The sequence below is a fragment of the Mauremys mutica genome, chromosome 3, assembly GCF_020497125.1.
Source record: "Mauremys mutica isolate MM-2020 ecotype Southern chromosome 3, ASM2049712v1, whole genome shotgun sequence".
Lineage (NCBI taxonomy): Eukaryota > Metazoa > Chordata > Testudines > Geoemydidae > Mauremys > Mauremys mutica.
In genome coordinates this window covers 80,924,287-81,212,644 of record NC_059074.1, presented here as the reverse complement: position 1 = coordinate 81,212,644, position 288,358 = coordinate 80,924,287, and the positions used below count along the sequence as shown (strand labels likewise).

The following is a 288,358-nucleotide window of genomic DNA, read 5'->3' as shown; positions in this document are numbered from 1 at the left end:
ACTCTTGGCCCCATGCTTGATGGGGCTGGCCTAGGCAACCGATAGGGTGCTAGATTCCTGAATGCCCAAGACTACCATAAGGTCAAGATAGGAATTTTAGACTCTTTCAGTGTTTCCCCGGATACATACTCTACCAGTGCTTCTGGAGGAAAAAATATGCACTGGGGGCCTGCCCTGAGGTAGTGGCCCAGTGCCTCAAGGATTATTGCTGGCACTGACTAACCCTAGATGGGAGAACTAGGGAGCAGGTGGCAGAAGATTTTGTGCTTTAGCCAATTATCCAGGTTCTCCTGGTCAGGGGATGGGAGTGGGTGCGAAGACATTGATGTTGGAAGCAGTGGGCTCATGGAAAATTACCTGGCAGCTGACCGGGCACCCCCTACACTCCCAAGAAGTGTTCTTGAATCTAGGCCATTGCTGAAAGTAGATGACAGAGTGTGATGGAGTGAGACACAGGAGACTCCACTGCGGCGAGGCCCAAATCCCTTCCGTGGCAGACATTGACGTTGAGCTAGAGCACTCCAGGACAAAGAGGTCTAGGGAGCCAAGGATTGCAGAAGCTAAGGCTCCTCTGGCCATGATATCCCTAATAGGGGGAAGACAGATGGTTGCCCCTTTGGCAGGCAGTTTCTTCAAGCCTGGGCACTTTCAGCATGATTGCCCTTTAATGGATTATAGTACAGGCAAACCTGGAAGCTGCCTCCAGAGTCTGCAATCAGGGTCTGGTCAAGATGATAGTCTCAGTGAGAGACTACGGGTCTTAAGTGATGGGCTTAATAGACTCAAGGTGCAGCCAGATCCTCATAAGGAAAAAACTGTAATGGCCATGGGATGCCAACCACATGTTCTTCTTGTGGTGTAAACACAAAGATGTGCACCTGTACCCCACAAAGGAGATATAAGTGACAGTGGGGAACCACACTGAGATACTGTGTGGGGATGGATGCCTCTCTAGGTTACCCAGTGATTCTGGGCCACAACTGGAAGTGTTTTAGAAAAGTCTTACAGGTGCAGAAGAATGACCCAGTTGGAGGTGCTGACCATGCCTCCAGGGCCAGGGAAGGGGCTGCATCCAGGAAGCTGCCTGACACAAGAGAGAGAGAAGACCCTGGGGAGGGGACTCCACAACCTGTGGAAGGACTCCTGAGGGGCTAGCGAACCCAAAATCATTTGGATGTAGAATGGCTGATCCAAAACAGGGATTTCATAGGAAACCCAGGGGTGAAAGTAAGATGGTACGGGCCAGTAAAGCGTACCGGTAAAAAGTGGCCACCGGTACCAGCTCATACAGCTGACTTTAAAGCACTGCCATGGCAACTTAGAGCACTGCCACGGCAGTGCTTTAACATCGCTGCCCCTTTTGTGTCCCCCATCAGCGGCCTTGTCAGGTCCCTCACGGCAGGGCCGCCGATGGGGGGGTGCAAAAGGGGCAGCAACATTAAAGCACTGCCTCAGCAAAGGACCCTACTTAAAGTGCTGCCGCGGCAATGCTTTAACATCGTTTCCCCTCCTCCCCCCTCCCTGGGCCATGAAGGGTGGGGGGGGGGAAAAGGAGCAGTTGCCCCAGGGCCAGCGATTTATATCACTTGTTGGAAGATCCAGACCTATTCTGTTGGCAAAGAAACAAGTTAGACAATTTTTGGGCCTGGTTGGCTACTATAGATGATTCATAACCAGCTTTACCGTTATAGCTGTACCCCTCACTGACTTATTGCAGAACTCTAGCCCCAAGAGCATCACCTGAGGTCTGTGACAAAACCTTCAGGACCTTGAAAGATTGTCTGAGCAAAGCACCAGTCGTCTTCTACCCTGACTTCACAAGACAGTTCGTAATCCACACTGATGCTTCAGATGTGGAGCTAGGAGAGGTGCTATCCCAAGACTTTAATGGGGAAAAGCATCCAATACGCTACATCAGCTGGAAACTATTTTTCCATAAAAGGCCTATAAGACTATAGAGAAAGAAGACGTGGTGGTGAAGTGGACCAGAGAAGCATTGCAATATTTCCTACTGGGAAACCCCCTCCTCTTGATAATTGATCACGCACCTCTCTGCTGGCTAAATTCCATGAAAGACATCAACTCCCAGATTATGAGGTGGTATTTGGTCTTGGAACCTTATGGCTTCCAGGTGGTCCATAGGCTGGGAAACAATCACCAGAACGCAGATTTCTTTTTGCAGGATGAGTGACTGCAAGGGGTGTTTGTGATGGGGAAGGTAAACTCCTCACTGGAGAAATAGGGGTGCAGGGACAACCCTGGGCCCAGGAAACCCCACCCCGGACGTCTTGCTGGGCATGCTCCAGTTGGAGAAGGGGCTTAAAAAGGAGTGTCCTCAGCACAGTGATGGGTGGAGAGGGACAGATATGCATTCACTGCTACAAATGGACTACACCAGGAGGATATCCCCAGGAGAAGGACTACTGCACAAACCAGGACTCCCTAGCCTGCAGAGGCCTGTGGGCCAGGTTGCATGCCACAACACACCCCAAGGAGGGATGAAGTGATAGGAAGAGACATAGGGGAGGGTGTTTAGCTGGCCCACAGATAGTGGATGCTTTCCTTATGTTGCTCAAGAGGGCCCCTTGGTTGGAATCCAAGGGAGTGGGAGGGTTTGTCTAGCCCTGCTAGGCAGGGCTGCCACCATAGATTGTTACCATTAGGCAGGGCTGCAGCCAGAGTCTGTGCAGGGGCTCCCCCACTTACCACCCTTTATACCGTGGAAATAGGGCAGGCCAGGGAAGGAGTGGGATTTGGGCTGGTGGATTCCACCACTATGTAGATCAATTAGCATGTAACATGTAGCATCCTTTAGTAGTGTCCCCTTACCCCCACGTCCCTGTAGAGATTACTAGCAGATTTATAATTATGTATTATTTGTATTACAATACCACTTAGAGGCCTCAACTGAGACTGGTTCCCTATGATGATAAGAAAGTCTGTAGTGCTGATTAACTAAAACACGTTAACTTGCTTGGTTTTTTGGAACTGGTTTCTGCAGCTCCAGTGTGTTTAGCCTGTCAAAGTTCTTTTACATGGAAGGGGTTATCTTTTTTCAGACAAAACATGTTGCACAAAGAAGGGAAAAAATAGCCCTAAGAGTTATCTGCAGAATTCTAAATGGTCATGAATAGCAGGGCCGCCCAGAGGATTCAGGGGGCCTGGGGTCTTCAGCAGCAGGGGACCCCCACCACTGAATTGCCGCCAAAGACCCTGCACTTCAGCAGAGGGTCCCAGGGTGGAGAGACCCCCCTGCCGCGAGTCTTCAGGGCACTTCGGCAGCGGGTACCGAGCGGAAGGACCCCCCGCCACTGAATTGCTGCCAAAGACCTGAAGCGAATGAAGGACCCTGCTCCAGGGGCCCCGAAAAACTGTCATGGGGGCCCTGTGGGGCCCGGGGCCTGGGGCAAATTGCCCCACTTCCCCCCCCCCCCCCGGGCGGCCCTGATGAATAGTTGTGTGGACAGGTCCTTATAAGGTCTACTGCTGGGCTAACAGTTTAAAAAAATGAGCATTTCCTATAGTTTTGTGAATTATATCATCGAGGGCTACACTGGATTTTTCGTAAATATACTCTAATCCAGGGCTGCCCTGAGGATTCAGGGGGCCTGGGGCAAAGCAATTTTGGGGGCCCCTTCCATAAAAAAGAGTTGCAATACTATAGCATACTATATTCTCGTGGGGGCCCCTGCGGGGCCCAGGGCAAATTGCCCCACTTGCCCCAGCCCCCCTCCCCCCGGGCAGCCCTGGGAAAAATAAACATTTAAAAACCTTCCGCATATTGGCACAAACCCAGTTTTGAGAAAACTTCTTTTCAAGTCACCTTTACAAGGTATCACTGGTTCTCAGTGTCAGCTAGTGCTAAAAGGCACTAAAGCTCATTAAAAGGGTTGGACAAATATTTTCCGTCAAAACTTTTTTTTGGATCGAAAACTAGGGGTTTTTTAAAAGCAGAAAAAATCACGGACATTGTCTGCTTTCCTTCAAAATTTGTTGTGGTTTTTTTAATTGAAAAGCTGAAATTAGTCTGCCAAAACCTGAACATGGTTTGGGGTTTCAGAAGTGTGTGGCCAAATATTTGCTGCTTGCTGTGTTTGATTGTTTAAAGGAACAATAAAAAAAATTCTGCTTAAAAAAAACTCTCCTGCTATCCATCTCCACCCTCTGACAAACAGAGGCTAGGGACACCATTCCTTACCCATCCTGGCTAATAGCCATTAATGGACTTAACCTCCATGAATTTACTGTTTCCTAGAGACTGGCTCCATGGAGTCCCTCACAAACTGGAAATGGTTACTGTAGGTTTGTCTTTAGTATAGCTTATGTACATACTCCACGAACTGAGCATTTGAGCTTGTTCCAGAATCTGGGATGAGCCTATGTTGTGAAAACTGAAATGCTCAAAATAGCACATGCAGGTGAATGGACACAGGGTGCTAAAATTAAATTAACCCAGGGGTTCTCAAAATGAAGCTACCCTCCCCTGACATTAATCTCCCTATGGCACTGAAATTAAATGTAGACTATAATTTGGCATTTGAGAAGTGAAAGGGATGGTAACCCTAAGGGAAAAGATAACAGCTTGGCTCTTTGTGTTAAATAGCTGTCTGCAAGCCTCAAACTGCTGAATGAGCTTTAGGGTAGGGAAGGCTGTGCCTACCCAAACAGCCTGGCCCTGCCCCCTATCTGACCCCCACCCACTTCCTGCCCCCCAACTGCCCCCCTCAGAATCCCCAACCCATCCTGCTCCTTGTCCCCTCACCACCACCTCGAGACCCCACTCCCCACCAACCCCCCTGTCCCCTGACTGCCCCGACCCCTATCCACCCCCGTGCTGAGTCCTGACAGACCCCCGGAACGCCCACGATCCAACCACGCCATTCCCCATACCCTGACCGCCCCCAGCAGCGCTGTCCAGGGCCGCTCCTGGGTTACCACCTCCTCTCCCAGAGCCTCAGCGCGCCGCGTCCAGGAGCTGCCCTGGCCCCTGGACAGCACTGCAGCAGTGTGGCTCTGGTGGGACAGTAGCTCGCAGCCCCTCCCCCTTACCATGCGGCTCTGACTCAGTGGGAGGAGCAAAGGTCCCGCCGCTGCAGCGCTGTCCAGGGCCACTCCTGACATGGCGCGCTGAGGCGCCGGGGGATGGGGGAAGGCAGAGGCAGGGCCGGGGGCCCCTGCAGGGCCCAGAGCCTGGGGCAAATTGCTCCATTTGCCCCGCCCCCCCGGGCAGCCCTGCTCTAATCTACCCTATGTTGTTCTTCATCCCTGGGGATCTCCAGTGAGGAAAAAGGAAGGAGTTTTTCCTGCAGGCAAGGATAGAGACACTCTACTGCTGCTATTCAAACCTATTGGCTGGAGTAGGCTCCAAGACCCTAGAACATCCCTCCATCCTACCACTCTTCTACATAGCAGCAGATTCTCCAGCACCACCCTTGCTCTCATTCTCTTCCAAGGACTTCAGCATGCATCCATACTGTAGTCCCATGGAAAGCTCATTGGCAATCAGGACTTATAGCTCTGCCACTCCATCACATGGGCTCCTGGTGCCCTGCCCCATCTACATTGCATAGGTGTCCATGGCAATATACAGACACAAATACAGAGACAAGATCTTTGCCCTCAAGAGTTTACAGTCTAAAGAGCTGGTCCTGCTCCCAGGGAAATCCTTGGCAAAAATCCCATTGACTCCGATGAGAACAGGATCTGGTCTAAGTTTGGCAACACAGAATCATGTGATTTTTGAGTATTTAGATTTGGCAGCCAACTGGTAGTCTCAGGGGTTTTATTATCACTTCTTTTAAGTATGTAACAAAAGAGTTCCCAGTTTATCGTCTGTATAGCAGTGCAGTTTATGGAGGAGGAATATACTCATAAAAAGGGATCTAATAGTTCAGTTAAGGTTTTGTTTCTTGGTGTTATAATTTGGTCAATACAAATTACTGAATATTTGGCCTGGGTTTAACACTTTTGTTGTTGTTGTTGAATTAAAGTTATTTACCCACATCTATTTCAACGTACAGTGAACAAAATGACCTGAAAGTTCAGGGGCCTGATCCAAAACCCATTGAAATCAATGGCAGGCTTTCCATTGACTTCACTGGATCACAGGCCAAGTGAGGTTATATGCTGGCAACCGACAATTCAAAAGTTTTTCATTTAATCCTTGGGCACAACAGCACTCATCTACTGATTTGTCAAAGTCATCCAAAGTGCACGCAATTCATATTGCTTAAGCCCTGGAATATGTGAGTAGGAAAAACTATATCAGCCACAACTACATTCTCTATGCCAAGGGTTGGCTTCTCCCCCAAGGCAGTGGTATTGATGATAAAGGCAAAACCCATGTGAGTGATTTTCTGGTGAAAACTTGAAGCCACGCATGCAGAACTCTTGTTCGTCTATGTAGATACAGTCTGGACTGCCAGGGTCTAAGTGTTTGTTATGAAGTGGTATTAGAAATAGTTTTATAGTATTAACTACGGGGGGGGGAAATTAAATATAAATGGCAGTGCAGAAGGTCCAGCTGTGGCTTTATTAAATGCAGAAAGGGTACAGCAATCCTTATAGAGACAATGCTATGCCGCCTGCACCCTGAAATGCAGAAGGTAATTTCACAAAAGACAAGGACTGCACTCTGCCAGGATGAACGCATTATAAAATCTATCAAACTTTAGAAGTATTTATCTTTTAAGGGGAACCCCTTCCCCAAAGTTTACTGAAAGTGAAAAGCCTTACTCCCATACATGACTTTGTATGGAATTGTTTAAATGTTTCTTAGGTGGGAATAACCTACATAAGGGAATGAAATTCTGTAAGTCTGTACTCTGTTTCTTTGTAACATTTTCATCTTGGGAGAGGAGTGGCAGGTTAATGTTGACTTGGTTGGTCCCATAGAAAATCCATTAGGAAACCTACTGTGGTTGGAATCTTGCTGGTTTGTCTTCTCTGTGTTTGTTTTTGAGGAGAAGAGTATCTAGCAGAGTGTAGCCATCCTTCAGACTTCTGCCCCTCTCCTCAACTCTTCATCAGTCAACAAACAGCAGGAACTGTAAGTGCAAAACCATTACTTTAATTGTGATCCCTGATCACTACTTGATTCAGTAAAAGCTGAGCCTATTACAGATATAGACAGGCAGATAGCTTTGTTAGAAAACTAGATTGATTCTGTGGAGAAAGAGAGAGACAGTGACTGATATGCTATTGGGCCTGATCTTCCTCCCCTGGGAATCAATTAGTTGTTACCTTGTATTATTAATGATCCTAATGTCACTAGTTTGATATTAGCTCTTTTCATGACCTACCAATGTACTGGTTCCTCCATGATCACACTTCTCACTCGTCATAGATAAAATTCCCACTGAAGTCAATGGGAGTTTTGTCTATGGGAGGAGGAAGGGGTCAAGCCCTAAAAGTGAATCATATTGATTTGCGTGTGAAACAGAAAGCCACAAAACCACTTGTGCCAACACTGCCACCCTTAGGGATTTTACTTTGTAACAGATGCCTCCTTGCTTTTAACAGCTAAGTATTTACATCTTTGATTTTTACTTGCCAAGGAAAAAGAGAGACATCTAATTGCTTTCTCATTCATTTTAAAAAAAAAGATGAAGACTGCAAATGACAGATGTATGATTTCACTGTGCATCAGAGGGTTTGTGGCTATTACGAGTCTAGATTTACAAAGAAACATCATGTACAAGTAGGATGTGACCATAGATGCAAGCAATTCTCCCTATAATGTATAGACAGGGAAAGCACCATCATTCAACTATCACCAGTGTATGGATTTTATGAGTCAAGAGAAAGTGCAATATAGAAGAGCAAAGCAACTCAGACAGCTTCTTCAGTCTAACCAGTAACCACATTTCAGACAGAGGTCAAAGCCATCAAGATGGCCAGTGAAGTTCCCAAGAAGCCAGATGCTGTGGTAAAAGTATATCTTATGCAGTTTTTGGTCTAGACATGTTTGCACTAAAAATCTTTAGAGAGAGAGGGTGGGAACAAATTTAAATAATTTCAAGACTCAGTCAGTTGTTGCATCAAGCCAACTCTTTGGTGTGTTGTCTCTTTTCCCTCTTCTTGTGTCCAGGACTGACTGAACACAGAGACAAAACTACTCTCTCATCCATCAGAGAGGTTCCTCTAGACTTGATTGACTAAGGCACAATTGGCTGATGTGAACAAACTTGCACTGCTGTTGGTCCTTGCTCTACCTCTCTGGTAGATAAATTAGAGATTTTGTTCTCCTGGGTCAACCCATTTCCTTATACAAACCCTTCACTTCACTTTAGAATTTTTCAGACATAAGATGTTAAACTGGCAACCAGCTCTAGTATAATAGAAAAGTCTGTTCTAGTTGCAAAGCTGCTTAACATTAATTCCTTTTGCTTTGGAGTGTCCAGTTCTCCAGATTCTCTGATTCCCAGCACTAATCAGGAGAATGAGGAGAGGAAAATAAGATACAGCTGTGATGTGCTCGACACCATGAAATGTTGAGTGTCCCAAGAGATCTTAAGAGATTGTGTGAAAATTTCAGCTGTGCAGACTTTATGCACTTGGGGCCAAATTGTGCCAGGTAGAAGGATGGGTGAATAGAGGAGAGAATGCAAGGAGCCTTCTGTTCCTTATGGCTCCTGTGCAAGGACACAGCAGAACAGCAGTGCCTTCAGTCCTGGGATACTGCTTCCTAGTGCACTTGTTGGCACAAATCACCGCACTGGGAGCAGAGAGGAACCTACTGTTCAAATTCTAGCAACACATCACCGGTCAGTTGCTGGTTTGGGGTTTTTTTCTTCACCAATTTTCCCACCCTTAATTGAAACCTGACAATGGTGCAAAAGCTAAAGATCATGAGAATAACAATTTTATTTTTTTAAAATGATTGATTGAACCAGATGCATCTTCAGTACACGTCCAGTTCCCAGTACTCCTGAAGCTGAGGCAGCTAAGAGTGTTAATACATGGTTAGGCCTCCCACTGGAATCATTTATAAAAATAGTCCTCCTAACACTTTGTCACTGTATTTGGAGAACTGGCATGCTATGCATTCTACAGTAGCCACATTGCTGGCTTTATGACCCATGGAGTGCTACTTCCCAGAAATACAGAATTTGTTTAGACTACTCCAGTCACAGCCACCTTGACTGGATAACCCTTTGCGGGTTTTGCAATAGCCACATGCACATCAGTTCTCAGGCTTGAGGGCCACAGCCCAACAAAAAAATCTGGCTCTTTGAGTACTAGCTTTAATCAGAGTCAGAACACAAAAAATGTCTCCTGTTTACAGCCATACTGTACAGCCCCTCTGGGTTTTTCCACCTCTTTCACATTTGCAAAGCTTTGCTTACCTCACTGACCATGGACAGACCCCCACATGACAGCACATGGAGTCCATAGAACATATTAAGGGAACACACTGCTGCAAAAGCAATTTCTGTGGGTGGTTGGGAGCAAGCCAGTGGCTTAAAATTAAAAAAAAAAATCTCCCAAGTTTAAAATGCAAACTATTGAGGATGGTTATATTGTCTTCAGTGGAATAAAGGAGATTATCTGTTGCCAGGAAGCAATTTTCACCACCTCCACTGCCATCTGTATTAATAAAAGGTTTGCCATTCAGGCCTGGGCACCAGCTGATTGGCTGAAAATAAGTTTATTCAAAAGGCAGTAAATGTGGTTTTGGCAGGCTTACGCCTGAGCTCTCCCAGTTAGATGCAGCAACAAACAGTTTTCATCTGGAAAGTTATGTGGGTTTGGATGTATGGATGAAAGACAGGTGGAGCCAGCATAACTAGATGCAAGTAGTTACTTACATGAGTAAACTATGTGCAAAATCTAAATTTGGGAGTGAATGTAGTGGTTAAAATGGACAACTGGCCTGTGTCAGACATAGCAAAGACAAATGCTGCCTTTACAAACTTTTCTATAACACTTTACCAGTGGACTTCAAACAGTCCTGTCCTGCCTCATCCTTTCTGTTCTGGGGCTGGACTTCTCCTAAGAAGAGACAGACAGTGATTCTCAAACTGCATTGTGATTTTGTGATGTGTATGGAGCTGATTGAAGCAGACTGTGCATCTCGTTTTCTCTGGGTTGTAACCTAAGACAGATCCACGCAGCTCTCCAGTTGTGAAAACATAATCCACTGTTTATCCTCACCTAGCCCTTCACAGTTTCTTGCTGTAAGATATGTACCTGTGTAAGAGTATGTGTCAATGCAGGATGAACTGGTGTATCTGCAGGAGTAGCATTATAATTCCAGATAATTATCGGAGGTGCAGAATGATATCCAGGCCTTTAATCCAACCCATAAGCAAGTGATTATTTTTATCTGATTTCTGCTCCCAACACTTGAGAAGGGAGGAGAAATAGAAATGACTTTATCAGACTCTCTACAGCGGGGGTCAACAACCTTTCAGAAGTGGTGTGCTGAGTCTTAATTTATTCACTCTAATTTAAGGATTCACGTGCCAGTAATACATTTTAACATTTTTAGAAGGTCTCTTTCTATAAATCTATAATATATAACTACACTATTGTTGTATGTAAAGTAAATAAGCTTTTTTAAAATGCTTAAGAACTGTGGCGGGGGTTGAGGGCTCCGGTTGGAGGCCAGGCTTGGGGGGGCTGGGGATGAGGGGTTTGGGGTGCAGGAGGGTGCTCCAGGCTGGATCGAGGGGTTTGGAGGACAGGACAGGGATCAGAGCTGGGGTAGGGGGTTGGGGCATGAAATATGCTCTAGGAATTTTTTCAGGAAAGCTCTGTGTCCTGTGCTATACTATCAAAATGAAGCATTTAATCATTGTCAAAACAAAAGGTTTTGACTTATTTCCATTGAAAAAAATGTGTTGAAGTTGACATGCTCCTGTGAAATGTATTGATTTTTACAAAAGCAGCATTTTTCAGCTGAAAATGTTTTCATAGAATCATAAAACTGGAAGGGACCTCGAGAGATCATCTAGTCCAATCCCCTGCACTCAAGGAAGGACTAAGTTTTATCCCTAACAGATGGTTGTCCAACCTGCTCTTAAAAATCCCCAATAATGGAGATTCTACAACCTCTCTAGGCAATTTATTCCAGTGCTTAGCCACTCTGACAATTAGGAAGTTTTTTCTAATGTCCAACCTAAACTGCCCTTACTGCAATTTAAGCCCATTGCTTCTTGTCCTATCCTCAGAGGTTAAGAAGAACAATTTTTCTCCCTCCTCCTTGTAACAACCTTTTATATACTTGAAAACTGTTATGTCCCCTCTCAGTCTTCTCTTCTCCAGACTAAACAAACCCAAATTTTTTCAATCTTCCCTTACAGGTCATGTTTCCTAGACCTTTAATCATTTTTTTGCTCTTCTCTGGAATTTCTCCAATTTGTCCACATCTTTCCTGAAATGTGGTGCCCAGAACTGGACACAATACTCCAGTTGAGGCCTAATCAGCGCGGAGTAAAGCGGAAGAATTATTTCTCGTGTCTTGCTTACAATACTCCTGCTAATACATCCCAGAATGATGTTTGCTTTTTTTGCAACAGCGTTACACTGTTGACTCATATTTAGTTTGTGATCCACTCTGATCCCCAGATCCCTTTCTGCAGTACACCTTCCTAATCAGTCATTTCCCATTTTGTATGTGTGCAACTGATTGTTCCTTCCTAAGTACTTTCATTTGTCCTTATTGATTTTATCCTATTTATTTCAGACCATTTCTCCAGTTTGTCTAGATCATTTTGAATTTTAATCCTATCTTCCAAAGCACTTGCAACCCCTCCCAGCTTGATATCATCCGCAAACTTTATTAGTGTACTCTCTATGCCATTATCTAAATCATTGATGAAGATATTGAACAGAACTGGACCCAGAACTGATCCCCACGGGGCCTCACTTGTTATGCCCTTCCAGCATGACTGTGAACCACTGATGGTTACTCTCTGGGAATGTTTTTCAACCAGTTATGCACCCACCTTATAGTAGCTCCATCTAGATTGTATTTCCCTAATTTGTTTATGAGAAGGTCATGCAAGACAGTATCAAAAGCCTTACTAAAGTCAAGATATACCACATCTACTGCTTCCCCCTATCTACAATGCTTGTTACTCGGTCAAAGAAAGCTATCAGGTTGGTTTGACACGATTTGTTCTTGACAAATCCATGCTGACTGTTATTTATCACCTTATTATTTCTAGGTGTTTGCAAATTGATTGCTTAATTATTTGCTCCATTATCTTTCCAGTTACAGAAGTGAAGCTGACTGGTCTGTAATTCTCCGGATTGTCCTTATTTCCCCTTTTTTAAAGATAGGTACTATATTTGCCCTTTTCCAGTCTCCTTGAATGTCTCCCGTCTTCCATGATTTTTCAAATATAATTTCTAATGGCTCAGATATCTCCTCCGTCAACTTCTTGAGTATTCTAGGATGCATTTCATCAGGCCCTGGTGATTTGAAGACATCTAACTTGTCTAAGTAATTTTTGAGTTGTTCTTTCCCTATTTTAGACTCTGATCCTGCCTCATTTTCACTGGCATTCACTATGTTAGACATCCAATCACCACCAACCTTCTTGGTGAAAACCAAAACAAAGAAGTCATTAAGCACCTCTGCCATTTCCATATTTTCTGTTATTGTCTTTTGACCAAAGAGAAGGGGAAGGTTGATTCCATGTTCTATCATACTCCGCCTACCCCTGCTCATCTCTGCAGTGTGATACAAGGCCAGCGTGAGATACCTATAACACTGGGGAATTTTGTAAGTGCTACTGAGATGGTATTTAGAGAGAAAATTCCTTGCTTTTCCACTCTAATTCCAACATTTAACTCCAGTGTTGGAGAACTTCAGTAATTTCAGCATTTATAATGCAAATGGGATCTCTCCTCTGGCTGTGATTCCAGCGTTTAAGTGCAGAAATCATGTTGTTAGAGAATGGCAGTAGTCATTCTAGCACTCAGATAACAAATATTGCCCAGTCCTGATAGAGTAGCCCTAATAAGGTCATAACTTCAGCATTTAGGATGAGATTTTTAAAAGCACTCAGCACTGGCCTAATTCTGCTCCAGTTGCAGTTTACGGTAAGGGGAGCAGAGTTAGGCCAGCACTGATTATTTCTAAAAATCCCACCCTAAAAATGAATAGCCAAATATTGCAAGTTTCAATTTTTGGATGCCCAGTTTTAGATACCTAGGACCAGATTTTCAGAGAGGTTGTGCCCCTGCACCTCCATTGACTTCATTAGCAGTTATATGGGAGCAATTGACAGGATAATTGAGCTGCTGAAGTGTGTTCTTATGTTTCTCTCACTCACACCCCGTATATATGATTTATATTGCATTGATTTGCATGTAACTGTTTTTCAGACACATAAAGTTCATTTTTGCATGGGTGGGAAAGGCCTAATGAATGTCTTAAGAATCAATTCATTATAGTAATTAGTTGCCCATTAAGGTTATTCTGTTACCCTAATAAGCTTTAATGCTTGTGCATGTGTGAACCTGGCTGGAATCGTTCTGTCTCAGCTTGTACTGCTGCAACTGCTGGTGGAGTGTGTGTGTGTGAGAAAGAAGCAGTTTCTTTTGTTTTTCCTTCCCTCTTTAGATAAAATAAATGGTTCATTTCTGGACCCTTCAGAAAGTAATGAAAATGTTCTTTTTACTCAGGTGATCAATCATCTGTGTTAACGCAGTGCCTTCATACCTAGAAAATGGGACTCTCAGCTGCAGACAAGATAATGCTCTCTAAACAGTGCTGCTAGTCCTGCAGTAATCAGCTGCATAGCCTTTGCCTTGTTTATCAACAACCAGAGGGCACTTGGGTTCTGTTGTTCCCCTCTTCTCTGTAGCTGCGATGAATTAGTAATGCTATATTCTTCCTTTAATCAAATTTCTCTCTGTATTACTTAGAATTACTATGCCCTTCCTAGGATTACTTGTGTAAGAATGTATAGGCTCAATCATTGTTTCCAATGAAAACATCAATCCAAACCCAATGAAACCCAAATAGAGCATGGTTTTGATTTTGACCTTGCAAAACCAAAACATAACAACTGGGGGTTTACCAAAACCCACCTTTTCCCATGCATGGTGGAAGCTCCTGGCTTGGATTTGATACTGGTAGTTGAAATGTGTCCTTGTTAAGGGTTTCTTTAAAAATGTAGTATTACTTTTAAACAAAAAAAACAACCTTGCTCCCCCACAAACCTCTCACTTTGTTGCTAGGGGCTAATTTAGCATTAAAGAGTCCAAAACATTCTTCTTCCCCTTTCCTTTATCCTGTAAATAAGTTAGTAATTACTAACCCCCTACACCTTAATAAATACAAGTGTTGAAAAAATAGGAACTTTTGTGAAATTTCCATGGATGACATTGGGTACATGGTGGTAGCCCGACAGCAAATAATGCTGCTGTTTTGCCATCCACCTAAATCTTGTCCTTATCACTGCCTTGTGAAAAACATTCAGTGTAAAGAACTTTTCATACATCTGAGGTCTCTTTTTTCCCCTGGACAGGGTAAGGTATATATGCAATGGAAGCCATAAGTCATTTTTAAACTAGTAGTGAGGAAGCTTTAGCACATCTGGTGTTATGTGTGAGACGATTATAGTTACTGGGCTCAAGATAGTCAAAGTTTAATGCCAGAAGGGATCAGATCATCCAGTCTGGCCTCGTGTATATCACAGGCCACCAACACCACTCAGCACCCGCACATTAAACCAAATAACCAAAATTGGACCAACATATTATAGCCCACAAGAGACTAAACTATTATGTGCCATAAGCAAAGAATAGGAGGAATCAAGGTGCACTAATGCCTGATGCCCGCACAGTGGCAGGGAATTGAATAGAGTAACTGGATAAAATTCCATGGCCAGTGGTAGACAGGTCAGTCTAGAAGCACTAATGGTCCCTTCTGGCCTTAAAATCTCTGCAACGTTAGACGTTGAGGAGGGAGTATCCTTTCCCCTGTTGTCCTTCAAGTTTGAGTGGCCCCAAAGTTGGCCTTGCTAGTAGTATGGGTATTTCCATGATATATGAAATGATGCCTAGAGAAAACATTTCTCCCTTGTTGTTTTGTCACTCTTCTTTTTTACGTTTTACACAATTATGCAATTAGTACTTCACTCAGTGATACACTTAATCCCAATAAAAGAAACAAATGATTCACTACAGGTTTACCTCCTGGATGACTGTCCCTTACATTAGGAATGGGTAATTATTATGAGGCTAAACAGTATGTTTCTGAGAATAAATAGCCTTCCTTTTATGCGTTCAAGATTTTCTGTCACCAAATCCTAGAAACATGCAATATTTTGTAAAGCTTCTGAGAGTATACTGCCATGCTCAGTATCTGAATGGACATTAGTAGAAAATCCACATTTACTCACAGGAAACAAATGCAGCTTCCTCATATGAAATGTGATCTTGATGGAAACAATCTTTCATCTTCCAATTAAAGCTCTTGATCCATTAGTAAAATTGAATACTTCCCATATTTTTTTTAAAGCAAAGGAGAAAAATCATTCACTCAGATCTTTCACAGATCACAGGACTCTCCTCCCCCACATTATCAGATTACTGGTTTTGTGAGAGATATAATCAATGTGTGTAACATTTTCTCATAGATCCAAACACTCAGATGTAAGAAAGACAATTTTTAAAAAGAGGGAAAGCACATCTTTCATACCAAAAAAAGTTTGTACTGTACTAACTTATTCTTTAACTGGTTCTCTAGAAGACACAAGTAGAGCTGAGTCAATAAATGATTTTTTGATTTGGTGGCAGCACTGAAAAAAATCTGCAAAACATTATCTAGTTCTTTTCAAACTGAAATTGGATGTTTTATTTTTTCCTCCTCACTGAAACAAAAAACTGAAAAAAAATTGTTCAGATCCATCAGACATTTTCAAAACAAATTACAAATTCAAAAATTATGTTTTGTTTATAAATTCCTTGAAATGTTGAAACTATTCATTTTTAAAATGTCAGTTTCTACATTTCCAATTTTTTTTATCTGAAACTATTTTCCAAATTTGACCTGAATCTACAAATAAATTCTGTGCCCCCAAAAATGCACTTTTCAACAAATTTACTGAAAAAAAATGTCACCCAAGTCTAATTATAAGTCCCTTGTTCACTGTCCTGAACAGGTGGCTCGGGAGTAAATGTAACATTTATCCAGCTAACTTCCAGTTCATTTATTTGAGGGAATAAAAATAAACCTAACATATTCAGGGATAAGAAATTGTCGAAGAGGTATGGTGCTCTTCTCCCATCCACTGAACTATAGCAATCCAGCTTTTAGTTTTAAATTTTGTGATCAGTTATTTAGAAAGAAGAAAACATTTTTTCAGACAATTTAACAAGGAAGTAAAACCAGTCTATGTAATTCAAAATTAAATTGTTTAAAATTGCAATTACTTTTGTCTTGCAAGATCTATCCTTTATAACACCATGCTGCATTAGTGATCAGTAATTCAGGTAGTCAGTGATTACTATGTTTCCTTTTTTTCCTCTCACATTTCAATTAGTTCCTCCTAACTGATAAGTAGATCGTTTCTTTCCTGTTGGGATTTTCTACTTCTTGGATCATAAAGTCACCTTCTGCACAATTTAAGACTTTCCTTGCACATCTTGCATCTATTCATTTCTCAGACATCCTGGATAGTTAACATTTTTCCTTAGTAAAGTATCCTTTGTTGTCAAGTATGCTGAGAGCTGGTCCAGGAATTTTTCATTTTCACTACCTTCCAGTGATCTATAGTAGAGCTGGTTGAAAAATGGGGGGAAGGAGGGGTGTCTCCACGGAAAATTTAAACAAAAATGGGAAAAAATGTTTTAATCTTAATTTTCCTACAGAAAATTTATATTTTCTGTGGTTATTTAAAAATCAAAGCGTTTTTGGCTGAAAACCAAAATACTTCAGCCAAGAAATTAAATATTTGTATTTATAAATGCTGCAGTGGTGCCTCATGGCAGTTGTAGATTGGATGTCTCCAGCTCCCATTCTCTTCTATAGGCCAGACTTCCTGGCTTCCTGGTCAGACTATCTCTCATGATGCTCCCCTCTTGGAAAGGGGAGTTGGTGCATTATGGGAATCCTTGGCCTTTGCTGCACCATGGAAGATGTAGACTGGTTTGGAAGCCAAGCTCACAGAGAATGGGGACATAAGACAACCAGTCTACAATTCTCATGAAGTACCGTGGCAGCATTTTCAAATTAAAAATCTTCCATTTTTGGTTGATATATTTTGGTTTTGAGGCTTTTGGATTTTCAATGAAAAAAACATTTTGCATGTAAAACAGGCACTTCTGTTGGAAAACATGCATTTAGTTGAAAACCCAATTTTCAGTTGAAAAACAATTTCACTGAAAAGTTGTCTGCTAACCCGATCACATACCTGGTGTCATTTCTCCTTTATTTTTCATTCCTTGCCTTAATAAGGGTGTTTCTAGTGAGCCTCACGAGGATCTGTTCTTGGCCCAATGCTGTTAAATATCTTTACTGATAATATATAAGACAATATAAAAATCACTAGTGGTAAAATTTGCAGATGACACAAAAATTGATGGAGTGGTAAATAAGGAAGACTCTGTTATACAGACTGACCTCACCTGGATCAGTTGGTAAGGTGGCAAATGCTCATTTGAACAGTAGCATTTTAAACAGCACATGCAAGGTCATACATCCAGGAACAAAGAAGATAGGTCACACTTATAGGATAAGGATTGTATCCTGGAATATGGTGACCCTGAAAAGTACTTAGGTTTAATAGTGGATAACCAATTAAATATGAGCTTCCAGCGCAATGTTAAGTAGGCAGCCACGATCCTTGGATATATAAGCAGAGGAATATCTAGTAGGAGTTAATGTTCTCCCTCATCTGTATTCTAAAGTCACTGTTTCTCTAAGAAATATTAAATATTTAACATTTAAAATACTCTTTTTATGGAGCCACACCTACACTACACAGTATGAAAATTCTGAATGACCAGTAAAACCAGTCACTTTTAGGTAGAATTTGGGGATGCAAGGTGGGATTGTTAACTGATGAAACATTATGAATGCTGAGGAGCCAGCGCTGGCATAGGTAAGGCTGCGTATGCGAAGCCCTTCCACAGAATAGATTTTAAGACTGTTTCATTATTTGGCTGGAAGCAAGACAATTCTTACCTGGAAACCTTGAATTGGAACAGGCTGGCACATGATTCACTCTTAATAGTTTTCCAGAAAACTGGGCGAAAACTCCCTAGAGCACTCTCTTTATATGAAGGCTGAGCTTGATTGACAGGTTCTGTACCTGGGATCACATCATTACAGACCATTTGACTGTATGCATTGGTGTATCAATAAACAGAAGCAGGGAATACATCTAAAAAAATAAGGTAAAGAAAAATAAGTGGTTTTATTCTCCTTATTAAGGGAAAATAAGTACATTACTCTAAGCTTTCACAAAAATACTAAAGCACTCTATGGACCTGATTCTGGAGTTAGAGCTGCACAAGCAGATCCTTAGGAAGGAAATTGGTGGGATTCTGCATGGCTGCAGGGGTCTGACTACATAGACCTCGTAACTGCAATTTAGACCACTTTGCCTCATTTGAGACAGTTTCAAGGCATATAATTTTGGAGCCTTTCTTACATAATACACTGGAACTAAAGTTGTACAAAACTTTTGCAACAAAATTGAAAGTACTTGAGATTAGAGTGCCTGGGTGCTTGGCAATTTTGAAAAATCTTATTCGGGCACCAAAACTTGGACTTAAAAGCCTAGCTTTAGGTACCCATTTAAAAAAGTTTTGGCAAAAGTTTTACTGAGCACAGAAGTGCCTGAAACACAACTGCAAAAAGTTTTGTGAAAAAAATCATTTACAATGTTAACAACTTCACCCCCACACCTGTTACTGAAAGATAAAATGAAATTACACACACTGTGATGTGAAACACAGACGTTGAAAATTCATACACTGTTCATATGCGCATACATAATTTGAGTGTATTATAAAATTTCCATTGACTTCAGTGGGAGCAAAGTTATGCTAATGCTGGGCACGTCTAAGAATCCCCCGTGTGGAAAAGATATTTCACTGTGAAAAGTTGCAATCAATATACAAAAGGAAAAAAAAGGATTGTAATCACTCTTGGGCTTCTTCTGTATTTGTGTAGTGCCTAACACAATGATACCTGTCAGGGTTCCCTCCCAACTCTGAACTTTAGGGTACAGACGTGGGGACCCACATGAAGACCCCCTAAACTTATTTCTACCAGATTAGGTTAAAAACTCCCCAAGGCAAAAATCTTTCCTTGTACCTTGGGTTAGGTAACGCTGCCACCACCAAGTGATTTAAACAAACATTTAGGGAGGGCCACTTGGAGCCCTACCTTCTCCAAATATCCCCCCAAGTCCCTACACCCCTTTTCCTGGGCAGGCTTGAGAATAATCTCCTCACCAATTGATACAAATGAACACAGACCTAAACCCTTGGATCTTAAAACAATGAAAAATCAATCAGGTTCTTAAAAGAAGAATTTTAATTAAAGAAAAGGTAAAAGAATTACCTCTGTAAAATTGGAGTAGTAAGTACTTTACAGAATAACAAAAGACTCAAGAAGACAGAGGATCTCCCCTCTAGGCAAAACCTTAAAGTTACAAAACCAAGTATAAACCTCCCTCTTAGACAAAGGAAATCACAAGCCAAAATAAAAGTAAGCTAACACATTCCTTCGCTAGTACTTACTAATACTAATGGAGTTGGATTGCTCGCTTTTTTGATCTGTCTCCGGCAAGCACACAGAACAGACAGACAAAGAACAGACAAAACAAAGCATTTTCCCCCTCCCCAAATTTGAAAAGAGGCATCCAATGAAGTGGGCTGTAGTCCACGAAAGTTTATGCTCAAATAAATGTGTTAGTCTCTAAGGTGCCACAAGTACTCCTGTTCTTTTTGCAGATACATACTAACACGGCTGCTACTCTGAAACCAGATTTGAAAGTATCTTGTCCCCTTATTGATCCTTTTGGTCAGGTGCCAGCTAGGTTACCTGAGCTTCTTAACTCTTTACAGGTAAAAGGATTTTGTGCCTCTGGCCAGGAGGGATTTTATAACACTGTATACAGAAAGGTGGTTACCCTTCCCTTTATATTTATGACAATACCTGAATACTGATTGCAGGCCTTAAGTGCTACTATAATAAAGAATAGACGAGTAATAATATCTGTTATACAGCATCCTTTGAAATTCTTGTACAGAAAAATCCTCTCATGGGAAAGTCTTTTAGCATGTAATAGGGATGAATCCAACAGAGTTCTAGAGATATTATATAGGGATCTATCAGAATTCCAGTACAAACCTACAGAATTTAACAGGAAGTTATATCCCTACTATAGAATTTTACAGGTGGGTTTTAAAATTGTATTCATAAGGTCATAGACTCATAGAAATATAGAAGAAGTCAAGTCCATCCCCCTGTGCTGTGGCAGGACCAAGTAAACCTAGACAATCCTCGACAGGTGTTTGTCCAACCTCTTGAGGATTCCTCAACCTGTATTGGAAGCCTAGTCCAGAGCTTAACTACCCTTATAGTTAGACAGTTTTCCCTAATATCTAACCTAAATCTCCCATCCTGCAAAATTAAGCCCATTACTTCTTGTCCTACCTTATGTGGACATGGAGAACAATTGATCACTGGTCTCTTTGTAACAGCCCCTAACATATTTGAAGGCTGTTCTCAGTCCCCCCTCAGTCTTCTCTTCTCAAGACTAAACAATCCCAATTTTTTAAACCTTTCCTCATAGGTCAGATTTTCTAAACCTTTTATCATTTTTGTTGCTCTCATTTGGACTCTCTCCAATTTGTCCACATCTTTCCTAAAGCGTGACACCCAGAACTGGGCATAGTGCTCCAGCTGAGGCCTCACCAGTGCCAAGTAGAGCGGAACAATTGCCTCTTACATACAACACTTCTGTTATTGAACCCCAAAGTGATTAGCCTTTCTTGCAGTTGCATCATTGTTGACTCATTCAATTTGTGATCCACTATAATCCCCAGATCCTTTTCAGCAATACTACCACCTAGCCAGTTTTAGCTGTGCAATTGATTTTTCCTTCCTAAGTGAAGTACTTTGCACCTGTCTTTATTGAATTTAATCTTTTTTATTTCTATCCAATTCTCCAATTTGTCACGATTATCTTGAATTCTAATGCTGTCCTTCAAACTTCTTCCAACCCTTCCCAGCTTGGTGTTATCTGCAGATTTTATAAGTATACTTCCCACTCCATTATCCAAGTCATTAATGACAATATTGCATAGTACCAGACCCAGGACTGACCCTACCGGATACAGCTTTCCAGGTTAAAGTGAATCATTGATAACTACTCTTTGAGTACAGTCTTTCAACTAGTTGTGCACCCACCTTATAGTAATTTCATCTAGACCACTATTTCCCTAGTTTGCTTACGAGAATTCATGTGGGACTGTGTCAAAAGCCTTACTAAAATCAAGATATATCACATCTACTGCTTCCCCCTATTCATTAGGCCAGTAACCCTACCAAAGAAGGAAATTAGGTTTGGTTGGCATGATTTGCTCTTGACAAATCTATGATGGTTATTCCTTATAATCTTGTTATCCTCCAGGAGCTTACAAATTGATTGTTTAATAACTTGTTCCAGTGTATTTCCAGGTATCAAAGTTAGGCTGACTAGTCTATAATTTCCTGGGTCCTTGTTCTCTTTTTTAAAGCTTGGTACTATATTTGCCCTGCTCCAGTTTTCAGAACCTCACACCTCCATGAATTCTCAAAGATAATCACTAATGGTTCTGAGATTGCTTCAGCTAATTCCTTAAGTATCCTAGGATGAATTTCATCAGGCCCTGCTGACTTGAACTTCTAACTTATCTAAATATTTTTTAACCTGTTCTCTCCCTAGGTTTTCATTCTTCATAGGATTTTTCCCTAACAGGCAATCCAGATCCGAGCTATTGCAGGTAACTCCATCATATAATCCTGTTAATAATTTTAGCAAGCTTCATCTTCAGATCTGTTAGCTATATAACTACACAAGCAAATACACTTGTGGAGGGTGACTCATGGATTATGAAATATCATTATCAATACCTAGTGAAATATCAATGTACTGCATAGCAAAAGCTGCCTCTTATTTCCCTATACACCTACATTTTTTCACTGAATGGTACAAGGTACAGTTTATCAGCAGTCACAAATCAGTGTTATGCAAGAAAGGACTTTGTCAGGATTTGAACAACTAAATACTTTTTATACATTAATAGACTCAGAGATTCTAAGGGCAGAATGAACCATTATGTTTATATAGCCTGACCTCCTGTCAGGGCCGGATTCTGACATTTGGAGGCCCTAAGCTATGTCAAGTAGAAGAGGCCCCATACCATAATTTTTTTTTATTATTTTCACAGAAAGGACATTGACTATATAAACACGAAATCTTTATATTTGCATATATACAAAGGCAAAGTTGTAAAAATAGAATAATAATTCGTTTAGCTACAATGAATCAGGAAAAAGATCTTGGAGTCATCATGGATAGTTCTCTGAAGATGTCCACGCAGTGTGCAGAGGCGGTCAAAAAAGCAAACAGGATGTTAGGAATCATTAAAAAGGGGATAGAGAATAAGATTGAGAATATATTATTGCCCTTATATAAATCGATGTTACGCCCACATCTTGAATACTGCGTACAGATGTGGTCTCCTCATCTCAGAAAAGATATACTGGCATTAGAAAAGGTTCAGAGAAGGGCAACTAAAATAATTAGGGGTTGGAGAGGGTCCCATACGAGGAAAGATTAAAGAGGCTAGGACTTTTCAGCTTGGAAAAGAGAAGACTAAGGGGGGATATGATAGAGGTATATAAAATCATGAGTGGTGTGGAGAAAGTAGATAAGGAAAAGTTATTTACTTATTCTCATAATACAATAACTAGGGGTCACTAAATGAAATTAATGGGCAGCAGGTTTAAACAAATAAAAGGAAGTTCTTCTTCACACAGTGCACTGTCAACTTGTGGAACTCCTTGCCTGAGGAGGTTGTGAAGGCTAGGACTATAACAGTGTTTAAAAGAGAACTGGATAAATTCATGGAGGTTAAGTCCATTAATGGCTATTAGCCAGGATGGTAAGGAACAGTGCCCCTAGCCTCTGTTTGTCAGAGGGTGGAGATGGATGGCAGGAGAGAGATCACTTGATCATTACCTGTTAGGTTCACTCCCTCTGGGGCACCTGGCATTGGCTGCTGTCGGTAGACAGGATACTGGGCTAGATAGACCTTTGGTCTGACCCAGTATGACTGTTCTTATGTTCTTAATCATTTTCAGCAGCCCTCTCTGTAACGATGATAGAAATAAATTTTAGACAAATTCTTTGAACTAATTGCATAAAAGAAAAGTAGAAGTAAACAATACAATATAAAAACAAAATAAAAATACAGTAAATACAATTTACTAGAAGAGTTCTCAGGAAATTTGTCTTCTCTGTTAGGGCATCTAAAGTGTGGAATTCCTTGTCTGAATACGCAATGAAACTCTTAGAGGATATAAGATGGCAATAGAGGATACAAGAGGTAATAGAGGATATAGGATGTGGATAACCCACAAGCTTAAAGCTCAACTATTACTTAGTTATATATTGATATGAATTACACCCAGGTAATAAGCCAACTGTCAGAAAATTGTATGCATGTTGTATTTTTAATTGATTTGATTTGTTTTTATAGAAGGTTATGCTGAATTACCTAATATTGGTACTAAAATTAGTAGCAGAAAGTTTTTTATTGAAACAAGTAAAAAATGTAATTTAATATTATAAATAGAGATTTATATATCTAAACAAATAATATTTTATTTAAAAAACATACACACACACACACACACACACACACACATATTGAAAACCTGTGTTATTTTACCAGGATATTTCTTTGAAAATAGTGCTATTTTGTCTATGTTCTCACAGGAAAACAAGAGAGGAGATATAATTTTTTACACCATGAATAAGGAAAATTATCCTTCTTTTCATATGAATAAATGAAAAAACATTTGATTAATTTTGTTAGGGAAATAAAAAGTTCATCCGACTATATATAAAATATATCTACAAATGTTTATTCTGATTTAATTTTCGCTACAAAACCATGAATTGTTGAGATTTTTCCTTTGCCATACTATAAAAAGGGGCAGATCCAGGCCCCAGCACGCCAAGCGAGTGCTTGGGGCGGCAAGCCGCAGGGGGCGCTCTGCCAGCGCCGCAAGGGCGGCAGGCAGGCTGCCCTTGGCGGCTTGCCTGCGGAGGGTCCGCTGGTCCCATGGCTTCGGTGGACCTCCCACAGGCGTGCCTGCCGAGTGTCCGCCGAAGCCGCGAGACCAGTGGACCATTCGCAGGCAAGCCGCAGAAGGCAGCCTGCCTGCCGTGCTTGGGGCAGCAAAATTCCTAGAGCCGCCCCTGACTATAAAAATACAATGTATTATGCATATGATATGTGATTTATAAGTCTATATAAGTTCAAACCTGGCAATCAAAAAGTCCCAGTCTTTTTTCTAGGCAGACATCTCATTTCACATTCGCTTCTCTATCCTCTGTCTCCCCCAGGATCACTAACTAATCTTGAGTAAACACCTCGGGGACACAGTGTCGACAAGCTATACGTGCAAAAGAGAAAGAAAGAATTTACCAGAAAAAAGACTGGTAATCTCTAGACAGGCATTGAGAAAGTGAGAAAAACTAGCCTATATTTAAGCAAATATAATGAATATCATAGGCTTTAATAGCCTATAAATCATATAAGCACATAGTTTGAAATAACTTGCTCACCAAGTACTCAGAATATTTTTATATTTAGGTGTATCTTCCTTCACTTCTCTCAAAACCCTCCATTTATCCTTTCATCAGCACACTCTGATATTTATTGTGAAGGTTCCTGGAATTGACAGGGGGAAGCCAGCACTAATGTATCCTTCCCAAGATCCACTCGACCCAAGTCCACAAGACGATCACCTGCAAACTCAGTCATGTGAAGCATGGATAGCACATGAAGCAGAAAGATGCATGCACACTAAGACACACAATTGTAAATATGTACAGATCAAAAGAAGAAAGAACACACTAACATACGAGTATGAGCTTAACAGGATTGCTTCACGACACTGCCATCTCCGACCTCACATTTTTCCTGATTTTGTCAACAGTGAGATTATTTATTTATTTATTTATTTAAATAACTTATGAAGGCCTGGTCAGAATTCTACCAGTAGCAGCTGACCAACAAAACTCAGCCTTAGGAGACTGACAGACTTAGGCAATGCAATTATATTTTTTTCTCAGCCCTGGCCTCCTGCCTGTCAATAATGAACAATTAGTGAAGGGTAAGGGTAGGGTAAGGATATTTGTGTAGCCAGATGTGTATATTTTTGTCATATTTGAATGAAAATGTCTATATTTAGAGAGAATCTTCTTTTTCACATATCTCCTTTATCAACTGATTTTGATAAAATCTGAAATGGAGTCAGTTTTTTCCTTTTTAGAGGCCCCTTATATTGCGAGGCGCTAAACTGTAGCTTAGTTACCTTATACCTTAATCCAGCACCGCCTCTTGCACAACACAGGCCATAGCATTTCATCCAGTAATACCTGCATCAAGCTTAATAACCTGTAGTTGTAAAGCCTATCTTGATTTACAGATTTGATTTCTTTGTTTCATTCTCCTTCAGGTTGAATTAGTTCCAGTAAAGTGCTAAGTGTTCTCACTTGAAATGGGAATTCTAAATTCACAACTGAAGAAGTTTGCAGAAACATGCCTGCTATACAACATCAGGCATCTCTGGGGCTTCCTTTCCTAAGCAGCAGAATTTGTTCATAGCTGTCCGAGTCATAGGTTTTGTGTTGACTTTTGGCTTGTGACTATAAATATGTCCAGGACCTTTAGAATGTAGTGTGGTGCTAGCCCTGAAGTCTACACAGAAGACACATCTGTTGAAGAATGTAACTACGTGCCTCCTGAACAGAATTATCAGACACATAGATGAACAAAATTTGTTGGGGAAGATGGTTACATGGTTTTTGTAAAGGGAAATCATGCCTCAGCAATCTATTAGAATTCTTTGAGGGGGTCAACAAGCATGAGGACAAGAGTAATCCAGTGGATAAAGTGTACTTAGATTGTCAGAAAGCCTTTGACAAGGTCCCTCACCAAAGGCTCTTAGGTAAAGTAAGCTGTCATGGGATAAGAGGAAAGACCTTCTCATAGATCAGTAACTGGTTACAAGGTAGGAAACAAAGGGTAGAAATAAATGGTCAGTTTTCAGAATGGAGAGAGGTGAAGAGTGGTGTCCTTCAGGGGACTGTACTGGGACCAGTCCTATTCAACATATTCATAAATAATCTGGAAAAAGAGGTAAACAGTAAGGTGACAAAATTTGCAGATGATACAAAACTATTCAAGACAGTTAAGTCCAAAGCAGACTTTACAAAGGGACCTCACAAAACTGGGTGACTGGGCTACAAAATGGTAGATGAAATTCAATGTTGATAAATGCAAAATAATGCACATTGGAAAACATAATCCCAACTATACATATAAAATGATGGGGTCTAAATTATCTGTTACCACTCAAGAGAGAGATCTTGGAGTCATTGTGGATAGTTCTCTGAAAACATCCACTCAATGTGCAGTGGCAGTCAAAAAAGTGGACGGTATGTTGGGAATCATTAAGAAAGAGATAGATAATAAAACAGAAAATATCATATTGCCTCTATATAAATCCAGGGTATGCCCACACCTTGAATACTGCGTGCAGATCGTGTCACCCCATCTCAAAAAAGATATATTGGAATTGGAAAAGGTACAGAGAAGGGCAACTAAAATGATTAGGGGTATGGAATAGCTTCCCTATAAAGAAAGCTTAATAAGACTGGGACTTTTCATCTTGAAAAAGAGTTGGGAGGGGGAGAAAGAGATGACAGAGGTCTATAAAATTAGGATTGGTGTGGAACAAGGAAATAAGGAAGTGTTATTTACTCATAGCACAAGAACTAGGGGTCAACAAATGAAATTAATGGGCAGCAGGTTTAAAACAAACAAAAGGAAGTATTTCTTCACACAACACACAGTCAACGTGTGGAACTCTTTGCCAAAGGATGTTGTGAAGCCCGACTATAACAGGTTTAAAAATAGAACGAGATAAGTTAATGGAGGATAGGTCCCTCAGTGGCTATTAGTCAGGATGGGCAGGGATGCAAAACCATGCTCTGAAGTGTCCCTAATCTCTGTTTGCAAAATGCTGGGAATGGGCAACAGGGATGGATCACTTGATGATTACCTGTTCTGTTCATTCCCTCTGAAGCACCTGGCATTGGCCACTGTTGGAAGACAGGATACTGGGCTAGATGGACCATTGATCTGACCCAGTATGGCTGTTCTTATATTCTGAGCAAGATAACCCACTATAAAGAAATATGCTCAAGCCTGCACTGGCTTCCTGGTCACATCTGGGTGCAATGCATGGTGGTGATGATAATCTTCAAAACCCTGGCTGGTGTGATATACTGAAATGCTGCCGCTTGTCTTAGACCCATCTGGGACAACATAGACCAGCTGAGTGTCTCCTGGTTTAAGTTTTTAGTGGTGAACATTCTGGGACCAGCAGCAGAACTTCTTCAGCTAGGAACCCCCACCTCTGGAATTTGCTCCAGTGGCAGCCTGCCATGGCTGGAGTCTGGCAAGCTTCAGGGCACTAGGAAGACATATTTATTTGGTTTAGCTTTTTGTTTGATCTTTGTTATTTGTTTGTTTTTGTTCTTGACAAAATGACAACGTGGCTAGTAACATTTTTGAAAGCAGCTGGGGGTTTTGATGCTGTTCACGGTAGATAGTTTTACCCAAATTACAATTTTTAAAATTTCCAAATAAGCATCTTGCTGCTGCAACTATAAATCAATAAAGTAAATAAATAATTACTGCCCTAGTCCTCCTACTATAGTCACATGTACCTGCACTGCTGTGTCCTAACAGAGCTAATAAAATTGTTCTTTTATTCTACTAAACAAACAAATGCCTATTGCTGTCATAGATAATGAGGACTCTTTGCATGCTTTTTAATCCTTCACTAAAAGCATGAGAGTCTCTTCCCTGAATCCATGATCAGAGAGTGCGCTGGTTTTTTTGGCCCAGATTAATTGACATACTCCTACTGCTTTGTGCTAATCTGGCAACACAATGTAGCTATAAATGTGAGTTAACAGGCATAATTAATACACCTCTGATGTAAAGCATGGGTTTTCTGTGTTCTGAGTTTTCCCTCATTTCTTTTGGGGATTTTTCAACAGCTGGATGAGTGGGATAATTTGGCTTAAAGAAATGTTTTTCTATATTGAGTACTTTTGTTGCAATTATAGAGGTTCAGTGTCAGCATGTTCCAATGTAGTCCATAGAGCAATGCAGAGGTACTGCTATATGTGATATTATTAATTATTATTGTTATTATATGGGTCTGATTCGCTGGTATGCTCTGGCTGCTTTGCATTACTCCACTGACAGGTAAGCCAGGTTTATGGCTGCTTTGTGTTACCAGAGTGATGCAAAGCATCCGGAGCATACTGGTGAGTCTGGCCTGGTGAATATATCAAATTTATTGACACCTGCGGGAGGCTATTGTTCTTCAGACTGGAGTGCTCTATGTGATCCTGAATCCTTTGTGTTTGTAAGCATGGAAGCCAGTGCAGGAAAAAGCATCTTTAAGCCAAGTTATTGCACGCATCCAGCTGTTGAAAAATCCCCAGAGGAAATGAGGGAAAACCCAGACCTCAGGAAAATCCACATTTGTATATTAGATGTATTAATAATTGATTTATAGTCCCCTTTTGGCCACTCATCTGTTAACTTTCATTTGTTTTCTGGCCCTAAGGCTACAATTCATTTAAGCCTAACTGATTTGGCTTATTCGAGTAAGATTTGGATAAGCATTTGATGTTTGGATCAGGGACCTTATCTGAATCAAACCCCTGCACCTTTTGAGATTCACCTCCTTAACCAAAATGATACTCTTTTAGAAATGCATAGGATTTGGTATTTTGGTATTACAGCTAGTGAGAATCAAATAAAATGTGCTATGAACACAATTGTTAGAATGAACTGGAAGCATATTCAACTAAAGTCATTTGCACATCTACTTCTCTCACTCAAGTGATGAAACCCAGAGATCAGCTTAAAAATCAACTTCTTTTTTTTTTAAAGAGTTACTTTATTGGAAATATCCAGGATGTTCTGACTTTGAGTCTTTGTCAGTTGCACCCTGGTAGTCCTTTATTTGTGTGCTCTTAGTTCTAGTGTTTATCCCTTCAAATATGTGAGCCTACGCCCATCAAAGACAACAGAAGAAAGATCAGTTCCTGTTTCCTCACAGAACAGAGATGGTCAAACTTACTTGCCCTCTGAGCCGCGTACAACAATCTTCAGAAGTTCAAGAGCCAGGGCATGTCTGCTGGGAGCCAGGGTCGGGGCTTCTGCCCCGCAGAAGGTGCCTGATGGGACTCAGGGCTTCAGCCCCACTCCTGCTGAAGCCCTGGCAGGTGCGCCCCACAGGGCTGAAGCCCTGAGACCCTCCTCTCCACTGGGCAGAAGCCCCTCCCCCATCACCCCACTGAAAGGCAGACGTCCTGAGCTGCTCTCCCCCCACCCCCACCAATCTGATAGGTGGAAAATGGGGGGACGTGAGGAGCTTCGCAAGCTGCACTTTAATGGGATAAAGAGCCGCATGTGGCTCATGAGCCACAGTTTGGCCACCTCATCATAGAATTTAAGGTCAGTAATTTGCGTTTTCCGTGTCATCTATTTTTTGCAGAGCTATTTCTCTTTATGGGTTAAATCTTTTTCACTGTGCACATCCCAAATAATGAGCTATGTGCTGAAGCTGTCTATGGAAGGTTAATCTTCTTCTAGTCCGCACAGTGCCAGCAGAATTGATCCATCACTGCTCCTGCAGCTTCACGGTTGAGGTAGCCACCATAGCTACCAGCCCCTTAGTTACCGGTGTTCAGTCAGTATATCCTCATAGTCATTGATCCCATGCCCAAAATGCTTTTGTGCACTAGGGTAAATGAGCCATATGAAGCTGTATTCCCCCTTGATGGTACACAGCATGTTCACATCTCCCTCATATTCACCAATCCTTCCCAATGCCACTGCACCAGCTTTCTGGGGCCCACACTTGAGATGCATAATTTGATCCTCATGAAACATTCTAGTGAAAACAAAACAAATTTGGAAAAAGTATTCAGAATTGTGCACTCCAAACATAGGATACAAGAACAAAGGCACAGCCAAAAGTCAGCTTCTCTGAAGGAGCTGGTGTAAGTTTTTGGAATGCTACATGTAAAACTTCTAGGGAGAAAAAGAATGTATTGTGTGGAACAGGAAGATGAGACAGATGAGTCCCTTTTGGGAAAGATTTTGCTTGGTCTTTTATGCTTTGCTGCCTTGGTAATAGTGGCCATGTAGATTGTAGTCACTAGTACAAGTATACAGTTATTTTGCATCATGTTACTTTATAGAAGAATATATTAAAATTGTACATAAGAGATTGGCTTTAGCATGTGCTTCACTGTAACCAATTTTCCAGATTTTTTGAGTGTTTTTTTTCCAAAGTGCTGAGAAAGTATTGGGTGGTCTCCCACTGCAGCAAGGAAAGACTGTGGCAGGGAGGAGGCATCAGGAACAAGCTGAGCATTTCCCCATTGCCACCCTCCTGCCGGAGCTTTCCCCTCTGCTCGAGTCTCTCCCTGCTGCCAAAGCCTTTCACTGCTGCCTGCTCACTGCTAGAGCCTTTCCCCATGGAAGGGGAAACCTCTGGCAGCAGGGAGCTGGTAGAGCCTTTCTTCCCTGCTGGAATCTTTCCTTTTGGCAGGGAAAGCTCTAGTGGCAGGGAGCTGACAGACCCTTTCCCCTTTCCTTGCTGGGGAAGTCTTTTTCTGCAGAGGGGAAAGACTCCAGCAGTGGGGAGGGCAGGACACTGCACTGCTAAAAATAGCAGTGTAGGCAGGGAGGCATGACTTGGGCAAGTAGAAAGCATGTAGGGTATGTGCTTGAGTACATCTCCAAAGCCTTCAGGCGTGTCTTTACTTAACAACGTTGTGCCTCCCCAGCTACACTACTGTACCCGTGCTGGGGGAGATGAGGGTATGCACTTTACACGCCACTGAAAAGAACATGCAGTGAGACGTACTCTAAGTATAGTGTTTTGCACCTCTCTTTATTGAATTTCATCTTGTTGATTTCAAACCAATTCTCCAATTTGTCAAGGTCATTTTGAATTCTAACCCTGTCCTTCAAACTTCTTGCAACCCTTCACAGCTTGGTGTCCTCTGCTAATTTTATAAGCATAGTCTCCACTCCATTATCCAAGTCATTAAGAAAACATTAAGCAGACCTCTGCAGGACCCCACAATAAACATCCTCTGGGTATGACAGCAAACCATTGATAACTACTCTTTGAATACAGTCTCTCAATCACTTATACATCCACCTTTAGTAATTTCATCTGGACCACATTTCTCTAGTTTGCTTTAAGAATGTCATGTGGGACTGTGTCAAAAGCCTTACTAAAATCAAGCTATATCATGTCTTACAGCTTCCCCTGTCCACTAGCCTGGTAGCCTGTCAAAGAAGGAAATTAGGTTGGTTTGGCATGATTTGTTCTTGAGAAATACATGTTGGCCATTTATTTTTACCCGGATATTCTGATTGTTTAATAATTTGTTCCGTTATCTTTCCAGGTATCAAACTTATGCTGACTGGTCTATAATTCCCCCAGCCCTCTTTGTTCTCCTTTTTAAAATATAGGTACCGTGTTTGCCCTTCTCCAGTCATCTGGGACCTCACACATCCTCTGACTTCTCAAAAGATAATCACTAATGTTCTGAGATTGCTTCAGCTAGTTCCTTAAGTATCCTAGAATGAATTTCATCAGGCCCTACTGACTTGAACATGTGTAACTTACCTAAATATTCTTTAACCTGTTCTTTCCCTATATTGGTTTGTGTTTCTTCCCCCTTGTTGTTAATATTAATTGTGTTAAGTATCTGATCACCATTAATCTTTTTAATGAAGACTGAAGCAAAATAGGCATTAAACACCTCAGCCCTCCTGATATCATCCATTATTAGCTCCCTTTCCCTGGCAAGTAGAGGACCTACATTTTACTTGGACCTAACGTTTTTATGGAATCGCTTCTTATTGCAGTTTGTGTCCCTTGCTAGGTGTAACTCATTTTGTGCATTAGCCTATCTGATTTTGTCCCTACATGTTTGTACTCTTCTTTTGTACTTATCATTAGCAATTTGTTCATATTTCCACTGTTTGTAGAATTCCTTTTTTGGTTTTCAGGTCATTAAAGAGTTCCCGATTGAGCCATATTGGCCTCTTACTATTCCTTATATCTTTCCTTCACACTGAAATAGTTGACTGTTAGGCCTTTAAAATCTTTCTTTGGAAACTGCTAACTATTCTATATTCCTTTTTTTCTTAGATTGTCTTCTCATAGAACCTTATCTCCCAGTAATCTGGACTTTGTTAAAATCTGCTTTTTTGAAGTCCATTGACCTTATTCTGTTACTCCCACTCCTTCCTTTCCTTAGAATCATGAAATTTACTACTTCTTGATCACTTTCATCCAAACTGCCTTCAACCTTCAAATGTGCAACCAATTCATCGCTGATAGTCAGAATCAAGTCTACAGTGACAGCCCCTCTGGTTACTTCTGCCACCTTCTGAAACAAGAAGTTGTCCCCAACACATTCCAAGAATTTATTGGACACTTTGTGTTTTGCCATATTACCGTTCCAACAGATGTTTGGGTAGTTAAAGTGCCCTGTTACTACCAGCTCTTGTGTTTTAGACATTTCTGTTATTTGTTCTAAAAATGTCTCATCCACTTCATCCTGATTTCATGGACTATAGGGGACCCCTACTGTGACATAGCCCCTTTTTTTCCCCAGTGACTTTCAACTGGTCTGCCTCTCACTCCCTTCTGGACCCCAGAACAAGTGTTTACGTTTTTGAATTATAATGCAATACCTCCCCACTTTTTTACCCCGTCTAGCCTTCCTAAACAAGATATACCCCTCTATACTGATATTCTAGTCATTATATTTATCCCACCCAGTCTCAACTATACCAGTTGTTATAATTTAGTTTATGAACTAATACTTCGAGTTCTGTTTATTCCCCATACTTCTTGCATTTGTGTATAGACATCTACGCTATTGAGCACTTCCCCGACCACACACACAGTTTTCTGTCTTGCTGAGCTATAACCCTATTGTAATTTTCCATTCCCCTTCTCCCTCATCCTCAACATCTAGCCCTCTGTTAAGTCGGTACTTTTTGTATACCAACCTGTAGGTACAAAAAACATTAGAGTTAGTGAAGTTGGTTTTATAAATACCATTTGCTAGAAAATACCTTTTTCCTTGAATTTGTATTAAATGAAATGGCAGGCTCAGTCATAGAGCAGTATCTGGCCTATAGCTTTCCTCTAAGGCTAGTAATAAAAGACAATGTTACTTTGATCCCCAAATCCAGAATAGTTTCTGATCAGCTGTTGCATTCAAATAAGTAAAGTATTTCTCCATAGAAAAGATACATGGGACAAATTGTGCTCTGTTACAGCAACTTAACCCCCTGACCTCTGTACCACTGTAACTGAGAGCAGAATTTGTTCTTCTGTGTTTGGAAAAAATCAACAGCAGCAGCCAACAAATGTAACTATTATCTTTAGAATAAAGGAAGGATTTCTAGTTGGCTGATTTTCTCTTATAAAAGTATTTATGGTCACATTCCTGTATCTGGATAAGAGAATTAACATACAAATAAAGCAACTTTTTGAAGAATGTCATAAAAAGTTTTGATAACCATGCCTCCAATATTAACATTTCTATTTTGAAAAGAAAAGAAAACAAGACCGGAAATGGTGGAGGGTGGGGTATGCACCATATAGTGCTATTTTACATTCATTCTCCACTAAATTACAACCAGAGTGCCAAATTCTACCTAATTTATACCCAAGGCACAGCCCAGTTCCTGCACTCATTAACTTGGGTGCAGCTTCTCATTGATTTCAAGGGGAGCTACACTCAGGTAAATGAAGGCGGAACGGGCTCCACCGACTTTAATGATAGTGCAAAGGGTATACGTTAGGGCAGAAGGGTCACATTCATCACTGGTGTAATGCCACTGTCAATTCTAGACAACTGAAGAGGCGTTTGGCCCATTAGGTCCACCTTGGGCCTATTCTGCTCTCATTTATACCTGCATAATCCAACTGTTTGCAGAGAGGTTGCAGCGGAAGCTGAGAGCAGAAGGTGACTCCTAAACAACTTCTATAATGCTAAGAGCAAAGACCATATTCTCTTCACCATTTTCGGCTTTCCCTCTTGCAGGGGCGCTGGAACAATTTGTGAAGTAGGGAGTGCTGAAAGCCATTGAACCAAACTATAAACCCTGTATATGACGGAAACCACTTCAAGCCAGGGGGTGCGGTAGCACCTCTAGCACCCCTAGTTCCAGCATCTATGGCAACTTGAGCATGAGATCATTTCTAAATGTGCAAGTTCATATATTCTATTATGCCACTTTGTAAAATTCACTTTGCCTGCAGATTTCCAATCATGTTCAAACAGTAAATGGATTCCTCTCTTGACTCCTTAAGGATATATTTATTATATTATATTACTATTATACTATTATAGCTTGATCTATTTTGCATTAGATATAGCTTAACCTGCTGCTCTTAACTATTCTGAATTGTGCATTCGTGTGTCACTTTTGCCTACCCACTTTCAGCTGTCACCAGCCTCCACTGCTTTGGGTCACTGCCATAGCAGATACCATAGCCTCTATTTCATTTCTCACTGGCTCAGTACGTATGCAGTTCTCTGTCCCTGTCACTTTAGTTCTATTAGGTGCCCAGGGTTTTCTGAAGAGGATATTTTGGTTGAATTAATAAAGCTTAACATGGAGTTTCCTGTTAATATTTCTATCAATACTTTATTAGTGCTGGGCATCTATTTGATTAACAATATCCCTCCTCCAAGCTAATCTTAACACCCCAGTTGAACATTTTGTAGCTTTAAATAAGGAATTATAAACACATGTCACTGAGGGCCAGATTTTTAAAAGTATTTAGGTCCTAAAGATGCAGATAAGTGCCTAATGGGATTTTCAAAAACACTGCAGCACTTAAACTTCCAATGGGAGCTAGGCACTTAGGTGCTTTTGAAAATCCCACCAGGTACCTGCGTGCATCTTTAGACACCTAAATAACTTTAAGAATCTGGCTCCAAGTCCTTAAATACCAGTAGAGAAATGTAATGGGCCTGCATTGTCTATAGAGGCGATAAATGATATGAGATTTGCAAACCTTAAAACAGATATTGCAGACTGCTTACATAAATCATGTGCTGGTCCATTCTCTTGATGATGCATATAGAGAAATCTCATTGCCTCTAATGATAGTTACATATGTTTTATATATAGTATCTGGAAGGGATGACTGTGTTCTAAGCCTCAGAAGGTAAACAGTTAACCTCTCTGGAACCACAAGCTCAAATCCCAGTTGGGTCCATTAAGTCTGTTATCCCCCTAAACTGGATAAATTAAGTTCCATGCAATTTATTCTGCATAAGTCTTCCACAGGAGGCCTTTAAAAACCAAGATCTGCTCTGTGTTGACATAAACTCTTAGACTTGAGGTTCAGGGCAGGGGAAGGTAGGGTTTGGCTAAGATGACAATGCAGAAATGGAGCTAAGCAGTGGCTGAATATTCAAAGGCAGGAAGGGCGTACTCCAAGGTGGAAGGTCCTCATAGCTCCAAACTGGGACTGGTAAAGATAGGCTAGAAGGAAGGATAAAGAGATTCTCCATAAAATGTCTTTTGGGCTAAGGGAAGGTGCACAGAGCTAGAACCTGGGAGACTATGAATTCTGATCTCATCTCTTCTAATAGCTGATATTAATAAGGTAATTGAGAGATTGTACAAGCTCACTTCATAGTATAGTCCTCAAATATGACAGATCCAAGTCTCATCTACTTAGTGACATTGCCTTTCCACGTGAGTATGCCAGATCTGTGTGTTTCTAACTATTGCCTTAACCACTAAACCAAGCTCCCCTCCTAGAGACCAGGAGTCCTGATACACCTGTCTGGGAGGCAGCAGTGAAATGTGTATGACCAAAGTTTGAATGCATCAAATGTTGTGTGACAGAGAGCAACTTTTTTATTTGGTAACTCTAAATTAGGTACCCAAAGTTACGGGATGCTTGAAAATTTTGGCCTAAATAACTATGGTATTTAATTATAACCCTGCATATAAAAAGGGACAAGTAGACAACTGGAAACAAGACACAGGATGGGATGGAGCAGTGCTTTGAGGCAGTATACAGAATCCTCTTTTTAAATGCCTGGCTAGTGTGTCTTGCTCACATGCTCAGGGTCCTACTGATCACAATATTTGGGGTCAGGAAGGAATTTTCCCTCAGATGTAATTGGCAGGGACCTGGGGTTTTTAGCCTTCCTCTGCAGCATGGGACATGGATTTCCTGCAGGGATCATACAGCCCCCTTTTCCCTTGATGGGTTCCTTTTGTGGTCTGCTCAAATTGTTAGGGGTGTGGGCTCAGGTCTAGCAGTCGGAGCAGAGGGTCAGAACCACAGTCAGATGCCAGAGCCAAAGTGAGGACAGAGTCAGAGTCAGAGCCAGCAATCAGAACTGAAGGTCAGAACTGGGTTACCTGGGTTTGGGAAGGCAGAAGAAGGGCTGGTGCAGGACAGGAACTAGGTGAATGCTTTGAGTAGCCAGTGCACTAGTGCTGTTGATTGTCTTAAGAACAGGTCTGCTGATCCCCTCAGCCAACTGGGAGGTTGGCCAATCAGGAGGCTCAACTGGGGCCCAGCTGCACTCATTAGAATGCCTGAGGGTTGAGCTCGCTGGTAAGCAGGCTAGCTGCAGGCCCTTGATCCTGACATCTCATAACTCACAGCATTTTAGACTCCTGAGGACTGAAATGCTATGGTCTAACCCAGGTAACTGGGCTTGATATCAGGGTGGTTGTGTGAAATTTAATAGCCTGTGATATACAGGAGGTCAGACTAGATGATCTAATGGTTCCTTCTGGTCACTAACTCTATGACACCAGTCAGAGTCTTATAGTTTATTATGTATATGATTCCATAACAGATTAAGATCCTTCCAAACAGGTCAAATATACTCAAAATCCCAGCCCTAAAGAGTTTACAATCTACAGGCTTGACTAGGTTCAGTTCAGGTAACAGACGGAGTTGTATTGCTATTAAGAGTTTATTAGGTTCTTCTTGTTAAATTATCTGTTGTAACATTATTTTTCTTTAACAAGAAAACGCAATGAATATCAGATATCACCCTCTTCTTAAACATTCTGAATGAAACATTTCTGGAAACTTTTTTCTTCTCAACTTTATAGGACAAGAACTAGTTTTACAATCTTCTGCTGCATAGTGTGAATAAATGCCAAATGTGATAATGTTCTCCATCACCATTTAAAGATTGCACACCTATGGGATTCTGTAGTAACAAGTCCATCTGAGCAATACTGTTACCTAATAATGATAAAAGTTTCATGAGTGCTAGACAGCACATACTTATATTGACACTTACTAATGACTACAGTGCAAATGACGTGTAATGCAGCTATCTTGGTGTCCTGTAATCTGACCAGATTTAGCTCATCTTCCTGCATCATTTCCTTTCTCTTGTTTGTAATTTTTTATTAATTGCTTCTCTAGCCTGTCTTTATAAATTGCATTCCTACATGTTTACTAGTCAGGGCACACAGTCAACATGTGACAGGACGTGTATGTTCAAAACTGACAGTGTGTGTGGATCAGAGCCAGCAAGGCAAAGAAAATGCTTCATAAACAATGCTGTAAATAACATCTGGACTGTCCCAATAGGGAAGAACCTGGTAGTTTTTCCTCTCTGTTGTTGTTTTGTTTTGTCATGGACATCTCCCTATGGACTCAAAAAGTCTGAAGTTGGTAATTATGGCACAGAACTATTTTAAGCTAATTCTCAGCACCAAGTGTGTGTAACAACATGTTGTACACAGGAAAACCAGAGAAGGTGTAGTGAATCTACAGGAAACCAGTGAATCAGAGTTGGAGAACAACCTCAAAGAGACCAAACCCATTAAGAAAAGTGCTGTAAGTTATTAAAAGAAATTGTGTCGGGGCCTACAATCATCTCACTGCACAGGATACTGACCCACAGTGCTCCCATTTCTTTGAGTAGGAGAAATTGGACAAAAGCATTTATCCAAACATGCAAGACATGGCGTTTCAGACAAAACTGATTGTAAATCTGAACCACTCCTCCTTTTGGGGTTTTTTTATAACCAAAATCTGACCAACAAGATTTTGTAACACCAAATCTACTTCAGTTTTTCAGCTGGATTCAGCTCTGCCACAATCATCCCTTGTGACTTTAACTATGGCATATGACCTTTCTGTGGGGCTGTAAAATGGGTACCATAATATTTCCTGCCTTTGGTCTGTCTTGCCAGTTTAGATTGTTAGCTTTTGGGAGCAAAGACAGTCTCTTATTATGTGTTTGTACAGCAGCTACCGCTATATAACTCCATTGTCATTTGGGGCCTCTAGATGTTACAGTAATACTGTGATCCAGGGAACCCTTGGTGCCCACTGGCAGAAGGCAGAAGGGGAGCACAAGGATTTACAGAGATCCCCTGGGTATGATGTCTACATGATAGTCCACCAAAGGGTGGCATGTAAGCTCTACCAAGAGCCAGTAATGCACTGGTCATCCTAATCACTGTGAGATGTATGGGTCTTCTTCTTCTTCTTCTTATTCACTCCCTGTGGAGCATAAGGCGCCAACCACTCTCCTCCATTCATTTTGTTCTTGAGCGAGACAGCAGATTTCATCCCACTTCATTCCCATACCATTCATTTCCTCTTCAATGGTCCTTCGCCACGTCCCCAATGGTCTACCTCTCCTCCTTCTTCCTTGTGGTGTCCATCGTAGGGCAATACGAGGGTGTCGTCAGCATCCATTTTCAACACATGCCCCAGCCACCTCCATCTTCGTTGTTTGGCTTCATCCACTATATTGTTGATGCCCGTTAATCGGCTCACTTCAACATTGGTGATATGCTGCGGCCAATGTATGTTAAGAATTCGCCTAAGACACCTTCCTTCAAAGCCCCGAAGCCGACTTTCTATCTTCTTGTTGGTCCTCCATGTTTCCGCCACATAGAGCAACACAGAGCGGACGTTCGACCTGTAGATCTCTACCTTGGTTTTCATTTGCAAGATGGTTGACCTCCAAATATTCTGAAGTCTATAGAATGCATTTGCTGCAAGACCGATTCTGGTAGATATCTCCTTCTGAATATTGCCATCAGCCGATATGTAACTACCAAGATATTTGAAGTCGTTCACCTCCTCCAATTCTACGTCACATAACACTATCTTCGTCGAGCTGGCTGTTTTTACTTTCATTATTTTGCTCTTACCGGCATGGATATTAAGTCCTACGCACCTTGCTACTCTACCTACTCTATCAGTCTTCTCTTGGAGGTCCGTCTGAGAGCTTGAAATCAGGGCGATGTCATCCGCAAAGTCACAGTCTTCAATATGACCAGAGGGTCCCCATGCGATCCCTCTTGGCCTATCTTCAGTGGCTTTCCGCATCACCCAATCTGTGACCACAAGAAATAGAATGGGCGAAATAACACACCCTTGTCTAACTCCCGTTCTCACATGGAACCACTCGCTCTGCTGTCCTTCATGGCGAACACAACACTTATTGTCGGCATACGTATCTTTGAAGATGTTAATCACTTTCGAAGGGAATCCATATATTTTTAAGATATTCCAGAGAGATGGATGGTGGACACTATCAAATGCCTTCTCGAAATCGAGATAATTAATGAACAGTGGCGAGTTCCATTCAAGAGATTGTTCCATTATTGTACGTAGTACAAATATCTGATCAACGCATCCTCTCCCACTCCTAAATCCTGTATGGGTGGATGATATTTAAGAAGTTAGGTATTTATATTGAAAACTATGTCCGTAAGGTACTGAAGTGAAGTAAGGTCACCTGAAGGTGATAAACAAGTTCTGTTCAGGCAGGGAATGGGAGATGCTTCTCTTTCCCTGGCTGACCAAAATGTATTGTGTGTCTTACAACTTGTAAGTCAATTTGCATCCAGAGCCACCAGCTAACCATGATGGCAAAATCAACAAAAGATCACAAAATCCACGGGAAGGAGTACACAGCAAGAGGGTGTCCTGTTTATGACTAAGATACCCGAAAAATTCTTTGATATGAGGAAAATGCAGAGAGACACCCAGTATCCTGCACTGAGGGGACAAGTTACCAGCTTTTCTGTCTTATGAATTGAAGGCCACAGCTGGCCTGTTAATTGCTTGGAGAAAGATTTCAGGTGGGATAATCCTTATGATGAAACAAGATAGTGTCTTGTTAGTTAAGTCTAGACTCCAGAAGGCCATATTATGATTTTGTTTTAGCTCTAACCAATTGTTTCCAATACTTCTGCCTACTTGCTATTACTTGAATCTCTGTTCTTTGTTAGATTTGTTTATAGTGAAAACAAATACCGGGTACTGTAAGTTAAGCAGAGCAGTGATGCTGAGATGCAACTAGTAAGCTGAGGTATACTGCTGCTTGGGAACAGAGTAACTGTAATTACTGTGAGTGAACAGGGACTGGACACTCCACGGGGACGCTTAGAGGGCTCAAGGGTTGGAGTGTGTGTATCGCTAACCAGCAGAAGGACAGCAGAGTCTGTGTAGGCTGAGCTGGAAGTGCTTATAGTGGCCACGGCTGGTGGAGTTGGGCCGCTCACCCCAGTGGGCAGACAACTCTTCCTCGCATTAAGAGCAGTTGGCAGTGAGGTGGCTCATAACCCTGGGAAGCATCACAAATGCAAATCATGATACCAATTAATTGTAAGAAGCTATTCCCCAACTCTTAGAGTATGGGTGTGGTGATCATAAGCCTGTCACATGCTATTATCTTTATCTCCAAAATCATTATTGGAATATTATTTCTTTATTCTTCCTATGAGCATATTCTCTAAATGATAACAGCCTTTGACTTCTGATGACAATTTAAGAAGAAAAGCATAACAAGAGTAATCATTTAAATATTCAGAGGATACAAATAAGGACCTACCTCACTGATATAAACAATGCTGTTTGTTGTTTTATATCCATTAGAAAAATGACTTTAATATGTTTCTCAAGATAAAACAGCATCATGTTGCAGCATTATCTCCCAGTGGGATACCACAAAACCTTAACAGAAATGCTAAGACCAAAATAGCTTTCCAACGGAATGGACAGCACGACAGTCCAATGTACTGATCTATTGATACAAGAGAGTACGTGAAGACTTCTGCATGACAGAGTGTGTTGGATGAAGTCAGTGTATGTATGGCTTCTCAGTGTGTGTCAGAGAAGGAAGTGTTTGTGACTATGTTAGCAGCAGCATTGGAGGCAATGTGAAGGTGACAAGGAATACTGAGACTCTTCCCTTCACTTCTTATTTTCATGCTTTCGAGGTTGTGGATTGGGGTGGGGAGGGGAGGGGAAGTGGGGCATAACTGTAACTGTCAATAAGCAAAGCTTCTGGTTTTGTTTATATGTATTCATGCACCCATATATTCAGGAGAACCTACTTTTTAGGACCTGATTCTGCATTTATTGAAGTCAGTGGAGAGACTCACGGTGACTTCAGTGGATGTTGTGCTGGGGCTCAAGTGGACTTAGATATTTCTTAACAGTGAAGGGAAGGAAATTCACCTATGGAGGCAGTGCATTGTCAGGAGCAAAGTATAACTTTAGCTGTTGTGAACTTCCACTTACAGGGATTTCATTTGTACAAAAATCTCTCTCTTTCATGGCTTGTCTCTTGCAATGAGCTATGTGCAGGAGCCCCACTGACTTTGCAGAGGCTCTGTGTAGGTGCCAGGGTGTGCCTGCCCAGAGCAGTTTGAAATGGTACTTAAGAGACATTGTGAAAAGCACAGAAACGAGAGTCAGAGAAGGGAGCAGAAGAGGGGTTTGTGTGTGTGGTGAGGAGGTAGAAGGGAGGTTGTGACAGTCAAACTTTTGGATTGCTTCTCATTAGACGTGGCATACAAAGGAACCACATAAGTGGGGCGTGAGTTTTCCAGGTTATAGACTACAGGCTTGTAGTCTCTCACTGCAATGAAGTGAAGTTAAAGAGACATTGCTTTTCTGTTTAACTCTTGATCCAGAGCCCACCAAGTCAATGGGAGTATTTCAATGGGCTTTGGACCAGGCCTTAATGAACCCCTAGTGTTTGTTCAGTGGATGATTTAGGGGGCCAAGACATAAAGATGACCAAGCTATGTGGTTTTGTGACTTTTTGATGCTTTGTGTTGGCAATTGTTACTTTGCTTTTAATGCAGTTTGTTTATAAACATTTGTCCAGCTATTAAAAACAGAAAGCAGCTTGTGTCTCATTCTGGAAAACACTGATATGTTTGCAGCACGTCACATTGTATATGAGTACTGGGCTTCAGTTGCATAGTTCATTTTGCTCTGTCCTCAATTTCTTGAAGAGAGTGTTTCAAGAGATAGAAACATTTATTTTTGGCTAACATTTGGAAGAAAAAGTCTGTAAAGTAACACACATGTACCAGCCCCCTAAATCTGCAGGAGGGCATTACTTCAAAATTTGTTTCTACTACAATACAGATGCCGTCCCCTGTAAAACAAAATTAGATTACAACCAGGCATAAGGGAACAAATGGTGTATTTTAGTTGTGCAGAGTCTGCACCTTGTTAGATTTCACCCAGGTTTCACATAGGTTGTTAAAGATGTTAGATTTGTATGACAACATGTAAGTATTTTTCCTGTGCATAAAACCATATAGCAGTATCTAGCCAAGTATTTCAGGAAGCACTATTGGTGCTAGACAGTGAGTAGGCTGATTATAGTAGTTTATCTTATATCAGTTATCTGTAAGTGTCTAGGCAGAATAGCTTTACAGTCATTTTGGTAACAAAAACAAGTTGATAATCATTACACCTCCACATGCACTTATGAATTCAAGATAATCAAAAAGAAGCTCTGAAATAGTAAGAATACCATTAACAAATTGTTTTGTAATTGTGCTGTTAACTGTTATTCTTTCTGGCCCGTACAAAGTAAATCATCTCACATGGAAGCTATACTGCAAGAGGAGATGAGAACATCCAGACCAGGGGGAAGTGAGGTTTTGTGGCCTCCCAGTCCGGGGCTGCTCTGAGAGCTGGAGAGAGCCAGGGGCCTGTCTAAGTTATGGCAGCCTCTCCGGGCTACCCTATGGGCCTCAGTGCTGCGTGGAATCTCCACAGCGCTGTGTGCTGTAACACTGCCACCAACAAGACCCTCCTGTCCTCAGCCCCACCCTTGGCGTGCTCCCCTATGCCGGAGCTAGAGCACAGGCCTTCAAATGGCCTTGTGCCTGCAGCTGGGGAGTCCTCCCTTGTGTGGGGCTGGAGCTTTCAGGGCTCCTTTACACTACTTTGCTCCTTTTACCTGTTATAAAAGGGCCTGAGTGAAGGTAAGGCTCTTAGCCCAAGTATCAAAATGCAGGTATTTGACTTCTGCATTTCTTCTGGCTGAGCTAATGAACCGGGGACTGCAAACAGGGGAACTTGAGGGGGTAGAAGGAGATCGCCATGCTGAACGAACAAGGTGCAAGTACTAACTTTGAGGTAAGTGAGTTTGTTTAGCTGTTTGTGTTTTTCTTTCTCTTTCAGGTTATTTCAGTTTCAGTTATTTTCAGTTATTTCAGTTACAGGGTCAGTTAGGATTGTATGTCTGGGGACTGTTTGAGCCTTTGCTCCCTGGATCATCCTTGATCGTCTTTGATCAGCCTCACTCAGCCTTGTGATCATCCACCCCCTGTGTGATTAACAAGGAGGTAGGGCTGCCCTAGGAGAGAAGGCCTTAAAAGCCAGAGGGTTAGTGACCAAGAGGAGCTAGCAAACAGGAGACCACAAACAGGGGAGTTTGAGAGGGAGTTGTAATATAATCGCTATGGTTAGGAAGGGCCACACTGCCAGTGCCAACTCTGTTCTTGTCTTCTCCACCTGCACCTGTATCCAGACAGAGAACCTAACCATGGATGCCTTTACCCAGATCCAGGTGTGGATTTGCAGAAACTGTGGCCTGCATTTCCCACTCTCAGAAAGCCAGGCTAGGGGGACCATCCAGTGTGAAATGTGCCTGCTGGTAGAATCTCTCAGGAAGCAGGTGGGAGAGCTACAGGAGGAGGTGGCTAGGCTGAGGAGCATCTGTGCCCATGAGGAATTCCTCAAGAGTATTCACATGGAAACATCCAAGGCTGAGGAAGCTATCCAGCTACAGAGGACTGCTGTCACACCACCAGGGGAGGAGAATATGGCTCTGTCACAAGGAGGACACTGGCAGCTGGGTACTTCTGGCAGCAGGCAGCGCTCCACTCCTACTCCCAACCCACCCACAATGGTGATGGAAAACTGATATGTTGCCCTGGCAACGAGCGATAAGGAATCACCCCCAAAAGTAGAGGAGGATAAGCCATGTACCCCCAAGGCTGGGAGGATCACAGCCACCACTCCTAGGAGGAAATGTAGGGTAGTGGTGGTCTCTTCTGAGGGGGATGGAGGCACCCATCTGTCACCCTGACATGGCATCCTGGGAGGCATGCTGCCTGTCAGGGGCCTGTATCTGAGACATTACAGATCATCCGCCCCTCTGACTACTATCCCATGCTACTCATCCATGTGGGCACTAATGACACTGCAAGGTATGACCCTCAGCAGATCAGAAGTGACTACAGTAAGGGTGAAGGAGTTCAGAGCGCAGGTGGTGTTCTCTTCGATCCCTCTGGTAAAGGGTAGGGGGCCAGGGAGAGACAGATGCATCCTGGAGGAATGCCTGGCTGTGAAGATGGTGTCACCAGGAGGGCTTCAGCTTCCTTGACCATGGTATGCTGTTCCAGGAAGAAGGACTGCTAAGCAGAGATGGGGTCATAAAAGCGGTCGAACAAAAACAAAACTTAGAGTGACACCGATCACCATTGGCACATGGAATGTGCGCACACTACTGGACAACATCATGGCAGTCAGACCGGAGAGAAGAACAGCACTTGTCGCCAGAGAGCTTGCACGCTACACCATTGACATTGCAGCTCTTAGCGAAACTCGCCTTGCTAATGAAGGACAGCTGTCCGAGTCAGGTGGAGGCTATATATTCTTCTGGAGTGGCCACAACAGTGATGAGCGTCGCAAATCTGGACTTCGCCATCAAGAATCATCTTGTTCGGAAACTTGCCAGTCCCCCCTAGGGCATGAATGATCGTCTCATGACAATGCAGCTTCCGCTTCAAAAAGGAAAACAAGCTACTTTGATCAGCGCATACGCTCCCACAATGACCAACCCAGAGGATGTGAAGGATAAATTCTATGAAGAACTAGATGCTCTGCTATCATCAGTGCACCGCACAGACAAGCTCATCCTGCTTGGCGATTTTAATGCAAGAGTCGGATGTGATGCCGCAGTCTGGGAAGGAGTCATCGGGAAAAATGGAGTGGGAAAGTGTAACAGCAATGGTCTGTTACTGCTGAAAACTTGTGCAGCACATGACCTTCTGATCACCAATAGTCTTCCGCCTCCCTACCCGTAACAGGACTTCGTGGATGCATCCCCGTTCCAAGCACTGGCATCTGATCGACTATGTCATCATCAGGAGAAGGGACAGACAAGATGTCAGGGTTACAAAAGCTATGTGTGGCGTTGACTGTTGGACGGATCACAGGCTCATAGTATCTAAAATTAAGCTCCGTATCATGCCGAAGAGACGACCACAAGGCTGTAAGGCTCTCAAAAGGATCAACGTGTCGAAGCTGAAGAACAGCCGCATCACTGAAAATCTAGCGGAAGACCTAGAGAATAAGCTTACTGATCTTCGTATTGAGGATGACGCTGAGAAAGACTGGGAGTGATTCCGCAACACTGTCCATACAGCTGCATCTAAGGTATTGGGGCCCTCCACACGCACGCGGCAAGACTGGTTTGACGAAAATGATGCAGAAATCCAGGCCTTACTTGCTGAGAAGCACCGCCTGCATCGTGCATATCAGAACGATCCATCCTCAGCGGCAAAGAAGACCGCCTTTATCAACGCTCGCAGAACAGTACAGAACCGACTGCGCAAAATGCGGGACTTGTGGCTGAGTGCCAAAGCAGATGAAATACAGGCGTACGTGGACAGGAACAACTATAAGCAGTTCTATGAAGCCCTCAACACACTCTATGGTCCAGTCTTCTGGGAGCTTTCCCCTCCTGAACTCTGATGGCACTGTGCTCCTTACAGAGAAGACGCAGATTCTCCAGAGATGGGCTGAACATTTTGAAGCAGTTCTCAACTGCCTCTCAGTCATCAATGATGAGGCCATTGACAAGATGCCCCAGGTTGCAGTCAATGACTCCATGGATGCTTCACCAGAAGAGGACGAAGTGAAGAAAGCCATCAACCAGCTGTCAAGTGGCAAAGCCCCAGGGTCAGATGCCATACCAGCAGAGGTGTACAAAGTCAGTGGACCCGTGCTGCTACGGAAACTCACTGAGCTGTTTCAGTCCTTCTGGAAGCAGGGATCCATTCCACAGGAATTTAGAGACGCGTCCATCTTGCACCTCTATAAGAGGAAGGGCAATCGCCAGGTATGCGACAATCACTGTGGAATCTCGCTGCTCTCTACAGCAGGGAAAGTTCTTGCACGGGTTCTGTTGAACCGATTGATCACTCACCTGAAGCAGGGCTTACTGCCAGAATCACAGTGCGGCTTCCGCAAGGGACGTGGGACTATTGACATGATCTTCGCTGCGCGTCAGCTACAGGAGAAATGTCAAGAGCAGAACCGTGAACTCTACACAACTTTTGTGGACCTCACGAAAGCGTTCGACTCTGTCAGTCGCCAGGGCCTGTGGAGGATCATGTCGAAATTCGGCTGTCCAGACAGATTCATACAAATGGTACGTCAATTTCATCACATTATGATGACTTGTGTCCTGGATGACGGTGAAACATCTGAGGCCTTCCCAGTCACCAACAGTGTCAAGCAAGGGTGTGTTTTAGCACCCACTTTGTTCAGCATGATATTCTCTGCCACTCTGACTAATGCCTTTCAACACTGCACTGAAGGAGTAGGTCTGAAGTACAGAATCGATGGGAAACTATTCAATCTGAGGCGACTGCGTGCCATCACCAAGGTGAAGGAAACTGTACTTCGAGACTTTCTCTTTGCCGATGATTGTGCTCAGAATGCTAGTACAGAGCCAGAAATGCAAGCCAGTATGGACAGGTTTTCATCTGCATGCAACAGCTTCGGCCTCACCATTAACATCAAGAAGACTGAGGTCATGCACCAGCCAGCTCCCCACGCGCCGTACTCAGAACCGTCCATCACTGTAAATGGACAGAGACTTCAGGCAGTGGACCACTTCACGTACCTGGGCAGTACCCTTTCCCGAGCAGTGTCAATCGATGATGAAGTAAACTGCAGAATTGCTAAAGCCAGCTCTGCATTTGGCCGATTGCGCTCCAACGTCTGGGAATGTCGAGGGATCAGCCTACCAACGAAGCTGAAGGTCTACCGGGCTGTGGTGCTTCCAACTCTGCTGTACGCCTGCAAGACATGGACTGTTTATCGGAGTCATGCATGAAGGCTCAATCACTTCCACATTTCCTGTCTGCGAAAGCTTCTAAAAATCAGATGGCAGGACAAAGTGCCCGAAACTGAAGTCCTTACCAGAGCCAGTCTGCCATCAGTTCACACACTGCTGATGAGAGCCCAGACCAGATGGGCTGGACATGTCGTGAGAATGTCAGACAAGCGCATTCCTAAACAGCTCTTCTACGGAGAACTCACCCAGGGAAAGCGCTCCCATGGAGGACAAAAGAAGCGATTCAAGAACACGCTGAAGACCTCTCTGAAGTCCCTCGAGATCAACACCGCCACATGGGAAACCCTCGCACTGAACCGTCCAGCATGTCTTAGATGTCTGTATACTAATGCAATAAGTATGGGGAATAAGCAGGAAGAACTCTAAATGCTAGTAAATAAACACAACTATGACATAGCTGGCATCACAGAGACCTGGTGGGATAATACACATGACTAGAATATTGGTATAGAAGGGTACAGCTTGCTCAGGAAAGACCAGCAGGGAAAAAAGGGAGGAGGTGTTGCCTTATATATTAAAAATGTATACATTTGGACTGAAATTGAGACAGAAATAGGAGACAGACTTGTTAAAAGTCTCTGGGTAAGGATAAACCGGGTAAAAACAAGGGTGATGTCATGGTAGGGGTCTACTACAGACAACCTAACCAGAAAGAAGAGGTAGATGAGGCTTTTTTTAAACAGCTAACAAAATCATCCAAAGCACAGGACTTGGTGGTGATGGGGGACTTCAACTACCCAGACATCTGTTGGGAAAATAAAACAACAGGGCACAGATTGTCCAGTAAATTCTTGGAATGTATTAAAGACAATTTTTTATTTCAGAAGGTGGAGACAGCTACCAGGGGAGAGGCTGTTCTAGATTTGATTTTGAGAAATAGGGAGGAACTGGTTGAGAATTTGAAAGTGGAAGGCAGCTTGGGTGAAAGTGACCATGAAAGGATAGAGTTCATGTGTCAGGGTTCCCTCACCACTTTGAACTCTGGGGTACAGATGTGGGGACCCACATGAAAGACCCCCTAAGCTTATTTCTACCAGCTTAGGTTAAAAACTTCCCCAAGGCACAAATCCTTTTCTTGTCCTTGGATGGTATCGCTGCCACCACCAAATGATTTAGACAAAAATTCAGGAAAAGGACCACTTGGAGTCCCTATTTTCCCCAAATATCCCCCCAAACCCCTTCACCCCCTTTCCTGGGGAGGCTTGCGAATAATATGCCAACCAATTGCCTTTAATATAGGCACAGACCAGACCCTCTATCTTTAGGACTCTAAAATCAATCAGGTTCTTAAAAGAAGAACTTTATTATAAAGAAAAAAGTAAAAGAAGCACCTCTGTAAAATCAGGATGGAAGGTAACTTTACAGGGTGATAAAAAGATTTAAAACACAGAGGACACCTCAGGACTTAGCTTCACAGCTCTAAAAAACAGGAACAAACTACCTCTCAGCATAGGGAAAAGTCACAAACTAAAACAAAAGATAATCTAACGCATTTCCTTGCCTTTACTTACAATTTCTGTACTTTTAGATGTATCATTTCAGGTATGTTTTCAGGAGATGGTTTACCTGCTTGGTCTCGCTCTCCATCCAGAGAGGGAACAAACAAAGAGAGCACAAACAAACCCTATCCCCCTACCCCAGCTTTGAAAGTATCTTCTTTCCTCATTGGCCCTTTTGGTCAGGTGCCAACTAGGCTATTTGAGCTTCTTACCCCTTACAGGTAAAGATTCAGTACAGCTACCCAGGAGGGATTTTATGCTACCCTTAGCTTATGTTTATGACACCATGAGTCTAAGGAATGGTGGGAGGGAGAACAGCAAAATAAAGACAATGGATTTCAAGAAGGCAGACTTTAGCAACTTCAGGGAGCTGGTAGGTAAGATCCCCTGAGAAGCAAGTCTAAAGGGAAAAGCAATAGAAGACAGTTGGGAGTTTTTCAAAGAGATATTATTAAGTGCACAAGAGGAAACTATCCCACTGCGTAGGAAAAATAGGAAGTATGGCAAGAGACCACTCTGGCTTAACAAGGGGGTCTTCAATGATCTAAAAATCAAAAGAGAGTCCTATAAAAAGTGGAAATTAGGTGAAATTACAAAGGATGAATATAAACAAATAATACAAGTATGTAGGGACAAAATTAGAAAGACCAAGGCACAAAACGAGATCAAACTAGCCAGAGACATAAAGGGTAACAAGAAAACATTCTACAAATACATTAGAAGCAAGAGAATACCAAGGACAGGGTAGGCCCATTAACTCAATGAAGGTGGCAAAATAATAACAGAAAATGTGGAAATGGCAGTGGTGCATAATGACTTCTTTGTTTCAGTTTTCACCAAGAAGGTTGGTGGTGATTGGATGTCTAACGTAGTGAATGCCAGTGAAAATGAGCTATGGACAGAAGAGGCTAAAATAGGGAACGAACAAGTTAAAAATTACTTGGACAAGTTAGATGTCTTCAAAGTCACCAGGGCCTGATGAAATGCAGCCTAGAATACTCAGGGAACTGACTGAGGAGATATCTGAGCCATTAGGGATTATCTTTGAGAAGTCATGAAAGATGAGAGGGATTCCAGAAGACTGGAAAAGGGCAAATATAGTGCCCATCTATAAAAAGGGAAATAAGGATAACCCAGGAAATTACAGACCAATCAGCTTAACTTCTGTACCCGGAAAGATAATGGAGCAAATAATTAAGCAATCAATTTGCAAACATCTAAAAGATAATAAGGTGATAAGTAACAGTCAGCATGGATTTGTCAAAAACAAATCATGTCAAACCAACCTGTTGTTACAAGGAGGAGGGAGAAAAATTGTTCTTCTTAACCTCTGAGGATAGGCCAAGAAGCAATGGGCTTAAATCGCAGCAAGGGAAGTTTAGGTTGGACATTTAGGAAAAACTTCCTAACTGTCAGGGTGTTTAAGCCCTGGAGTAAATTGCCTAGGGAGGTTGTGGAATCTCCATCATTGGAGATTTTTAAGAGCAGGTTGGACAAACACTTGTCAAAAATGGTCTAGATAATTAGTCCTGCCACAAGTGCGGGAGACAAGATGACCTTTTGAGGCCCCTTCCAGTTCTATGATTCTATGATTTACCTAATTTATGGTATATCTAGGGGATCTGTCATCATGGTGTGTTTTCCAAAGAAAGCATGAACTCTGTCAGAGGCAGGGAAATCCCGCTCTTAAGCTTTGTGGTAGAATTTAAACAAGTGCATCTTGAGATCTTTCTGCAGTATATGATCGGTTAACAGAACTATGCTGCTTCATCAGAGGGGAATAGTCTATATTAGAAACAGACAAAATTCAGACCCAAAACTGCATTTTTTGGCAAATAAAATATTTGTCCAAAAATGTTGCCCATTTCTAATCCTAATGTGTTTATATTAGGCTCCCCAAACCCTGTGAGGCTGAAAGAGATCATACAGGGGTCATATCAAACATTGCTGAAATCTAGCCATCGCTGGAGAGGAATATGGCAACTGTTTGACAAAGTATCCAAATTAAATTGAAGTCACTGTCATCCTGCCTGAGTTGTCTTTGACCTTAAAAACAAAACAGGATGTCCAGAGTACGAATGCTAAAGGTAATAATTGGAGATATACCAATCTCCTAGAACTGGAAGGGACCTTGAAAGGTCATTGAGTCCAGCCCCCTGCCTTCACTAGCAGGACCAATTTTTGCCCCAGATCCCTAAGTGGCCTCCTCAAGGATTGAACTTACAACCCTGGGTTTAACAGGCCAATGCTCAAACCACTGAGCTATTCTCTTGGACTGACTCTTACTCAGGGCTGCCACTGGAGTCCTGGAGGTACCAGGCTGCTTTGAGCCATCTGTTGTTAGTGGTAATTATCAATTTTACCTACAGGGAGGCAGGTGTCAATTTTTGTTAAAGACGCTATTGTGAAACGTGTGCTCAAGAAACCAAAGTGGGAGATGAGAAGAGAAGTGGGAGGGCATGTAAACTGTAATTTTTCAGCTTTTCCTCAACAAACTGGAAAATTTTGTCTGGAATGAAAACTTTCCATGAAAATTTTTATGTCAGTCGAAAAACAAACAAAAAACACTTCAACTGGCTCTACTGACAATCTTTCTGTCTTATCTGCCTGTTTCTGATCGCCACTGCTGGGAAAGGTCACTGGGAAGGTTATGAAGTGCAGCTCTGGCAGTGTCCTGAGTCCTTAGTTTCCTTGATCGCGGTGAGTTAGCTTAAAATCCTGCCTATTGGACAAAACCTACAATGAAGGCCTCAGTCCTTGATCTTTACCTAGCAATGGATAATGATAGCACTGCAATGGTTTACCTAGGGAGGTGGTGGAATCTCCATCCTTAGAGGTTTTTAAGGCCCGGCTTGACAAAGCCCTGGCTGGGATGATTTAGTTGGTGTTGGTCCTGCTTTGAGCAGGGGATTGGACTAGATGACCTCCTGAGGTGTCTTCGAACCCTAATCTTCTATGATTTTATAGCGTCCATGCAAGTTCATTTAAATTGGTCCCCTGCCTTTGATACCAATGGTCACAATGTTTTGTTGATATATCCGTGGACCATAGCACTGGGGGCTGGAGTCAGTCTTGGGCGGCTCATGTCCTGATCCTGAGGGGATAACTGAGCAACTGTAACTCTGCCCCTTAGTCATTCTCATGCTGGGCACCACAGGGAGCTATCTATCACCTGTCCTGTTCAATGTGAGTTTGAGGCCTCTGAGAGAATAAGAGGAGAGAAGGACTGTAATGTGTTCATTATGGGGATAACATCTGACTCTACTTTTCTATACATCTGGCATGGTGACGCAGTGGAACAAATAACCCAGTGGCTTGGATGACTGAATTACAGCTAGCTATCTCTCTAGGTAAGGAGCTAATGCAAGCTGAAAAGCTGGTAAAGATGATATTGGCAGCCTTCCCTGAAGGACTGTATCCACCATTTGTAACACAGGTGCAAAACTGAGGGGTACTAGTAGATTCTGGACTACTGCTGGATATCCAGTCCTGGCTAAAAGCTCTTCCTTTTCCCTGCAGCAGACAAGAAGAGTATGACCTTTTCTGTCTGATACAGACCTTGTTGCCTTAGATGCTGACTCAGTGGGTGCTCCAGAGCTGGAGCACCCCTTAGCAGCCAGCTCCTCCCTCTCCCCATACCAATGCCTCCTGACTGCTGATGGCCCCGCTGATCAGCTCCTCTCCTTCCCTCCCAGCCTCTCCTGCCCGCCCTGATCAGCTGTTCCCTGGCATGCAGGAGGCGCTGGGGGGAGAGAGAGGAGCAGGGATGGGGCATGCTCAGGAGACGGGGTGGAACTGGGCGGGAAGAGGTGGGGTGGGGGCAGGAAGAGGTGGAGCAGCACCTTTGGGGAAGGGGTGGAGTGGGGGTGTGATCTGGGGCGGAGCAGGAGTTGAGCACCCCTGGGGAAAGGAGGAAGGCAGCACCTGTGCTTACCACAGTTATCCAGGCCTTTGTCACCTCAAGACTGGATTGCTGCAATGTGCTTTACCTGGAGCTACATGTTGCTAGAGCAGAATGGGGCTACACTGAAATGGAGTTTCATATTAGGAGCACATTACACCAGTGCTGTGGGATTTGCATTGACTGACAGTAAGTTTCCAGGTTGAATTCAAGGTATTAATTATTACCTGTAGAGCCCTAAATTGTTTGGGATCTGGTTATCATAGGGTATTTCTACACTGCAATTAAAAACTCATGGCTGGCCCGTGGCAGCTGACTCGGTCTTGTGCTGTGGGGTTATTGAATTGTGGTGTAGAGGTTTGGGCTCAGGCTGCAGCCTAAGCTTTGGGACCCTCCCACCTCACAAGTTCCTAGAGCCTAGGCTCCAGCCGTGGGTGTCTAATTGCAGTGTAGGCATACCCTAAGAGACCACAGTAAGAGTTTAAGCAGGCAAAATGCAATTACTTTAGTTGGCATTTTCTGAGCACACAAAGGTTAACACCCCTACCTTACAAAAGCTGCTATGAGATGTTTAATGATCACAAATGGTCAGAGTGTTGGTTTTATGTTTCATCTGAAAGCATTTGCAGCAGAATAGCATCCCAAACGCTGTCATATGACAACAGCAAAGAATCACAGAAACAGCAATTATTTCTAGTACCATTTAAGGTCATGTATTAAAATAAGGAGAACAATATTACCGCTATAGTTAATTCTCTCTCTCTTTCTGTTTCACTGTAGAGGTTCTGCCTAGAATCTTACCCCATTCCCATCCTGTCTGGTTTCTGGCTACAGATTTAAAGGAACAGCCACATATTCTCATGAGTACCAGGCTTACTTGTGATCTAATGGAATCAAAGCACAGGTAATTATAACTGTAGGAAGTTAAAAATAAATCAGTGATAATTGAATAAATGTGTTTTTTTAAATAGTTATCACCGTAGATGCAGAGAGAGAGAGAGTGATCCTAACATCCGTACTTTTTCTTATTCACAATGACTGCATGAAAACAGGAAAATTGCATGAAAGACCTGAAGTAGAATTTTCCTTATGTCCCAAATCTGCCTGTGAACTTCCACTGGAAGAAACGGACAGTTTTGATTGTGTTCTCTAAGCATGTAATATACAATTCATTATTGTGTCATGCATCCTATGATTGTGAGTTACTCTTTATTACTCATTGTTATATCGGGGAATGCTTCTCTCCTGCGCACATCTGGTTTTATGTAATTCCTAACAACAGAAAAAAAGCAGACAACATATTATATGACATCTCTTTGCTGCCATATTCCTTTTCTTACCCTTTATGGGGTACTTATTTTGTTTGGGGCCATAGTATATTTTGGAGCAAATCTTTATTTTAATGTGATAAAATTAATGATCGAGGATATAATGCTTGAAATAAATTAGTTCATCATTAACATCACTGTAAAATCAATTGATAAAATAGTCTCTCGGAAGAGACATGCTTATCTTGGTAGTTAACTGCTTTCAGGGACTAATTTAACACCCACATGTATGTCTAACTCAACAACTTCTTTTGGCCAGCATAAGTAATTGATGATTTTATCTTTGAAGGGAAGAGGTCAGCTGAGCTCAGAACCTGAAACATGCTATAAAATTGTTGCTCACAGTAGGATACAAAGAACAAGCCTTGAAGACTGACACAGTTTTGTACCAAAATGGGTAGTTTATGCATATTATTGGATTCATTTGGATGCTGTGTTTCCTGGGGTGGGAAGAGAACATGGAAGGGAGCAGCTCTCAGAAATCTCAGGGCAGTCCTGGAGAGTGTGTACATTTGTATATGTTGGACAGTATGTCAAACCCAAGCATTCAAAAATCAGGAGTCAGAACCCCCCAAATCATGAGGTTTAAAAAAAACAACAACAACAACAGATTTTTAGTTTATTTTTATTTCCTTTCTGGTCTCTGAGCCTTTAGGATGCATTGATTCCTGTTTTAAAGCTGTTCTCTGCAATCATGGGCATGTCTACGCAGCGACTGGAAGTGAGCCCCCCAGCCCAGGGAGACAGACTCGTGCTAGCACCCTAAAAATAGCTGTGTGGCCATTGCAGCGCCAGCAGAGGTTGGGGCTAGACACCTGAGATCAGATCCAGGGGGTTCGGGTGGGTCTGAGCTTGGGTGGCTAGTCCAAGCCTCTGCAAGTGTGGCAACATCCACAGTGGGGCTACTGCACGCGCCATCCACACAACTGTCCTCAGTATGTTAGCACAAGCCCTGCTAGCAGGAGTCTGTTGACCCGAACTGGGAAGCTTACTCCCAGCCACAGTGTAAACATACCCCATCAGGGGTAGAAATTGATTTTGAGAGAGAGAGAGAGAGAGAGATGAGATTTTGATCTTTTGAGGTTCTGTTGATTCCAGAAGTTGGTACTTTAAGAAAAAACCCAAATATTGTAACACTGCGAATTGAACACGCAAGAGCTGGCAACACTGTTGGAGAAGGGTGACTTTTGTAAAGTGAAAAATGATAGTTCTGTTTCTTACAGCTCTACCAGGAAGGCATGCTCCTGTCCCCTTGAGGAACTTGGGGGTTCTTCTGAGTGAGACATATTTCCTCTACCGTAATGTATGTAGGGAATAAAAATAGGCTTGAGCTTTCAAGTGTGGGCCTAATTCCAAATTTAAGCAGTTTCTTGAATGCCTAGCCTTGGTTTGGACTGATCCCTAGCTGAAAACTTGAAAAAAACACATACACACGCGCACACATATACACACCACCGCTGCATCCCATCCCAGGAGTCCCCAACTCTGCTCAAGAATTATTGCACTATCCCATTAAAGTATGATGGTCTATAAGTCCATACTTATTTAATACAAAAATATCTTCAGTTGTCAGAAGTTTCCAACATGGAAAATATAAAAAAACCCATGATTTCCTTCACTACTTGGAGCTTATTTATGTAAGGGACACAGAACACTGGAGACAATTCGCATCCACAATATGCAGCAGATCTGACAGCAGTATTTTGCTCATACACGGTGGAAATTGTTTATTGTAACTTCTCTCCTAAAATTCCCCTAGTCACAAATTTTAATTGGTAAATCAGATTGGATTTTCTATAATTCAGGAAAATTAAAGCGATGCAAAATAAAATGTCCAAACTTTTGCAAGGAACTTAATTATTGCAATTCAGTTTAATTTAACTTGAAAGCAGCAGCCTTGAGAAAGTGCTAAAAGTGCTGCAGAAAGCAGCAGCTCACCTTCTGCACGTCTGCTATGGAGGAGGAGAAAAAGATCTGTACGTGGCCTTGGAACAGGCTTGTTCATTGTGTTTCCATCTGTTGACCTCAGCCAGAGTTTTCTGCCACCTGTACTCTAGTTTCAGTTTCCCTCTCTCTCCATTTGATGTATGTTATCTGAGAACCATGAGGCCTGTGTGCGCCACTAGAAGGAAGGGGCTGTTTGGGAACTATGGTGGTGGCATCCACTTTGTTGTAAAGACTTACCAGCTCTGTATCCCCTTATTCTGTTGGCCAGTTATGACTGTCATGGAACATGTTCTTTCAATCTTTAAATCCGTGAGCTTTCGGGATCTTCCTGGACAGGGCCGGCTCCAGGCACCAGCTCAGCAAGCAGGTGCTTGGGGCATCCAACAGAAAGGGGCGGCACGTCTGGCTCTTCAGTAACAATTTGGCAGCGGGTCCCTCAGTCCCCCTCGGAGGGAAGGACCTGCTGCCAAATTGCCGCCGAAGTGCCGCCGATTGCAGCTTTTTTTTTCTTTTCCCCGCCATTTGAGGCAGCAAAAACGCTGGAGCCAGCCTTGTTCCTGGAGACAAGGAGAGTCTTGACAATTGCTTGCATGAAGTGGCCATCCAGACTCGTGCCTGGTTAACGATGTTTTCGCTCTCCACATTTATTCCAAAGATCAGGTTCAAAGTATGCCTGGCTACACAGGGTGGTCTGAAGATCGCCAGTGAAGGTCTAGGATGAAGAATAAAAAGTGTCTGAAAGCTCCACTTGCCAGCCTAGATCTGTAGGTTTCTGCACCCTTTCACTTGCAGATGCAAAGAGGTGAAATGGGGCCATTTTAAGTCATTTTTATGCAGTTTAATAAAGTGACAGTGTTATGATATTGCACTTACTGGTGGAAGTGATGTCAGCTGAAGTCAACAGAGGCAGCAGTGTTGAGCACTTTTGAAAATCAGGTCACTTGTTCAGGAACCTAAATGTCGGCTTCACCTTTTAATGTTAGGCTATTGTTCTGTGAAACCGTCGCCTAAAGCTTTCAGTGCTTAGATATGATGGTGATAAGTCTTATACACTGATAAAATGCGTAGATAGAAAGATAGATATTGCATCTTTGAACATGAATTTTATTTGGAACCACAGAGAGGAAAATGAATGTCTAAACTGAATGTCAATTACCATCAAGTAGTGAGTTATTCCAAATGACGCATGACTAACTTTTGGTGAAGCCTCTGTGCTATTCAGGTTTGTGGTTTCATCAGTATTAGTTATCAGTAATGCAAAAAAGCAGAAGTGTTTGTTTAAAATAAGTCTCCCCTCCTGTTGTTTTGTCAGTGGGAAGCAAACTCTGGCTGACACAAGCAATGAATCATATTTTATTTAAGAGAGTAATACAGACACACCACTTCCCCCCCCCACACACACACACGCACACCTCGCCTGGAAAAATAATGTTTCTTTATAGTGCTAAACAGCAGTAACTGGTCAGATGTAGAGTACTGGCCGTTATCATGCAAGCTGTAACTGAAAATCTAAAACTGTGTCATCAAAACCTAATAATGAAACTACAGGCTCAGACAACAGATGAAGCAGAAATGGTAGGTGTTAACTTCTAGTAAATGCTGCACATTAACATTAGGCCAATTCCTGCTCTCCTTACTCACATGAGTAATCGCATTCAAATCAATTTGCTTTGTTTCTGCAAGTAAATTATCAGGATTTGATTCTTTGTCATATCTCTGCAGATTTTCTAACAGGAAAGGAGCTGGAATATATTCAGTTAACATCTGAGTGTCCTGAATTATTTCCCATTATTTCTTAAAATAATTTTTGATTTTGTTATCATCTCAGTTCCAGTTCACACATCTGTTCATCCTTTTTCCCCGGTGGCACAATGGTTTTTGGTTCATATCAGATGAAGTGCTAAAAATAGGTACTTTTAGGCAATTACCTAGCATACCACCATTGAAATATGAAAAATACATATTTTGAAATAAATACAATTCAAAATGTTTTAAATGGACATAAACTTAAATAACAGTATTAATTCCCAACCATTAAATTTAGATAGCAATACTACACTGAATCATAAGCAAACATTTATTATATGTTTCACACATGTTCAGTTAAGCCCTCTCCAGGGGCACATCCCAAACAACCATTCATGTCATTTCTGTTCTATATTTCAGGGTGCAATTTTTTAAAAAGATGGTGCAGGAATTGCAACATTACAGGCCTATTTCAATCTTTTTCTGCCCCCCTTTTTCACACTCTCTCTGCTGCAGCTTCACTCTTCCTGCCTCCCATGATCCTCTCCATCCTTCTCTTCCTCTATCTTTTCCCCTTACCCTTCCTTCTTGACTCACGAATAATTGCTCTTCTCACCCTTCCTTTTCCTGTTCCCATATTCCTGTTAACTAATCTTTTCCCCTCATCCCATTCCCCACTGTCTATTCCCATTAATCAGCCGGTGTAAATCAGCATCATTGTATTGACTTCAGTGGAGCTATGTCAGCTGAAAAGCTGGACAATAACATTTTAAAATAATAATAAAACTAAAAGAATTTTTGAAATGCAGAAACGCAGAAACGCAGTAACGTGGCCGCTTCCACCCATCAGTCTGATCACTCTGCTTGTATATTCTATCCTCTCTGCTTGTATATTATATCCCTCATCCAATCCTTCATCTGCCTTGTCTATTTTGATTGTAAGGCCATCAAGCTGGGGATGGCCTCTCACTGCATGTGCACAAAGGGGCCACCATCTTGATTGGAGCCTCTAGGCACCATTGTATTACAAACAATAATATATAATAATAATATAATAGGATAACTGTGTCTAATGACTGAAACAGGGAATCAAGTAACTGTCAATCAGTAAAATGTCTAAGCCCCTCTGGCTCTCTCTCATGGCTCTTACCAGCTTTAAAGACACCCTCCACCCTTCCCCCAGCCCTTTTGCACATTTGCATTAACCACTGATTGCAGACTGGCTTTCTCTTGTTGTTAGAAAAACAATGGCCTAAATCCACCGCTACATTGTTTTCTTTCTGTGGGATGATCAAAAGGATAGAAACAAATGAACGCAGCACTTCAAAACAAGTTTCTGCAGCTATAGCACTGAGGTTGTAGGCAATGGGTAAAGTACAATAAAGTTAGTGAAAGTGAAATGAGTAGTAGGGAAAATAAAACCTTGAGAAGCTTGAAAAGCTCTGTCAGTTGATGAAAAAGTGTTTCAGTTCCATGACTAGTCCCTTCTGATTTCTTATTAACGCAGTGACAACTCTCATCAACAAGGTTTATGCGAGCTGCTTTCATATTGATTTTACTCTGTAACACTATGGCACCTTGGTTTTAGAATACAGCACTGGATATATCACACTCTCTCCTCTGGGAACAATTGCAAGAAGAGTGGTGGATCCAAGTGTTTTGGAAAAGCCCAAAGCATTGTGTTGCTGTCATGCAAACCTGACTACATTATCATTATTATCATAGACTGACATCTTTCATTGCCTTTCTGTTTTTGCAAAACAAAGGAGCCCAGCTGAGACCGAAACAAAGGAGAATACAGGGAAAAGGAGAGAATATGTCAGGCAAGAATAGTTTGGAAAGGGCCAAAAGTGGAAAAGGAAGTCTAATTCTGTCTTAGTCCGGGGGAAAAAAAAGTTTTTTGAGAAATGTAAACAAATCAGGAAATCCTGGCACTTACTCCAGTTCCGATTTGGCAAAACACACCAGCCCTTTCCCTTGTGTGAGCTGCTGTTTGTGAATGAAACCCAGATTAAGTTATTCATTGAGCCCTGCCAGTCCCACAGTTTCCAGGTTTCCTTTTTGCCTATGGCACAGCTTAAACCTTAAAATAATAATAATAAAAAAACCATATGCATGTTATTAACTCTCCATATTCAAATGGAAATACAATGCTATCATAAATCTCTTTTTTTCCCTAATGTAAATTCCTTTCTCCAGCATGAAGCTGCAGGAAAGCCATTGTATCTGAGCAATCTAAACTTGAAAGAGAATTTTTGTTAAACTAGTTATGATAGGGGAAACATGTTTTTCACTGAGTCAAAAGATTAAAGTTGATCATAAAAAAGGGTGGTGGGGTTGGGGGAGAATTACTGGTTGCTCAACTAATGATTAGATACAGGACTTCAAGGACAAATTAAGGAGCACAAAAAGAAAGATTTCTGCAGATAAGTAAACTCCGTTCCAATAGTATCACATAAAAGATGCCCTGTTTATCATACATTTTAATCTCCCCCTGCTCAACTAGTTTAATTAGACAATGAGAGTATAAACTCCAATAAAGACAACCAATCTTGAATATATTTTAACATCTACAATTTATGCCTGTCCCTCCCCCTTGCCATTCTCTTCCCTCTGTCACAATTTGTGGATTTTCCTTCTTCCTCTTCTAATGAGATTCCAGTTTTAAATGGGCGTCTATGTAACATTTCTTTATCCTTTTAGATTATTTCAGAAACATTAAACAGGTTGGCAAACTTCTGTTTTCTGACCCCCCCCAAAAAATAGTTCTGGTTCATTAACACCATTAAAATGTATTTGCCAAAAACTGCTGTTCTTAGGTCAAACTTGATTTTGCTGTGCAGTAATACCAGGAAAGTCAGGAGCCAAACTGAGGGCCTGCTCAGGAACTCCTAAAGGGAAGCTCCCTGAGTAAATGGAATGCATTATATCACTCTGTGGCCAAAAAAAGCATCTGTTGGTTCTGGAGAGTGAACTACCAACTGGTGGACAAACACCAGAGTGGATTTAGGTCCAGGTCCTCAAAGGGACTTTGGCACATAAAGCCCATTGTTTTGGATGTTAGGCATCTAAATACCATTGAAGATCTCAGCCCTAGTCGCTTATGGGCCTAATAATCTAACTTCCATTAAAGGCATCCATGCAGAGTGAATTGTAAGGTCAGGACAAAGACAACAGAAAGATTCCCATTGACTTTAACTGTGTCAGTCCATAACTGGGTCCCTCATTTGATAGATGAACTCACTAGATCAATTTTGGTCATGTTGTAAGTGAGCACAAATCTAATGATTCAATGGAGTTGTGCCGTTACAAAAGTACTGAATTTGAGCCACAGTGTTTCTGTGGCCTGTGTGCTACCGGAATCAACAATGAGACCCCCTGTGATGCATAAGCATCAGCTCTAAGCCGTGAAAACTTCCCCTATCTGAACTGCAGGGCCATTCCTTGCTTCCAGCAGGAGCAGTTGGTTACCTATTTCACCTGTGTGCCTGTGAGTGAGAAAGAGACGAGGAGGAAAGGGGTAAAATTTTCAAAAGTGTCTAAGACTATGTCTATACTACAGACCTTACAGCAGCATGGCTGTACCACTGCAGCTGTGTCATCGTTAGGTCTCCCATGTAGCCACTTTATGCGAACAGGAGAGAGTTCTCCAGCCGGCATAATTAAACCACCCCCAATGAGCAGTGGTCGCTATGTCATCAGGAGAGCTTCTCCCACCAACATAGCACTGTCCATACCAGCACTTTTGTCAGTAAAACTTATGCTGGCCAGGGATGTGTTTTGCCAACAAAAGTGCTAATGTAAAGATAGCCTAAATTACTTAGGAGCCTAAGTCCCATTTTCAAAAGTGACTCAGGCACTTAGCATAGTATCAGAGGGGTAGCCGTGTTAGTCTGGATCTGTAAAAGCAGCAAAGAGTCCTGTGGCACCTTATAGACTAACAGACATATTGGAGCATGAGCACATGCATCCAACGAAGTGGGTTTTCACCCACGAAAGCTTATGCTCCAATACGTCTGTTAGTCTATAAGATGCCACAGGACTCTTTGCTGCACTTAGGATAGTTACTTTTGAAAGTTTTACCCAAAATTACTCTTTCCTGTAGCTGTCCAAAAATTGGGCATGTTTATTCTTGACACAAGACAACTGGAGAGGAATCTGATAAAAGTCTGCAAATATGTTAAGACCTGTTATGAAGATGGTGATCAATTGTTCTCCATGCCCGCTGAAAATAGGATAAGAATTAATCAGATCAGGCTGCACAAGGGAGATTTGGGTTAGATATTAAGAAAACTTTCTAACTATAAGGGCAGTTAAGCTCTGGAATAGGCTTCTAAGGGAGGTTGTGGAGTCCCTCTTGTTGAAAGTTTTTAAGACAAACACCTGTCAAGGATTGTCTATATGTTACGCGGTCCTGCCTCAGCATGGAGGACTGAACATGATGACCTCTTGAGGTCCCTTCCAGCCCTACATTTCTATGATTCTATAAAACTTTTCCAAATTTGGAGTCTTGGGCAAATTTTTTTTTTTATAAACTTAGTTTTGACCCCAAAAAGCCCTTTAATATTTTTTTCAGAGACTAGAAAATGTCAAAGTTAATATTTTTCAGAATTTAAAAAACAGTAATTTTTTAAAATCCTATTTTGTGTTTACCATTTCCTCACGAAAAGTATGGCTATTGCAATCATTTTTAATTAACAGGACTGTCCATAGAATGAGATCGCTCATTTTCTTGATGAGTGGCGTGACAAAGTTCCTCTCCTACCTTGGTGGGTCCTGCGCTTATTGGCAGATTTGCTCACCTCAGTGATCTTCCCCACAGTCTGGGTCAACTCCTCCTGTGTCTGATCAGGAGTTGGGAGGTTTGGGGGGAACCCGGGCCCGCCCTCTACTCCGGGTTCCAGCCCAGGGCCCTGTGGATTGCAGCTGTCTATAGTGCCTCCTGTAACAGCTGCATGACAGCTACAACTCCCTGGCCTACTTCCCCATGGCCTCCTCCAAACACCTTCTTTATCCTCACCACAGGACCTTCCTCCTGGTGTCTGATAACACTTGTACTCCTTAGTCCTCCAGCAGCACACCCTCTCACTCTCAGCTCCTGGTGCCTCTTGCTCCCAGCTCCTCACACGCACTTCCTCTCCTCTGGCTCCCCCTCACCTGACTGGAGTGAGCTCCTTTTTAAACCCAGGTGCCCTGTTTAGCCTGCCTTGATTGGCTGCAAGTGATCTAATCAGCCTGTCTACCTTAATTGGTTCTAGCAGGTTCCTGATTACTCTAGTGAAGCCCCTGCTCTGGTCACTCAGGGAACAGAAAACTACTCATCCAGTGACCAGTATATTTGCCCTCTACCAGACTCCTGTACCCCACTGGTCTGGGTCTGTCACAGTGGTAAACTGGTGGATCTGATCACTAGACTGGAACAACCGATCAGCCACAGCCAGTTCCATTTATAGCCCCTTCCCTCAGGGCTCTGTTTAGTCTCCAAAAGAAAAGGAAATGTAGAACAATAATAAAAGCAATAGTCCTGTTCTTGGCTGAGATTGTGGGGCCCTCTGGCAACCTAAAGGTCTGGAACTTCCCACCTTAGGGCAGGGGTCCACCAGGTCTGCTTGTCTTCTTGCCAGCCATCTGTTTCGAGAATGTACTCTCAACTGTGTCCTGGTCCCCCAGCCCCTCAAGGAGCAGGGCCCTCCTTTATATCTTCCAGACAGGAATCAGGCCCAATCATTAATTGCTGTTCACCTGGGTCAGTTGATTCCAAGCACCTGCCTGCTCGGCTTCCTTCCAGAATAGGTCCTGCTGCCCTGTCACACTAGTATTGTGACCAAGTTCTGTAGGTGCTGGGTTAGAATTGTCTAAACTTCTTTACTATTTGAAAGTCACCTGGACTTAGCAGCTCACAGTGTTCAAACCAAAAGCCAATTACTGCTCTCCTTACTCACATGTACAATGCCATTTAGCTCAATGGAACAATCAGAGTGAGGAAGGTCAGCAGAATTTGATCCCAACGATCACAATTTTGCCTCCTCTCGCTGTGGACTCCTAGTACATTTCATTGTTATTAGATACTATGGACAGGATCCTGCTCCCATTTAAGTCAATGGGAGTTTTTCCACTCGCTTCAATGGCAACAGGATTGAGCCTTGTCTCATGAACAGAAAATATTAACTGAATTTCTGCCTTTGAAAGAAATATTTGTAGAACCTGTAGAAATGTGAATAAAATGTAGATAAATCCAAGAGGCTATGGATTAAGTCTGACAGATAACAAAGCTATAAAAAATAATTGCCTCTTGTTCCTTTATCAGCCTTGTCCTGCTGCATGATACAATACAGAGAGAGGTGAAGTTACAGCTAAGTCTCTGATTCCTTTCTGCTCCACTGAAAGAAGCTTATCCAGCCCCGCATGGGTGTCTGAGTGTGTGTGAGTGCATGCTTGCAGGAATGTTTGTAAAAGTTGTAAGTGGTACATCTTTGTTCCCCTTTCAAGGAAAAAATGCAGCAACACTATTAATTTCAGGCTACATTCTGTAGCCTGCATAGTGTTGTATTCCCCAGTACCGCAAAGAAGGGAAACAGGTGCTTCATCTCCTCTGCATCTGGTTTGGATGACCACAATACTCCGAACACCTGCACTTTGCAACCCAGCCAAGTCATGCCTCCCATTGTATTGCATTGGACTTTCTGCCTGTAGCAATAAAAAGGCATTGTTTATCAGATTTACCAGAGGAACATGGGTTGCGAGGAGGGGGCAGAATAAACAAATCTGGAACAAAACTGCTATGAAAGCAAATCAGTACCACGGCTTGAATATTTGTGACCATGAAAGGGAATGTATTGGTGGATACAAAGATGGAGAGTGTAGTGGGTGTGGGAGGGTCAGTCTTTAAGGCAGATTTCCTATCTGATCTAAGAATGGGTACTCCTTTTAAGAGAATATTGTTCTTTAGCACCAGGTGTTACATTTTAAGATATGAAGATTCAGTATTAGGAGTGAAATTCTTTGTCCTAAATCTTAAAGAATATAGATTAATTTTATTTTTTTTAAATTGTTTTCTCCACAGTTGGCAAAACCAGTTACCTGAACCTACAGGCAAATGACATGTTGATAAAACCATGTCAGAACACATTTTAAAGGCTGTCTGATTTAGATCTCAATTTTGCAAGTGTAACTTTAGTGTACCTTTAAGCTTATGAATAGTCCCTTTGAAATCAATGAGACTACTTACATGCCTAAAGTTAAACACATGCTTAAGTACTTTGCTAAACTTGGGCCTTAATAATGAAGGCAAAGGCCTGGAAATTGACATATCTGGCTCCTCTGCCACAGGTTTACTCTGTGACCTTGAGCAAGTTACTTAATTTATCTGTCATTGTTGTAATTTGTATTATCCTAGCACAAATATAGAACAAAAAGACAGTCCCTGTCTCAGAGAGCACTTCAATTTCCCCATCTGTAAAACTGCGACTGTATATATTTACCTAGCACCTAGTGGTGTTGATTAATTAATGTTTGCATAGTGTTTTGAGATCCTCAAATGAAAGGCATTACAGAAGTGATAAATATTTATCAAGAAATATTATATGAAGTATTTACAACAGTTATAACTATAAAACTAAGAAAGATCATTCCAATGGTCCTATTCATGTAACTGAACCAAGTTTTCCACAGAAGAAGTGACATCCAAATCCACCTGACAAAGGATGTGTTTTTTAATTATCAGAGGGGTAGCCGTGTTAGTCTGGATCTGTAAAAGCAGCAAAGAGTCCTGTGGCACCTTATAGACTAACAGAAGTTTTGGAGCATGAGCTTTCGTGGGTGAATACCCACTCTTGCATCCGACGAAGTGGGTATTCACTCATGCTCATGCTCCAAAACTTCTGTTAGTCTATAAGGTGCCACAGGACTCTTTGCTGGTGTTTTTTAATGTTTGTGTTGAGTGCCAACTAGTGCTATTGCTATAGAACTACAAAAAGGAATAGGACTGAAATTATGCCCTGGTAAAACAGGGTCTCTATGCCAAGGAATTTAGACACAGGTAATTTATGGTACAAAGCAAAGGCCTTTGTTGAGGCATATTGAATTGTTGTTATTGTTTTTGCATTGGAATCTATTAAATAGGGTTTATAGATAGTAACAATGAATTAGGACCATAAAAATAGTTTGTCATGTGGAAAAAATATATCACATTTTGGAAAATTAGTTTAGTAGGAAATAAATGTCCTGAATAGGAGCAATGAACTGGCTGGAGAAGAGGCCTTATCCCACCAGCATGATGAACAAATAGTTGGCATCAGTGTAACAATTCTATTTGTGGGGAGTGGAGGACATGACGATATACCCAGGTAAAGAATATTTGTCAGTGCATATGCAAAAAATAGAGCCATTAACTACACAAGAGCTCAAGAACATAAAGGGACACCTGTAAGACAGCATATGGAGCACTGGATTTTGTTAGAGAAACAGCTTTTTTTTTCCATTCTGAAAATCTCCATCTAACTTCACAATTTACTACATCTCACACATAAATGCCATAGTTTAAGATCCACAGCTACCCTTTCAAATGAGTGATGGTATAACACATAAAACTGAAACAGACAAAAGCATTCACAATGGAGAAATGAGAATAGGTGGAAAATATCATTTTGCTTACCAAAACCGTTGACATATAGCATGCACACACACTAAGCACTCATACACATACTCATGTGTGCAGTCTCATACACAACCATATACACAAACACTCATCCATACACACACAACTCCCGCTGTTGATACTGCTAGTTGAGTTGCACCAGTACAGGAACATGTTTATGAATTTTCCAATGCAGCTGCATCTTTTGAGATTTACCCTGTTTTTACAATACCTACATATACAAAACCATGATCAATTGCATATTTTGTTAAAAAGCTAGGAGTCTTACTTGCAGACTAGCAAGCATGAAGATAAGTCATCACTGAATTTGGCTCCAATCCTGCAAAAAGTTCTCTACTGGTGGTGTGCTAGTTATAGTCAAGTGGGTTTTTTTACATAACCTCCAGGAGCCCACATATTAGGATTGTTTACTTGCACTAGTTTGCAGACTGGCATGACAAGGCTAGATTTATGGGCTGGTAAATCTGAAAGTAGCTGAACCATCATTTTCCAATAGGTTAAGCAAAGAAAATCTGCACAAAAATTGCTAAATAAATTTTGGATTTTGAACAATTATTCGAGGCATTGACTGTTGCTTAAATAATCAGGAAAACACAGATCTTAGTGATGGTCACCTTAAGTTTCCTGGTAATTGTTTAATATATTGAGATGTCCACAGAATCATTTGCAAAATAAGTTGTTTAAATACCATTTCATTGAGGACCATTAAGTCTCTGGAATTTAAGGGTAGCAAAGGAGCTAATACCATGGCAATGGTATCAAATCTCTCTTTTTATGATATCAGCCTTCTTATAGATCATACTTTATAAATGGCCTAGCTGTGGAGAAAAGCTGTTATATTAATCTGTCCTATCCTTCACCTCATATCAAGGCAGTTAATTTTAAAAAGTGTGTTTGTGAGGATGACAGGACTAACACAACAGCCATAAATAATCTCCTTGTCAGAACTCAGTGTCATTGCATATCATGATTTTTTCTACCAACCCCTGGGTTTTTGGTCACATCACTGTTAAGTCACACATCTTTGACTCATGGGCTCATTGGAAATTATTTAGTTTATTAATGAGTTAAACAGTTTGGGATTATTTTTATGTTATTTCCACATCTCCCTCTAAAGATCTTATTCTTATAGATATTACAATTTGTTCTTCAATATAAACCAAACAGGGTGATATCTTGGCTCCATTGAAGTCAGTGGCAAACCTCCAGTTGGCTTTAATGAGGCCAGGATTTTGCCCATAAAGTTCAACGTGAAAAAAATGTGCAAATAGAACACAGCAGCATACTCCATGATCATAAATTCACGCCATATCCTGCCATTCATACTCAGGCAAAAGGGCCTTTGAAATGACTGAGTCAAGTCTGATTAAGAATGACAGGATTATATCCTTAAATTGTTGAAGGTTCATGTGTATAACTGAATGACATTTCCTTTGAAATCTAGAAGAAAACCCTTCTAAAGTTAAAAAAGTGAATCTGAATTTTGTATTTTTCTGAGGTCTGTATCAGAGCCTGCAGTTTTTGCTTTGGGTCTTGTTTTTAGAAACTCAGACTTTTGGATGTGGTCCAAAACTTTTTCAGCACCTCATCATTATTAACTCAGTGTTTCTGTGTGAGTGTAAATTTTCCAGTCCTCATTGACTAGACAGACAGACAAAGCTAAATCAGTCAGGGCATGTTTGACACATCTACTGCTACAAAGGAAGAATAGAGGGAGAGCTTTAAAAATAATATATCAAAGCACAAAGGAACTAAAATGAATGCATTCCCCTTATATCCTGGTGTCACAGGATCAACTACAATTATGCTTAACAAGACGCCATAGGAAGCAACAGTGAAAACAGAAAGTTAAAGGAGAATGAGTTTGCTATAAAACTAGCACCTCAGTTTACCAGCAGCCATGAGAATTGAAACAAGGATGCTATTCATCTAAATAGGGTGTTTACCTAGAGTTTTATTAACCAGCCAGGATTTTTCTATATTTATTGTTGCTCTGGAACAGCCGCGTGATTTCTGACTAGAGCATCAAATTAAGTGAACTCTAATCCACAAAAAGAGAAATTCACCATCCATTTGTGATTTATTGACTCAGACCGATTTAGTTCAGCATCTGGTTTCTTTTTCACTTCCACATCTTACCCAGATTTCAAGCTTGGTGGGCTGAGACACAAGGAGGTCAAGTGACTTGGCCAGTCACACAGTGAGTCCGTGGTTTAGGTGGGATTAGAGTCTAGAACTCTTCAGGTTCCCCGTGGTTTGCGCTAACCACCAGACACTATGGTGTGCCATGAGGGAGAAGTCTATAGCATTTAGTAGGGATGCTAAGAATAGAAATTATTTAAAATATTTAGCATTTAACAGAGAATGACAACTTTGATATAGGTTTTTTTTTAATCATTCTATTGAATTTAATAGATAATTATATTCTTGCTACAGCCTATTTTAAGTTTATCATCAGTTTGGGCATGAGGCAAAGCCCTCAAATTATGTAGGACTTTTCTATAAGGTCCTGGTCGTTACTGAGTAAAATCTCCAGGTTGTGCAGTCTTAGTTGTAGAGATTCCATGTCACCTGTTGCAGTTGCCTCTGATTTTAAGAGTGACCCATGAAACAGCTTTACATAATTAATATTTATTTAAAATGTATGTTGCAGTAGCAGCGAGAAGCCAACCAGATGAGGACCCCGTTGTGCTAAAAACTGTACGAGAATATAGTGAATGACAGTTCATGCCTCAGAGTGTTTATAGTCTAAAAGAGAAGACAGGGCAGACAGATGAAACAAAGGGGGCCTGATTTTTATTTACAAATTACGGTAAGGTCCCTTTGCACTGTTCTGGGTCATTTACATATGCACTCATTTGAAGGCCCCTTTATTCTAAGATGAGGAGCAAAAAGGGACCTGACTATAAATAAGCACCTAGCACCCAGAGCTCAGCCACGGCACTTGCACTCTTGTGGATCTGCAAAACAACTCCAGCCCAGCCCAGCCCAAGGCAATGAAAAGTGGCTCATACTTAAGCATCCATATATACGGACTGAGAATAATGACATTAGGAACAGTTCTTGGAGGACTACTCCTTTTTGTTATTTTTTTTCCTATTGCTGATATTCTTTTCACTCCTTGTACTCAGATAAGATCTGGTGGTTCACCATGGTCTAACCTCTATGCAGGGACTGACTGAAACAGAACCAGATGATCTTAGATGAGCTTTAAGTATGTACTGTGGTCTTGCGTAATAACTTAGCTATAATTCCTTAATATATGTTGTAATTGTTAATGCCGTTGGTCTTCCTGCTTATCTGAGGTTGCCACACCACTATTTAAGAAAAGATCCCTATTTCATTTCCTGTCTTTGTTTTCACCTATTTCTAGCCCATCTGTGTGCTCTGTGTTCCAGCATTGTCACTCACTGAGATTGGAAATGAAATACAAAAATGCACCCCACACCTCCAAGAATTAAAAGATGGAAGAAAATCTGTTAGGTCATATGGCGCAACTCCCTGATGATGCAGGATTGTCCCTACTTACTAGTGTTTGGTCAGATCTAATTCTACATGTCCTAAGGTATGGGCTTTTCATCACTTCTCTTGGAAGACTATTCCACAGCTTAATAGATCTCACAGTTGGGAAATTTTCTGTGATATTCAGCTTAATTTGTCCCTTATAATCTCATTCCATTATTTCTAGTTTTACCTTGCACTACCTGAAATAATTCTTCCTCCTTAATGATTACACTTTCAAATATTTGTAGTGAAACATCAAAAGCTTTCCTCCTTTAGTAGCTAAACTATACACATTTAACTTTTTTAGCCTTCTCTCATATATCAATCCATCCAGACTCATAACAATTTTCCTTGTTCTCTGAACTCATTCCAATGTATCAAGAACTTTCTGGCAATGAGGTACCTATGCACATATAAAAAGGGAATATTTTTGTGTGACGTTTCTGTGTATACAGCCTATAACGGTGTTGGCCTCAGCTGGAGCCACACTGCCTTGCAAACTCATGCCTAATTTATTGTCCAGAAGAACTGGTCAAAAATGTTAAGCATGTTTTGTGAAAAATTCTGGGGAAAATAAGTTGGGGTTTTTTGTCATACTATTTTGTGGAAATTTAGTGATTTTTTTTCAATAAAACCCCTCACCATTCTCCCCCCCCTTTTTTTTTAATTTCCCTCCTTTTTTCAGTGGCAAACAGAAAAAAAGGTAGAGAGGGTAAAAGTAACCATTTTTACCATCCTTTCTATCCCTCAGGCCCACAGTCTTGATGGAATTCTTGATTTGTCTCCTCCCCCTGCCTTTGATGCAGCTGTAAAGTCCAGCCAATTTATCCTCTACAGTATTTCCAAAATCCATCTATTCCTTTCCATTTTCATTGTGAATATCCTGGTGCAGGCCCAGGCTATTTCTCACCTCAGTTATTGCAACAACCTCCTCTTTGACCTTTCACACATCTTGTCCTACTGCCATCTATCCAAAATGCAGCCATCAAGATCATCTGCTTTAATTTGTAAAAATGTTCTACCATTCCCAGTAAGGAGCACCCACTCTCATTTTTTAAAAACTGAAATATAAGAAAATATACATTTTGGCATGTTGATTCAATAAATATATTTGAGTAACTTGTATATTAAAACCGCACAAACAAAAATTATCTAACCACATTATCCTTTTCTGCAACCTGCCTCATAATCCAGGCCTTCAAGTGTAACCTGCTTGCTCTATAAATGAATTTGTCAAATACCAAACACTAAGCAGCATTGGACTGTGTTGGTCATGGGCTGGTAGACTTCCAAAGAATGCCTAAGTCAGCAGTAGTCAACAGGTAGTCAACATGCCTAAGTCAGCTGCTTTTGAACAGACCCCAAAATCTTATTATTATTATTTATTATTATTTTATTTATTTATTATTTTATTATTAATAATAATTATTTATTATTATTTATTATTATTTCCCTTGGTATTCTACTGTTAATTGAATTGTCTCGTTAGACTGACCCCCTACTTGGTAAGGCAACTCCCGTCTTTTCATGTACTATGTAAATATATACCTGCTACTGTATTTTCCACTCCATGCATCTGATGAAGTGGGTTCTAGCCCAGAAAAGCTTATGCCCAAATAAATGTGTTAGTCTCTAAGATGCCACAAGGATGCCTTGTTATTTTTGCTGATCCAGACGAACACGGCTACCACTCTGAAACTTTTCCCTAAATGACATTTTTGAAAACAACTGTGAACCATAATGTTTCACATATTTTAGATTTGGCATAGTTCTGTCAGAGAATTAGAATTCAGATCCTAGCACAAGGAATGGCTGGATCCTTAAAGTATTAGGGACATCTCTTTTTCTGACCTCCCATTGCAGAGCTTTTTCTTGAAATATTGGAATCAAGGCTGATATAATTCTAGAACTACTCTGAGGTTTAGCAGTGTAACTAGGGCTTTCACAACATTAGGAAAGGGAGCAGTGGCTGCCAAACGTTACTGTATCTGATGACGCATCTCAGTGAGCTCCAACATCTAGGCAGGTATTTACCCTGTTATCCAGTGACTAATTGACCATTGAAATCCTGTTCTGAAAAACAGATGATCCAAGTGTAACAACACCAAGTTTCACAACATTATAGATACATCTATGTTAGCAAAGGCACTGTGTATCAATCGCAACTCCCCAAATACCTTCCTCAACAATGATTGAACACAGTCTGGCCCCTAGGCCCAAACTACATTCAACACCCTTGATAGAATCATGGTCAACCAGATGGAACAAATAGTTTATCACATTTTCCGTTGTCCTAATTCTAACTCCAACGGAACCTGGATTTGATCCGCTAAGGTGTTCAACCTAGCCAAAATCTTGCAACCAAATATATAACCACTATGGAGGAGGCCTTCAAAAACATTGACACTTGTTGCTGCCCATAATTGTAAACATTAGTGCAAACCCAAGTGTGAAACTTTATTTTGTTAAATTAGGTCTGATGTTTTAGCCAGGGATGATGTGGAAAGAAAGCTTGGAAAGAAAGGTGAACACATCTCTGGAGATTGGAAATTGGAAGTATGGGTCATCATATCTGGTACAGGTAGTTGGAGATTATGACAGTCTGAAGAATGTAGTTTCCAGTTACAGCAGACTAAACAGTGTGAAGTTGTAAAGTTTGATTTACATGTCACTTTTTTAGTGAGTCCTATGAAAATTGTTGTTCAGGTGGCGTAAGCTTGTTCAACAATTGAAAGGTTTAAAGTTGAGCTATGAAAGAGCTGAGAGTGTCTCAAGGGTATATATAAAGAAAAGTAGAATTAGGAGGAATAAAAACAAAAGAGGAAATCCTTTCTGACAAACAGCCTTAGGTGAAGGAATAGGTGTTGTTTCCCTGAGTGCTTGGAGGGCCTTTTCCTCATCTTGCATTCCCAGTTTGAAAAGCCTGTGTTTTTGTTTGGTAGCATTATCATTCTTTAGGGGTAAAATAAACGGTAGCTTCCATTGAAATGCTGATCTCAAGGGAATTTTGAAATGTCCCTCTTTGGAACCATTGAGGTGAATGAAGTGAATCACAGACAGGTTCAGGCTTTTTTTGATTGGGGTATTAAGCTAAACATTACCATTATTTCTGTCACTGTGCTATGTGTTGTGGAGATGGATGTGCAGGAAGCTGAGGGGTAGAGAAGAGAATAAAGAATAATATACTTCATGCCATTTTCTTTATTCCCTTCCCTAATTTTGACATATGAAAAATTTAGCGAATAATGGGGATTTCTTAAACAGACTTTAATCTTTAAGTAAAAGAGAAAAAAACCTCTTTGAAATGCGCTTTGTGTTAGGGTTATCTGATCAGTCACCAATGAGTGTGAAAGGTTTAAACACAGAGACAAACTCAAAGAAGTTCAGTTTCCAGTGTGAAGGGAAATGATATGTCAATTTACAGTCTGAAGGTTCATTTGAAAATTAAATATGTAACACAGGCTGCAAGGCTGTAGCTGGCAGTTTTTAAGAATATGCAATTTTCTATTCCAGTACAACTGAGATCTGTTAAATGCATTGCCTCGATGTAGAACAAATCACTCATTTCAATAGGGTTATTCCTTACAGATACCTTGGGTTAACTCAGCTGAAACATTGACTTAAATTGTTGCAGAGCAGATTTATTTATTTAACATGCTGTTTCACAGAAGGTTTTGTGCTAATTATTGGATTTGGCATGCAGTATTACACTATTTGAGCAGATTTTTTATTTTCCTTTCAAATATACTCATTAAGGGTCTGATGCAGAACAATCAACTTATTCATTTGGCAGGTTTAAGTATCATGTTTAGTTGATTGCTGATGGCCAGAGATTCTGCAACAGTAAAACAGCTAAATCTGAACTACCATTTTAATGTAAATGATAAATTAAATAAGAGAAAGTGAATGTTAACATGGCCACCTTTCACCCCAAACACTGGAGCTCTGAACTGGAGCCCTTTAGTTAAATTGGTGCAACTTCTGTTTGTAGACAAGCCCTAGATGAAGCCATTAAGCAGATTAGGTGTGCTATTTGTCCATTATTGAGTCTTTGAAATGCATTGGGTTTTGCACTGAATCTGTTTCTTCAAAATCATCCCATTCCCCATCAAGTATCTGTGTAACTTTTTTCAGGGTACTAAATAAACTCTACTGTATCACATAAGTAAGGAACAGCTCCATGATATTTAGCATTACAAAATAAAATGTTATCCAAACTTAGGAGGGAGGCTTCTGGAAATGTCTTTCTCTGAATTTGAAATTTCCATTATGGGGCTCTGGAAAGACTGTATGTATTAGCCATTATTTATTAGGCATATGGTTCTCAGGACGTCACTTTTTTTATCCCACATTTTTATTTTGCTCTTCAGTGTTTAATTCCTCCTAAATTTCATAATTTAAATGACTTTGTTTTCTAATACGTCAGTGAAAACAAAGTCTGTTTCTGATACCCAACATACAGCACTTTAACTATTTACATTTACTGCATTTCCCCAGGGCTGCCAGGGTCTAAGGGCCTGATCCAAAGCCTATTGAAGTTGGTGGGACTTTCCATTGACTTCAGTGAGCTTTAGGTCAGACCCTTAGGGCTTTATAGAAACAGAGAATGTTCTCAGTTTGAATCAAATCACAGCTCAGCCAAATAATGCAAAATGTCTGTCAGTTTTCACTAATTGCAGCACATGGAGAATTCCATTTGTGCCCATAAAGGTCAGATTGAATTGAATCTAAGCAATTTTTTCCCCCTCATATTTTAACATCTTCAGTTTCACTCTGTTAGCTCACTTTTGAGAAATAAGTTGAATGCCTTCCTGTGAAAGGAATAGCCTAGTACCACTGTTGTCATAGCTATGAGTGTGTTCCATTGTACAGAAATGAAAACAAAATCAACAATAAATACCAGATATTCTTTTCACATCAAACAACTTATTTGCCTTTGTTTGAACTCTCTGTGCTCCTCCCCTCAGTTTACTTTCTGTTATGGAGGGCAGAACAATTCTGTATCAGTGGCATAGTGACACCAACTGGTAATAAGAAAGATTGTAACTAGATAATCCATTGCCAATGCTCCTCATTCACCTTGGAGCAGGAACACAAGAGGTTCTTGTTAATGCTTTCAGCAGCAGCACTTTCTGAATGCAGGAGAAGGAATATTGCCTTGCACAATAAAATGCTGCCCTTCTGAAATCATATCTAAAGGCACCAACTCTGTGCTCAGTTATAATGATTTAAATTGAATTGTACTAGAATAAATAAGATAAATATTTGGCCTTTGTTTTTTAAATGTCACTCTGTGTATCTATGTGTATATATATATTCAGACAGAGAAAATTACTGTGTTAGCTTTAAGGAATAACACCCATAAAAGTAACACTTGAAAATGAGTATAAATTTACCCCTTGAAAATTCAATGAACAAAACTAATTTATACCCTTCAGGCCAGATCCTCAGCTCAGGCAAAGCAGCATAGCTGGATCATCATCTACCCTATTCTGCCCTAACAAAATTACTTAAGCAATGTGTTATGTGTTATGTGTATATGTGTATATATATATTCAGACAGAGAAAATTACTGTGTTAGCTTTAAGGAATAACACCCAGATCCTCAGCTCAGGCAAAGCAGCATAGCTGGATCATCATCTACCCTATTCTGCCCTAACAAAATTACTTAAGCAATGTGTTATGTGTTATGTGTATATGTGTATATATATATTCAGACAGAGAAAATTACTGTGTTAGCTTTAAGGAATAACACCCATAAAAGTAACACTTGAAAATGAGTATAAATTTACCCCTTGAAAATTCAATGAACAAAACTAATTTATACCCTTCAGGCCAGATCCTCAGCTCAGGCAAAGCAGCATAGCTGGATCATCATCTACCCTATTCTGCCCTAACAAAATTACTTAAGCAATCCACAAGACACATCCTGCCATTCTCTTGTGTTTACTACAGAGGGAGTGGAGTGGAAATATAATGTATATGAGACGACTGTGCAGTATTTAGGGTGTCCTTTTAACAGACCATGTTTCAACAAGTGTTTTGATGCACAGCCACATTCCAGAATTTCCCTTATGAAAGGGAAACATGCGGCAGCACATCCTTCTGAACATTAACCTTAAAGCTGCAGCAAGCAGTTTGTCAGGCACTTAGGCAAGAGAGGGGTGAAATTGTTTTGCCTAATTTCAAACCCACTTGACGGTCATGGGTTTTAAAGTTCAACTCAAACTTGAATGGTTATTCAGTTTGCATTCTTCTTTGGTGAGGCTGCGAGGGTGGCAGAGAAGAGAAGAGAGGCGCTAGAATATATAAGATTAAAAAATGGGTCAGAGAGTGGGAAGAGAGACAAACGAATTCAGCAAAACTATGAAAAAGGAGCAACAAGGAGGATAGAAAAAAATATAAAGAGTAAAAAATTATGCAGTACAGTATATTTATACCCTCTATAGCACACCTCATTGCTGATTGCTCTTCAAAGCCTATCATTGTTACAAAATGTGTTTACTGTGGTCATGTCTACAGGACAACAGAGAATGGTAACTTGTGCTAGAATAATGTAGAAACATAGAAGAATAGACAGCCCCTGTTCTGAAGAGCTTACAATCTAGGGCCTTGTCTACACTGGCAAGTGTCTGTGCAGAAAAGCAGCTTTCTGCACTGTAACTCCAGAGGTGTACACACTGCCAAACTACTTAGTGTGCAGAAACTGCGCAGTTGCAGCGCTGTAAAAAAAACCATCCCGACTAGAGGTGTACAGCTTTCTGCTCTGGGGCTACACCACTCGTTGATTACAGCGCTGCGACTGGCCTCCAGGAGGTGTCCCACAATGCCTGTTCTCGCCTCTCTGGTCATCAGTTTGAACTCTACTACCCTGCCCTCAAGTGCCCAACTGTGAGCCCCCCCTTAAATTCCTTGGGAATTTTGAAAGTCGCCTTCCTGTTTGCTCGGTGATGCGTGCAGTGGTCTCAGCGCATCTTTCCAGGTGACCATGCCTGCTCCGTGCACCAGGCGATCCCCCGCTTGAAGCAATGCAGAGCTGCTGGACCTCATCAGCGTTTGGGGAGAGGAGGCTGTTTCTTTCGCATGCTACAGAAACTGAAGGAGTCTGAAGCAGATAAGAAGCAAGAGGAGTCAAAGGCTGTTTTGAACAAAGGCTTTGTCATTATGTTGTAGAAAAAGCAGATTCTCAGATTGTTCTCTTGGACCAAATACCTGAAGAGGTTCTGTATTCTGCAACATTTGAAAGCACTTTTCAACATTTGGTTCTAAGTATGTGACTTGTTTAGTAATCCAGTCAAATGCTATAACAATCTTATCATTCCTAAGGCCTCGTCTACATTAATTCTGTAAGTCGATCTAAGTTACAGTTAGTTATGTAAGTTACGTAACTTAAGTCGATGTAACTTACATAGACTTAAAGCAGTGCTTGCTCCCCTGTCAGCATAGTTTCCGTCTCTGATTGAGGTGGAGTACTGAAGTGGACGGGAGAGTGCTCTCCCATAGACTTAGCTCATCTTCACCAGACCTGCTAAATCAATGGCAGCAGTGCTGATTTAGCATGGAAGTGAAGACAAGCCTTAACATCACTACCTCTGAACCTTAGATTTAAGAGGTTTGCAGCAAAAATCTTCCCGTCTCTGAATAAACTCCTTCACTTTTACTCCTTCCTGACTTGTGAGTGGAGATGCACTTAGATTCTCAAAAACAGTTGACTTGCCCATAAGCTGAGGAATGTCTGACAAAAGTACTTTGTCTGGTTTAGATGCGGTGACTGCAGAAGCAATGGCTGTAGAACCTTCAGAGAGTTCTGCAGGTGAACCCAGAAGATCTCCTGATCAACTACAATGTATCATACACGTCTAACTACTTCAATATCTTTAAATATCACTGTTTCCTGAAAATCTACTTGGTTTTTCAATAAACTTTCAAATGACATCACCACACTTCCCCATCTTGTTTTGCTAGAAAGTTTCAGGGTTACCATTTTATTCTTGCCATGCTTTTCTTCCGACTTCTTCTTAAATACTGCATCTTCAATATGAATAGTTTTTCACATATTTTAGAACTTTTCAGGGCTAAAATTCAGAGAGAACTGTCCAGAGCGGAGCTCCAATGAACCCCCTGGAGTTCTCATAGCATGTTGGAGCTAAGGAGGGTCTGAGGGGGCACTGGGAAATATTCTATAACAGTGGAGCTCAACCTATTTAACAAAGTGTTACCTGGGCTGCAGGTTGAGAACCACAATGCCCCCCCCCCACATAACTCCCCCCACAAACCCCTATGCACAGTGCCCTCCGCCCAGAGACCTCTCCACAGAGTGGGGTGGGGCGTGGGGTGAGGAGCGGGGCGTGGGGCAGGTGGCAGGGACCCCAATCCCAGTCCCTGCTGCGTGGGGACTCCCATCCCCACTGTGCAGGGTTAGGGGGCAGCCAGACCCTGCCCCAATCCTGGACCCCACAACCCCGGACTCCAACCCGGCTGCAGAGAGTCCAGAGTCCGCAGCCCAACCCTGCTGCGTGGGACTGGGCAGCAGCTGCCAGCCCAGGCCCCAATTCTGCTGTGTGGGGCTGGGCAGCAGCCCAGAGTCCAGAGCCTGACCCTGCCGTGCGGGCCCATGTGGCAGTCCAGAGTCCACAGCCCAACCCTGTTTTGCGGGGCTGGGCGGCAGCCTGGAACCCACAGCCCGCAGCCTAGAGTATGAGGCCAAGTGGCAGCCAGTAGCCTGCACCCCGAGCCCACTGTGCAGGCCAGGTGGCAGCCAGCAGCCCGCAGGGCAGCAGGACCCAGACCTGTGGCCTTTAGCACACAGCTGTTCTGGGCTACATCTGTGTGCTAATTGGGCCGCATGTGGCCCACGGGCCATGGGTTGAGAACGGATGTTCTGTAAGAATTTAAGCCCTGCTTCTTTTGCTCTTTTATAGATCTTTTCCAGTGTGCCCCATTTCATGAAATCATTAAGAAGCAACTTTCGGCCATGGGGAGCATATCCTACTGTTGTAATATGTGGATATTTGTCCACTATGATACCCATGCTGCTTTCATATTACTGGCATTATGAGTCAGTATAGCAAACACTTTCCCATTTCCAATCTTCTCTAGTACTTCACATATTTCACTACTAATATACTCTGCAGTATGTCTGTTCTCTTCTGTTTCAATGCTCTTGTATTAAACTGGTAAAGGTATTGTTATCACAAAGTTTACGATTTCTTCCCTCTATACATGTGTTCAACCATCTGTAAGTACAGCCAGACAAAGTGATTCATTGATATTTTTCTTGCACAGTTTGCATTGTGCATTCATACTGCAGAAGAGGCTTGCTTGAAGAACGTCTGCTGGGTAACTGGTATGATGTTCTTAATAGTTTAAATGCTGTATTCCAAGAACTATTTTCAGTGACTGGTAATGGAGTGCTAGAGGTGAATATTGTTCTTGAGAGAGCTTGGTCAATTTTTTATTGATGTTCAGGTGTCATCCTGTCTATAAATGAAGTAAATGCTGGTGGTATTTTGGATATAGTTGGTTGAGATGCCCATTTTCCTGATGATTGAAGAGCTGAACTTGAGAGTACACTTCCAGATGGTGATGTCACAGAAACAGAAGGACCTCTGGATCGAAAATGTTTATTGCATGTGCAACCACTGTCAGAGCCATTTACCTCACACTCTTCTTCTTGACCTTCATTTCCACTCAGAAAGGATTTATTAATGTCTGCAGGACATTTCATACATATGGTGTGTTTGGTCATCCTGGTAGCATTTGGAAATGCAGATTTCATTTGGTACTATTTAGAAAATAGAGGTCCTTTGGGGTCTGAATGACTTTCAGTGTGGAAATGCTTCCATATGTCATAAGATGGTTACACCATTTTTGCTGAGGCAGAAGAAAAATGTAATAAGAGCTCCTCCATGCTGGGTGCGGTTGGTTTCTCCTGTGGATTTCAGGGTAAGGATTCAGAGACAAGATCCATTCCAGCCTGCTGAGGTGAGATGACATCTAAGGGATGAGTAGGCTGCTCACCAGGGCTAGGCAGGAGGACAGAAGCTTCAGGATAGCAGCTGCTTCTCCCCGCCTACTCACATTGTCTCCACACCAAACTCCACTTCCAGGACAGAAGTCACCCAAAACAGGCAGCCAGCAATCCATAAGAAAGGGCCCCTGTACTCACACACCTGTTCTCTATCTCTCTCTACTGGTGGGGACTGTACTAATATGCCCCAGAAGGTTACATAGATATATAAAGTATATAGACCTACAATATATAGGAATTTTACTTGCCTATTATTGTGCATTTTGAAACAAAGGAACATCATTTGAAATACTTATTAGTTATTAGAAAGCATTTTGAAGGACTGAAGAGTAGCATAATTTTATCGTTTTAAATATTACTCTAAAAATTCTTTCACTGTATATTCCGAGAGGAAATATTTCACATAAATATTTCTTTTTGATTTTCCCTCTGAATTTCCACTTTTTCCATACCAGGCCTCAGAGTTAAAAAAACAACAGTTTTTTTCCCTGAACGTTTCAGGGATTTTTTCGGCCCCTCACATCTCTAGGCAGAACCCCTGTATTCTGTTGCTGCATGTAGCAGGTATTCCCCAACAAACCACTAATTACAATGGGATGCATTGCAATGCAATGACAGCACAGTGGGTGCAGTAGCAGAAGAGCTCCTAATGGGATAATATTCTACTTTTATTACTTCCACCTAACTTTTATATACTGTTTTTGTCTTCAAATATAATTCCTAATATTCATTTTAATTGGCATCTGTCTTGGCTCATAAGCAGTATACCTTTTATCTTATTTTAAAACAGAAATCATACTCATTGGGCCAGGTTTTTTCAGTCTCTAACCAATCCAACTAAAATGTTTGGAGAGAAAAGGAATAACCGTATGATTTCTTGCTGATGACATGTTTTTGCTCTCCATAGCTTTCTAACCAAAAAATGCCACCATACCTCAAATGGTAAAACCTGAGAAGAAAATCCGTGTGCAATGCCTTCAGAAATTCCTTCACAGTGGATGTTTCAAATCACCTCATTCTTGTTGTTTTGAAATAAAAGTTGTTGAAATGCATTTACATACCAGAAACTTTCATGAAGACAGAAAAGTCTGTGGTACTCTTACTTTTCTTATTGTTATATTTTAATATCTGATGTGTTCACAATTCACCACTTGGACTTCTGTTTTCTTCCATTTCCCAAGGTATCTGACGATTTCAGCAAATGAAAAGTGTTTAAAAATATTCCATTGCCTATAACCCGAAACTAGACAGCCCTGATCCACCTGCAATCTCTCCTTCTGTTTCTCTGGCATTTGTAAATAAATTATTTTTAAAATCACTAATGTTATATAGATCACTAATTTAAGTGACTCTTGACAAGATAAGAGCTTCTGAATTCAAGAAGTGTGTTTTTTTGAGGCCTGCCCAGTCTCTTTATTGTAGAGGTCCCAACATGAGGTCTCCCTGTGCTAGACTTAGTACATACACATAGTATGAGACTGTTTTATGTATTTAGATTGCAAGATATTGGGGGAGGGACAAAGGATGGAAGAAAAGAAGTAGTATTAACCTCCATTTTATAGTTGGGTAACTGAGGCACAGAGATTAAGTGAATTCTCCAGGGATACAAAGGAAATCTGTGGCAGAACCAGAAATGTAAGCCTGGTCTCCTGAGTCCCATTCCAATGCATTTATCACAAAACCATCCTTCTCTATTCTTCTCCTATTCAACATAACTTCTATGACTACAACATCATTGGCAGTGGCTTCAGGAGCACTGTAGTGAGGCAAAGTGGCCTCACTCCAATGCTGATGGGGAGGAACCACTTTCCACCCCCCTAGTGGGAGAGTCAGGCCAGCCCCACTCCCCATGCTGGAGGCAGAGAGGCAGGACAGGAAAGATAAGAGGTGGGGCCTCCATCTCAGTTGAATGAGAGCTGGGGAAGGAGGCAGATGCCCCTGCCTTGCTGCTGAACCCTGGACCAGGGACTGAGTTACAACGCCCAGACTGGTGGGAGAGACTGATGGTGGGGACGAACTGCTGGGATTGCTGTCAGCCGAATACCCAGAGGAGCTGCTGGGACTGCCATCTGGTGAGTATCCTGACCAGACTGGGATAGGAAGTAGCCCAGGGAAACCAGACATTAGTCTGGTTGAGTAACTGGGAGTTGAGTCAGCGTGTTGCAGTGGGATCTTTGCTGACCCAGTGGCAGGATCACTCACCACTGCTAGTGCCCTGGGCTGGGACCTGGTGGAGTAGGGTGGGCCTGGGTCCCCCTCCCCCCTGCTGCCAAACCCACCCTTGAGGGGTAGCCTATCCACCTGAGGCTGGAAGGCCTGTGTGTGCTTGCTGTCTGCCCTGCTCATTGCTCTGCCCTGCCCAGAGGGCTAGAGCCTGACTGTGTTTGCCATCTACCCAAGTGAGGGAGCTTGGGTGACAGACTGCTGGTTACTCAGCCTAGCCCCAAGGGGCCAGGGCCCTTGACCATTAACAGATGCCATACCTTTCTAATGCCCTGCCAATTGACTATCAATAGCTAGGTGTCATAGTGAGACAGAGTGGCCTCCCTCCGAGGCTGACTGGGAAGAACCACTCAAAGCCATTACATACACCCACAGCTGTGTCACCATCAAATGTCCTGAGATGAAGACCAAGGACAGGGTAGGCCACTTCTTCAGTGTGGGAAAAAAACCAATAACAGAAAATATGGAAATGGCAGAAGTGCTAAATATTTTTTTCTTTCAGTAGTGATCAGATATCTAACATAGTGAATGCCAGTGACAATGAGAGGATCTGAGGCTAAAATAGGAAAAGAACAAGTTAAAAATTACTTAGAAAAGTTAGATATCTTCAAGTTGCCAAGGCCTGACGAAATATATCCTAGAATACTCAAGAAGCTGACTGAGGAGATATTTGAGCCATTCGTGAATATCTTCAAAAAGTCATGAAAGATGGGAGAGATTTTAGAGGACAGGAAAAGAGCAAATATAGTGCTAATCGATAATAAAGGAGAATAAGGACCACCTGTGGAATTACGGACTAGTCAACTTAACTTCAGTACCCAGAAAGATAATGGTAGATCACAAGCTAAATATGATTCAACGGTGTAACACTGTTGCAAAAAAACCCAAACCTCATTCTGGAATGTATTAGCAGTAGTGTGGTAAGCAAGACATGAGAAGTAATTCCTCTGCTCTACTCCACATTGATTAGGCTTCAACTGGAGTATTGTGCCCTGTTCTGGGCACCACCTTTTAGGAAAGATTTGGATAAATTGGAGAAAGTTCAGAGAAGAACAACAAAAATGATTAAAGGTATCAAAAACATGCCTTATGAGAGAAGATTGAAAACACTCGGTTTGTTTAGCCTGGAGAAGAGAAGAATGAAGGGGAACATAACAGTTTTCAAGTACATAAAAGGTTGTTACAAAGAGGAGGGAGAAAAAATTTTCTCCTTAACCTCTGAGGATAGGACAAGAAACAATGGGCTTAAATTGAAGCAAGGGAGGTTTAGGTTGGACATTAGGACAAACTACTTAACTGTCAGGGTGGTTAAGCACTGGAATAAATTGCTTAGGGAGGTTGTGGAATCTCCATTGTTAAAGATTTTTAAAAGCGGGTTAGACAAACACCTCTCAGGGATGTTCTAAATAATACTTAGTCCTGTCTTGAGTGCAGTGTCTTGAGTGGATTAGATGTCCTCTCGAGGTCCCTTCCAGTCCTACAATTCTATGATGCTATGAGTTTTGGAGGCCGATACAAAAAATTAGGTTCATTTAGGCAATCATGCATTCTCAACATAAAAAACATAGCTACTTTTCTGACCAAATGCATTTCAATGTATAGATATAGGATCAAATACAACCAGTGTTCAGATGCCCAAGCTAGAAGAGCCCACTTATTTTCTATCGCATCATCATGAAAAGTGCTGAGGCTCATTAGTGGACCATCAGGATTTGTGTATGGCATCATTCCAACACTGGAAGCAACACTAGACAATTTAGGAATACCCAGACTGAGAAGGATCCAGAATGACCACCTATGTCTTTCTCTTTCATTGTGTTAACAATTGAACCGCCCAGTGCTTGTTTCCTCCAAATAACTGCCCAGTAATTGTTTCCTCTTGTCTAGCTCATTTTTAGAACGATATTAATTTCTCCTCCTATTGTTGACCCTGTTAGTTTAGTCTGTAATGTATATTTATTGCACACACATGGCACCACCTAACTTTCTGCCCTTCGTTAGCTTTAAGTGAAACTTCAGGGTAACAAATGTAAGTAATTTAAAAAGAACTGGTTTTGCCCATGTTACTATTTATAATGCCCACTTATACTATTATAAAAATTCAAATGCACTGTTCATCACTTATGCCATTTGCTTGTTTTATGCATTTCACTTAGACAATGAGACTAGACTGACCAATTTCATTTTGTGATTCTGCTCCAGGGCCGCCCAGAGGGGGGGGCAAGAGGGGCAATTTGCCCCAGGCCCCGCGTCCCGCAGGGGCCCCCAGGAGTGTGTTCCGGGGCCCCCGGAGTGTTTCCCCTCTTCCCGCGGCTGCGGTTGAGCTCCCGCAGGCATGCCTGCGGCAGGTCGACCGGAGCCCGGGACAAGTGGACCTGCCGCAGGCATGACTGCGGCAGGTCAACCGGAGCCGCGGGAACACGGCACCCGCCGCAGTCATGCAGGTCCGCTAGTCCCGGGCTCCGGTCGACCTGCCGCAGGCATGCCTGCGGGAGCTCAACCGGAGCCAAATGCCGCCCCCCAGGGAAAGGGCCGCCCCACGCGCCTGCTTGGCGCGCTGGGGTCTAGAGCCGCCCCTGAGCGGGGGGCCCCCCGCCGCCGAAGACCCCGGGCCCCCGGAATTCTCTGGGCGGCCCTGTTCTGCTCAAGGATACAAATGTTGCCATACTTTGGTTACAAACACTGTAGTGTATTTACTTTTATTATTTTTAATCCAAGCAAAATCTCTTTTCAATTAACTCTTTTTTTAAAAAGATCCTGAAATATTCTATAAATATTAGGATTTTATAATACTTAAATGCTAGGCCTAATACCCGATAGTGTCCCCTTAAATGTTCTCTTGCCTCCGTCTTTGGGAAGATCTCAGCACCTCCATCTTCTTTGTTCCATTTCAAATTCAGTTTGCTTCAAGGAGATTTGATCCAGTTCTGCTCATTCTGAAAGCATTTAAGACTGGCTTCTCAGAAATCCTGAGATTAGTGCTTTCCCAATTCTAGCTGCTCTCCTTTGATACAAAGGAAAGCAGCTAGAATGGTGAAAGTTCTAATATCAAGATTTTCTCTATTTCTCTCTCTTCTCTATTTCTGTCATATCTTTTAATGTTTTAATGTACTGGCTTAGTGTTTCTCTCTAGTAGCTGGTCTGCACTGACGATAAGAGCCTGCTGCTTTCGTCAAGTTAAGGGAGTTACTCCATTAGCTGAAATTATAGGGATTGTGCTTTTGAGGACTGATCCAACACCCACTGACATTGATGGAAAATTTCCCATTAATATCAGTGGGCTTTGGATCAGCTCCTGGATGATGAAGGTCTCAGATTATATCACCAGTAATAGCCCATGTGGTTATATGTATGCAGACCTGGGTCCTTTACAAAATGGCATCCTAAATGAGGCTTTAACTTGATCCTTCTCCCCCATACTCTACTCATTCGATAGTCAATGTAAGGAAGAAAGAAAGGGGAAAAAAAGCTAATGAAGAAATACTTAAGATAATTTCAAGTTTTCATTTCCTGAATTACAGTTGCTGGATGATATAACCAACTCTCACTGTTCTTTATTTTCCACTTTGTTGAAAAATCAGTCATTTTGCTGACAAAAAAAGTAATTTTACTGTCAAGAATAACTGTCATGATTCATAACCTTAATGACTCCTCTCACATACATCAGGGTGACAAGAACAAATACAGGAAACCCTGACCTCTGACTTTCTGTATGTACTTCTCCTTTTAGCTTTTGTTCTCCTATTTCATTACTAAACCCAGCAATTAAATTGAAACATTCGGGCATTTTAAACAATGTTTTCTCTATTCAAATTTTATTGCTTTCTAAATGTGTATATATATATAATTTATATATATATATATATATATATATAAATTTAGAAAGTATTTTAAAGCAATACAGTTAGAAATATATATACACACGCATGCACGCATGCACAAAAATTAGGATCAAATGGAGAATCTTCCTGTGAGCGATGGCAAGAGTGTGAAAAAGGAAATCTCCCCCTCCTCTGCACCATGCACCCAATGCTGCTAGCTCTGCTTGATCCAATAGGAAAGTGACATAGCCTGCCCAATAGTGTTCTTATCCCCAGAAAAGGCACAGCCAGTTAGGTTGGGGTCATGGCCAGAGCCTTGAATCTGCTGTGCTCACCTCAGCATCTGGCAACAGGAATGGAGAGAATATGCTATTACTTTCTAAAGGAAATGTAGTGAGTTCTGGGGCTCATGATGTTCTGGGGTATGTCTACGTTGCAAAACAAAATCTAAAGCTCGGAATCTCAGAGCTGTGGTCAGTTGACTTGGGCTGTAGGGCTAAAAATAGAAGTGAAAACCTTCCTGCTTGGGCTGGAGCCTGGGCTCCAAGACCCTTCCTCCTTTCCAGGATTCAGAGCCCAGGCTCCAGCCCAAGCCTGAACATCTACACTGTTATTTTTATCCCCGCAGCCAGAGCCCCGTGAGCCCGAGTCAGTTGACTCAGGCTCTGACAGTGACACTCAACTGCACATGTTTTTCTTTGCAGCATAGATACACCACCATTTTCCCACAGGCTCTGCACCAAACAGGCAAACTAGCTTCCTCCATTCAGATGCTTCAGCTACAAGCTGTATTTTCCAAGTAGAAACCAGGACACTTTAGGGTCACAAAGGCTTATTCAAAAGACACTTTTTTCAGTGTGTGCTGGTGTTTCTACTGCCAGCCTCTGACTCAACACTAACACAGGCATATTTCTCAGAACCAAGGATTTTATTCTCCATCAATTTAATGTTCTGAATTAGGTTATCATGAAACCTGTGCTGTTAATATTCAACATGGAGCAATAGAACAGCTCTGACAGTATCTACATACACTCATTCAGCTTTTCTCAGCACTTCAAACACTGTTCATCACATTGATGACTTATTCTACAGCAGGGGCTCTCAACTTTTTTCTGAGGCTCCCCCAAGCTGCTATAAAAACCCTACAGCCCACCTGTGCCACAACAACTGCTTTTCTTCATATAAAAGCCAGGGCTGGCATTAGCAAGCAGGGCAATTGCCTGAGGCCCCACACCGCAAGCCCCTACCTCAAGTTGCTCATGCTTCAGCTTCAGCTCCATGCAATGGAGCTATGGATTTCTGCCCGGGCCATAGCGAGTCTAATACTGGCCCTGCTAGGTGGATCCCTGAAACCTGCTTGCGACACCCCAAGGGGCCCCGGATCCCTGGTTAAGAACCACTGTTCTACAGGACTGTTTGTTCAAAGCAACTTCTGTTCAACTATGCTTTGAACAAACATTTTTCTGTTAGATTGATGAAATGAAAAACTGGATCTTTTAGGTGTTCTAAAAGAAGTTCCTGGGACATCATATTTAAAGCCAGGACATGTGATCTCTCTAACCATTAGGTAGGCCCCTATGCCCAGTGCAGTTATTGTTCTTAAAGGCATCACTTAGCCATGACTCGTAATAATGAAAATATCCCGTTGAGTTTTGCATAGAAAAAATTTAAAGTAGACACAAATTGCACATTTTGTACCTCATGTCCCTTGATATGTAATGTGTGTAGCATTTCTATGCTTTACTGTATCAGCAGAGGTTTTTAAAATGGTAAGCATTAGCTTACACATGATCATTTAAGGATTCTTTAAACTCCAGTAAGCTTCGGATAGCCTCCTAAAGAACAGAAGTGATACATTAACTAGACTTGAGTGACAGAGTTTGCTAACATTTCCATTCATACAAAACAAGAGGAAACCTAACCTTACGAAGACCCTGCCAATGCTTGTTGCCAGACATTTTAATCATGAAGGAAGGGACAGCTACTGGGTGTTAAATTGCATGAGCCTGTGTGCTGCTGTTTAGATTTGTCTGCACTCTTCAAGCGTGAGGGAAAATCCATTTATCAAAATATTTGCTGTATTTCAGTTTACCCTTAAAGCAAAAATATGGCATCTCCTCACTTACCTGGGAGCAAGTATTTGCACTGGAATATTGTTTACATTTCTGATGAGTTAAGTCCTGCTTGCACGTGGCTCAACACGTTACATTGCACTGTGTTATGATATTAAAGGTGGTGCTGTGTAACTTGAATGCTTTTTAGTGCATCAAATGACACAACGAAATGAAGCAGAAAGAATGCTGTGACATTTCTCAATAGGAAACATTTAACTCTGCTTCATCAGTGTTTAATTGACTTGCAAACCACTCAGGACTCCATGACTGTTAAGTGAACAGATCCTTAGCAAACAGTCACACTTCATTTTAAGTGTCTCTAAGTACACTTGTTTATAGTGTAAAAGTTCTGTAAATAACTCATTTTAAATAACACCTTTCTGCATGTTAGTGACTATGTGTAGCTTGGGCTCTGTCCTCACTGAAGTGTGCAGGGTTTCACGTTTGGAACTCTAATAATAATTGTTGGAGTTACACAATGAGATCCCTGCTTATGTGTACCTGCTTGCATGCTCTTTGTATCGATCAACAACTGTTACAAAAAGCCTGAAAGTCCATTAGCAGCAAACTGTGACAATTTTAAAAACAACTTTCAAATAATAGCTAATTTAATACCATATTCCTTGGACTCAGTAGAAGTCTGGGATATATGAGAAATCTAGGATCAGGCCCTTCACTGTCTTCTTTACTTGTAATATAATTTATTTTGAGATTCTGTTGAACAATTTATGCAAACACTGGGGGAATTTAATTATAATATCTGTGTAATTTTCTACACCACTTCATCCTATTTAAACGGTGACGTAATCTTCTCATCCTTATTATATCTTCCATGTTTGCTTGTTCTGTTATTTCAAGTTTGAAATATTCTTTGGGCCATCATAAACTACCCAGAATGTAACTCATTTCTAGGAAATGAGTTATTGATTAAATATTGACAGATTTCTTCCCTCTTTACAGACTGGTCACTACCAATATGCTGCTCCAGAGCAGGGAAGAGAGAGGAGTTAAGACTCAATCCTTCCTCGCCATGTCTCTGTGAGGGGAGTAGTGGCCTTAGTGGGGAGAGAGAGGGAAAGGGGCATTGTCTTCTGCTTTGGTTACAGTAAGAGAGAGGGATTTTAAATCCTCAACCTTACAGGACTGTCCTCTCTGTGGAAGACAATTCAGTTTTAGACCTTTCAGGCAAGACTGTTTTCTGTGAGCTGCACAGGCCTTTTCATCCCTCCATCTGTCCGTCATCTGGGCTAGAGCTTTGGTCCTGGCTAGGACAGCCGGGAGCACTGCCTGTTCTCATATCATCATCCCCTAACAGCTCCTAAGAGCTCTATGCATGGAAGTAACATTGCCGAGGATTTTGGCCCTAAAGGCACACTGTAATTGACTTTTATAAATTATCATGCTTTAAAGAAGTTAGATTTACAGGTTTGTCAAATTCCTTGGCACAAATGGTGTTTCCTAAACCTGGAGGTAAGGGGTAAACACAGTCCCATCTGAAATTGCATGCTGTAATTTCTATATAGGAACTTCAAGAATAATTTGCATTCCAAATGTAAAGAGCTGCTTCTGCTACTTAATTATTTTAAACACTCCTCTTAACTTTCTGTGCCACAGTGACAACAAAATGGCCTCAAACAAAAGTCCCAGTATGAGAGATGAATGAAGGGTCATGAATCCTCAAAAACAACAATGCGACAGGTCTATTTTGGTAACTATCTTGGCAGACTAATATGGAAGCTTTTGTTAAGTGAACAACTTCCAAGTTTCAAGGGAGTGGGTCATAAATAGATTCTTCAGGAAATTCACAAAGCTAGGGTCTGACATTGAGAAATGAAATTATTTGGTTAAAGGCACATGTTTGCATTTACCCCTCTAACTGAATTACTACAACTGTGAAAGTTTTTTTCGTAGGACTCTGAAGCTTTTCTTCTTAGCACCCTTATTTAGATTTTTTTAAATTAAACTCCCCTCCCTTTTTTAAAGGAGAATTTAAATGATCACGGAAGACAGTGATAAACTTTGAACAAGGTTAGGGGAACATAGTACAATAAAACACATAGAGGTCGGTGTGATGACAGCAGGAAAAGTGCAAGAAAAGAAAAGAGAGTGCTGCTGAAGGATATGTGCCAGAGAGGGAATGGAGAGCTGAAGGGGAGGGGGGAAGCAGGGGTCAGAGAGTGAAGAAGATGAAGGAGTCCTGGAAGTAACTGTTATTTCAAGAGATGGCACTGATAGGCACAGAGTAGACTATAGAGCATGGCCACTGACCTTTAACTAGATTCATGTTACAGCAGCTGTCAATCTCTAACAATGACAGAGTTGGTCCCATCTTCAATATTCCCCTGAAACACTCATACACTGTGTTGCACCTAATTCTCCCAACAGTTAAAAAAAGGCTCACTTTCCACTGTGTGTCGTATTTAATCCACTCATAAATACCTCAGCTATTCAAGCAGACTGTGCTTTTCTGCAGATTAGAGATGGTCAAAAAAAATTAATCCAAACAAAATTATGAGGGAAAAAAGGGGCATTGTGGAAAAAAATCAAAATGTTTCATCGAAGGATTTGATTTCTTAAAAATAAAAGACTAAAATTTTCAAAATAAAAAATTTGAAATGTTCCACATTTTTTCTTTTGTTTCAGTGAGAAAATATTTTTAAACCTTTTTAAAAGACATTCTTTTACTTTTTACATTTTCCCCCCTAGAAAAACATTAAAATAAATAAAAAGTCACAGAAAATGTGTGGGAGGAACCCTTTCTCTGACCATTTTATTTTCTTTTTTTCCACTGGAAAAAGATTCTCTCTCTCTCTCTGTCTCTCTCTCTCTTTTTCACTATCTTTTAAAAAAGAAGATTAGGGTACTTCCAAACTTAAATGCTTTGATTTTGGCTTAAAGTATTTGGTTTTCAATTTTTTATTGAAAAATTAAAATTTCCCACAGAAGGGGGAAAATATTTTCTGACTAGCTTTCTATGGAAAGCAAGCAAAATAGAAAGGAATAGGCATAAAATCATTGGTGAATATAAAAGTTTTCATATTATCACTAAAAGAAAACTAAGTTCAACCCATTCTTTATTATTAATAGGAAAAACTTACATTTATATAACTCATTCCTCTCAAGGGATCCCAAAATACATTAGAAAGACATCTGAAGTACAAACTATACACAGGGATCACTTAATGTTACTGTCATGCCACCGCTCTGTGATGAAACTCAGCAAATAGTTAACAGCAGGAAGTGAAAAATATCTAATTGTAGGGGGAATAAATTTATGTTGACGATATAATACTTCAGTTTTGTATCTGAGCATGTCACCACATTTAACAACTCTGTTGTGACAAGTGTTATGAAATCCTTAATGGCTCAAATGATCAACTGCATTTCATCTGCATGATGTAACCCCCCAGGAGCATGGTACTGCCATAAGAATAGTGTGGACATTCCTGCCTGCTAAATCATAAACATCACTTTCTACAGCATTTGTGTGTTTCATGGACATCTCCTGCCCAAGTACTATTCTGGCTTGACCCTATTCACAGTATGGGAGCTGAGGGGCATTGCAGCACATAGTGGCATGGAAACTTAATATAAAGGGTTCACTCAGACTTACCACTCATCCTGAATTTTGTGAGACAGTCCTGATTTAAGCAGCTCAGTCCTGGGGCCTTCAAACAGCACAAGATAAAAATTCCTAATTTAGGTTTTGCAGGAACAAGACCTCTGCAGAAATTTTGTTGTAAACTAGGTAAGCCGCTAAAGAAACTTGATTGAAATCCAAGTTTGCCCAACATTTTACTGAATTTTCTTCCTTTAAATCATGGGACAAATACAAGTTAAAACTGGTAGTTAGAACTTGTTCAACCTTTTATGCAATTATTTCCAGTGAATATACATACCTGCAGGTATCATGCCAAGAAAGTACAATGCAAATTCCTGTGTACTAAATAAAGGTGTGCATTCTATTTGTTGTTTTGAAGGCTTCAGTATTCTTTGATCAGCCTGCCATACCGGAACTGCTTTCTGAGGTATGTGGAGAGGAATGGCCTCTTAGTTACCCCCTGTTTTGTGAGAGTAAGACAAGTTAATTGGGCTTGACAATACAGATGACCCTTTCAAGTCATGTAAAATGAGACTGCTTTGCTTATCACAGATAGATAACCATTAATATTACTTGTACTGTCTATGGGAAGAGAAAGGGTCTTGTTTGTTTTAAATGTTTTCAAAGGCAGGCAACAAAGGGGTATTAAGGGGGTACCAGCATAGAGGAGACAGTGCAGCCATACAAATAGCTCAAAAGAAATTAACAGACAGGATCCTTGAATAAAAATTGATCTTTACTCCTAAATATCCGTCTATTTCTTTACCATTGGATTAAGCCTGCTCATTGAGAAGAACAAAAATTCAGAAACAGAATAACTTTATATTTTATTCAAGAGGAACTCCTGGGCAAAAATTCCGTTTGTTAAACCAAATCCTGAAATTTTTACCCACTTTTTACTCAATCCTTATTTATGCAAAACCCTTATTGACGATGATATGCACCACTCAGGATTTGGACCAATAGAAATTTTGCCTGAGTAAGTGACTGAATACAATGCGAGTAAGGACTTGAGGATTTAGCACCTTACCAGCATAAGCATTTATGTGGCACAATTACTATGGTATACAGGCACACTGTACAATATTTAGATTTAATAGCAAACGTCATAGCTCATTAAATAGGCATATATTTCGCAAATCTAAGCAACACTCAACTATCTAACATAAAATGGAGGGGGAACTAGTTAGTAGGGTAAGTGACAGGAGAATTTACAAGTGCAGTCAGTAGCCAGCCCAGACAAAGAGAGTAATTTTGCAACCACTGTAGCTGGTCAAATATTTTGTTTCCGTGGCACTAGTTATAGACCTGATTCAAAGCCTATTAAAGTCAGTTGAAATTGCCATTAAGAAAAGGAGACACGCCTCCCTACGAAAACTGAAAGCAAAATGTACATATTTCTTTGTTACATGTGGCTGTGATGCACCTTATGTGTATCAGTCTATTGAAGTCCATGAAAAGATTCCCATTGGCTTGAACGGGCTTTGGATCAGGCACTAGTTGTTGTTGTTCTTTCAGAAAGATCCTTTGCATTGGTGGTGGAAGCTTATTTCAGCTCAAAACTTAATGTTACAATCTAAAGATAGTGAAGCTGGAGACAATATGAGCTGCTGTATGAATTTGTAGTAAAATAATACGAAAAAGACTACTCTGGTGCTTATTTCCCATCAAATATATCATACAATGATCATTTTTGTATTATTTTAGGGACACCACTGTAAAATATACAAAGACAACTTCCCAAAACAGCAGCCAGACATAGAGCTCATTGTTGAAAGGGAACTCAGTGGAGACAAGATAGTTCAAGCATTACTGAAGATGCCAAACCCCCAGTGGGCTGGAGTTCTCAGTACCCATTTATTAAAAGTCGGGACACCATTTTGTTTTCTGAACTTTCTGATGAACATCCCCAAAACAGCAACAACAAAACAAAAAGAAAAATTTTGCCTCCTCTAATAAGTAAATTTTCTTTAAAGAAATAAATGCATAATTGTTTTGCTTCAACTGAATAATGAATTAAAATACCCAAAGAGACTTTGTACAAGATCAAACAAGAAGTTGGGTGCCTCTTGTCAGTAAAAAAGCCAGCATTTTCCAAATACCTTTCAAAAAACTTTTAAACTATTAAAAAATAAATTCTATGAAAACCACTAGAGTTGGTCAAAGAAGCAGAGTTTTCATTCTGCAGTAAATTCTGAGATTTTGACATTTGATTTCATTTTGAATTGGAAAGAAAAGTCTAAACTTTGAAACATTGAAGCATTTCATTTTGATAATGTCAAAATATTATAACATAATATTAAATTTAAAATAAAATATAATATTAAACAGAATATACACATGTAATGCAATAACATTGATATTTTAATATAATATAAAAGTCTAAACTAAATTAATTGAAACACTAAAGTTGAAACAAAATGATAAAGTCAAAATGATACATTAAGAATTTTTTCTGGAAAAAAATCTTAAAAATCTACACATTCCTTTGAAATGTTTTGATTTTGACAAAACTTCATTGGCAATGGAAAACTGTGTGTTCCGTCAAAAAATGTCAATGAGCTCTAGAATATACCCTTCAGCATCAACTTTTCTGTGTTCATCATTTCAGATGTTCCAGTTTACACTTCTTGATGGAATGGCTATTTACAGAAAGATGGCACAAAAGAGATAATGAACTCTATATTATATCTCAAGGCATATACTATAAAATATTTTAAGTTTTTTTCAGTGAACATATTTATTAAAGCTGCCAGTGAACAAATCAAATTAAGCACGTGTTAATGGGCAATGCATTTTTCCATCAGCAGATTTAAGTAGGATTTTATTTCAACAACTCTCTCACTCAGGGATCACAAAGTACTTTACAAAGCTGTGGAGTTAAATTTTGCTAGTACAACCGCCATACGTACTGAGCTATAGCTCGTATACAGTACTGGACAGTAGACCCTATCCTGACAGCAAATGGTGCCAAGATATGTTGAAGTTATTCTTTGTCCTTTGCAAGAAACATCATATGTTCTTTTGACTTCAGTAGCTAGAGATTATCATAAGAGAACTCTGTATAAAATTTCAAATGAAGGATTTATCCTCTTTGTAAAAGTCTTTCCATCATAAGAATAATGTTCCTTGTCTATACTACAAAGTTTTGCTGACATAGCTATGTCAGCTAGGAGTGTGAAAAAATCACACACCCCTAGCCAACACAGAAATGCCGAGAAAACCCTCAATGTAGATGCAGTTAGGTCAATAAAAGTGTGCTTATGCTGGCTTAGCTAACATCATTCAAGGAGGTGGTGTTAATATGCCGGCAGAAGAACTCTTTCTGTTGGCATATGCTGCATCTACAGTAGGGGGTTACATTGACACACCTAGACTGGCATAGCGTCTGTAGTGGACATATGGCCTTCAGAATGCTGATAACTCCCTTCAACTACTAACCAAACCAAACCAAATGAACAAACTACACTAAGAAGAGCTCTGACCCCATAATGGGAGAAGTGGCAGAGACTCCATGAAGTCCTCTAGGGACTTCACTATTGCTATTGATTTCATATAGCTCGCACTCAGATACTTCAGTGTTAGTCGGTCAGATAAAACCCTAACATTAGCTAGCTAGCTAGAATTGTGTCTCTAAATCCTCTTTCTCATAGTAAGATTTGAACAACTGCTATCAATAGTAGCACATCATCAGGCTCCCCTGAGCCATTATTGAAAACAGTTTTAGCCCTCGTGTAAACCTTCATTTTAATTACTTGAGAATCCATTCCTCAGACAATTTGTTTTGTCCTTTGGAAAGGCAAAGATTTTGTTTGCTTTCAATAATTTCTGCATGAGAAGTAATTTGCAAAGACAACACGATGTACATACATTTTGAAGCAGGCCATAAAACCTCATGCACTGGACAAATGAGGCTATATTCTATAGAAAAAATGGACTCTGTCCATAGAGTTATCAGTTGGTCACTAGTTAATAAGTAACAATCAATCTACAAACCCCAAGAAATGAACTCTTCATAATTCTACATCACCTGGGAAACTGTGCAGATATGGTCACCTTCCATGATCTCATAAAATTTCTATTCATTGTGCTGGCTTTATGCATATTAGCTTTAACAAAATTAGTTATTGTCAATAATTGACCTGATACAGTGTGATTTATTATGCAATAATACCCAGACAGATGTAGCTATTAACATAGAGAAATGAATTTGGAATATTTTATAAATAATAAAACCACAAACAATCATATATGTATATTTATAGTACATGGAATTATTAAACCCTGAAAATATAGCTCTAAATTCAGTTAGTTTATGCAGGATCATATAATATAAAATATTTTGTAGGTTATTCACAAAATCTGTCAAGCAAGTAGTTATTTATTTATTAAATCTTGACAAGTTTTTGGTCTGCTGAAAACATATCAGCTTTTAATAGGCAGTAAACAGAAATGGAGCTGTTCAGGTTGTCATGTTGTCTTGTTAGAACTAAATGCATTGGAACAAGTTTATCTCTGGTATAGCTCATTGGTCCAGACCCTAAATTGATACATATTTGCATAACTCCATTGTCTTAAATGGAGCTATTCTGATTTCATGTGCTGAGGATCTGGCCCAGCATTGACTTCAACACCAAGCTTAAATTTAGCCCATTCTTTTTTCCTTTCAAATTATGTAACAGGCACTTGAAGTTCTAAGGCATACAGATATCAACAACACTGGGTTCACCCCACCATTGGTGCTGAACCATTAGAGTTCCACAAAAGCACCCTGGAGTTCCACAAAAGCACCCTGGAATTGGGTAAGAATTATCCTTTCTATGAAGATGGTAATAGTATTCTACCTCAACACAAAACATGCACACAGCAAAACTGTACACAAATGGACACCCAAACTGAGAACGTTCCCATCCCTCACTCACACACACAACGTTTCAAAGCGATGCTGTATTCCCAGCTCCTAATATGCCCCTGATAGATCCTGATTCAAAAACTACAGAAATTATTAAACTTTCATTGAACCTTAAAAATGTTTTGGCTCATCCCTTGGGCAGTGGTTTGCATTGATTCTTATTTATATCCCTAATTAAAACATTCAGCTTGATTCTTGGGTTTGCTGTCAAATTTAGGAGATAGCTGTTTTAACCACACATAGAATGTCTCAATTGTTTGCTAAAGGCTCAGCAGGTTGTGGTCAGGGTCAAATACCCTTGCTTTCAACAGATTTTAACTTTGCATAACACTGACTCCTGAGTTCATGATAAGGCGGTAAAGCAAACCAAGAATGAGATCTTCACACTGTATCTGAAGGAAATGCTGAATGTGCAGGGCCAGGTGTGCAAAGCATTTGGGTGGGGAAAGAGAACAGAGTGCACTGAGAGTGATCTTCCTTTGTACCTCTGTGGAGGGGCCAGGCACATGATACCTTGACAGTGGCTGCAGTACAAACGTCCAGATAGACAGATGTTTGGTGCTTGCTCTTCCGTGAGCAGAAAGACTCCACAAGATTAGTGGTACAAGTAATGCACACCTTTCCAAGGGTATGTCTTCCCTGCAGAGTTAGCTGAGGCTCTTACCGGGTGTTGCCCCTAACCCACCTCCTGTTCATACACAAAACCTTCTCACCCAAGATTGGCAGTGCTTTCAATCTGGGCTAGCTGGGCTAGCTTCCCATAATTCGCCCCAAGTGCTCAGAAAGACAGACAAGTTATCCCACAATTCACTGGGAAAGAATCATAGAGTGACCCAGTTTACTGCAGCACAAAGAACCATGTGATATGCTCCCAGAAGTCCTAATGCTGCACATGGGTGAAACACAACACAATAACTTGAGTGTGGTTGCTCACACCTAAGCTAGGTGAATGCGGGTGCTCAGATCCAGGTGCCAATCACTTGAGTTAATTTTGCGATGAAGGCATGTTCCAAGTGGGTGGGAGGGAAAACCATGGCTCAGGGGAGTAAAAGCACTGGCGAGTATTTTGCTACCTTCATCACTGTGGTATCTGTGCATGTAGTTTCTGCATAGATGTGTGTCTGTTCACTATCCATGCATTCAGGGCCAGACTGTGATAGTCCCTTGTGTGGTTGCATGGGAATAGGAGGCCACAGAATCATCCTTTATATGGCCTAGAACAAGGAATGATCATAATAGCAGTCCTTCTGATCAGGGACTGCTCATCCTTGTTCCCACAAAGGACCAAATTACTCAGAAAGAGGGGAGAAGAGGCAGAGCCTCAACTCCACTTAACACTGGCCTGTAGAGTTGGAATGGCACACTGGGAGAAGCAATCTGTTCCATTGTAATGACTTGCCCACAGTGTACAGCCTGACATGCCCACCAGGCAGCCCCACAAGAGCTTGAGCCCTCTGAGAGGAGAGGCATTATTTAACCCAGTCAATGAAGATGTACACTTTACCAGCAAAAGAAGGCAATATTCTCTTGATATATGCTTGGAACAAATGGACCAATTCTGTTTATTTTCCCTTGGAAAAGCAGGATTGCCAGTTAATTTCCGTCGCCAGGAAGAAGGGGACTCTCTTTGTTTATTTTCAGCATCCTCCAGGAAATTAGTTTGTTAGGTGCATTATCCTGAAGTTAGACTACCAGTTTGCTTTCTTAAGTAGAAGTAAGGGCCTGGGTACTGAACTTTATGAAACTTTGCCAGAAAGTGGAGACTTAAACCAACCCTATTATCTCTCCTCACTGCTTGGTACCCAGTTGTGCATTGGCTGAGCTTGCCAAATTCAAACTCAGTCCGCCAATCCTCTGCAGAAGCCCTAAACGTGCAGTAATCTTTGTTTCAATTCATTCAAAACAGCTCTCCATAAAATTATCAGGAGCTTGGTGAAAATGTATCTCCTCACATAAGTCACAGTTGTGTTTGTGGTAACATCATCCAGAAGCTGCCAGCTTTGTATTGTACGTGAAATTCAATGCAGTCATCTTACCAGAGAAAAAGAAAATCCAGGGAGCATTACACAAGAGAAAGGTACATTTCTTTATAGGATCTTTTTATTGCTAATGAGGTTTAGATAACATGCTTATCTTTAAACAAATCAAGATATTTTGCAAGTCTGGCTTGGTGTGGTAACAACTATTACACTTTATACCTTAGTAAATATTGTGAAATTCACAACAGCAAGGGCACAAATAACGTTAGCAAACAGACCCTAACTCTGAACATCTCTTGCCTTTCAGCATGCATATTTAATTAAACAGTGAAAATTGATGTTTGGAAACTTGGTAATAGGACAAAAAACTCAGGTGACCGGAAAAAATTCCCCTAAAAGATTTTATCATTTCTTGAAGTTTTTGATAAGAAAAAACGAAAAATTTGAAGAGAAGTAATGAATGAATTCAGTGAAAGGCTGTCTACAGCATTAGCAACATCATAATAAGTAAAGATGGATAAGACATGCTAGATAATCAAGACCATACCTCTGGAAAAGTAGGAGATATAGCCCACAATGTACAGTACTTGCATGTTTCCTTTAAATATGAAAATGAGATATACTTATTATTTATTATTATTTTATTATTATTTTTATTATTATCCCTCAGTATTACAGTATGGGGATAATTTAATTTAAAAAAATAGCCTTCACTACATACAAGATTTTTAAGCATAAAAAGGGAAAAGCTGTCTAAAATTTATCCTTATGAGTCACTAATAAATCTGGACCACCAACTGTCTCCTATGAGTTGGGTAATCAGGAGTTTTGTTAAACCCTCTGCAGAATTCCTACATTTTAGGTGCTCAACTGTACTTGCTTCTTAAAATTCTTGCAGTGCCTAAGAGCAATGTCTTTTGGAGGTCACTGATCACGATGCTTGGCATGCCAAATGTGTTCTTGAGCTGCTCATACACCCTCACGGGTCACACCGAGTGGTCCAATAATCACTGAGCTTGCGTTTGTTCTAGTTTTCCATAATCATTCCACTTCGTGGTGGAGTTCTCCATACTTCACTATCTTCTCTTCTTGTTTCTTTTTTATGTGTCTTTCTGCTGGTATGACAATATCTCATTTAACATGGTATTAATGATGATGATGCACTGGATTGTCATAAAGAAACTGAGTGTTGCACAGATGGAAAATTTGATATCAGTGCTCTCAGATTATAAAATGGAAAAATATAGGTTCTGATTAAGTAGTAACACTGACAAATAAAAAACCAATTCAAACACTCAGGACTAGCTCCTCAACTGAACTACGCTGATGTACATCATCTGAGAAGGTGGCCCATGATTTCCTTTTCTCTGCCCTCCAGCTCTGATAGTCTTTGGGAAGCACCAATTGTTTCAGGCTGTTGATTAGACTCCATTCAAATCTGATGCCAAAATTTTGGAGTATGTGAAATTATGGGATTTTATATCCTAATACTTTTTGAGGGAGGGAGCGATCTAACTACTGATTCATTTCTCCAGAATGTGTCTCTTATAAGAAAACTCCCAAATAGTTTAGCTCTGAAATTCAGACTAAAGAAAGAAAGAAAGAAAGAACCAAGAATTTGTTAGGATGGTATTTATTGATTTTCAAAATTTATTTCAATAAAACATTTTTTTTAGTTTTAAACCTTCCCAAAAAGTATAGAAATCAAAACTCAAGATTACAGTAGAAGTACAGAAACTGAAACAGAGCAGTCTAATTTCACTGTCAAAGCTGAACAAAATGGAAAAGGTAAACCATGTAAATGGTTAAAAAGAAAATTAGATTTTTAAAAGTATTTCAGTTCTAATAACCCAGCTGTTATTTGTTCCACTTCAAAGGACAATTTCTTTAAATAGGATTATCTTGAAAATGCTCCTCTAGCCCTTTTGGATTTTTAGATATATACACATTTTATTAAGCCATAGTTAACTGATAGTATGGAAAGTGCTAGTGTTTTCAAGGCTAAACAAATTCCTTTATACCTCAGAGAGACTTTTGATACCAGGTAACTTTCCCGCTGAAGGATCTTTACTTAAGTGCTGTAAATTGGGGTGTCCCTGTTCAGCCCTAACTTGGGGCAGAGGGAAAGGGGGATGGATGGCTCTGAATCACAACTGGCTCAGAGTGAAGAATCAAAACCTCAAATTCTGCTTCAAAGTAATTTTATTTACTATAATATATTTGTCATAGATCCTGTTATCAGTTTCCACTGGAGCTGTGCTGTCAGGGAACAGACAGGGTTGTTGAATTCTCAAAGCTAGTAGAGAGGCACTGATTGCCTTATGCCTTCTGACATTCCCTTTGGGATGCTCAGGGTTTAAGGGTGGCACTTTCTCCCTCAATGATTTGGGTGAAATTCTGTGGAATTCCTCTTGTGGAGTTCTCCTCCCCCTGAACTCTGTCATGGGTATTTCTGCAAATGGGCACAATCCAGTCTGAGGAGCCTTGAACTGTGTCATTCTTCTTTTGACAATGTTGAGGAATTCCTTTCCATCAATGACAAAAAGAGTTTCCACTTTATGGAGTGCAGTGTCACACCTGCCAGTTGAAAATCACCTAATAAAGCTAATAATATATATATATATAAAAAAATAAATAAAATTTGGTTGAAACGCAAAATTTTCCTCCAAAATTATTTCCACTAGCTGTGAAGATAGTAAAAATAAATAAATAAACATATTTTAAAATTGTGAAAATAACATTAACATTTTAAAATTTAAAAACAATCGGGCTGTTCTAGTATCCAACACATGCTGCAATTTTTATGCAGGAGAAATTCCACAGCCCCATAGTAAGGGAAACACTACCAATTGTCTGCTTTAAAAAAATGCATAAGTGGCATTCGATTTCAGCAAGTTTACTGTGTCTTCAGAAGCATAAAATTCATATCCATAAGAGGTAACTAATTTAGTAAATCATGTGGGGATTTAATTAGTTTAAATGCTAACCATTTAAAATTAATGAGCTTTTATTAACAATGAATGGCACTTTAGAATAGGAAAATAATGTCTCCATGCCCTCTCCAACTTTCTGTGGGAGATCCCTCTTGGTCCTTTTCCTGTCTCCCTCTACACCTTATATTGGGGGTAATCTCAGGGTAATCTGATCTGCGATCATAAATTCAACTACCATCTTACTACCGATGACTCACAGATCTATCTCTCTGTTCCAAGCTGTCTCCTTCTGTCCAAGCACGGCAGTCAGGCGGCCTTCGGCGGCATGTCTGTGGGCGGGTGGCTGGTCACGCGGATTCGGCGGCGTTTCTGTGGGTGATCTGCCAGTCCCATGCCTTCGGCGTACCTGCTGCCCCCCGCAGCTTGCCGCCCCAGGCATGCACTTGCTGAGCTGGTGCCTGGAGCTGCCCCTGCTTCTGTTCAAATTAAAATCTCAGTCTGTCTCTCTCACATCATCTCCTTGTGCATGTCTATCCATCAGCTCAAGCTCCACGTGGCTAAAACAGAGTTTTTAATCTTCACCCCAAGCACTCCCCGCTACCTCCTTTCTTAAACACTGTGCACAACACCACCATCCGGCCTGTCACTCAGGCCCATAACCTGGGCATCATCTTCAACTCAGAGGCCCACATCAAGGCTATGTCTAAACTGTGAAGATTCTTTTTTCATAACATCTCTAAAATACGGCCTTTCCTGTCTAGCCACACAGAAGGCACCATGGTCAAGTGGCTAACAGCAGGCTGGCCTGGAGTGCAAGGCTGTGGAAGGGAGCTTGGGGCAATGGGTTGGGAGGCAGCAGGGCCTGGTGGCCATGAGAGAGGTAGGAAACCTGGGGAGGGAATGGGGGACAGAGGAGATGGGGAAGATGAAGGACCAGAGGAGGCAGTTGGAAACAGAGGTGATGGGGATGAATCTGGGGAGGCAGCAGGGGCCAGGGATGCCAAAATACAAGTTAGCCCAAGGCACCATTTTTCCTAAGACTGGCCCTGACTTGTGGGCACTGCAATAATAAATAATAACAAACTAATAATTATTAATATAATTAATGTCAAGTTCAATTATGAAAATACTGGACATTTCTAATTTAATTACAAATTGTGTTTAGATTATGTTCATTTAGAAGAGTATCAAACACTACAGAAATTATCCAAACCTATAAAAATCAATTTTGAATTCTTTATGAATGCACTATTTTTATTCTGTGGTTACCTTGTTTTTCTTAATATACATATTCAGATATTTATTTTGGAACAGAAATTCTTGTTTCCTTCTTATCATTTTCTCCCTTATGAAATGTCAATGATAATATTTAAAATAAATTGTTTTAAAAAGCGGGTAGAGCAATTTAACATGCAAAATCCTAGCACATTGCTTGATGTAGCATATCAGCTGTACTGATTCAATAATCTCTGAACTGTGCTGGGCTGGGGTTGGGTTGGGTTTTTTATTAGTTTAGTTGGTTGGTTTGGTTTGTGGGGGTTTTTATATTCAGACATTATTCTCAGAGACATTCAGTTGACACTCATACAAGTTGAGCTTGGGTGGCTTTTCTGGTGTTTTTTACTCAAAAGTCTCTATTCTTCCTACAGAAATCTGTGGCATTGTATGAAATTATAATGCAAAACCAAGCATGTGGTAGTAGAATGGGGTGTTGTCATAATGTAATTATATATTAGAAGACATTTATCCATTTCTAAGAGTTTGATAAATGCAAGCAAAGTGTGTATATATGCAACATATAAAATTAGACAATAACTTCCTGAAAAAGATCTTTCATGCTGAGAACTCTGGTAAACAAGACAAAGCAAAGAGAGAAAATTGTTTTTCTTTCCCAGGAAAATATATCAATTTTCCTATATTTAGTATATTCCAGACTCTGTCAACAAGTCACAGCTTGTGAAAAGAAAGTTGACTTCTATGTTGCCTGCTAAGATTAGGGTTGAAATTCTGGCCCCATTGAACTCAATGGCAAAACTTCCTGGATTTCATCCAAAACAAGTAAATGTTTATTGTTAGCTTTTGAAGATTGAAAAGAACACTCTCCTCCCATTCACACTTATCTACATTTCCAAGGACTGCACATTTAAAAGCTATTCATAGTATGATCATATTCAATAAAAAGGTTATTTTTGTAGATATTGATGTTTGAAGATAGAAATTTGTATATAAAGTATTTTTGCAGTGTACAACAAAAAGAATAAAGCAAAAATAATAGCAAACATATGCAAAAATAAACACATCTGTACTCCCTTTAATATTTTTGTTCTGTATATATTTCTATAGAAAAGAGTAATTTATTGTTTACAGACATATTCTTGTTTTTACAGAGTGATTTTTGCTTAGCTAGGGTGTGAGCCAAACACCACTTATGTCAATGAAAAGACTCCCATTGTTGGCTATGTGTCAGGCCCAGATGCAGTGTAAGACACTACAGAAAAACATAATATAAACAGTTCCAGCCGCTCTGCAATAATTTTCTTTAGAAGAGCAGAAAATTTGTATTTTGTTCATGATGTCATAGCTGAATTAAACTATTTAGAGGTTTAAAAAAGTACTGCTTTGTATTAAAGTGGGATAAGTTTCCAGAAATGCTGCAGGAAGTATAATTGATCTAATGGCATACATATATTGAGGGACCAGTCCAGCAAAGTGCTGGGCTTTTTATGGGAAGTAACAATTGTGCTCAACCACACTGATTTTTTCAGTGGGAGCTGAGAGTGTTCAGCATCTCCTCAGAGGCACTGGGGCCCAATTTTTCATAAATGGCATCTAGTTTTTGGCACCTGTATTTTTCAGTGCCCAAGTCTAGTAGAGTTAGGCAGTTAAAAATTGAAGGACCAAAATTAGAAGCCACTTATGAAAATCTAGTTGTAAGTTTCTTGCCAGATCAGGCCCTAGACTATTGTTGAAAGAATATCCTATATTTCATTGCAAAAGAAAGGGAACAGGTTAGGCCTTGTCTTCACAAAAAGTTTCACCTCTTTAACTAAAAGTATTGGTTTCTAAACCAATTTAGTTTAACTGGTACAACTTTTTGTGTGGCTATTTTTATATCAATTTAAACTTGGTTCATATTGCTTTCACTTGTACCTGTGTGTAAACTAAATTGATATAAGATGCCAACAAGTTTTAGCCAGTTTAATGAAATTGTTTTTTAACCAGTTTAAGTTAAACCAGCACAACTTCTGTGTGTAGACAAACCATAAGCACTTCACAGGGTGACGGAAGTTCCACATTGTATCTATATGGACAACAAAACTATCCAAAGTTATTATATTAAATACTAAAAATCAAGTTTTGGAAAAGATATAAAACCTCATCATTCAAGGGTTAAGCCAGTCTTCTGCTTTAGGAGCAGATTTTTCTGAGGGACAGTTTATCCTACTTGTGCTTACTTTGAGGCTTTTCCCACCTTCCTTGGAAGCATATAGTGCTGACCACTGTCAGACGCAGAGATTAGATGGACCATGAGTCTGATCCAGTGTAGCAATTACTATGTATGAGCACTTTTTTTAAAGGGAAACATTTCTTTTTAATTTAATGTATTACAAAATAAAAATGTGTTTGAATAATTTTACTGGATAATTTCTTTCTGAGAGTTTTAGAAAAGTATTTTGCTCATAGAACTTCAGTAATTTCTGAGTCTAAACAACCAGCAAGTTAAAGTAAAAAGAACTAAACATTATTTTAGCAATTACTTCCATTTTTAAACAATTGATATTATTGGGGAGTTGTTGTGTACCAAATAATATTTATTTAATATGCTGTTGTATTATACAATACTAAAGACATATATAGATATATGAATTTCATATTTCATCTCTACAGCCATGCAAGCTATCAATTATCCATAAATTATTTAAATGCTAATAAAATCTAAAATGTATATAGTGGGTAAACATGATTTAGGAGCTTAAGTCTCATTGAAAAACAATGGGATTTGGGCTCATAACTCATTTAGGCATTTTTGAAAAATTTACCCACTGTAGTGTGTATTTTCAGAGGCATATTTCCCCCAAACAACATTTTCCTGATATTATTAGATGAGTTTCAAATCATTCAGCAAACCCTGATACAGATAAGAAGCTTTTCATTTAGCTGGTACAGTATTTGTGAGAATGTGATAGATTGAGGTTTTGCTGCCACCTGTTGGTAAATATCTGAAGAGCAGGATCTGTGTTTTGCAATAAGGAAAAAACACAAAAGTTGAGGAAAGCAAGAGTGAGGGTAGAAAGTTGACATCTGGCTTGAGGAGAGAAAAGTTTCAAGTTATTAAGTCATAATGATCAAATGGGGTGGGGACAAGGTGAAAAGGGAAGATAAAAACTGAATTTCACAGGATTATTTTTCACATCTTTCTTTACAGAAGCAATGCGGTCATTTCCTACTGAGTCACTATACTACTGGAAGTGAGTCAGTGTGGATATGCTGAGTAAGTTGAAAGAATGTAGCTAATGACTGTATGATAGCCAGAAAAATAATTATTAAAAGAACACAATGAACCAAAATATGTTTTTGAAATGAACAAACTAGTACTAATATGGGAGTGCAGTGGAGAGTATAAACCACATGCAGTGTTTGACCTTCAGCGGTTAAAAACCTTGTTTGAAGTAAAGGAAAAGAACCTTCCTTCACCCATTAACATAGAGTATTGCCTTCCATTTAAAAATTCAGGAACCATCTTGCAGGAACTGTTGTGTTGATAAAGGGGTTTCAGGCGCAACAGAAAATAATAATAATACCTAGATCTTCTATATCATATTTTGTCAGTAGATCTCAAAGCACTTTACAAAGGTAGTCAGCTTCCTTATCGTCCAGGGGAAACAGAGATAGAGTGATTTGCCTAAGGTCACCCAGAAGGGAATAAAACCCACATCTCCTAAATCTTAACCCAGTGTTCTATCCACTAGGCAACACCCTTGTTTACTGCTACAACTCTGAGGCCTGATCTACACTACAAAGTTAGCAGGGCCGGCTCCAGACCCCAGCGCGGCAAGCACGCGCGTGGGGCGGCATTTGCTGGCAGGCGGGTCTGGCGGACCTCCCGCAGTCATGCCTGCGGCTGGTCCACCAGAACCCTGGGAGCAGCGGACCTGCCGCAGGCATGACTACGGAGGGAACGCTCGGCCCGCGGCTCCAGTGGACCTCCCGCAGGCATGACTGCGGACGGTTCGCTGGTCGCGCGGCTCGGCTGGACCTCCCGCAGGCATGCCTGCGGAAGCTCCACTGGAGCTGCGGGACCAGCGAACCCTCCGCAGCTGCGGGAGGTCCAGCCGAGCCGCGCGACCAGCGGACCCTCCGCAATCATGCCCGCGGGAGGTCCGCTGCTCCCGGGGTTCCGGTGCACCTCCCGCGCATGACTGCTTGGGGCGGCCAAATTCGTAGAGCCGCCCCTGAAAGTTAGATCCACGTAAGCCACCTTGTGTCCACCTAGTTGTGACATGTGTCTACACTTAAATTTGTCTCCCATTGATGCAAGTGTCCAGTTACAGTGATGCAGTAAAGCCACCCCTCCGCCTGCCCCCCAATGGCGTTGAGCCATGGTCAACATACTGAAGTCGACTCAAAGCTAGTGTAGACATTGCATTACCTATTTCAACCCTAACAGTCCTCCAGCAGCTGATCTGCAAGGCCCAACACTGACCACTGTAATTACAGTTGTGAGCGCCACACTGCCCAGGGGGTCATGGAGACTAGAAGCCCCCTCTCTCCTTTAAAGCCCTGTGGATTTTTGAAATACCTTTTCCTGATTGTCCAGCTTGGCGAGCACACCTAGCAGCTCTCCATTTTTGTGTGCAACTCCCCAGCTGACTATGGCAGCTAAAGTTTCATTCAACCAAGCAATTCCCTCCTCAATTCCATTTCTCCAGTGCCGCACTCACCATGGCTGATGCTGTGAGTGCCCTAAAGCATCTGCAGTTAGTGTATAGTTTGTGCACGTGCATACTTGGCTCCTTGCATCGGCACTGCTCATTCTTCCCAGGAGTTCTTGTGTTGATGCACAGTGTGGCACACCATGGGTAGGGATCCCAGTGTGTAACCCACCACTGTCCAGCACCCTGTCTTTTGGGAAGTTTTGGCAATGCATGGTGGGGCAGAAACAAGTTGCGCAGGGTGACTGAGAACAAGAGGTCAGCTTCACAGCATGCAATTTTCTCTGTCCCATAATGTCATCTGTCCCATCATTTTCATAAAACTCCTATAAAGCCCTCCTTACTGTCCACCATCTCTGACAGAAACCTGGACATTGCTCTGCACTATTGTCATAAGCATCGAAAGCACAGGACACACAATCCGCTGGTATTTGCAGAGCCACAAGAAGAAGCGAATCAGCAGAGAACACACCCTTCTTTTAGATAGCATAGAACTATTGTTGCCATGGTTGCTGAACTCTGATCCTGTTTTCTTTAAGACAAAACAAGACAAACACATGAAAAAGACCAAACAGCAGAGAAGTTTTAGTTTCTGTCTCTGGTGCTGACTTTCAAAAGTAACCTCACTACTATAGAACCACAGGCTCAGTGCATGCTCTTAATCAGCCTGACTCTGACAACTGGCAAACTATAGGCCAGAGATCGGCAACCTTTGGCATGGCTTGCCAGGGTAAGCACCCTAGTGGCCCGGGCAGGTTTGTTTACCTGCCGCATCTGCAGGTTCATCCGATCGTGGCTCCCACTGGCCACGGTTTGCCTCCAGGCCAATGGGGGCTGTGGGAAGCAGCGGCCAGCACATCCCTCGGCCCGTGCCGCTTCCCGCAGCCCCCATTGGCCTGGAACAGCGAGCCACGGCCAGTGGGAGCTGCGATAGGCCAAACCTTGACATGGCAGGTAAACAAACCGGCCTGGCCCACCACGGTGCTTACCCTGGTGGGCCGTGTGCCAGAGGTTGCTGATCCCTGCTATAGGCTGTTTAAGCAGGGCCGGCTCCAGCTTTTTTGCCACCCCAAGCAGCGAAGAAAAAAAAAACGAAAAAAAAGAAAAACCCGATTGAGCTGCAGCCGAAATGCCACCGAAGAGGAAGAGAGGGAGTGAAGGACCCGCCGCTGAATTGCTGCCGCAGACCTGGATGTGCTGCTCCAATAATGGATGGAGTGCTGCCCCTTTCTATTGCCCGCCCCAGGCACCTGCTTCCTTCGCTGGTGCCTGGAGCCAGCCCTGTGTTTAAGGCATTGCTTTTCGTTGTCTTTCTGGTCAAGTGCTCACAGCACAATAGCAAAGGGTGAGGTTTTCTTGGTGGCTAACACAGAAGAGGGCTATTAGAAGACAAAATGAGAAAGATAGAACAGAGAAGAAATAAAGTGGAGAAGGAAAATGACACACAAAGAGAAGAATGACCAAAGGAACCCAAGTCTGGCAATCCAGGTGTTGTTCAAGATTTAGCTAAAGCTGGTGGAGGTGATGATGTAATTTGGTTCCCTCTCTGTGGCCCAATGTGTTCAGAACATCTTTCAGGATTAGAACGATGAAGGCCCATTTTGTTGAAGAATTGCAACTTTTAGGTCTGTAATTGAGTGACCAGGGAGGTTGAAGTGTTCTCCGACTGGTTTTTGAATGTTATAATTCTTGACATTTGATTTGAGTCCATATATTCTTTTGTGTAGAGACTGTCCGGTTTGGCCAATATACATGGCAGAGGGGCATTGCTGGCACATGATGGCATATATCACATTGGAAGATGTGCAGGTTAATGAGCCTCGGATGGTGTGGCTGATGTGATTAGGTCCTGTGATGGTGTCCCTTGAATAGATATGTGGACAGAGTTGGCAACGAGCTTTGTTGCAAGGATAGGTTCCTGGGTTAGTGTTTTTGTTGTGTGGTTTCTGGTGAGTATTTGCTTCAGATTGGGGGGCTATCTGTAAGTGAGGACAGGCCTGTTGGGGGGAGCAATAGCTCAGTGGTTTGCACATTAGCCTGCCAAACCTAGAGTTGTGAGTTCAATCCTTGAAGGGGCCATTTAGGGATCTGGGGCAAAAATCTGTCTGGGGATTAGCCCTGCTTTGAGCAGGGGGTTAGACTAGATGACCTTCTGAGATCCCTTCCAACTCTGATATTCTGTGAGAGTGAGGGCATTCCCTTCAGGATAGGTTGTAGATCCTTGATGATGCACTGGAGAGGTTTTAGTTGGGAGCTGCAGGTGACAGCTAGTGGCATTCTGTTACTTTCTTTGTTGGGCCTGGAGTAGGTGACTTCTGGGTATTCTTCTGGCTCTGTCAATCTGTTTCTTCATTTCAGCAGGTGAGTATTGTAATTTTAAGAACTCTTGATAGAGATCATGTAGGTGTTTGTCTCTGCCTGAGGGATTGGAGCAAATGTGGTTGTATCTTCGAGCTTGGCTGTAGACAATGGATCGTGTGATGTGGTCTGTATGAAAGCTGGAGGCATGTAGGTAAGTATAGTGGTCAGTAGGATTCCAGTATAGGGTGGTGTTTATATGACCATCACTTATTAATACTGTAGTGTCCAGGAAGAGGATCTCTTGTGTGATAGCAGCCACCTTGCCAAAGCTTGCTCCGTCCAGCCCACCTGTTGCCATGCTCTCTTTTGATGCCTCCCACCCCCAGTTAAACAGTGTCCAGAGTAGGTGGCAACCTCATCTCATTAAAATTAACCAGTCAAAACACATATAAGTGATTTCTACTATAAACATTCCCTCCAACTTCTAGAGTCTTTCAGCTCATTGTCCTGTCAACCTGTGACAGGAGCCACTTATCACCATTCTTTTAACTTAATTCTGCTTGTACCAGTTATTAGTTTCCAACTGTTGCTGATTTTTACAATTTCATATTATAGTTGGACTTCCGTTACCTTGGACAACTTAGACATCTGCTCAGCAGAACCTTGGTTGTGCATGGGGCTAACACTGGTAATTCACAATCAATAGCAATACCATGGCCAGAAATCAAATCACCCTTTGTGTTTGACCTTGCCTACCATGGTGTGAGAATCCAGCTGATGGTGCTTGTAAAGCATCTCTTGCTACTTTGGACCTGCTCCTCCTCCCACTTACACTGATGCAGATCAGAAGTCACTCCGGTGAAATGGTTGGGACAATTGAAGGTAAGACTCAGGTGGCCCTACATTTTGCCGCCCTAGGCACCAGCTTGTTTTGCTGGTGCCTAGAGCCGCCCCTGCTCAGGTGGCTGAGAAGGGAATCGGGCCCACTGTCTTAATAGTTCAGGGCTTGAAAATGCTACCAGATGCCCACTAACTGCAGGATTAAACCAACTGGTTACTACTTAAGAAAATACAGTGTTGGGAGACACATAAGCAAAGTTCAAAGACAGTGGCCTGATGAGAAGTCCAGCACTCCTGCCATGCCCAGCAGCTGGGAATGGGAAGGGTCACAGTTTTGGGTTTTCTACCAGATTGCTCCTCCTGGTGTATCAGACTGAGGGCTTGTCTACACATTGAAGTTATTCCTGAATAACGTAGGGTGTGAATTTAAAGGGGGGCAGCTTTCATAACTCCATATGTGGACTCTCCTATTCTGGAATACCAGTGCCTTGTTCTGGTTTAGTTCTATCGACTTCCAAATGGCTCAAACTAATTTGGAAACAAACAAACAAACCAGGGTTATTCCAGGTTTGGTGTCCACACTTGTGAGCTATCCTGGAACAGCTGATGCGGAGACAAGCCCTCAGGTGCTTGGTGCACGTCCAGCTCCACCCGCTACATGCTGGAAGGGAAAGAAGTGGTCAGTGTTTTTCTCCTCCCCTCCCTGCATCGCCGGCTGTACAGGGGCTGCTCCCTGCTGGGGAGCTGGGCAGGACGTGGCCACTAGGGGTCTCGCTTCCCGCTCTCTGCGGTGGACGCCCCCGCCCCTCCGGCCTCACTCTGCGCACTGCGCCCCCCCCGGCACCAGGATGCTACAGCGCCACCTAGCGGGCAATGTCCCCGCAGCCCCTCCAGCGAGCCGCGGCGGCCGGGGTGCGCTGCAGCCTCTTCCCCGCAGAGGGCGCTGTGCTCGCTGCGCTGCCGGCTCCCCGGCGCACTCAGCCCTCTTGGCTGCGCGCAGCCGCTTCTTGTCAGGGGGGCGGGGCTTGGCTGCCGGCTCCCGCTGAGCGCGGCCCCGCGCCTGTTCCGCCCGCCCGGCACCATGCAGAGCGCCCAGTACCCGGAGGCCTATCGCGACGAGGCTGCGGTGAGTCCGGCCCCGCCGCCGCCCTCCCCCCCTCCCGCGCCCCGCGCCGCCCCGCAGCGAGCGCCCCCCCGCCCCGGGGTTGCTCCCGAGCCGCTGCCCGGCACGTGGGGCCCTTCCCCCGGCCGGCCCCGGCTCTGCTGCCGCTGCCCGCGGGGCGGGGCGGGGCGGAGCTCGGCGGGGCTCGGGCTCGAGGCAGAGCCAGTCCCTCGGGGTGAGGTGCGGGGCAGCGCGCGGTGTTTTCGGCCGCTCGGGTAGGTCCTTCCAGCCGGGGAGCCCCAAGCGATTTGTCAGCCGGAATGTCCCCGCCGCGCCCTGGCAGTGGGGAGCGCGTTAGCGGCCCCGTTTTACAGCGGCAGATACTGAGCCCCTCCCTTCAGAGAGGGGCTAAGCGACCTGCCTGGCGTGCTCGTTAGCAGGGCTTGCTCTGAGCGCTGGCCGAGGGTCAGTTTTCGTTCAGGAAACTTTTTGTTAGCATGATGTTATAAAACTGCGCTTATTATTTTTGTTGCTAATCACTGTCTGCATTGTATGTTGTGGTGCAGTTTGTATTGCAGGTGTCAGTGAAAGGCAAATCTTGTGAGCAGTATGTGTGTACTTAACATTTCTGAACTGTGAGCTTCATCCCAGACTTGAAAATGTTTTCTCACAACCCTCACCATTCCCCCCCCCACCCCCCCCGCCCCAGCTAAGCAGGCAGTAATGCTTTGGATTTCACACCCTTGATAAATAAAAGTATAATCTTTTGTCCAGTAAATGTTACTTAAGTTTTGTTTTAGTTTTATAGAACTAAAGGGGTACTCCTACTGCAATTCTGCACCACTGCACAATGCAGAATTGTGCAGATTAATGGTCCCCTGTGCTGCTGGGGCTGATAACAGGAGTGTGATTATATTGTGTTATTTCTAGGGCTGTCAAGCAATTTAAAAAAATGTAATGGCAGTTAATCTTGCTGTTAAACAATAATAGAATACCATTTGTTTAAATATTTTTGGATGTTTTTTACATTTTCAAATATATTGATTTCAATACAACACAGAATACAAAGTGTACCTTGCTCACTTTATATTTATTTTTATTACAAATATTTACACTGTAAAAAACAAAATAAATAGTATTTTTCAATTCACCTCATACAAGTACTTTAGTGCAATCCCTTTATCATGAAAGTTGAACTTACAAATGTAGAATTATGTACAAAAAATAACTGCATTCAAAAATAAAATAATATAAAACTTTAGAGCCTACAAGTCCACTCAGTCCTACTTCAGCCAGTTGCTCAGACAAACAAGTTTGGTTACAATTTGCAGGAGATAATGCTGCCTGCTTCTTGTTTACAATGTCACCTGAAAGCGAGAACAGACATTTGCATGGCACCATTGTAGCCGGTGTTGCAAGATATTCATGTGCCAAGTGTGCTAATGATTCATATGTCCTTCATCTTCAAGCATCATTCCAGAGGACATGCATCCATGCTGATGACAGTTTCTGCTCGATAACAGTCCAAAGCAATGCAGACCGATGCATGTTCATTTTCATCATCAGAGGCTATATCTACATTACAGCCAGGATCCACGCTCTGAGTTCGATCCACCATTAGTCTATATAGTGGGTCTAGTTGAAGACCCACCAAATTGACAGCAGATCACTGTCCAGTCGCCCCCTGTGCTCTACCCCCCCCTCCAAATGAGAAGAGTAACGTAAGTCCTGTTGACCCCCACCCCCGCAGTGTAAACCTTTCGGTAACTCGACCTAACGTATGTTGATCCAGCTACATTATTCACGTAGCTGGAGTTGCGTGGCATAGGTCAACTTGCCGCGGTAGTGTAGACATAGCCTGAGTCAGATACCACCAGCAGAGGGTTGATTTTCTTTTTTGGTGGTTTGGGTTCTGTAGTTTCTGCATCTGAAGGCTTGGCTACACTTACAAATTTGCAGCGCTGCAGCAGGGTGTGAAAACACACCCTCTCCAGCGCTGCAAATTGCGGCGCTGCAAAGCGCCAGTGTGGTCAAAGCCCCAGCGCTGGGAGCGCGGCTCCCAGCGCTGTACGTTATTCCCCACAGGGAGGTGGAGTACGGACAGCGCTGGGAGAAAGAAGCTCTGGCGCTTTGACTACACTTAGCGCTTCAAAGCACTGCTGCGGCAGCGCTTTGAAGTGTAAGTGTAGCCAAAGCCTGAGTGTTGCTCTTTTAAGACTCCTGAAAGTATTCGCCACACCTTGTCCCTCTCAGATTTTGGGCAGCGCTTCAGATTCTTTGATCTTGGGTCGAGTGCTGTAGGTATTCTTAGAAATCTCACATTGGTGCCTTCTTTGCGCTTTGTCAAATCTGCAGTGAAAGTGTTCTTAAAATGAACATGTGGTGGATCATCATCCAAGACTGCTATAACATGCACTATGTGGCAGAATGCAGGTAAAACTATGGAGCTGGAGACGTACAGTTTTCCACCAAGGTGTTCAGTCACAAATCTAATTAATGCATTATTTTTTTAACAAACATCATCAGCATAGAAGCATGTCCTCTGGAATGGTGGCTGAAGCATGAAGGCCCATACGAATGTTTAGCATATCTGGCATGTAAATACCTTGCGATGCTGGCTACAAAAGTGCCACGTGAATGCCTGTTCTCACTTTCAGGTGACATTGTAAATAAGAAGCAGGCAGCAGTATCTCCCATCAATGTAAACAAACTTGTTTGTCTTAGCAATTGACAGAATAACAAGTATGACTGAGTGGACTTGTAGGCTCTAAAGTTTTACACTTTTTGTTTTTTTAGTGCAGTTATGTAACCAAAAAAAATAATAGTCAGCATTTGTAAGTTACTTTCATGATAGAGATTGCACTACAGTACTTTTATGAGGTGAACTGAAAAATACTGTTTCTTTTGTTTATCATTTTTACAGTGCAAATATTTGTAATAAAAATAATAAAGTGAGCACTGTACACTTTGTATTCTGTGTTGTAATAGAAATCAATATATTTGAAAATTTAGAAAAACATCCAGAATATTTAATACATTTCAATTGGTATTTTGTTGTTTAACAGTACAATTATCACGATTAACTTTTTTGAGTTAATCGTGTGAGTTAATTGTGATTAATCAACAGCCCCAGTTATTTCGATAAATATGCAAAATTTTATGGAAGTTTAAAATATTGTGCACAGAATTTTTAAATTTTTTTGGTGCAGAATTCTCCGAGGAGTACAGAGGGTAACAGTGTTGTGTTAGTACAAGGATCAGCAACCTCTGGCACATGGCCTGCCAGGGTAAGCACCCTGGCGGGCCGGGCCGGTTTGTTTACCTGCTGTGTCCGCAGGTTCAGCCAATCGCGGCTCCCACTGGCTGTGGTTCGCTGTCCCAAGCCAATGGGGGCGGCGGGAACTGGTGCAGGCCGAGGGATGTGGCCAACCTGCGGACGCGGCAGGTAAACAAACCGGGTCGCATGCCAAAGGTTGCTGATCCCTGTGTTAGTATAATCATAGGACAAATAAAGAAAGGAATCACTTGTGGAATTTTCCCCAAAGAGTAATGTCATCGTTTGGGTATAAAAAATAAAAGCTAAACTAAATCTTAAATTTATGGTAACTTTTTAAAAAATTACATATATAATTTATGTAGAAAAAAACATAGATTTAAATTTTCCAAAAGTGACTAGCGTATTGCAGGTTTTTGGATCACCAATTTGAGACTTCTTAAAATGCCCTTACTCCTATAGTGCAGGTGCTCAGTGTGTCCAAAAGTCAGGCCCTTTTGAGGGTTCTTAAGTTTAGCATCCAAAAATTGAGGCCTCCAAAATCTCTAATCTCTCTTGGAAAATTAGGGCCTTAATCTAAATGTTGAAAGATGCAGAAAATTAGAAAGTTTATCTTCTTATATGATGATGCACCTGTAAGACTCTCACTTTGCTTTCTGTACATCAACATTCAGAATATATATTACTAACACTATACACCTCTGTGTTCAAATGGTGAAACTGATGTTCATTAAAAATAACCATGTAGGTTCTATTAAACCTGATTGGTGTTTTCCCCCCTTCCTGTCCCACAAAAAGCAGTATTTTAGGCCCTAATCCTGTAATACTTGGGTATGTGTTTAACGTCACTCATGAGAAGAAGTGTTTGCAGAATTGGAGCATTAGTTGATACTGGCAAAAAGTTCAGCTTGACTTCCTACTTTTAAAGCTGAGTGAATTATAAAACTTGAAATGTCTGAACTAGATTCACACCCTGGCTTGCCATGCAGTAACTTGTCATGTAGACAAGCCACTACTTAAATAATTTTCCTTGGCGTCATTCATACTGATAGGACAACTACAGTCAAACATACTTACTCTTAAATAATTGGAAACTTTAATTACTGAGTGACTGTAAAGGTTAATAGCGAAACGAAGAGTCACAATTCCAGTTGAACACTGCTCTTGTGGCTGTCTTAATTGTATCTTCAGATTGCTGAGCAAGGCAATGAAGAGGATGCTAAATGCTGGTTATTTGGTTTGGTTTCCCATATGAAAAGAGTATAGGATTTATATGTACCTTCTAGCAGTGAGTATAACTCCTGATAATCATCTGACTTTTTCTTTCACTGTGACTGCACTGCCTTGGCCATCATTCTCCTGGCCATAGAATATTGGCTTGCTCATTTTGAAGCCAGGAATTACTGGGGTGGTTACTTGAGTGGTGCTTTTTACTTTCCAGCTCTTCCGTTCCACAGAGCCTTCATCTTGATGTGGATCATCTGCTAATTTCAAAACAAACAAAGTTTGCTTTTGTGTTTGTTAAAGAAATCTCTCTCTCTTAAATTCAGGTACATGATTACCATGGGTGTAATATATGTGACCCGTATTGCTGGTTGGAAGACCCTGATAGTGAACAAACAAAGGTAACTTTTTATCTATAAAATTGGATGTTTTGACACTCCTCTCTTTGTAGGCCTGCAAAATATTGGTAACTTTGTAAAGCAGGAAGCTGATGTCAGCAGTAACAATACTCTTTGATATCAATGAAACAATGGTATTAAGCACCACATCTTGTGACCTTGTTAATGTAGAGATAAAGATATTAAACAATTTAGATAGTTCACATCTTATTTATAGTGCAGCCCCCATCGGAGTGCTGGGGGCGCGGCAGTAGTAATAACAAAATAATGCTTTCTGCTTTCAGCACCCCCACTATAAAACTTGTTCCAGCACTCTTGCCCCACATCGACAGATGATTCCTGAATATTAAAGGTTACCGAACTCAGTTTTCTGTTTCAAAATGTTCTAACACCTAAAATTACTGTAGCCAAAAGAGAGGAAGAAGGTTCTCTTTTCTTTAGTTTGTGTATTTGACAGCACTTTGTGTAAAGTTTCTTTGTTTTCCCCCCTTTGTAACCAAGATAGCCCTTGATCTTGGGATTACTCTTGTGAATAAGGTTATACTCTTGTGTATAAGTGTTTTCAGGATTGGTCCAAAAGTAGTCAGGTTATCGTATTAGAGTAGGTCTCTCATGCAGCACCAGGAGCAAGAAAACTGTTTGATTAAAAATAAGAAATAGTCATAGGAACTCGGGGAGGATGGGACAGAAGTAGTGTCTGAAATGGCTATTAACTTTTTTTCTTTTAAGGTGACTGTTGTCACAGTTCAGGGCAGCTGCACCATTATTCCCCCCCTCTGTGGTCCAACAAGGGCACATGCTCTTAGGCTTCCGGCTCCCCAGCTGTCACCTGTCTTGGGTGAAGACGTCTCTTTCCCATATGACCAGGATTTTTCCAGACTATGCAATTCCCTGCCTCACTGAATTCCCCAGCAAGTCAAACTGCCTCAGCAGGCCCGCTTTGCTTTTCTTCTTAGAGGCTGTAAACAGCGTAATTGCCCATAGGCTTAAGTTACAACACAGCTTTTCCTAAGTAAGCACACTTATTCTTAAGATAAAAGCGTTACCGAGAAAATATTTTAAAATAATAAAAAAATCTACAGGCATGCTAATAAGCTTACCAGATCACCCAAACTTTATATAAGGGCTTTGGCAGATGTACTATCCTTTAAACAGCACCAGGGATTTTTTTGTGCGGTCACAAGTTCACAGTAGCTGTTAGCTCAGAACAAGTACACCCATGAATCTGTGAATTTTTTTTAATAGTTTGGGTCTTTTATCCTTAGAAACCATGAATAGGTAATCTGTCAGACAATGTGTTTTCCTCAAGATGTAGCTTTAATAGGTTGGGCCCAGAAGTGAGGAATTTGCATTCCCGCCTCCCAGGTATTTCTCTAGGTATCCCACTAAAATTTGTTTATCCCCAAAGTTCCTTCTTCTGTGTCCCATGGTTTTAAAATAGCCCTTTGAAGCTCATAATGCTTCCCAGCTTTTGCATTAGTCATGTCTGCCTCCTAGAGATGTTACGTACAGTCCCCACAATAATACATAAATATTTGCATTTTTAATATGAACTCCTAAAATGCTTAATTTTTTGTGTCTTTAACTAGCTGCTCTTCAAATTCTTTCATGGCCTGCCTTTTTATACTTTTACTTGAATTAAGTTAAGCCTTACCAAATTAAATTAAACCTTATTGAATTAACAGCAATTTTTTTTTCAAGTACATCAGAAGCAGGAAACCTGCCACATAGTCAGTGGGCCACTGTCCTGTATTGGTGCTAAAGGAGCACTCAAGGAAGAAAAGCCATTGCGGAGAAACTAAGTGAATTCTTTGCCTCAGTCTTCACTGCCTTCACTGCAGAGGATATGGGGGAGATCTGCACACCCAATACATTCTTTTTAGGTGGTAGATCTGAAGAACTGTCCCAGGTGTCAAGAGAGGAAGATTTTGAACGAATTGATAAATTAAACAGTAATAAATCACCAGACAGTATTCACCTAAGAGTTCTGAAGGAACTCAGACATTAAATTTCAGAACTACTAATTGTGGTATATAAGCTATTGCTTAAATCAGCCTCTCTACAAGATGACTGGATGGTAGCTAATATAACACCTATTTTTAATTTAGGGTCTGGAGGCAATCCTGGCAATTACAGGCCAGTAAGCCTAACTTCAGTACCAGGCAAATTGTTTGTTTGAAACTATATTAAAGAACAAAATTATCAGAGACATAGATGAAAATGATATATTGGGAAAGAGACAACACTGTTTTTGTAAAGGGAAATCATGTTTCATCAGTATTTTAGAATTCTTTAAGGGAGTCAACAAAAACGTGGACCAGGGTGATCCAGTGGATATAGGATACTTGAACTTTCAAAAAACTTTGACAAGGTCCCTCACCAAAGGCTCTTAAATAAAGTAAGCTGTCATGGGATAAGAGGGAAGGTCCTCTCATGGGTCACTAAGTGCTTAAAAGATAGGAAACAAAGGGTAGGAATAAATGGTTGGCTTTCACCGTTGAGAGGGGTAAATAGGGTGCTTCCCCAACCATCTGTACTGAGAGCTGTGGTGTTCAATATATTCATAAATGATCTGGAAAAGTGGATGAACAGTATGGTGGAAAAATTTACAGATATTAAATTATTCAATATAGGTAGGGCCAAAGCTGACTGTGAAGAATTACAGAGGGGTCTCACAACTGGGTAACTGGGCAACAACAAAGCAGGTGAATTCAGTGTTTAGTGCACCGTAATGCATGTTGGGAAAAAATAATCCCAACTATACATCCAAAATGATGGGGTCTAAATTAGCTGTTACCATGAAAAAGATCTGTGGTCATTGTAGATAGTTCTCTGAATGCACCCGCTCAGGTGCAGCGGCAGTCAAAAAAGCTAACAATGTTAGGAACCATTAAGAAAGGGATAGGAAATAGGGACAGAAAAAGTCAAATTGTCACTACGTAAATCCATGGTATGCCAACACCTTGAATACTCATGCAGTCTGATCACCTCATCTCAAAAAGGACATATTAGAATTGGAAAAGCTACAGTAAAGGACAACAAAAATGATTAAGTGTATGGAGCAGTTTCCATACAAGGAGAGATTAAAAAGACTGGAACTGTTCATCTTAAAAAAGAGATGGGTAAGGGGGGTTAAGATAGAAGTCTATAAAATCATGAATGGTATGGATGAAATGAAGGAAGTGTTATTTACCCCTTCACATAACACAATATCTAGTGGTCATATGATGAAATCAGTAGGTAGCAGGTATAAACAAACACTTTTTCACACATTTTGGAAGTGTTGGCAGAGTATGTTGTGAAGGCCAAAAGTATAACTTGGTTCAGAAAAGAATTAGATATACGCGGATGATAGGTCCCTCAATGGCTATTAGCCAAGATGGTCAGGGATGCAACCTCATGCTGTGGGCGTCCCCAAACCTCCAATTGCCAGAAGCTGGGACTGGATGGTAGGGAGTGGATCACTCAAAATTGCCTTGTTCTCTTCATTCCCTCTGAAGCATCTGGCACTGGCTACTGTCAGGGAGAGGATAATGGGCTAGATGGCCCCAGTATGGCCATTCTTGTGTTCAATACAGTTTGTCCAGGATGTTTCAGGAAATTGCCGTGTCTGTCACAAATATAATTGTAGGGTTGCACCATTTAAAGCACTGGTGTGTACTGTCAAATAGAAAATGGAGATCAGCGCCTTGATTTAAAAGTTAATAGATCCTGGAGGGTAGCAGCTCGCTAGTGAGATTATGTCTAGTATATTATATATGTATTCACAAAAAAATTAATAAAGCAGAAGGTGGTTGAAGAATAATGGCTGGAAATGTACTAGAAGCATCAGTAGCAATTGTTAACTTATAGAAATAACTATGACTAAAAAAGACACAATCAGTGTATTATGCTCCTACCACAAATGTTTTAGGGCCTAAGCCAACATCCAGTAAAGTCCACCTTAGTCTTTAAATTGACTCCATTGGGCTTTGGATAAGGCCCCGATGAAATATATCATCACTGGAGTTAGTAATGCTGAGCGTTTAAAATGCAAGAGGGCTTGGAGAATTCTGATAGATTTATTAAATAAAATGGATATGGTAGAGTGTTCCATTTCACTATCGGATGCTGTAGGAACTATATTACTTGCTTTGAGTAGCAGCATGACATCTTCCTCCCCCGCCACCCCCACCCCCCCAAAAAAAATTCTGTCTACACTGCAATTGCAGTGACCCAAGGCTCAGGGTCCCAGGACCCTGCAAGGCTGGAGGATCCGAGCTTGACTTAAGTCGGCACCCAGGGTCTGAGCCCTATTGCTTTGCAGTGTAGACACAGCCTCGCTTGACTCAGGTCCTGGGAGTCAGCTGGACTTCCTTAGTCTCTCTATCCCAACAATCTGCAATCACTCTGTTGTAAATGGAAGCCACCCCACCCAAAGGGCAGCAGCTCAGGTCAGCATTAAACCATTAACTTCTGATCACTGATCTGCAAGCACACCGTTGGGAGAGCCTCCTGGATTTGCAATGGAGAGCAAACCGATCAAGCCTTTTGCAAAGCGAGTTGCTTCCTGGTAACATGCAGTAAAGTTTTCTGCACAGTGCACCACAGTCCTAGGGCCATAGTGGCCACATTTCAGGATGGGGGGAGGGTGGCTAGGAAATCGAAAATATGGTTACTTTGACTTGGATCTCACACTGCAGTGTGTACACCAGAGCCCTAGGTTTAAGCACAGATGAGAATAGTCTTTTTATGTAGGGTTAAGATGCAGTGTAGACGCTCAGGCCTAGATTTAAATAATAAATAATAATTGGAGATATACCAATCTCCTAGAACTGGAAGGGACCTTGAAGGGTCATTGAGTCCAGCCCCCTGCCTTCACTAGCAGGACCAATTTTTGCCCCAGATCCCTAAGTGGCCTCCTCAAGGATTGAACTCACAAGCCTGGGTTTAGTAGGCCAATGCTCAAACCACTGAGCTATCCCTCCCCCCTACCTAACATTGGTCAGCCGACTTGACTCCCACTAACCCTGGGCTTACATTGCAGAGTAGACATACCCTGGGAAGAGCTGAAATGTTGGCCCTCAGTGCTAAGCTGCTGCTGCAGAGCCTCTTGTAGTTGTCTACCTACTTTCCTCTCTGGCCTCTTGCTCCGCAGCAGAGGGAAAAGGACATGGGTCTGCTTTCTCTCTCCTGCGGGGAGCAGGGAATTTTATACTCCTGTCTTCTTCCTCATCAAAAGGGGTAGGGCGGAAGAGGAGGGACAGCCACACTTCCAGCAGCAGAACAAATAAGCAGGGACTGAGGGTGTAAGAAGTTTGGACTACCCAGGGTGCTTCAGGGAGTAACGGGCTGGCTTCAGTGCAGCCCTAAGGTCTCCCGCATTGAGACCTGTGCCCATCCCTCCCCTTCGCCCAAAGGCTTTTCATTTCTTTGTGGGCCCAGCATGCTTCTCAACACTCCCAGTCCCCCAGGTATCTTGGGGAGGAAGGGTATAAAATTTTATTTGCTGACCCCATAGATCTTTTATGTCTTCTGTCTTTGCTTTGAAGGAGCAGCCTGTGTCATTTGTCTCCATAGAGTCAGTGTTGCCTGCAGCTGATGCTGCCTCTCCTGCTTTTGCTGGAGTGAGCAACCCCAGTTGGGGGGCAGCATAGTGTCCTTCCTAGAAACAGGAAGGAAAGAGGGAATCTTGAGTTGAGGGTAAGGTGGGGCAAGAACCTAACGTTAACTTTAAACAAACAAGATCAAAATTAGTCTCTTATCCAAATGGACCCTCTGTTATTTAAGTAGGTGCTAATGCAGGGGTAGGCAACCTATGGCATGCAGGCCAAAGACGGCACATGAGCTGATTTTCAGTGGCACTCTCGCTGTCTGGGTCCTGGCCACCGGTCTGGGGAACTCTGCATTTTAATTTAATTTTAAATTAAGCTTCCTAAACATTTCAAAAACCTTATTTACTTTACATGCAACAATAGTTTAGTTATATATTATAGACTTGTAGAAAGAGACCATCTAAAAACATTAAAATGTATTACTGGCACGCAGAACCTTAAATTAGAGTGAATAAATGAAGACTTGGCACACCACTTCTGAAAGGTTGCCGAGCCCTGTGCTAATGTGTATATATAGGTGACCTCTAAAAATAGTTGGGTTTTTTTGTTTGTTTTTAAACAATCGTACTTACCCCCTCCGTACCTCATTCTCCAATCCTGTTGTGCCTTTGTATGTTATTTAGAAATGCTACCACGTGTAGCTAGACTGATCTGAATCCTAGAATACCTTCTCTTTTTTTCTATATGATTTTCAAATTATCCTTGAGTCAGGCATGCTTATCCTTACTGAGGGGAGGCACCTAACATTTCATCCAACCAACTCCATGGATAATCTTCTCTGTCTTCTTTTTACACTGTTATGTACCCATTAAAAAGATACTGCGTTTGAACTCTCCACCGTGGTGCTATCAGGCTATTATTGCTAATGCAGATTGGCTGCAAAATACTGAGGTCAAATTATGTGAAGAGCCTACTTTAAATTCACAAGAGTAAAGAAATTCCAAGCTAAAATTGAAAACTCTGATATTCTCTCCCACCAGTGCGATCAAAACAGTCACCATTAAAATGCGGTCATGATTAAAATATTGACATCTACATCAGATATTGAATTACGTTCTTGTGAACACAGACATAGCTGTGGTTGAATTTAGCAAAACCGTAATGACGTGCTAAGGTGATCCTGAGTGCTTATATATCAATTCATAACATGCATGAAACTTTTACCCAATGACTTTTTGGATCAGGGAGATTATACTAAATGACTCGCCCTTTATCTGGGCAGTTGATCCTTTTCTGAGGTTCCTTTGTAACGCAGCTGCATGAAGAGGGTTGATGCCCAGGCTGTCCCATTGTGGCCATTTCATCCTAGAGGAGGAGCTCTGAACAGGGGGTGGGGGTGGACTGTCGATGGTGTTTCCAGGAAGGAACAAGGAACAGTATCCTCTGAGCATTGAGAGGCAATTCCGAGGCTGCTGCTGCTTGGTGATGAGGCAATGGTGCCGTATCTGAGGTTTGCAAGAGGGACTTGCCTGTGAGCAATTCGTGACCATCTCTGTTCAAGGAACCAGGACTCATGTACACTTCATAAGTAAACATATTATAGTAGTAATACGTTAAGCCCATGTCACTGATTTCACCTCTGACACGAAATTGATCAGCAAGGGCTGACATCTGCTACTGCTTGGCAAAGGGGCAAAAGTAATCATGCATCTGCTATAGCAATACTGTGATTTTTAGACCAATACCCTTAGGAAATAAGGTGAATACTAAGCTTATCCTAGTGGGTGTTATCTTTGAAGGTGAATTGCAAGAGGTTTCTCCTGTTGGTTGGCTGTCTTTAAAGACCTAGCTTCAGCATTAGTGCTGAATGCCCCAGGGCATATGAGCAGATGTTATACCAATAAAAACTAGCAGAATCTTATTAAGAGGGATAAGGCAAAGATGCCACATTTATTGTAAATAACATAATAAAACAAAAGATAACAGTAAACAACGTTGTTTTACTACTTATTTCTATGACTACTTATTCCTTACACACACACACATACATACATATATTCATTCACACATTCATTCAGGTTCTGTATAGATGTTATAGTTACCAGCCTAGACGTTGCTCATGCCAAGTTACTGGCCAGGTATCTTGGTCATGAAGATGGAGCTGAGTCTGTGTCAGATGCACCTGATGCTCCTGGAGGCTGGCAGCAGAACCATAGACTCAAAGTCCTTAGTTTTCAGAGTCCAGTTTTATAGGAATTTATTCCTATGTCAGTTCATGAGAGTTGCTTCATTCTGCTGTTGCTAAATCAATCAGCAGGTGGCTGGCTCCATGTTATCAGATGTTTGTTTTTAATGCCTTTGAGGTGTGGTGGGATGGATTCCAGTTTGCCCTCCGGGGGTCATCTGGTTGATCCCACTTGACACCTTCTTCGGCCAACACTGAATTCTTCAGGCTGGTAACTCCCTAACCAATCATTCATTATTTAAACTAGGCACTCATTCACATACATTCTCTATCTTAATTACATCTGTTTCACTGTCTCTTTACCTTTTGGGGTGTTACCAATTTATGTGAGACTCCCTGTCTTTTAACAATTAAAAATAAAGTGAGATGAAAACTTACAGAGGGTGGGGGGTCTCTATCTATATACTATAACAGCTACTGTTTTGGCTTACTTAGAGTTAATTAATGTTTAACAAGTTTTATACAAAGTATTTCTTTGAGCAGACTTCACACAGACACAGCTGGTGGCTTGCAGGTTAGAGGCTAAATCTTGGGAATCACATTTACTTCTAATGTAAACCTTTAGTTATAAAGTATCAATTAACAATAAATCCTTTCTAACAAATTATTTTTCATATAAACCATGTCTAATATAAACCTTCTTTAATATCCCTACACAGGCATGTAACTTTGATTTATTTTCTCACTACGTTGTTGCAAACTGCAGCCTTATCGATCACTTCTTGCTATGGAATGCCTCAATATTTACTCTGCTAGTAATATAACTACCACAAAATGGGACAGAAGAATATCCTGTCCAAGGAAGGAAGGTCCTTCCCTCTCTAGCCCCCCATATTTAGATAGTGCATGCAGGACATGAAATAACCGTAATAAAGGAAACCATATAGAATTGCTGAATAGTGGGGCCAGGGAGAAATAGTACTTACTCCTTTAAAAACGACGAGTCTGGTGGCACCATAAAGAGTAACAGATTTATTTGGGCATAAGCTTTTGTGGCTAAAAAAACCCACTTCTTCAGATGCATGGAGTGAAAATTGCAGATATAGGCATAAATAATATATGCCTGTATCTGCAGTTTTCACTGTTACTCTTTCTGGTGCCACTGGACTCCTCATTGTTTTTGTGGATACAGACTAACATGGCTACCCCTCTGATACTTATTCCTTTGTTATACTCCATTTCCCAGTCCATTTATATAGAAGCTGTGACAACAGCAATAAAGCATGTGCTGGAACAAGTAATTGAATTGAGATTTGTGATTAGACTTTGCAGCTTTGGAAAAACAAATTAATTTACACACTTCCGATAATCCCTTCAAGTCTACATTTTAGGCAACAAAAATGATTAGGGGGCTGGAGCACATGACTTATGAGGAGAGGCTGAGGGTGTGATGGGTTGGATCACAGAAACCCTCTTGGGAGCTGCCACCTAATGTGCCAAGACTACTTCTACCCCTGCTTTCCCTGCCAGCGTGGGACCCCAGCTGAGCCAGACAACCCCGTCTGCTCCAACAAGACCCAGGGTCTGAATTACTTGCCCCAAAGCTGCAGGTTTACCTGAAAGCAGCTCACGGAAGTGTGCTTGTCTTTAACACTCAGATGCCCAACTCCCAATGGAGTCTAAACCCAATTAAATCTGTTTTACCCTGTATAAAGCTTATAGAGGTTAAACTCATAAATTGTTTGCCCTCTATAACACTGGTAGAAAGATATGCACAGTTGTTTGCTCCCCCAGGTATTAATACATACTCCAAGTTAATTAATAATTAAAAAGTGATTTTATTAAATACAGAAAGTAGGATTTAAGTGATTCCAAGTAATAACAGACAGAACAAACTAAGTCACCAAGCAAAATAAAATAAAATGTGCAAATCTATGTCTAATCAAACTGAATACAGATAAGATCCTCACCAGTTCCAGAATGCTCCCTTTTACAGACTAATTTCCTTTTAGCCTGGGTCCAGCAATCACTCACACCCCTTGCAGTCACTGCCCTTTGTTCCAATTTCTTCCAAGTATCCTGGGGGGGGGGTGGAGATGCTCTCTCTTTAGCCAGCTGCAGCCAACATGGAGGGGTCTCCCAGGGGTTTAAATAAAGTTTCTCTTGTGGGTGGAGACCTCCTCCTCACTCCTATGCAAAGTCCAGCTCCAAGATGGAGTTTAGGAGTCAGCTGGGCAAGTCACGTGTCCATGCATGACTCAGTTTTTTCAGGCAGCATCCATTGTTTACATGCTACTTTGAACATCCTCAAGTAGACTTCTTATGTGGATTGGAACATTCCAAGATCCATTGTCCTTTAAGTGTTTCTTGATTAGGTACTTAATTTCAACATTCCTTTCTCCAGGAACTGACCAAATGCTCTACTAAGGTTATTTAGAAATCAAGCCAGTACACAGCCAACATTCATAACTTCGAATACAAAAATGATACATGCATACAAATAGGATTAATACATGGCATATGTAGCATAAAACACATTCTAAGCATATTTCCAAAAGCCTTATGGGAGGTACCATCACAGGGGGCATGAGAAGCTTTAGGGAGAAAAAACCTCACTGTGCACACATTTTACCCCACAGCAACAAATAACTGGCAAAGCTGATTCCTCCAGACCAGGGGTCCCCAATGCAGTGCTCATGGGCGCCATGGCACCCACCGGGGCATCTATGTGCGCCCGCCTACTGGCCGCTGGACAAGCGGCCGCCGAAATGCCGTCGAGAAGCGGCAACGCCAGGAAGCATGCCGCCGAGAAGCAGCGTCATCAAGAAGCGCTGCTGCCGAAATGCCGCTGATTTTTGGCGGTGATGCCTCTTGATGATGCCGCTTCTTGGCGGCATTTCAGCGGCTGCTTGTCAGGCGACCAGGCTCCTCGGCGGCTAGTTGTCCGGCGCTCGCCACGTGAAAAGGTGGGGGACCGCTGCTCCAGACATACCAGGTCTTCAGATGGCGCGGTGTGTGTTTGATGGATTTCTGCTAAGCTTGCATAGTATTATACAAAGTCTTTGCCAACTGTACTTTAATCCGTTTTCTACAACATGATGTGTGCAATTAATTGTAAGCATGCAGCACAATCACAGTTTTGCTTTTGCTCTTATTAGAATGGATCATGGTTTTTTTTCTGTTGCATGAATGAGCCAAACTCAAGTGAAAAACACAGAAGTCGAAATTGATTCAAGTGAAGTGCCTCTGCTGCTTTTATCAGTATATGTAGTTGTGTGGCGGGAGGGATAGTGAGCGTGAACTACTACAGACACAAAGAAGGAGAGCGCAATCAAATAAATTTGAGAACCACTGGTCTGATCTGACAGTGAGCTGAACAGGTAATGTATAAGTATTACTCTGTTTGACGCGCACGCTATAGAACATAAGAAAAGTCCTAAAGTGAACCTGTGTGTGATATACCAGTACAATTCAGGATAGCAAATGGAATAAGTGTGTGGCTATTTATAATAATTTGCACACTTACATTGTCCCTTTTGATCTGAGAATCTTAGTGTTTTGCAGACATTAATGTAATTAAATGAGTAGCCAGTGTGTTTGCTATCTACATTCTCATGATGGCGTAATTGAAATAATCAATTTGTTTTCCCTGAATTTATTTTTTTTGTTGGGCATTTATAGCTCCTAAATTAATACTCTTGGCTAGATTTGGTTAGTGCCTGTACTAGCAGACCAGGGGCTTATGTGAGTTCCTCTCGCATATTCAAGGTTTGAATGGTACTTTTTACTCCATTGCACAAGAGGTAAATGAGTACTCAAGGTACAAGGCAATGGACCGCTAGGATCCATTTTGTTTGTATCGCACCTTGCTTTCTGAAGAATTGTAAAGAATTTTAGACTATGTAAGCTATAAAGGGCTCCTTTCATCTGCTGCTGAAAAGAACTCAACTCTGGGATAAAATACAGCACCTACTTAACAGCTCCCGGACACCCTACATAACAATTTTAGGATGTGAAATAGAAGAATATCTTTTCTAATTGAAATTGCAGAAGGAACTTGGGAAGGCAAAAGATAATTGAGTGGGATTTGGCCTTGAGACCGGGGTTGACATTACTACCTTTTTGTGACACTGAAATTTTAATGTCCACAAGTGATCAGGAACTTGATTATATGTCTCTCAAGAACAGAGACCCAGCTCAGAAAATACCTTTATGCACCATTTGAGTCCTCTTCACATGTGTGAATCTCACCTGCTGTCATGAGGATTTGGTTCAGTGCATTCTGAGAAGGAAGAAGTTACAAAACCAATTCCTGTTTGTACCCTGGGCTTTCCTGGGTTTACTGTCCAGACCAATTCTATATCGCTTGTGAGATGTGATGGATTGACACAGCTCAAAGTGTTATGCATGTCTGCCAGTCATACATTGCCGTATAAATACTAACCTTATTGGGGTGAAATACACTTTATTTTTCCTTATGAATGTTCCAGTTTTAGTAGTTGTAGAGTACTGGAGGCGCGCTGTACAGCAGCTCTATATGCTTCTTGTGATGCAAGTGAAGCGAACACTATTTAGATACACACTATAATCTGATTTTTACCCAAGCCTCTTGGACAAATATGAGAAGCTTTCTTAAATGCTTCTTTTTGGGGGATGGGAGGAAATCTAGTTTTTGGTGGTTGTAATTTTAATTACACAAGTGTGCATCTGAGAGTCTAGATTGAGATCTACTATTTTATCTTGAATACTTTATTTTCTATCACTTTAGCATGATATTATGGAGGTAGGCATTGAGACTCTTCATGGGTGACTCTACACATCAAATACATAGAGCAATTCTCTCTATACGACTTGTGTCAGAAGATAGATAGTATTTCTTGTAGGACGTATAGGTATGTTTGACTCAGCATGTGCATTATTTTTTACCTTCAGGCTTTTGTGGAGGCCCAGAATAAGCTTACGGTGCCCTTTCTTGAGCAGTGTCCTGTCAGAGGATTATTCAAAGAACGAATGACTGAGCTCTATGACTATCCCAAATACAGTTGCCACTTCAAGAAAGGAAAAAGGTATGTAAAGAAGCTGCTGGGTGCTTTTTAGATCATAAAGCTGAATTCTAAGCCCTGGTTAGAAGTAATACCTAGGATTACTAAACTGGAAAGGTCAGGGGGACTGGAGGAAATTTTGCTATTTTTACTTTGTGCAATTGACAGGACTTTATGTAGTCATTTTCATTATCTTTCTATGGATATTCTTTTGCTCAAAAGACCCTTAAATATCAGCAGAGGAGCAGAAAGTCATACTGTTTAACAAGGATTTAAAAAAAGAAAATGAGAATAAAAGGGTACTCGTTTAAAAATTTTAGTTACTGACAATTTGCCAATTTAAATTGCAGCTTTTGTTCCTTTTAACTAGGCGAGGGTAGAAAGGGGGATGCTGATTTTTGGGCTTTCCTCAACTGCAGAGATGGAGTTGCAGCTTGGGTTACCTTGTCCTATGACATCACTACAGAGACATGCAGCAGTTCTCCAGCAAAAAGAGCAAAGAGGGGATGTGATAGCCATGTTTGTAATGTCTCTTTGTGCCATGTGGACATTTATTAATTGTAAAAATCATAAAGAGCCCTTTCTGTCTTTCAGTTGAGCCTTTTTTCAGTCAACCAATAGGTTTTGATGCTTTCCCACAACTATCCACAGGTGCAAGGAATTCCCCTATTCCCCCCTCCATGCTGCTTCACAGAGATTGGGAAAAGAGGACTACTCAGAAAGTGGTTTTGCTACACAAAGCCAGGGGAGAGGAGCTGTAGCTCTTCCAATAGCATCCCTATCTGAAATATGTATTCACTATCCGTTAATAATGATCAACCTCATGTGAGAGACTAACTTCAAAAAATTGTGCTTTTACTACTTTTAATTGTATCTATCCAGATCTAGAGATTACATGATATAAAAAAGGCTTTCTCATGTACATCTTACTCATTTGAAATAAGGCCTATAAACTTCTTATGGTTATAATATTTAGAAATTCATAAATCATATTTCAACTATAAGATAAGAAATAGCAGCTGCAACTAATCATCTCTGAAACAGCAGCTATTACCAGGGCCAGCTCTACCGTTTTTGCCCCCCAAGCCAAAAAAAAAAAAGCTGCTTGGACTGCCAAAGCGTGTTTAAAAAAAAAAAAAGTCTGGACTGTGCTGCCCCAAGATTGGCTGGAATGCCGCCCCTTAGCATGTGCCGCCCCAGGCATGTGCTTCCTCCTCTGGTGCCTGGAACTGGCCCTGGCAATTACAAATACTCTTTAAAAAGCTGAGGGAGCACAAAAAGTGTTCTGGGAAACAGTGGTCCAGTCACACTAATTTAGTAAACTAGGAAGTGAAAATACCTGGCAACACAGAAGTGAAACTAACTTTAAAAAAAACAAAAAAAAATATTTTGCGCTGATAATCAAGATGGCGCATTTTAGACAGTTGACAAGAAGGTGTGAGGACACTTAATATTAATATGAAACTAGATACCATTAACTTTGGGTTTGAATAGAGACGGAGTGGTTGGGTCATTACACACATTGAATCTGTTTCCCCATGTTAAGTATCCTCACACTTTCTTGTCATGGGGAAATAGATTCAATGTGTGTAATGACCCAACCACTCCGTCTCTATTCAAACCCAAGTTAATGGTATCTAGTTTCATATTAATATTAAGTGTCCTCACACCTTCTTGTCAACTGTCTAAAATGCGCCATCTTGATTATCAGCGCAAAAGATTTTTTTTCTCCTGCTGATAATAGCTCATCTTAATTAATTAGCCACTTATAGTTGGTATGGCTACTTCCACTTTTTCATGTTCTCTGTAGGTATATATATCTTCTTACTATATGTTCCATTCTATGCATCTGATGAAGTGGGCTGTAGCCCACGAAAACTTATGCTCAAATAAATTTGTTAGTCTCTAAAGTGCCACAAGTACTCCTGTTCTTTTTGCCGATACAGACTAACACGGCTGCTCTGAAACCTATCTCCTGACACTTATTGCTGTGCTAGACCTTAGCAAGGAAATGCAGGGAAACAGTTTCAAATGCAGTTTTTTATTTAAAACTTACTTATCAGCCACCAGATACAGTACTCAGGATGGAAGGAAACTTTGAAATAGTAATATTGAGTGCAAAGGTTTTCTAAGGTACAGTCCTATGAAGCTTCCCAAACTTGCTAAGATTTCAAGATTGTCAAACTGTTCAGTGTCATGTTGTAGTGTGGAAGTTACTTCATCCTCTATTGTATATAGTGTGTGTGTTGGGGTGTTTTTTTTTTTGGTAGAAGGTGCCTTAGATGAATTCCACATCCCTTTATTCCAGAAACATTTGGATATTCTGTTGTAAAGATGATACTACTGTATGGCTTCTGTTTGTCTTTTATGACTTCTTACCAATCTTTCGTACCGCCGCCTCCTCCTTTTTCTTTTTCTTTTTCTAGCTGAGCTAGAAAATAAAAATAGAGTTCCTTTTTTGCTCATTCAGTTTGTGTTTTCCAGGTTTTTTCACTTTTACAATACTGGACTGCAGAACCAGCGAGTATTATATGTGCAAGAATCCTTGGATGCTGATGCCAAAATATTTCTTGATCCAAATAAGCTTTCTGATGATGGCACTGTGGCTTTACGAGGTCAGTGAGGCAGGAGTTTTTTAAAAAAACAGAAATTGGGATTATTTTGAGGCTACAAAACTATAAAAGTTAGGGTTTTTTTTTTGTTTGTTTACATCAAAACATAATGTTCATAAGTATTTTTGTGGGGAAAGCTATGGTGTCTGATAGGGGTTTTGTCTACTCAAAATAAAAAAGCAAAAGATAAAAAGATGAGTGCAAGGAATTCTCATTATTTCAAAGATTTCCTAATGATTATGTGTAAGAATATCTAATATCACTTGGGTAATCTTTCCTCTTTCTCTCAGCACAGGCTTTTGGCTTTCTGGATTGTTTTATAATCTTCATATGCATTTGTGTGATGGACACCTCTAATTCTCAGGTGCCTCAGCACTTTTTCTAGTGTAATTTCTTTCAAATGTCAGTTCAAAGTATTTGTCCAACTTTATGCCAGAAATGGTAATTATTGGGCAAGGCAGAGTGGGAGTTCTCCAGAGTAGTGCTTTGCCTCTCCACTGATTGACTATCCAGTACAGAGTCTAGTTAAAGATGCTGATCTACCTTTTACAAAAGTTTTTGTATATTAATTAAGCTGTACCTGTGGCACTGTCATGTCCGCCTCATGTTACATCCCTGCACAGCCCAGCTACCTTGAACAAGCAAGGAATATCTCTAACTTGAGGCAGAATCCTAGTGAAGACCAGGTAGTATGTAGTTTTCACACGAGTTAGCAGGTTGAGTTAGTGTGTGTGAGGGAGCTTAGGGCTTACCTTAACCTACTAACTCATGTGAAATGTACAAGCTGCCTCTGTAGGCTGAACTGTTTGGCAATAGTGACCATAATGTAATTAAATTTAACATCCTTGTAGGAGTGAAAATATCAAAACCCCCTCCACAGTAACATTTAACTTTTAAAAGGGGGAACTACACATGAATAAGGATGCTAGTTAGAGGGAAATTAAAAAGAGCAGTCACAAAGGTAAAATGTCTGCAGCCAATATGGAGACAACTTAAAAACACTATAACAGGCTCAGACTAAAAGTATACCCCAAATCAAAAAAGACAGTAGAAGGGTCAAAAGAATGCCACTGTGGCTAAACAGTGGAAGATGATAGAGGCAAAAAGGCATCCTTTAAAATATGGAAGTCAAATCCTAATGAGGAAAATAGGAAAGAACATAGACACTGACAAGTAAATTTAAAAAAAAATATTAAGGGAGGCCAAGAAAGCATTTGAGAAGCAACTTGCTAAAGATTTTGAAACAGTAACTGTTTTTTAAAGTACATCAGAAGCAGGAAGCCTGCCAAACAGGAGTGGGACCACTAGATGACAGAGGTGCTAAGGGAGCACTCAAAGACAAGGCCACTGCAGAGAAGCTAAATTAATTCTTTGCATCGGTCTTCACTGTAGAAGATGTGAGGTATATACCCACATTAGAGCTGTTTTTTGGTAGCGACAAAATCTGAAGTACTGTCCAACTTGATGTGTCAATAGAAAAATTTTAGAACAAATTGATCAGTAAACTGTAGTAAGTCACCAGGACCAGATGGTATTCACCCAAGAGTTCTGAAAGAATTAAAGTATAACAGTACAGAACTAGTAACAGTAGTGTATAACCTATCACTGAAATCAGCCTCTGTACCAGATGACTGGAAGGTAGCGAATGTAATGCTGTCTTTTTAAAAGAGGCAATCCTGGCAATTACATGCAGGTGAGCCCAAATTAAGTACTGGGCACCAGTACTTTTGTAAAGGGAAGTCATGCCTCATTGATCCATTAGAATTCCTGGAGGGAGCCAACAAGAATACAACCTTATATCTTTCTTTGACAGTTCAAGCCTTGTGGATAAAAGAGAAGCGGGAGATGTGACATATCTCAAGTTTAGTAAGGCTTTTGATGCTGTCTCACATGACCCTCTCATAAGCAAAGAATGGCAATATAGCTTAGAGAAATCTACTATAAGGTGGGTGCACAACTGGTTAGAAAACTGTACTCGGAGAGAAGTTACAGCTTGACAGTGAACCAATGGTAAGGGCATATTGAGTGAGATCCCACAGTAATCTGTCCTGGGTCTAGTTCTATTCAATATCTTCATACGTATACTCTTTATAACACTATCCAAATAATTTATGAAGATTTGCGGACAATACCAAGCTGGGAGGGGTTGCAGGAGCTTTGGAGGACAGGATTAGAATTCAAAATGATCTTGACAAACTGGAGAAAAGATCTGAAATAAATAGGATCAAATCAATAAGTGCCAATGCGAAGTACTCCACTTAGGAAGGAACAATCAGTTGTATAAGTACACAATGGGAAATGACTGCCTAGGAAAGAGTACTGCAGAAAAGGATCTGGTGGCTATAGTGGATCACTAACCTAAATATGAGTTAACAATGTAATACTGTTCTGGGATGTATTAGCACAAGGCCAATGGGAGTTGCTGGAAGCTGCGGCCAGTACATCCCTCGGCCCGTGCCACTTCCAGCAGCTCCCATGGGCCGGGAGCCGTGATCATCCAGACCTGCAGATGGGGCAGGTAAACACACTGGCCCGGCCCGCCAGGGGCTTTCCCTGCAGAAGCGCCGACCCCTGTTTGAGAAACCCTGTATTAGCAGGAGTATCATAAGCAAGACATGAGAAATAATTCTTCTTCTCTACTCAACACTGAAAAGGCCTCAACTGGAGTACTGTGTTCAGTTCTGGGCACCAGACTTTGGGAAAGATGTGGACAATTTGGAGAAAGTCCAGAGGAGAGCAACAAAAATGATTAAAGGTCTTGCAAACATGACCTACGAGGAAAAAATGGGGTTTGTTTACTCTGGAAAAGACTGAGGGGAGACATAAGAGTGTTCAAATATGTAAAATGTTAGAAATTGGAGGGTGATAAATTGTTTTCCTTATCCACTGAGGACAGGACAAGAAATAATCAGCTTAAATTGGAGCAAGGGAAATTTAGGTTAAAACTTCGTAAGTGTAAGGGTAGTTGAGTACTTGAACAAATTACCCAGGGAGTGTGTGGAATTTCTGTCATGGGAGGTTTTTAAGAACAGATTAGACAAACACTTGCCGGGGATGGTTTTGGTAATACTAAGTCCTGCCTCAGTGCAGGGGACTGGACTAGATGATCTATCGAGGTCCCTTCCAGTCCTACGTTTCTATAATTCTGTGTGGATAACAGTGATCCAGTTGATTTGGTGTACTTGGATTTTCCAAAAGGCTTTGACAAGGTCCCTCTAAGCAAACTGAGGGCATGTCTGCACTGTGATTAAAGGCCGGCAACTGGCCTTTGTCAGCTGACTTGGGCTCCTGGGACTTGGGCTATGGGGCCATTTAATTGCAGTGTAGAGATGCTTGGGCCTGGGCTCTGGAGCCCTTCCCCCTCATGAGGTCCTTGAGACAGAGTTTGAACACTACACTGCAATTAAATAGCCCCATAGCACGAGCACAAGTCAGCTGACATGGGCCAGTTGCAAGTGTTTAATTGCAGTGTAGACATATCCTAAGTAGCCTAAGAGTGAAGGTCCCTTTGTAGATCAATAACTGGTTGCAAGCTAGGAGACAAAGGGTAGGAATAAATAGTCAGTTTTCACAATGGAGAGGGATGAAGAGTGCAGTCCTCCAAGGATCTGTAGTTGGACCTGTACTGTTCACTATATTCATTAATTATCTAGAAAAGGGCATGAACAGTGAAGTGGTGAAGTTTGCAGATGATACAAAATTATTCAAGATAAGTCCAAAGCAGACTGTGAGAAGTAACAGAGGGATCTCACAAAACTAGGTAAGAGGGCAACAATGTCAGATGTAATTCAGCATAGATAAGTGCAAAATAATGCACATGGGGAAAAAATAATCCCAACTATACATATATAATAGATTCTAAATTAGCTGTTATCACCCAAAAAAGTGGTCTTGGAGTTACCATGGATAGTTCTCTGAAAACGTCAGCTAAATGCATCGCAGCGGTCTAAAAGGCTAACAGTATGTTTGGAACTATTAGAAAAGGAATAGGAACTAAGACCAAAAAATTGTAATGCCAATATAGAAATCCATGGAGTACCCATGCCTTGAATAGTGTGTCCAGTTCTGGTTGCCCCATCTCAAAAACTTTACAATGGGAAAAGATACAGCAAAAGGCAAGAAAGATGATCACAGGTAAGGAAAGTTTCCACATGAGGGACTAAAAAGATTAGGACAGTTCAGCTTAGAAAAGAGACAACTAAGGGGGGATATGATACAGGTCTATACAATTGTAAGCGGTGTGGAAAAAGTAAATAACACTTTGTTGTTCACCCTGTTTACCTTTTCATACAATACAAAAACCAGGAGTTACCTGATTAAATTAAGAGGCAGCAGGTTTAATTCAAACGAGAATGTCCTTCTCTCACAAAGCACAACTAACCGGTGGAACTCATTGTCATGACATATGATGGCCAAAAGTATAACTAGTTTCAAAAAAGACCTAGATACATTCATGGAGGATAAGTCCATCAGTGACTATTAGCCAAGATGGTGAATGATCCAAACCATGCTCAGCCTTTGACTAGCAGGGAGTGGAAGACTGATGGATCATTCCATAATTGCCCTGTTCTGTATACTCCCCCGAAGCTCTGTTGGGAGACAGGATACTGCGCAAAGTTGACGATAGTCTGGCTCAGCATGGCAGCTCTTATGTTCTTGCCTCAAGGGAGTTAACACCTTTTTTCCTATTGAAGACATAGCCTCATGAGCTATAAAGGTAGGTAGAGGGGTGGTGCGTGTGTGCACAGGGGTGAAGGAAGGCTTTTTAAAAAAATAAATAAATAAAGCTTAATTTAATGTGTATTTATATTGCTAGGGGAAACACCAGGCCAAATTCAGGCCTGGTGTAATCCATTCTCTTCAGTAGAGTTGAGCTTGTTTATAACCAGACTGAATTTGCCCCTCAATGTCTGGGCCAACATCCATCTAAGGCCCTCCTGAAAGATGTTGCAGAATCTTGTTTTCCTCCCATGATTCAGATAGAACTACATAAATCTCGGGCCTTTTCCAACTAATTCTGTTAGGTCATATAATCCGTCCATCTGATGATGCACAATTTTTCCAGTATATTTCTCTATATTTTCTATTGCTTTGCAGAGTCTAACTTGAAATGACTCTCTCTGGAATGGCAATCACTTTCTTTGAGGATGTTCGTCCTTTAAATTCATTAATTATAAGCCTTCCCCACCCCCCCACCCCCAGTATCCACAGGCAATTGAGGAAAAGGCTCATAGTTCAGATAGTTGTTAGTAGAGTGTCCTCAGCATTTGTCACGTACCAGTCTTTCTTTGTGTAAAAAGGATGGTATGCTAAGCTAAACTCTCAATCAGTGAGCTGTGAACTTCTGGAATCTCCAGGGACTCCAGAAAAGTGAATACCATGTGTTTGGGAACAGTTGATTGTACGAAAGATCCCTTCATATCCCCAGAACGAATTACCAACCAGTGCTGATGAGATCTTCTGGGGGTAAGTGGGTGATCCTGCTAATTATGTTGACCTTTTCTGGTCGTTAGCTAATACTACTTCACCCAGAATACTGAAGTATCTTTTTTTTTTATTGAAACAAGTTCTGTTGGTGAAAGAGACGAGCTTTTGAGCTACACAGAGCTGTGTGGAGGGACTCTAATAAATTATAGATTTATTATAAGGTCAAACTGTGTGAATTTTGAAAGCTGCATTTGGAAAAAAAGTGTTTAAAGATGTGTGTGCCCCTTCCCAATTTAATTACAGACAGGTTTTTAGGAGGGAGCGACTTGAACACTGCAGAGCCCACCAGTAAAGTGCAATGCCTCCTCACTTCAGCCGTGGTTTACTCTAAGCAATGGATTGGAAGTGACAGAAACACTAAATAGTTCCATTGGTGGCAGCTCTGGGAGTAGAAATTAAGAGTCCTGCCTCTCTGTCTTTTGGGATAACCACTAGACAGCACTCCTTCTAGTTACTACATATGTGTATACATAACTTGCGTCACCACTTCATGTTGGAAGATGGTAAGATGCTTCTAACTAAAGATGTGCAATAGATGAGAGATGGCCAGCAACCAAAGATCGCTGGTGCTGCCAGTGCATTTACTACTAGTTGCTGGCGGAGGGAGCCACAACCTACTAAAGTAGTTTAAAACAAAAACAAAAAAAAGTGTGCTCTAAATGTTTGTTCAAAAGTGAAAGTTTTTTTTTTAAATGCTTTTCAACTTTAAACTGGTGCCATGCTTCTGTCTGTCTGTGGCAAGTGGTAGAAAGTTGTGCAGCCAAATAGTGACCCAGGCATTTGTTTGGCTTTATCTATAGGTTATGCATTCAGTGAAGATGGTGAATACTTTGCTTACGGTCTGAGTTCCAGTGGCTCAGACTGGGTAACTATCAAGTTTATGAAAGTGGACGGTCCTGAAGAGCTTCCAGATATGCTGGAAAGGGTTAAATTCAGTTGCATGGCTTGGACCCATGATGGAAAAGGCATGTTCTACAACTGCTATCCAAAACAAGATGGGAAAAGTGATGGTAAGTATGTCTTGAATCAGTGGAGAAAAGTAACCCCTTTTTTTCAAGAGATGGATGTAATAGTGGCTAGAAAATTGTTTTACTTGAGCACTGTTTAACCACATCCATGGCAAGTTGCCCCAGGCAATTTCCTTAGGTAGTTGAGAAATGTGTAGAATATTGATTGACTGCTTGATACTCACTCCCCTCTGAGATTGCTACTTCTACAAGTACTGTACACTGCACTCTCCATTCCTGAAAAGACTTAACGTACATATGCATTCCCTGATCATCGTGGTACAGGTGTGTAAGTCTTTGAATGATCAGGGCCTAAGTCCATATACATTATTTTCCTTTATAAGTATGTTTTTTTTTTCCTGTCTCTCCTTTCTTGTCTTTTTTTGTGTAAACAGTTTACTCATCCTTCTTTCCACGGTGAGATTTTTGAAGATCTTGTACCAAGCACTTTTTGTTAAACATGCTGGGAGCAAGTCTTTCTCTTATTTTTACACATTCAACTGCTCTGGAACTATAATTTGGACAAACTTCCAAATTTGGTACCTGGCCTTGTCCTTTTTGCATTGAAATAATGCTCTAAGTTCAGAAGTTAAAAAATCACATAGCAGTGCTGTAGTGTAAATCTAGAAGTATTTGGTAAGGATTGAATTACTGACTAAACTGCATCTGTCTGTCACTCCTGAACATTTAAAACAAACAAATGGTTAATGAGGAAAAAAAAACAGGAAATGCAGCCTAAATGTTACATGCCCAAAAATTATTGGGCCAATATTCTTTTTTACCTTGATTTGATTAAACAAAATCTGATGGCATAGAGTCCTGTTTTCCTATCTCAAACTTTATCTAGCACTTCATACAAAGCCTGAAAATATCACTTCTTGACTTTCAGCAAGTATTATTATATGAACACTAACTGATAATATCCTAGCGATACCAATGTTATCTTACTTAGTTACTATATATTTACTAAAAGGGATGACTGTAAATGGCATCTCATGTTACATGATGCCAAAACCTATTCAGATATTTTGGACTCCTTGAATAATATTTGCAGTTGCTGATGGCTTCCGGAAAATGGAGCGTGAAACGAGTCCTGAAATTAGCAATATTTGTCATACCTGCTTCTCCCCCAAATACACACCCTTTTTACTTGTGTAGTGAAAATAAAAATGGCTGCTGACCCGTATCAGGCTGCAATCCTTGAATAACTCGTTTCACCACAAGTGTGTGTACAGAGGCAGAGAAGCTTGCAAAAAGTTTATGGTGTTAATAAAAATGGTCTTTGAAAATGAAATAATTCCCTTCTGAATTATACCAGGCACTGAGACCTCCACTAATGTGCATCAGAAGCTGTTTTACCACATCCTTGGGACTGACCAGTCAAAAGATGTTTTATGTGCCGAATTTCCTGATGAGCCAAAATGGATGGGTGGAGCTGAGGTAAATTGCACACTTTGTTTGTCTTTATGCATGTTCAGCCTCTTTGATTAAGCCAAACTGTAATATTTATTACAAACAAAAAAATCTATGTTGAGACCATTATTAAGGTTGCAAAGTCAAAGGCACAAAAGTTAGGAAGTGCCAGAATTAAAACTACTTATACAATTTTAATTCGGACGTTCTGTGCATCAGCATTATGATACAGACTTTAATTTCATGATCACATACTATTTTTTTTCCCCTTGGGATCCTGCATCATTCAGCACAAAGTCTGGACAAGCTCTGGGGATGAAGCAGGGTAGTGTAGTGAAGGAGACTGTTGTCTATAGGCCCCCTGGCTCATTTGTTGTGGAAGTTGGAAGGTGCATTGCGAATGAGGCAGAGAATGTTCAGGAAAAGAAGGGAGGGTTTCAGGGATAAAGCAGATGAATGCTCTCCTGGAGAATTGGATTTTATCCTTCCCTTGCCACGGAATTCCTATGTGATGCTGGACAGCTCATGTAAGTCACGATTTTTACAGGTGATCACTAATTGTGACTGCCTCATCGTCTGGAGCCTGACATGAGACCAGGAGGTCTGACTTGCAGAGGTGCTGAGCACTCACAGCTGCAAGTGAAGTCAACGAAATCTGTGATTTGAATATTAAGTATATGTAATATATAATGTTAAATACTCTGAGAAATCAGGTCCTAGATGTCTTAAGTTGGGTACACAATTAGTTAATACTTTTGACCTTGGTCTCAGTGTCTCAATTCCCATCTATAAAATGGGGATAATAATACCCTTCATCTCATAGCTGCCATGTGAAGATAGATTAATGTTTGTGCAGCACTCAGGTGCTATAGTAATGAGTACTTAAGAAAAGCCTGCAAGGAAATTAATAGTTGTCTTCAGGGTGGGATTTGAATAATGTGAAGCAAATAAGCAGAAGGCCACACACTGAATAACAAAGATAAAACAAAACATTGAATAGCTGCTCATTTAGTGAGCAGCATCCTGTGGTACATGGAATGAGGCAGGGTTTTTGTGGAAAAAATTACACGTGATTAAGTAGTTAAAGACACTGTCATAATTAAGGCTAAGATTTTGTCATGGATATTTTTAGTAAAAGTCATGGACAGGTCACGACTTCGTGAATTTTTCTTTTTTGTCCATGACTTTTACTAAAAATATACCTGACAAAATGGAGATCTGTGGGTCCCCACACTGTCTGAAGCGTGGCAGCTGCACAGGGGGCAGGAGCTGCGGGGGTCCCCCCACTGCCTGTGGGGGCCAGGAGCTGCAGGGGTCCCCCGCTGCCTGCGGTGGCCAGGGGTTCCCCCCAGCTCCTGACCACTGCAGGCTGAAGTCATGGAGGTCACTGGAAGTCATGGATTCTGTGACTTCTGTGACTAAATCGTAGTCTTAATCATAATGCATATTCAGAAGGTGCCTGAATTAAGGTTTCATAGGTAGGAACTGCCAGAATTAAAGTTAACTTTTGAGTGCTTAATTTTGCAATCCTAATGTTCTTTTAACATAGTTCTGTGTGTAACTTCCTGGGTTGTGTGGAGGGGGGCTTTTTTGTTTTTGTTTTAATTTTTTAAGGCACACTGAAAAAACAAATGCCATCATGTGGCAGGATATTGACACCCACATAGGTCATCAGTAGGGTTGGAAACTTGAGACCAACTAAACAGACTTCTGCCACATGAAGTAATGGAATAACTGATAGCAGTAGTAGGTTGTTATCCTCTGTGTGGACCAACACCCAAGGGGGATGGAACACTGCCAGTGGATTTCACAGATATTTGCGGACTGTAGAGTAGTGATGAGACTTGGGATTCTTGGGCTCCATTCCATGCTCTGGTGGGGAGTATGCTCTAGTAGGCACAGATTCTTCTTCTAGCTCCCCAAACTTGACTCTAACCTGTCCATGTCCCAGTCCTGTGTCTTCCCCATTCCAGCTCCCATTCTCCTCACCTAGCCAGTCCGAGGCTTCACTCCTCAGGTTTCTTATCTATCTTACTGCCCAGCCAGTAGTTCCTGCCCCTGAGTGGATGGATGCAGATCTCAGTCTCTCTTCTCCTCCACCCCCTCCACCCCCCGGCCTCGTTTCCCTCCCTGGCTCAGGCTATGTCTACGCTACCGTGGTAAGTCAACCTATGATATGTAACTCCAGCTACGCGAATAATGTAGCTGAAGTCGACGTACCTTAGGTCAAATTGCCGCAGGGTCTACGCTGCGGGGGGTCGACAGGAGAAATTCTCCATTCATTTACCTTACTCTTCTTGTTGGGGGTAGAGTACAGGGGTCGACTGGAAAGCAATCTGCTGTCTATTTGGCGGGTCTTCACTAGACCTGCTAAATCAACCGCTGGTGGCTCGATCTCAGAGCGTCGACGAAATGGGTATTCACCCACGAAAGCTCATGCTCCAATACGTCTGTTAGTCTATAAGGTGCCACAGGACTCTTTGCTGCTTTTACAGATCCACACTAACATGGCTACCCCTCTGATACTTGATCCTGTCTGTAGTGTAGATGTAGCCTTAGTTTCCTTGCTCAACGAGTTCGTCTTCTGTATCCATCCAGTCCCATTGTTCCATTCCCCACCCCTTAGTCCAGCTCTTTTCCCTTCTGCATTCCAGTCAGGAGCAGGGGAGATCATTTGAGAGCACTGGGGAGACAGGTTCCCATGCTCTCACTTTAGGTGACCAGACTTGGCACCAGCAGGGCCTACAGCAGCCCAGAGCTGAAAGTGGGAAAAGTCCTGCTCATCCCAGGAGTGGAGTCTCTGATAAGCATGTGTAAACTCACAACTTTTTTTAAAATGTCAAATATGGATAGTCTTTAATGGGGATGGTTTAAAAAAAAAAAATAAAGCATATCCCTGGCACAAAGGCCACCCCTGCCAAATTTCAAGTTCTTACTCCAAAGGATAGAAAAACACTTCCCTGTTCCCCATCCCCATGTCTCCTCTGAAACGGCTGAACCGTTTTGACTGAAATTTTCCAAAACAATTCAGCATGAGACAGACAGCAGGCACGGAAAATCAGTCCAAACGGTTAAACTCTGGCAAAGTTTTAAAAGCATCCTTTTAGTGTGATGCGTTGGGCAGTCTTAATATTAGGCTGCACTGCCAGTCTCACCTATAATAATTTATTAAAGAGCCACAGGCTTGAGTGGGTTGAAAATAGCAACATATTGGCCACAGAGTAACTCCTACCCTGCATATAAATTGGCTTACAGAATCGGTGATCGTCGTAATCATTCAGGTAATCAGAGAACTGATCTTCTTAATAGTTGATATTCTCTTGGAATTTTCAGATCTACTCCAGCTACTGTGCTTAACCACTCCGCTCTACTGCTATTGATGATCTTTTTATTATTTTTATTTTTATCTCCTTCGTGATGAATAATACTGCTTTTGTCCTGTTTGGTGTACTCAGCACATAGAACTCCAGTAGTTAAATCTTTTTTTTTTTTTTAATTGCAAGTCACTGTCAACAGAAAAGCTGGAACTGTTGGAAGACATAATTTCTATCAAAGAATTTTAAAAATCCATTTAAGAAAAAGGCAGTGATCCAGATTTGGATCCCTCAGTTGTGAAATTCCTTGGGGAGAAAAACCTCCGTGAAGCAGGATTTTTATTTATTTATTTATTTATTTAGATTAGAGCACTTATGAATCATAAAATCTAGAGATGGCAAAGACCTCTTAAGCAAGTGGTTTCTCAACAAGGAGCCTAGGGGCCCCTGGGGAGGGGGGGGCGAGCAGGTTTCAGGGGGTCCGCCAAGCAGGGCCAGTGTTAGACTTGCCAGGGCTCAGGGCAGAAAGCTGAATTCCCACTGCATGGTGGTGAAGCGTGAGGCCCTGAGCCCCGCCACCTGGGGCTGAAGAAAAAGCCTGAGCAACTTAGCTTCATGGTGCTCCCTGTGGCATGGGGCACTTGGCAACTGCCCTGCTTGCTACCCCTTAACACAGGCCCTGGCTTTTGGATGCAGAAAACCAGTTATTGTGGCACAGGTGGACTATGTCATTTTTATAGCATGTTTGGGGGCCTCAGAAAGAAAAAGGTTGAGAACCCTTGTCTTAGGACATGCAGTCCATCCATGAAGTAGTTATTCACTAGATCACAAACTATAAACTTTAATCTGTCACTGAAAATCAGTCATATAGTAAAAACTAGAAAGTTTGTGGAGTTAAATTGATAAGAAAGGGATGTAACTTGAAAACTGTTGTCCTTATTTTCTCACTCTTGTAAATAAACTGATTCCTCTCAGTCTGTTGGTGACAGATGTCTCATAGTGATGAACCCACTGATTCACACTGGTGACGCACATTGTTAGAGTACACATGTTGTTGTGAAAGCTAATTCATTTTCCTTTTGGGCACTGTGTTCTGATATGTCCAAAACCTAGGGGATCTCTTTATGCTAACTAGGACAATAATATAAGAGGTGGTGGTGTGCTCTCGAGTGAAATCTTGTCTCCAAACTCATAGTGAGAACCTGTTGAATGATCTTTTGTCAGTTAATGGAAGAGAACAGAGGCTGCAACAGAGGCTTTTCCTATTCAAGTGGAAGAAGCATGGCAAACATGTCTTGATGTCAGAAATGTGGAGCTGAGTGTGAGGAGAACTCATTGTAGAAACTTCATGGTGAAAGGCAAAGCGTCTGCCATGCCAGGCACAGAGTTGCCATCACACCTTTGGCCTTTGAAGGCCATGTCCGTGTCAGTTCTGTATCCAGTGGTTCCACCACCAAGACAGGGAGCTTGAGGAAGATTTACATTAATGAAAGATGTGGGCTTTTTTCTAGTAAAATTTGCCTTCTGTGACATTTTGTATGTGATACTGACACACAGTATGGTGCTCTTATGCTGAATGAGCAAACCACCTTTCTAATGTTTTGTAGCAAGAATTTATCTTTGTACAGCATGAAAACTAATATGAAGAGTGTAGGGAAGCTGCCAGATCCCTTAGGGCCTGCAGATGTTGAAAGGGGTTGCTGCTGTGAAGATAAATTTCTGGATAATGAATTAGTACTGCTTCCCTGGGATCTAGGAAGAATAATCCACCTGAAATTCTGATCCCGGGAAGGGAGTGAGAGGACCTAATGGAGTTTGTTTGGTTGTTTGATTTGAGCGTAGCCTACTTGATTTTACTGAAGAGACAAATAGCTATGTACTAATCTAATAAAGATGCTTAAACTGTTGTAAATTGTAGGAGTGCCCTGGGTTCCTGTTGTGAAATACTTTGCACCTGTATGTATTAGATTGGGGGGAAAAAAACAAGCTAATAAAAAATGAGGACTCTTACGGTGGGGGAGGGGGGTAGTGTGTGGAGCTTGCCTATCAGTTTTAGTATCTTGAATAAAATTGTTTTATTGTTACTTTAATTGTAGTGTTTTCCCAAAGTCCCTTCATGGTAAAAGGGAAATTGCTGTGTGTAATCGGTGGGAAGGTAGATCAGAATTACTCTTTATATGAACTTGTTTGTAAGACTTGACTGAATCTTGTCTGGCAAACTTTTGAAGGTGTGTGTGAGAAAAATGGATGATACGAAGTTAATTGGAAAAATTCAAGAGACTTTGTACACCAAGGGCATCTGTTATTAATTAAAATGTTTATTGGCTTTGCTGTTCTCTTTAAATATCTTTGCTTATTTTCTCTTAAGATGCTGACATCCTATGAAATGTAACCATCTGCAGTTGAACATCTTTTTATTAAACAGATTTGTTGTGTATATCCAGAGTCTTATCTACTTCCTTAAGTGACAAAAAGTTTACGTAGCACTTAGCCGTATTAGCCTTGCAGGGCTGGGAGAGCTGAATTCTCTTCCATTTTATACAGTTATAGCAGTGCAAACTCAAATAAGGCCATGTGGTATACCAAGTGTAATTGAAAACCTTAATCTGGCCTATAGAACCTTGCTTGCTGCTGGTGATACCTGAAATGGAAAGAACTCCTTTTGATTCTTGTAACCAAGGCTGAGTTTGCAAGGCTGACTCACAGGTGGGGGAATGCCCTTTTATTTGCAAATGTGATACACTTGAAAAGGAAATCCTTGGGATGACAGAGTAAATCCACTGTACTTTAAAAATTCTCTATGGAAGATATAGACCTGATTAGGTATATTTTTTTTCAAAGGAGAAAAATGAAAATAGGTCACTGACTTGGGGAAAGCAAAGTAGAAGAAATTTGGTCAGTTTAATACCTTTGAGAGACAACATACAGTAAAAAAAAAACCCTCAATTCCCTGACTCATTACTCATTCAACTCTGATACAATAGCTGTTTGATTTAAACATAATTGCTGATGCTGCAAATGGTATTATTGAAAGATTGCTTTGAAAGATTGATTGATAGAAACAATTTAGTTTATTTCCAGTCTGTGTGTTTTAAAAATAATCCAGCTATAAATATAAAGATGATGGCATCAAGTCTCTTTAGTACTCCAGAATATTTTTGTATTGAATTTAAGATGGGAAGGGGGGAAAATCAGTTTGACTAACTTCCCAGTAGAGGGCAGTGTGGAATGAAGATTTCTGAAATGAATAGTGTTGTAGGATATCTTAAAAAGAACAACAAATGGGTTGTCTTAATCAGGGCTGGTTCCAGGCACCAGCTTATCAAGCAGGTGTTTGGGGCGGCCACTCCGGAGCGGGGCGGCACTTTCAGGTTTTCCGCAGCAATTCGGCGGAGGGTCCCTCACTCCTGCTCAAGTTTCGTAAAGCCTTTCACAGCTGGTAAAGTTGGAGAACAATTATTTCCTAAGACTTCCCATTGTTGCTACCAGTGATGGAGCTGAACTTGAAGGTAGGAGTAGGTGAGGAAACTCTGTGGGCTGGTGGGAAATAAGTTACACACAGCTGGGAGGGCTCCACCAATGTTTCTGGGGTGTTTTAACAGTGAAATCCACCTAGGTGGATATAGAATAAGAGATGGCTCTCAAGGCCACGTCCTCAACTATTCAGGGTTTAAACAACTTGCAGTGTACTCAAAGGCAAACAGGAAGAAAGTGCCACATGCACATGCCAGTGTTTGCAAGGTTAGAGCTCCGGGAGGAGGTGTGGGGTGCAGGAGGCAGTTTGGGGTGCAGGCTCCGGCTGGGCAGCACTTACCTCAGGCGGCTCCCGGAAGCGGCTGGCATGTCTGGCTCCTAGGCAGAGGCGTCAGGGGTCTCTGTGCTCTGCCCATGGCTGCAGGCGCTGCCCCCACAACTCCCATTGGCCGTGGTTCCCAGTTCCCTGCGGGAGCAGCACAGAGCACCCCCGTGGCTGCCCCTGCACCTAGTAGCTGGACATGCTGGCCACTTCCAAGAGCTGCATGGAGTCAGGGCAGGCAGGGAGCCTATCTTAGCCCCACTGAGCTGCTAACTGGATGAAAACCGTCTGCCTGGCAACCCTAATGACTGGGCGGGGCGGGGGGGTCCTAGATGCTATGATAATACAAATACTTATGAGGTCATTGATTTAATTACATTAACCAATTTTAGCCAAGCATTCGTTTCAAGAATGTACTAGACCATTGCCAGAGAACCTCACTCCTGATGGGTTTTAGACTGTCGCACAAAACATAGCATGTAGTGCAAAACAGTCCTGATGTCATTTAAAAGGAGAAATACCGTAGTTTTGCTTTGTCCTTTCTGCTTGTCAGTTCAGCAGCAATCCTCCTCCTTCGTGCCTGCAATCTTTCGTTTGGTAATAGTGCTGGAAAATAGCTCACTGTTGCTGTTGACGTCACTCTGGTTTCTGTGCCCCTGGGTTTTGGTACCATGCATGGTGCAGCTGGATCTCTGTTGCCACCAACTCTCCCTTCTCCAGGTGGTCTAACCTTCTCTTGCCTGGTTTATGGGAACAGAGAGTCCAGTTCCTAACTCAGCCACTTGGCTCCACTTGAGTGCTTTGCTGAGTTTGTTCTGTTTCATTAGGAATGCATTATGTGATAATGACCATTATCCTCTTTGGTATGCAAAGAACACTAGTGTTTGAGGAAGAGCAGCAGTTTGTAAAAAAAATAATGATCAGGGTTTCTTAATGACTTCAGGGTGGGAATTATAACAGCATTAAAAATGTTTGGAGTTATAGGCAAAGGGAATTTATCTTCCCTCAAACACCACTGTGTTCTCTAATCCCTGAAGTTTTCTGCATTGAAATATTTTTTTTTCATAGCTTGTCAGGCAAAATAATTTCTGAACTGATTACTTTTCCCTTGCAGTAGTACAATAGGACAAGATGAAGGAGGGTAAATAGGCTTGCATAGGAGTAAAATACATAGTTGCTTGATACAATATTGCAGACTCGAAATAAAGAGAAATAAAGAGAAAGTAAGAATGCATCCATCTCGAGTGTTGCTGCATTGACTAGCAAAGTGATTTTAAAAGCATTGGTTGTACTGTTGATGAAATCTTGGGCACTATCAATATACTTTACATTTTTTTTCCTTTCAGATTAAAATTACTTTTATAGATGTTATAGTTGTGGAGAAATACATAAAGCCAAAAAGTATGAAATTCTCAATCACTGGTAATTTAAAACACAAAATTGGATGATTTTCTAAAAGATATATACTCCAGCCCCAACAGTAATTATTTTGGGGAAGTTCTATGGCCTGTTATGCAGAAAGTCAGACTACAAGATCACAATAGTCTCACCTAGTCTTAGAATATGTGAAAATCCTGCATTCTGTGTGTGTGTGTGTGTGTGTGTGTGTATATATATATATATATATATAAATACGTTAAATTATGTATGAAAATCTTAGTATTCTCTAAGCAATACACCTGGATTGAACTCTGTGGCCCTTACATAAAGTTTTTTTGATTAAATTCTCTTTTGCCAGTGGATATAATAGACCATAACTGCTATCTACATGTATTGCATTCATAAAAGTCCATCCGCTCCTTCAGATTACTAATATAACAAAGGAACTAATCTTTTTCTCTACCAAATAATGTGTAGCCTGCTGGAGAATATATTTGACTGATACTGAATGTTTTGAGTTCAAATGTTTGTTTTTTTTCTTCTTAGATATTAATTCATTTGTGTGTTTCATGGGTAATCCCATGTATCTTCCTAAATAGGTAATATATTTCCAAGAAACAAAGTTAGTGTGAACAGAAAAAAAAAACAAAAACAAAAAATCCACCAAACCCTAAGTTAGAAAATGAAAAACTCAGCTATCAAAAATGTAATGGTTACAGAAAGGGTCCAGTACTTTGAAGGGAATGAAACAAAACTTGTCGGACTAACTTTGTCTACTTCCTGGGCCTCATAAACTCACATTTGTGATGTTGTGTACTGTATAACTTTGACGAATGCTTTGTCTAGAATGTCATTTAACTAATTGCTTTGTTCATTTCCTAGTTCAGAGGTGTATTTTCCCTCCCCCCACTCCCCCCCCCCCCAAAAGTTCCAATCTGGCATATTGGCAAAGAGGCTAAAGATTTGATGGTACTTGCAAACAAGGTTGAGGTACACTGCTGGAGTAATATGGGGAAGTTTGCACTGCTGCCTGTGCTCTACGCATTTTATCCATAGAGGCTTTCAATCCAGCAGTTTTTTAGCATTAAATTCGGTCATAAACAAGTTCAATATATGAAAAGTTCTTGGCAAATGTTCATGTATGCTACTATTTATGAGGCTGTTGAGACCACGATTTGAGTGTATGCCTAACTATCTAAACAAACGTGTGGACCACAGAGTAATCTTAGTTTTGGAACAATTATTGTCCATGTGCGAGCATAACAGTGGTAAATTTGTACATCCTTTTATACCGGCAGTCTTGGGCTATGGCTTCAGCAAACTACAAATACAAATGAATCCTAGAGCTTGACCCTACACCAAAAATGGTCTGCTGTTTGACCCTAGGTGTTCCACTGTGGAGATGTAAGGCCATTCCTTGCTGGTAGTAGCTACCATGATGGGGTATCATGTGAGAGGCAGTCTAGGAAATAGACTAGAAGAGAGCTCTTGTGCAATTCAGGGCTCCATAGATAGCTATGGACATCTTGGATTCCACCCAAGAATGAATGGGAAGCCAATGCAGAGCTCATGTTGGCTTGCTGTGCTTAGCAGCCAGGCAGAATTCTTCTGCCCTATCTGAAACTTCTCAGTAGGTCTTCAGTGCTAGCCCCAAATAGAGCATGTTACAATAAAGCCACCTGGAGGTGAGATAAACGTGGATAATTGTGAGATCTGTAGCAGTGAAGAAGGCTGGCATTGTCATCTGGAAGTCTTGCAGCAGTGAAGAATCCCATAATATAAATAGTGATTGTTAGGGTGACCATATGTCCAGTTTTGGCCAGGACAGTCCCTTTTTTAAGCCCTGTCCTGGCCGTCCTGACTTTTATGGCAGAAGTGGGTATTTGTCCCGTTTGCTCCGCCGACTTGATCAATTGGCAAGAGCAAACAGAACAAATGTCTACTTTTGTCAAAAGGTGGGGTGCAGAGGAATTTGCGTATGTGTGTGGGAGTGCGAGTGGAGATGCCAGCCCCTTGCAGGGGGAAGAGGCAGGGCTCTCAGGGGCGTGGCAAGCAGGATTGCAGTGAACAGCAACAACCTCTTCCAAGGGTGGCAGGTAAGATTCCTGCAACCCCAGCCTCTTCTGGGGTGGGGCAGGGTTCCAGCAACCTGAGCCTCATGGGGAGGGGAGGGGGGGGAAGGGGCCTTGGACAAGCCCCACATGTCCCGTTTTTCCCTTTGAGGAATATGGTTATCCTAGTGGTTGTGAATGCAGAAGAAAGGAAGTCACATCTGCTCAGTCCAGACAGAAATTGCTCATTTCATTTAACCCTCATGAATTTTCCACCTTAATTCGAGTCTCTCTCTCTCTCTCTCTCTCTCTCTCTCTCTCTCTCTCTCTCTCTCGTGAATTAAGCCTAGCTTTCATCCAGAGGTTCCCTCGACAGGCCCTTCACAATGTTGAGTTAGATATTGACAGTGCAGTGTTGTGTGTTAGTGACAGCCATATTTACTTGTGTTTTAGCATAGGATTTGAACCCAGATCCTAGTGTGAAATTTAAACTTTGTGGGCTATCAGTGAGTGTTACTAATTGGTCTCTTTGACAAGATATGGCTACCTGAAGAAAATCCAAATGTGGATGTGGAGAATACGACTTCATATTCCGCCTCCCCCCCCTTTTGGAAACACCCAATCTGTTTACAGCACAAATTGGCCAATGGCATTTAGAGAAATGGATGTCTACCTCTCCAGTATAACATTTTAGTATGCTGCAGCCAACAGTGTCTTGTCCTGTTGCTGTTAAATTCCTTTGGGTTACAGAACTCACTGATGTAACAACAATTAGAGTGATGCAGACAGACCTAATTGGCATCCCACCAGCAATATGCTTTGGGAGTTCCTGCCTCAAATTAAACATAAACTGCTATCAACTCTTCACTAGTCCATCTGGGAAATGCTGAAGGAAAACTCAAATCTGCTGTTATCAGAGGTCCTAAATTACCCTATTTAAAAAAAAAAATGTGCAAACAAGTTTTTCTCTTAAGCATTAACTCACAATATAACTTAAAAAAATACGCTGGTTCATGATTGAAGAATTGCAAAGCCTAATATTACTGAGTGAAAAAATTATAATTTAAATATATGCTAGTTATATTAACACCTTTATGATTCTCTGAAAAGATGAAAGCAAAATAATAATCAAACTAGTTTATATTCATTAAAGAAAAAATTAAATATGTAAAATATTAATAATCAAAAGTGTATAATAATTTTTGTTTCAGCTGACTGCAGTGCACGTGTCTGTTAAACATGCATCTCTCTGCAACAGTTAATTTTGATTTCCATCTCTCTATGTAACCTTGACTTGAAACAGACAAATTTACCTGCTGTGAATAAAGACAGCTTGAATTAATTCATCTGTTTCAGTGTACTGATGTTAATGCAAAATTAAAGCATCTTGCCTGTCTCATAGAGCTGGAAGGGAAAGGTCATCAAGTCCAGCCCCCCTGCCTTTACTAGCAGGACCAAGTACTGATCTTGCCCCAGATCCCTAAATGGCCCCCCTCAAGGATTGAGCTCACAACCCTGGGTTTAGCAGGCCGCTGAGCTGTTGCTGTACCTCTCCCCTTCTATCACCAAAGGTATTACAACCTGTTAGAGTAGGATTTAGGTATTCTTAAACTTATTGTGTAGCATCAGTTGCAAATATTAACAATCCTTATATCTAAGAGAGGATTAACATATTTAACCAAGAAATGTAGGGCCACATGAAACTCCTCTGTCACATTTCATAACTACAGAGCAAAGTTTGCTTTAGATCAGAGGTTCTCAAACTGTCATCTGCAGACCACCAGTGGTCCGCAAGCTCCATTCAGGTGGTCTGCGGATAGTTCCCTTTAAGGTGTGTCCCTGGGCGGCTGCACACAAGAGAATGAAGGGCCACCCACCTAATTAGTGTAGCTGCGCAGGCATGGCTCCACTAATTAGGTGCCTGGACCCTGGAGAAAGCGCACATGTAAGGTGAGGTGGTGGCCTTGGGAGGGTATAGGGGAGAGGTGGGAGGGGGTAGTGGAGTGAGAAGAGGGGGTGGGGGGAATTTGGGACGTGCAGGGCTGCAGTGGCCAGAGAAAGAGGCGACTTTCCCCAGCTCCAGGGCTGCGGCTGCCAGTGAGAGACGTGTCTCCTTCCCAGCCTCAGCTCTGTGGCTGCTGTGGCGGGGGAGGGACCTCCCTCCTTCCCAACCCCAGCTCAGGAGCTGCTGCATTGGGGGAGAGACCTCCCCTCCTTCCTAACCCCAGCTCGGGGGCTGCCACGGCGGGAGAGAGTGGGCACATCCATTGCACTAGAAAGGTAAGACTACTGATATTAAAATATGGGTTGTGTGCTTTTATTTGTAGAACAAAAACGTTAGGTTTATATATATGTATATATATATAGAGAGAGAGAGAGCGCTTTTATCCAAAGCGCTTTACAATAGTTAGCTAATGGTACAAACAATATTTGGAAAGAACATTAAGTGGTCCGCTGAGACCCTCAGCAATTTTGAAGTGATCCTCGGGGCGGGGGGGGAGTTTGAGAACCACTGCTTTAGATATCAGATATTTCCTGTACACATTTTGCTACATCCTTACTGCATCAGTGTGACATACCCCATGGTACAATCTGGACTGCTGGATAGCTGTGTCTCCTCAGTTCTCCAACCTGGAATGTCTTTTACACTGCTTTACTGGTGAACAGCCCCTCTTGGCCAGTTAACATACAGCCTCCAGCTGTAACTTGCTCCCAACTGCACAGTGTTGAGTGCTACTAGCTAACCACTCGTAAATTACACTGCAGAAGAACACCAGCAGATTCCTAGTCCCAGCCTTGTCCCCTAGAAATGTCTTGTACTGCTCAGTACAGTACACTACCGAACAATGCAAGCTCATATAAAATCCCATCATTGCCATCAGCGGAAAATGATATGCACTAGCCTTGTTATCTCAAATGGAGTTTCCCACACACTTTTTAATCCAAATGCACTTGTTAAAATAAAACAATAAAATAAGATTTTTAAGTGATTACAAGTAATGATGCATAAAAGTCAGGATCGGTTACAAAAGAAAGAAGAGTAAAATGCAAGCTAATACCCAACTTAACAAGCTAAGTGAACTTAAAGCAAAAAGGTTTTGTCTGACCATATGTTTACAGCAGTCTGTATTGGCTGAAAAGCCTTCCAGCCAGGACCACCCCTCCCCTAGTTCAATGATGCTTTATTTGTCTTTTGAGACCATTGTAGCTGACCTGAGCAGAGCTGTGGGGAGGGAGAGGTGATTTGGAGGCCACTGTCTCTCATTCTTATACCACTTTCCCCTCTTTGAGAATTACCTCTAGCTGGGGTTCAGGCAACAGGCAATCTGTTTACACCCCCACCCCACCCCCGCCTACTGTGTCTTTATCAATATGTGAAGTCCTTGCTCACACCCTTCTTCCTTCCAAGGAATGTTTAATTAGGTAATAGTCCATTAAGACCTGGCTGGATGTTGGTCTGTCCTTTTGTTTCTGAGAAACTAGTTTAGACCTAGTTTTCTTAAACTTGGAGCAGGTTATAGCAGTGATGCATAGTAGAATCTTATAACTTCAAATACAATGTCGATAAGCATATCTTACCAGGACAATAATATTCAGAAGATTGACATTTCAACTGATACCTCACAAGGCAGATGGCACAAAAATTATCATAATCTTGTAAAAATGGTAAACATAATAGTGTAGACCATCACAATCGGTTTCTAATGTGACTTCCAGCTCCAGGATTTTGGAAGACTAAAAATGTACAACGGCTCACTTAAACAGGAAAACTTTAAATTGATTACTTTCCACCACAAAAGTTTTAGGCAAAGGACTAAATATACTTTTTTTTCTTCCCACTGATCAAGTTAATAAATAATTTTTTCTCTTACTACATTGGTACATGTTACCATGCCTTTAGCACCAGTTACCAGGAAACAGGACACCTATGAGAAGCCTGTGTAGAAAAGAGGACTTATTGGTGGCTTCAGTTATGCTTTCCCATTAGAGCAGCAGGTGTTGGAGACAAATTGAGTATATGCATACCACAAAGCCTCAGCTGGATATTATGATGCAGCTGTTGTTCCATAAGGTTGTAACATAGTTCAGTTTTAACAGGAGCTTCAAATCTTTATTTTGTGTAAATCTCATTGAAATGGCAAAAACTAAAACAGAGAATGTAAACTTTGAGGTCTACTTGAGTTTTTCATGTTGCTTTGATGAAAAATGAATTAGTAGAATAAGAGTTTTAAAATTTCTACTGTGGGTGACTTCGCTTCTTATAACATTTTAGCCATCCTGGAAAACTTTATGTGCCAACTTGAATGAGTTGGATTTTAATAAATATGAGGGCAAATCTGCCATGGTGCAAGTGATGTCACTCACTTCCGGAGATAATAAAAATACACCTACAACCCTTCACTAATTATCCCTACAGCCTAAAGCAAAGTTCCCTGAGCTGGTAAAGGAGCCCAAATCTCACTTCTGAGTTCTGTTTAAATTCGAACGCTATTCATTCTACCATTATTAACTAAGGCCATGAACCCCCTCCTAGAAGACGATTAGGTAACAGCTGCTGAACATTTCTCCCCCCTCTACCTGCTTTTTATTATTATTACACAATTGCAGAGAGCTTATGCAACATCATGGCAGGCACTGAATGCAGGTCTCTAATGCAGGGGTTCTCAAACTTTTGTATCGGTGACCCCTTTCACACAGCAAGCCTCTGAGTGCGACCCCCTCCCTTATAAATTAAAAACATGTTTTAATATATTTAACATCATTATAAATGCTGGAGGCAAAGTGGGGTTTGGGGTGGAGGCTGACAGCTCGCGACCCCCCCATGTAATAACCTTGTGACCCCCCTGAGGGATCCCGACCCCCAGTTTGAGAACCCCTGCTCTAATGTGACAAACACCAGTCTTACCCACTGCCTCACACTCTGTCTGTCTTTTAGTCTGTAACCATTATAAACCACACTCGTCTCCCAAAGTCAGTGATAGAATCTAGGATTCCTGGTCACTCATTGTCTGCTGCTGACTAGTAAATAGTTGTGCAACCCACTAGAAAAGTGTGTGTTCAGGAAGAGGCTCCAGTCTCTGCTCTGCTTAGTGAATAGCAATTATTCCTGTTTGTCAAAAGTAGGAATCTAAAAATCAAGGTGTTTAAACCCTACTTCTGATCTGAGGGGATGGCGTGGTTGAATGTGAGTCTCACAGTGAAAAGACCTCTTCAATGCAGGTTTTGCACTGAAATTTGTATGATAATGTGTACATTGTGTGAATTGCCAAATACATATTTCAGTAATATGTCACACATTTTGCTTTGTGTAAACCAGCTGGGGGAAAGGTGTATATATGGTGTCTCTCACTAATCCATAGAGGATCTGTCCTCATCTTGGGAACCTGCCTTTTTTGCACAAGCTTTGAAGACTCATGCTTTTAGTTCTGGAGGTCATCTGTTTAATCCCCAATGTTGGCTGAGATGGCAGCTGTACACTTGCTAATGCAGAACATCTGCATGTTTATAGGTGGAGAGACATGTTCGTATGATGCATCTGAAGAAGTGAGTTTTTTACCCACAAAAGCTTATGTCCAAATAAATCTGTTAGTCTTTAAGGTGCCACTGGACTCCTTGTTTTTTTGTGGATACAAACTAACACGGTTACCCCTCTGATGCTTGTATAATGTTTGGGATGGGATGCCCAGAGGAAGGATCAACACAATAAGCAGACCTGCTGGTATCATAGAGGCACATGCCTCTTGTTTCTCCTGCAGCTTCTGTCTGTATCCAGAATCAGCTTCACAGAGATTCTTTCCAGCTGACGGGTTATGTTGCTAATTCTAAACGCAGAAGGTTGCTCTTGATGGACCTTTTCCCCCCAATAACTTTTAAACAGGGATAATCTTCTCTCTATCCTAAGGTTATGACTATGTTCAGCCCTTCTTAAAATATCTTTGCTGATTCACTATCTTATTACAATTCAAGTTTTTCCTTCTTAAATTGGCCTCTGTACCAAGTGACTAGAGGTTAGGTAATGTAATACTGATTTTTTTTTTAAAGGCTCCAGAGACAGTCCTGACAATTATAGGCCAGTAAACCTAACTTCAATACGTGGCAAATTGGTTGAAACTATAGCAAAGAACAGAATTATCAGAGACATAGATGACCACGGTATGTTGGGAAGAGTTAACGTGGCTTTTGTATAGGAAAATCATGCCTCACGAATCTGTTAGAATTCTTTGAGGGAGTCAATAAGCATGTGGATAAGGGTGATCAAGTGGATATAATGTACTTGGATTTTCAGAAAGCCTTTGGCACAGTCCCTCACCAAAATCTCTTAAGCAAAGTAGGCTGTCATGGGATAAGAAGGAAGGTCCTCTCATGGCTCAGTAACTGTAGGAAACAAAGAGATAGGAAACAAAGGTTAGGAATATACAGTTTTCACAGTGGAGAGAGGTAAATTGCAGGGTCCAAGGATCTGTACTGGGACCAGTCTGTTCAACATATTAATAAATGATCTGGAAAAAGGAGTGAACAGTGAGGTGGTAAAGTTTGCAGATTATACAAAATTACTCAAAATACAAAGCAGACTGCAGCGTTATGGAGGGATCTCACAAAACTGGGTCACTGGGCAACAAAATGGCAGATGAAATTCATTGTTGATAAATGCACAGTAATACACATTGGAAAAAATCCCAACTATACATACAAAGTGATAGGTTTTAAATTAGCTGTTACTACTCAAAAAAGAGATCTTGGAGTTATCGTGGATAGTTATCTGAAAACATCTACTCAACGTGCAATGGCAGTCAAAAAAACTAACGAAATTAGGAACCATTAGCAAAGGGATAGGTAATAAGACAAAAAATGTAATGCCACTATAAAAATCTGTGGGTTGCCCATGTCTTGAATATTGCATGCAGCTCTGGTCACCCCATCTCAAAAATATGTATATTATAATTGGAAAAGGTACAGAGAAAGGCAACAGAAATGATATGGTGTGTGGAACTACTTCCGTACTAGGAGAGATTAAAAAGAGTGAGACTGTTTATCTTGGAAACTAAGGGGGGATATGATAGAGGTCTATTATGTGATATAATATATGGAGATATACCTATCTCATAGAACTGGAAGGGACCTTGAAAGGTCATCAAGTCCAGCCCCCTGCCTTCACTAGCAGGACCAAGTACTGGTTTTGCCCCAGATCCCTGAGTGGGCCCCCTTGAGGATTGAACTCACAACCCTGGGTTTACCAAAATCTTGAATGGTGTGGAGAAAGTGAATAGGGAAGTGTTATTTGCCTCTTTCGATAACACAAGAATCAGGGGTCACCAAATGAAATTAATAGGCAGCAAGTTTAAAATAAACAAAAGGAAGTACTATTTCACACAATGCACAGTCAGCCTGTGGAACTCATTGCCAGAGGACGTTGTGAAGGCCAAAAGTATAACTTGGTTCAAGAAAGAACAACAGGGTATGGCTCAGTTTATAATTGCCATCTTCTCCCCATTCCCTCTGAAGCATCTGGCACTGTCCACTGTCAGAAGACAGGATACTGGGCTAGATGAACCATTGATCTGACCCAGCATGCCATTCTTACGTTCTTCTTTATACCTAGCTCTTGTCTTCCTTTCTGCTCTTATCTCCTTTAAATTCTTCCTCACCATCCTCTCTTTGCTCAGCACATACCGCTCATACTGAGTCTCTCCCAGCAACCTTGACTCATGATCACCTCCCTGCCTGCTTTTATCCCTTGCACTCTTCCTAGAACTCCTTGTGGACCATGTCTACCTTGCCTTCGCCGTCTCCTTCCTAAGTCCATTTTCAAAACCCACTTCTTCAAGGATCCATAGCTTCTTTTGTGTGTGTGTATGTATGTATGCATGTGCGTGCGCGCACACACACGAATGTGTGTACGTAATTGCATTTCTAATACATTCATATATACTAAATATATAAATCCTCTTTCACTTCCATCCAGACGTGAACATTAGCCTGCCAAGCAACAGAAATATCATATTTGTCCTCATCCTCATTCTTCCCTCTGCTGCCTTTCTACATTTTTTTTGTTATTCTCGTCTAAAGTTCTCATTTCCTCTGTAGGTTGAGTTTCAAGCAAGCTAGTGGAGCAGTATGAGAAAGCCCTCACTGACTGTGATGTATATATTCTGTAGCTTTGTGAAGAGCATCTGCCTCCAGTGCCATCAAACAAGTGCCTTTCAAGAGCACTAAAACGTGTCTGTTTAAAGTGCAAGATTATATATTCGATGAAAAGTGCACATCTTATACTTAGAAAATATGGTTGCATGTTTTAATATTTAAAGCCTGCTAGAAACTGAACTCAGTATCTGCAGACTTGCCTTTTAATTTTTTTACTAAGATGAGTAGTTGGCCTCCCATTTTTATTATGTTTGGGAAGCTAACCCTGATGGTGTATTAGCACAGATGACTATGAAAAAGTGAGGTGTAGAGAGGAGAGTGTAAATGAGTGAATACTACCAAGGATAGTAATGGCTAGACGTTAACAAAAATAAGTCAAGCATTCTTTGTCTTTTCCATTATTTCTCTGCTGTAGTTTGGATGTTCTATAACCAGTATAAAGCTATTTGATCCTATACCATCAGTAGAAAATGAAGACACAACAGAAGTATCTACTTTTGTTCAAATAGCACATATTAAACAGCCTTCCCTTTCAGTAAAAAAACAAACAAAAAACACCACCATATTTTAATTGTGAATTTTATGTGCTAGTCTTACTTCCTAGTAAAGTTTAACAGGAAAATTGTGTTCCTTCTTAAATAATTGTCTTGAATGTCTTAAATGTACATGTCACTGATTTTCCTATTTAGAAGTATCTCTCAAAATAATGTGTTGTCCTAACTTTCTGTACTTTCTTGCAGGTATCTGATGATGGTCGGTATATTGTCTTATCCATACGAGAGGGATGTGATCCAGTGAACAGGCTGTGGTACTGTGATCTACAAAAGGAATCAAATGGTATAACGGGTAAGTTTTTTTTGCTTTCTTTCATCCTTCCCTTCTTTTTTCCATATCCTCTCTCTAAAAAGATACATAGCTAACATTCAACTTCTTGTGTTTAACATCAAGGACAGTCATCATGTTTACATCCCATTTTTGATGTATATGTCTAAAAGGATGATAAACATTAAACATACATTCATGCATATGATTTGGTTTTACAGACTGCTAACTTTTTTTCCAGTGTTTAAAAACAATTGGAATTTTTCTCCATGCCAGAATTCTGTGGTGCCTTTAAACTCAAACTATCACGTTCATTTTCAAAAGTGCCTGACTTGAGTATAACTTAGATTTTCTTTGTACATTATCAGTAAAAGAGTGAAATATTTTAATTCTTTAGACCTGTAGGTATAGTGTCAAAAATTTTACTTTGTAGTATCGTTTCATCTCCAAAGGTAATTTTAGTAATTGTTACATCATCAGAACTTTTTAATATAGTTGTATGCATTGCTGTTCTAAGGAATAGTTATCATACATTATAGCTGGATTAACATATTTATTGTTTATGTAATAGCAGACTTATTTATCTTACTTTCTAGCCACACAAATGCGGTTAAAAAAAGGGCACAATACTTCTCTGTGCTTTTTATGCCTGTTGTGTGTGTAGCTGTAAAGTCTAATATCTCCATGTTGGCAGTTTATTGTCCAGTATTTTTGATACTTCCAGAGCATTAGCTAGAGAAATCTCATAATATGCTCTCTGGTCAGAGCATAACAGGCACATCTTTGCTCTGCTGGATTCTTGTTGTGTTGAATTAGAAATTTACAGACAGACTGAATAAAATCTACAACAGCTGCCACATCAAATGTTGGAAAATTGCATTTGTGCATGTAAACAGAGTACTAGAGGGATATTGTGGTGATTGGTACAGTTTAGAAACGGTGGAGCATGGGATGGATTTTGGTTTTGGTTCCTCAGTCATTGCCATTACTATGCTATATGATTCCTGGGACATCCCTTAATTGACACACATGTTGTTCAGCTTAGCTGGTAAACAAAATTAAATCATTTGAACTTTCTGAGTACTGCTGGAATTGTTTCACTTTGGATACTTCATGTGCTTGTGCTTAAATAATGCTAAGGTAAATGGCGTAGTTAATTCTTAACAGCTCCTTTCCAAGAGGAATACTCCTTTAAAACGTGGACACTCTTTCCGCAAGCAACGCTTTCTAACTGCTGTCAGTGTGCCCTTGTAATACCGTTTTGGACAGCTTAGTAACTGTTTAATGAGCTCTTATAAATGTGATAACTATAGGATAGCAGGCCCAATGAAAACAAAGTGCAACAGCACAGAAAGTTCTTTAGAAACATAAAGACAATGTAAAAGACTCTGAAAATGAAAGTGTTGGGGATAATGGAGACAGACTACAGAGATACTTTGCTAAATAGATAACCATATAGTTTGTCATTTGAGCTAGAGAAGCTGAAGACGGGATACTGACACTACATACAAAACAGCTTTCTTCCTCTCCCCCACATCATTCCTCCCACCACAAATGAATATAACACGCAGCCTTAGAGAGAGTACTGTTATGGTGTCTCAGAAGACCACATGGGCTAATGAAATTTGTATTATGTATAGCTAAGGCCACAATTTAGTCATGGAAGTAACGGAATCTGTGACTTCCAGTGACCTCTGTGACTTTAGCCTGCGGTGGTCGGGAGCTGCCAGGTCCCCCATCTCCAGCGGGGGCAAGGAGCTGCAGGGTACCCCCAGCACCTCTGGCAGCCCCCAGAGTTCCAAGCTGTTGCAGGCAGTGGGGGAATCTCTGAGCCACCACCAGCAGAGGACCCCTGGGCCCCTGGCTGCGGTTGGGGGACCCTCTGAGCCTCTGGGGGAATCCCTGAGCCCCAGCCAGCAGGGAACCCACAGGCAGGGAAACCCCCGAGCTCCCAGCATGCAGAGGAACTCCTGAGCTCCTGGCAGCCACGGGGGAATCCTCAAGCCCCTGCCAGCAGAGGACCCCTGGGCCGTGGGCAGGGGAATCCCCGAGCCCCCCGCCGGGGAACCCCACAGTTCCCAACCCCTGCTGACAGGGGTACCCCGCAGTTCCCAGCGGATATGGGAGGCGGGCGCATCCACAGCTTCCGCCCCCCACGGGGAGTGTGGGACCCCCAGAGCTTCAGATGGAAGGGGTGCAAGCAGCTCCTAGCCTCTGCGCAGCTGCCCTGCTTCAGGTGGTGTGGGGATCAGCAGATCCCCATTTTGTCAGGTATATTTTTAGTAAAAGTCAGGGACAGATCAAGGCTTCCCATGAATTTTTCTTTTTTGCCCATGACCTGTCCGTGACTTTTACTAAAAATGTCCATGACAAAATATTAGCCTCGTGTATAGCTCAGTGTGAAGTAAAAGTTAGTATATACTATACTAACTTTATACTATAAAAGTTGTATAGCCTCTTCCTTAAGTCAGGTTGAACACATGCTTGCGTGCTAGCAATAATATATATATAATCCTGCTTTGCTTGACTAAGTTACAAGATATAAAAGTAACACTTTAAAAAACTCATAAATGAGAACTTCTAGAATAAAAGAAGTATCATTTGTTAATGGGGGTCACAGTAATTGTGCATGCTCAGTGTGCCCTATTCTCACTACACCTGCATGAACCTGACTACCACGATGTTGTAGAGACTTCCATTCCTTTCATGTTAGTTTCTGGGGAGGGGCAGGATTTGAAAATGCTACTATTCCCAGGGATTAGTGCTGCAATGCATGATATGAAGCAGTAGCGAGCTCTATACCAACTTTGGGAATACTATTTGAGTCCTGATCATCCCCCTTGCTGTTTATTCTGACCGTATCACCTCACTCTTTTAATCACCATGCTGGCTTCTGTTTCTCCTTATCAAGTCTAAGGTCCTGTCTACACTGGCAAGTTTCTTTGCAGTAAAGCAGCTTTTTGCATTGTAATTCCCGAGGTGTACACACTGCCAAGCCACTTAGTGCGCAGTTGCAGCGCTATTTAAAAAACCCACCCCAACGAGAGGCTGGGGTACAGCGCTGCGGTGCCAGTGTAGACACCCTGGTTGATTACAGCACTGAGATTGGCCTCCGGGAGGTGTCCCACAATGCCTGTTCTTGCCTCTCTGGGGAGTCATCGGTTTGAACTCTACTGCCCTGCCTTCACGTGACCAATCGTCATCCCTATCCTGTAAATTCCTTTGGAATTTTGAAAGTCCCCTTCCTGTTTGCTCGGTGATGTGTGCAATGGTCTCAGTGCATCTTTCCAGGTGGCCAGGCCTGATCCACACACCAGGCGATCCCCCACTTGGAGTAATGCCGAGCTGCTGGACGTCATCAGCATTTGGGGAGCGGAAGCTGTCCAGTCCCAGCTGCACTCCAACCATAGGAATGATGATACCTATGGACAGATGTCACAATGCATGACAGGGGCCATGACTGGGACACACTGCAGTGCAGGGTCAAAATGAAGGAGCTGCGGAACGCCTACCACAAGGCGCGGGAGGCAAACCGCCGCTCCGGTGCTGCGCCCACAAGCTGCCAGTTCTACAAAGAGCCGCACGCAATACTTGGTAGAGACCCCATCTCCTCTGCGAAGGCCACTGTGGATACTTTGTTAGCTTGTGTGCCAGTCGAGAGTGGACCGAGCCAGGAGGAGGAAGTCTTGGATGAGGATGTGGAGGGGGAAGGGGACCCAGAGGCAGAGGTCAGAGATGCATGCAGCAAGGAGGTCTTTTCTACCCAGAGGAGGCTAGCCAGTCACAGCTGTTGGAGCTTGGTGAAGTGCAAACAGGAGAGGAGGCCCCTGGTAAGTGGCTTTGATTTTGGGAATCACTGAAGCAAGTTCTTGGGGGCAGGAGGGTTGCAGAAAACAGGCTTGTGTATGTATGATGCACGTACCACCATGTGCCTAGTCTGATGAGCGACGGAATAGGCTGTTGATTAACGCCCTCACTTTACGGGAATATGCCTAATGGGTCTCCAGGAAACTGTCATGGAGATACTAGGGAATCCGCTGCTGCAGGTTCTTTGGCAGAGCTGCTTTGTTTCTTGCCCCACACCACTCTGTCATCATGGGAGGGTGGAAGGGGGGACCATTGCTGCACACAGCTTCAAGTTGTTGCCTCAAGGCATCCCCGATACTTATGGCCCCGCACTGTGCCCCTCTAATAGCCCTGGTCTCTGACTGTTCAAATTCAGCCTCCAGGTGCTGAGCCTCAGCGGTCCAGTCCTGGTGAAGCTTTCACCCTTCCCTTCACAAATATTATGGAGCGTACAGCACATGGCTGTAAGCATAGGAATATTGTCATCGGCCAGGTCCAGCTTCCCGTATAGGCAGTGCCAGTGGGCCTTTAAGTGGCCAAAAGCACACTCAACAGTAATTCTGCACTTGCTCAGCTTGGTGTTGAACCACTCCTTGCTGCTGTCAAGGTGTCCCATGTATGGCTTCATAAGCCACGGCATTAAGGGGCAGGCGGGATATCCTAGGATCACAGTGGGCATTTAGATTTCCCCTACGGTGATCTTCTGGTCCAGGAAGAAAGTCCCTGCTTGCAGCTTTCTGAACAGGCCAGTGTTCCGAAAGATGCATGCGTCATACACCTTTCTGGACCAGCCTGTGTTAATTTCCGTGTAACACCCACGAGTGCCTGGAGAACTATTGAGAAATACCCCTTGCGATTAATGTACTCAGTGGCTAGGTGGTCTGGTGCCAGAATTGGAATATGTGTGCCATCTGTTGCCCCTCTACAGTTAGGGAAACCCATTTGTGCAAAGCGATCCACAACGTCACGCACGTTGCCCAGAGTCACAGTCTTTCGGAGCAGGATGTGATTAATGGTCCTGCATGCTTCCATCAACATGAGTCTAACAGTCGAGTTTCCCACTCCAAACTAGTTATCGACTGATCGATAGCAGTCTGGAGTAGCCAGCTTCCACAGTGCAATTGCCATACGCTTCTCCAGTTGCAGGGCAGTTCTCATTCTTGTGTCCTTGTACTGCAGGGCTGGGGTGAGCTCATTACCCAGTCCCATGAATGTGGCTTTTCTCATCCGAAAGTTCTGCAGCCATTGTTCATCATCCCAGACGTGCATGATGATGTGATCCCACCACTCGGTGCTTGTTTCCCGAGCCCAAAAGCGGCGTTCCACTATGGTTAGCACCGCCATGAATGCCACAAGCAATCTCGTGTTGTAGCTACTACGTGTGGCAAGATCAATGTCGCACTCCTCTTGCCTTTGTAGTTTAAGGAATAACTCCACTGCCACTTGTGATGTGTTAGTCCGAGCGAGCAGCATATTGGTCAGCAGTTCGGGATTCATTCCTGTAGACTGAAGAGGCAGAGCGCACAGTTCACAAACTGTTGAAATATGGTGCCAAAGGTGGACGAAAGCACAGGGATTGCTGGGATGCGAAGCAGTGCATCACAGGGCATTGGGACAGGAGCCAGGATGCCCTGCGACCTCCACTCCCCACAACTCTTAGCGGCAGAAGAGGAAGAGATGCTCTGTGGGATAGCTGCCCAGAGTGCACCGCTCTGAATACCACTGCAAGTGCCGCAAGTGTGAACATGCTATTGCGCAGGCAGCTGACAGTGTGAGAACACAACAGCAGTTTCCCTTCAACGCTCTCTGAGCAGCGCTGTAACTGCCAGTGTAGACATACCCTTAGCTTTTTTTTGTTCTTTCTTTGAAGACTGTGCATAGTTTTGCTTCTCCTTCCCTTCTTATGCAACCTTGTCTCTAATTGTATTGCTCCTCCAATCCTTCCACCTCATCACTGCTGCTTGTGCCCTGTAGTATGCTCTACTTGAGCCGACCAGCAAGGCTACTACTGCTGCCTTCTCATTGAAATTCCTCGCCACAAGCTCCCTCTGCTGTGATGTGTACACACAATTAAGCAGGTGATAAAGGTTAGATAGAGAGGTGGGTGGCAATTGGTCATTATAGAAGGACAGTCTGTCCCTTTAAAGGGCCAGCATGCCTTGGGCCAGTCAGCTCTGTTCAGTTAGCCTCACCCTACCCCACTAGGGCAGGATGGGTATAGGACCAAAGGAGGAAAGCCCGGCAGTTGAAGGCTGGGGAGGAGAACAGATGGGCTGCTCCAACGTGTGGGAAGAAGCCAGGCTTGAGGAAGGAACTGGCAGGAGACCACAGCCTGCCAGACGCCTTTGGAAGGAAGGGAGACCTGACCCAGATGGTTGTTTAATTGGAGCCCAGGAGCTTGTGATTAGACAGCGGGAGCCCACCTATAAGGAAGCGGGCTGAAGTCTGACTCCAGCAGGACCAAGGACTCTCTTGTTTTGAAGTTGTGTTAGACTTGGACTAACAGATTCTGTTATCCCCAACGGGGTTGAACACTTTAAAGTGCAAGCATATGTCTTAACAAAACCCTAATATTGTACGAGTGTAAGGCATGTTCCTGCACTTATTGAATGTAGTGCTTTTCCACGCTGAGTAGTAATAGGTCTACACTTTCAATGCCAGCAGGATCGAGCCTATATTTATTAAAGTATCTATATATTAAAAATATACAACATTTGGAGGAGGGGGAATCCCCAGCCAGCTAAGCAGACTCTCTAGCCTGCTTCTTTGAATATTATCCTGATCCCTGAGTAAGTAATGTACAATGTAGTATGTTAATGTTTTACTTTATTGTAACTTTGCTTTAATAAAGTTTGAAATTTTATATTTAAAAAATAAACACACGCTCAACATTTGCTGTCCTCTGAATCAGTGGCTGTTTTAATGAGATAATTTGCATATTTTTATCATCTCAGTCACTTCATGCTTAAGCTCCTTCAGGACTCTTGGATGTAAACCATCTGGGTTAGTTGACTTATTGCTTTCTGGCACCTCAGTCTCTGAGAGTAGCTCGTCTTTATTACCAGAAAAAAAAGCAGGTCAGAGGTAAATATCTTCCCCAACATGCTTGGTGGTGAAGACTGATTGAAGGAGGGGGGGGGAAAAGTTAGCTTCTCAGCAACATTCTTATCTTCTTCAATTTCTCTTTTTAACCCCTGGTGATCCAGCAGATCCTCCAATTCTTTTGCAATCTTTGTGGTTCTCATCTGCTTATAAAATCTTAAGTTTCAGAAATGTCTTTAGACTTCATATTCAGAATGTTAAATCATTCTAACAGCATTCCCAGCCCCAAAGACAAAAGTGTAACAGAAAAATCTAGGAGGATTTTTTGTGGGGCAGAGAGGTTAGAGAATATTATTTCAAGTGACCTCCATAATCTTTGGGGATTTTTCTTTGTGTAACTAAAACTAAATTTTAGAATAAACAATGGATGAAATTCTGACCTCATTGAAGTGGATGACAAAACTTCCACTGACTTCAACGGGGACGGAATTTCCCCTTTTTATCTATGCCCTTCAAGTTGGAATACTGAATAGCAAGGGTCTGAGAAGGAGTATTGGTAGATGTTAGTCTGTAGTGAACATAAGATTATGTAAATAGCTTTAAGGTATGAGTAAGATATGATTCCCAAGGTAATTCATATTAAACAAGTTTATAAATCACTTTATTATTTACAACACTGTATGTACTACTTAGACATTTTACAGTCTACAGACGTGGTTGCAAATATGTTTACATAGACTATTTTAACTCTTCTTTGAATATTTGCTTTCTAAATAACTTTTTAGAGTTGAGAATCTAGAAGTTATGCCATGTGGTAAAGAATAATTATTTGAAACTAAAGAAATCAAGTGCTAAAGTGCATTGAAATACAATATGTCAAGCTGTGAGATAAAGAATTTTCTGTCTTTGCTTTTATGGCACACTATAGAAATACCAAGAACCGATTCTAATCTATGATTAATGTCTACAAAACCTGTTTTAAATATTATTAAAGTTACCTTAATTAATTTTTTATTCACAGTGGTGGCCAATGTGGTGAACAATTATGCTGGCTTTTCCTCCCTTTCCTATGACAGGAAATACTCACATTCTTGTGCCATGTGTGACAATTTTGTTTCAGCAGTAGATGTTCTGGTAGTCAGGAGATATGATCATCACCAGTGGGTTTGTTTTTCTTTTGGTATACTGAGCGCCTTCTAGAGCTAATTGTAGTGCTGTCACTGTTTCTTTGGACTTGATGATAAATGCAGCCTCCATGTCCTGAGTTCTTCGCAAATGGTTGTGAAGAAATATCATGAAGTTTAGTCAGCATGTTAGAATTTGAGGCCTGAGTGACAAAATCATGGATTGTAGTTTGTACAGACACTTTGGTAAAATATGTCATATGTAAACCCCCACAGTTACAGAGAAATCTTCTCTTCACAAGGTGGCAAAGCTTAACTTTCATTAGGACCTAACTTGAGAAATCTTTCCAAAATGTACGATTCAGAGAAGATAACCCATAGGCACTGATTTTTTAGGAATACATTGTGTTGATTCATTGTAAGTTGAAATGATTTTGGAAAAGAGTTTCCCATTACAGATTTTTTTGGGATGCCACAGTGAGGTAAAAAAGAATACTTATTTTGTGAATAAAAACAAAAAATTCACAGATGCTGTGACTGACATTCTCAGTTTCTTAAACATCTCTGATGAAAATATTCCTTTGCCTTCTTGTTATTGGCAACTGAAATGGCCAAAAAACCTGGCGAAAGGTGACATGCTGCCATCTGGGTGGAGCAGGCATGGCTGCTTAAGTGGAAGTTGAGGCAGGGGTAAATTCAAGGCATGTCTTCTCTCTGCAGCATTGGGTTTTTTTCTAAAGCTGTGAGACAACTCTGCAAGGGAAAATCCTGCAGAAAATCTGGCGGCTGGGGATAGAAACAACAAATACAACCACAAATTCAAACGAGACATGGATTCAGTGTTCTTATCTGCAGAACATCAGTCTCTTGTGATTGCAGGTTTGTTTAACTCATTTCTTCATATTTAATATACTTCAAATATTGTAATCACTTTCTTGTAGGGCTTATAACAAATCATGTTATAGTTTAGTTTCCTTCAAAGTAGTATCTCAAAAATATGAATGGCTAATTTCTTGTATGCACAATTTTATTACAGTGAGGCATGCCATTTGCAACTCCTTTGTAACTGCTTGCTTATTATATCACCATTCAGTATCTATTCCAGTGTGATTGGCTGGGTAGGTGAAGTATCCAAGGCTATCTTAATTAATAAAATTAGGAATAATATGTAAAAGTAGAGATTGCACTGATTCTTCTTCATTTCTGGTACGATAGTACAGGGATCGGCAACCTTTGGCATGCGTCCCATCAGGGAAATCCGCTGGTGGGCTGGGGTGGTTTGTTTACCTGCCGCGTTCGCAGATTTGGCCGATCGCAGCTCCCACTGGCCACGGTTTGCCGCTCCAGGCCAATGGGGGCTGCGGGAAGTGGTGTGGCAGGCCCCCATTGCGAACCTGTGGACGTGGCAGGTAAAGAACCCATCCTGACCTGTCAGGGGGCTTACCCTGGTGGGCTGTGGGCCAAAGGTTGCCGATCCCTGTGTTAGTACCTCAAGACCCCTGTCAGGGATCTAATTGAAAAGGCATTGTACAAACAAACAACTCAGTCTCTTTTTTTTTTTTCCCCGGATAGCTCCTAGCCTAAGAACTGTGGGAGCCTTAAATAAGCCAAATATGAATGACAACTTAGAGAATGTAGCTTCTTGAAAAAAAATTGAACTTCCCAAAAAGGATGTAATCAGTCGTTCTTTTATTCAGTGTATACCTGTGACAGGATTGGGGGGGACCCCATCTAGTGTGGGGCTAGTGCACCCCATCTCCCTTAGGGTGTAGGTGCAGGGTATAAGTCAGCTGCGTCTATGTCTCTGTAACCGGAGTCAATATATTCACCTCTGTTAGCGGGTCAATGAGGTCTAATGGTCAAAGTCAATGTATTAGCACTGTTCAGTGGGGCCACAAGACCTGGGGACCAAAGTCACTGTATCGACTCCTCAGGGCAGGGGGCACAGGGGCCAGAGTCAATAGGTTAGCCCTTTTTAGCAGGACAGTAGGGCCTTGTGGCTGAAGTCAGTTAGAACTGCATCAGTTTGCAGAGCAGTAAGGGCTAGTGATCAGTCCATGGATTCACCCCCATTTGCAGGGCATTACAGCCCAGTGGCCCCAGTCAATGGATTCACCCCCACTTGCAGGGAAGTACGGCCCAGGGGCCTTAGTTGGGGGAGGGGGCCACCACACTCAGAAAGGAGGATAGTGGCAGCCCAGGCCCTCTCTCTCCATCAGGCCCCAGCCCAGAGCCCTGATAGTGGCAGGAGCGCATGTCACTAAGTCAGTAGGGTGGGGTCCAACCAAAACACGCTGACTCAATACTCTGGTTCACCAACCAGGCCACTATTTGTTTCCCCTGGGCTGCTTCTTGCCATGTTTCTCACTGCTGCAGTCTGGGCATCTTGGCTGTCTCTGGGTTCCCCAGGCTGCGCTGTCCCTGGCAACTCTGGACACTCCAGGGCCTCTGTGGGTAGCCTGATGTCTGCCTGGGTTGCAGCATCTCCGGCTCCCCTGGCCTCTGGTTTCAGCTGATCCTTGGCTGGAGCCTGCAGTATGCATCCTTCCTCTCCGGCAGTCAGCCTCAACTGACATGAGCTGCACACTTTTATACTGGCATATTTGGAGCATGCTCAGTAGAGTTAAAGAGGCGTGGCTTCCTCAGCCCACAATGTAGGGTTAACCCCTTCCAGTCCAGTGCAGAACGAGTGCGCCCATCACAATACCATATAAAGAAATTTCTCTTAGCTACTGCACAAAAATGCCATCAACAGTTCCTTGGAATGAAGAGGAAATGAGTGTGAAAATAGCTGTTTTTTTTTTCCTGAGCTCTGAAATAATTATTAATTTTTTGTGGCAGATTGTCTTAAATCAGTATTAACCAAATTGGATCTCATCAATATAGAGGACTCTGTTTTGCACAGTGTATAGAGTTGCAGGGGTTTATTAGCATTTATTTCCTTCTCTACCTGACTGATTTATTCAAACAATTAAAAATCCAATAATTATATTCTCTTTGCTGAAGAAGAGCACAATAACCAGCTTTCTCTATATTTAACCTGTATTAAGGATTTTTAATTAGGATTTGATTTTGTCAATCCCAAAATATTGTTGTTTTTTATTTTAGAGGAGGTGAACAATTCAAATTGAAAAACAGCAGATGGTAGGGGGCAGTAAAGGAAGAAAAAAAGAAAATATGATCTGTTTAGCCTCTTCAGTAAATAATGTGATACATTTTCACAATGCGCCTCTTTAATCAATGATGATCTTCAGAACTGACAAAACTCCAATTACCAGAGTAATTGGACACTCTTAAGTTAATAACTTTCCTGAATGAAATTAATAAATATGAACAGCTTTTATGTAAGATTCCACAGACAAGCTGTGATTAATGGTGGTCAATTTTAATATGTTAAAAATTATAGAGATTTGAGTGACTATCTTGCCTTGCCTTTCCTTCCCAGCCCCCCCCCCTCCACCCCTGAAAGCCATAAGGGCAACTTGCAGCTATGCCGGTACCTTATGCTGTGTCTGCCAATAAGGGGTACAAGGTCCAGTAAGTTTAATGCACTTTGGTGCTTTCCACTATTTCTAAATAAAAGGCCCAGCACGGAACTTCCTTCCCAAGGGAGGGGATAATGTGGGATTGAGCTACCTTTGTGCCCTTCCAGTCCTGGACTGCAGAGGTTCCTGGCATAACTGAGAAAGTCCTAGGGGCCTGTCTGCATCATGGCAGCTTCCCTGGGCTGTGGGACCACTAGGAATCTCCATAACACTGTGTGTGTTGTGGACCTACCCCGGCATTTGCCGCACACCCGGTCTTGTGATGGTATCTTTGGGTGTTAGTTTTGCTGCTGTCATCCACAGTGCCAGGGGAATCTTCCCCCAACTGTAGACTTTTCGGGCCTCTTTAAGCTGCTCTGGCTTATTTGCCTATTGAAAAGGGTCTGGAAGGAGGGTGAGGAACTTGCCTCAGAAATTTAAGTGAAACTTATCTTGCTATGAGGGCAAGTACAGTCACAAAATGGAATCTCTGGAAACAAGGATCATAATGGAAGTGTTAGTACATTAAGGCTGTATTTGCTAAGGAAGGAAAGAGTTACACACATGAGCAGTTCTCTATCTCTCTTTCAATATGTACTAGTATACACATGCCTACATTATAGGCACAGCAGACAGAGTTTGAAAAGCAGACACCTGGAATAAATGTTGGAATATCACCCTGTGTCACACTAGCGTGTGTGGATGCCGGAGGAGGCAAAGCCGGTACAAACCCTATAGTGTGCTATCCTTAGTTTGCTTATGGTCTCTAAGTTGATTATCTTATAATGGAATAAGGTTTGGGTGCACTTTTTGTTTGCGTGGAGAATTGTGATGCTCCATTGTTGCCTTCTTTGGTACCATGATGGTTTGCCAAAAATTGACAATATTAAAATACACCTCTACCCCGATATAATGCTGTCCTCGGGAGCCAAAAAATCTTACCGCGTTATAGGTGAAACCGTATTATATCGAACTTGCTTTGATCTGCTGGAGTGCGCAGTCCTGTCCCCCCCCGAGCGCTGTTTTACCACGTTATATCCAAATTCATGTTATATCGGGTCGCGTTATATCGGGGTAGAGGTGTACTGTTTAAAAAATTGAATCGGATATCCTCTGTAGCTGTGTCATTTCATGATTGTTTTGCTAGCTTTGATGACTGACAGAAAATGTAATAATTCCAAGTGTCTTTACTTTGAGTCCGTCCATATTAGAAACACTTATTTAAATGTTGACAGAAAATACCACACACAGCTACAAAATAAAAATGATTAATAAGGAAAAAGGTTTTTCATTATTTCTTTGGAAAGGCGCTTTCTCTTTAAAGAAGAAGAATGGTCTTGTGTTTAAAAGACTCTATTGGACTGGATGTGGGGGTGGGGCGGCAGGAGATCTGGATTTAATTCTCAGGCACTGCTGCAGACTTTCTGTATGAACTTGGGCATATCACTTAATAGCTCTGTCTCAGTTCTCCCATCTATAATATGGAGATATAATCCTCCTCTCTCCTTTGGCTCTTGTCTACTTAGATTGTAAGCCCTTTAGGTAGGGGCTGTCTGCTATTATGTGTTTGTACAGTGCCTAGCACAATTTGATTGGTGCCTGTTGGCACTACTATATTCTCTGAATTATAATTTAATTACAGTGGTTGGAAATAAGATGTCACTTTCAATCATAAAGTCAAAAATGAACAGATGTCAGTAATATTTATTTCCAACAACTGACAAGTCACAGGTTTCCACAAAGCTGCTTAATGAGCTATTAAAATGTTTACTGTGATCATCTGCTCCTGAAAACAGTAACAGTGTAACTTGCACTGCAATTAATAATATGTTAGACAAAGGTGTGCTCAGATCTTAAATTAGTTCTGACCATTCACATAACATAAGCTATGTCTTGTAGGCCTGGCTTGGCATTTGTAACCTGACATAAATAAGACCTCATTTCTTAGTGGGCATGATTGGGAAGGTGACTGCAAGGTTGAGTTGTAAAAAGGGACTTAATAAGCAGTGTGTTGAGTCAGGATGTCTGTGCTACCTAAGATAAGCAAGAACATCTTGGTATTAGGATCAATGGGCAAGATATACCTGGAACAACACATGCTGTTCACAGATTGGTTCCTGAAAAGTAACCAAGCCAATCATGAAGTGTATGATGCAATGAATAGTGAAGAGTGCATGTGTTATTGGTGCTAGTAAAATTGTATATACAGATAAGTTTTCCTGTGTAACTTGGGATGTGTGGTACGCCGTATGCTTGAGTCTGATCAACTCAGCATAGCTTTTCTGTATGCCAAATAAAGGAACCTGAGGGACAAGCTTGGCGTCAAACTGAGTTCTTGGGGAACTGAGTGGAAGAGGTCTCAGGAGAACCCCAACATGTCTACATTTACGGCAGCATGTAGAGTACAGATGCTGCACACCTCTGGCACTGGTGTAAATAATGAGGCCCTCTTAGGTGAATAAGGAGTTGACAGAACCTTAGTGGTATATACCTTACGTGGCTCTCTTCATATCCAAGCTGTGCCCCCCCCCCCCCCGAATGCTGTTTTTAACAGTGTAGTGTCCTGCTGTTGGAGCCTTTCCTGACTGCAGTGAAAGACTCCAGCAACAGGGAAAGGCTCTGACAGTGGGGAGTCAACAGGGAAAGGCTGCCAGAGCCTTTCCCCACTGCCTCCCCACATCAGAGCCTTTCACTACCGCATGCACCATAGTGTGGACGTAGCCTGCTTTTTATTGCAGAATGTGACTACACCTACATTACATGCCGCTGCAACCAGTGTAGACAAGGGCATAGTAGTGAAAACATCTGAATCTGACAATCCAACCAGGGGTGGCTCTAGACCCCAGCACGCCAAGCGCATGCTTGGGGCGGCATGCCGCGGGGGGCGCTCTGCCGGTCGCCGGGAGGGCGGCAGGCGGCGCCGGTGGACCTCCCGCAGGCGTGCCTGCGGAGGGTCCGCTGGTCCCACGCGGCTTTGGTGGCATGCCTGCGGATGGTCTGCTGGTCCCACGCGGCTTCAGTGCACCCTCCGCAGGCACGCCTACGGGAGGTCCACCGGAGCCACAGGACCAGCGACTGGCAGAGCGCCTCCCGCGGCATGCCGCCCTGCTTGGGGCGGCGAAATGTCTAGAGCCGCCCCTGAATCCAACAGCTGGGATGTAGAATGGATATATAATGACTGAGCAGTGCTACCACTAGGCTAGTTCCATTTTTGTGTGTGTTTATTCTGCAGCTTCACTGCATTCAGTGTTCTGAATGCCTGCATGACTTAAGAAATAGTGGGTGGATATGGGACATTCTTAAGTTATACTGTATGTTGGGAATTTAATGGCTGTAGAGCTCTGAGGCAGTTCTTAAAGGTTACAAGAGAGAAAGCGGAACATCAGAAATAGCTGATCAGGAACCTTAAATGTGCTAGAGGAGGCTAAAAGCCTAAATCAAAGCCCACTGAAGAAAATTTGTGGAGGAGGGTGTTTCTTTTCAGTGATCTTTGGATAAAGCCCTCAGAGAGCAAAAGCTGGACTGATAAAAACTAAATGAGGACAAAAATGCTGTGTTTTAAAAATAGGTGAGATGAGACTATGCAGGAAAGTTCTGGGAAGAGAAAATCTCAAAGAAGCAAACTAGTTACAGGACCTTCTTAAACAAGGAACTGTTTCCTAGGTAACAAGTTGTATAGTACAGGATTACAAAAAGGGAGTGGCAGTTAATTTGAAAATTGAGGGAAATTGAAAAAAGGAAATTAGGGACACAGTTGATAGAGAACAAAGCCTCTGGCATGGAAGCCAGTGAAGGTGTTTAAAGATGGAAATTTTTGGTAGTGAAACCTTTATCATGCTATCTAGTCACCTTAAAGAACTGAGGTAAGAGCCATAGTGTTCGAAATTGAGAAGGGTTATTAAGGTAGCACTGATACACGCCCAGAATACAGGACATGGGTCCTCGGTTGTCCCTTCCCCCACCGGTGTGACCTCGCACATGGTGTGTGTGTGTGTGTGAGATCACGCTGCACAGAGGATGCTATTTTGCGTGCAAACTGATGCTGGTGGGGGTGGAGTGATGCACTCTGCAAAATGACATCGTCCATACATGATACTGCCACCCTTGGGGCCACGTGGGGGTGAGGGTGGGCTCAGATAGGCTGGGTGAGGAGAGTGCAGGGGGTGCCTGGATCCCATTGTGGTTGAACTGAGCAGCTCCTGGGGAAGGGTTGCAGTGGTCCCGAGCTCTGGAGGGTGGGAGAGAGTTGCAGAGCTCGGGATGTCTAGCCCTGGGGGTGGTGAAGACGCTACGGGAGGGTAGTGGGGCATGGATGTGGAGCAGTCCCTGATCAGAATTAATCTCTTTTTACTCTGTTAGAATGTGTTTCTCCTAACTAGACTAGATTCACTGGGGCACTCTAGCTCCTGCACAACATTTTGACAATTGAAAACCATTGTCAGCCTGGTCTGATCAGCCACTTAATTTGGGTTTACGGCGTGGCCCAAAGTGGCTGGAGCATAGCAGTGTATTTTGCCTCATATGGGGTAGGATGAAACCCCATTCAAGTAGTTTGTGTATCTTAGAGGTAATTAGAAGATGTTACAGATATTAGTGAGGGCTGTTTTTAATCTAAAATAACGTTTCTATGTTATAGAAATAGACCTACCATAAGAGCCTGACTTGCGTAGTGATGGACAAGGTATCATGATCTTTGAGAAATGCTGAGGAGTTAATGGCTGGTTGGTTGCCATGCCGTATGGATCCTTGTGTTTGGTTTCTGTTACACAGTGACTACATTTTCAAGAGTGGTTGGTATATTTGTGAAAACACTTGGTTGCATTTGAGGTCCACACACATGATTCACGAATGCCAAGCAAGTGCCATTTGTGCTCAAATTGCAAGTTTTTCCTTGGGCAAAACTGTGGGCTCAGGAACAAATATTTGGGGCTTGATTCCTCATTTCAGCACTCCTGTTTTACAGCCATTAATTTAGTTCCAGTAAAGTTACACCAGTTTGATACTGGAGTAACACAATTATAGAATTATTGGACTGGAAGAGACCTTGATAGATCATCTAGTCCAGTCCTATGCACTGAGGCAGGATTAAGTATTATCTAGCCTAGACTATCCTTGACAGGTGTTTCTCTAACCTGTTCTTAAAAACCTCCAATGACAGAGATTCCACAACCTCTGTAGATCATTTGTTCCAGTGCTTAACTACCCTTACGTTAGGAAGTTTTTGCTAATGTCTAACCTAAATCTCCCTATCTGAAATTTGAGTCCATTACGTCTTGTCCTGTTTGCAATGGTTAAAGAGAACAATTTATCATTCTCTTCTCTATAATGTTTTATGTACTTGAAAATTGTTACTATGTTTTTTTTTTCTCCAGACTAAACAAACCCATTTTTTTCAATCTTTCCTTGCAGGTCAAATTTGCTAGACTGCCAATCATTTTTTTGCTCTCCTCTGGACTTTCTCCAAATTGTCCACATCTTTCCCAAAGTGTGGTGCCCAGAACTGGACACAGTACTCCAGTTGAGGCCTTTTCAGTGCTGACTAGAGTGGAAGAATTACTCCTCATGTCTTGCTTACAACAATCCTGCTAATACATCCCAGAATCCTGTTTGCTTTTTTTTTCTTTTTTTTTGCAAGTGTTACATTATTGACTCATATTTAGTTAGTGATCCACTATAGCTGCCAGTTCCTTTTTTGCAGTACTCTTTCCTAGGCAGTCATTTCCCATTGTGTGTTTGTGCAATTGATTGTTCCTTCCTAAGTGTAGTACTTTGCATTTGCCCTTATTGATTTCATCCTATTTATTTCAGACCATTTCTCCAGTTTGTCAAATCATTTTGAATCTAATTCTGTCCTCCAAAGCATTTGCAACCCTTCCCATCTTGTTATTGTCTGCAAACTTTATAAGTGTACTCTCTATGCCATTATCCAAATCATTTATGAAGATATTGAATAGAACTGGACCCATGACAGATCCGTGCAGGACCCCACTCGATATGCCCGTCCAGCTTGATTATGAATAATTGATGATTACTCTCTGAGTACGCTTTTCAAACCAATTTTGCACCCACTTCATAGTAGGATCATCTAGACTATATTTCTTTAGTTTGTTTATGAGACGGTCATGTGAGTATCTTATGGTGATGTCAAACACAAGATAGTCTTCAAAATCCATCTCACATGTGACAGGTTTACAATTTTGAGCTCATTTCTGCAGGGCTCCTGCACTATAAAATTTAGCACTACGTCACTGCCAGTGAGCATTTTGTATATATGTGTAAATAGCCTGCACATTGTGTATTATGGATAAGATGGATATGTTCTGATTTTCCAAGATGGCAAAGCTAAGGAAAATTTTAGATTTTGGAATTGGGAGGGGGACCGCTAACCTATTCTTGCCGCCTTGCTTTGCCCCTGTAGAAGTTTGGAGGGAGAAGGTCTTCTGCCAGTAGTACAAATCTGCTGCTGGAAGGTGGAGATAGCCAGGGAGGAGTCAGGGGAGCTAGCTAATATATTTTTAAAAACAGATATGAGTAATGGATAGGTGGTATTGACTAAATTAGTTATTTGCTTGCTAAAGGAGATTGAAAGAGAACAAAGGCTCCTATCAGATATTGACAGAAATATGAGAATGATCTTCCAATGAGATGAAACTGCCAATAGAGTTCTCCCTTTTCCAGGTAAAGGGAACTATTTTCCCCCTCTTCCCTCCCAACACTTATCCACCTGTATCTGATGCATAACACGTCTCAAACAAGCACATATAATTTTGGAATATTATGGGGGAACTGGTAGCGACCCCCATATTTAGGTGACCTAACATTTAATTATAAAAGATTCTAGTGACTTTTTTTTTTTTAAGAAGATCGAACACTTTCATTTGTTTGTAGCTGGCTTTTGAAATTTGGCAGAGGCAAAACCTTCTGGGTGCAGAAGTGCCTTTCCATTTAGGTTTAGCAGAGTTAAATTATTGAAAGCAAGTGACAGAATGGAAATAGCGACTTGTCAGGAAAATTTTGGCAGCATACGAAACGAATACCTGCACATTCTGAAGAGCCATGTCCATACTGCAAAACACGGTGTTGGGAACGTCCATAGTGGTGAGGTGGGAGAGGGGGAAGGAGCTAGGACTGGCTCCCCTTCTCCTATGGACAACAGAGGAGGCAGGAGGCAGCCATCTCCTGGGAGTGCGCTGAGGAAGAAAGCCAACTGGGCTCCCCTTTGCTCTCTGGATATAGTACATGGTGCCAGTAACCTTCACCCCACTCCCCCCTCTCCGCCCTCCCCCAAGGACAACTTTCTCTTGCTTCTGCGAATATAGTTGGTCCTATGTCTCAAGTGCTGCAGTGGTGAAGGTTCAGGGTTAAAATCCTGATGATGATACATGATATAATATCAGTTATTATCGTTATATACAACTGAATTTGTTTTTACTTTTTTCCTTTTAAGAAAATACTGTGAAATCACATTTTAAAAAAAAAACATGGGATAAAATATGTACGTTAAAAAGTTATTTTGGTTGCACATTCCAGCACTTGAAAGTTAGGAAGTGTCATAATTAAGTTGCCCATGAAACCGTAATTCTGTTCTCTTGTACATATACATTAGGATAGTCTTTAATTACATGGTCCAATACTGTGTTTTATTTACAAGACCATGTCTCATTCATTGTACAGATGGCATACAAAGGGCAGAATTGAGGTTGCTGGCTCAACTATTCCCTTTATGTGACTGTATTTTTAAATTATGGAGAAGATGCCTAAAACATAGGATATTGCTTATTTAAAATATGTACTAGGAATTGGAGTGGGGGGGGGAGATCTATTCTAGTGTTCCCACTTTCTGAAAGTTCTGTGTTAACCGGAAAGTCAAAAAATCTCTGCGTTCCTCAGAATCTAAATAAAGCAAATACAGCTTCTGATTATTATTTAGCTTCCATTTTTCAGGACAAAGTACAGCAGCACCTCCCACTCCCAAAATCCCAGCCTGGGAAAGCAGGGGAAAAGGCAGGAATGAAAAATGAAGTCACTTTTTTCTGTGGGGGCGAAAAAAATTTCCCTGGAACCTAATCCACCCTACTTACATTAATATTCTTATGGGGAAATTGGATTCCCCAGGTAAACCACTTAACACTGTTTGTCTCAAAAGTCCATGCTCATCTGGCACATTGTTCTATATAGTCCTTTGAAGTTCCCCACATGCAATCTCAGCCCACAATAATTCATAAACCAATACAGCGAACACCAAAGATACTTAAACTTATTTCAATAAGGGCTCCCAAGGATATTGCAGGAAATTACCATATCTGTTACAGGTAGCGTGACAGATTTGTAGAAATTAATCCTTCCTCCTGGAAACTACTGCATTTGGGAGTCTGTTTTACAACACTTAGGCTACGTCTACACTACGGGATTATTCCGACTTTACATAAACTGGTTTAGCAAAACAGATTGTATAAAATCGAGGGCGCGCGGCCACACTAAACATGTTAAATCGGTGGTGTGCGTCCACGGTCCGAGGCTAGCGTCGATTTCTGGAGCGTTGCACTGAGGGTAGCTATTCCGTAGCTATCCCATAGTTCCCGCAGTCTCCCCCACCCCTTGGAATTCTGGGTTGAGTTCACAGTGCCTGATGGGGCAAAAATCATTGTCGCGGGTGGTTCTGGGTACAGCCTCACCCCTCCCTCCCTGAAAGCAGCAGACAACCGTTTCGCACCTTTTTTGCTTTGTGAACTGTGCAGACGCCATAGCACAGCAAGCATGGACCCTGCTCAGCTCAATACCGCAATCGTGCATGTTTTAAACACCTTGCGCACTCTCGTGCAGTATATGGTGAACCAGGACCTTCAAACCGAGGCGAGGAGGAGGCGGATACGGCAGCGCGGCGATGACAGTGATGAGGACGTAGACACAGAATTATCTCAAACCGCAGGCCCCTGCGCTTTGGACATCCTGATGGTAATGGGGCAGATTCTATCCATTGAACGCCGATTTTGGGCCCGGGAAACAAGCACTGACTGGTGGGACCGCATTGTGTTGCAGGTGTGGGACGATTCCCAGTGGCTGCGAAACTTTCGCATGCGTAAGGGCACTTTCATAGCACTTTGTGACTTGCTTGCCCCTGCCCTGAAACGCCATAATACCAAGATGAGAGCAGCCCTCACAGTAGAGAAGCGAGTGGCGATAGCCCTGTGGAAGCTTGCAACGCCAGACAGCTACTGGTCAGTCGGGAATCAATTTGGAGTTGGAAAATCTACTGTGGGGGCTTCTGTGATGCAAGTAGCCAAAGCAATCACTAAGCTGCTGCTACGAAAGGTTGTGACTCTGGGAAATGTGCAGGCCATAGTGGATGGCTTTGCTGCAATGGGATTCCCTAACTGTGGGGGGGCGATAGATGGAACCCATATCCCTATCTTGGCACCGGAGCGCCAGGGCACCCAGTACGTAAACCGGAAGGGGTACTTTTCAATGGTGCTGCAAGCACTGGTGGATCACAAGGGACGTTTCACCAACATCCACGTGGGATGGCCAGGGAGGGTTCATGACACTCGCGTATTCAGAAGCGCTACTCTGTTTAAACGGCTGCAGCAAGGGAATTACTTCCCAGACCAGAAAATAAGAGTTGGGGATGTTGAAATGCCTGTCGTTATCCTGGGGGACCCAGCCTACCCCTTGATGCCATGGCTCATGAAGCCATACACAGGCAGCCTGGACAGTGGTCAGGATCTGTTCAATTACAGGCTGAGCAAGTGCAGAATGGTGGTGGAATGTGCATTTGGCCGTTTAAAGGCGCGCTGGCGCACATTACTGACTCACTCAGACCTCAGCCAAACCAATGTTCCCTATGTTATTGCTGCTTGCTGTGTTTTCCACAATCTCTGTGAGAGTAAGGGGGAGACCTTTATGGCGGGGTGGGAGGCTGAGGCAAATCACCTGGCCGCTGATTACGCGCAGCCAGACACCAGGGAGATTAGAAGAGCACACCAGGAAGCGGTGCGCATCAGAGAAGCTTTGAAAACGAGCTTCATCAATGGCCAGGGTACAGTGGGACTGCTGTGTTTGTTGATGAACACCCACCCCCCTTGATTGACTCATTCCCTGTAAGCAACTCCCCCTCCCCCTTCGAGTACAGCTTACTTATGCAAATAAAGTCACTATAGTTTAAAAATCATGAATTCTTTATTAATTCATTATAAAAAGAGGGAGAGAAGTAAGGGTGTGGTTTGGGAGGAGGATAGGAGGGATGGAGAAGGCCACTAAAAAATTTCACATTAATGACAGCCTTCTGGTTGGGCTGTCCACGGGGGTGGAGTGGGTGGGCGCACGGAGCCTCCCCCCACGCGTTCTTACACGTCTGGGTGAGGAGGATGTGGAACATGGTGAGGGGTGAGGGTGGTTATACAGGGGCTGCAGCGGCACTCTGTGATCCTGCTGCCATTCCTGAAGCTCCACCAGATGCCGGAGTATGTCAGTTTGATCACGCAGCAGCCCCAGAGTTGCATCCTGCCACCGCTGATCTTCCTGCCGCCACCTCTGATTTTCCTGCCGATCTTCCTGCCGCCACCTCTCATCTCGGGTGTCCCTCCTGTCCTCACGTTCACTGGCATCTTTCCTGTAATTTGATACCACCTCCTTCCACTCATTCAGATGAGCTCTTTCCTTGCGTGTAACTTCCATAATATCCGAGAACATTTCATCTCGTGTCTTCTTTTTCCTCCGCCTTATCTGGGCTAGCCTTTGGGGTGGAGTATGGAGGCTTGAAAAATTTGCAGCTGCATGAGAGAGATAAGTATTTTAAAAGATACATTTTACAGAACAATGGTTATACTCTTTCACAGTGAACAGCACTATTCACCTTACATAGCACATGTGATTTCCCTACAAGGTCGCATTTTTCATCTTAATACTGAGTGCCTGCAGCTCTGGGGTTACAGATCTCACAGACAGAGGTCCAGGCATCAGAATTCAGCTTGCATGCGGCCATGGTAAGCCACTGTCTTTCGGCTTCTGCAGTGATTTACCCCTCCCCCAAACGCATGGCTAATACCATGCTAGCTCCCTGCTAATCACCACCCTTCCCCCCCCCTCCCCCCCCCTGCGTGGCTGGTAGCTGGGAAGATCCCCGCTGACCAAACGTGAAAAAGATCATCGGCATTTCACTCCTCCCCTCCCCCCGCTTGGCTACGTGCAGGAAAGGATTTTTTTTTAAGCTGCTGCAGTCCACGAACCCAGTAGGAAAATGGCCATCCCCCTTACTTAAATTCCTGATTTTCAACCAGGTTATGCTGAACGATATCACTTTGCTGAGGATAACACAGCGAGATAAAGAACGGATGCTTCTTGAATGCCAGCAATCACGGGGACCATACGCTGCTATGCTTTGCCATGCAATGATACCTGATTACTTGCTACATGCATGGCGTGGTGAAGTGTCCTACCATGGTGGACGGAACAAGGCTGCCTTGCCCAGAAACCTTCTGCAAAGGCTTCTGGAGTACCTCCAGGAGCGCTTCATCGAGATGTCCCTGGAGGATTTCCGCTCAATCCCCAGACATGTTAACAAACTTTTCTAAGTAACTATACTGTCTGCGAATGCATCCCAAGTCCTCAGGGCATATCAATCATTAAAAAACGCTTGCTTAAAAAACAATGTTTGATATTTGCAAAGGTACACTCACCAGAGGTCCCTTCCATGGCTTCTTTGTCTGGGGTACTGGCTTGGGAGGGTAATTCCGTCAGGGTGAGAAAAAGCTCCTGGCCGTTGGGGCTCACGAAGTGCTGTGTGCTCTCTGCTAGCTCGTCCTCCTCTTCTTCATCGTCATCTTCCCCGTCCGCATAATCCTCAGCCATGGCAGAGATTACAACCCCCACCTCGGAATCCACGGTCAGGGGTGGGGTACTTGTGGCGCAGCCCCCTAAAATTGCATGCAGCTCAGCGTAGAAGCGGCATGTTTTTGGCCCTGCTCCGGACCTTCCGTTTGCTTCTTTGGTTTTCTGGTAGGCTTGTCTGAGCTCCTTAACTTTCACTCTGCACTGCAGTGAGTCCCTGCTGTGGCCTTTATCCGTCATAGACCTTGAAATTCTTTCAAATACTTTTTCATTTCGTCTTTTGGAACGCAGTTCTGTTAGCACTGAATCCTCTCCCCATATAGCGATCAGATCCAGTACCTCCCGTGCAGTCCATGCTGGGGCTCTTTTTCGATTCTCAGGAGACTGCATTGTTACCTGTGCAGATGAGCTGTGCGTGGTCACCTGTGCTGATGAGCTCTCCATGCTGGGGAAGCAGGAAATGAATTTCAAAAGTTCGCGGGGCTTTTCCTGTTTATCTGGCCAGTGCTTCAGAGTTCAGAATGCTGTCCAGAGCGGTCACAGTGGTGCACTGTGGGATACCGCCCGGAGGCCAATACCATCGATTTGCGGCCACACTAACCCTATTCCGATATGTTAATCCTGATATTAGCGCTACTCCTCTCGTCGGGGAGGAGTACAGAAACCGATTTAAAGAGCCATTAAAATCGATATAAGGGGCCTCTTAGTGTGGACGGGTATGGCGTTAAATCGGTTTAACGCTCCTAAAACCGGTTTAAACGCGTAGTGTAGACCAGGCCTTACTCATCCATGTAGATCTGTTGAAGCTGATGCAGGATTAAGCCCTATGTTTTGACTCTCCTAATCATGTAGGTCTTGAGGCTTCATATTCATGCCATTTCTACAGACGTAGAAGTAGTACTCTATTAAACACACCACCACACAACTGTGCAGAGTACTGAGCAAGATACAAATATAAAGACAGTCCTTGCCCCAGAGATCTTACAGTCTAAAAGTCCTCTCCATAAGCGTTGTCCTGTCGCCATTTGCTAGCCCTAAATGGTTTCTAAATATGTTAACACAGACCTTTCTTTACCTGTTGGTGGTCATGTTTCCGTAATTATGTAAAGCAGCAAAGAGTCCTGTGGCACCTTATAGACTAACAGACGTATTGGAGCATGAGCTTTCGTGAGTGAATACCCACTTCGTCGGATGCATGTAGTGGAAATTTCCAGGGGCAGGTATATATATGCAAGCAAGAAGCAGGCTAGAGATAACGAGGTTAGTTCAATCAGGGAGGATGAGGCCCTCTTCTAACCAGATCAGCCACACCATCACCAGTTCATTCACCTGCACGTCCACCAATGTAATATATGCCATCATATGCCAGCAATGCCCCTCTGCTATGTACATCGGCCAAACTGGACAGTCCCTACGGTAAAGGATAAATGGACACAAATCAGATATTAGGAATGGCAAAATACAAAAACCTGTAGGAGAACACTTCAGTCTCCCTGGACACACAACAGCAGATTTCAAGGTAGCCATCCTGCAGCAAAAAAACTTCAGGACCAGACTTCAAAGAGAAACTGCTGAGCTTCAGTTCATCTGCAAATTTGACACCATCAGCTCAGGATTAAACAAAGACTGTGAATGGCTTGCCAACTACAGAACCAGTTTCTCCTCCCTTGGTTTTCACACCTCTGCTGCTAGAACAGGGCCTCATCCTTCCTGATTGAACTAACCTTGTTATCTCTAGCCTGCTTCTTGCTTGCATATATATACCTGCCCCTGGAAATTTCCACTACATGCATCCGACAAAGTGGGTATTCACCCACAAAAGCTCATGCTCCAATACGTCTGTTAGTCTATAAGGTGCCACAGGACTCTTTGCTGCTTTTACAGATCCAGACTAACATGGGTACCCCTCCGACACTTAATTATGTTGACACTCTTTTTAAGCCTGTGGGGATATTGTGTGCTGTAAAGGTCACCACAAGTCATGTTAGTTTTCAGATTATTGAGCAGGAAATTTCTCTTGTAGTTTACATGATTTACAGAAAACCAAACAAATTGAAATTCTGGGAAACTGCTCTCAGTCCTTCATTAGGGTTGAGGTTTACCAGAGTGTTTACGTTTCTGTGAGTGAATGCTCCAATGAAGAGGTGTGCTCAGTCCCTCTGCCTGTTTCTCTCCCTGATCCTTTCTCTCACAACATTTTATTATTATGATTTAGTTATTTACAGTGCGGTAGCCCTCAACAGCTTGCTATGCAAACACATAAGACAGCACTGGTCACAAAGATCTTACCTTCTGAAAGATAAGTGATAGACAGAGGGTGGAGAAAGGGGATAAAGCAGAGTAATGTAATGATTGATACACACACATTGGAACTACCAATGTATACGTCTGCAATAAACTAAATGACCTCCAGCTGCCCTCCTACTCAGCTATTAACCAGCTAACATTTTTGTAGGCTTCACGGAAGAAATAGGTCTATATTATTACATGAGCTGTCACTTACACTACCATGCCATTGTTAGGTTGATGGGGAAATCTTTTGTTATTTTCTTTTTAACTTATAATTTATCTTGTGTGTGAAATATACTGATTGACAGCAATGGCGAATTAAATTTTCTCTCCATGACCAGATTGCCGTAGCATCGGCCCTAGCAGTATGTGTTTCTCCAAGTAATGTCTCTGCTCTAACTGCATGAACTGTCTCTAGCAATTAGATTCCATGCAGTCACTGGCCTTTCTGATGAGACTGGTAGCCCCAATGTGATGGTTGGCTGAAATATCAATCTATCTCTTAGCAGTGTTACTTTGCAAATAATGGCAATAATAATTTATTAGAAGTTGTAGACTAGACAAGATTTCTCCTCTGTTTTTATTCTCTTCGTTTTTATAGTATTTTAATATCTTAATTTTTGGTGAGCCACTTTTCGGCTGCAAGAGATATTGACGTAGTCTACTCAACTGAATCAAAGTCTAAAAATATAGCTGTTAAATCAGATATGCTGGGTTTACGTCTGGAAAGCATCTTCTGGAACACACATCAGCTCTGCTCTACATTAGACACTAGAGACCTAGACATAATGTAATAGAAGCATCTGAGCAATTTTTCTGATTTAGCTTTTACAGAAGTTAATCTGTTATTTAAACTGTGTTCTGTCTGTTATTTGCCACTTCATAACTGCATGAGTAATCTTTACTCACCACATTTCATGTACACTGTGCTTAGTGTGAGTTTTGGAATTCTGTTACATGCACTTTCTGTAAATTTTAAGTGAAGAGATAAGGGTGTCATTAAAGACTAGGCAAGCATGACATTTTATTAGTTCTGCTGTAGAGAAGGCAGCTGTGTCTTGTACATTCATTGATTCTTGATGTGTAAGTGTTTGTGGATTAGTTGAAGTTAACTCATCCTATGTCTGATAGAAAATGAATTTGACTCTGAAAAGGAAAGCACATGTGATTTATATGTTACTATCTAGTAGAGTAGAGTACGCTCTAGTTTAACTCATAAACCATATGCTGGTTATTTAAAAGATGTCTCAGAAGACTTAAGATCAGAAGCATTTTTCTCATTTCTAGAACACTAATTTTAAGATAGCGTGACAGACAGCCTGACATCCTCAAAATGTTTGAATATTAACTGAAGAAAATTCATAACTTTTTGTCAATACCTGGAAAGCTAAATTAATTTGCAGCATGACATTTTGTAATAGCCGTTGTCGGTTTGTCTTTCCTGCAATCATAATCTACATGACACAACGTTTCCAGTTTTGGGCTACTGGAAAACTGAAGGGAGCATCTGTTCAACTTTCCAGGTTAGTTAAAATGCCTTTCATGCTCAGTTTTTGTAACCTTCACACTGTGCAGAGTGTTTGTTTTATTTCTGGCATGTTGTGTATGTATAATACTTTTAACGGGGCAATGTGAACTTCTTGATAAAAACCAGAGTAGGGCAGTGACAGGGTGTGTAAACCCCACATGGACGAGGAAGGGGCTAGGGGGTCTCTGGGTGCTAAGGTAGCCCTGCCCTTCTGTTCCTGGCAATCGTGTGGTAGGGAGGAGGACTTTAAAAGGAGGAAGCTGCAGTCAGCAAAGGGGAAGCCTTGAGAAGAGAGCAGCTTCTGAAGCAGCAGAAAGAATCCCCCACCTCAGAGAGAGACACCACCAGCTCTGCAAGGATTCCAGCGAGGCCGGGTAGACTGATTTGGCTAGGTGGCTGGAAGGACTCCAGTAAAGCTGCTACACAGGCACTCCTGAAGAAAGGTGGTGCCATTCACCTTTTCTCTTTTTGTTGACCCCAGGAACGGCTTGGTCTCTGAGTTTGAACAAAATCTTTTCCCCACCCATAAAGTCAGAAGGCCCGCATGGGTGGGGCCCACTGGAAGGACTAGGTGGCTGGGGCCTGAAGTGGGCTGACTCTGTGGTGGTAACTGAACATGGCAAGGGAACCCAAACCCCGCTAGAGAGGTGTCTCAGAGAGACTCTCTTACAAGTCCCTTTAAAATAGGGACACTAGTTAAAATGGAAAACATTTTTATATGGTGAAAAAGAAAAGAGATGTCTTTCATAACGTGAACTTTGCTTTAGTGTGAAATGTCAAAGGTAGTAAGATTTGTAGGTTGTTCTCACACACACACACCCCAACCCAGTTTTTCTACCTTATGCTGTGTGTAAACTGATCTCTCTTAATTTTGCTAATTGATATCTTATGGTTAAAACGAAAACCTACTGGGCGCTAACATATATGGTCTCATAAAGAATTTGTCTCATGGAGAAGCCTACCCACAACCCACCAGTTCTGGGAGTGTGCTGTCCTTGGATCCTGCTTACAGGCTTCACCTTGTCTACTCTACTCAATGGCAATATTAATTTCATTAAATTGAAGCTACACTGCTTCTTCTACCCTCACTCATGGCCGTTCAACAAAACAAGGATCTTCCTCTACGGACCACAGAGTTTCCTGAGTGAGTCTTGGGAGTAACAACTATTTTTCACTTCCCTAGCCCCCGGCCTGCTATGCAAAGCAAGGAGTCTCACTTGCACACATCTCCATAACCTGTTTTGGGGGCTTCTTCCCTTGTGTTTCCTCCTCTGTTGCTTATTGTTCTCAGAAGGGAGGAGGGGAATAAAAATGTGAAAATTCTTGACCATTTCACACCTAAAGTTTACCAATCATGAAATTGACTAATGTTGTTAATTTCACTTTGCTGCTTTTTAGGAAATCTAAACAGTGGAGGTACTGGAGCTGTGTGTTGACTCAGAAAGATAATACTAGGGGTTCATATTTGGAAGGTTTTCTTCACAAACATAACAGCTTTGTTTTTAAAATAAAAGTATACATTTTGCAGAAATTGAAGACTTAATGTGGCTGTAACTTGAAAAAGTTTTCTAGTGCACTGGCCATTAGCAAGTAGATTTCTAAAGCTCTGGTTTTAAACAAATGTGTGTGTGCTTATTGTGGGATGTTTTTTGTAGTGGCTATTTTATCAAGCGTATTCTGACAGCACTTTGGAGGCTGCTTATATGTTGAACCAGCAGAAGAAGAAAACATATCCCATTAATCATTTTCCTTTGGCTGTTGTCCTGTGCAATCCGGGAAGCATGTCTGATGGTTATCAGAATAAGCTGGACACACAACAGTCATGCACTCATGCATTAGCAAACCTGGTACTCCTTCCTGTATCCTGTGGTGTTTTTCTAAGCATGCCTGTTCATGTTTCCTTGTCTGGTAGTAATTTTGTTTTGTCCTTTCACTAGAAATGAGATTGTTCCATTGTATTAAGTTGTCAGTGCTGATTGTTCTTTTGAACATGTATTCATGTTTTAATGCTTTTTGTTGCATAAAGAGAGAGAAATCCAGGCTCTTGTTGCTTCCAAAGAAAAATCAACATTGGGTAAAAACTTAAGTTAAAAATTCTACTCAGCCATCTCTGTGACTAATCTGCCTTGGTAAGATAGCCTTTGACATTTGAATATTATTTTGTGTGTTATGGTAGCATCTAGGACAGGGGTGGGCAAACTATTGCCCGCGGGCCAGATCAAGCCAGCCCACAAGCTCCTGCTGGGGAGCAGGGTCAAGGGCCACACCACGGGGCTTGGCCCAGCTCCAGCTCCTACGCGCGCCAATGCCCTCCTCAGGCGCTCCAATGGGAGTTGCAGGGGTGGTCCCTGTCGACGGGGAAGCGTGCAGAGCCACCTGGCCGCGCCTCCGCGTTAGGAGCTTGAGAAGGGACATGCCACTGCTTCTGGGAGCCACTTGAGGTAAGTGTCGCTCAGAGCCTGCACCCCGAGCCTCTCGCCATACCCCTGCCCTAGCCCTGATCCCCCTCCCGCTCTCTAAACCCCTCGATCCCAACCCAGAGCACCCTCCTACACCCCAAACCTCTCATCCCCCAGCCCCACCCCAGATCCCACACCCCCAGCCAGAGCCTTCTCCCACTCCTGCACCACAACCCCAATTTTGTGAGCATTCATGGCCCGCCGTACAATTTCTATTTCCCAATGTGGCCCCAAAAAGTTTGCCCACCCCTGATCTAGGAACACAAATCAAGGATCAGGGTCTCATTGTGCTAGTCACTGTACAGTCAAGTTACAAAAGAGGTAGTCCCTGACTCGAGGAGCTCACAATCTACCTTCAGAAGAAGGCCTTTACAGGTGGATGAAACTGTAGGGGTGGGTTGGAAGAAGGAGGTAAAAATAAAATAAAAGCTTAGTAGGAAAGCTGATATAGCTACTTGCCTAACCAATGCCAGGTGGATGTAGTAAAGACCAAGAGGTAGATTTAAGGTGTGATTTAAAAGAGTGGCAGCTTTATGAATTTTTGAGGGGCGTGCTTGGGAGATAATTCGGAGGTGCTTGGGACAGAAGCAGACAAGCAGGCTGGTGTCATTGATGGAGCAAAGGTGAGATTTCAAAGCATTATAAGCTGATAGATCTGAGTAAAGGATTTAAAGGTGTGCTGGTATCAGGGGGGTTAGATGTGCTGCATAAAAAAATGCACAAATAGTACTAGATTCAGTAACTTCACAGAAGAGGGTACATAGGCTAAAAATAATCAGAACATTCCAAATGAAAATGAGGTACATAATAGCAGAGAGATGACAGAGGTACAAAATCACTAGATATCATTAAGGAAGTGAGACATGGGGGTGAAAAGAAAAATAAATAGAGAAAAGGTGAATGATTTTTTTTTTTCACTTTATTATTTCCAGGTAAATCTTTCAGTAATAAATATTAAAACAAGGTCAATATATCCAAATTCTGTGACAAGCAGCAAAAAGAAATTTGAACCTTAAGAAATATGGAAGGACATTAAAAAAAAAATAAAAAGCAATCCAAAGCTCACCTAGAGTTTGATTTAGCAATATGAAGTAAAAGATTTAAATCTGAAGAAATTTTTCATAGCTTGATTTATGCGATTTCCAAAGAGATTGAGTATTTATACTTTATAATCTAAGTATAAACTTTAGTCTAGTAGCAAGATTAAATAGCTCCTTGTCAGTATCAAATTGTTCAGATGCATCCGAAGAAGTGGTTTTTTACCTACGAAAGCTTATGCCCAAATAAATCTGTTAGTCTTTAAGGTGCCACCAGACTCCTTGTTGTTTTTGTAGAGATATGGTTGATTTGGGCTGCTAGTGAGAAAAGGAAACTATGTTCACATTAATCTTCTTGTTACTAAGATATTTGCACCCCCCCAAAAAAGCACATTGGACTTGAGATAGAGCATATCCTAGGAAAACTGCTCGAGGGTGAAGGGGTATTTTAGTAAAGTTTTTTGTAACAAGAGCTTTGAGATAGACCAGAGTGAGGGGTTCAGTACCTGTAAGGACAGCCATGTAATGCACTTTTTTGATGTTGGAGTAGGGAAACCTCATAGAAGAATACAGTTATTATGAAGAATCGGAAGAAAAAAGCACGATAGCACTATCCAGCTATCCAAAGGAAAATCCGGATTCCTTAACACACTACAAGAGGCAGTGGAAGCCAATTCTCTTGTATATCTAGAACAACATGAGATACAATCTGTTCTATGATAGGATGAAAGGGAGAAAAAGGTTGCAGATGATAAAAGTCCAACAAGAACTGTGAGCAGATTATTTGCTAGAGAAAAGCAGTAGCAGTTGCTGCTGATGGGATTAGTCTAAAGACAGGAACAAGAGAAAATTTGAATGGTAGAGAAATGAAATCACATTGGTGAATTCTAGATAAAATCTCATGATACAATTACATTTATTTTTTATAATGGAAGGCTTTGTGTATCCTATGCTTGAGGTTTTAGAGGGAATGAAAGAGGTTGTCAGGTGTGGCTAGCCAGCTAAATGTAATCTTCAGTATGCAATGTTATAGCCATCAGGATATTAGAGAGACAAGGTGGGTGAGGCAATGTTTTATTGGACAAACTTCTGTTGGTGAGAGAGATGAGCTTTTGAGCATACACAGAGCTCTTCTTCAGGTCTGGGAAACTTGCTCAGGGCAAGTCTACACTACAAAATTAAGTCGACTTAAGTTACGTCAACACACAGCCACCACAGTAATTAAATCAGATTTGCATGTCTGTGCTAGCTCCTTTTGTCAGCAGTGCGCATCCGCACCATGAGTGCTTTCACCACTTTAACTGTCCTGGGGGACACTGACAGCCTCCCAGGGCAGTGGGGCTCTGGCTGTCCCTCCGTGGAGGATTGTTAGGGTTGCCAATTTTAGTTGGATGTATTCCTGGAGGTTTCCTCACATGACATAATCGTTAATTAAAGATTATTCTTTAATTCCTGGAGACTCCAGGACAGTTTTGGATGGCTGACAATCCTAAGGTTATTAGTAGGTTTATAGATTGTTGTAATAAGCCATAAATGCAGTGTCTCTATTCAGTCCATGATTTTTAATGTCAGGCAAAGTTATGACACTAAAAATCATGGACTGAATAGAGAGACTGCATTTATGGCTTATTACAACAATTTATAACCCACTAACTACCGCCCTCCCCCACTTCCTGTGACTGGAGGGGTGTTAACGGGCCACTTCATCTTGAATTTCCCTTGAAATATGTGTTAACTGCTTATGCTAAACAATTTGTTTCACCTTCTATTTAGCTGTGACACTTTGAGGCCTTCTCTACACCCTTGGAGCTCAAACTTTTTCAGTCACGCCTTCCCCTTCCAGTAATGGAATCTGTCCACACACCCCTCCATTACTGCACAGCCAAGGCTTCCTCAGCAGCAGAGCTAGGGCTGAAGGCAGAGCTGAGGGTGGAACTAGGGATGGGTAGGAGCTGGGCTGGGAGCGGAGTGGTCCTGTGGCGGGAGTCGGAGCTGGGCTGGGGGTCGGAGGGAGAGTGAGGGCGGAGCTTGGCCTGGAGGCAGAGCCGGACTGGGGGATGAATGAAGTTGGAGGCGGAGCAATTTACGTCAGCCTAACTCTGTAAGCATAAGAACAGAACATAAGAACGGCTGTACCGGGTCAGACCAAAGGTCCATCTAGCCCAGTATCTGTCTACCGACAGTGGCCAATACCGGGTACCCCAGAGGGAGTGAACCTAACAGGCAATGATCAAGTGATCTCTCTCCTGCCATCCATCTCCATCCTCTGATGAACAGAGGCTAGGGACACCATTCTTTACCCATCCTGGCTAATAGTCATTTATGGATTTAGCCACCATGAATTTATCCAGTCCCCTTTTAAACATTCTTATAGTCCTAGCCTTCACAACCTCCTCAGGTAAGGAGTTCCACAAGTTGACTGTGCGCTGCGTGAAGAAGAACTTCCTTTTATTTGTTTTAAACCTGCTGCCTATTAATTTCATTTGGTGACCCCTAGTTCTTGTATTATGGGAATAAGTAAATAACTTTTCCTTATCCACTTTCTCAACATCACTCATGATTTTATATACCTCTGTCATATCCCCCCTTAGTCTCCTCTTTTCCAAGCTGAAGAGTCCTAGCCTCTTTAATCTTTCCTCGTATGGGACCCTCTCCAAACCCCTAATCATTTTAGTTGCCCTTTTCTGAACCTTTTCTAGTGCTAGAATATCTTTTTTGAGGTGAGGAGACCACATCTGTACACAGTATTCGAGATGTGGACGTACCATGGATTTATATAAGGGCAATAATATATTCTCAGTCTTATTCTCTATCCTCTTTTTAATGATTCCTAACATCCTGTTTGCTTTTTTGACCGCCTCTGCACACTGCGTGGACATCTTCAGAGAACTATCCACCATGACTCCAAGATCTTTTTCCTGACTCGTTGTAGCTAAATTAGCCCCCATCATGTTGTATGTATAGTTGGGGTTATTTTTTCCAATGTGCATTACTTTACATTTATCCACATTAAATTTCATTTGCCATTTTGTTGCCCAGTCACTTAGTTTTGTGAGATTTTTTTGAAGTTCTTCACAATCTGCTTTGGTCTTAACTATCTTGAGTAGTTTAGTATCATCTGCAAACTTTGCCACCTCACTTTTTACCCCTTTCTCCAGATCATTTATGAATAAATTGAATAGGATTGGTCCTAGGACTGACCGTTGGGGAACACCACTAGTTACCCCTCTCCATTCTGAGAATTTACCATTAATTCCTACCCTTTGTTCCCTGTCTTTTAACCAGTTCTCAGTCCATGAAAGGACCTTCCCTTTTATCCCATGACAGCTTAATTTACGTAAGAGCCTTTGGTGAGGGACCTTGTCAAAGGCTTTCTGGAAATCTAAGTACACTATGTCCACTGGATCCCCCTTGTCCACATGTTTGTTGACCCCTTCAAAGAACTCTAATAGATTAGTAAGACACGATTTCCCTTTACAGAAACCATGTTGACTATTGCTCAGCAGTTTGTTTTTCTATGTGTCTGACAATTTTATTTTTAACTATTGTTTCGACTAATTTGCCTGGTACCAACATTAGACTTACCGGTCTGTAATTGCTGGGATCACCCCTAGAGCCCTTTTTAAATATTGGCGTTATATTAGCTAACTTCCAGTCATTGGGTACCGAAGCCGATTTAAAGGATAGGTTACAAACCTTAGTTAATAGTTCCGCAACTTCACATTTGAGTTCTTTCAGAACTCTTGGGTGAATGCCAACTGGTCCCGGTGACTTGTTAATGTTGAGTTTATCAATTAATTCCAAAACCTCCTCTAGTGACACTTCAATCTGTGACAGTTCCTCAGATTTGTCACCTACAAAAGCCGGCTCAGGTTTGGGAATCTCCCTAACATCCTCAGCCGTGAAGACTGAAGCAAAGAATCCATTTAGTTTCTCTACAATGACTTGATCGTCTTTAAGCGCACCTTTTGTATTTTGATCATCAAGGGGCCCCACTGGTTGTTTAGCAGGCTTTCTGCTTCTGATGTACTTAAAAAACATTTTATTATCTTTGGAGTTTTTGGCTAGCCATTCTTCAAACTCCTCTTTGGCTTTTCTTATTACACTCTTGCACTTAAGCTGGCAGTGTTTGTGCTCCTTTCTATTTGCCTCACTAGGATTTGACTTCCACTTTTTAAAGGAAGTCTTTTTATCTCTCACTGCTTCTTTTACATGGCTGTTAAGCCACGGTGGCTCTTTTTTAGTTCTTTTACTGTGTTTCTTAATTTGGGGTATACATTGAAGTTGGGCCTCTATTATGGTGTCTTTAAAAAGGGCCCATGCAACTTGCAGGGATTTCACTTTAGTCACTGTACCTTTTAACTTTTGTTTAACTAACCCCCTCATTTTTGTATAGTTCCCCCTTTTGAAATTAAATGCCACAGTGTTGGGCTATTGAGGTGTTCTTCCCATCACAGGGATGTTGAATGCTATTGTATTATGGTCACTATTTCCAAGCAGTCCTGCTATAGTTACCTCTTGGACCAGCTCCTGTGCTCCACTCAGGATTAAATCTAGAGTTGCCTCTCCCCTTGTGGGTTCCCGTACCAGCTGCTCCATGAAGCAGTCATTTAAAGTACTGAGAAATGTTATCTCTGCATTTCATCCTGAAGTGAAATGTTCCCAGTCAATATGAGGATAATTGAAATCCCCCACTATTATTGGGTTCTTAATTTTGATAGCCTCTCTAATTTCCCTTAGCATTTCATCATCACTATTACTGTCCTGGTCAGGTGGTCGATAATAGATCCCTAATGTTATATTTTTATTAGAGTATGAAATTTCTATCCATAGAGATTCTATGGAACATGTGGATTCGCTTAAGATTTTTACTTCATTTGAATCTACATTTTCTTTCACAGATAGTGCCACTCCTCCCCCTGCACGACCTGTTCTGTCCTTCTGATATATTTTGTACCCCGGAATGATTGTGTCCCATTGATTGCTCTCAGTCCACCAGGTTTCTGTCATGCCTATTATATCAATATCCTCCTTTATCACAAGGCACTCTAGTTCACCCATCTTATTATTTAGACTTCTAGCATTTGTGTACAAGCACTTTAAAAACTTGTCCCTGTTTATTTGTCTACCCTTTTCTGATGTGCCAGATTCTTTTTTATGTGACTGTTTATCATCTACACTACAGTGTTGCTCCTGCCAAGGTGAGTCACCCACTGCACTGATTTAATAACTGCACCTCAGCTCAGAGCCCTGTCACTCGGGCTGACATCCCAGAGCCTCGCCACCCAGTGCTGACAGCTGGGGCTCCAGGCTGTCAGCCATGGGCGGCAGGGCTCTGGACTGTCAGTGCTCCACAATGACCCACACTGTCCGTTAAATCAGTGGTAGCTTCCCACCGACAGAAGGAGCATAGTGTGGCCATGAAAAATCAATTTTATTACTGCAATGGTTGTACGTCGATGTAAATGAAGTCAATTAAATTTTGTAATGTAGACTTGCCCTGAGTAAGTTTCGCAGACCAGAAGAAGAGCTCTGTGTAAACTCAAAAGCTTGTCTCTTTCACCAACAGAAGTTGGTCCAATAAAAGATACTACCTCACCCACCTTGTCTCTCTAATCTTCAGTAATAGAGGCCTTGGCTACACTGGCGCTTTACAGCGCTGCAACTTTCTCGCTCAGGGGTGTGAAAAAACACCCCCCCTGAGCGCAGCAAGTTACAGCGCTGTAAAGCACCAGTGTAAACAGTGGCCCAGCACTGGGAGCGCGGCTCCCAGCGCTGTAAGCTAATCCCCACGGGGCGGTGGAGTACCTGCAGCGCTGGGAGAGCTCTCTCCCAGCGCTGGCGCCGTGACCAATCTCGCACTTAAAAGCACTGCTGCGGGAGCGCTCCCGCGGCAGTGCTTTGGAGTTTCGAGTGTAGCCAAGCCCAGAGATTGTCATTCCAAGGACAAAAGAGTTTTCTCATGTATATAAAATGTGTTAACTTTTAAACATAAGCACCATTTAAAGAAATATATTAAAGGTTATGTATACCACTAATCTTAGTAAACTGAATCTTCAAAGAATGATGCAACTTTTAGAAAATGAAAATCTAGAGGTAAAAGGTGCCTAGATGTCAGAGATAATGAGTGGCTATTAATTTCTGTCTTTCCACCTCCCTATTTATGTGGGAACAAGTTAATTCTAAATTGTTTTCCTGTAATACAAAAATGTTTAATCTACTAACAAAATTCTAAATTATTTGGAGTGTAAGTATTGCTTTCCTGCAAGACATGCATGCAGAAGGAATATCTAGATCTCAGATGATGGCTAGAAATGGCTTACAAAGTTTAGTCTTTAAAAAACAAAGAAACAATAGGCGTCCATTGGTGTTGCACACTGAGGTATAAGTGGTGCAACCTAGTGGCTGGAACAGGAATCTTGACTAGTGGTCTGAGAAGAATCAGAGAGCAGAACCAGAGGAGGGGTCAAGGAACAAGCCAATGGTTGGAGCCAGGAGTTCAGAGGAAGGTAGGAACTAGGGTTGGAGCAGGAGCAGGCATGGTTTGGAGCAAAGAGTGGTCTGAGAAGCATGTCTGACACAGCTGTAAGCAGGGAACACATTGAACAGCCACTGTGCTGCAGTTGCTACAAGCCTAAAGTGATGATCTGTTGGCCCTTCTGTCCACAGTCACTTAGTGAGGGTTTACTGGGCCCAGCTAGTTGCCAGGTAACCAAGATGAGTCAACTGAGTTCTTGACAATGGGTGGGATTTTTGCTCCTGGAGGAACAGGGGGGCTTTAGATAAAGAAGGGAGGCATAATGAGTGAGGCCTGTTACATGAACAGAAAGTAACTCTTATATGCCCCCAGTGTACAAATAACTTGCATAAATGGATGAATTCATCTTAATTGCTTGAGTACTGCAAGAAAGTATCACTTATGATTTGAAAGTAACACTTCAGTGTTTATATTCATAACTTCCAGTGCCTTTCACGAGGCTTAAAAATCAAATTGGATTAAAGTCTGGGAATTGAAAAATGGAATAAAGTTTGGTACAGACTTAAGTTTCTAAATGTGATTCTTGAGTATAATTTGGCCTATTTTATGTACACAGAATTGTTTAGACTTTAGTGAAACCCAATACTAAGTTCAGCTGTAGCCATCCAGCAAATGTTCATTCTGTCTTGCTGAGCCAAGCATTCTAGTTTACAGTCTGACTGTCCCCAGCACTCCAGATTTGTGGAGAAGCAATCATTCTTACACAAAAATATAAGTGGCAACAATTGAAATGGAACATAACTTTATTGAGATTAAACTCTGTATCCTTACCAGTTAACAGAGTGCTACAGTACATAAAAAGGTAATTGATATTTTTTACATTGTTCATAAAATTTGCTGTCCCTCTGATGTTGTAAAACTCCCATGGGAGTGTTAGCTGTCTCTTCAGCTTGCACATGTGAGAAGATACTTGCTACAAAATATATGATGTACTGACTTCTCACAAAGTGTGGAGTATAATGGGAATTGCTTCGAACCTCCTCAAACTGATCAATAGTGACTCACTCCCAATGCATCATCTCTCCCTCAAAGTGGATGGCATTACTATGAGATAAGCATGGTGAGGGTGGAGGGGGACCTCTATAGCCATTCTTGCCATCATAATTGCATCTTGATCAAATCAGTTTTTCCACCTGTTTAATCCACAGCCCTGAACTTTCAGTGAGCTTTGGATAGACACATGTTCTGCCCTGTTGTGGCCTGTTCAGAGTTCATAGCAGAACTAAGGCCTGAATTTGTACACTTCACAGGTGTGATTTTTTTTTCCTTTTAGGTTCAATACAAGAACAAAATTATTAAACTTTAAAATATTTCTGTCATATATGTTGTGGTTTTGTCCCTACCTTTTTTATTGATATGCTGTTGATTTCCTGTTCTGTTGGGTTTATTGATGTTTCAATCAAATGAAGAAAATAATCTAACTGTAGTTTTTATCAGTAATGTAGTAATCTGAAGATAGTAATAGTGTAGCTTTTCAGTTCAGACGCTTATATGTGCAGGCATATATAGCTCTTCAGCATTATACCTTCTAATGCGAAGACTAGCAGTGAGAAAGATTCAGTAAACTGTGTCAAGTGCTTTGCTTCTCCCTCACTATTTGTCTCTGTAGCGGTTCCTCTCCCGGCCCCTCCACAAACGCAGTCAGGCCTGGTCTACACGAAGGGGGGGGTGTCGATGTAAGATATGCAACTTCAGCTACGGGAATACCGTAACTGAAGTCGACGTATCTTATTCCGACTTACTTCCCGTCCTCACGGCGCGGGATCGACGTCTGCGGCTCCCCCGTCGACTCCACTACTGCCGCTCGCTCCGGTGGAGTTCCGGAGTTGACGGGGAGCGTGTTCGGGGATCAGTATATCGCGTCTAGATGAGACGTGATATATCGATCCCCGATAAATCGATCGCTACCCACCGATACGGCAGGTAGTCTGGACATACCCTCATAGACCAACTGAAGTGCAGCACCCGTGTCCTTTTATTGTTTGTGTCCGTTCCCACCACCTATTTACAGAGACCAACAGTCTGGGAGACTACTAACTTCCCGGCCAGCAGGGCTCCAGAGCCCACACTCCTCCTTTCCTGTCTCCCTCCTGCTTCCTGTTTCTTAGCCAGCTTTATAGGGCAGGCTGGCTACCCAAGCCTGCAGGTGGATCCACTCTGGTAATTAGGGCGTGGCCCCTCAGCCAGCCCAACTAATACCCTTCTTCCTCTGGAACAGGGCTAACAGGGGTCTGGCTTGTTTCTGTTAGCCAGCACCCTGTTACAGTCTCCAATAGAATAATTCTCTCTAAATGCATGCTTGAGTGGCCTTTATATCTGAGTCCTCACTGGTCTCCACATAGGAGAACAAGAAAGATTGACTGGTACATCAAAAATGCCAGTTTTCAATAGTTGTTTCTGAAACTGACTTTCTCAAAGGGATACTATGTAAATGTGTAACTGCTTAGTCCATCTCGTCTACATTACTTTTTTTAAAATACCTTTTGACTGCATGTAGTTATCCCTCTCCCCCTTCTCCCTTTGTACTTTGTCATCTTAGACTGCAAACTCTTTGGGGCTAGAATTGTTGTCTTGTATGATTGGACAGTTTCTAACAGACACTATTGGATTATAAAAATAATAGTTTCTCCACTTCGTTTAAACTTGCATCTTAGATTATTGATATTTTTCAATGTCACTTTAATTTTTTATTCATTTTTGCATTATTTGACATTTTTAATAGCTGGTTTAAAAAAAAAAAAGTTTCCAGATGGTTTGTCAACCTCAATATCCTGCTTCTGACAGAGAGTTTCACATGAAACCAAGACCTTCACTGATGTTCAAGTAGTCGTCATTGTCATCTGTAGGCATCAAAAGATCCTGTACCCCGTTAAGTCCATCAGCCACTCAAGATTCAAATTTGTGTTTCCTGCTTTGCTTTATTTGTGATTTTTGTACTGCCACGACATAAAATGCTTTATTATGGTGGGAAAAAATTATGTTGACACTTCCCTCCCCCCCCCCCAAATAATAATACCGGTACAATGTAAAGCCTCTTTGTTGTGAACTCTGATATAATGCTGTGAAACTGTGCTCACAGGTTCTTATTCATAGGTTTAAGCACTTTGCTGGTGAATGAGAACTTAATGCAGTAAAATGTAGTGAAACAATTTTTGAATTTCCATATTTAAATTTAAGTGAGGATGTTCAGTTAAGGAAGAAGCAGACTTCACTATGAAAGGGTTCCAAATTGCTGACTTGAAAAACTGTAGTATGTTCTGCCTGTCTTGTGCTACACATTGCACAGTATCTCTGGTCTGCATGATCCGAAGAGATTTGATTCTGTGGAGAGAAAGAGGGACACATTTACAATAACCCTACACTAGTAATTTCAATTCCCTCATTGAAGCACAGTCACCCAGTCCAAAATGGTAATCAGAAAATACCATCTCTTTGCACAGTGTGGCTGATCCTTTTTATAGGGTTGTATTATACTTATACTATAGCTTTGAAAAACGTTTTAAAGACTGACAACTGCAGTTAAAAATAAAATTAAATACAATACAGAATAGGGAAAAATTAATCTCATGAATTTCGTCTCAGAAAGGATATTACAGAACTGAAGAGGGTTCAGAGTAGAGCAAGGGAAAGGTAAGGGGCATGGAGAAACGTTCATATGAAGAGATAGAAAAGACTGGGATTATTTATTTTAGAAAGGAAATTAATAAAGGGGAATGTGACAAAGTATATGAACTAATGAATGATCTAGAGAAGGTAGATCAGGAACTCCTGTTGTCTGCATCTCATACCGGTAAGAACAATGTGCCGTTCGATAAAACTGAAATATGGAAAATTCAAAACTAATAATAATTAGATTGTGGAACTCTTTGCTACAAGATGTAACTGAGGCCAAGATTTTAGCAAGATTTAAAGAGAAAATGGACATTTGTATGGATAGCAAGAATAGAATTATTATTAACTATTATAACAAACATTTTGGAAGGGATATTAAACCTCGGGTATGAAGCCTTAAAACAAGCTCCAACTATTATCATAAAACTTTAATAAAACACAGATTATCCCATATCATCATACCTGCACCATCCTTTTATGCATCTGGGGTAAGCTGTTGGCTCCATTGAAGTCAATGTCAAAACTCCCATTGACTACATTGGAGACAGGATTTTTCCACATGGTGCTGGCCACTGTCAGAGACAGAATACTGAATTGGATAGAACACAGGTCTGATCCAATATGCAATTCGCAAGCAGCCTTCATTTCACTATAAATTATTTAATACAAGTTAAAAGTAAATGATTAAAAAAAATGTGTATTGCTGTGATATAGTCAGATTTAGTTGGTGCATAGATCACCTTTCATGTAAAGAAGAGGAAGGTTTCTCAAACCAAAATGGCAATTAAGAAAAGTTAGCTTTGTTGTTGCATTAGAAGGCTCTGATAAACTAACTTGTTACATTTAATGGGGTTAAAGTGGCCTGAGCCACTGAATAGCTCTTAGTGATTGTTTTGGGTTTTTTTACTTGCAGCAATTAAAGCTCAATTATAATCTCTACTTTTCTTGCATTATTTCAGTTCATATTACTGAATGGGGGGGTGATTTAAAAATAAATCGATGTAATGTTTTATGGAGCCGGTACATTGTATATCAGGGATCGGCAACTTTTGGCACGCGGCACGCCAGGGTAAGTTTGTTTTCCTGCCACGTCCACAGGTTCAGCCGATCACGGCTCCCACTGGCTGTGGTTCACCCTTCCAAGCCAATGGGGGATGTGGTAAGCTGCGCGGGCCGAGAGATATGCCTGGAACGGCGAACCACGGCTAGTGGGAGCCACGATCGGCCGAAACTGCGAATGTGGCAGGAAAACAAACCGGCCTGGCCCTTCAGGGTGCTTACCCTGGCAGGCCGGGTGCCAAAAGTTGCCGATCCCTGTTGTATATCAACTTACCTACACATACAGATTATCTATTTTGCTTAAAAAATAAAAGCCTAGGTCTGCAAGTACCTACATGCAGAACAAAATATTTAATAATGGGTTCTTCGATCTAGCTGAGAAATTCTAACAGAATGCAGTGGCTGGAAGTTGAGCTAGACAAATTCAGACTGTAAATAAGGTGTACATTTTTAACAGTGAAAGTAATTAACCATTGGAACAGTTTGCCACGGGCTGTGGTGGATTCTCCATCACTGACTGTAGTAGATCAATATTAGGGTTTTTTCCCTGAAAGTTATGCTCTAGGAGTTATTTTGGGGAAGTTCTGTGGCCTCTGCAAATAGGAGGTCAGAGTACATGATCACAATGGTCCAGGCCTTTAAAACAATGACAGTCTCTGTCCTTGATAGCATAGAATCAAGCCTCAGTTCTTTTGGATGTTTTTGAATCCCCAAATAGGCAATTGGTGATGTTCTTGTATCCTCTACTTTAATAAGGAACCTGATTTTCAGTATGGCAGATGCTGCATCTAAGAAGTTTAATTGATTGGTTAGGTTCTGGACATAGCATAAGTATTGTATATCTGGTTTATTCTTTCATTCTTTTCTTTCTAGGGTCCTATAAACCTATATAAACATAGTAAAATGTAAGAGGAAAAGTATTGGAATCTGTCATACAGTCTGTTCCCATCCGCAAATTTATTCAATTCTAAGGTTGTGGTATAAAGTGACAAAATCAAGCCAATTCAGATTTAAAAGCAAACTGCCCTCATTTTACCCAATGAAGCATTTTCAAAAGTTCCTAGGAAAATCAAAGATTCATGCCACACAAACTTAAAAATTACTTTTTAATGAATATTGATGTCTGATCTTCCTTTGGGTAAGTACCAAATGCTGTAAAGTAACAATGCGTTGGAATTTCATTTCTGAATTGGTAAGATCGCTGCTGCTATTCATTAAGTATTCACCACAAGGCTTGTTTGTGATTTTATATGCAGGAATAACTAATACAGTCAGTATTGTAGAAAGAGGAAGAAGCTACGGTGCAGTCAGAAGAACTTTATTGTAAAGTATTAAAATAAAATGTTTCTTGTTTAAAGAGTAAGGAATTAATATGAATGATTTGTTTGCTCTTAGGAATTCTTCAATGGGTGAAGCTGATAGACAACTTTGATGGCGAGTATGACTATGTCACCAATGAGGGAACAGTGTTCACTTTCAAGACAAACCTCCATGCTCCAAATTATCGATTAATCAATATTGACTTCAGTGATTCAGATGAATCCAAATGGAAAGTGCTTGTCCCTGAGCATGAGAGAGACGTTCTAGGTAAGAATATAAACCAAGTGAAAGATGTCCTATTTTGTTTTTTTCCAAGTCAGTCTGCTAGTTATTGAAAAGGGCTTTTCTTTTAGACCCCTTTTTTTTTTTTCCTATTTACAGTTGTAGGGATTCTTTTGAGTTGGTTAAGGCACCAGACTAAGACTTGAGAGATCTAGGTTCAGTTCCTACCTTTGTCACAGATTTCCTGTGTGACCTTGCTCAACTTCCTTGTTTCTTTGTGCCTCACTTCACCATCTATTAAAATTAGGCTAATTTTATCCCCATTTCATGGGGCTTTGTGGAGATTGATTTAACATTTGTCAGGCACTCAGATATGTTAACTGGGGCCCTGTAAGCAGACAAAAGTAAAAGTTAGCCTAGCAGTGGTATGGTGCACTATAAGCCAGGGGATCAGACTTTGAGACACAGGTTTGATCTGTCGTTCTTGAGCTGACAGGAATTGGGAGTGCTGAAAGGCAAGGCAAGATTTGATGGCATAAAAGAGGTGGGTAGAGTATTTGATTTTTTTGAATTTTGTTTTTTAAGGAAAAGTGAAAGCAGGACCTTCTGATTTTGAATTAATTAAAATAAAGATGCAGTACAATAAATTCCAGAAGTTTGCACTAACTCAGGAGGTTTTTTTTAAAATGCACTTATTTTGGGAAATTTTTAGTATATATGTGTGTGAATTAATTGTAGATATTGTAGAAAATCCTATCCTGATGCATCTTTGTCCCAGTGTTTCAAAGTTTAATACATTTAGGTGCTCCATGCTCCCTACAGTACATTGTGTAATTATACCTGACTAGCATAATAATGACTGTTTGAAAACTACACATTTTTTTACCAGGTTTTTTTGTTCAAATCTCCTCACTGATTTTGTGGAAATTTTCCTGTGTATAGCTTTTTACATTGGTGATGAAATAATAAGAGTTCTGTATACTTACAAAATGACTGCTGTATCCCAGCTAACACAGCCTCCGCTCTCCTCTTTCAAAACACTGTTAGATCACTTCTTCCATGACATCCAGAAGCTGTGAGTTCATGAGAATAATGTTCTAAGAACTCTACGGATGATTCCCTCCTTTGGATTTCCCAGTGTATCCAGCAGTCTCTGGACCACATCCTCGCCATACCCTGGGTTCTATGTGCCACAAAAGGGCTGTAAAGCTGCTTTAAATTGGCAGCTGAGAAATCCCCCAACATGAGGAATCCCTAACTGGCATAGAACCACCTTAGCCAGCTCTACACCACCGTTTCCTATCTCTATCCCTGGTACAGGGATTACTGGGGAGGCGGGGGGAGTGGAGCATGACTGGACTATGCTATTCCAAGTTATGCTCAAAGTCAAATGGGCCTTTGGCCGTCCCAAGGTTTTGGGGTTGCAAAGGTGGCAAGCACAGCTTGGTCATACTCAAATATTGAGCTCTCTAGGTCTCTATTTTAGATTGTAAGCTCTTTGATGCAGGGAACGCCTTTCTCTTTTACTTGTGCAGGGCGGAGTACGTTGTCAGTGCTTTATGTGTAATAATAGATAGAAGTGACAAATTATCTTCCATTCTGGTCATCTGTTAACTGTTCTTCAATCTCTGAAATTGTATTTAAGTCATAGGTAACAGCAATGTAAAACATGGGTTTGAGTTAAATATATAGCTAAAGGTCTGACAGTGCCCAAATGCTATGGATCTTGGCACTAATAAATTTTGTCACTACTCTTCTGAAATGAAAATCCTGTGCTCTACCTTGATTTTTTTTAGTTTTAGCACACGAGGAGTTATTTCACAGCAGATTTCTGCTTCAGCTTTTCCATTCTATAAGCAAAGGCAAATTGAGTATGTGTGTATATTCATATAATAATTTTATAATGCATCAAAAACATCTTTAAGGGATTATATTTGGCAACCTTGACTATGCAAACGGAACAAGGACTTCATTTAGATAACCAAAGGTTCAGATAAATCGGAGTACTGAGGGCAGTGGCCATTAGAAACTAAAAAATTGCTCAAACACTTCAACCCAAACATCAGTGGACATATCCAACCTGCAGTGAACTGAAAGTTTTGGGTGACTGTGGCCTGGATAATCAAAATTTCACTATACCTACATGCAGAGCATCGATACACAATAATATACAATGTCCAGAGCGGAGCTCCAGTAAATATTTTCAATCCCCCTGGAGTTTTTCTAGCATGTTGGGAGTGTAGGAGGCTCCAAGAAATACTCTGTGAATTTAAGCCCTGCATGTACTCTATATTTAGCTTTATAGAGATGGCTATGTAAAATAATTGTTTCAATGGGTGAGTGGCTTCATTAGATAATGGGGATTAAATATATATTAAAGCCAACACTAAAATGAAATAATCTAAAACAGTTTGATAAAATATGATGGCACTTATAAATTAAAGGGCTGCATTCCTCTGTGCCAAAGGAACCGTGAGTGCTTGTAACAATCCTGAGACATAGCTCTAAATAAAAGAAAATAACACTAGATTGCCGCTGATGAAACCAGAATCCTTCATTCCTAAAGAGTAAGCTATTGTAGTGAAGAAAGACCAGCCTGCCATTATGTCATATTGCTTTAATCCTTCCAAGATTTGGTTTGGAAAGACACAATTATAGCAGAAGGCAGTTAATAATTTATTGCCGTGAAAGCCTTAGAGTCAAGTGAATTTGATTTTATTTGTTATAAAGATGACATGGTAATAAAACACCTCCTACAAAAGCTATGACTATAAGAATTCAAAGGTTAAATGAGCATTTGCTGCCTAGAGAGACAAGGTGGGTGAGGCAACATCTTTTATTGGTCCAGCTTCTGGTGGTGAGAGCCACACAGAGCTCTTCTTCTGGTCTGGAGTACTCCCAGCACCACAGCAGATTGTTTAGCATAAGTAGTTAGCACATATTGTAAGGGACCATTCAAGGCAGAGTGGCCTATTAACACTTCTGCAGCCATAGGACATAAAGAGGGGTTTAGTGGGTTACAGATTGTTGTAATAAGCCATGAATCCAGTGTCTCTGTTCAGTCCGTGATTTTTAGTGTCTAGACGAGTAATGAATTTAAGTTTCCAGGCTTGTCTTTTGAGAGTGTTGTGCAGATTTCCTTTGAGGATCAGGGTGGATAGGTCAGATGTAGTGTGACTGCTTAGTGAAAAGTAATAGGTGATAGGGTGTTTTTGTCTTTTTTTTCATTTTCCTGCATAAGCTCACCCAAGAGCATAGGTATTGCATAGTTTCACCCAGATAGTTGTTATCAGGGCATTTAGTGCACTGGATGAAGTACACCACATGTTGTGGTAGGCAAGTGTAGGATCCATGGATCTTGAAAGGTGTATTGTGGGGCAGGGGGGGCGTTGATTGTTGTAGCAGTGGAGATATGTGGTTTTGCATCTGTTGTTCTGTCAGGGTGCTGCTTTGAATTGGTTTGTCCAGACTCCTGGTCTGTGGGGAGCTTGCTTCCGATTATGAGCTTTGAGAGGTTGTGGGGGGTCTGCTTGGTTGTATATAATAGTGATTATGTACCCAGATATAATGAACAGTATTGGAAATCACTTCACAAACATTTTAGCAACTGATGCTCCACGTCACAAATGTTTTTCTTGCTTAGGGCTTGGCTACACTTACAAATTTGCAGCGCTGCAGCAGGGTGTGAAAACACACCCTCTCCAGCGCTGCAAATTGCGGCGCTGCAAAGCGCCAGTGTGGTCAAAGCCCCAGCGCTGGGAGCGCGGCTCCCAGCGCTGTCCGTTATTCCCCACAGGGAGGTGGAGTACGGACAGCGCTGGGAGAGCTCTCTCCCAGCGTTGGCGCTTTGACTACACTTAGCGCTTCAAAGCGCTGCTGCGTGCTAAGTGTAGCCACAGCCTTAGAATGGAATATGGAAATCTGTAACTCAAAATTCTGCTACGTTTCCATGATCTACTTGTTAGCCATATCTTCTCCTTTTCTGGATATGAACGTAGTCTGAATTTCATAAAAACAACCACCACGTTATAATGGAAATAGATTTTGTGAGTCAGGTTTAATAAATATGAAACTCTGCCAGTGTCCTCCAGTGGCAAAAATTTCCCACAGACTATAAGGTAATATGTCATACTGCATTTGTAGTGCAGCTAACAGCTTAACTAACAAAAAAAAAATACACATACCAAGAGATGAGTGAATTTAATTTGCTTTACTGACCCAATCCTCCAGGTACAGTTGGCCGTGGGCTTTAACTTGTGTTTGAGAACCCAGTCCTGCATTACGAGTTCAATAAAACTTTGAAAAAACAAATGTATTCTGATAATATGGGGTTGTCAATATGACAGATGTTTAAAAGCATAGAGCGTAAAGAATTATTCATTTGCATTCTTATTTTGAGTCAGTCTCTCCCAAACAGTAAGCACTGTCAAGGTTTACTTAATTCTCAGTAGGCACTTCACACAAAGTAAAGATAAATTTAGAACTCTAATCAGTGAACGAAGGGGAAAAAAACAAATGGCAACCATTTAAAAATGAAAATAGTTAAGTAAGGGCCCCAGGACATCTGCATTTGCCATGAGATGCATTCCCACCCATGTTCCCCCAACTGGAAAGCATTTGTGTTGTATTACATTTAATTCTCAGAGAGTATAAATCTTGGTAAATATTTATGAATTAATGCAAGTTTAAAAGATAACAAAAGCAGTAATAAGTGTGCAGAGGTCATTCATCAGAGGGATCTCGGAACAATGTGAGATCTTACATACCACAGAGCTTGTTTATGAGCAGCAAGGTGAGTTCAGTATGAAGTTTAGATTATCTTCCTCAGGATGGCTGGTAACTGGACCCCTGAGGCCCCGCCCCTTCCCCAAAGGCCCCACCCCTGTGCTGCCTCTCCCCCCAAGGCCATACGTCCTTCAGTTTAGTGTCTTCTATATTTTTGGGGGGTAAGGAATTAATGTTCCCTTGTCACCAGTGTGGTCACCTCCAAAAGTGTTTTTTTAGTGCATATATTCAACTATATTGTGATAGCTCCAAAGGCCCTACGCAGGATCATGACCCCATTATGATAGGTGCCGTAAGAACAGATAGGAAGATAGAATATGCCATTGAAGCAGGTTATGCTAGATTTTTACTGCTGGGGACTGGCAATAGTATAGTGAGACATGGGGGAAAGGTAAAAATATGAATTTTCACTGGTTGAAATTAATTTTTTCTTCTCTAGACACTACATATCACTAATTTTCCTCCTGAATGATTGACTGCAGGAGTTTCATGCTATCTTTTTCACCAAGGTATTGTTTGTTTCCCTAGGACGATATTCCTGATTTTTGTCAAAATCCTGTTGAATTTAGCTGTGCTCATAGGGCCTCCCTGCACCTGTCATACAAGGGATTGTTGGAGGAAAGAGTCACGCTGCCTAGGCCTTTGGCATTTCACCAGCAGAAGAGGAAAGGAGAGTAGACAATAAAGCCACGGAATGTATTTCAACCCTTAGTCCAGTGCACAAGTTGTGAAATGGCTTCACTCCCCCTCTGGAATGTGCGGAGGAGGATTCTTCCCTTTTGGAGCTCGCCTGGGGCTCAATTACTGGCCCCTAAGCAAAGGCTGTAAGAAGCAGATTTTAGTAAACTTCCAAAGTAGTTATACATTGCAACTCAAAAGAGAGGGTACAGTTACTTTAAAAACAATTCCATAGGGCTCCATGTTTTATTCTTTGCCAGTGATACTGAATCAGTTGTGCTCGTTTACAGGTGAAACAATGGTGGTTGGTTTGTTTCTCTCTCCTCCCCTTTACTGATGGCCTTGCAGAAATTCACCATGCACTGTGAGAATAAAGCAAGATTCATTCCATCATGTGCATCTTCACTATGAATAAAGTTTCTACAGGCCAGATTAGGCCCTCAGTTACATCTATGTGATACTGCTGGATTCAGGTGTAGGGTTGCCACCCATCTGTGTTTTAAACCGGACAGTCCATTTTTTGGCTTCTGTGTCCAGGTACCATTTAGGATTGCCAGGTGCCAGGTTTTCGAAGGGAAAGTCCAGTAAAAAAGGGGACCTTGCAACCCTAAATGGCACCCAAACCAAAAGTCAGGCTACTGCTACTGCAGGGTCATTGGAGGTGCCAAGTCATTAACCCGCACCAGCCCCGGCTCAGTCGGCGCCACCTCCTGCCTGCAGATAGGCTCCTTGAGATGATCCAGAAAGCAATGGGGGAAGGTGGGGAGAGGAGTGACTGATGGGGGTGGAGTCTTGGGGGAAGAGGTGGAGTCTTGGGGGAAGAGGTGGAGAAGGGGTGGGACCTTGGGGGAAGAAGCAGAAAAAGGGCAGGGCCTTGGGGGAGGAGGTGGGAAAGGGGTGGAGCCTTGGGAGAAAGGGGCAGGGCCTCAGGGGTCCGGTTACAAGCCATTAGAAAATTGGCAATCCTATTCAGGTGTAACTGGTTGAAACTAAGTAAAGAATTATTTTGGTAATGCACAAACTAGAATAGAGCCCTCTGTTCATTCAGTCATAGATAGATATATTGGCTTTGCAGGGGTACCAAGAATAAAGAGCAGTCATTAAAGTGAGTAGATAGGATTCTGAGTTTGGAGTTAGCTGTAATGATTTCTAAATTTATATCTTGACCTGGTATTGTGGTGTTTATTGTATGCATATATCGAATTAATTCAATAGCTGGGCTGTCAGGAAATCCCCCCAGAAAGGCAAAGCGGGGTTCCTGATATACCCTTCACAGCAAACACTTGAGACTGGCAAGAGCTGTTCACATTGGTGCCCTGGTTTGACCCCTTGCTAGGCCTGCCAACCGTGTCTCCCTCGGAGTTACTCAGTCTTCAGGGGGAGGAGGAGTTCAAAGCATCCTGAAACGGTTAAGATGAGACATAGACAAATTTTGGGGGAGACTAAGACCCATCTCCCCAAAGGTTAGGAGTCTGGGGCAAGGTAAGCAGTGGGATAAGACAGGCCTTTTGCTGTTTTTAAAAGCCTTATTCTCTTACGTATGCTTTGTTCCTGTCATTAGATAAACAATACTTTTGTTTTAAGAAGGGTGTTTTGAGTCATTGTAATCTACTGGTTGCAGATTCCTGAAGGGAAGGACCAGACTCACTCAGACTTGCTGGGCAAACACAGTCAGCACACAGGATACTGTAGCCCAGCACCTGGTCTAAAAGTGGAAGAATTGCATGGTTCCACCTCAAAGAGAGGTAAAAGTCATGGGGCCTGATACCTGTGGGGCTGCAGTCTGGGAAACTAGAGAGGGGACAGAGGTGCAGCGAGTCCAGGGGTGGGCAAACTACAGCCTGCGGGCCAGATGTGGCCCGCTAGCCATTTTAATTCAGCCCTCGAGCTTCCGTTGGGGAGTGAGGTCTGGGGCTTGCTCTGCTCCAGCTGGGGAGCAGAGTCTGGGGCTGCTCCACGCGGCTCCCAGTGGCATGTCTCCCCTACAGTTCCTACGCATAGGGGCAGCCAGGGGATTCTGCACACTGGCCCCGGCCCAGGCGCCACCCCTGCAGCTCCCATTGGCTGGGAACCATGGCCAATGGGAGCTGCAGGGGCAGCACCTACGGATGGGACAGCATGTAGCTGAGCCACCTGGCTGCGCCTCCGCGTAGGAGCTGGAGGGTGGACATGCCGCTGCTTCCGAGAGCCTGCCTGGAGCCTGCACCCCTGAGCTACCCTGCCCCCATGAGCTACCCTGCCCCCGCACCACAACCCCCTGTCCCACGCCTGATCCCCCTCCTGCCCTCCGAATGCCTCAATCCCAGCCCAGAGCACCCTCCTTCACCCCAAACCCCTCATTCCCAGCCCCACCCCAGAACCCACACACCCAGCCAGAGTCCTCAACCCCTCCCACACCCCAACCCCAATTTCATGAGCATTCATGGCCCACCATACAATTTCTATACCATATGTGGCTTTCGGGCTAAAAAGTTTGCCCGCCCCTGAGCTACCCTATAACTCTGACAGACTCTGAATAGAAATATTGAATGGGTCTATTGAGTAAAAAGGTGCTATTTTTATGTAGTCATTTAAGACTTAGGACTCAGAGATGAGTTATGTTCCTGGTTGTCACAGACTTAAGTGACCTTAAGCAACTCAGTTAACATCTTTGTACCTCAATTTCCCCTCTCCAAAATGAGAATAGCAACACTTCCCTACCTCACAAGGTCTTGTAAGCCTTAATTCAGTATTTTAAAGTACTTTTATTCCCTCATGTAGAAGGTTATATACAAGTGCAAAATGTTATTTATTTTATCACTTTTTTTTCCTCAATTTTAAGCCTTGCCCTGTAGGCATCTTTTTTTTATGGCAAAGTTTGGTAATAAAATAACATTTCTGTCATTATTTTGCTGTTGGTATAACACAGATTTCTAATTGCATTTTTTATTTAAATTCACTATAAAGAACCCTTCCAAACCTCTGGGCATTGTCCAATCAATATAAAACTTAAGTGTAAAATAGTTTGTACATTCTTGCAGAGCTTGCTTGTTCAATGCTTTTAAATATATAATGAGTTGCAATGGAGAGACAAGATCTGAAAACTAAAAACTCTATAATCAAATATATTCCTATAAAAGTAAGATTATAGCAAAACTAGGTCAGAGAACAAAATCAAACTTCGGAATCAGGATCACAAAATAGTTGATCCTGATGAGAAGGGATTGTTATCTCTGTAAGTAGTAACTATATGTTTATTCCAACTATCAGGAGACTTATGCATTCCATTACTTTCATGTTGTCTTTAAAAATATCCATGACTTTTTACGCTGGGGAGTTTTGCATGCAGATTGAAAGTGGGTGAGTGAATGGATGCATGAATATTCTTGAGGAACAGTTGCACAAACTTTGTTCAGAACCTTAAGAAAATACACCGTGAATTGCACGGAAGGCTAGTAGGGAGCAGGGAATTGGCAGCTACCCAAAGGACCAGATTGGTGAGCTTGTAGTAGAAACCATTTAGTAGCTGGGGGTGTGGCTTAGCCCCAGAGTTTCCTAGCAACAACTCTGAGCTGCTCACACAACCAGAGCATGCTCAGACCAAGAGACAGTCCATGAGTCACAGACAGGAGGAGATGTTCTAGTCCAGAAGCACATCTTTGACTGAAATCTTTATCTGACTTTTCATGACCAGGGCTACCATAGGTCCATCATGGCTTTTTTCTCAAGCGATACCATGACAAACCTGCACCAGTCATGATTGACCAAGGAGTAGCCCTGGGTTTCTCGAGCGGCTTAGTTCCCCAATGTTTGTAGCTTCAGAACAACTTTGCACTTTTTTCCTCTCTCACACATGTATGACAATATGGGTTGTCTGAGAGGAGGGGTACAATCCGAGCCTTGTTGAAGCCAGTGGGAGTTTTGCAACTGACCTGAAATGTGTTAGGATCTTATTTGAGGGTCCTTTGCCTCCTTTTTATGTGTTTGTTAGATATGGCCATTTATAATATATATCTACAATGAGTAATGCTTTATTCTGTAAACTGTTAATATTGTCTTTGCAGGTCTTCCTACACATAAATAACTCTAGGTTTATTGTAGTGGGGGAAAGTGTTATTTTCTATCAGTTCTACAAACATGACTGTTGGTCTGAAATGTGGACTAACTCACATGGCAGAAGAAAGGAAAATTGCACACTAGCAGCTGTCTTTGAACTCAAGCTTTGAAGCTCCATCAAAATGTATCCCTTATTAATGGGGTTGACACATGTGCTTGCTCAGGAAGTGAGTTTGATGTTTCCTCTTAGGAAATATTTGCACATGGATCTTGTCTTCATTTTGGTTCTCTCTTCTCCTCCATCAGTGATTCAGCATAAGAATGTCAATATGCATCTGTACAGTTGGATTACTTGACATGATGTGTCTAGCACTGCAAAAATAAAAGGTCAGCACTAATTTCAGTACCTTAAGTTTTTAGGATGGATTTTTGACATGAAGGAATTCAACATACTGTACCTAAAGCCAAATGAAAATTATTAGGAGGGAAAATTTGTTGGTGGAACAGAGACATATCCTTGACCCCAGTGAAATCCATTGTACTAAAGGGACTCTTTTGGGGGGGAAATATTAACACATATTTATAAAAATATGGTCTGACAGTCTCTCCTAAACTGGAACTGTTGACACATTTCTGAGCTCCCAGGCATTATTCATGGCTAAAATTCTACTCTAAGCCTCTCTCCAAAGCCTAGAAAAAAACAGCTCAGTGCTGAAAACCCATTGTAGATTGGTTGCAACAAAATCCACACAAACCTCAATGTACAGGCAGTGTGTAGAATTGCAACACAGCTCCTCTGTGCTCTCTCTGTAGCCATTCTTACAGCTCACCTCTTATAGTCCCTTCACCTTGCGTAACCATTCCCACTCCCAAAGTGGAAGACACAACTTTGCACTTTGGGAGAATTTCATCCAAGGAAAACAGCATTCAGTATCATAACAGCAAATTCAGTTCTAGAACCATTTGCACCAGTGTTATAAAATGTGGTTTGTATGGGTTTGTTTAAAAAGTCCATAACCGGCATCATCTTTTTCTTTTAGCTGTAACATACACATTTGTATGAATGTTAATAAATATGTGCCAGAGAATATTATGATGGCTACATACTGGTTAAAAAGGAAACTTTCTGGATATACAGTCTAGACTCTAGAAGTTTCCTTGAGGTGGAAAGAAACCAGTTGAAGCATTCTGGATACGTGCTTGGAGTGTCAGCACAGGAAGTGAGGTTGTGGGCTTGACTACGAAGTACAATAGTGTCTTGTGTCTCCAATTCTCAAAACAGAGATTAGGGTACAGAGAAATTCAGTTCATGGTTTTATGTATAGAAATGGCTATTATTAACAATTCAGCATTATTTTAGTTTGATAATGTAGCACTTCACTTAATTGTAGGCTCTTTACTGTTCGTTTAAGTCTGGTTCAATTTTTTTCTCTTTCTGTACTTGTATAGCCCATACTAGTATTTATTTTCTGTAACTATGTTATGGGGGAGACTTTCAAAAGTGGTCTATGCATTTATGAGTGTAAGTCCAGTTGCCCGTCCATGGGACTTGAGCTCCTCAGGCACTTTTGAAAATACTCTTTCCCTCGCCCCTCCCCTCCCCTCCCCTCCATCTTGTTATCTGTTTTCTCCACCTTGTGGAGATTATTTATAACCACATAATGTACTAAAGGGGTGGATAAGAGCTAATATCACCACCTTCAAAGCATGCTCCACAGTATTTGTAAGGGGTATCAATGGAAACTAGATGCCTTTGCCCTGAAAAATTGAAATGCTCTTTAAGAAAAGGGAAATACGGTGGAAGTGAACATCTAATTAATTTTAACCTGTATTGAAAGGATCCATCAAATTACATTGTGTAGCCAACTAATCAGTGAGGAATCAGTGATTGTCACAATTATATTTGAAAATGGAGAGCTTTCGCTTGATATTTTTGATGGGGAGCGAGTATTTTCATAAAGAGGAGACCTAAATAAATATTTTTGCATGCATGTTATGGGTTGTACCTAATTCTGAGGTTAATCTGTGTAGCTCTTTATGTATCATCTTATACAGCTTTAAGATGCAGAAGATTTTTAATATAAAATTTGAGAATTTTCTAGTTATAGAAGTACGTTGTCTACTGGGAACACAAATTGCACTTCTGCAGCCCATATATGTATTACCTGACAATTACTTGTGTTTCCAGAAGTAGAATATTGCCATTATTGCATCTATGCTTTTTTCTTGTTCATATTTTTATTAATAAACCAAAGTTATAAAATGAACTAAAACCAATTTGAACTTTGGCATCTTACAGATTCTACAGTTTTATTCAAACTGCCTATTATACATAGGAACCATATAAAAAGAGGCGATATAATAATGTAGTATTTCTTATTTTAGTTAGAGCTAGGTATGATGTTATAACTTGAAATGCATAATAAGATTTAAGAAATTAAAATATAAAACTATATTTCATTATCCATCCTCACTTATACGATTTATTCCACACCATAACAATGATTATATAGCAACTACTATTTTGTAAAGAGTGCCATACTTATCTATTACAGTATCTTGTTATACCAGGTCATGGCTCCATGATTAAAATTCCAGTTAGTATTCCAGTATAAAGTGTCTGGGTTTGGGTTTGGCCTGAAAGTTGCCAGGTTTACGTTAAAAAAAACAGAATTTTTTCCCCCCCAAATCTGAAGAAAATGGGTCAATCACTTGAGTTGCACATGTAATGTTTAAAATAACATAACTAAAAATTTAAACTAGTGTCAAATTTTCATTGGCCCTTCAGGAAAGAGGGTGAGGGGAAGGTGATGACTCTGTACAGTCATTAGGATTCAAAGGTGAGCAGGAGCCAGGGTGTCGCAACAGTGGAAGGTCAGATCTGACCTATATAAGAAAAAGAACAGTTATGGACAAATTAGTTTTGACCTACAATTCTGAGAGTTTGTTATCCTTATCTAAAATTATGATGACGAGGAAGAACATAACATATCCTGGAACTTTTGTTCTGAAAATTGGATGTGCAAACATGTTTTTAGTCTGTGTTCAGCTTTGCTCTGGTTGGTTTAAAAATACTGTTGGGGAAACCCTGAATTCCCACAGAGCGTTTAAAACCCAGGATAACCTGTAAGATGGGTCTTTGTCATATTTTAGTCGGTTTTGTTTTGCTTGCTTTGTTTCTGTGTTGATTTTCATTGTTTTCTGTTTTTAGTTTATACAGTAGAATCTCAGAGTTACAAACACCTTGGGAATGGAGGTTGTCCATAACTATGAAATGTTCATAACTCCGAACAAAAAGTTATAGCTGTTCTTTCAAAAGTTTACAACTGAACATTGACTTAATACAGCTTTGAAACTATAATATGCAGAAGAAAAATGCTGCTTTCCATTTTTTTTACTAGTTTACGTTTAACACAGTATTGTATTGTATTTGCGTTTGTTTTTTGTCTCTTCTGCTGTCTGATTGTGTACTTCCAGTTCCAAATGAAGTGTGTGGTTGACTGGTGAGTTCGTAACTCTGGTGTTCTTAATTCTGAGGTTCTACTGTAGGAGCAAAAACTATTGGTCATGATGTTACTTGGGTGTAACAATATACCCTTAGGCAATCCTAGCTCTAGTCTTTGCTCATTTAATGGCATCTCTGCAGTTTCTTGCAACCAGGAGCCAGGAAAAAACTGTTCAACAGTTGGACCTTGGCTGTGATCCAGCCCTCCAACCTGACCCAAATGAACCAGGTTCTCTTCCTGCCAAGGAAAGAAGCCACAGTTTTGGCCCGAAGAAGACAAGAATTGTTATCCACTTATCACCTGGCAAGAGAAAGGAGAACTTATTTTATATTTTCCCCTCATCTCCTTTCTTATCCTTTACCTCTGTATCCATTTTGTCAAAATTTGGTTGAGGAAGTTGACTTGGCAAAGGAACAACTGTGAGTAAGTGAAAATGTTTTAGTTAGTTGCCAGCTAAGTAACTCTTTTCCTAAATGACAGAAATACTTAACGCGAAGCTGTTTTCTATAAGCTGAATTTTTCCCTTATGTGTAAGTTAATAAAGAAAGGCTTATTATGTGGTTAATAGGGATCTAAAGCCTATGGCATGAGAGAAACCCCAGGCATTTTAGGACATACTAAGAATGGTGTGCACCAAGCAACACCTAATCTGTAAGCCAAGGCAGAGCATCCAAGTACCCAGGTGAATGCCACATGATAATATGTGATGTGGGAAAATTGGCACCATAAAGAGCTCATAAGCTTCCCAGGATAGGGTGTGGTAGGGTAGAATCAGGTACCTTACGGATAGAGCTGGTTGAAGATTTTCCAACCGACCAGTTTTCTGTCAGAAAATGCTGATTCAATTAAGTCAAAACATTCTACACGGTTACCAGCCCAGAAATTTTAGAAAATTCCATTTAGGTTCTTCTGAAACTGAATGTTTCAAAATTTCAATCCCGTGGAAAATTTTGCATTTCTGATTTTGTTCCAATTTAGAATGAAAATTCTTTCAGAAATGCAAAATTTTCCATGGGATGAAAATTCAGTTCCTGCCCAACTATCTTCCCTATCTGGGAAATCCTAAAGTCTGAACTGGCCTTATATTAGATTTAAAAAACCGACACACACATGCTTGCTCAGAAATTAACTTTGATATTCTGATGATATCTAGAGGCCTCAACCAGATTGGTACTCGTGATATGCACTGTACAACCATGATAAATGACAGTCCTTGCCTCTGAGAATTTACAATCTGAAAGCCAGTACATATAAGCAGCCTGTGTATGTCCCCATAAGAGGTGAATGAACTGCAGTGTGGTCTGTTAGTTACATATTGCAGTTCAGTGAGGATTTGTGAAGCTTTGTAGCTAAAGGTTGGAAATGTAGGTGATGTATGCTGGATGGTTGTAAGAGGATTTCTGGTTCATGATTAGACTCATTGGAAGGGGTAGAGTTAAAGTTGGGGGCGGGGGAGGGATAGCTCAGTGATTAAACCCAGGATTGTGAGTTCAATCCTTGAGGGGGCTACTCAGGGATCTAGGGCAAAATCAGTACTTGGTCCTGCAAGTGAGGGCAGGGGGCTGGACTCAATGACTTTTCAGGGTCCCTTCCAGTTCTATGAGATAGGTTTTTTCAATCTACAATGAAATATTTTATACTTGTACATTTTAAGATTATATGAAGTGTGAAGATGTGTGAATATTTATATTTGTTTGCATCTAAATGCTTAGGTTTTTCTTTTTCCAACAGCATTGCTTGGTATATTTTAACTAATACCAAAGTAACAGCATTAACTAAAAATTAGCTCTTGTCCTTTAATCTGTATACTTCAAAATAGCTTCTCTTCATACTTAAAGGTTTAGTACTTATCAATATTAAGTATTAATCATCTGAAAAAGAAGTATATAATCTTTGTCTTAACTTCATAACATTAGTGTTCTCAGAACACTAGCTTGGGACTCCATGGGTTCCATTAGGCATCCTTAATCACAATGGAGTAGTTCTTATGAATAAGAATAGTCTACTGAATCCTTTAAAAGATACAAAAATGGCAATGTACTGTCAGGGGCGGCTCTACAAATTTGGCCGCCCCAAGCAGTCATGCCGGGGAGGCGCCCCTGAGCCGCGGGAGCAGCGGACCTCCCGCGGGCATGACTGCGGAGGGTCCGCTGGTCGCTCGGCTGGACCTCCCGGAGCTGCGGGCGGTTCGCTGGTCCGGCGGCTCCGGTTGAGCTGCCGCAGTCATGCCTGCGGGAGGTCCAGCCGAGCCGCGGGAGCAGCGAACCGTCCGCAGTCATGCCTGAGGGAGGTCCACTGGAGCCGCCGGCCGAGCGTCCCCTCCGCAGTCATGCCTGCGGCAGGTCCGCTGCTCCCGGGGCTCCGGTGGACCTCCCGCAGGCATGACTGCGGCAGGTCCGCCGGCCCAGCCTGCCGCCCCCCCGGGAAAGGGCCGCCCCAGGCGGGTGCTTGCCCCGCTGGGCTCTGGAGCCGGCCCTGTGTACTGTACATGGCTGTTCGCCTTTTCATTCTCATAAATTTTGTTTGCACAAAAGCTGTGGTTTATTTTTCAGTCTCGTATGCTTCCATAAATAATTTCCCTGATATATTTTTGACAGAAAGATTACCTTTTTACGAAGAAAACATTGTAAATGTTGTCAATATAGCTTTGAAACACTGGACATACAATAGCAACATGAACCATTAAACACTGATACAGAAACATCTTTTAGTTTGTGTACATTAATTGCAAGGGGTTTGAAAAAGTATTTGTTAGAATGTATGTTCTGAGAATGTAAGTCTTATGAATATTACAGCTCTTTCCTGGCATCTTGTCTTTCATATTTATATGTAACTTTGCTGATATTTTGAAGAACTGTTCATTTTCACAGCTGCAAGGAAACTTTGAAGCTTACAGAATTTTAATCAGATATATGCCGTAAGAGGTTTTGTGTGTGTTTTTAAAGCAATTTTTAAGGTTAGTTATATTTAATTATTTTGTTCCCACAGTAGTTTCAGGATTTTGTTTCACTTTACTTTTTTTTCTTTTACCTCTTTTACAGAATGGGTTGCTTGTGTTAGGTCCAACTTCCTGGTTTTGTGTTACCTGCATGATGTGAAGAATGTTCTACAACTTCATGATCTAGCCACTGGCACACATCTCAAGACTTTTCCTTTGGAAGTCGGCAGCATTGTGGGATATAGTGGCCGAAAAAAGGACACACAAATATTTTATCAGTTTATGTCCTTTTTATCTCCAGGTAAGGTTGTTTATTTCCTCAGGTGTTACCCCTTTTACAGGGGACCTGCCCAATGGATCTTTAATTTAGGAGGTACTGTACACATAATGAGACTGAATTTTGGTTTGCTCTTTAGAGACCTAGAAAAAGGTGCTTTCCCCTAAACAGTGTTTAGTTGTTTGGACTGTGGATTTAAAATATATTAATGGAGAAGACTCTTAGATCTCTTGGATCTACAGTGAGTTAAAACGTTGGAGATCTGGGTTCAGAAATGACTGAATATTACAAAGAGTTCTATGGAAGATTGCAACTTCTTGCTCATTCTGTCCTCCTAAAGAAGGAAATTAGTGTTGCTTTCATAGCACCAATTAGAGGCTGTACGAATGTGCTTTGAGCAGAGCTGCACAATCATGGAAAAGTGGGCTAGATAATACCTTTTGGCTTATTCTGGAAGTGGGGTACTAAGCTTTGAAGTCTAGCCTTCTCCATAGTGACTGCCCCATTCAGCCATCAATAATTTTTTAACAGGTATCGTAGATCATCTGTGCTAAATGTAGGGAAATGTTAAGGTGTGTTTCTTTCAAGAGCAAATCTGAAAGGGCCTGCTCGATAGTTAAATTCAAGTGAAAGCTTATGGACTGATGTTTTTTTCCCCAAAAGGTATCAAGCACTCACAACTTCCATCAAAATGTTCATCATCTCTGAAAATTAGGTCATTCGTGCAACTCAGAAAATGAACAGTTTGATGCTAAAGGAAGGGTGTGCTTTCCCACCATACATAAAAGAGCAAGCAACATTTATCTGCTTTGTACGGTCCATGACGTGCTACTGACCCAAACTTCTTTCTTCTGAATAACAAAATATCAAGTAATTGGATCTGGAGAAACTGTTAAAATTCATCATTTTGCATTTATCCCAGTTTCTGCTCTGCAGTTCTTGTTGAAGTAATACATTGGAGCACCCAGTGACATTCTGATTGTCTCTCACTAGTGGCAGTTTACAGTTGGACACACAGAACTTATTCCAAAAACAGTTTGTGTGTGACAGGCCCTACGCTCCACCGCTACGGAGACCCTCCAGTCACTGTCTAGAGTCCTGGCTTTCAGAGGTATTGAGCACACATAACTCTGATTGACTGAAAAGGGAGCTATGGGTGCTCAGTAAACCAGGCCCTATGCAAACTAATTAATCTAACAGTGTCCACAGAGTGATATAAACACATCATGCAGCCACACACATTCTGTTGTTACTGAGTTTTCTTGATTACCCAAAAGTCAAGCAGAAGTTAATCCCTGGATTAGTAAAATAGGTGGAAGGAGGAGAACCAAGGTCCCTAGAAAAATACTGATGCATTCTAAAGGCAAACTTACTGGCTAAAAACTGATCATGGAGGTCTTAGCTTCCAAACTTAAACTATATTTTTTCTGTAAGTGGTCCTTGCTATATATTCCAAATTTTAACCATGAAGTATAACTTTCACCCAGACAATGCATGTGCTACAATAGAAGAAAATGTGCAAGCAGTTGTTTGGGAGGGGATGGTGTTCATTAGCCTGGGAGGAAGTCATGCATTGGCCTTTTCATTTTAAAAAAAACCCTGAAATATCTGGGACGGAGCATGGCTTGTTTGGATAGGATTACTGTCTAAGTGGGCTTCTCCCACTCCTCATACCCTGAAAAGTACCCTTTTCATTTTGTCATCCAAACTCTCCCTACATTTTACACTAGAGTAAGAAAATTAATCTACAAAACATAAAATATTTTCTTAAAATAAGTTTGTTTTTTTCCCTCAGTTTCAAGCATAAAAAGAGAGGCAGGGAAGACTATATAGCCAGATTGGAACTGATCTGAATATATGCTCTCAACATGAGTGGCGGTGTTGGGAATGTTGATAATTGAGTGTGGAGCCAGAAAGGAAAAACCCCACCAGCTTCAACCAGAAAGATCATGCAAGTAAAATCTCGAGTTACCTCAACAGACTGCAGAAACAAGGCTGTGCATAAAGGTTTAGCTATGTAAACTAAATAATTGCTGGATAAGATGCGGAAGAATGATGAGTGCAGAATGGGATGGCTCATCCTGAGTGTTAATAAAAGCAAAAGTCCCAAAAGGCCTGTAAGCTTCTTTCAAGCAAAACCATGTGTCCAGTTATTTCTGCAAGAGGCCGGAGTTACCTTGTGAAATAAACAGCCCTTTTGTCCCAATGTATAATGAAAGGGTTCAGAGTAGGTGCAAAATTGTTCATAGTAATAGCCGGAGAGACTAGGAGAGAAATATGGCTAGTTTGGGGTTTTGTAAGCAAATTATATAATTTAAGGGAGGGGGTAGATTTCTTGCTGCTTTTCCTTTTCTGAGCTCCCTGCTGTTTAAATGGTCCCTGCTTTTTTACTACTTCTACTACATGTTAATACAGTACGATGTTTAGGGCAGGAGGAGCAACTTGGGTTAAAAAATAGTTAGATTTTCTTACTGCTTCTTAAATCATAGGTTTCTGTCCTTTAATCAGCTGATATAATTGAGTCTTGTATTTTTCCTCTTTGCTGATAGGTAAGGAGATCTGGTACTGAATGTTTGTTACATACAAACTCACTTTGTATTAATGTACCGTGCTGAGAGCAGCCAAGGGAATCTGCAAGCTGGCTCTGTGCATCTTAGTTTTGGCAATGTTGTCAAGTCAGTCAGTATACAGATAGACGGGCAATTTGGGCTGACCTTACTTTTGTTCCATTTACTGGCTCTCTACCACAGTTGCACTCTCAGCCTCTGCTGTTTATACTCTGACACTGAGTGTTTCTCTCAGTGGTGATGGTATTGTACCTATTAGAGAGGAGAAATCATTAAAAAAAAAAAAAAAAGTGGTAAGTTTTGGTACTTCCATACAATCCAGTAAACAGAATCTAAATCTTGTTCTCTCACTCCATCACCCTCACACTGTGTTTTCTTCTTTAATCTTAATTTATCTAAATTTGAAAGGGCAGTGCTCCACTTGATCAGAAAAAGCCCTATCCTAGGTCTGTCACCGATCCTGAATTTTTTTTCCAGATTTTGACAGAATGATCCTCTGTCCTGCAAGCCTATCTTAAGGATATTGACTGCTGGCTGTTGAAATTATGTTTATTTGTATCACACTAGGATTCCCAACCAAGTCTGAGGCCCCATTGTGATAGGAACTGTACAGACGTATGTTAAGACTCTGTCCTGATGAGCATACAGTATGAATAGACAAGACAAAGGGTGAGAGAGAAGAAGCACTATAATCCCAATTTTACATCTGAGGAACAAAGGCACAGAGAGACAAAGTGATTGTCCAAGACCACACAGGAAGTTTGGGAATTGAACCCTGATGGCTTGCATTGCAGTGAATTAAGCACGTGAATAATTTTACTCATATGAGTAATCCCACTGATTTCACTGAACATACTCAAATGAGTAAAATTATTCACGTTTAAGTGTTTGCAGGATCAGGCCCTAAATGTTAGACTACCTGGTAAATCTGTTCAACTACATTGGTATAATCTGTATTAACCCGCCATTTTTCCAAGTAGACTCCTAAATCTTTCCATTATCTGAATTATGTTGGGTTTATCTTTTTTACTAAATGCAAAGCAGCTTAATTTTTTTTCCCTTGTATTTAGTTGGTTGTGGGAATTCTAACTTCAAATGCTTAGTATGGGCAGCGGTAATTGTTCTTTGCATATAGAAAGGCTCTTCATTCTTCAGTGAAGAAGTGCATGTCAATTATTAAGTGTAAGAATGTATCAAGGCTGCTTCTTTACCCTACTGGGTTAACTTTGCCATCGTTACAGTCTTTCATGTTTTTTAATCCAATGTCTTTTTAATGATGCATGTGCACTTAATTGACAAATTTGACCTCTGTTTCAGGTATTATTTATCACTGTGATCTGACGAAAGAAGAACTGGAGCCAAGAGTTTTCCGGGAGGTGACTGTGAAAGGATTTGATCCTTCGGTTTATCAGACAGTTCAGGTAATAACAAAAACATGAATTTTTCTACCTTGTTTTAATCACTTGTGAAGCAGGCTAACAAAAGCTGCATTTAAATGAGAGCAAGATCACTTTCAAGCAACTCCTGTGTAGTTTTCAATATCAGCGGTTTTAGAGTTTTGAGGCAGGACTAATGGGCTTTTTTTGGGTAAGTTTAGTATGTGCCATGCCATGTAACTAAGAGGCAAACACAAGCATGCATCTTCTCGTGTTGTGAATTTTAAAGGTATAGTAGTGTTTTGCATCAGTCTCAGTGATGTAATTGCTTTCCATATACTGTGCAGTTCTTCCACTTTACTTAGTACAGTCATCCATGTAAACTCTTTTGGTCGGGAACTGTTTTGTTTTTATTTGTACAGCACCTAGCACAATGGGGTCCTGGGCATTAATACATTACAAATCATAAATAGGTGTGTACAGTATTTGGATTCTGACAAGCTAATTCCTAAAGCTCCAAAATAAGAATGGCTATTCCAAGCCAGATGGTCCATCTAAACCAGTAACCTGTCTGACTGTGTCCAGTGCCAGATGCTTCAGAGTGACTGAACAGAACAGGGCAGTTATCTAGTGATCCATCCCCTGTTGTCCAGTCCCAGCTTCTGGCATTTTGCGGTTTAGGGACACCCAGAGCATGAGGTTGCATCCCTGACCATCTTGGCTAAAAGCTATTGATGGATCCATCTTCCATTAACTTATCTAGTTCTTTTTTTGAACCCAGTTATTCTTTTGGCCTTCACAACATCCCCTGCCAACAAGTTCCACAGGTTGACTGTGTGTTGTGTGAAGAAGTACTTCCTTATGTTTGTTTTAAACCTGCTGCCTATTAATTCTAGTTCTTGTGTTATATGAAGGAAAACATTTCCTTACTTGCATTCCCCATACCATTCATGATTCTGTAGATCTCTATCATCTCCCCCACCACCCCCCCACATTAGTTATCTCTTTTTTTAAGCTGAACAGTCCAAGTCTTTTTAATCTTTCCTCATGTGGAAGCTGTTCCATACCCCTAATCAGTTTTGTTGCCCTTCTCTGTCCTTTTTCCATACTAATATATCTTTCCTGAGATGGGGTGACCAGAACTGCATGTAATATTCAAGATGTGGGCGTACCATGGATTTATACAGTAGCATTCTTTTCTGTCTTACCTCTTTTTCTTAATCATTGCTAACATTCTGTTAGCTTTTTTGACTGCTGCCACACATTGAGCAGATGTTTTTAGAGAACTATCTGCAATGATTCCAAGATCTCTTTTTGGAATGGTAACAGCTAATTTAGATCCCATTGTTTTGTATGTATAGTCAGGATTATTTTTTCTAATGTGCGTTACTTTTCACTTATCAAAATTAAATTTCATCTGCCATTTTATTGCTCATTCACTAAGTTTTGTGAGATTCCGTTATAACTCTTTGCAGTCAGCTTTGGACTTAACAATTTTAAATAATTTAGTATCATCTGCAAACTTTTCAACGTCACTGTTCATCTCCTTTTCCAGATCATTTATTAATATGTTGAATACCACATGTCTCAGTACAGATCCTTAGTGGAATCCACTATTTATCTCTTTCCACTGTGAAAACTGACCATTTATTCCTACCCTTTGTTTCTCACCTTTTAACAAGTCACTGATCCATGAGAAGACCTTCCCTCTTGTCCTGTGACTGCTTACTTTGCTTAAGAGCCTTTGCTGAGGGACCTGGGAAAATGAGGAAACAGATTGACAAAGTGAGGCGGGTACCCAGAAGTCACCTACTACTGGACAGGCCCAACAAAGAAAATAACAGAACACCATTGGCCATCACGTACAGCCCCCAGCTAAAACCTCTCCAGCACATCATCAACAATCTACAACCTACCCTGGAAAATGATCCCTCACTCTCATAGACCTTGGGAGACAGGCCAATCCTCACTTACAGACAGCCCCCCAACCTGAAGGAAATACTCACCAGCAACTACACACCACACCACAGAAACACTTACCCAGGAACTAATCCCTGTAACAAACCCCATTGCCTACTGTGTCCCCATATCTACTCTAGCAATAACATCATTGGACCCAACCACATCAGCCACACCATCAGGGGCTCATCTGCTAATGTGATATATGCCATCATGTGCCAGCAATGCCCCTCTGCCATGTACATTGGCCAAACTGGACAGTCTCTATGTAAAAGAATAAATGGACACAAATCAGACATCAGGAATGATAACCTACAAAAGCCAGTAGGAGAAAACTTCAGTCTCCCTGGACATTCAATAACAGATGTAAAAGTAACTATCCTTCAACAAAAATCTCCAAAAACAGACTTAAAAAAGAAACTGCAGAAGTACAATTCATTTGCAAACTTTACACCATTAATTTGGGCTTGAATAGGGACTGGGAGTGGCTGGCTCACTACAAAAGCAATTTTCCCTCTCTTGGTATTTCCCTCTCTTGGTTTTCCTTCTCCTCATCAATTATTGGGAGTGGACCACATCCACCCTGACTGAATTGGCCTTGTCAACACTGGTTCTCCACTTGTAAGGTAACTCCCTTCTCTCAATGTGCCAGTATATTTGTCTGTTTCTGTAATTTATGCATCTGAAGAAGTGGGTTTTTTACCCACAAAAGCTTATGCCCAAATAAATCTGTTAGTCTTTAAGGTGCCATCGGACTCCTCGTTGTTTCTCTTACCAGGTTTATTCACCAGGTAGCCTTCAACTGTGTATCTCCAACCAGCAAGCTTTGCTGGGGAGATACGCTTACAATCTGTGGGACTCTCTCAAATTTCAAAGACTCTCTGCCTCAAGAGTCAAGGCAGGAATTCGCTGCCCTCTTGGAGGAGGGTAAGAATGTGGCCAAGACCTCTCTCCAGGTAACTCTCGATGCAGCCAACGCAGCAGCAAGGACAGTAGCCTCTGCTGTCACCATGAGGTGGTGTTCTTGGCTCCAGTCCTCGGGACTTCCTCATGAGGTCCAAGAGTCCATCCAGGACCTCTCCTTTGAAGGCTCCTCACTATTTTTGGAACAGAAAGACACAAGACTTCACAGCCTGAAGGACTCTAGAGTCACCTTCAGGCCATTGGGCCTCTATGCTCTGTCTGCTTCCAGGAAGCACTTTGGGCCCCAACAGCCACCTCATTTCTCGGCGCCCTCTCCGCGACAGAAGCCCTACAAAAGGGAAGGCAGAAGTTATAAATGGCATCAGCCGCTCCCGTCCACCTCAACCTTCTAGCCAGAGTCTGATAGGTACTCTGGCGGGCCCAAGCAGGCCTTTTGAAGGTACACCCAAAGGTGCTATACTAGTTCCCACTTCAGATCCTGCCTGCCCTTTATTTTTTGGACCATCTGTCCCATTTCAGCCAGGCATGGTCCTGCATAACATGGGGCCACTGGGTGCTAAGTACAGTGACAGTTGTCTATATCCTTCAGTTTTTATCCATCCCTCACATACCCCATCCCTGTCCCTCTTTAGGGACCCTTCTCACGAGCAACTCCTTGCCCAGGAGGAGCAATCCCTCTTATGCATCGGGGCTGTGGTGGAGGTTCCTCAAGGCTTGAGAGGGAAGGGGTTGTACTCTCTATATTTCCTAATCCTGAAGGCCAAGGGAGGCCTCTGCCCCATTCTGGATCTACGTTGCCTCAATAGATATCTCAAGGAACTTCTCATAGGAACTAAATATCTCAAGAAACTAGATATTTCAAGGAACTAGATATCTCAAGATAACTCAAGGAGGTTCTGCGTGGTCTCCCTAGCCTCCATCATTCCCTCCCTGGCTTCAGGGGACTGGTATGCTGCCCTTGAGTTAAAGGACGCATACTTTCACATTTCTGTCTTTTGTGACCACAGAAGATTTCCCAGATTTATTGTGAATCAATGCAATTACCAGTTCATCACTCTTCCCTTCAGCCTCTCAGCAGCCTCTTGGGTTTTCACAAAGTGTATGGCGGTAGTAGGAGCCCTTCCTCAGACGGCAAGGCATCCAGGTCTACCTGTACCTCAACGACTTGCTGATCCAAGGTCAATTAGAGACTTATGTGTGGAACAGCATCAGCATGATCTAGACACCTTCCAGGCATTGGGCCTGTTGATAAACGAGGAAAAGTCAGCTCTTGTTCCAGTTCAGAGAATAGAATTTATTGGGGTAGTGTTCAACTTGACCCAGGCTAGAGCCTTCCTTCCGGAGGCCCAATTTCAGACTATATGTCAGACCATGGTTATGGTACACCCAATTATGACTGCCTGAGTTTGCCTCAAGCTGCTGGGGCACATGGCCACATGTACTTACGTGGTTCGGTATGCAAGGCTGCGTCTCAGGCCCTTGAACCCGTGGCTAGTGTCATTTTACTCCCCAAACAGACACTGCTTGGACTCAGTGCTCACTATTCCTACCCTGGTCCTCACCTCTCTGGACTGGTGGAAGGACATGGGGTCAGTAATGATGGGGGTACCCTTTTTTGCCCCTCAGCCATCAGTCTTCCTAGTCTTGGATGCATCAGATGTAGATTGGGGAGCCCATCTTGACTGTCTCAGGACTCAGGGCATATTGGTCAGGGAATTCAGGGCTGTATGTTGAGCTTGCCAAGTGTTCCTCCCTCAGATCTCAGGCAAGGTGGTGCAAGTTCTCACAAACAATACCACAGCCATGTTCTGTATCAACGAACAGGGAGGTGCTTGATCCTCTAACCTGTGTCAGGAGGACATCCATCTGTGGGAATTCTGCGTGAAACATTCCATCCACCTGGAGGCAACAAATCTCCCAGGAGCCCAGAATGAACTGGCAGATCACCTCAGCAGATCCTTTTCCCTTCACCCGGAGGTGGTCCCTTCACCTGGAAATCGCCAGGTTCATTCCTCAAAGGTGGGGGTCTCCCCAGGTAGACCTGTTCGCGACCAAGCAGAACAGGAAGTGCCGTGAGTTTTGCTCACTTTCTGGGCTCCCTGTCTGACACCTTTCTTCTCCCCTGGTCAGGACCCCTGCTTTACGCTTTTCTCCTGATCCCTCTTGTTCACAAGGTCCTCCTGAAAATCAAGCAGGACAAAGCAAGAGTTATTCACATAGCCCCGGTGTGGCCTTTGCATCCCGCTATGTCATCAGCCAACAGGCTCGAGGTGACGCCAGGTTCGGAAGAGCAGTGTTGCAGTCAGCATGTTCATGAACTCTGAGCCCACCTCCTGAGGTACTGCTCGTGAATCACCAAACGTGGACATGAGCAAGCATTCGAAGAAGTGGTTACTAACCTTCCATAACTATTGTTCTTCAAGATGTGTTGCTCAAATCCTTTCCACGACCCACCTTCCTACCTCTCTGTCAGAGTTGTCCAGCAAGAAAGACCTTAGAGAGTGCGTGGCCGGCAGTGCTCCTTATACCTGCGCATGAGCGTCATGGCTCCAGAGGGCACTAGAGCCGGCCTGACAGATACCACTGAGGGAAAAATCTCTGGCAACGATGCACGTGGTGTACACACACCTAACATGGAATGGACATGAACAACATATCTTAAAGAAAAACAGTCGCAGAAGATTAGTAACTGTTTTTTCATCTATGTGCCAGATAATTCTGTTCTTTACTATAGTTTCAACCAGTTTGCCTGGTACTGAAATTAGGCTTGGTGGCCTGTAATTGCCAGGATTGCCTCTGGAGCCTTTTTAAAAAATCAGCGTTCCATTAGCTATCCTCCAGTCATCTGGCACAGATGCTGATTTAAGTGATAGGTTACATAACACAATTTAATATACGCACAAAGCTGTTGCAAATAGCCTCATTCATCTCTTGCTTCCATAGATAGAAAGATAAGCTTTGCAAAGGCCAGTTTGCCAAAGATGCAATCATCGAACATTTATCTCTTGGCTTGAATTCATTAGGGAGGCTACTTCTTCTTTCTCTATTTTATTTTATGTATATATAACAAACTTCAGAGGATATGGAGTTGAAGGAAGAAAACAGCATTCTCTTTGAGAGAGAACATTATTATATAACTAATAATAATAGGAGATATACCTATCTCCTAGAACTGGAAGGGACTTTGAAAGGTCATTGAGTCGAGTCCAGCCCCACCTGCCTTCACTAGCAGGACCAAGGACTGATTTTTTGCCCCAGATCCCTAAGTGGCCCCCTCAAGGATTGAACTTACAACCCTGGGTTTAGCAGGCCAATGCTCAAACCACTGAGCTATCTCTGCCCCCTATCAAGTTCAGTGAGATAACAATAATGGAATTAAAATCCAATATAATAAATATAATTAAAAAGAGGTTTAGAAATAATTACTGTAAATTAGGAATATTGTATTTTACTGGCAAATCAAATGTTTTATATGAGAAACAATTGTGGAATCAAAAGCCACTTTTACATATAAATCAGTTATTTATTAAATTAGGCTAATAATTAAAAATAAATTCCTTAAGAGAGTTCTTCTCATCCAGAAGGATCCCAAGTTTTTTGGTTGTATATAGAAAGGGATTATTTTCCCCACCACTGAGAAGCTGCTATCTTTACATTGCTTTAGTGATGGAACAGTGATTCACTTTCAGCAATGCTCCATGTGTTTTTAAAGCAAGAAAAATAACCATCCATTTTCCCTACAGCTAGAATTTGATTAGCAATGCTGAGTTTAGCTATAACACATCAATTACTACTACAGCATTATAATTCTGATAAGTGCCCTTGGATCCTTAATGACATGGGGTGGGGAAAAGCAGCAGAGAGTCCTGTGGCACCTTATAGACTAACAGACGTATTGGAGCATGAGCTTTCCTGGGTGAACACCCACTTCGTCGGCTTCGTGGGGTGGGGAGACAGTCCTTGGAACCTTGCACACCCCAAATACAGCACCTGTGATAACAGAGTGGTGCCCTTGCGCAGTGGGATATTATGTTTTGCTGACTTGGAAGGTCACAATCCTGAGACACGCATGCCACTTCCTATACCATCCTCTTTGTGTACGCTTCCTTGTATTTGAGATTTGAGGAGACTCCAGCATTAGAGAAGCGAGATTTCATACCTTTGATCTGGCCAGTTTATTGTACATTTAAATCCCAAATTCATTTGAAATTGCTCCTTTAAAATGACACCTATATACTTGAATTGCATTGAGTTCAATCACAGCTTTGCCATAAGCCCTGCGTTAGTGTCAAAGTATTGCTGCAATGACCCTAAAGCTGCCTAAATCACAGTTGTCCACCCAGCCCATCTCTGCTTCTACTCCAGGAAAGGGAGCATGGTGTGTCAGGGCTACCCGAGTTTTGTATGCTCTCCAAGATGGGGGTGGAGCTACACCACTGGGTGTATTGTGGAGCTAAACCAAGGTTCCACCCCATTCCTTGCCTACTCCCCACCCACTTGCATGGGGCGGGGGGAGGGGAAGAGAGTAGATGCTCCACAAAGGTTGCATTCCCCTCCCACAAGGAATCTGCGTGTGTATGTGTGTAAATCTAAATGATAACCTTTTTCCTCCTTTTACTTCTGCACCACTCCAGAGTCCTGGCCACAATTCAGGCAATTGAAAACAATAAACTGAAAATGGATGCAAGAAAAAACATTGTATAAGAACCTCAGTTTCATTGTTGTGATTTATATCAAAATTGCTGAGTGCTGAAAGGGAGAAAACAGAGCTTGCTTTTTTTTTTTTCTTATTGGACCAAGGCAAATTTGATTCTGCTCTGAGGGATGTCCTTTCTTAATAAGATACAGATGAAAGGAATATCCCGTACAAAGCTTTCTACATTTATTCTCTTCCACTTGAATGAACAGAATGAATACACACACATCTGGGGGTTTCCTAGATTTATTTACATAACACATATGAAACTTTCATGAGAGTTGTTCTCTAGTAGTCTCTGAGCAAAAGTATTAGAAATGAATGTTTGTGTGTGTGTGCGTGCGCATGTGTGTGTGTTAACCTAAACTGAAATGGTCAAAGTGCCAAATCTCTGCTCTTTTGGGCACGTTTTCAGCATTGCATGGATTTTTAGTGCAAGACTCTATATGACCTTTAAAAAAAAAAAAATCCCACTGCTAAATCCCCATGCAACATATCAAAAATGTACCTTGTATCCTTTGGCTAAAGTATGTATTAAATAGTGTTGTTAATCTTTAACTAAATAATGTTTCCTGATAGGTGGAAAGGAGTTTTGATTCTCTGGATAATTTCATCATGTGATATTTTACAGGGAGTAGTAGAGAGTAATGGATTTATGAAGAGAAACATTGGCACAATTTTGTTTAACTGAGCAACTTATAAGTAAAATTTATAATAACTCAAATGCTCCTTGAACTAAAGGTCATGAATTTTATCTTTATGAACTTGCCAACTGAGTTCTAATGTGCTTCTTGTTACACCTCATGGTGACACTTAATCATTGATAAACAGGCTGCTGTCCTGTCTCTGAATTAACCTACTTTTATGCTGGCATGCAAGATTGCAGGTGTTGAAATTGTAATCACGAAACAAGTTGTTTGGATCCCTTTGCCATTCTTTTAATATCTTCTAATGTGTTTTAAATAGTTCAAGATTGCAAAAGAGTATATGTGCTTAGCAAGGGTTGTACTTTGTTTAGCTACTGTCTTGTAAAAGAGCTCTGAAATTCATGGTATAACCTAGTTTCATTTAAAAGCAGCTGCCATTTTTTACATTGTATCAGTAAATGGCCAGGTGGAGGGAGAGCAGGATTAATTGTATCCTGTGTCTTTTATAAAACCTATCTTTATAGGAACTAAGTAGCACTATGAGTTATTTAATTGTTCAGCCACCTGAGGAGACCTGGGTTCAAATTATGGGTAGTTAACAAATGAGAATGAGCTTACTGTCATTCCAGTTCTTCACAGAGATTTATCTACACCATACAGGTCGGCATAATCGGTGTCGGTGCTTCAGGGAAGTTTAAAACTAAGAAGATGAATCAGAATTGAGGTTGATTGGCAGAGTTGTCGGAGAAACTTGTGCACAACACCTGCCAACACTATTCCTGGATCTTTCCATTACTATTATTACATTAATTTATTAACATTAAATTTACTCATTAAAATTTTTTAAAACACCCTTATTCAGGGGTGTGCAGAAGGGGGCCCCAGTAATCAGTGTGGGCACAGAACTCCTCCAGCTCCGGGGACACAGTTGGGGAGATCGAGGGAGCTCTTCTGGCCCTGGGGCTGCAGCAGGGGCACAGAAAGTGCCCCTCCAAAAGCAGTCAAATTTGTATTCCTGCCTATGCCCCTGGCCACCTTGGTTGGTGTCCTGTGGATGTCCTTATCTTTTTAGATCTGCCTAGCAAAATATGAGCTTCAGTTATAATTTTTTAAAGTGGATGTGAAGAAGGACTTATTGTTATTTCTTGTCTTTTCCTTAGCACAGATGAATGGTTCCCTGGTGTTTAGAGAGAACTTTCAATGGCTCTGTCATCTCAGCTAAGATGTAACACCCTCAGTATAACAGACAAAAGGCACATTCTTCAGATGAGTGTCGTGTTAGGAAGCAAAATTAAAGAACACTCTCTCCTCTTTCTTTCCTCAGTAAATAAATTACTCTGTACTATTTTCCATCCTCTTCCCCATTCCCCCTTCTCCTTAACATGAAAGCGCTTTTAAAGCTGGAGCTTTTAAAGGCCTGGGTAAAGAATGATGAATTTTGAAGAATTATACCATATTATTATACCATATTGGTTCTGTGGATGCTTGGAGTGTTTGATTCCTCACGATCTCATTGTAAAGGCACACATCTTAATATTAGAAAGGGCAAAACAAGTCAGTTGTTCCTGTCTCCTTCAGTTTTACTATTTTTAGTTCCTCCTGGCTTCCCAATTCAGAAAGATAAAACATTTAGCCAACCTTTGTTTTGTGTAAAAATTGATAGTTATTTAATGCCTGCCCCAGTATGGCAGCATCGTGCCCCCATCCAGTTGCATGCATAGGGAATGTTGCTATTTTAGTTGCTTCAGTTTCCGTTAGAATTCCAAGAAGAGCACAGACGGGTTCAGCTCTCATCTCTTCTTGTAGTTTGGCAGTGACTGTATTGTTGGCACCAAGACAACAAACAGTCCTGCTCTGGAGGACATTAACAAATTCATTTTGACAACTCTGGCACTATTGGCTACATGCCTTCTGAATTCAGTACGGGTAGTAACTTCTTACTCTGCTAACATGGGAATATGGCAAATGCCACTTTAATCTGCCATCGCTTTCTCTAATTGCAGCTCAGTGGAGAAGTGCAACTCAAAATGCATCCAATTTTAGAATCCTGTATTTTTTTTTCAAGCTCTAGAGAAGTATTTTAAAAAGTGAAAGTGTAGCCACTCTGATCTCCTTTTAAGAGAGGTTCCCTCAATATGAAGAATTGTAAAACTAGAAAGAAACTTCTAGAAAAGCATCCATAAAACTAAATGGAGGATTTTGTTTAGTGATCTCACACTGTTCTTGGGCTTTGGATTCCAGACACCTAATTAGATGAGAGGTAGCTGGATGTCCTTGTAATAATTGTCAAGGGTTAGAGCAGCTCCATGTCACATACTTTGAATAATTAACAGTAGAAATCCTAGTTGATGTTGGCACTCTCTAAATATCTAGACTAGTAGCTAGATCGCCTTGTTCTTGTTTGGTGTATGGCACAGTGGGTTATTGCTCTAGTTTTCACCTCTAGAGTTCAAATGCAGGTTGAGGTCCCAAATTAAGGTGGTTATGGTAGTCTCTCATCCTAACCTCTGTTTGTGTCAGAAAACAAATGATTGGCAGCGTTTGCTCAATAGGAAATGGAATAGTGGTAATGCTGTGGGTCAGGACTGAGGTGTGCATAGCACAACTATAAGTGGGAGTTTGCACAACACCACACCATGCCTACATCTGAAACTAGTATTAAAATACTAATCTCCCAGTCACCTGGACTACTACATAGCCTATGGGGTTCACCAATCCCAGCCTCATAATTATAGTGTTTCCTTTCTGTTGAAGATGCAGGGAAATGAGGCGCCTATAGAGCGGGCGGGTGAATCCTCAGACACAAGGTCTTACAATAAATATTCATTTTTTTCAGTCCAAAGGGGTGGTGATACAGAGCTGCTTAGTAGTCTAGCTAAGGCCAAGAGAAATACATTCTCCTTTTTTACTTTCACTTTTAAAACTTTTTGCTTTACACTACTCTTTACTTTTTATTCCGACTGCTAATTAAGAGGAATATTGAGGTGGTGTATTCGATCCCAATTTAAGGGCCTTTGTTTCACTTAGAGCCTCCCAAAACAGAGAGCTAAAATAATATAGATCTGTTCTAATCCATAACCATTGATCCTAGCATATGTGAATCACTTACTACATGTAAGAGTGACTAGGAACTAGCACTTAAATCAATTTTAATAAGAGTTTAAAGGATTGCTTTTACATCCTCAAATATCTTAAACAACTACATAACTACTGGCAAAAAAAATAGTTTTACAGTAAATGGGTGAATACAGTTTTGCTCTCAGGAAGAAACATAAGCCATTGGAACTCCCCACCCCCCCTTGTTTTTAAAGACAGTGTGTATTTAAGACCCAAGTATCTCAGTGGGATGGGGTGGGGGTTGGTTATGGATAGAGACAGATTAAAATGAGAAACGTCTTCATTACAAATAAGAGTTTCCTTCTTGTCAACTTTCTAAAGCAATTACTGAATACTTTTTCCTTCCTTCTCATAAACACTCATCCCTAAGTTTGATTTTTTTTTCCCTCCAGTACTTAACCATTAACACATTACTAATTGACTTAATTTCCTTGGTCACAAAACAGGGAATAATTTCATCTTCTCTCAGTGGTATTTTCTCCCAACTTTCATTCTTTTCTCTGACGATCCCAAAGTACTTCCCAAAGGTAGAGAAGTATGATTAACTTAATTTTATAGATGGAGAAACAAAGGCATTGATCAGTTGTGACACACATCACAGTGATCAGTGGCTGAACTAGGAATTGAGCCCTGGTCTCCTGACCTCCGGTTCACTGTTTTGACAACAAGACTATGCTGCTTCTCTTTGTATTAATTTAGCAAAATGAGTCTCCAAAATGTGTTTAAAAGTAAAATTGCAATCTAACCAATTATTATAAAGTCTGTTCTACAATCAGCATAGCATAATATTTCAGTACCAATATAAAAGCAATTATCTCTAATGTAAAATATTAACATTCAGTCACTATAGTATCTGGATGTGCTTTACATAATTTAGATGAGCAGTAACATTTCACAAATATAGAGCTCAATCCTTTGCCCACTGAAGTTAATGAAAGAGCTCCCATTGTCTTCTGTGGGGCATGATCAGGCACATAAGCAGTTCCAACAAAACAAACAAACAAAATAACATTGCATTTTTTCTTGAACTGATCACTTGATGATTACCTGTTCGGTTCATTCCTTCTGAAGCACCTGGCATTGGCCACTGTCGGAAGACAGGATACTGGGCTAGGTAGATCTTTGGTCTGACTCAGTATGGCCGTTCTTATGATGATTCTTCAGTCCTTCCGTACTGCTATTGAAATCAGAGTTTTACTAAAGTAAGGACTGAAAGGTCAGGACTGCTGTCAGTATTTCTTGCAATGAAAGAGATAAATGATAACTGGCAAAATATGTTACTGTTTCTTCTGTCCATGTTTGTCTATATTTTATTTGGATCAATAAATCAAATCAAAATATAAAACTTCCCTGTGCTTGCATGCCAGATTTGTTCAGGAAGGGATTACTTTTATGAATGTGGGAATTGGTCAGTCCCCCTGCCCATTCATTTCTCTGCTGAGCCTACCAACAATGGTGTTAAATTGCTACAACAATTTTGTGACATCCCTCTGCAGGACTGAGATCTCCAGCCTTATTTTGCACAGCTGGCAAAAGGTCTTTAGATGGCTCCAGTTGTCAGTTATCACTGACATGAGCCAAATTCAAACCACTGCTGTAGAAGGGAAAGGCACCGTATTACCAATCCCTTGACCCATCCAGCCTCTTTGGAAGGCTGATGCTGAGTTTATTGACTTTTTTTAGTGCTACATTAAAGGTGTTGTACAAATCTACTGAATAGTATTAAGTAATGTTAGGTCCCCAAAGAATCAGTGAAGAGTAATATACACAGAAAAGTCTATTATGTCTCTTACAGCAATAGACTCAGAAAGCTTATGGTTCTCAAATTACATCTGATTTGGAGAGCAACAGCAATTGTGTTTGGCAATGAATCTCACATTTCTTGTGTTTTTCCCAAGCTTGCATAATACAGTGAGTTCCCTGCATTAATGGGCATATGCTATTTATTGTGTAATTGATATGGAAGTCTCTCTTGAATGCTGAATAATACTCAATGTAAACAGTTTCTAAACTTGTTTGAGGTTAGAAGGGACCAATGTGTATTCCAGAATTTTAAGGGAGAAATAAGTATTTTGGGGTTTCTTTGGTTGCCAATCCAGTGAAAGATAGCAATTTTCTGTTTCCTTTCCCAAGCTTTTTCTTCCACTGCACACTGGATTTCTTGCTTATATCTCAATTTCTGGCCATTTTACGCCAATGCATAAAAACTATTTCTAGGTGTCTTCTCTCTTTAATAGATACTGGTTTTAGTGAGAATAGAAGAAGAGAGGAAAGGGGGGGAACACTTGTTCTCTTTCCTGACCCTTCCAAAAAGTTTGAGATTTCTCCCCTTTCTTTACTGCTTCAGGACAGCATCAAAATGCTGTTCATAGATTGCAAGGCCACAAGGGACCATTATGATCATTTACTCTGACCTCCTGTCTCACACAGGCCATAGAACTTCCCCAAAATAATTCCTAGAGCAGATCTATTAGAAAAACATCAACTCTTGATTTAAAAATTGTCAGTGACAGAGAACCACCACAATCCTTGGTAAATTGTTCCAAAAGTTAATTACTCTCCCTGTTAAAAATGTACACCTTATTCCCAGTCTGAATTTGTCTAGCTTCAGCTTCCAGCCATTGGATTGTGGTGTTACTTTTTCTCCTAGATTGAATAGCCCATCATTAAATACTTGTTCCCCCTGTTGGTACTTACAGACTGGTCACCTTCTCTTTGTTAAGCTAAACAGATTGAGCTCTTTGAGTCTGTCACTGTGAGGCAGGCTTTCTAATCCTTTAATTATTCTCATGGCTCTTCTCTGAACCCTCTCCAGTTTATCAACATCCTTCTGGAACAGTCGGACATCAGAACTGGACACAGTATTCTAGCAGTTGTCTGTTGCTGGTGTCATTGCCATATTTGACTCTGAGTCTCCCACTCTAGGGCATCTGTTAATTATTATGGGTAGAAGGGATTGCAAGCTTCTCCACAGTACCGTACCCAATTTAAACCACTATGGTAGTGTACAGAATTTCTGATATAGCAGGATATTCGAGTAGCCTACCAGAGCCTTCAAAATAAACATTGCTCAAAGGTGGTTGGTTTGGTTTATTAATTTGCTTCAGGTGCAGAGCTACAAACCTTCTAAAGGCCTCTAAACACACACTTCGGTAGTAATCAGTAAATGATTGGGGTCTGACATGCAGCTGATAAAATGGTGTTTAAGGTAATTATAATTACAGCAGCTGAGAGAGGATAAAATTGGAATAATTCCAGTGCCCGAATCAACCAGAGGTATGGATGCGATTTTGTCACAGTAAAATTAGGCAAAATTCATGGGGCAGTCATGGTAAAAATGTACAAAATCAGGATATGATCACACCAGGGCTGTGCCCTGCTGCGGGGCGGGGCTGAAAGTCACAGAGAGCTGTTAGTCTCAGAATCCGTGACATCCATGATCAAATCATATCCTTAGCCATAGGCTCCTAAATAGGAAAAATGCATGATGGCCATGAAAGAGTAAGTCACAATTGTGTAGGGGTCCAATGTGTACAAGAGCCCTGAAATTCAGTTGGTGGCTTTAGCAATAATGTAATTGTACGGTGATTACAGTAAATGAGTCAAAACCATAGGATAATTAGTGAAGTTTATAACTTGTGCACTTGTAAATATTCCTATGAAATGCAACTAAACTTAGTTTATATTAGGTCATCCTGGAAAAGTTCTACTTACCCACTTGCTCAAGGCCAGAAACATTTTTTTTTGATGGGCAAGCCATTTGTTATTTTGTAATAATTCATCATCATGGTGGACGGCAGGAAATTAGGGGCTGATCAATGGCACCTTACTGGGAAATTGCAGATCACAGTGTTGCCAAAACCTTACACAGACGCACTGAAAATAACTAGTATGGCTAATAATACAAACCTAATTATGGAGGCCCCAAAAATTTTACTGAGACTTCATAACTGTACATTCAAATGGGCAATATGAGTCAAAGGAAAGGAATTAATGGGGGGATGATTCTATATTATTACGTAAGATGTAGTTGCGGTTAATCCTTAGCTATTTCTACTAATATGATTAGCTAAGAAAAAAGATGCATACTAAATAATATGATGTATAACTAATTAATTAACATGATGAATTCATACTGTGGTAAAACAGTTGAAAGTGGAAATGGGCATATTTCGAGGAACCTCTGAGAGCCTCAGTGGGTTTTTTTTGAGGGGGGGGGTGGAGGTTGGTAGCATATATCAAAATGAAACAATGTTCAAAGCCCTTTTCTCAACAGCCTGTTGATGTTCTTGATGCAATAAACAAAATAACCTCAGTTTATAACATGAGTACAATGGTAGTTTGTTAGTAAATTTATGACAACAGCAAAGGATGAGTTAAGCCAACTTTAATTCAGTAGCAAGTTATCCAGGCTAGCCTTTTCTCATGAAAAGAATAGAACTGAGTTACATATTCTCATTCACTGGTCAAAAGACACAACAGGTGAACCTCAGAAAGTTTGGACTTTGCATTTGGATAAACATCCAAAAATTCAAGTGAATCCAAATTATTTGAATCTGTGGGAAAACTGTGCTGGAAATCTTGTGTGAATAGGCTTTCTTCTCATTAGATTTTATCACTTCTATATCATGCCATGGCAAAAAAAAAATCAGCTTTTTTTTTTTAAATAGTATCTGAGTATGTCTGCACCTTTTGTAAAAATGGTTTGATCAAAAAATGATCAAAGAGCACAGTTATCTCTTCCCACCCACCCCCCAAATCCAGTTCAATCGCTAATTACAAGAGTTTGGGTTTGGTTTGTTGTTGTTTTGATTTTTTTCCTTGCTTGTTAGCTGTCTTCAACACAAAACAAATTCATCAGTGGACAATCTTATTAAAGATATTTTAGTTAGCATCTTCATTTAGGAGTTAACTTAATTCTGTCAACATATAAATACATTACCCATAGGTATTTAGAGTATATTATCTTTACTTAGATTAATTATTTCTGTTCTGTCCGAGACATTTCATAGAAATTTATGGGGTAGGGAAAGCCTGTTGAAAGTATCATTAACATTCATAACAACCAGTGTTTGAACTGCTAAGATGAATGATAGCAAGAAATAGAAGGTCTCCATAGTCCTGGACTGCTGTTCTCACAGATAGGAGAAAATATGTGTTTGTTTTTCAGCTAATATATGAACTAGCATCAAAGGTGACAGCGTGTGGTAAACAGTGGTAGCTGTTGACAGTAGGAAAGACTGATGTAAAGTGGTATTCCTCATTAAGAGTCATCGCTTATGTGAGAAGATTTCTAAGTATAAAGGAGTTTCAGACGTAAGGATATGTCTAGACTGCAATTAAAAACCCATAGCTGGCCCATGTCAGCTGACTTGGGTTTGTGGGGCTTGGGCTGAGAGGCTGTTTAATGGCAATATCTGCACAGCTGCACTGCATTTAAACAGGCCCTTAGTATGGGAGCTGGGTGCCTGAGTCAGCTCACATGGGCGAACTGCAGGGTTTTGATTACAGTCTACACCAGGGGTCGGCAACCTTTCAGACGTGCTGTGCCGAGTCTTCATTTATTCACTCTAATTTAAGGTTTCGCGTGCCAGTAATACACTTTTTAGAAGGTCTCTTTCTATAAGTCAATAATATATAACTAAACTGTTGTTGTATGTAAAGTAAATAAGGTTTTTAAAATGTTTAAGAAGCTTCATTTAAAATTAAAATGCAGAGCCCCCTGGACCATGGCCAGGATCCAGGCAGTGAGAGTGCCACTGAAAATCAGCTCGCGTGCCATAAGTTGCCTACCCCATGGCTACACATACCCTAAAAGGCCAGGACCCCTGAAATCAAGGAATGCTTCACTTTAAATATTCCCCAGGTTTCCCTTCTATACTTTAGTGTTTGTTGAACTCCATTAGAACTCATAGTTCTGGAAGCTAAACTACCCAGAGATCTGCTGAGTTACCATCATTTTTTTCTCTTTGGTGATTTAACAGTTTTGGGAATTAGAAAAAGATGGGATTTTTTTGCAACATTGTTTGCAGATGGCCCAAGAAGAGATCATTGTAGACTACCCATGATATCCACAGCATCCATGACATACTTTAAATTTTTTACCATTCTTTTTTATTTTTGTTTCTCCCCTAGCCCCAGAAGTATTACAGCTCTGGGTCACTGTACTTTTTGACATTAATATTATCAGACCGAAGAGCCAGAAGTCCTAATATGTTGTCCTTCTGTGAATCAGACCATAAACTGATATTGCTAGCAGGATGTATTATTTTATGAGTATCTCCAGTGCCATTTTTCCCCTAAATATTGCTACAGCAGTGTTACAGGAAGTCATTCTTAGTATTCTTTTCTGCTTTCTACTGTTCGTTGGGTTACTTTTCTTCAGGTTCATCCTTGGTTTTCAGATTTATAAACAATGAAGTGTCATCTCTGCAACATTCTAACACAGCAGGTGCTCACCAAGAGATGCTGTTGAAATCAAAGTACCTGCTTCTTAGTCCTTTTCTAATCTAATACCCTGGGGGTTACTTGGGAGGGAGGTGTAATTTCTCTAACCCATTAGCAGGGATAATTAAGTTTTTCCATTTTTGCTTATGTAGCTTGGGGGAAACACAACCTAAACTCAAACCCAAGTCTAAGACATAATGTTGTTCCTGATTGAGAAACCTCAAATGGAAGGACATCACAGGCTTTTAAATCAGCAAAATCTTTGATATAAGCATTTGCATGCGCTGGGGTAAAATCTGTGGAACTGGTTTTGAAGCATGTACTGGCAAATATAGCAAATCCCTGCACATGTCTTATAAAGAGGTAAGTACAAAGAACCTCATAATGATTACTTAGAAATGGTAGTGCCCGAAGATTTTTTAAAAGTGTGAAGCCTGGACACGACCACTACCACAATCTGCCTTATAAATAAACAGCAATAATATTGTATATATTAAAGTCCTCTAATCTCAGCCTTTATTAAGGAAGAAATAGGGGTTTGCCAGATTTGAGTGTCTGCTTCAAAACCAGAAAAGTAAGTGCTTGGTTAAATAACAAACCCCAAAAAAATTTCTAGACAACTTCCAAGCACACAGGAGGCGGCCCCAAAGACTACAGTGGAGAGAGGTGGTGGCTCTGGTACGCTTTGCCAAAAGGAGCAGTAAAATCCAGTCAAGCCTTGCCACCGGTTTGTACAAACAGAATCTCATGGGAACATGTCTTTAACTTGGTTACAGATGGCTCGTAGCTACCTCCTCTCCTTTGTTTCAATATTTTTTAAAGCACCTGTCGCATCATTCAGTATGCTATCCATTTCTGTTGACAGTTGTTTAGCTGTATCACCTCACTTGGAGAGTGTTGAGAGGAGGACAGTGAATGTGAAAAAGGAGTTACCAGTGTTGTCTAAGGTGAATTCTTGTCTACATCATTATAAGTTGAGGTGATTGTGGTTGTTTTTTTTGTCTTTTTATCTGTCAGTATAGTATTATAGTAAATCTCTTGGAGCAATCGCCTCATTGAAGTAAAGCCTTGTTCAGGGTGGATTTGATTTAAAACACTAGTCAGAAAGACTCAATGTAATCATAGTTTTCTACATAAAAATGCATTCTTGTTGGTTTTTATAACCTTAATACATATTCTTCACAACTCAGAGATAAATGTAGGTTTCATTTTTAGAAGGTACACGCATTTTTAAACTGATTTATTTTGAAAACTTTTCAGATTAGTTTTACAACTATAAAAGAAAATCAACGATTGGTTATTTCATTTACCAAAGATAACTGAAGCAAATATTTATGAAGTCATTGGGAGGTGAACTATCCAATTAAACAGGTTAATCATTAATATTTGGGGGATTTTCTTGCCAGGCTGTATTAGGAGGAGAACATTACCACATAGACATTTAAATTATTTTATTTAACTAAAACAACAACGTTAAGTATTCTGGATTTTTTTCTTCAACAGCAAATATAAAATATTTTAACAAAACAAGCATATGTCCCTCCCATCTCACATTTATCTCCAGACTTCTTCTCCTTGTCCAGATCTATTCCACCCCCAACAATCTTCTATTCATTGAACTTTTTGAAACTTTGCACTTTGAGAGGTAAGTAATTGACTCTGCGTACACAAATTTGCAGAGGGACAATAGAGTTGAGGTCTGTTATTTCTCATCTCTATATATTTATTTATTTAAAACATTTTTGCTGTTTACAAGCATGTTATCTCTGGAGACACAAATCCACAGTTTGAGAACTGCAAAACTAAGCATCTCTGATGGTATCTTCTAGACCAGGGATCGGCAACCTTTGGCTCACAGCCCATCAGGGTAATCCGCTGGTGGGCCAGACCAGTTCGTTTACCGGCAGCATCCGCAGGTTAGGCTAATCGCAGCTCCCACTGACCATGGTTCGCCGTTCCAGGGCAATGTGGGTTGCGGGAAGCAGCGGCCAGCACATCCCTCGGCCTGCGCTGCTTCCCGCAGCACCCGTTGGCCTGGAACGGCAAACTGCAGCCAGTGGTGGGCGCTTTAAATAGTTTTTTCCTCAAAAAGCATTTTAATAAAAAAAATCCGATTTAAATTTTTAAAATCCGATTTTTTTTTATCATTGATTTTTATCTATCCTGGCCTTGTTTTTAATTAAGGGAATTGGGCTACCAGCTGTTAATTACAATTTTGTTTCTTCATAGTAGCTTGCTCACATTGTGTTGCACTGTGTGTGTGTGTGTGTGTGTGTGTGCGCGCGTGCTATGTGTTGATATTAGTGATGGCAAGGTCGAAGAAGTAAGCCTTGCACTTGGAACAAAAAGGGGCAAGTTATTTGAAGTTTCTAGCCCAAATGGAGATCACTATGTCTTTCTTACATGATTTCTCTGTGTGTTGTGGCAAATTGCCGGTACTGTTATGCTGGGTCTCGCGCTCTTTCTTCTTTGGGGAAGGTTCAGGGCGCCATTGCTTGCCTCTGAACCGGTATTTTTAATTACCCCACTAATGTCCTTGAGGAGTGGAGTGGAGAGGGAGGGACCTGAGCCCGTCCTCTTTTCCAGATCCCAACCCAGGGGCCCTGAGGTTAGTGGTGAACCACTTGAACTGGTGGTTCCTTCCCCTAGGTTACTTCCCTCTCCTGCCCTTCTGCTTGTGGAGGGGCTTCTTGCCTTCCTTCTACACAAGCCAGGTGCCCCTTACCTAGGGTTTTTGGACTTCTCAGCCCACCACAGCACTCTTCCAAACTTCCCTTTTGTCTTTCTTCAAAACTGTTCTCTGCTTCAACTCCTTCAAACCTCTCTCTGCTCCAACCAAACCTTCCTGCTCCAACAACCCACACTGTCTGACCTGAAGCAGGGGTTTATATCATGTGACTCACTGCTGGTACTCTAATTGGCTTCAGGTGCTCTAGTTAATCTCTAGCAAACCTTCCTCTCCTTGCAGGGAATATAGGCTCCCTGCTAACACACTCCTACTGCCCTCTGGCCATGCTGTATCACAGTGTGCATATATATGTGTGCGTGCATATATATGTGTGTGTGCATATGCATATATATGTGTGTGTGTGTGTGTATATATATATATATATATATATACACACACACACACACATATATACACACACACACAGAGAAATCATGTAAGAAAGACATAGTGATCTCCATTTGGGCTAGAAACTTCAAATAACTTGCCCCTTTTTGTTCCAAGTGCAAGGCTTACTTCTTCGACCTTGCCATCACTAATATCAATACATAGCACAGGATACATTTTAATTTATAAGAAAAAAATAAGACAACAAAACACTGCACGCACAATTTTCCCTCTGGGGAAACGATGACAGAGAACAAACCACACATGACAAGTGTTAGTTGCATTACTGGAAGGGTCTCAGATACCATGATGATGAGGGCAGTAGAAGAACCTTTATAGAATGTTTAATTTTCTATCAGATTGTTAAAAGCATCCTTTATCTAGTGGCTCTTTAAAGGGACTGATTTGGTGCATTTTGCCACTTACACCTTTGACACTTGATATTTATGCAAAGGGAACAAAACCTTTCATTTAACCAAGTAAATGAATGATTCAAAAATAATTTTTTCTATGCCTTCCCTGCAGGATTTCTGAACTTTTGATTTATTTTTTTCTCACTTTCTCCTCATTCCTTCTACCACCTGGTGAGCTGCTTCCCAGCAGCCATTTGCTGCTATTTTGCTGGGCTCACTAACAAGGGATTTTTCTAAATGACTATCTTCTGGCACTTAGCCTCCATCAGCATGAGACTGCTTCAAGTCCCAATGGGTGGGTGGTAAAATGATCTCTTCTAAAGAGCTTCTTGATTATTTCTGTAGTGATTTTGCAATTATCTGTAAGAGGTGGTCTTTGAGGCTTTTACCTATATGAATTTTTTACTATGCCCAAGTTACTTTGGCTCAGGTCCTGCCCTGTGTTAGGGCAGCTTTGCATCCATCTGCCAGCACAGAGTTGTCTTAAAGCCAGTGTAAGAGGCCACTGTAGGATTCCTCCTGCATAGCAGGAAATCTCAAATAGCATGGAGCTACTGTAACAGCTCTCCCCCACCATTCCTCCCACCGCCTGGTACTTATGTATGAAGAGAGAGAGAGAGCAGGTCTCTTATACTCTGTCTGTTTCTGGTTGTGAGAATGGCCACTTGGTCCATTGGCTCCTGACACAAATTTATCCTGAGGACTGGACTGCTGCCACAATTGCCCCAATATTAGTTGAGACATCCTGTGATGTGCTAAGCACTCCTCAGCCACAGCCCAGAATTTAGGCATTCATGATACCACAGTGAGGAGGGCCACATAAGAACTAGACTAGAATAGAGTGTGGAGTGGTTTTCTCAATGTTAACGCTTGGTTTTAAAAACTTGGATACCAGAGCTGAAATTGTGGCTCCATGGAAGTCAATGGGAGTTTTACCACCGACTTCAATAGGGCCAGAATTTCACTCTAGGTGTCAAAAGATTAAAGCCAAAATTTCAAACTTGGCTACTTAAAACTAGGCTCTTGTGGTCTGCTTTTCAGAGGTTCTTAGTGTACTGGCACTTCCCATTAAAGTCACTGGGAGCTGTCTGAGCTCAGCACCACTGAAAATCAAGTCACTTTTATTTAAACATCCAAGTATAGATTTGGGTCCCTAGCTGTAGCCACCATGGTGTGAAAATTTTCTCCAAGTGTTCAATTTCTATAACTGTATTCCTCCAAATATATTTGTGCGGGTTTTTTAAAAACTGTGCAGGCTTTATTAAAGGTACAGTTGGTGCCCGATCATAGTAATTTGGGATATAATATTATACCACAAATTTCAAACTGTACACCTCTGTGGTCTTCAAACAGAGAGTTAATTTATAGAGGCTACTATTACCCCCCACCCCGTCCCAATTTTTCACACTTGCTGTCTGGTCACCCTATAAGGGACGGTGTAAGAAAAGGTACAAGGTGTGAATAATGGGAGTTCTAGAGAAGCCAGGGTGGAGAGTGAAAAAATTATCAAAAAACAGACTTAGCCAAGTTACCTTCTTTGTTGAGGATGATGACTATGCAAGATTTTAAGTTTTAAAACAAAGCCATCTCTGGAATGCAAGTTTCTTTAAAATGAATATTTGGGGTTTCTTTAACGCTTGGATGACTCAGAAATGGCGCAGAAGACTTTCTTACAATATTTATTGTTTGATTTGAAGTCTTTCGTGCTGATTTCTTATGCTTTTCTTAAGTGTTAAGGGTCCTGATTCTCATTTACACTAAAACCGCTTTGCACTTCTCCAACTGCATAAAGCGTCCTTAAGGTCAGCAGAAGATGCATTTACAACCACTTCAAGGCTTCTTTACACTGCCAGAGCAGCACAAAGTGTATATAATAGGAGTGCTTTCTCAACACCATAGCACCGTTTGCTGCAGGGCTATAATTTTGAGAGTGGTTGGTTTTGGTCTTACCTCCACCCCATAAATTAGCCATACGTGAGTTTATCTCATAACGTAAGGAGATTGGATTGAAGCCTTGTCAATGTTTTCTTCAGAAGTTTTTTATTTATTTGCCTTTTTGGTATACTATAGCTGCAACAGACTTACACTCTGTTATTAACCATTGCTAATATACTTTACTAATACACTGTAACTAGCACAAGTGGATCTCTCCTAGCTCTGATCAAACAGAACCCAGTAGTGCCCTTTTATAAACATTCGCCAGTAAAAGCTGTCAGAGTCTAAAATTAGACGTGAAATACCATCGCTAGACATTCTTCCCTCTGTAGGGCTTGCCCTTTCCAGTTTACCTTAATCTCTCAGATAGAAGCACTTCCCGTTATTGGTCCTATGAATAAACTGATAGACAGTTACTTCAGAGATAGCACCAAATTTAAGGTGAGATTGAATCAGTTGAAAATCATCTATTTGAAGCAGCGTAAATAGCTTCACATATCTCAGTGTCTCCTGAATTGATTCCCCACCCCCTGTTTGTTCATCTTGTGGGGAGGGACAGGGGAGTAATCATTATTTCAACAAAGATAGTTGGAGTGAAACACTTTTAAATTCTGAACAGTAGCGTCACCTTGACGTGCTGTTTTTCTTTGTTGTCTTTTCATTTAAAGGAGTGTTTAATCTTCACTGATGATAATGATTTAAAAAAAACCTCTTAAACCCGTCTTCAGACAGTTGTTAGAAAAGCTCAAGTTTAGAATGGGGGAAGGGAAATTACTGGCAGCCTGTAGTCAGGGGAAAGTAACTGATCTACCAACAGCAGTCATTTGGTGGAAGGATTTGGAGGACCAGGTCCTCAGCTGGTAGAAATTGGTGTAGCTCCACTGGAGTCAATCGATGAAGTTTTTAGCAAGAGTTTTCCCTGAACCTCTCGGTACTGGTCTCTGCCCAAGCACTTTTATCTCCACTGAAAATACTTTAACTCCTAGAAGTTTTTAAAATAAGCATGTTAACAAAACAAAAAAATACACCCTACCCCAAACGAACAAAAAAATAAAACAAAACCCTTTTGATAGCTTTATAACTTTTTAGTGATTGCTGGTGCATGTTTCATGGGTGATGCCTGTGGTCATGCCAATAGCTAGAAACCATTTTAAGGTGGGCAAAAATGATGTAAAGCTTTGTCCCTACATTTCACAAAATGGTATATGATATAAACTGGAATAGTAAAGTAAAGAGAACTTTTGTAAACTCCCCAGGGGTAAAGTTCCCGGAGGTATGCTTTATTTGTTTGTTTCATTTGTGAAATTACTTGTATTTGCTTAGCCCCTCAGGAAACAAAAATCGGTGGGGGGGGGCGTTTAAGTGAGATGCCATGAAGGCTTTGTATTTCACTTTACAGCTAGTGCTCATGATAAAGATACTTACTAAATACCATGTGTTGGAAAGGATCATATTTCTGTTGGGGCTCATCGGATAGCTGTAAAAATAACTCCTGTTTAGTGTTCAGTGTGGTGTCATAGACATGAGGGTGTCTGACTTTCCTTTGAAAACAGGCAGCCGTGTAACAAATGTCATTCTGCTTTTGTTTCTTTTTAGTTTTAATTAGAATAGAAGCTGTAAATAATTATGCTAAAAAGCTCAGCCATGAAGAATAACTTCTTAAGTTAAATTGTCATTAACTGAAAGGTTTAGGACAAGCAGTTGCTAACTGGTGATGCACTCATAAGAAGGTTTTTTAATCCAAATCTGTTTAAATGAAATGTGGATTAATTACAAGCATCATCATGAATAAAATGGAAATTATAAATCCTTTTAAAAACACTGCGTGCTTGTTAGAATAAACCTGACTGCATTCCTGGTGATTTAAATCTTCTATTTATTTATAGAACAAATACAGCATAGGTAGAAACAGTACAAACTACCACACCAACATGCCTCAAATCTAATCTAGTGGGGCACTTCTGGGAGCTAAAATACACCAAAATAATTGGTTTTAGTTCACACCTTTTGTTGTTTTAGTGCAAGTCTTTGTGTGGATGCTCTTGTTTCGGATTAAGAATGTCTTGTATCAAAATAGGACAGACTTAATGCTAAGTAAGAGTGTCCACAGGCAGATTGCACTGAAATAACAAAAGGTATTAATTAAAACCCAACTATGTTATCTTAGCATATGTTAGTGTGTAGACAAACCACAGGAGTGAGAGAATGCATGGAGTTCAGCTTTCAGATTCATACCATCCTTTGGCAGTCTCAGAAAGGTAGTTTTTGTGATATGGACACTTGTCTGCTTGGGAGCAGACATCCTTAGACTCAGTTCTTAAAGATCAGTGATTTTTCAGCTTGTATGTCAGAGCTGTTATGGGTGGTCTTCAGAGAGCCAGCTGGTTCTCTGTATTGGTACTCCTTGTTTCCAGATGCTAAGTTTCATTAAAAGACAGCTGAAATACATTATATACTTACCTGATATTACTTTTACAAGTCAGCAATGTATGTAGTTGCCACTATAATATGCAATCAGAAATGGAAGGGGAGACAGTCTATGCAATTGAAAGGGAAATGGTCCTCAAGAAAATCTGTTAAGATTTGGTACATACTGTGAAAAACGGAGAACCCCTGATATAGTCTACTGAGCAGCAATTGAATGGAAGTAACATTTGATCTCTACCAAGCTGAGACTTGATTTGAAGCAGCCACCAAAAGCTTAAGAGGTTCTATCTCCTGTTACCAATGTCCTGGCTCATCCAACTTCTCATGATCATTTTTTCCAATAAGTTTAACCTGATTTTTTTTTTTGTCAGAAAATTCCAAAGTCAGGGTTGGCACTCAATGGTCAGCTTCTACCCTGGTGGGGAGTACAATAGCCAAGGCTGCCAAATGTGACAAATTTTGCATGAAATTCCCAGATTTGGTTGCCCTGTCATGCATTCCCACATCTCAGCAGAATGCCCGTGTATGTGGCTGTCAAGGTTTCCTCCCCACTCTGAACTTTAGAGTACAAATGTGGGGATCTGCATGGACCCTTGTAAGCTTAATTTCCAGTTTAGACCTGGTAACGCCGCCACCAGCCAGAAATTCCAGTGTCTGGCACACTCCCTGTCCCCCCAAAACTTTCCCTGGGGAACACAGATCCAAACTCCTTGGCTCTGAACACAAGGAGAAATTAACCATCCTCCCTCCTTTTCCCCCAGACTTTCCCCTCCCTGGGTTGCCTTGAGAGGCTTCACACAGATCCAAACTCCTTGGATCTTAAAACAAAAAGGAATCAATCAGGTTCTTAAAAAGAAAGCTTTTAATTAAAGAAAAAGAAAAGGTAAAAATTATCTCTGTAAAATCAGGATGGAAAATGCATTACAGGGCACCTAAATTTATATAGCCAGAGAAAACCCCCTCTAGCCTCAGGTTCAAAGTCACAGCAAACAGAGGTAAAAATCCTTCCAGCAAAAGAAACATTTACAGGTTGAGAAAACAAACATAAGACTAACACGCCTTCCTGGCTGGGTACTTACAAATTTAAAACATGAGACTGATTCAGAGAGGTTTGGAGAGCCTGGATTGATGTCTGGTCCCTCTCAGTCCCCGAGAGCGAACAACCCCCAAAACAAAGAACACAAACAAAGACTTCCCTCCACCAAGATTTGAAAGTATCTTGTCCCTTCATTGGTCCTCTGGTCAGGTGTCAGCCAGGTTTACTGAGCTTCTTAACCCTTTACAGGTAAAAGAGACATTAACCCTTAACTATCTGTTTATGACATTGGCTGAGCTGTGGGAAGGCAGCAAGCATTTGCTAGCGGTTCTGCCTTTCTGCTCCATCACATGGGGCAGGTCCTTGAGTTTCCCTCATGCTGTTCCCCATACTGGAATACAGCAGGAAAGGAGCAGATGGGAGGAGCAGGCTGCTGCAGTAGTTGAGAGCAGGTGCAGCAGCAGAGGCCACACAGCTAGTGAGGGTAGAAGATGAGAGTGCTCAAGACTGGCCCCCATTGTCCACTCCAGAATGCCATGTCAACTCCCCCAACTACTCCCTAGGCAACCCCACCTACCTCCCATACAGCACCCCAGCATATTATCCACGCACCCACCCCAGCAATCTCAGAAGCCTTCAATCAGAGCCCAGAAACACCAGCACACCTACACCACAGCTGCAACTATACCTGCCAAGGGTTCTGCAGCTCCATGCCCTACCCATGGCCAATGCTTGGGGCAGGTGTGTTCTTCATAAGTTGAAATTTATGGTTGTATGCCCTTCAGCTCATTAAGTGACTTTCATAAAATGTCACATGTGGAGCTGTACAGAACTTGTCAGTTATGAATAGCACAAAGTTATAGTGGAGGGCTTGATCTTATTCCTTAGTCTGTGGAGACAGTTGACATCTGAAAGGTAAGTAAGCCAAACTGATACAAAGGTATGCTCAAAGCCAGTTTGCAGGAGCTGGGAAAGCTCATAATGTATATGATACACAGCAGCTTAGAACCTTTGAATCCCTAAGCTAGGGGAGCTGGAGGGAAGGGATTGGTACAATTTATTACTAGAAACCTATGAAATTCTTTTTTTTTTTCTAATAATTTTGCATTTTATTTTTTGTTAATTTCTTGTTATATCATTTTTTCCAAACTCCCTCTCCCCCCCCCCCCCGGCAGGTCGGGGCCCGCCCCCCAGGATGGGAGGGGGCATGTCCTGAGCAGCACTGCAACCCATGTGTCAGGTCACAATGCCACTTGTTCAAATTTGGCGCGGCCACTCTCCCATCGTCATGACAGAGGGGTGGCGAGGCCAGACCTGAGTAGCACTGTAATCCCATGCATGAAGTTGCAGTGCCCAGAGCAGGGATCCAGGACCAGCCTGGAGGGGCAGCAGCTGCTGCTGTTGCAGAGTGAGTTTTTCATCATATGTTGTTTTAATCAGGGCCGGCTCTAGGTTTTTTGCCGCCCCAAACAAAACAAATTTTGGCTGCCCCCCGTCCCAGCCCTGGGCTCTCCCCCCACACACCCCCTGCCGCCCCAGCACTGGGCTCCACCCTTCCCCCCCCCCACCAGTGCCCTTCCCCCACCCCTCTGCCTCCCCATCCCTGGGCTCCCCCGTTCCCCCCCACCAGTGCCCCCACACACACCCCCTGCCGCCCCAGCACTGGGCTCCACCCTTTCCCCCCCACCAGTGCCCTTCCCCCACCCCTCTGCTGCCCCAGCACTGGGCTCCCCTGTTCCCCCCGCACCAGTGCCCCCCACACACACCTCCTGCTGCCCCAGCCCTGGGCTCTGCCCCCCCCCCCCCCGCACCCTGCTTCCGCCCCAGCCCTGGGTCACTCGCTCCCAGGGCGGGTCATTCAGCAGGAATTTTGGATGTGCACAGAACACAGACAGGATTGGGTCCCATATGGTTACAGAGCTGCAGTAAAGTGGAACAGTTTTCAGCTTGTGTGATTGGAGGATATCTGGATGCATATTATAAGACTGTCCTACATAAATGAGGAAAAGTTGAGGTGCCTTTATTATTCTTTTGTTCCACTCTTTCTTTCTATGGGGAATTTGCCAATGCAATATCACTGTCTTCCTTTTAAACAAACAAACAAAAAAAAAAAAGGCAATGGCTGTTGAAAATAGCAATTCCAGTCCTAATAATCACTGGGAAGCATTTCTTGCTCAATTTTATCCTAGTTTTTCTACAGCAAGTTACAGTGGCTCAGTATATTTGATTTGGGAGAAATGAAGTAACAGCTGCCCAAATTGAGCTTGAGCACTCCTGAATTTTGAGGTGTTCAAATCTGGAAAGCAGGTGCTGGGTGTGTGGGGGGGAGGGGGGCTGTGGCTCCGCGGGGGAGCACGGCAGCATGTATGCAGCAGCGTGTCTGGTGCTGCACAGAGCCAGACAGGCTGGTCTGAGTGGCACGGTAAGGGGGCTGGGGTGTTGGAGAAGGGATAGGGGGTTCCGGGGGGGGGCAGTCAAGAGACAGGGAGCAGGGGGGGTTGGATGGGGCAGAGGTTCAAGGGGGCAGTCAGGGGCAGGGAGAAGGGGGGGTTAGATGGGTCGGGTTTGGGGGGGCAGTCGGGCAGGGAGCGGGGGAGTGGATGGGGCGGAGGTTCGGGGGGGCAGTCAGGGGCAGGGAGAAGGGGGGGTTAGATGGATCAGGGGGTTGGGGGGCAGTCGGGGGCAGGGAGCGGGGGGGCGGATGGGGCGGAGGTTCGGGGGGGGGCAGTCAGAGGACAGGCAGCGGTTGGATAGGCATGGGAATCCCAGGGGTTTGTCAGGGGACAGGTAGGGGGTGGGGTCCTAGGGGGAAGTTGGGGGAGGTCTCAGGAGGGGGCAGTTGGAGACAAGGAGAAGGGAGGCTTAGATTGGGGATGGGGTCCCAAGGCGCAGTTAGGGGCAGGGGTCCCGGGAAGGGGCAATCGGGACAGGGAGCAGTAGTTCTTAGATAGGAGGTGGGGTCCTGGGGGGGCAGTTAGGGGCAGGGGTCCCGGGAGGGGTGATCAGGGGACAGGGAGCGGGTGGGGGGGTTGAATGGCTTGGGGTTTCTGTGAGGGGCAGTCGGAGGGAGTGGATGGTGGCTCTATAGGCAGGGAGCTAACCAAGGAACTACGGCTCCCAGAGCCCCCTGTTGGATCTCAGCTTCCCTGCCGCCCCTGCAAATGGGCTGCGCCAAGCAGGTGCTTGCTTTGCTGGTGCCTAGAGCTGCCCCTGGTTTTAATTATTGTTTTTTGTTTTATTTCATGTTATTTCACATTTGCAATAAAAACACAGGGCTCTGCTTGCCACTAACAACATAAAATGAGCTACGCTATTTGGTGGATTTCAGAATAGTGTGCAACCATATGATATGTGCTCTAATACTCATTCACACTGAAGTGAATGGCTTAATACAAAGCCACTGCCTTGGAATTTCTGTGCTCTTATGAGTTGAATCAGCACCATCAGTTTAAGGATGAGATACCCCCAGCTTTAGCAGGATCATGGTAGCCACAAAATCCTTGTCCAAGACTCCAATACAATGGTACTTCAGCCTGTTTGCAGCTTTGGGGAAGATTCGGACCTGACCGTCAATGATAGCAGTGAAATGCCCCATCTCCTGAATTTCCCTCCAGGATTTTTCTGCCTCCACAACAGCTGGTGGCTTAGCGAGACCTCCCTACTGTAGAGGGAAATTCCAAACAATTTCTGACTAACAGCTTTTTAATGTGTTTGTCTGATCCCCAGCTCTGTCCCAGGGCTGCATTGATTTTAGGGATGATTGCCCCCCAGCTGTGCTTCCTTTTGAGGTGTTTGCAGCAGCTGGTGCCCCTGCAGGCTTAAGGGAAAGAGTTAGGCTGAGAAAACCCAGGGGCAAAAGGAAGGGTCTGTGTCTCCTGCTTCAAGCCTTTATTGAGTGTCTTGTTGGAGAGCTTGGCTGGCTCTGTGAGCAGAATACAGTTCCACCCGACTGTGCAGTTCAGGCAGGATTGACTCAGCTCCTCTTTCTCCCACTCCCACCCCCGGAATAAAATGAGCCAGACAAGATTGGATAAACTGACTCTGGGCACCTGGCTTCAGTCCTGGGCCCAGTGTAGTCCCAGGAGCTTTCGTAGCCCTGATCTACACTACAAACTTTGTCGGTATAACTACATCACTCAGGGATGTGGAAAATCTGACCTTACCATTGGCATAAACAGTGCTATGTCAAAGGTGGGCCTCTTCCGTCAGCAAAGCTACCGCCTCTTGAGGAGGTGGAGTGCCAATGGGACAAGTTCCCGTCAGCACAGGTAACGTCTTTACTAAGTGCCCCAGTGGTGCTGCTGCACTACTGTAAGTGTAGATAAGTCCTTTGGAGATGAGGCTTTCATTTCTGGATGTAGATTGCTATTTCTATTGCTATAATATTTTTATATTTCTGCCAAATGTCTTTTCCTTGGTTTCAGTGCATTATTCATTCATCTTAAGAATTCTTCATGGTTTGTCTTCTGTATTTAAAATTTTGTGAGATTGTAACATCCACAATTATTTAATATCCTCCTGTTCTTTCTTACTCCACTGAATAGCATAAGCCATTTTTAGTCCATTAGCCTTACGTAGTCAAATTACTTTAGATTTGTTTTGTTCCTCTATGCTGTATTTTCTGCTGCGTTCTTTCCCACCAGGCATCATCCTATTTTTCATAGTTAGGTATGTACAGTGCAAAGCAAACAATGGGTTGCATGCTGGCCATTTTGTCACTTCCCACCTATTTCACCACTTCAGCCCTTTCACCCACCACAGTCTTGACATTTGTGCTTCTTTAATAATACTCCCTGGTTTGTATTCCCAAACCAATTTGAATTTGTTATAATAGTTTCCTATTAATTTTTTTTAACCTTGCAAGTCAGCCAGTTCTAAGGTCAAGCGTAAATGCTTTTTTTGAAATCTCTGTGTGTGTGTGTGTGTGTGTGTGTGTGTGTGTCCCTTACTAGATTATATATATTTTAAAAATGTTCAGTAGTCTCTTTCCATCTCAGTGATTTCATTACTGTAAAAGTGTTTAGCGTTAGTACGAAGAAACTCTTACACCGGTCAAAGATCACTCTCTTGCCTAAAATATGATGTGTGAAAGTGACACTTCTTTTGATGGGTGAAAAATGCTGTTAATACAAATGTAATAATGCTGTTGTGGCTAATGATGGAACAGCACTGGGCCAAACAAAGAATATCCACAATAAAAATAAATAAAACATAAATGTTCCTAGATATGTTACCATGGATTTTTAAAATGCTGCAGTCTTCCGCTCATGGTTAAAATTGTGCTTTTAGGTCCCAAACTCCAGTTGACTTCAGTAATCTAGGATCAATCCCATACAGGATTTTTATTTTATTTTATTTTATGATCCTTGTTTAAATACTCATATGGTGTCATGAAATCTCCAGTTATCTAGTACTGACCTAGTCCTTAGTGGGCTATCACTAAATTTTTACCATAAGCTTATCAGTTTCTCCTGCTGCTAGTGCAGCAACAGTATCTGGAATTTTGAGATGTAATTCTTAAAAGAATTATTTGTCAGCTTCTGATAGCTCTAATTGCCTACTCAATCTTTTGGGGAACTGCTGAAGCTTCCTTCTCCTACCTCTGTTACCCTGCTTTCCTTCTTGTGTGAATGTCTAGTTATAGTATTTTAAATATATATATTTTATCTTAATTTGTAATTTCTGTCTTATTATTCTTTGTCTGTGTAGCTTATTATATTCCTTTCATAAAGTTTTCTATGACCATTAGTCATTTGAGTAAGTACTATTCAGGGTGAGTAAAGGTAACAGAATCATACTCTTAATAAGGTGTTTGGTCTTATTTTGGTACGTATTTTTTAAAACTGACAGTCAAGTTAGGAACAAACCTTGTGGATGATGATAGAAATGGCCTTCCTCTCTTTTCTCAGTAACAAACTATTAAATTGCAGGGGAAAGGCTACAGTTCAACAGTTCCCAGACTTCTATCTGTATAAAATAAAAGCATAGAAATAACTACTTGTGACTTATGAGTTCTCAAATAGTTCCCAGCACTAACAGTACTTCAAACATCTTTCCTCTGTGTTATCCTAGGTTTTCTACCCCAGCAAAGATGGTACCAAGATCCCAATGTTTATTGTCCACAAGAAGGGAATTAAATTGGATGGATCTCATCCTGCTTTCTTGTATGGCTATGGGGGTTTCAACATATCTATTACTCCAAGCTACAGGTAAGCAGGACATTTTTGACAGCTACTGTTCCAGCACTTTCCTCTAAAGTATCTGGTGCTGGCCACTGTTAAAGACAGGTTTCTGGGCTAGGTGGACTTTGGGTCTGATTCAGTATGGCAGTTCTATGTTTTCTTTTGTGCCTTTGTAAACAGAACAAATTAGCTCATCATCGGGGGGGGGGGGGAGGAGGAGGAGGAGAGGGTGGAAGGGGATTACAAGATGTGTCCAGTCTGTATTTCCTTTAAACTAATGATGTACCAGTTACTGAAAAAGCTTTTCCCAGTGCTAAGTCCATAAGTGGATGCACATGGTCCCAGAAGCTTGCCAATGGGAACATTCCTTCTCATTCAAAAAATAAAATATGATCACTGTAACATAATAAACGTAGAAACTAGCCTTTTAATAAAATATGGCAAGATCTTCTCTGTGTAGGAAGGCAAGAACTGCCAGCACAAGCTACCGGTACAAATTCTCCTTCACTAATACTGTCTATAGCTTCCTTAAACAATTCTGGTACACTATTTTTGGCTGAGACGTTAGCTAATTTCTGGAATCTTTAAAAACATGCAGGAAATGCTGTTCACTTGAACCTGTTATAAATGAATTAATATTAATCTAATAAAGAAAATCTCAATCTAGCATGAACTGTCTTATTTTAAAAAAGAGAGAGCAAGAGGCCCAGCTAGAAACCCAATATTATTAAGCATACCTCGTAATCTTTAATGTATTTATCCCTATGAGACAGGGAAGTGCTATTATTCCCATTTTGCAGAGGGAGACAAGTCACTTGCTCGAGATCACACATGAAGTCTGTGGCATAACAGGGAGTCAAACCCCAAATCTCCTGTGTCCCACGCTAGCACCCTAACCATTGGAGTATGGACTCACTTCCTCAGTGGTTTCCTCATTGCACTCAATGGGATTGCTTATGGGCTTAAAATAAAGTGTGTGTTTAAGCACTTTGCTGACCTGGTAGCTTAGAACATATTTTTTCTGCTCAGTAATACAAATATCAACGTGTGGAGAACAGAGAATAAAAGGGTGTGTGTAGGAGGGTTTCTTTTCATGCAAATCAGTGCATCAGAGATCAAAAGTGGTAAGTTTAAAACAGGATTTCCAGTCCATTTTATAGTTTGTGAGCCACAGACAGCAGCCTGCTTGACCCATTAAGACTCTTTTAAAAGGGAAGCAATGTTTACTTCACCAGCAAGTGAACTCTTATTGTAGGCTTGCCAAGATATGACACTGGGATTATTTTACAGCTTTCAGTACAAAGCAAACCCTGCTAGACACAATTTCTTAGAAAAAATAAATAAATGGCAAGTACAGGATAAAGGAAGATTCTTCAGACAGTAGGTTTGCATCTTGTCACAAAAATAATCTATTATTAAACTGTCCTGTTAAATTTACATGCAATATTAAGAGCTACAGCTACAGCAATTGTGCTATATTTCTTGCATTAAAGTTGGCAAGTCTCATGAAATCCTTTGCATACCTCATTCTTTCATGGTTATTGTGACTATATATTTTCAGATAGCATTTAGAATTTTCTGGTCCTTCATATCAAATACATTGTGTAACAATGGACCATACTCTTATGATGTATCATGAAATTATCTGAATGCTCTTTTCAGCTGTCTTCCAGAAGCTACATTTTTAATTTCTGGTGGTTTGTGTAAAACAGAATTAAATACACTAAATAGTTTTTTAAAAAATATTTATGTAAAGAAGGTTCAACCAGTGACTTATTAGTTCCTAGAATGATGTGATGCACTGTAATATGCTCTAGGCATTTTTGACAGTCTTTTAAGAATACACTAATTAAATAGATCCATCAATTCCCCCAGATCATATAAAATACCCAGTGACAATGTTAATATAATAGAAATTAGCTAACCCACACACAGTCCCACACTAGAACCTTATATCACTACTTACCAACCCTTTCCAATACCTAGCTCCTCATGGGCAAAGGCGGAAAGGAGTGACCATATAGAGCACCCTGAAAACTAAAAAAAATCTGGCTGTTACAGAGTTGGGGAGGAAGTGAATTCCAAAGGCCATGGAGAATGTGAGCTATTCACTTTGTCAGACTGATGGAGGAGATTCAACTTAGGTGCCTCTGCTGACCACAACTGTGGCCACATGTCAAGCAGAGAAAACAGTTTTAGGTTCCAAACCGCTTACAGATTGTATATGGACAGAGAGTTATTGATAGATGATGGAGATGAATAGGTCATTGTGTTAGGTGAGTATGACCCTGAAAATATCTCCTTCCTCCGCCATTAAAAATATATCACTGACTTCAGCTTGTGATGCAGAGTATGTGTTTCCTATAGAGTAAATTGATAAACATATCATAATGTTTTTAATTATTCACAGAGAATCCAATTCACAAGACCTCACAAGATTATTTATTATTTACATTGTGGTAGTGCTTAAGAACATCAATCAAGGACCAGAGCCCTGTTAGAGGTTGTCCAGACAATAACAAAGGAGGGGTTACAGTCTATCTCATTCACCTGTCATGTCCTGACATACAGACAAACAGGTTGGGTTGAGAGAGTGAAATTACACTACAACTATATAACAGTAAAACAAAACTCAGCTCATTTGCACACAATAGGTTGGAGAATGTAGTACTACATAGCCCTTGCCTAAGATATATACGGAAATAAAACTAAATTTAATGAAAAATTCATCATCATTTTTAGCTTTTTTTTATTATTTCTGGGCTCCACTGAATAACCTAGAAACAGATGGGTTTTATTTTTTGTTAAGATAAATACTCAAGATTTTTATTTGATCTCAGTGCTCCTGTAACTTATCACAAATCCAAGTTTTTCCAGTTTCTTCTTTTCTTCCTGGGGACTCTGTTTTTACCGTTACCCTTTGTTCAGTTAAGTAAGATGTCACCCAGCTAGTGTTTTGTATTATTGCCTTTTAAGCCTGAGGAGCTAGCCTTGTAGGTTTGTTTCTCTTTGAATGAGAAATTATAATGAGACTGAGATATTCTTAATGCAATCTTGTTTATTAATAAAAAATTTACATGAATTTCCTTTTTCCTGATCGCAGTAGAAACAAATGTCAGCAGGTCACTCTAGCAAACTGTGCCCAAGAATCTCTGTCTCTGTGCTTCCCTTCAGTCACACACTCAGCTCTTGCAGGCTTACTCCCTTCAACACACAGCTTCCAATCGGTCTCTCCTAGCCCCCTGGCATTTTCAACCAGGAAAACCCTTAAGCCACCTGGTTGAGCGATGCCCTGGCTATTTGGCCTGGTGCTTTGGGCAGTAGCTACATTGTGTATGTTGGCGTTGTATTTTGTTATTAGCAATCTTCTTTAAACATATCGTACCCAAAAAGGGAACTGCAGCTGTTACTATGGTTACTGCTCACTACATTTTAAGGAAACTACAACAGCATAGGAAGAGTTTATGTCGATAGATCCAGAAGTAAATACAAATAAGTAACAGCAGACCAAAGTCATTAACCCAGTTAGCATAGTACTTTATTTTTGGATATAAGCATGCATTTTTTATTTCTCTCTCTCTCTGGACTGAGCAGCTGGATTTAGAACCAATTCTAGTAGAATACACGCTGTAGCACTGTCATCAATTATACAGCCTTCATAGTCTGTACAGAAACACTACAGCTAAAAGGTGTGGTAAAATTGATGGCATTCAGTGTGGGCTTGGCAAAGCTTCTGTGAAAATATTATTGAAAACCCAGCAGTAATACCTCAGATTCTGCACACCACCCTGAAGAAGGTGCCATGTTTTACCCTGTTGCTCTGTATGTGCCTTTGTAGGTACAGTAGAACCAGTTTCTAGTGTATACTGAAATGTAGATTGTGAAGTAAACATAAATCTAAATTGCCATTCCTGTTACAGGGCCAGATTCCGTCAGGCCCTTAAGCAAGAGCATAGTGTGGAGGAAGGGTATAATGACCCCTTTCAGAGCACACATAAGGGTCAGGCAAAATAGCAGCCACTGTGTCCTGCAAAGCACAGATGCTGCTTCTGCCCTACTGTCTCTACAGCGCACAGACCCCAAAGGAGGTGGGGAGAAGGCAAGTCCATGGCTTTTTCCTCCTCTCTCCCAACACATTGGCCTACTGCACAGGAGAGAGTAAGTTGCATCTGTCAAAAAAAATCATCTCAGACATGCAGAGTCTGTGCATCCAAAATTTCTTGGAAACATTTTGCCTCCCTGAAGCAGAATTGCTTACAATCCCCCTCCTATAGTCTGTGGCTAAAGGCACAGTCTTTCCCCTAATAAATATCCACTTACAGTAAAGTTGTTCTATGCACGTGGGGTAAAATGTTCAAAATTTCTAAGTAACTTAGGAGCCTATGTATCAGTGAAAATTTGAATCATAATGACTGCTCTGTTAAAGTTCCAGTGTTTGTATACTTTTGGCATGGGATGAATTCCCAGTTTGGATTTGAGTTGTACAAAAAAAGGCATTGATAGTGAAGTATTCAGAAATTGCTTGGGAAGTGGGGGTGGGGGCGGGGATTTGTTTTGGTGTTGGTTTTAGTTTTTTAAATAGCTATGAATAATGTATATTGAGTTAGTGATGCCATGCTCAATCAGCTATATCCTGTGATAGGTTGCTTTTGCATGCTAAATGACCAATCAGGTAGGTTTGGACATAAAGACATCCCTTTTGATTTTGTTTGGGATACAAGGAATGAAAAGAAGTACAATCTGGGAGTTCTTCTTTCTGTGACTATAATCCACCAAAAATTGATTGCAAAACCACAGTTTCTTGGAGCAGTCTAGTGTCAGGCTATTCCACACTAACTATCTCAACCTCTAGAAATTAGTCATTCTACAGTTTGGCAAAACAGTGCACTGTGACCCTTTACACAGTATATGTCTGGAATATAAATCTAGTCTCTGACCAGGACATCACAGAGACCTAAGCCTTGAAAATTGATTTGAAACAAAAGAGAGAATTCACATTGCCCTAGGTGAGCTGATGACTGCAGATAATAAGCCTATTCTGGAGGATTTATCCTTTGGGTCGATGATGAAACTACAGGAGCCTCTTCTCAATTCCCCTTCTACAAGTTTTTTTTTTTCCCCTTAAAAAGTTTACCCCTGTATGTACTATGCAAGAGAAGTCACCAGCAGGTGTTAATTGTTTTTAGAGCTATGAAAATATTACTCTTTTTGTAACTACAGACTTATGGACACACTGTAACATTATAGTCTTTTCTGTGATTAACAAAACAACTTGGTAGGCGAGTTCACAAGAATAATTGTGCTTCTTTAGGAAGCATTTGACAGCAAATGCATGGGAAATGACTTTTCAGATATATATCTGAATGAGTCTCATAAGTGGCATCAGGGCTTAAAGACATAAAGACCCAATTCTTATGTGAGTTAATAAGACTGATTCATATAGGTATGGAGTTGCCTAGGGGGGGAAATCTGGTTAATTCGCATGCTTTACTATTCTCCTTGGTGCTCCTGGTTTGCCACCTAGAGCTCTAGCTACATTAAGCTTTTGCCTCAATTGATGGGAGGCCTGCTTCCCTTCCTGTTTCTTTTTTGATTGTCAAATATGATTTAAGTGACTTTTAATTAAATCTCTTTTTAAAAGATATTAATGACACTAATACCTTAGTAATTTAATATTGAGATATTTTTATATTACATTAGCTTTCATCCAACATCCGAAAATACCAGTGAGGTCAGCTACTGAAATTTAGATTTTAATGTTCTTTTATACTGAACTATGTAAGTAAACAAAACAGTTTTGTTTTGTCAAGAACTCAGATGTATAACCACTGGTACAAACATTTGATGTAAGAACATGATCTCTTTTGCAAATACAGCCTTGTAAATGTCAGAGGCAAGTGATATTAAATACAAATTTAATGCCTATTCAAAGACTTCTACAATTCCTAAACAAATCCATGCCAAATGGTGGCCTTAACTTTTAGCTCTTGTTCATTTGTTAACAAATAGGTTAATTCTCTGAAGTTGCAGATGGCTCTAGACACAGTGGAGGAAGAGTTGGGAGACTGTCAAGGAACAGAAGCATCGCCAGTGGATCTATGGTTACATAAAGCTGCTGGCCACTGCCCTTGAGGAGGGCTATAGGAAGAAGATTGGAGCAGCTTTGCTTTCTGTAGATAGACTCATAGTAGTATCCCCATGGAACACTACTGAGACAAGTTTGGCTACTCGGGCTTGGCACAGAGGGAGGATTTAACCCTTTATGTTGTCACATACATTGTGCCAGACTCTCTCCTGCATCCAACATACACACAGCATTGGGGCGAGGCGGGAGAAGAGGTAGACATTGGGGGGCAGGAAGTCCAAAGTAATCTACTAGCTTTCTGTTTTTCTCCTTCAGTGTATCCAGACTTATTTTTGTGAGACATCTGGGCGGGGTTCTAGCTGTGGCTAACATCAGAGGAGGTGGTGAATATGGAGAGACCTGGCACAAAGGTAAAGCGTTCTGAGTGCAAGAACAAATCGTGGTTTTAGCAGTGATACTGACAAAGGCTGTGTCTACATTGCACAGTTAACCCACGTTATTGGCTCCTGGGTTTAGCCTCACCTGGATGTCAGTATCCCTATAGCAAAGTCATTCTTGTGTTACTGTGTCCTCAAAGCTTTTGCACCTGCCCATGTGTGCCTGGGGGCATATTCCTTGGTTCTTTGTGCAAGGATGCTCTAGGATTCTTTTCCAGTCAGTTGTGTCAAGTTGTGAGAGAACTTGTCTGCCCTTCAAGGGAGAATGTGGGAAGGCACTTGAGTGATGAGCCTGTCCTCACTACAAAGTGAGCAGCTCGGAGAGCCCGTGTTCTAACCCACATCACCGGCTGGATAAGCTAGCGTGGGCTTAAAGCACTTCCAAACCTAGGTCACAGGCTTTCTGTATGAATGGGAGCAAGCTTGAGGCTACAACTCTGAGAAGAGCCCAGATTAACTATGCATAGTGGACATACCCAAAAATTGTCTGTCTTTCTTCTCTCACTCTTTTTATGTACCCAGATAGTTATGAAAGTCAGAATTAGTGTCAGTCAAACGTATTTGTTGCACCTGTAGCTCCCTCATATTATTTGATCTTTGCAGTTAGATTGTGTTGCTTGTTGCATCCCAGTTAAAAATATTTTACAACATAGTGTAAAAATTTATTTTACAACAAACATTGCGTAAGTTTTCCAAGAAAATTATTAGCATTTTTACAAAACAAGATCAACTTTCTGGATTCAATGCAAATATTTGTGAATACTACTATTTATCTCGAATCTGCTTTCCAAATGTATCCAACTGTACCAATATTTGCATACTATTTCTGTTGTTAACCTCTATGGTAAGGTGATTTTGCTCAGTATTGCTCGTTCATCTCTTTCTCCTATAATACCTGTCTGGGACATTTCCGTGTAATTGACTTAAAGATGTAATGGTTTCATAAAAAGAAATAGCATATGCTCAGGCATGCATAATGTCATTGCTAAAGACAAAGTATCCTTCAGTAATTTGAATTTGGCCATTGGTTTTTAATGAGATTTTATCTTGCTATGAAAATACTTCTTTAGTCCCCCTATTTCCTGTTTAATTTAATTTCAGCTCGTCTGTTATCTCAATTGTATAATTAGGTCTGTATCTGTTCTTTGTTAATTTCAGAGACAGCTAGTACAGATGTCTATTTGAGTAGCTTTAACTTCATGGATAGGGTCCTGACCCTAGACCAGAATTATTCAGTATTCTGAGTAAAGCGCAGGATGTCTCTTCATTTCTATTTCTCCTCCACTGTTGCAGTTTTGGGAGTTAATTAATATAAAAGTATCCAACATTCCCAGGACACCTCTTGTGTGGTCTTTGTGTTGGATGAATTATGTATTCTGCATTTTTAAGAAGTTTTACATTTTAAGAAGTTATACAGTTCTGCAGAGGGATCTGTACAGCTGTAAAGTTTGCCCGCGAGAATCCCTTTACAAGATTGAACATAGCCTTTGCTATAAGGGTACCAGCACTTAATTCTCAATTCCCACCTAATTACAATTCCTAATTAGTATTTAATTACCCAAGACAGGACCGTCCAGGTCAGGTAGGGGTGGTATGCATTTACAAAGCTTTATGCAACCTTTGATCAGGAGCCATTTATTGCCTCATATCAAATGAACTTCATAAATGGGAAAATGTAAATTGGCGTTTTGGTCATTTGTGAATCCTTCTGTGAATATCATAGTTTGGCAATTAATATTATTTATTTTATATAAAAAGGTTGCAGAGCAAGACTGCCTCCCATATGGGTTTTGATATTAGAATTAGAATATCTCTTGCATACAAAATTCTATGTTCCCCAATTTTTTTAAAATTGTACATTTATATCCCCTTATTATGAGCCTTGTTAAAATTTTGTCTAAAAAAGACTACAGTAGCTTCACTATAGTAGATTAATAAGAGGACAGTAGCTTTTCAAAATATGAGCTATCTTAATGAAATGCCAAATTAAGATCTGGCTCTGAAGTCACATTTCTATCATAGCTGTATGCCATCAGATCTGAAAACAAATAATAATGAAACCCAGTAAATTACCAGTTATGTATCTGATGTCCAGCAAACATTAGTGGTAGCTTATTTTTTACAGCAGTAAGTTTGAAGTTTTATCTTCTTAAAAGATCATAAGTGAGCTTAATTCTGTTAAGTTCCATTAAGACATACCTCAAGTGGAACTGTGTGTGGTCATTTTGTGTAAAATTGGCAGTGCAAAGCTTTTAGCTGGAATCTCAGTAGTAAGGAGCATTACCTGTTCGATCCTCAGCATAGATATGTATTATTCAGGATTTTTTGAGAGCATTAGAGTCATTGGCAGAACCATCTTATAATTTTTGTGTTGGAAGAGTTTTTCGTTTTCCTTGGTCTTTCTCAGCTGCATCAATTATTAAAATGTTCATGAAGCTGGAATTCATCCTAAGCATTTCCGCATACACCTCTTTCTGAATAGGTGCTGTCAAATGCATTTTATAGAACTGTTTTGTTTTCCTTGTGTGGTAGGTGGTATCTTAGCAAACAAACAAAATTGCTTTGATGACTTCCAGTGTGCAGCGGAATATCTTATCAAAGAGGGATATACATCTCCAAAGAAGCTGACTACTAATGGAGGTTCAAATGGGGGTCTCTTAGTGGGTAAGAACTATTTGTGTATTTACTGTTATGTGGATGCTAGCACGCGGATGGTTTTTCATAAGCTAAGCACAGGGAAAAACTTATAAGAGCCCTTGGGTGTAAAAATTGGTGGCATGTCACTGTGTTAATACAGATAAAGTAATTCAATTCCACTTCAGTCTCTGGTAGCATGGGACATTGGCATTCTGTATCCTTCGGAAAATGCCCTCTATTAAAAGCCACACGGACAATTGCTACCCATAGTCAAATGCATGTTCTTCACGTGTGTTGGAACCTGCCCTGCACAGAATGTGCAACAGAAACTGAGCTGGTGGAGAAACAGGGGGAGATGTTCACAAACAAATATTCTTTTTATTTTTTTCTTCTTTTTTTAAGTCCAGTTGTTGTTGACATTTTTAATTAAAAATAAATTTGAGAAACTTCATTCAGTTTCACTAGCAGTTCTCCATGGTAGTAGCCACAGATGGGTCAGTTGACCATTGGATCTGCATAGTTTACTCCAAATCCTCATAGTTAGCCATGCACCGAAACCCACATTCTGCAAGCCCATGGAGAGAATTGCTGCAAAGTTTCCTACTCTGCCTTTCTGTGGTCTGTTGTACACACACACATATCATGGCACTTCTGCTGCATTTAAGGCCTTCGTGCACAGATGAGTAACTGCAACATTTGACCCTATATTCATTGTAATGAGTTGAAAAGATGACAAAAAACAAATGCCTCTGACAAAAATACATGAAAGAAAAATTAAGTATAAATAATGGGCAAATTTTGATTCTCAGAAACAATATAAATCTAACACACCGTTTATAAGTACACCTTATTAATGTATAATTCTCTAATTGATCTTTACTCAGAACAATTTAATCTTAAATGTAGAAAGTCCATCTCAAAGAAAAAATTCTCACATAGCCAAATTTGTCCCTAAATAAATCCTTACTCTCTCATGTGCTCTCATCCTAGGTATCAGAGGAAACAAAGGGAAAGGGCTTTTTATCCCAACCCTAAATGGGGATACAATGACAAAGGAATAGCTGGGGCAGGGGAGAGAGAGGATAACTTTGAGAGGAGCATGTTGCAGTTTGACAGCCTAAGGCTACTGAAATAAAAACACACAAAGATTTAAAGATTTTTTTTTAACAGAATTAATGTTTCTGTTTCAGCATCAGTAAAATTAGACTTTTACATTCAACTTACACAATATCTTCTAGCAAAAAGAAACTATTGCAAATGAGAGCATAAATAGAAAGGGATGTTCATGATAAAGAGCTATTGGGCATTGATCTCTCTGCAGTTCAAGCACAAAAAAGTCCATTTTACGGGTTCACTGAGCACCTAATTGAGAGTTCACTTTAACATTTAACTGACCATCCACCTTTTCTGGTTTTTATTTGAATTTGGTGGTTTAACTGCTTATGAAAATATTACTTTGTTTTATGCCTGACTGAACCTTAATGAGCATTTAAACTATATTCTATCAAAATAGAGCTTTAAAGGCCTATAATCAGAGTTCTCCAGTTTGATTTCTTTGATGCATAAGGAACAAGAAGGGTTTTTCCTCTCCTTCAGCAGAATCAAACTGCTATGTTTTTGTTGCTCCTTTATTTTAAAATTCTTACCTGTGCTCTTTCTTCAAAGCAGAACTGAATTTTTTCTCTAGTTACCCAAGGGATTTCAAAATAGCTATTCATGTCCTTGTACAACAGCTATCATGTGCTACTAATAGCTCAGATGCAAGGGCCCAACGCCATATTTCCTCAGTTTGCATTCATTGAAGAAAAAATTGTTGGCGTTCCCCTAGAATAGTGTCCCCTTTTAGTCTAATTACTAAGAGGTGACTCTGAATAAGCTAAAGCCATAGTTTCTGGCTCATTCAACTGTAAAACAAGTTTTCCTTGTCCTGCACGATGGAATCATAGTGTGAGGCAAAGGCTTAGTTGGCAGCACAGCTGTGGACTAAAAAGGCCTCTTCAGACAAGGAGGAGCCCTGTACTGTACTGTTTGACCTCTTGTACTAGCTTTAATAAACAGTTACGGGATTTTGTGGTCTTTGGTGTCTGTACTTGCAATTCAGGAATTTGTTAGCGAAAAACTCTTAAGGTTCTGTGGAAAGGGAAAAGCCTGTAGAGAAAGCTGTAGTGTCAGAAACCAGTGTGGTTTAGCTCTAGTGATTAGTCATTGTCATAGGTCTCTCCCCCACTTGGAGGTACTTAGCAAGTGCTAGAAACAGGACAAACCAGTTGTTTTTTTTGGTCTTCTCAGTAAAAGCAAAGTACAGCAATAGAAATAAAGAGATTCCTTTAGCAAAACACACAATTGCCAATACAGAAATAAAAGTAAAAAAAAAATACTAGTTCGCCTTTCTAATACTCACTAGACTGAATAGATGAAAAATACTGCAGAAACCTGGGAGGACTTGATTAAGATGTCTGGACTCCCTTAACTCCTAAGAGAGACTCAACTCAAAACAAAGAACACAGAAAAAAAACTTCCCTCCACAGAGATTTGAAATTATCTTGTCCCTGATTGGTCCTCTGGTCAGGTGGTCATCAGGTACTGCTTGTTAACCCAGTACAAGTAAAAGAGACCTTAACCCTTAACTAACTGTTTATGACATGCCCCCCAAATCGCAGACAGTGGGGGACCCACACTGGCGGTGATTTCCTCCTAGAACTTTAAAATAACAGATTAAAAAACACATGCACTGTTACAGATACTACTAAGTATGTAACCAACGAGCTTTTTCACATTTCAAGAACAGTTGTTAACCATTTGATTCTGGGAAACTTTCACGGGAGAGTGCATCAGCAACCTTGTTGGAAGCTCCTGAAATGTGGTGAATTTCAAAATCAAAATCTTGGAGAGCTAAACTCCATCGGAGAAGTTTCTTGTTTGTTAGTATGAAGCCACTTTAGCGCAGCATGGTCGGTTTGTAGCTGGAACCGCCGTCCCCAAACGTATGGGCGTAGCTTTTCCAGGGCATACACAATGGCGTAACATTCTTTTTCACTCATGGACCAATGGCTTTCCCTCTCAGATAGTTTCTTGCTGAGAAACACGACAGGATGGAAGGTGTGATCCAATCCTTCCTGCATGAGAACTGCTCCTACCCGGGCAGCCGTTATTCTTTTAAAATGCCCTGTAGTAATAGGCAGATTGGAAGCATAAGGAAACAAAATGCAAACATTCTATAAAAAATGAGCTCCTCCCTCTGTGATTACAGCTGAGGCCATGTCTGCACTATGGGGACAATTGCATCATAGCTACAGTGCCAGCCTAACCCTGTAGTGCAGGGGTCGGCAACCTTTCAGCAGTGGTGGGCCGAGTCTTCATTTATTCACTCTAATTTAAGGTTTTGCGTGCCGGTAATACATTTTAACCTTTTTTAGAAGGTCTCTTTCTATAAATCTATACTATATAATTAAACTATTGTTGTATGTAAAGTAAATAAGGTTTTTAAAATGTTTAAGAAGCTTCATTTAAAATTAAATTAAAATGCAGAGCCCCCCCAGACTGGTGGCCAGGACCTGGGCAGTGTGAGTGCCACTGAAAATCAGCTCGTGTGCCATAGGTTGCCTACCCCTGCTGTAGTGTAAGTGCAGCCTAAAGCAACGGAAGGTTTTTTCCCACTGCTGTGGGAATGCCACCTCCTCAAGTGATAGTAGCTAGGTCAACAGAAGCATTTTTCCATCGGCCTAGGTGCATCTCCATGAGGGGTTAGGTCGGCATAGCTACAACACTCAGGGATGTGGATTTTTCACACATCTGAGCGCTATAGCTATGTCAGCCTAAAGTTCAAGTGTAGACCAGGCTTAAGTCAAAAATGATTATTTATCAGAGTTCTTTGGTTTGCACATAGCTGAAAAATGAAGGAACTTCTGTGTTCATGTAGCAATAAAAGAGCTTTATGGTGCCGTTTCACCCATGGAGAGCAATGAACACAGATGTGTGCTTTCAGTTCCTTTTTCCTGACAGTGATATCAGAACACTGGAGAGTGCCAAGCTATAATTCAACAAACCAAGATCTTTACTTATGTTACTGATAACACTGTTGATTGTTACAAGTGAATTTCTTGTTTGAATCCAGTTTGTTTGTCAGTAATTACACTCTTGGGCTGGAATTTACAAAGGAGCAACTTTACAGGTGACCAACTCTGTTTCAGTGGTATGTGGGCGCCTAACTCCCTTAGACTGTTTTTAAACCCCCATTCTTTGTTTACACTGTTCATTTGCCTCAGTTTGGACAATGAGAATTAGTAAATTCACTTACACACGTGTTTTTAAGTCAGTTTCCCTTGACATTCTTTGCACCTAAACCAAAACCCATTGAAGCCATTGGAAGTCTTCCCTTTGACTTCAGTGGCTATTGTCAGGCATTTTTAGTCAATGTTTGTGTTTCAATCACTGCATGGGGGTATTTATTTTTTAAAACAATTGTTTTAAGTGGATTTTTCCCAAATGTGTAAAATTCCCATCCTTAAGTTTTACAAAAGCTGACATTACAAAATTTAACGTTGAGCCAAATTTATGTTGACCGTACCTTGTATTACTGCCCTTGATTTCTCCTTTAGGCATCAGTGTTAATAGAATTGTCTTGCTGTTTTTAAGCTGCTTGTGCTAATCAACGCCCTGACCTGTTTGGTTGTGTGATTGCTCAAGTTGGAGTAATGGACATGCTTAAATTCCACAAATTCACCATTGGTCACGCCTGGACAACTGATTATGGCTGCTCTGACTATAAAGAACAATTTAAATGGCTCATCAAGTAAGTACCTTTTGGTGTTTTTAATGAACTGACTGGTGTGAATGTTATATTGTGCTGTAGCTGACTGGTAATTACTGAGTGAAGTCTGACTATTTTAAATGGCAGTTGGCAGTCATCAATAACTAAGTATTGTACAAATTAATTTCACCCTCACCCATGTGAACTGAGTAATGGTATGGATCAAAATGAGTTCATTAAATGAAAGAGACACAGTAGGTGAGATAATACATTTTATTGGCCAACTTCTATTAGTGGAAGGGAGAAGCTTTCAAGCTTCACAGAGTTCTCCTTCAGATCTGGGGACAGTACCCAGAGTATCCAAACTAAATACAAGGTGGAACAGACTGTCAAGCATAAGGAGTTCACACATGCCATAAGAGATCACTTAAAATGAAGTAGGCAGTTAACACTTAGTTGTACGACAACAGAGGGTTAGCAAGTAGTAGGATGTGTTACAAATTGTGGTAATGAGCCGTAAAACCATTGTGTCTGTTAAGTCCTTGATTTTTAGTGTCCAGCAAAGTTATGAATTTGAGGGTATGTCCACAGGGTTTGAACTCGCACTCAAACTTACAACCCCACCTTCTGCCTGTGTACAAATCGCACTAACCCGGGGCTTGAACCTAGGATCTCCAGATCCCATAGGGGTGGAGAGTCTGAGTGTAAGTCAAACTGAGACCAGGGGTTCAAATCCTGTTGCTTTCCAATGTAGATGTAGCCCCACTGGATTTGTGTTCTGGGAGTCCGCCAAAGTAGACCACAATCCCACAGGCTGACTTTCTGTGTCCTCTGGACAATCAAGTTTGGTGGACAATCAAGTTTTCCCACACTGCACCATGAACAAAACGCTAGAGCCAGCCACATTTTGGGAGAGTGCTAGGAAGTCTGGGATATGGATGGTTGGACTTGGTCCCACATAATGCAGTGTAGACACTGCAGCCCCTGGTTGGGACCCAGGGTTCAACAATTTCTAACTTGGTATTTCAAATGAGTATAGATGCTCAAGCCCTAGGTTAACAAACCCAGGTCTGCTATCTAATGTTCTACTAACCTTGGGCTTATATTGCAGTGTAGACTTACCCTAAGAATATGTCCACACAGTTAAAAAAAAACAAAAAAAACCCTATGTCATGGCCATGGCTGGCCTGGGTCAGCTGACTTGGGCTCAGGCTGCAGGGCTAAAAATTGCTGTGTAGCTGTTTGGGCTTGGGCTGGAGCCCAAACTCTGAGACCCGCCACCATCACAGGATCTTAGAGCTCGGGCTTCTGCCCAAGTCCAAATGTCTACGCAGTAGTTTTTCAGCCCCGGAGTCCAAGCACTGTGAGCCCAAGTGGGCTGACCCACGCTAGCCGTGGGTTTTTTATTCTCATGTAGGGGAATACCCTAAGTTCCCATGCTTGACTTTTTGAGGGTGTTTTGCAGATTTCCTTTGAGGACGAGGACTGAGAGGTCAGATATGGAATGATTGCTTTGTGAAAAGTGTTCACCCGTGGGTGATAGGATGTTTTTGTCTTTCATCATTTTTTCTATATGAGTTCATTCCAGAGCTTAGTGATTGTCTGGTTTTACCCACATAGTTGTTATTGGTGCATTTAGTGCACTGGGTGAGGTACACCACATATTCTAATAGGCATGTGTAGGACTCAGGGATCTTGAAAGGTGGGTTGTGGGGGGCGTTGATCATCATAGCAGTGGAGATAAGTCTGTAGGTTTTGCATCTGTTGTCCTGGCAGGGTCCGGTGCTGTTTTGAGTGGGTGTGTCCTAGTTTTTGGGGAGCTTCCTTCTGATGATGAGCTGGGCAAAGTTAGGGTGTTATTTGAAGACCAGCAGAGGGGATTTGGGAAAGATATCTTTCAGTATTTGGTCCCCATCAAATGTGGATTGTAATTGTTTTGATGTTTCCCCATATGGGTTCTAGTGTAGGGTGGTAGGTGACAGACAGAGGTGTGCAGTCAGTGAGGCAGAGGGCGGGATTCTGTATTGAAGCAGGTTCTCCTGGGGTATTTGGGTGGTCATGTCAGGGAACGGATCTACTTCTCTGGTGGAGTGTCCTTGTTTAGTGAAGGCGGTGTTAAGGTGTGTAGCCTGGACTTTCTTTTCAGAGAAAATTCTGGTATCTGAGTGCCTGGCTGTAGATAACAGCTTTCTTGGTGTGTCCAGGGTGGTTGCTAGATCTGTGGAGGTCAGTGTGGGGATCCCTGAGTTTCTTGTATATAATCCTCTGTATATAATCCATTGCTGAAACTGATATTGGTGTCCAGGAAGTTGATAAATATACTGGACACTGAAAGTTCAAAATTAACTTTTAAGTCACTTTTATAAAAAGTATATTTGTACTTTTCTGCTTTTTGGAAAAATTCTGTAAAGCCAATGGGACATATTTTCAAAGGTTACATACCATGCAAGGTTGGCTTTTTTAAGTAATGACTACTTTTTCTGGTAGGCTGTCCGAACAGGGCACTCAGCCCAACAGCTAAACAAAGAGTGTTTTTAATTATATGGGAGAGCAGATTGCTTTTCTAAGTTATGTTTTGAATGTAGATAGAGTTTATCTGTGTAAATTGATTGGGAGTGGGGCACAAAAGGAAATTAATTCAGGTTTTAACTTCTTGCTCAGAAGCCTGAAAAGATTCTGTATTTTCACAGACCAGGTTTTTTTTCATTTTTTTTTAATGCGCTGCAAATTGATAATGGATAATAAAGATAATGGATAATATGTTACAATATGTAACATAATTTAAAAAGTACTTCTGTAACACTTGCTCTCCTAATGCTGAATTTTCATTTCTTTAACAGTGAAGATTGAGGATTTCTCACAAATATTAAACTACTATGTAAGATTTAATACTAAATCTAGGTATTAGATACTAAAATAATAGCCCCTTTAGATGTAACTGAATAGATAATCTAACTCTCATTTGTGAGCTAAAGCATTTATTTAAAATATAGAGTTCAAAAGAAAATTAATGCAAAGTGAAAATACTTTAAGATCTATTAGGCCTATTGTAAATCATTTGCCCCTTGATTTCCATTTTATCAAGACAGTATAAACTTTCATATGGTGATATTAATGGCAAGGCATTTTTACAGTATTATAGTGCACGATAAAATTTGTTAATTGCCAACTTCATATTTTGAATTTTGTCAGAGGATTTTTCCTATAAAATGCATCTACTGTAGATATGATACAAACGTGTGTGTGCAATAAACCTTGTTTATATACTGTGAATTCAGATATGATGAAATTTGAAGTATAGAGAATGAGAAGGAGAATCTTAAATTTGCTCGCGGTTTGGGGTGGGGCGAAATACACATAGTAAGAAGGTTCCTGTGTAGTCTGTTGTACATATGTCCATTGTAGGCCTCTCAAAATCAAAACAGGTGTTTTAGAAACCATTTTATCTGATGTTAATCTGAAAAGTCAGTCTTTTTTTAGCCAGACAAACTAGCTTAATCTACTGTACCATCATATTATATCCAGAGCAATGAGTGGTTCCCTTTGGCTAATCAACTGTCAAACAACTGGTAATCTCTTACCAAAAAAAGCAAGATATTTGATAATTTTGTGTAATTGTGCTTAGAAACTACCATTATGGGCATCCTAGAAATACCTTAAACAAATATAATGCTCTTTATTGTCCAATATTTAAGTTCTCAATATAAAACCTAGTTCTGTGACTCTATGAAAAAAAATTCCTTCTAGTAAGCTATGTTAGGCGCTGCTAAACCCAGACAAAAATAAAGGAATTTCAGATATCATGAGATAACTTGTATGCCTCTGTTATTTCTACAGTAAGTAATCTGAAGCTTGTTTAACTAATGTGAAATTAAAACAAAATTAAAGCACAAATACCAAATGAGCTCGGTTGGCCTCTGTATTTATCAGTAAAAACAGGAAAAAATAAAAATAACATTTTGAAATAAGGAAGCTAACTCTTCTAAAGGTTTTCTTCTCTTTAAACGAAGTATGTGTTACAAAGGGGAGGTCCATATTACAGGCCAGTAAGCCTAACTTCAGTATCATGCAAACTGGTTGAAACTATAGTAAAGAACAGAATTATCAGACACATAGATGAACGGGATGTATTGGGGAAAATCAACATGGCTTTTGTAAAGGAAAATCATGCCTCACTAATCTATTAGAATTCTTTGGGGGCAGGGGGTCAATAAACGTAGACAATGTCCTTGAACTTTCAGAACGCCTTTGACAAGGTCCCTCACCAAAGGCTCTTAAAGCAAAGTAAGCTGTCATGGGATAAGAGGGAAGGTCCTCTCATGGATCGATAGCTGGTTGAAAGATAGGAAAGGGTAGAAATAGTGTCATTTTTCACAGTGGAAAGAGGTAAACAGCAGGTCCCACAGGGTCTGTACTAGTACCAGGGCTGTTTGACGTATTCGTAAATGATCTGGAAAAAGGGGTAAGCAATGAGGTGGCATAGTTTGCAAACAATACAAAATTATGCCAGATAGGTCCAAAGCAGACTGTGATCTCACAAAATTGGGTCACTAGGTAACAAAATGTGTAGTTGTAGCCGTGTTGGTCCCAGGATATTAGAGAGAGAGGGTGGGTGAGGTAATATCTTTTATTGGTCCAACGTCTGTTGGTGAGAGAGACAAGCTTACAAGCTCTGTGAAAGCTTGTCTCGGTGAGAGAGACAAGCTTTCACAGAGCTTGTAAGCTTGTCTCTCTCACCAACAGACGTTGGACCAATAAAAGATATAACCTCATCCACCAGGGGCAACAAAATGACAAATAAAATTCAATGTTGATAAATGCAAAATAATGCACATTGGAAAACATTACCCCAACTATACATATAAAATGATGGGGTCTAAATTAGCTGTTACCACATAAGAAAGAGATCTTGGAGTCATTGTGGCTAGTTCTCTGAAAAAATCTGTTCAGTGTTCAGGGGTAGTCCTAACAATGTTAGGAACCATTAGGAAAGGGATAGTTAATAAGACATAAAATATCATAATGCCACTATATAAATCCCTGGTATGCTCACACCTTGAATACTGAATGCAGTTCTGGTTGCCTCGTCTCAAAAAAGATTTATTAGAATTGGAAAAAGTACAGGGAATGGCAACAAAAATTATTACGGGTATGGAACAGCTTTCCTATGAGGAGAAATTAAAAAGACTGGGACTGTTCAGTTTGGAAAAGAGATGACTAAGGGGAGATGTGATAGAGGTCTATAAAATCATGAATGGTGTGGAGAAAGTAAATAAGGCAGTGTTGTCTACCCCTTCGCATGACACACGAGTTCACCCAGTTAGTAGGCATCAGGTTTAAAACAAACATAAGGACGTACTTCTTCACACAATGTGCAGTCAACCTGTGAAACTCATTGCCATGGAATGTTGTGAGAAGGCCAAAAGTATAAAAGAACTAGATAAGTTCATGGAGAATAGGTCCATCAATGGCTATTAGGCAAGATGGTCAGGGAAACAACCCTGTGCTCTGTCTCTCCCTAAACATCTGACTGCTAGAAGCTGTGACTGGATGACAGGGATCACTCAATAAAGTGCCCTGTTCTGTTCACTCCCTCTGAAGCCTCTGGCACCAGCCACTGTTGGAAGACAGGATACTGAGCTAGATGGACCATCGGTCTGATCCAGTATGGCTGTTCTTATATTATAATCCCCTATGTTTTAGTATTGCTGTAATGTTAATTTCTAATATAAAAGGAGTCTTGAGAGAGTTTATGGTATGTTAGTGTTTAGGGCTATATGGTGCTCACTGGGAGTGAAACAAATTATTGGAAGTCAGACCATCCTCGCTCAGAGAATTACCCACGAAGGGGTTGGTTAAAGAGGCAGGAAAACTCCATAATGTTCCCCTCCGTTTCCTGCACAGTGTCCCCTGAAGGCAAATGGGGGCTGAAAAAGGGGTCCAAAGATTGGAGGGGCCCAGCCTCTTAACCCCATGTTCCCTGGAGATAACCATTCCTGGATCCATAAAGGCCAGGAGCCATCCCTATGGACAGGTCAGCTGCTTCTGCACAGTACTTGGCTGATTCCCAGCAGCAAAGCACCTGGAATGGATGTGGAGTGGATGCTCCAGCCTATTAGGTTTCCCTGTTTCACGAGTACTATTGCAGTTGCTGATGAGTCTGATGTCTGTCTAAAATGTTTGCATGTTTACTTCCAAAATGGAAGGAGTTTATTAAGGGCTTCTACAGGGCTGAGAGCCAGAATATTCAAATAGAGAGATAAGTGGTCGTTGTTCTACTTTAATAGCACACAACATTTTGAAATAAGGAAGCTAACTCTTCTAAAGGTTTTCTTCTCTTTAAACGAAGTATGATAGAGAATCACTACCTACATCACATAAAATTGATTTTATACAAATGGGGGTCTGACTTTCTGAATGCTGTCAGACACCACTCTGATAGCTTGAATATTAAATGGCCTTGTGTTCTCTTTTCAGGTACTCTCCACTTCATAATATCAAACTACCAGAAGAGGACGGAATCCAGTATCCCTCCACGTTACTTCTCACGGCAGACCATGATGATCGCGTGGTCCCTTTGCACTCACTGAAATTCATTGCTACTCTGCAGTACGTGGTGGGCCGAAGCCGTAAACAAACCAACCCACTTTTCATTCATGTTGATACCAAGTCTGGGCATGGAGCAGGAAAACCAACAGCTAAAGTTATAGAAGAAGTGTCTGATATGTTTGCTTTTATAGCACAATGCCTAAATCTTGATTGGATTGAATAGGTAGAGTACATATTACTGTCTCAATTAGAAATCAAGGGCTTTTACACTATTTGAAAACAACCAACCAGTTGGTGTAGTACTTACATTTAAGAACTGCAGTTTAATATTTTATTGATCCAATCTGCTGTGGAGTTTTGGTCTTTTAAGCTTCCTTCTTTTTAATATTTACTGGGGTTTCTTTTCTACTAGGTTCAGGTATATGTTTTAAATAGCACCTTTGAATAGATAGCTGAATTGCTGGCACTGCTGTTGTGAAGATTTAGATTCCCGAGTTGGTGGTAGTTGAGCTTATTTCATATCAATCAATTTTAATGTATTTTGCATCTATAAACATATCCAGTTCACCTGTAATTAAATGTAAGTACTGTTCCTGTACAAACACTTGGAGAATAATATCTGTTATTTAAGAATGTTATGGTTATTACAAAATCTTTTCAATTAAAATGCTGAAGTACAAATACATTGGGTCATTTGAAGTCAAATATTGCTGTTAAAAAGCTTACACTTCACGTTATTCATAACAGTGTATTAGTCCATCATACTTCTGTTGCTTAGTTTAATCAGTTTATTGTAGCTGTCCAATACTTCACCAGCTTAGTATCAGGTAATTTATTTCCGCATGTAATAGAAACTCAACCTGGAGAACTTGGATTATCTCTAGAATTTTGCTCTTTTCTTTTCAAGTTGCACAGATAATCTTGACAATGTTGTCTCATTGCTCCCTGCATCTTTAACTACTTCTGAACAACAGACCAGCTATCACCAGTGTTGCACACAGAGCCCTGATCGAGCTCCCCCAAAACTGGACACTCACCAGGCTGTTGTGTTTGGGGCCCACCTCACTGGGTACTGTGTGGTCTTTAAGCCTCCTGAGTCTGAACAGAATCCAGGTACTACCTCTGGCGTACAGTCCCTATGCATACTCAGGGTGAAGGTCCTCTTGTCTGGCACTCCCTCATGAGAGATGAGACCCTGCAGTCCAGCTGCCCAGCCCTTCAGACTAGTGCTGACGCCTCAGGCTCATCTGTAGCTTAAATACATACTCTCCCAGAGCTCCAGCCATGTGAGCATTCAGGGTTTACAGTTTAGCTCCATATGGTCATTCAATGGTGAAAGCAAACAGACCCATTAACTTTGCATAGGAGTCTAAAATAACATTACTCTTTTACTCTTGGGGGAATTCTGGACCACCATGCATGTGCAGAATTTATGTCCCTCGCAGATTTCTGTGCTTACCTGCAGAAAAAGGACTTTCTGATGGGGAAGCAAAAGGAAGCCACAAGAGCAGTTATGCGACCCTTCCCAGCAGTTTTGAGTGCCAAGGATAGCCATCAGAGAAGTAAATCACTTCATGGCACCCAGGGCCATGTCAGACCCACCCCCCGATTTCTCCTCGTCTGTAGGAAACTCTGCAAACTCCCCTGTTGCCCCCCCCACCCCCATTGCGCTTCCTGCACCTGTCACTCCACAGCTGCAGGGGGAAGGATCACTGTATGGAGAGCTGCTCCCCTTTCCACCCAACCCCCATGCATCCAGACCCTCCCGCCAATTCCCCCACACACCCAGAACCCCCACACCAACAAGCCCCACTCCCCCTGTACCTCGACCACCCCAATGAGTCATCTGCACCCAGATCCCCGCCCTACCAAACCCCAACCAACTGCAGCTTGATCCCCACCACACTGAGCCCCACTCCCCCAGCATCTTTACCCCTCACTCAGCTCCCCATACCCAGAACCCCCTGCCAAGCTCCAATCCCCGCACACCCAAGCCCCTCCCTGCTGAGCCCCAACCACCGTCACCTGGACCCCTCTGCAGAGTCTCACTACCTTTGCACCCAGAACCCCTCAACAAGCCCCTGCACCCAGATCCCCTACTGAGCTGCCCACACCCAGATTGCCCCACACAGACCCCTCTCAACCCACACCTGAATCCCCCCCACTCACACTGAGCCCCTCCACCCCTGGATCCTGCCTTGCTGAGCCTGCCTGCACATACCTGGTGCATCTGGCATGGAGGGACAGGGCCCTGAGGTGTTTCTGGGGCAGACCCTGTCCTTGAGCTAGGTCAGCGTGGGTGCAGCCTCGCTGCTGAGTCCGTGTCGGGGAGGCGGGGCTGCTGCACACTGATCTCCCACCTCTGTGAAGCCAGTGGCCTGTGCTCCCCAATGCCAGGCTGGTGCCTCCACATTTATTTGACAAAATTTGCAGAATTTCAAAATACTGTGCACAGAATTTTTATTTTTTTGGCACAGAACTGTTAATGTTTTGGTGCAGAATGTCCTCAGGAGTAAGACTCTTTACTTAGGTAGCATGAGAAATACACAAATCTAGACAAAATAATGAACACACTTGTATGCATTTTCCCTGACTCAGTTTCCTTGCCACTCTGAGGAGTTCTTAGTGCTTGAGCAGAGTTCTCTGTGTAGTCCAGGTATAGCCTGCTGCACGTGGCTTCTAAGAATCATGGCATCACCCTTTCTCCTGCAGCTAGCTTCCTTTGCCTTTGGCTGGTCCCACTGTTAAACAGAACACCCCTGTATACAAAAGCATGCTATTCTCTCCTGCCCAACGCTTCCTGCATATCCGTGTGTGTGTCTCCTTCAAGTTTATATATCCCACTATCACCACTCGGGTTGGGTTGGGTTTTTTTGGGGGGGTGGGGGGCGGTGGAGGGAATGGGGGTTATTTTTTGTTCTTCTGAGAATTTTCCAGTCTCCACTTTTCCAGCCCCTTGTAGAGAACCTTGGTCAGTAGAGTTAACCCTTAGTAAGTCACTCAATTCTATATGGAAGAAGTGCCATATCTCTAGAAATACACTGGTGTTGCAGCCTTTTGCAAGTGGCTTGAGTTTGAGAGTTTCATTTGCTATGTAGACTGAATAGACTCCCTATAGCAGTATAGAACAACTGTGGATGTTCTTTTGTGGACCTATATGTGGATTAGAAGTGCTGCTTTAGATTCAGCTTATTGTAAAGATGCTGCTTCTGTTCTCTTGAAGTAATCATAGACATTGAGATAACCTCTGCGATTTGTCAGGTACTAGTTATGCTCTCATCATAGTATAGTATTTAAACCTGAGTGTTGATGGTTTGGCTTAAGTAGACCTGGAACCAAGTCATCCCTAACTACATAAAACCAAAACAAGATCTTAGGCCCTCTGTGGGTGGGTTGGTTTTTAAAGTGGAAGTGCTAATTTCTGTATGGACAAACTTTATATGCACTTCTGGTTGGCTTGTGCCTACTGATTCTGGAGGATGAAGCAAATTCTTCTGCAGTGAGGAAGTTAACCTGATCTGTACCAAAAAGCTACTTTTAGAAAAGGGAATCTGTTCTTTGCTACAACTAAAGTAAAGTTTTATTTGCATAGACTGAAAATATTGCTTTGTTTGTATTATTTTTTATTAAACATGTGCGACTTCAATCTTTTTAAAAGTTAAAATTTTTCTTTCTGCATTTCTGTCCTTTTAATGTTCTTCACAACTAATGGATAGATATAATAAATTAGACACTTTTCCAGTGAGAACGTGTTATTGATAGAATTGGTTTCTGTGTGAGAAAAGTCGAAAGAGTTGGGTTTTTTTGAAGGCAGGGAGGACAAAATGAATGACAAAGCAGTTAAAATAGCATCTCAGGGGTTTTAAGTTTTTTAAATGGGGTTAATTTAAACTTTTCATTACACAGCATAAATATCAACTTACAGGTGCCCCTTGCTCCTCAACAACACAAATACACAAGTATAGCAAATTGAGGGAGTGGGGAAGTTGGCTTGTGGATGTGAGAAGATGAAATAAATTCCAAATACAAGTAGGATCTGGAGCAGGTATATTACTGACAACTGGGATTTATCCTGCAGCACCAGGATTTCCTTTAACATGGCCCTTGACTGAATCCACCTCCTCCTTTTCCTGCAGGAAAGCTTAAGTCTGTGCAAGGATGACTCTGCATTTAAAGCTCTCCACAGCTTTAAAACATCTGTTTCTTGAGCTCATTTATTTATTTTTAGGCACAGGTGCACTTGCTGACTTCAGAAGAGCCTGATTGTGGACACTTTCTGACAACCTCTGCTTTCAGAGGGCTTTCTGAGGTGTTTGGTAGGATTTTCTATTTGCAGCTGGAAACCATCCTGATAAGCAACTGCCCCATCTCTGACCAAGCTCTTCTGCCCTGAAATTGTTTAATAGACACAGCTTCTCCTGATACTTATGCACAGTCTCTTCATTCAGCCAACCATTATTATTATTTAGATATGCCACAAGTATGCTAGGCTAGGCCACTGCTTTCTTAGTGGTCCTTCCCAGTGTCTTCATCTCTCTTTTTCCTCAAAACACTTTTTCTTTCCTGTTTTGGAGATGGGTGCTTGGTTTCTGTAGTGGGGAGAGAGGGGTTCTTGTTTTGCCTCTGTTACTGTTGGATATTTTTCCAGTCTCCTGTTTTTGTTGACAACCCACAATGGGTCTACCTCTGGGGAGTATTGATATTGGGTGAGTTACTCTTGCATCTGAAACAGAAGGTATATTGGGTTGAAGTCCCATAGTAGAACCATGGCTAATTACTCGCAATCAGACAAATACCAGAGGAGTGCTAGTCAGATAAATGAGTTAGTTCTTAAAGCCCTATTTCCCATTCTTCCTTGCTGTCCATATGAAAGTTAAGGGTAAACCGTAAAGCTTAAAAATTGTGTTCAGCTCAGCCAAAAGGTGAGAGGGAACTTATCCAATGGATTCTCCCCTCTTCCACAACCCCTCTACACTGCTGTGAGCAGTATAAAGCCTCTTAACCACACAGAACTCGCTTCCTGGTCTTGCTCTTTGTTTCACTCTCTTCATCTGTAAAGTAAGGACAATTCTGAAGCTACTTATTGGCAACAGAGCCACTACAAGGCCACTATTACAGCTTGAGGGCTATTGTAACTTCCACAGTTGCTGCACCTTTGAGAAGTTTAGCTAATAGGTCCATATAGCTGCAGACCCAATGGCCCTCCATAGCAGGAAGCCATGTAAAGTACTGCTTGGAAGCACTTAGGGTCTGTGGACACCCTGCATGTGTTCTTCTCATCCCACCTGATCCCAAATGCACCACTTTCACTGCTTATTGGGCCTTCCATGCCCAAGGAAGTGGTAGGGCTTTGTCCTTTCCACACTGAACTGTTGCTTTTTTGCTGTTTTTTTTTACATTATGCATACAAAGAAAAGGATCCTTTAAATGTCTATAATTCTGTAGCCTGCAGACAGTGCTACCTGAAGTGCTAAATTCTATGATCACTGCGTAACCTTAACCAAGACCATGTCAGTAGTTTGGAAGCGAAAATATCATCCGAAACTGGACTACATTATATCTCAGCATTGTTTTCCAAATGTACGAAGGGAAAATTATTAAAAGGATAGCAATGAAAAGAAAATTTCAGAACTGTGTTTAACCCCTATCATTCACATGTATTATCTAACCTCTTCAATATTTTAGGGTGCACAGTCATAAGGACCCTAAAATGAACATCCTATTCAGCCTCATCCCACCCAAAAGAAAGCATGGGGAAATACTTATAACACTTATAAAATGGGAAATACAGCAATGCTACAAATTCCGCACACTGAGTTGAATGAAATATCTTATCACTCCAACACAAAGGCAAAAAGGATTAGAGGTGATGGTTTCTTTTATTTAGTGACATGATCTCTCATGCACACATAAAGCTGCTCTCTTTTCTCTGCAAAGGACTATGCCTATGCCTAACCTATAAAATCTCCTCACTACAGAAGCAGACAAATGGTTTTATCAAGATATACTGCATTTCAATGATGCCATGCTACTTTCTGTAACATCTGACACTAACACTAGCCCTGTGGGAATCTGAAAGTGTCACAGGACTGCAGCAAGTATCCAAAAATATTGGTAGCTTTGGCACCCAGTGGTCATGGACCAACAGCGAGTATATAAAATAACTTAGCAATTTATCCCTTAGTTTAACACAAATTGATGCAATTTTTCAGAAATTCTGATGGGAATACTTAACAGATGAAGAATTTCTCTGCTTCATTAAATTTTTAGGCTACTTCGTAGCATGAGGCAGCAACCTGTCATTTTGACAGCAAATGACAAAGTGCAGTGGTGTGGGCTGGCTTTCTTTTTCCTTCCCGGTAAAGAAGTTGAATAAAGAGTTCAGTTATTTTACTATTTAGAATCCCTTGGAGTTGTGACAAGAAGAGAGAATGTCTCCTGCTTCTTTCAATCTAAATAGTACAATTCTCTTACCAGAATCTGATTCTTGTGACAGATTGTTCCCAAAAGTATTGCACCTGGTTGCACTATTGTATTAATGTTATGGTTTATCTGTATTGTTTTTGTGGGAAAGGATTGTATTCTGCACCATGAGGGAGGGTTACCACAGTCCCTCCAGGAACTATAAACAGTGGGGAGTAATTACTGCAATTCCTGGGTCTGTAAACCTGGGACTGTTTGCATATACTCCTTCAAGCTAGGTTTCCGACAAAGGCGGGAGATAAAAACAAGAACATGGGGTCTAAAGGACCTGCTTGAACTGACCAATTCCACAAATGAGTGTGATTTTTTTTGTCCAAGGAAGGATCCAAACCTGCAGAAGGGTTGGAAAGACTGGAACTTGCCCAGGTCTCTGTAGGACTAATGGAACTACTGGTGAAACATTTAGATCATGTTATTGTTTGTTTTCTCTGTATAATTTTGTCCTTAAATAAATGTTCTCTGCTTTGGAAGAGCTGTGTGGTCCCTCAGAACTGCTGGCATTCCTTGATCCTGGCCTTTGGAGAGAAAACAAAGTGCAGGGACTGATCTTTAGTGAGACCGTCCTTAGATAATCATAGTGCAACTGCAGACAGCTGCATGGGCACATGTCCCTTCTGAGAGACAAGTGATGGCTAGAGGCATGACCTGAGAGGACATTTCTTGAGCAGACCAGGGTGGCCAGAGGTGCAGTTACCTCAAAAGTGTGATAATGTTTACAAAATACTGGCATAGGGCAAAGAACTACATCCTTAAAGAGAAAAATCTGCTCTGGGATTGACTGCATTAAAGTTTATATATGATCAGAAACGAAGTCCAGATTGGCTGTTAATGTTAAAGCACCAGATGTGCCTACCAGCTTGGCCAACATAATTTACACATTGAATGTTGATATTTATAATTTTTCTGGGTTATATTGAAAAATGAAATTCACCTTGCAATTTTTTAAAAAGTGTATCCTACAGAAAATATTGTTGTGGTTGGATTCTTCTCTATAGACAAGGCAACAATCTAGAACCATGAAAATGCAATGGGCATGAAATTGTAGCTGCTGCTATGAGCCACAACCTCAGCTGGTGTAAATCAGTGTGTCTCTCATCCATTGTATTTAACAGAAAGTCTCTCTCCAGCTTGACCTGGTAGTCTGCAGAACCTTACCTTTAGTACAAAAAAGGGGAAATAAGCATTTGTAATCAGTGTGGTATCTGGGAAATATATTGTTACTTCATACATGTATAAACACCCTGCTTGCTTCTAGGGGGAATTAAAATAGGGGGTTAATAATTAAAGAGGTTCAGACCTCCTTGAGCATTGAAGTTCAGATCTATACCTTAACTTCATGTTCTGGTCCATCTCTTAAAATACCTGAAGACAACTTTTGAGAATTGGTTTTTATTTGCTGTGTGATTATCCTGCAGAACTGACTTCTAGAGCTTTGGCAGCCAAAGACAAACTGGAAAACATACTCCTCTCACAGATGACAATCATTCGCACAACTACCCAGCCATTAAACAGTTTGCTGCCCTAGGCCTGCTGCCCATTCTTCCTGCATGGTAGAGCTTTCCAGCCTTCCTGAAAACCTTCTAGCATTTACTAAAGAAAATAGATTGAGGGAGGGGTTTCTTAGTAAGAATAAGAATTTTCTGTTTCAAAGTTAGCAAAGTTGTTTCTAACTAATGAATCAAATTCCATTGAGATGAAACTAGTTCACTAGAATTTTCTGGCAGTATTTCTTAATTTTTACACTTCCTTTCATTAGGATTTAGGCAGCCTGTTCTTTTGCATGCGAGTCACAGCTCTGCTGGGGTAGAGAGAGAACACGGGAATTATTCCATTGTTACATGGTTCACATCACATGTAGAGAGATTCTGAAAAAAAACCCACATTTTAAATAAACTTGTTTTTAATACCAAAATACATTTACTTTTGCCTTATTTATCAAGTTAGATTAGATCATTTCAAGGGAGCTTGTACCATAAATTTGACTGAAGAGAGAAGCATAATCCTATTTGATCCACAAAATGAACATTTGGTACCTGAATGTGGCGTCTGTTTCCAACAGTACATAGCCATATCCATACATAAAATGTAATCACTGGCCAAACATAAGCATATAAAATCAAGGATGGGGATGAGGGGGTAATAGAATTAGAGATTTGTGCCTCTGTGACCAGAAACACAGACCTCAACCCATGAAACTAAGAGCTGTCCCCTAGCTGTCAGAGGCTACTGTTATATAAGCTGATCTATTGTAGCTAGTCAACTGTAGCTGATCCCAAGTGCCCAAACCAACCATTGTACTAGCTTTGGTGGTTAACTATTGGCTTTGAACCCTCATAAATTAGAATGCTCTGTATCTGTCTGTTGCTTTGCTGTTGGTTTGGGAGCTTGGGATAAAACACAGATGACTGGAGGAGAGACGTGATGAAGTGGATCATTTAAAAGGTCCCCTGCTAGGATATTAGTCAGACAGAATTTATCTGAGGCTTTAAATTCAAAGTGCCAAATTATGCCCACAGTTAATGGCTACAGTCAGTGGGGTTGCTGGGATGTAACTGACAGCAGATTTTGGCCAAGAGGCTTTTTGTCTCCACTAACCCATCTGGGAAGGTTAACTGAGATTTTCTAACAAAGTGCAGACATGACCCTGCATGCATCTCATTTAATCAAATGTGGGTAGAAGGAAAAACAACTGAAAGTAGCCTGGAAGACACATGTATAATGAAAATTGTTGTGTGGTGTATGGTGCACATGCCAGGTGTGCTTGTTTCATGAAACTCAAAGCTTTGGGATGTGTTGATACGGTTGGCAAAAAAGTATATTCTCAACCCTACTGTAGAGTCCAAAAGAAAAGAGCTTTTGGCATTGCAGCCTCAGTTGCCAAGTCTAGATGCCCACTTGCTGCTGGCAGGCATAAAACTAGTATAGTTAGTACCTCTGTCATTGTCCCAGCTTTTATAGTGACTAATGCACCAGCTCATAGAAGGCTACTTGCTTTCTGTACGAATGCCAAAGCACATAGCTTGACATAGCTCTTTGCTGTTGATGGAAATGGGGTTCTTTGCAACCAGGACAATGTATTTTCACCTTAAGAACTATGCTCCCAATTGTCTTTCCTCAACTGAAGGCCTGTATCCTGTCAAATTACTATAGTGATCTCTCTTTCTTCCATGATGGCATTGCTGCCTGCCAAAACAACAGATGCAAAACCTGCAGACATATCTCCACTGCTACAACGATCAATAGCCCCTCGATACACCTTTCATGATCTGTGGGTCCAACTCATGCCTATCACAATATGTGGTGAATCTAATCCAGTGCATCAAATACAACTATGTGGGTGAAACTAGTCACTATGCTCTCAAACAAATTCACAAAGAAAAATGATAAAAGCATATCACCCATGAATGAATACCTTTCACATAAAGATCATTTCATATCTGATCAGCCCTCGTCCTCAAAGGAAACCTGTACAAATCTTCAAAAGATGAGTCTGGGAGCATAAATTCATAACTTTGCTACACACTAAAAATCATGGTCTCAATAAAGACACTGGCTATGTGGCTTATTGCAACAATCTGTAATCCACTAACCCTCCTGTGTTCTATGATGGTTAGGTGTTAGCTGTCCACTTCACCTCAAAGGTGTCTTTCAACATGTGAAAACTTCTTTAACAATCTGTTCCATCTTGTATTTATCTGTGACACTCTGGGTACCTTTCCCAGACCTGAAGAAGAGCTCTGTGTAAGCTCGAAAGCTTGTCTTTCACCGACAGAAATTGGGCCAATAAAAGATATTACCCAGCCCACCTTACCTCTCTAATATTCTGAGAACAACACAGCTACAACAACACTGCAAACATTTAAACGCATATGTGATACCCTTAAGTCTGATGTTTGCAAACATACCCATTAACGGCTATTTTCTCTTCAGAGTTATTGCTGTGTTTGTCAATTTTTCTGAGTTTTCCCCTCTATGCAAAATGACATGAAATGTGTGATGGGATGTACCTACCCACACCGGTTCAGCAGAGGTTAACTGCATGTGGTGGCAGAGGAAGCCACACCTTGTCATCCCTGCTAGGCATGCTCCAACTAGAACCAGAGGCTAAAAGAGAGAGTAGCTCAGCTCAGTCTGGGCTGGCCACCAATGAGAGCAGATGTGTTGCAGGCTACTTACTAACATATCTGCAGAAAATACCCTGAAGTGCTATTCTGTGCAGCACTGATCAGGTCAAGAGTTAAATTTTCTTTATGTTGGCCATGGTATTTCTCAAAGAATGAGGGCATGAACGGAAGGGGAGGAAGATGGGCCACCTTCAAAGATGTGTCCTTATCACAGTGCCCTGCAATGTGCACCCTGGAACAACTCAGAAGATTCAGTCTCTGCCTCCATTTGTATAGCTCTTTTCTAGGAACTTTCCTTCCAAAAAGCTCTGTTTACAACCATGTTCCTTCATCTATGCTGTCAGGTCATGTGTGTTTTCCTGCCCTCATCTGAGACTGTCTCATGCTCTCATGAGCCTTATCCCATTGCGCTCTCTCTCTGCAGTGCAGTTCTTTTCTCCTTGTATTAAACGTGACAACTGCATCCCATTTTCTTTAGCTACTTTTAGCTCCACAAATAGCCCTCATTTACTACTCCTCAGTTGTACTAATAACATTACCTCTGATCATTTTTCATCCTTTGGCTCTCCTGCTGTTTCAACCTTGACTATACCTTGCATAATCTGGAGCTTTGGTCTGCAAGATTTTTATACAACCCCAAATGCAAGGAAACCTGTATTTTACACAATTTTCTCTTTGCTCTGTTGCAGACCACAACTTAGCATTCCATGTATCGCTAATAGCAATCACTTCAAGGACAGCAGCTCACTGTGGATGAAGGAATATGCTCCTCTTGAGTCCTATTTCTGAGTTGTAAGTGATGCTCAGACACTGTACATCATCACAGAGATGAATTTCTTTCACTGAGAATGCTTGGTACCAGTGTGACAGTTCCTGTTTTTCCATCTGTTCTTATTCTTACTTGCATTGTATTTTCAGCTCTTTGATGTTAACTCTA

General features: G+C 41.5%; 1 protein-coding gene and 1 pseudogene across 1 annotated transcript; both read left to right on the top strand.

Moving 5' to 3' along the window:
- Positions 1-45,191: 45,191 nt before the first annotated feature.
- On the top strand, positions 45,192-57,215 carry LOC123366650 (annotated as a pseudogene).
- Positions 57,216-112,107: 54,892 nt separating this feature from the next.
- On the top strand, positions 112,108-279,217 carry LOC123366132 (prolyl endopeptidase). The gene is made up of 15 exons (XM_045009267.1): positions 112,108-112,213; positions 117,014-117,088; positions 129,737-129,870; positions 132,331-132,461; positions 138,746-138,955; positions 140,271-140,392; positions 159,789-159,894; positions 203,150-203,341; positions 219,342-219,539; positions 223,400-223,503; positions 256,247-256,383; positions 262,757-262,851; positions 265,411-265,542; positions 270,151-270,307; positions 276,743-279,217. The coding sequence occupies exons 1-15, from the start codon at positions 112,169-112,171 to the stop codon at positions 277,035-277,037; spliced, it is 2,133 nt and encodes a 710-aa protein (XP_044865202.1). The 5' UTR covers positions 112,108-112,168; the 3' UTR covers positions 277,038-279,217.
- Positions 279,218-288,358: the final 9,141 nt, after the last annotated feature.

What these genes read in the sequence shown, in the direction of transcription:
- LOC123366132 (XM_045009267.1), top strand. Translation starts at nt 112,169, where the DNA reads ATGCAGAGCGCCCAGTACCCGGAGGCCTATCGCGACGAGGCTGCG. An exon ending in CACTTCAAGAAAGGAAAAAG is followed by an intron (nt 129,871 to 132,330) that starts GTATGTAAAGAA and finishes TGTGTTTTCCAG; the next exon opens with GTTTTTTCACTTTTACAATA. An exon ending in GGAATCAAATGGTATAACGG is followed by an intron (nt 159,895 to 203,149) that starts GTAAGTTTTTTT and finishes GTTTGCTCTTAG; the next exon opens with GAATTCTTCAATGGGTGAAG.